Source organism: Halictus rubicundus, chromosome 2 (genome assembly GCF_050948215.1).
Source record: "Halictus rubicundus isolate RS-2024b chromosome 2, iyHalRubi1_principal, whole genome shotgun sequence".
Classification (NCBI taxonomy): Eukaryota; Metazoa; Arthropoda; class Insecta; order Hymenoptera; family Halictidae; genus Halictus; species Halictus rubicundus.
The window spans coordinates 1,850,526-2,103,659 of record NC_135150.1 but is presented as its reverse complement, the minus strand read 5'-3'; the positions used below and the strand labels follow the sequence as shown (position 1 = coordinate 2,103,659).

The following is a 253,134-nucleotide window of genomic DNA, read 5'->3' as shown; positions in this document are numbered from 1 at the left end:
CCATCTTAGCGGCTCCCTGATTTCGCATTGGGTTCGTTCACAAAGTTTCACCCTCCTAGCAGCTCCCCGGTCTCGCACAGGGTTCGTCTGCGTTTGACTCCATTCCTAGAGGCTCCCTGACTTCTCGTCAGGTTCGTCCTCGACGTCTATAATCCTGATTTCGCATCGGGTTCGTCCGCGTACCTGACTAACAAATTGAAATCATATTCCTGGGGTAATAACCCTTCGCCGGCCTCTCGTTCTACTCCCAGCCCCCTTGCTCAACAACATGCAAACATTAATAAAATAAAGAATGGTTAGTATATAAATAAATAAGTCATTGACTACAAAGTTACATTAAAAACTATAATCTGATAATATAATTAGACAGAGAATTTTATACATTTATAAGAAAAATGCAAAGCAATGAAGACATAATTTAAAGAATTTAAAAGTGCTGTCGGATTATTATACTCGGCTCATTAAAATTATTCAGAAAAGATATAAATAGACTGCGAATCTTCATGTAAAGTAAAATTTTGTGCGTATCAATTGCAAGGTACAGCAGTTGCATATAAATTTATTTCCCTGATTAATGATTATTATATGTTAAAAATAGTATGTCGACGTTCTTTCAATCTTTTTACTGCTTTAAATTGCATCCACTAATTTTTAAATAAATAAATGCATGAAATCTCCTGTACCTTGTAATTGATTCATTTTCATTTTGCATGAAAATTCGCGGTCTAATAATTATATAATATACTATATTACGACACGTTTCGTCTAGGTTGCAGCGAGTTCTCTTCGTTGGCAAAGCAAAATAGGCAGCGGCGGACCGTTAATTTTGGGGCCCTGAGCTAATACTGTTTGGGGGCCTACCCAAACGAACCCAAGCATAACAAATTTTTGCATAACTTATTTTTTGTTAAGTTTTTAATTTGAATTTGTTTTTATTTTTTTTTTTTATTTTTTTGACCGCGATGGGGCATTGGGCTGCAGCTCATACGACCCATCCCTAGATCCGCCGCTGAAAAAAGGTACGAGAATCGGACGATGTAAGATGTGGGAGGTGATCGTCGATAAAAGAAGACGGGAACTAACGACGCGTCCGTGTGCAACAGGTCACTGTCACTGGACACACGATGTGCAACGGGATCCACACCACGAGGGCTGAACAATGAATCATTATCTAAGCGATTAGTGCACGCGCCAGACACGGCGCACGTTCGTCTACGCAGAACGGAACACCGACTCAGGACTGATTTCTCAAGAAGAAAGCTGATATCCACGTGGATCCAATTTTGTCTGTAGATCGTGTTCCCGCTTTGCGGACTGCGCATGTTTCGCTGTTAATATAATAATAGGGACGCACGTGCATGCGCGATACCCGTTGTTCGCGGGCCTTATGATTTTCATTATTGCTTGGAATCATGCATAAATACTCCCGACAGAACCTTCATGTGCTACATGACATACTGATCGTTTGTATTTATGTTGGATGTCGAGTAGTAGCATCTCAAAACCAAAGAAATCGAGTCCATAGTCGAAGCAACTTGTCTGTGTAACTGTAACTTAACTAATCATTTCTGATGCTCTTTTTGCGAAGACACGTATTGATAGTTACACTGGATTTACGGAACACTTACAGTGACCATTTTGCACTGTTCTAGAAAAATCGCAAGAACGTATTTATTCCGATTTTTGTCGATTTTTATCAGAAATAAAAAAAATTAAGTATTTGAACACAACATTTCTTTTTGCATGATACAGCGACTGGAAAATGAGGGCACCTCCTTGGTCCAAAATATTATAAAACTGAAACGTCGGTAGCAATATTGAATTTTGATTTTTGCGTTGAGTGAAATCACCATCAATTTAAAGATTGAAGTTTCCCCTATACAGCGAATGTTTAAAATTTGATCTACGATTTTCTCAAGACGATTTGTTGATCTTTGAATGAAACGTGTACCGCCATCTTTTCAAAAACATAAGGCACACCATGATAGCCTTACCACGGCCAAGCTTTTTCCTCATTTTTATTCTATTATATAAAACCGCCAAGAAATTATAGATTATGTATTATGTAGTCGTTGTAAAGGGGAATTTTCAAATCTATAATAGATTCATTCAGAAAAAAATATTTTGATGCTTTTAAAATTATTATAGTTCAAATATTGACAATTTCTCTGTTTTCGACTTGTTAAAATTATTAAAAGGGGAAATCCATCTTCATGTAACTCCTGTTTCTTACGATTGACTTGGTTAATTTTGATTTTGCATAAAGTTCCGCAGTCTAATGATCAGTCTGTAATGAATACATCAGATAACATGAATCAAAAGTCGAGCGAAAACGTTGGATCTTTCCAAAAAATGTTAACCCCTTCGACACAAACAGTAGGTATAATACGTAATTGGATCTAGTGCTAAGTAGGGTGTTCATAACCCTCCCTACCCAATTTTCGCCGTTCGATCAACTCACTCTGCCAGCTAGAAGCGGTAAGAACCAGTTAAGTAGATTGCCCATAATCCCCCAGTTGACTTTTGCATGCTTGAACTGCATACGATCTAGCCATAAACGGTGAAGATTAATGGGAGCGGTGTGTACCAAACCCTTCGGTTGATTCGTACCGTTTCGGTCATGTGATGTCCAGTCATAAGCGGTAAGAATCAGTTAAGTGAAGTGTACATAATCCTCCGGTTGACTCTTGCAGCCTGGATCGTACATTGTCTAGCCACGAGAGCGGTAAGACCGATTGGAATCATATGTGCACAACCCTTCAGTTGATTCTTGTCTATTGGGTCACGTGCTATCTAACCGTAAGCAATAAGAATCGGTTCCGGTAGAAATGTAAACGATCCGCGACTATTCTTATCACTTAGGGTAAAGGGACCCAATTACTGTGGTGGTACCATTTACTGTGACTATATTGATTATATTTATTTTTCAAGCATAATAAATATTTAAAAAGATATATATATATACAGGGTGGCCCACATAACTCTGAACAGCTCAATATCTCGAAAACTATGCCATCGATTTTAAAGTTCTTAGTCTTAAATTGCATGGAACTGAAGGGCCTTTCTGACTACATAAACGTGAAGTGGCCTCCCTTCCCCTTTAACGGGGGAGGGGAGGTACCTTTGTAATTTTAAATGGAACCCCCTATAAAATGTTACATATTTAGATTCTACCGGAAAAAACAAGTCAATTTTGTCTGTAACATTTTTTTTCCATGATGAGATATAACAGTTTGAAGTTTTGAGTTGTAGGTACTTGAAGCGCTCGGAAATAGCGTTATGGAATTATACGCGCTTGAGTCCTTTGCTTATTCGTGAAGAAACACAAACAATAATATTTACAATTCTTGAGTTTGACTCACTTATCTATGAAAACGTTTTCAGTTTAGAACTGTTCTTCAAGCAGTAACATTGTGATTATGGCTACTTTTGACACAGAAGTGAATATGTTATTAACGTTAGGTGAATGCCAAAAAAATTATCGGCGTGCAGCAGTGATGTCTTTTGAACGTTATGGGATCAAAAAATGTCACGCAACATTTCATAATTTAGAAAAGCGGCTTCGCGAGCACGGTGAATTGTGTAAAAAAACTCGCAATAAACCTAAAGCTGTCACTAATGAAAATACCAGTGCCAGTATTCTTGCTGCAATTACATTAAATCCTCATATTAGTCAACGTACACTTGCACAAACATCACATATTAGTCGCGTTCATCAATTCAACGAATTTTGAAACGGCAAAAGTATCATCCATATCACATGGTTTTATCGCAAGAGCTTTCGATAGCAGATTACGATCACCGCGTAAGATTTTGTGAGTGGCTGCAGGGTGTTGTGGAAAATGACTTTTTGTGCAAAATACTTTTTTCCGATGAGGCCACTTTTATGAATTCAGGGCATGTAAATAGACATAATCTGCATTATTGGGCCGTGGAAAACCCAAATTGGATGCGATGTGTTCCCTTTCAACATCGATGGTCTTTAAATGTTTGGTGTGGCCTAATAGGAGATTTTGTGATTGGACCTTATTTTTTTCAAGAAACTGTAACATCTGCAAGTTATTGTGATTTCTTAAAAAATCATTTGCCTGCGCTTTTGGAAGATGTGCCACTGCACGTTAGAAGGGAAATGTGGTTGCAACAAGACGGCGCTCCTCCACATTTTGCAATCATCACCAGGCAATTTTTCAACGAAAAATTTGGGAACAAATGGATAGGTCGTGGGGGACCTCGTCAATGCCCTCCTCGATCCCCCGATCTAACACCATTAGATTTTTTCTTATGGGAATATGTAAAGGACAAAGTTATGTTTGAACCACCGACGACAAAAGAGGATATGAAACAAAGAATACGTGACGCTTGCGCTTCAGTGACTCCCGAAATGTTAAAAAACGTTAGAACAACTTTGATGTTTCGAGTAAATAAATGTTTACAAGCCCGTGGTGGACATTTTGAACATTTAATTTAAAGTACATTTTATTTCTTCACGAATAAGCAAAGGACTCAAGCGCGTATAATTCCATAACGCTATTTCCGAGCGCTTCAAGTACCTACAACTCGAAACTTCAAACTGTTATATCTCATCATGGAAGTATCTGACAAAAAAATGTTTCAGACAAAATTGACTTGTTTTTTCCTGTAGAATCTAAATATGTAACATTTTATAGGGGGTTCCATTTAAAATTATAAAGGTACCTCCCCTCCCCCGTTAAAAGGGAAGGGAGGCCACTTCACATTTATGTAGTCAGAAAGGCCCTTCAGTTCCATGCAATTTAAGACTAAGAACTTTAAAATCGATGGCATAGTTTTCGAAATATTGAGCTGTTCAGAGTTATGTGGGCCACCCTGTATATATATATATATTAACCGATTTTAATGAAAAAAATTTTAAATCTCTTTTTTTATATTCATTATGCTTTGAAAACAATTATAATTAATATAGTCACAGTAATTGGCACCCCACAGTACTTGGATCCCTTGCCCTAGACCATGCAAAACAATAAAAACATTTGAAGAATTTAACGTTACTGTTGTATTATTTTCAACCTATTAAAGGAAATAAATATAGATTCTGTTTCTCACAATTAATGTAGACAATTTTTATTGTATGTAAAAATCCGCGGTCTAATTATAACAAAATATATGACTAGTCATTCTGACCACTTGCTTGATATAGTACCAAATACAGTCTTTACTCGATACATGTCCCAAATGTCTAGCCGATAAAAGTCCCAGAGCTATCCCCACTGCCGCGGAGTATACTCCGTGAGAAAGAATAGTATTTCCTAGCCGATATATGTCCCTGGGTAGACCCGTATTGTGTAATCATTGTAATCGTAGCTGTTTATACCAAGATAGACTTATGTCCAGAGTCATCAATGCATGTTAACGCTAGGTTTACGGAGCACTAAAAGCGACTATTTTGCATTACTTCATAAAAACAACAAGAACGTGCTACCCAAAGAAATAAATTTGCTAAATAATTTCTTATGTGTGCATCCTTAGAATCTTAATAATATTAAATTAAAAATATTAGAACCCGTCATTTTGACGGATCCCGTAAATCTAGTGTTAAATCGTAGCGGTTCGATGTGTAGACATACAATGATTCTACAATGATGTGCGTACCGATTCATTTCGATTAATCATTACACAGCGATTAGATAGCGTACCGGCTGTGATTGAGTAGAAATAATCATAAAATAGAATAATCATAAAAATTAAAATTATCGTATATGTAATTAATATTATCTCGTCAAATTATAAGATAAGCGTCAATCAATTATTACTGTACGCGGGGGGTGATGCTGCAGGTGTACACCTTTAGAGATAAAAAAACACCCTTTAATAATTATGTTTCGCTAAACTCATATGAATCATTAGTATATAGTTTTACGTTTCTATGTATTTGTTTACTGTATTCCTGTTGAATACTAAAAATAATACAAACAACGTGATATTTCTGAATCGAGCAATCAACGAATGAATAATTTATAATGACATCAACTGCGTCATTAGTGTCTCCTTGTCACAACATTTCGTTCCACTCAATTTGATATTGATGCTTTTATGCATTAATGATTAGCTTAGGATGATAGAATATTAACATATACGTGACTTAACTAAAGTGCATGAATAAATGAATAAATGAAGTAAATCCAACCTTAGTTACACGCGAAGAAAATTTGAATAATGTTCAAATATTAATTATAAAAGGGATTGAAAACATTTTACTCTGGTTTAGCGAGGAAAGTTCATTTTAACGAGAAATAAAGTAAAATAATTGAAATATCATTATTATATTGATATAGCCAAAAACAAACCATGAAGTATTCAATATTAAACGTATATAACTTTCTTCTTCTACATTAATTTTTTATTTATTCAATAAAATTGATAGTTCATTTGAATAATGCTCATTGATATTAAGAACGTAACGATACGTAAGCAATACGACTACAAATGGTTTTTGCGATGTCTCATTGTAGCAATAATTACAGTCAGATTGCAAATTATAGGATACAAAACTATCCGATACTGATACAGCGAGAAGGATCCGACAAACTATTTTTATTTTATTTTGTAACCTACTGGAACTTTCAATTCAAACAATTTTTTGAATCTAGAAAACATCTACCATTATAGCACACAAATCTTTCATCTACCGCTCAAACATCTCAATCATTTTCCTATCGTAGTGAGGTTACAATTTGACACAATCAAAAGTAATTGTATTGGAGGGTAACATTTCTGTTTAAAATTTTATTTTTAGTTCTAATTCGATGAAAGTGAAAGAAATTAAATGAAGGTGTTGACTCGTGCGATAAATGTCACAAAATCCAACGTCGTCTTCTAGATTAGATAAAATGTATACAGAGACAAGTGTGTAGGCGGTTTGGAGTCGTTAAATCAAGATGCTATGCCAATAAAAGAGTGATTAGGAATTAGGAAGATTCTGACGTCAGTGCTGGGACAAGAGGCGTGTGTGGCCCAACGTAATAAGATCGTTTCATACGTGATAAAATGTCAGCTGGCAGTTAGCAATACGATCAGCTTTCGGGATGCACGATGTCCTCGTATAGTGTTCGAGAAATGATCCGACTCAGCACACACGGCCTCGTGTAATTTTTTCGTAATTTCGTCGAGTACATCGAACAAATAAAAAGCCACGATAGACGAACGTTATTGAAACCGTGATCGAGTCAATCTATATTCTGATCTATTATTCATAGTGGACTCTCATTTTCTCGATCAAAGTGCAACTACACGGAGATGAAAGTAATGACGCGTGTAACAGGAAATTAATCGACAACTTTTTAGCGTTTCATAACAATGCTTATTAATAATAAAACTTGAAATATTACTTTTTTATAACAATTCATTCGAGAGACGAGAAGAGTAATGTTATAAAAAAGAAAGATAGAAAATTAATATGATAGTAAAATAGATAAAATTAGAAAAAAACAAATTGTAAATTATGTTCAATATTCATATTTTAATTAATTAATTAATTGCAACTAATTCATTGCAATTAATTTAATATTTTAATTAATTGTTATCTCTAATTTTTCATCTCTGAGAATAATAAATCTGTAAACTGCTTTGTAGTTGTAAAGAAAGAACTTTAATCTGATGCGCTTTTCGCACTGCGATTTCGTTAGAATGTTTAAACAACGAATCTAAATACTAAATACGTTCTTCAGAACGTGCCTCAACGTGCATGTGAACTAGTTAAAAATAAAACTTACCGAGCAACAAGTCTGAGCTTACAATTTCAGGTTCTTTATCGCTCGGAGTCCGCGTAAAATTTTCTCCTGCTTGCTTCACGAAAACCATCAGAAAAGAAGTATAAACTAATAAAAATATATGCGAGCACATGACACACAGACCCATTGTGGCACAGACGCAACGTTGCGTCACCCTGTCTAGAATTGTAAATCTTCAAACCTGATCTAAAATTAGAGCGGGCAACAATTCGTAGAAAATAACTGGATGAGTGTCCTCCAATTCCATTAAAAAATTATTGCTTCTCTGAATCACAAAATATTAGCAACCATTTCATTTTAATTACGGGCTTTTAATCTTTAAGTATAAATGATACTTCCCAAATGGGGTAAAAAATTCAATTTCAGCTACCGGCAATAATTTAATATTTTTCCAAAATGTACAATTCACAGCTATGAACTTATTTTAGTAAATAGAGTAATGTTTTAGTTCAATAGAGTAATGCATCTAATAATTTTGTTTATAATTATTATTTAAAAGAGCTTAACACTGCTTTCTAATGTAATACAGTAATTCAGAAACTTGATAATAGATTTTCAGATATAAGTACCCAGTAAATAAGTTGCTATGAATTTTCCACCAAAATTTGTCTACAAATTCCGATCCATCTGTTTCCGCATTAGGCTCGGTATTTGAATGCAAAGTTTGCGGGCAAAATTCCATGCCAAATCAGGACCAAATCGAAGCCAAACCTTGACTTCGTTGTAGAGGGCAGGTCGGTCGCACTGAGAGCAAGCTTAACCTTGTTCTAAGAGTAAACCTTGCTTGGAAAACGGTCGGAAAACGGAATTAAATTATTAAAAATATATGAAACTTAAAATTATATAATTTAGAAGTTTAAATAAAATTACACTAACGAGCAAAACTGAGTCTACACTATTTGAAGCAACATAACTTTTTAAAAATTGGATCAAATGACTTGAATTTTATTGAGAAGTTAGAAGGATTAGTTTATTAGACGAGGTGTAACAAATTTTTGAAAAAAATTTGAATTGGTCGGAATCGCAAAAGAAATAGTAAAAGTTGGTTTTTTTAGCTTTTTTATCTGAGCCTGTATTGAAAATTTAGAAAATGTGTTTGATTCGCTTGAATAAATTATATCCATGCTGAAAATTTCACCGATATTGGTTAATTCGTTTACGAGTTATAAACGCTTAAATTGGCACTGGTGGTTGATGATACCGCACCACACATTTACACTCCATGGACGCTGATTCTGAACTTGCCTCAGCCAATGTGGGTTTTCCGCAGACCAATAATGCATATTGTGCTTATAAAAAATACGATGACCTTGAAATCTCGAAAAAAATGACCTTGACAAAATATTTTCTCCCCCTGCCATTTTTTCTATCATACAAAATAAGCGATATATTAGCTATACATACTTATATATATATACAGTTACAATTTATTAAGACTGTTGAGGAACAAAATCAATTCCCATTTGGTTCCTGTGTCTTGCAACTGATGCATTTTGCATGAAAATCTGCAGTCTAGTAATTACCGTCGCTCAACAAAATAAAATTTTAAATAGAAAAAAGCATTTCAGATATTCTACTTTTATTATCGTTCTGCGCCAGCAATTAAGATGGCGGCGAAAGAGGTGGAAAGAGGGCATCAACAAAATTCATATCTCGACACTGGGTGTAGCGAAAATTCTGCGACTCGTTCAAAACAAAGCGTACGGAGTAAATGTACTCACTATCGGGAAATTGCACGTAGCGCAAAACACTATGAGCAATGGCGGAAGGATTCGTGGGAGCGAAGTCCGGGTCATCGATGTCGAAGGACAAACTTTCCTCGAATTCCGTCAACGTACTCTCCATGGTCCTCGAAGTATGTAGCAAGTCGATCTTCAGCACCGGATCACCCTATCAAAACATCGAGAGAGAAAAAAGAAATCAAATTTTTACATGCATGCTTCGCTTACCAAAAGCATAGATCAATAGCCCTAAACGAGGAATATCGCGGAACTTGTTGCATAATAATCACCAGCGTTTCTCGTGTCATTGCTCACGTTTCGACAACATAAAGAAACCACCTGGAGTTTACAAATTATGCTAAATTATTCTTCGAACAAGTATATAGCGCACATATATACATTATTTTACGATAATCAAATGCGTAACAGTGTCAAGCTACCGGCTGAATTTCACTTTCAGAGGTTACCGTATGTTTAAACTCGTTTATTTATAAAAATAAAAAAATCATTTTATATTACATTAAAATATAATAATAAAATAATCGTTTTATATTTTATTTTTATTTTATGATGCATATATTACAGTAAAGGAATCCGCACTGGTCGCTAAATAAATAAATTTGTCGGTGCTACTTTTATCATTCGTATCAGTTCGACCAGTTAGTATCAAACACTTCACTCTTCGAAGACGCAAGGTTGCGGGTTCCGGTTCCTTTGCACTCGGATGTCCTCTCTATGGGGACATTATGGGTCTAGAATCGATGGCTACGAGTGCAAAGGGTTAAATAGCATTCATAATATGTAGTACAAAGACGTTCACCACGGTTGCCATGATAAAACATTTCTACATATTGCAAGGGTACGCGTTATCATAATGCCCTAAGCTCTGATTGTATATACATACATTATGAATAATAATACGAGGTCATTTCACGGAGCAAGTACGCAGACTCTATTTTATTAAACACTTTCTCCTATTGTCTAATCGAACATTATTCTATTATACTAACCAATTGATACGACTTTCACACGGGTCCAATCGATATTATGCTCGATCCCGAAGTATACATATGTTTGTCCGAAGGAATTACGTCACATTCCACGAGCATACATTATTCGCATATCTAATACATGACGTTTGATCGGCATTTACACATAACGAGCTTTCGAACAAATCGCATAGTAATAAAGCCCTATCGGACACAAAGAAATCCGTTTCTTCTTTGGCGAGAACTAAGCTCTCAGTTTTTTTTTTGTTCTTTTTCTTTTCTTCACCTGGCAAGACCTCCGAAATGAGAAAATTATGAGAAATTCCATGGCCGAGATTCGTTGTCCGTAGACCGTTTCGAAAGTGTAACAAAGACAAGAAGGACCGTTAAACTGGAGCGAACTGCACCCTCGCGGGCATTCGTAACACGAACCGACCGTTAAATGGGTCGGCAGCGTCGTTTATAAACATCTAATGTCATTGACAGTGTACGCGCGTGTCTAATAGTCGCAGTAACTGTGGTCGGTTGTATCCGCGGGCCGTTTTGTAGTCACATGTATAGTCACGGCAAGAGATGTGCAAGAACCCGAAAATATCGGGTACCCGATGATCGGGACAGATCGGCACAGGTCGGGAAGGTATCGGGATCGAGACGAATTGGGTTCTCGAAAATTTCGGGATTCCCGAAAATATTGGAGAATCACTATACATTCGAGAACCCTAATATATACTCGGGAATCTCGAATATTCTTGGGAATAATTCGGAAACGTTCGAGAATCTGTCCCTATCTCGAATAAAATTCTCGATCCGTCCCAACGTGTTCGGGTTCTCGCACGCCACTAGTACCGGCACGAAAATGGTTTCGTTGGGAGAGTTCGTGGAACCCTTCGAGAAAAAGGCAAGGGCTACTATGTACGGAAAAGGAGTCGAGAGACAGGGAGAAAAAGATGACAGGTTTGCACGTTAACAAACAACCGGACTCGGAGACGCACGCAAAGCTGTTTCGAACTAACCGAATAAAAATCTTATATTCAAAACTACATCAATCTATTCCGTACGTAACTTGACACCCGTGGTCAAGGCTCTTTGTCTTAATACGTGATTAGGCTGCGTATATTTACACACTCAAGATATGTCGAATTTTATCGAATGTAATATGTGTGAATAAAACATTAGACATTTAACAAATGCCTTGAAAATATGCCGTATTATTTTATTACATATTAGCAGAAACAATTATCGGTTGTACCACAATGTTTTATTGTTACGAGTACATATATTACTGATTCTAATTGCGCTAAAACCGTTTTGTACCTGTGTCACGTGGTTGCAGGTTCGACTATCTATGTATGTACACCGCAGCCGTTATTTGTTACTGTATCCTGGTGAGTTATTTGATAGCACATTATACACCACAAATTAGTAAAGAAAATATCGGGTATTATAAAACAAATGGTACACGATTGAAATTCATTGAAGATCCTAAGTACAACTTCATTATCATAAATATGCATTTGCCAGCCATTTATGATGGCAGGTTCTTATAAATTTTTTGTAAGATTTTTATCTAATACATTTTTTTAAATATATGTTGCATTTATCGTAATCGACTCAGTGGTTGGATATCGTGAATCTTGCTTTTCCGAACACGAAATTTCGAGAAATGTACTAAACTATCCGAATCGTTTAAGCCATAAGGGTCAATTAACGCGAATGCTTTCGAGAATCTATGCTAGTGGACGTATTGAATGACACACGCAGGTAATGACAACAGATACTACGCACCACAGAAAATGCTTACGATGAATATAATAGTAGACAAGAATATGGGACAATATTAAAGACATTCTACAATCCAAAATCAATTGAAAGATCGTTATCCATTACGCACATTGTAGCATAATTGGTAAAACGGATCAATTTCGTAACAGACGAATATTTAGAGAGCGCTCCGTGAAGTTTGCGTCGGTAACAAATTAACCGTTAAATTTGAAAATATTATATTTCGAACACACAGTTACTATACACATTCGAAACTGTTAACTATATTTTATATACTACGTCTAGATATTATTAAAAATATTTAAAACTGCAACTAATTTCCAAAACCTTCAAAGAATTGAATTAATATTTTTTTAATTTATAATATACAGCAAAGAAATTTGTCTCATTGCGGCTGTCGTATTCTTAACATTTTGATATAGTAAAATGAAGGGTCTTCATTATTCGAAGAAATTATTGATATTTAATGAACTAAATAATTATTAACATTTGTTTGCTAATAAGAAGGTGATATTCGTACCTGTTTTATGATTTCTGTAACCCGACAACTTCTTGTGAACTTCACGATCCGTCGACACTGACTTTTCGAACGATTTCGCGTTAGAACACAGGATGCATGCCTTTACAACCCATACGTACCGGTGGCCGATGGTCGACTGACACTTAACTCACTATCACGTGGGAAATTTGTCGCAGACACTCGTGCTTCTATTCTCAAAGCAAAAAATCTATCTCTTACGGACGGTCATAATGTCATTGAGAGTGTTCTTCGCAATGAATTTTAACGAACACGACTGGCTCTCGAAAATGTTCAATTAATCGCCTTTGTGTCAGAAGTATAGCAAACACCGGAGACCAAATTACGGGTCTGAAAGAATAGCAATCCTTGCCTATAGACACGTCTCCGCGGCTCTCCCTTCCCTTCGGATCTGAAATTGTGATTTTCACGTATGTACTTCGAACTTCTTAGTATCTACGGTTCACTGGAAATGAACAAAAGCATCTAGACCCGAAGCAATTTCTGTACTTTATTTTACTGGTACAATAGGTCCTGCACGTCGTTCTGAATAAACGCTTAAAAAGGATTTTAATGTATTTAAGATAAAAATTCATAGGTAAAATATACAGAACACTAAAAACATTTGAGCAATTTGAAACCTATATTGTAGTTTATTAATTTACAATTTACTAACATTATTATGGGATTCAATGTATTTAACTCCTGTTTCTTATAATTGATGTAGATAAATTTTATTTTTCAAAAGGATCCTGAGTGTACATGTAAAATATAAAAATAGAGATTAATATTTGATACAAGCATCATGATAAAAACTTAATGTTATACATATTTGAAATTAAAAATGATTGAATACTATTAATTAGTTTCGTTCAATGAATTAAACAATTAAACCAAACTTTTTAAATGTCATCTTACATTTTTAATACATATTTTTAATACATACGAATGCATTTTACATAACATTTATACAAGTATAATACAGAAAGTACAAAAATACGGTCTGCACTTTTTAGTAAACAATTTTAAATTAATTACAGGTTAAAAGATTTGTAGTTGCAAGAATAAAATCAGTATAAATTCGTTTTATATCGAAGATAATCTTTAGAAATTTCTTAGATGAATCAAAAATATGCAATCCAAAACATTTAAAAAAAACAATCCAAATATAGAACATAGACGTTCTATTAGTACATAGGTCCAAATCCTGTATAAAATGCAAAATAATTAGAAATCCGTTTATAGAATCAATAAAAGATCTTGAATCCGTACTTACTAGGATTGGAGGGTGTACGTAATCTATCTGGAAGTATAAATCTCGGCGGAGGAAAGGGTCGTAGCATCATAGGAGCTTGCCCTCGAATTTGCATTGGATTTGCCATCATAATTGGCCTTGGAGGGAAATGCTGAAATATAATAAATTAGTATTCTGTATAATAAATTGGAAAATGTTTATCATCACTAATATACGTACACTATAATAAATGGGAACAGGAATTTGCCCGAAATAATGTGGCGGAGGAACTCTTTGTTCCCTAGATCCAGATCTGTCCCTCCTATGTCCATAGCGATAAGACCTCTCATCCCTAAACAGTATTTATTTATTTATTAAATTTAATTCACTAATGCATCACATAGAAAATATTACTCCATAACACACCTGTGATGAGAATATCTATCCGATTTCCGTTCTTCCCTGTCCCTCGAACGCGAATGGTCACGACTTCTTCTGTTTCGCTCTTCTTCAGCAATGTGTGACTCAGTACGTCGTCTCTCCTTCTCTCCGTATCTATCACTGTACTCTCTACTTCCGTTCCTGCTACGATACCTTTCCCTAAACAAATAATATAATAACACAGTGGAACAAATTAAAAATGTACACAATATGCAAAGACTTACCTGTCGTCTCTATAACTTCTTCTGCTTTCGTGTTTCGTGTCCTCGTGCCTAAAAGAGAAGAAAAAGTTAACACACCAATCGATTTTCCAAATATTGCTTACATTAATCATTAGTGAACTTAATATAATGCTAACCTTAATAACTAAACTTATATCTATAGTACAATACTCATATAAAATCCATATTTCTTTGTTCATATCCATATTAACTTAGTTTAAGTATATTAAACTACCAAACACTATCAAAAAATGTGTATCAACACCTGGCTATATACAGTGACTCAAACAATTGATCAAATGTTTAATTTTGTTTCAATTTTGATTTAATTGAATACATGTTAATAAGATATGTAACAAAATATTTTATTATAATACATAACTTAAATATGTTACACATTTTAAACAAAATGAAATGAAATTAACAAATTATGTAATGATCAAATTTTTGGTGTTCTATTGGGTTCAGTTCGGGAGACTATGGGGGCCAGTCTAAAACAGTAAAACCATGAGCTGTTAACCATTCTTTGGTGGTATTTGGTGTATATATATACACATGTGTTTTTGCAGTTTTACAAACACTATCTTTTGTTAATTTATACATGTACCTTTCTATTGGTCATTAATGACATCAATTTTTATGTATTTTAAAATTTTGTGCATCCTATCGATGTTTTTCAGTAATTTTCATTAAAAACATAAATAGATAGAAAATTAATTACGATAAAGCTAATTTACATTTACATAAATAAAGCAATCCGTAAAATTTATTAGAGTAATAAAAAAAATTAGAAGATTTTATGATCATTACTTAATTATGCAACATCAAATTCCATAAAATATTCTTTCCCCCCCCCCCCATGTCACCGAATTTTCTTATGAAAATATCAGTTATTTATGTAAACAGATTTACCAAGTAAGACCAGCATTTAATATTGTACATTAAACCTGTAAACTCCTTATATTGGAATACACTGTCCCTTACACTTTTTTAAAAGTCATGAGCAATAGCACAGCAATAATTACAAAATGCATTAGAAAAAAGTAAGAAAGTAGCATAAGCTGTGCAGTTTAAAGACAAAGAATATACAAAACCATAGTTAAACAATATGTAAAACAAAATTTTCACATTTGAAGTTACTTACCCACTGCTATTTTCATTAATATTTATGTTCTCAATATGTTACCTGAATATAACAGCCATATCAAGCAATACCAATGCAAAATTTAATGAATACATATTCTAAAATATTGTGTCTCATTGTTTATGAGAATAACAATTTTCTGTTTCAATAACAAGTTTCTGAGTTTAAAAATTTCACGCAAGACAGTTTAACCTAGTTTTAAAACCGATTTTACTTCAAGTACAAGAGGTAAAAGCAACGCCCTCCACACTCAAGATATTTTATGTTTTTGCATCGCCCCTCAAGAAAGTCTACAAGTTGACCATTATTATAAAAGCTAAAATATAAGCCATGGTATTAGCAAAAGCAAGCAAAAGCATACAATCAGGTACATAGCAAAGCGTGTCCGTGTCCCATGTCGTCCGTTCTCCTTACCCTTGGGAAGCATTAGTCAAGCTAGAACAAGACAAACTGTAATAACAAAAAACAACACATGCCTAAGAACAAGCTAGTAGCACATTATGCAACTAATATAGTTCTGAGTCTTAAAAGATCAAACATAAACATTTAGACACATAACATGTACAATGGCAAAGAACATTCATTATACCCACATTTATTTAAAAATTCTTCGAATTATGTGGCAAAATACTTATCAATAACATATCCATATTAACACTATGACGTCCGGTGGCTCCACGTTGGTGCCATGCGAAAAATATCGGGTAAGTGCCGGTGGCTCTACACCGACGCGACACGAATAAATCTAGATTAGACGTGCGGACGGCATAGTGTCAAAATTTTCAAACCTTATCTTATCTTATAACTTATAACTAAGTAAAAGTGTCTCATATCAGTTAGCTGACACTAATCGTAACAACTTTGCTTTCTCACAAAGAAGCATTGCCAATACAGGCACAAACCTGGAATGACGAGATAATGTACGTCGAGGACTGTGACTTCGGTTTCTGATTGGGCTCAAAGACGCCGAGCGTTTTTTAAACGTTTTCGACTTGCCGTCTAAAAATTAAAAATTGTACATTTGTCAAGTGGAAGTCGCAGTCCAGCACAAATGAAATGTAAAATATGTAATTTTAAATTCTTCAATACCTAAAGTGTCATTATTTACAGTTACAACAGTACGACGTTCTTCAACTTCTTCTGTTTTGGTGACTACTCCTTTAATTTCTTCCCTCTCAAATATTGGTTTCGATCCCTCTCCTATAGTGACAAATTTTTTATGAAGAAAACAATTTCAATATATATGAAATAAGCAGTTAAGCAATACTGGCAGCTATGACAGACCTTGGAGACGTTGAAGTTGCTACTCAGAGAAATTGACTACCTTCGCAAAATTGTAAGCCATCCATATAAACAATCAATCGTATTATTGCAAATTGGTAAAATAAATCAATTTTTGCTAATGTTCATCGCAATGAACAAATTATATATTAGTACAATTACGTTATAATTTACATTTAGTTTCAAGTATTTCTTAAATGAACGTTATGAAAACATCTGAATAGATTATGTTAGTGTTTACAAATTAGATTTTTTGTTTAATTGTTTTCGAAACTCTTTCTCAAAATTAATATAATATCTGCAGATAGATGTCAATAGCTTACAACTTTCTTCAGTGCCAGAATCAACATAATCAAATGTATAAAATGTATTATTATCAAATGTATAAAAAATAACTCACATTTGAATATTTATAGTATAAATTAATAAAAGATCATTTTTATAAAATGCATTTTCTCTTCAATTCTAAATTTACATTATTATACTTGAATAAGAATTTCAACTTACACCAACATTTTCTTTATACAAACCATGTTAAGTACTTTTTCTATTGAAATCGATTTTACTTTGCAAACTAATCATAAAGTTCAGTAATTTTTTCAAATTCTTAAATTTTTGAACATTTATCCAATAAAAAGCCAGGTAGAAAATTATTATTAACCCTTTGCACTCGAGCGGCGCCGATACGGCGCCCGCCAGATTTGAAGTGTCAACTCGAGCGGCGCCGATACGGCGCCCGGCTGATTTGAATCGGATTCAAAATCAAAGAACTTTCGATAGAAATGAGGTAGAGTGATGAAATTTTTTTTTAAATTAAAGCTGAAACTTTGTAGAATAAGGAAAAAATAAGGAGATTATGGTACGAACGTTTTTTAACCTTGAGAAAATTTGTTAAACTTGAACAATTTCAAGAAAACGTGGTTTTTCCAATACAACGCGCGGAAAATTTTTTTTAACATGTTATACACCATTTCCCATAGATTTTTTCACGCTGATTTCAAATTTGGTTTCAAAATTTGTCTACGACGTCAGGATTTTGTAAAAAATAGATTTTTGTGACAAAAACTAATGAAATCATTTCTATCGAAAGTTCTTTGATTTTGAATCCGTTTTCGTCCAAATTGCCCACTGTGTGACGCTGCTGCGGCGTTACAGTCTTTTTTTTTGGGTCATGGAAATTTGCCTCATCAATTCTTACCTTCTCTACAAACAAGAGAAGACTAAAAAAGGGAAAAAGCCACTGAGCCATTTGAAATTTTTAAAAACACTTGTTTAGCAATTGAGAGGAACATATCGCCAGCATCGTGAACAAGCGTCTACGTCGCATTCTGATGACATTAGACTCAATGGAAAGCTGCACATAGTACTTAAAGGGCCGAAAAGGGACTGTAAGGTTTGTGCTGACCGTAATACGCCTGGAGGTAGGCGGGAAGTAACATATTATTGTGATACGTGTCCTGATAAACCTAGGTTGCATCTTAGGCATTGTTTTACGCAATATCATACAAAAACTAATTATAGAGTATAATATTTCTCAAATTTTGTTGTTTTTGATATAAAAATAAATAAATTGGTGAAATTTTATTATTTGTATACGTTTGTTTGTTGATAAATGATTTTAAAGTACTTGTAAAATGTTTCCCTAATTTGGCCGAAATCGTCTCGAGTTGCTGGTTTGCGCAAGCGAAAAAGGCCTCGAGTGCAAAGGGTTAATATTTTTTTCCAAATAAAAAACAAATTTTAAAAAATGGAATTAACTGTTTCTGATACATCCTTCGGTTAAACCTTCCAAGATAACATATCTTCAAGGATGATTAACAAATCTTCCGTATTGATGATTTATAAATTTCAATTTTCATTGTAAATAGTAAAACCAACATCCTTTCTCCGAATCAATTGAATGCTCTAGAAACCACCAATTTGTATACATGTTTTTGTTTCAATCACAGAAAATCGAAACTTTTTGACAGTAAATGAAAAAATTAAGAAGGCTAAGACTAAAATATTATACAAAAGTGTAATAGACAACTTTTTAGTTTAATATTGTCTCTTTAGTTCAAACATCATAAAAAATCTTCATAGTAGATCTTCAAGTTGTTGCCATTGTAGCAAATGAAATATCTTTTGAAAAGACAAGAGCACTATACATTATACATCATGCACACATTCCCACACCAGAACATCCAGAAGATACACAAAACTTGTATGTATAGATTTATGGAATCTATACTATTCTTTGAAAAATTAACTTTTACCAACAAAACTTGCGTTGTTAATATAGCTGAAGCATAATTATTTGTGCAAAACCATAATTAAAAGTGTACACACAAAGACAAGCAAAGGATATGCGAAGCAAAGCATTAAACACTCTAAATAAAAAATATTGTGCTTACATATGGCACATTACGTGATCGCGACAGTGATCCAACGTTGTATTCCAAATTTGCTACATCCTGGATAAATTAAAACCAGTTATTAACATTGCCAATTAAAAGCACCCTTGTATAAGTTCTTGAATATCATGGACGACACGTTATAATATTGAAATCCATAATCTTCAGAATTGTAAAAGTTGTCGGACAGAATTCTCCCATCTTCAAATGATGCTAATCATGATGTAACCATGTTGAAATATTTATCTGTAGCTCAATAAAATATTGCAAGAAATAATCTCAGCAGATTAAAAATAAGAAACTAATACACGAATAACAATGAACTTAATTTGTACGAGAGAAAGAAAATATCCTTCACACATTTCAATTTGCCAATTGTGACTTGTAGGAAGTCCTAGAAATATTCATCTTCAGCTGATGCTATTTTCCATTTCAAGTACTCCTTCATTGAATAACTAAAAAAGTTCTTAAAAAGTTATAGTGTGAAAACAATAATTTACCCGCTCTTCTTTTGACTACTACATCTTCAGGATTGATAATATCTCGCTGAAGATCTGAGTCAGTTGATTTTCCAGGAATATTTCGATGAATATCTACTTTAATTCTGCGTAGCTCAGCTGCACTAATCTTTGTGCCTTCGGGTCCTTTAAATAATGGTACAGTTCCATCTACTGATTCTAATCTGAAATACAACCAATTTTTAATGACAACATACTAATCTCCTATAGGAAAATAAAGCATTCTATAATTTACAGTATATCTCTTTTATATATCAATTTTAATAACTAAAATTTCCTAGACCACGTTATATAACCTTACATGCATAGAATAGATTTCAGACTCTAAAATAGTTATGCATTCTTAATCTATAATAGATTTTCATTCAGTTTTATTTACCTTTCAGAAAGAATTGGAGTGTTTGTTGTGCTAGAAGTACAAGGTCTTCTAGGTCGACTTCGTGGAGATTTACTTCGGCTCTTACTTCGATTTGGAGGTTTCGGAGGCAGCAAACCTTTTTCACGGGCGCGTTGCATTTCATATTCGTAAATCTTCTTTTGTTTTAACCTCTCATGCTGCCGTTGTCGTTCTTGTTCCAGCTTCCATTCTCGCCTCCGTAGCATCTTCTTCTCGGTTGCGTCGTTTCGGGACGATGAATTTGGTTTCATTTCTGCAGGAGACAGTAAAAGAAGAATTATAAACGAAAATGATGAAAATTCTTTGTAAATTGATTGATTCTCAACCACTTTATAAGGTTATGTACGAATAATATTTGAATGCAACGACATTTTAAATGCAGAAAAAATTACCTGATGGCATCGAAAAATTATGTTACATAAGTACAACGAGATAAATGGAAAAATTTGCATGTAAATGTGCATATATTTAAAAATGAAAATAATTTAATCTCGCGACAAAATGAACGGCACATAGCAAATAACAGAATGGATGATTTTTTCAAACTGCAAGGCACTCAAGACTGCTCAAGGCTTTTAGGGTGGCTTGTATTCTTATAGGGGTACCTTGACAATCTTGTTGGAAATGAAAGGAGTGGGGATAATCCCGCGTAAACTCAAGCCTCACCAAAAGAAGAATAAGTAACTGCAAGGTCCTTAAGAAGGGTCGAAATGTTGGATGGGTCTTTGAAACTCACAGCCCTGTTCCAGGTAGGTTCCCTTAGGCATCAAATACAATAACTTTTATGGTTTTAATGTCTACCAGGTGAGCAATGTTCCTTCCAGAAATATTCAAATTGGCTTCTACATTTGTACAGTCATAGTGACTCTCTTTTTAATTCACTCCTAAAAATACATTATGATTCAGAAACGAAAAAAATTTAATTATATCGTCTTTACAATGATAAGAGTCTCGATTATAATATTAAGAAACAAACATATAATAATCTTATACAATCTTTTTTTATAATAACACAAGAAATGCACACATATTACAGTAAATTCTTGATTATAAATTACAACTTACATTGAAACCTAAGGATATCATCAATGATTCGTTACACCTGAAAGCATTAAGACTTTATGAAACATTTTTCTGTATTTTCAATGTAAATAATTCGAAAAAATATTGAAATTATTTATAATCATTTAGAAATTCAATATCTTGTACTAAATCCTTAATTTTAAGATACTTATTACTATTAGAACGGATCATTTCCAAATATTATTTCACACAAGATTTTATTATCCATATTTTATTTCGCAATACTGAAACCTATCCATATGATATTTTGCAATACTCAAATCATATCTGTATTTTATTTTCCAATACTGAAATCTATCCATATTCTTTTTGCAATACTCAAATCATATTCATATTCTTTCTGCGACACTCAAATCATATCCATATTCTTTTTGCAACAATCAAATCAAATCCATATTTTATTTTGCAATACTTAAATCATATCCATATTTTATTTTGCAATACTCAAATCATATTCATATTCTTTTTGCAACACTCATATCATATCCATATCCTTTTTGCAACATTCAAATCAAATCCATATTTTATTTTGCAATACTTAAATCATATTCATATTTTATTTTGCAATACTCAAATCATGTCCATATTTTATTTTCCAATACTGAAACCTATCCATATTTTATTTTGCAATACTCAAATCATATTCATATTCTTTTTGCAACACTCATGTCATATCCATATCCTTTTTGCAACAATCAAATCAAATCCATATTTTATTTTGCAATACTTAAATCATATCCATATTTTATTTTGCAATACTCAAATCATATTCATATTCTTTTTGCAACACTCATATCATATCCATATCCTTTTTGCAACATTCAAATCAAATCCATATTTTATTTTGCAATACTTAAATCATATTCATATTTTATTTTGCAATACTCAAATCATGTCCATATTTTATTTTCCAATACTGAAACCTATCCATATTTTATTTTGCAATACTCAAATCATATTCATATTCTTTTTGCAACACTCATGTCATATCCATATCCTTTTTGCAACACTCAAATCAAATCCATATTTTATTTTGCAATACAGGTAACCCTCCTGTAACACGGTAGATAGGTTCCTAGAAAATGCAGTGTTGTATGAGACCCAGAGCCAGTACAAAAAGGAAGGTTACGAACCGAAAACTTATTAAAAACAAATATTTTTTTTTATTTTTAATTCTACATAAACAACTTAATTTTTATTAAAATTATAAATGTATGTACAATACAAAACAAACAATATTATTTTAATTTAACGCAACTTTAATTTAATTGTAGCTGTGTTGTAGGAGGGTTCCCGCAATTTATGAATCGTGTTATAGCGAAACCGTGTTATAAGATGCCATGTTGTAGGAGGGCTACCTACACTTAAATTATATCCATATTTTATTTTGCAATACTCAAATCATATCTATATGATATTTTGCAATACTCAAATCATATCCATATTTTATCTTGCAATACTAAAACATATCCATATATTTTTTTGCAATATTCAAAAAATCATATCCATATTTTATTTTGCAATACTCAAATCATGTCTATATGATATTTTGCAATACTCAAATCATATCCATATTTTTTGTTTTGCAATACTAAAACATCCATAAAGTTTTTTGCAACACTCAAATTATTAATACATTCTGCGAGGTTTTACAGAAATTGTTATATTGTTTAATATATTTTATTTAAGTCTACATAATCATATGTCAGGAACGAAATGTATATATAACTCGTCACTATGGCAGTATGTATGTAAGTATTTATTTGCTCCACTAACATCCGAAATTTCAAAATTTTCTGTAAAACCGAGATCTTACTATTTCTTTTTAAAACCTGTGTGTTTATACTAATCTCACTTTTGTTACATTTACAACGTAATACATATATTTTTCGAAATTTATCACTATGCTCGTTAATATTTGAACTGATGAATTATAAATGTATACTAAATATAATACATAATAAGAAAGTACGTAACTATTTTACTTTATTTTACGTATTATTTTATTTTAGATGAAGCATAAAACGTATAAATAAATGTGTTTACCTTTAAAAGAATGTAATTCCTGTTAATGGGTGAATTATCTCCGATAATGGGTGAATGTAATCTTCCAAAATACTGTTTCTCCATTATAACAATTTCATCACGAGGTCAAACTTCCAACTGTATTCGATACTGGTTGATACTGGTCTACGAATAAGAGCGTCCATGCATTTGCATCGGTGCATTCGGACGCAACGGCATCCTACCGCAGTGCCATCTATACTACTCAAAACTCGATTTTCAACAATTTGATTCACGATAAAAACTTGAAAATACTATATAGATAGTTGCAATTACTATTTCCTTAGATGGCGGTATAAATTACATGTTAGATTAATTATTTTTTGTAGCCGTTAAACAATGGATCGATTAACTTTATTCATTAAAAATCAAGGTTACATAAAAAATTGTTTTAATAAATTCAGTTCTCTTATTGTGGTATCTTTAGTTTGCAATTAGTAATATATTGACAGAAGCAATATAATTAATGATAATAAACGTAGTTTCATACGTAGTTTCTACGTATTAATATACGTAGTTTCTCATGTGTGGTCTTCCTTGACATCTGTAAACTAAAGAAAGAACACAAAATATCGGTTTAATTTGTAATAAAAAATGTATTAATGTAGCCAATTGTTTTTTGAAATACTTCATAGTAATATTGAGCAACAAAATTCATCAGGAAATGAGTAATAATAAAATATTGTATAAAACAGCAAATTAAGCGCAAAATGTACATAACAGCGCCTTCTATAATGTTTATCACATCTTTATGCATCGATCTTGCACTATAGAATCATATAATTATTATGTTCTAATGAGAGTTTGAGAAAAATATATCCCACGATCAGAGAAACACTATAACCACCTAGCGGTAAAAGGATGAAGTTAAACTGTTACAGAGAATCATAAAAATTACTGAAAAATAGATGAAATTAACGTAAAATATGATTACATATTAACGGAAATGATGTTAACGTAATTATTATAATTTCTTAAAATTATCATATGAAATAAAAGTTATTATATACCATGGAATGAGTTAAATATGTATTGAGTTTTTGAAAAGATCACTTGAAGAACATGGTGGTGCCATCTCATGTTGATTGTAACAATTGTTGCCATACATGGCAACTCTATCCATTTTTTCGCGCCAAATTTACTGTCTTATTACATGTCTCCTCGCAAATTCCGTTACAAATACGGTATTATTTATGCATAGTTAAAAGTTAAGTTTAAGAAATTGAAAACCATCATATGATAACGTTCAATTGCTTATTAAGGAAACGCATTGCTGTATTTACAATTCTTGCTGCATAACAGCGATGTAGAGAATCTCATCGTACAATTTAGCTCCTTCGGAAAGATAAGTTTTATTAAGGATTATTATAGCGATTATTACCATGTTTATTTAGCACTGATATGCTACATGTAACATGTATAGTCACAACTAATTTGGTCATTACTATAGTGTCTTAATCATAGTGACTCAGAATACATATTTTTTACGAAGATCCGTTGAATAATCGAATATCATTATAATACATTTAATACATTTATAATAATATATAATATAATACAAATCAAAGTTTTTATCCTGAAACTAATGTATACAGTCAGTCTCATCATTGATCATCATACTTCAAATCAGAATAAATTTTTTATAAATGGATGAAAATTGCGTTTAGTCTGAATTACGAAAATAATCGTAAATTTGCTTTTCACAACCTTTTTATTTGGACTTGTAATATTAAAATTTAAAAAACGTGTTTTGTGGCTTCATAAATATAAGTTTTATATATATACATGCTGAAAATTTCATTGAAATTGGTCCATTGGTTTACGAGTTATAAATTATTAAAATGTTGAAAATCTTCATTACATATCATCCGGTAAACTAATATATCAAGCTTGGCAGAAAAATTGATGTGTTTCGATCCATGTATAGAAACGCGTGTTATTCTGATTTCGAGCGTGTGCCATCAATTATGAGACTGACTGTACATAGTTTTATTGCTGTAAGATTATTTCGCCATGCACATTATTCTCTTCCGATGCATCGTAGGCTCGTAGGTCAACACGTCTGGGTTTACACGCGAGAGGTAGAGAGTAGAACCGAAGTATAAAATATCGTTATGCGTTCACCAACGTGTTACGAGCTTCCATCAATTCTGCTTTGCGAAAGAATACCATTTTCTTATCAGAAATTCGATTTGCAAACATCGACGCTGATGGAAAGGCGAAATTCTACATAAGCGAAAATAGATTTTCATCAAAATCGCTGAAATGTAAACAAGTCGCCATGCTGTTTCTTCAGTTTCAGGATCAAACTCGAGTGTCATGGCCACGGCTGGGGAAAGTTTTACGATGGCCCGTGCGTTCGACTCGCGTTAAAAATCGTTTATAAACACGCTTCGCGGTAAGAATGTTAATGGGGGGGTGGCGTACGGTCCTCGTTCATTTTCTTATCGCTTGGAAAACGTTGGGCTAGCTCGCACCAGGAGCACAGTTTCGAAGTGTGTACTGTCAAGCGAACATCCGGCCTGTAGGGATTCGTGCAGAATCGGCGAAGAAAAACCACCGTACAGTTTTACGGTGTGAAGGGAACGGAAACAGAGGTTAGCTTATTGAACACACTACCCTAGTCAGTTAAGATGGTGGTGATGATGGTGGCCAGTGGTAGTAGTGGTACAAGTGATGTCATTGATATCAATTTAGTCGGAACATTTAACGAAGAAGCAGGAGAAGAAAAGCGATTCACATGAGTGGCAGTGTTTGCGTGTAATACTTTTATCTTATCGGTTCCGTGGCCAATACCATTTAGTTGTACGTCAATATGAAACCGCTTGTATGATAACAATTGATAACTAATTTAATATTGTATATACACGGTAGTTCATATAGGGTGTTATACATAAGTGATTTTCTTTGAAGCTATCGAAGAGAAATTTCTATTCTTACATTTCGAAGTTCACAGAGATCTTCTCTGTTACACGCATCGCAATTGGACCGTATTCAGGTGACAGTGATTACACATTTCAGGTTTTTCATTACAATAGAATGACGTCTAAATTCCGTAAATTGTAAGTAGCTTTGTCAGAAAGATGTATCGCATCCTGAACTTGTCACACGTACAGTTTTTGCTGTCAAAACTGCTAAACAATTTTTTTAACCAATATTCAAAGATTGACGTTCACTCATAATGTACATTTACTTGTAACAATTTAATTTGGCGTATGCCGTAATCCTGATTACGATTATGAATATTGTAAGAAATTCGAAGTGTTGAAAAATAGAAAGAAAAAAAAATCGTTGCTGTTGCCGATGGTTCCAAAGAAAATATATGTACACTATATATGGAACACCCTGTATTTGTGTTCCTCTAGTTCTGTATGTATTACCGTTCTCTCCCATACTCCCTCCGCCTTCTTTCTCTCCTCACTCGGCGGTCGGCAGTTCTTTTCCTCCTCTCTCTGTTTATTCATAAGCATTCGAGTACTTTATACCTTCACTTTGTTACGAATGAGTCTTTCAAAGAATAAGATTGCGTGGCGTGGAAAATACGGGTCCGTTGCGACTCGGCCGAAAACTGACGTGTCGCTCGATCGTATTTCATTATTACATGAATTAAACGGTACGATAAACGGAGGAGCAAATATGCGGAGCTCGTAAATTCGTGTCGTGTGTTGTTTATGGAAGGTAAGCAAATATGTATCGCAAGAACACGCGGAAATTACGGACGACTAAGAAATTTCGACATTTGACATACTTTTCTCTCCACCATAGTACATATTGCGAACGTTTTCGAAACTCGATCGCCCTCGAGCTTCGTTCGATTAAATTCGCATTCATTAAAGTTATTCTCGTGTGCGTGGTTCACAAAACGCAAAGTGTTTTTGCACGAACGGTTCTCGGCCTACCATAAATTTGTTTATCGATCGAAAAATAGGTCATCGAGATAAAGTAGGGGTAGACCTGTGCTGTGTTTCAGTGAACTCTGATGATTCGAAGTGCGTGAAGTTATATTGTCAATTTATTTTATAAGGTCGATGCTATGCGAGTTATATTTTTCCTTCGAAAAATCTGTGTTTCGCGAGCTGTCCACTTGTAAATCGGACTTACTCTTTCAGATTTAATAACACGATTTATGTATTAACTTCGAACGATAAGCGTTTTATCTAAGAGCAGATAAAATGCTTTTAGCTGTTTTCTTATTTTGTGCCTTATGATTAAACCGACTATTGAACGATCTGTGTTTCCATGAATGGTGGGAATAATAGTGTGCATATGTTTTCAACAGAGTTGCAGCGATGTCTAAGAAGACAAATTGCAACAAAATGTTGGTTCATCAATTGTCGTCTGTGCTACCTGACGATAGGCCAATTACTGCCATAAGCGTTGTTGAAGATATAGATAAGTGTCCACCAAATTTTACAGTGGTGAGTAACGCAAAATGTTTTATTGTGTATTTTGGCTTCATTTTATTTTATATGAAAATTATAATGACTTTTATTTCTCTTTATGAAACAGGTGTCTAGAACATATGATCAAGATACAGATGCCGATCTATGGAGGGAAAGTGGGCTATTTATTAAGAAAAAAGGGAGATACATATGTTTTTCAAAGTCTGAAGGATTACCTCATTGTGTGGTGGAGGATCTAGCAGTCATTAATGAACGAGATACTCCTCCCGAGGGATTCAGCATGATTTCATATACTGTAGATTCAAGTGAGCATACGTAAGACTGATCAGGATATTGTTTATTGGAATAGCATTTTTGTCTAGTACATTTTAACAATCAATTTTAGTGCAGAAGGCATGGAGGAAGAAACAGCTGTGCTATAAAGTTAGGAATAAGGAATTATGCTCTAAAGCAGTTACAGATATTATTATATGTAGTAGGGTTATGCATAAGGTATATCCATCTAAAATGGCTCCAAATGGTTTTGTAGCTGCTGGGTACGTACCAAGATTTTTTACCTTGTGTGAATCCACATTAACATTTATTTACCTACCAGTTGTATATAACATATTAACATTGCAGTGTCATAAATGGAGTTTGCGTTTGCTACAAAACTGTGGATATTGCAAATGGGAATTCCAGCTCACAATCATATGTTAATATAGAGTAAGCATTCATTTTATTAAGAAAATTGTTAAATGAATTTATAGTTGTGATCACTGTTCAATGCCTATTTTGTTATTTAGTTTACTTCAAAACGCATCTCCTAATCCATCGAATGGGACTCCGCATAGAGTAGCTCCTGAAAGGCCACCAAAACCAAAGTTCTCACCAAAACCAACAAACGGAATTTACCCACAAATTGGAGGAAGTGCGGTAAAGGACGTAGACGAATCTTCCGACAGGGATTATGAAGTTTTAAGTCCTAATGCAAGGATCAGGCCCACAAGACCAGCCCCACAACCACCTACAATGTCGTCATCCGTAGGCGCCACATCGATTTATGGTACATTGCCAGGGTCTTCAGATTTGGATGGAGTTCCATTTGTCCTTAATCCACGTCTTAGTGTTCATTCTGAGTCCTCTATTGTAAGTAATCTTTATAGTCGTGCTATAAATGAATTTTCGTTTATTTTTAACCATCGCATTATTTACAGAATAAAATTCCTGTGATCAAAGTCTGGTCTCAGAAAGACTTGGACAAGGAGGTAACATGAAAATTTAATTAGTATTCTTAGCACAACAGTGTCATGACTCTTTTACGGCATTATATGTACATTTTTGCTTTCAGTTTTTTTACGATTTCCGCGCGGAAAGAGAAACTTGAAGAAGCCGCTGTGCCGAACTAATTGTGTGATTCTTCATGCAATTTTACAGCTATATCTATACATTTGTATTGATAATATAGCACTAGCCAAGTGTAATAGAGTGCCTGAACGAGTGATTACTAACCCGCGAAAATGGAATCCTTTTTAATATGTATCGGTGAGATGACGTTCAGATTTAATAATGTCCATTTTCCGATATACTTTTTTCTTCCATGTCCTATTTAGATTTTGATACCAGTGACAGTTAGTATTGTATTTTTATAGAGTTGCGTTGTATTTTTATAGATAGTAGAGGTTATATATAATTGTATCATATGTTCTAGTTGTTTATAAATCATTACAGAATATTTAACATTGTACTGATGTACTCCTATTTCTTAATCAAATGCAAGATTCTTTCAATAAAGTCATCTCTAATTTTATTTCCAACAAAAAAGAAAACAAGTACATTCTTATTTTTATCCTCATGTTGACTTGTATCGATACATAGAATTAGTAGGGTACAGCACTTTCATGCTTTTATAGCGCATATATAGTTTGTCTTTACACTGTTTACACTGAGAAATAAAAATTCACCCGTAATTAGATGCTTCAGAGACGGAGTAGTAGTACTAAGAAAAATTTTATATTTGTATGTACACATCGAATGTAAACTATTGTTTGCAGTCTGATAATTAATTTCCAGCAGAACATAATACGCTTTATGTAACGATCTAATTACAGGCTCATAGACTCATTTGAATGCAAACATTTAATATATCTCACAGATTTCATTCATTCTTCATATTTTACTTCACAATTACATACGGTCGCGTAATCATATAATTTTCACGTATCTCAATTGGTCTGGATTTTCTATGACAGAAAACAACAGAACAAAACATGTTCCCGCAATAAAAGTATTCGCACTTACGATAAACGACTTTATTCGCGATGTCACAGCAAAAAAATCCAAGTTAAAATACGTAATTATAAATTGTCCTCGTTTACTGTGTCCATTAATTAGTACAGTTATAAATATGTAAGAAATATCTTATTAAAGTATACAACACATCGGAATACTTTTCAAATGGAAGCTGCTATAAATAAATTAATTCCTATGTCTCTCTCGCGTAACAAGAAAAATGTGAAAAAAAGGCTTTTGCATCGTAAGAGGAATATTTATAATAATTTACAGTATTACATTTTATATTCCATTTTCGAATAAACTGTATTCGCACAGCACAGTCTGTGATCCTTATTTGTTTCCACCTTCAGAAAATAGTATGAGAGTAATTATTCGCAATAAATCAATTATCTCCCATCATCACAAGGTTCTTGTCGGAATAGGTTCGTTGGGAAAACTTGGGCCAGTCGTCAGACGAACGGTCCAGTCCAATGTCTGACGTGAGTAGTGTTGTTGGTAGACGAAACACCATGTTTCTCTAATACAGCGGTTGCTTTAATTTTATTCTTATATTTCACGTCTTTCGGTTTCAACATACTTTTGTGGTTACTCAGCAACCTTGAGGGCGTCAATATCGATTTATTGCTCAGACCCGTTGCTTCTAGGAAGTGATCATAACCGCTGCTTAAATTGGTCGTCGTAGTAACAGGAACATTATTATTGTCTTTGGTTGTGGCAGTTTTCTCGTTCTGACTAACCGTGGCCCCAAGATTGTTAAGTCTCTCTGAGCCATCGCCTTCTGGTCTGTCTGGATCATCGGATAGATTGCACTCGTCAAGATTAAACTCTTCAAAATTTTGCCTGATGTCGAACTCTTGATCGAACTCGGAATGGACGTGTTTCTCCTTCGTTTTATTCCTTTCTTTCGTTTGCTCTTCAGATTCGCCGCCGATCTTGAACTCTTCAAAATGGCGAACCATGTTCGTTACCCTTGGCACCTTCCTAGCCTGCTGCTCTCCATTCGTTTCAAGACTATTCTGTCGCGTCTGGAACGAGGAACGAACATTATTGAATCTATTCTTCCAGAAATTTCCTTCCTCGTTCGTCCCTGCAACTTTATTAATGGCGTCGTCGAAATTTAAACTTCTCGCGGAAGTTACGTTTATTCCTGCCGACTTTAATGGCGAGGATATGAAACCGAAAATCTTCTTGCTGTGCTCGGAGGAACCGGACTCGAGCAACGGCTGCTTCTTCCGTGTCTCATCGATCAGAAACGAAGGACTAGGGATCTTTTTCAGGATCAACGTATTGTTTTTGAATTGCGGTTTAGGCGGTAACGCCGGTGGCGTTTTAGGGGCAGGCGATATTATTTCCGGCAGAGACTCGATATCCTCGTAATCGAGGTTCTTCGCTATAGTCAATCCTTTGGAAGAAATTTGCAGGCAGGTCTTCTCCTCGATCATCTCCAGCTTCATAGGAGGACTTGTTGTACCGACCGCTTTCGTTTTCTGCGCCTGCGAACAGGGGAACGTATTCCTCGCTTCCTCAACTTCTACCTTTGGCTCTATTATGACAATGGGAATGGCTTTTGATTCTTCCGACTCTTCCTCCAAACTTGACTCGTGACTGGAGATATTTGTAGTAATGTTCGTAGGAACAGTTTGCGTAAGACTCATTCCAAACTCGTCTTCAGTAGCGGAAGGCTCGAAACTGTTCGCAGGAACATCATGGAACTCGGTGGCCGGTACCTGTTCCATGTTAGGTTCTTCGGAATTTTTCCTTTCCATTTCAGAACCCACCGATTCGATGTCCGACAGTCTCGCTGGCTGAAACCGGACGATCCTCCCTCGATGCTTGAATCTTCTAGGCACGGAAAGTATGCTCTCCTCCTCCTCCATATCTCTCAAAAGAATCTGGTTCACGCATTCCAAGACGGAGTTGTGGTTGCTATTTGGTCGATACGTGCTGTGCCTGAAAACGTCGTCGTTGATTCTGTCCTCATCCGGATCGCTGTACCAGTTCCCGCTGGTTTCTTCCGTGTTCTGCTCTTCAATTTCCATTTTTTGGGCTCTGAAAAATATATTCAAATATTAGCTCGAGCCAACATTATTTTATTATTACTAGACTTAAAAATTGCTTATCTTATTATACGTTTCTCATCATTATTATTAGCTCGTACCTGTCCAATAATTTTTCAAGTTACTTACGACTAGATTCAATTAGGTTCAATCAGGTTCATCAGTACCAAAAGGTCCGTTAATTACAAATATCGAAACTTTAATAAATAAGTGCAAATAATTTTGATACAAGTTCACTAAACATTCTTTCGAATCCTATTGTCTGTTAATAAAGTATTTAATAAAAATCGAAGGTCTTGGTGCAAAAACCAGGTTTTAATTCGAGTCCAGTTTTTAGTCAAATTATATTGGTTGAAGTTCTACGTATTTTTGTATACTGCTGATTGTTTTGCGCAAGAATGAAACACAGTTTTCAAAGCCTGGCCTTATCCAGTTTTTGAACTAAGATCCTCAATTGTTCATACATTGATACTCACATGCTATTTTCAGTGGCGTTGTTGTTACCACCGTCGTCGTTGTCACTATTATTACTACTGTAGTCCTCATTCGTTTTGGGCACTTCCGCCACAACAGTCTCGGTTTGCTCCTGGTTCCTAGTGTTGGTCTCATTGCAAGCATTAACGTAAATGGGCTCTTGTTCGTTCTCCTCGTCCTCCGAGGCAAAATTACAGTCCATCCCATCGTCCTTGCTCTCAGTCCTCGCGATGTTCGTAGCCTCTATCACCTCAATCTCTTTGCTAGCTTTCTGGGGTTTTAATCTACTTATACCTATCTTCTTCTTGGGCAACTTGGCGGTTTTCTCGACGATCATGGTGTCCTCGTCGTCGTTGTCGTCGTCGAATATCATCGTGATCTCATTCTCACTGTCGGTGACCATGGTCGGTGTACATCTGCTGGACTTGTTCAGCGTCGAGCCAGGCGAGACGTCCGTGCTCTCGCCTTCGCAGAAACCCTCTGTGCTCAGCAACGAAGGACTGCCCTCCGTGGTGGTCGTGATAATGGACACGTCCGTGTTCTCGCTACTAGTTAGACTCGTTTTCGAGATATCGCTGCCGGCGAAGCTGTGGGTCTTCTTCACTCCTCTGTCCAAGCCCTCGAGCGTAACAGGTACTTCCGAAGGATTCAACTTCGTGATTATCTCGCATTTCAACGTCTGAATGTCCTTGCTAATACTGTTGTCTTGCCTGAGGTCCGCCTAAAATTGAGACATTCGGGTTTGCATTCCATTTTTACATTCTGCTTTTGTTTTTCCGTGCAAAAAGATTTAACGACTTCTTTTCAATGTATTGCATACCAGTCGGTGTTTAATGGGCTTTAAAAATCTATGATTCACAGACAAGGATTTCTTAAGAATTTCTTGTTTCGCTCGTATTTCAGTAACACGATCTAGTTGGTTCTTTTGGGATTATTATTTAAAAGAGTATTTTCAAGATCCTTTTTCATCGAGAATTCTATTAACAGACTTCCGGCGGATAAAATGTTAACACATTATTTACTGGCGTCTAGTTCATAGATTTTAAACTTTTCGATTAACAAGTTGAGAACGTGGTAAAGAATTGTTCACATCAATGGTAATTTTTGTCATGATTTAACAAGCTAGCCTCAGAAACGCAATCCAATTTTTTAAGTGCCAAAGTGCGTTCTGAGCTACGACTATATCTGTACATTTACACAATTTACAGAAGACACGTTAATTTTTACATTTAAAATTCTACCTTTAAAAAACGTTATGCAAGGTATACACGGTATATATGAGTCTTGAGTTTCTTCAATGTACATAAAAGTCCTTTATGTATATTTCAGCTTATGACCTTTTAAAATATTGATTTTCCGTAATATAAAGTTACAAACATATTATGCGCCGAGCAACGAAAATATTCACAACTTTTGTGATATCGTACACAAACATGACAGTGGTGTGATCAACTTTTGTTTTTCTAGACATTTTGTTAATGTTAATATCTGACTAATAATAACATTCGAATTAGTTTATAAAAGAATAAGTGCAAATTTAAAAAAATGAAAAGGTTATTCTATTTTTAAACGACCTAGTGACTTCTGGGCCATACTGTACTAATATATATATTTTTTATAATAACAATATAATATGTATGGCTCCAATTTTGTATTGTTAATGCCCGGTTAATACAAACAATAAAATTATTTATACCAATATTATATTTTAGACAAATGGGCAATGTTCGACCTAAAAAGGTTTAGTTTCCTAGAAGGGATAGTTTTGCGAGTAAATTTTAACTATGTTTTAACTACTATGTTCTTTGTACAGTAGTATCTCCGTAACTGTGGTATCGTCGAGTCTTCCGAGCGACAGTTCTAGTAGAGGTGCTACTTTCTTTGGAGTTTGCCGATTGTAGAGAAGCATAAATAACGATTGAAAACGAAAGAAGGTGCTGTGATTCGATGCTTGGCCTCTCTGACTCTTTTTCTTTTCCGTTTGCCGTGCTCTTTCACGCCTGAAACTTTAATCGCTTATTACACGAGTAACTATATCGTGTTGTTTCGTGTGATATTAATTAGAAAAACGAGACGAATACGATGGTAAAAGAGTTTAAGGGGAAAAAAAAGGGAGAAAAGTTGCAATCTTTGGCTTTGCTTGCATTAGTGTGAGTCTGACGATACTCGATTGCTCGCTGGCTCGGTCGTCGAGCGTGTTTATCGCTTGACTTGGTTCCAAGGGGGATCCCCCCCCCCCCCGTGGCGGGGATAAAATGTTGACAGTTACGGTAGAAACCTTTGCGACAGTTACGGAGATAATACTGTAGTCGGGTTCCGCGGTGCACTGTAGGGAGGGAATAATGTATTGTCATATTTACTTCGACGTTGGAGGATTGCAAGTGACACTCGTCGATCGCGTTCGTCGTTTCCATCTTTATCGATGCTTTGCCAAGTGTTTGCTCGCGTTTGCACTTGATATAGTTCTTGGTGTAACGCCTGAGCCTCGCGATCTCCAGCTGTTGGTTCCTAATGACGTTGTCCTTCTCGCACAGCAGTTGCCTAATCGATTTCTGCTCCTGCTTGAGCCTCGCCTCCAGAACAAGCAGAGCGCGGAGTATTCGCGAGAGTTGCTGGTCCCGGAGACTCTTCTCGGATTCATGACCCGCGGTGCGATTGTCCAGCTCTTTCACCAGGTCACGGCACCTTTTCGTGGCCGCCTTCAAGGCTTCCTGGGTACGAACCAGCTCCTGTTTAAGCGTTCGCACCTCGGTTTCCATCTGGAACATCATACCGAACAATTACACGCGCGCACAAGCCGATTATTTATTTACTACGTGCCCTATAACGTTAGGCCCCTGTATAACGCGTGCAAACAATTGTTTAACCATCATACTACCAACTTTCTAAAATTCTGTACAAATTTTCCAAGATACCTTTCAAGATCACGACATAATCTAAATCTTTTAAAGAAATTAAATAAACTTGATGTTCGCAATTATCGTACAATAGCGAAAATCAGTGTACAAACATGTGCACAAGAGGTCACAAGATACTCCAGTATACCAGTTAAGGATTAGAATGATTGTATATATGTATCTTTTGCGGCAGTAAGTGTACAGTCGTCTAAACAAAATTCTTTATACGTTTATCGTATATTTATTGTCACATAAAACGCATATGATACAATCCTTTTAAATAGTTTTTTGATTACGCTATACGGGAGTCGCTATGTGGAATTATCCATTCCACGAGTTCTTTCTTTAGACAAATATAATTATATGTTTTCAAAAAGAAATCCTAGCAGTAGTTAAAAAAAATATATTAACAATTTTTCACTATTTGTAGTTTAACATTAGAACTACCGGGGGCCATCGAAATGACGGATATCAGATTCTTTGTTTCACAATTGTTGAGACAGTTGTTTACGCTTATTTATTCAGACGTATTACAGTGAAATTCCTGTATCGGGTTATCAATTGAACGTTCATTCATTGAAGATTTTTAAAATACTAAAACATAATTACAACCATATTTAATCACCGCGATAGACACATCGAATAAATATCATAAATAATAGCGTAAATCTTTACGCAAATTCTCATTTTCATGAATTGTTTTGTAAAAATCTGAAGCTGTGAGGGAACAGTGCTTTGTATTGACTAGGAAGTTCCTTGTGCTAAACACGAAATACAACAACTAATATTTATTAACATGCTGTTCTTCTTGCATTGTACAAATTTAGGCGTGCCGTAAATGCACGAATAATCCCAGCAGTTTCTATTGATAAATAAAGACAAATAAATCAATGAAAAGAAGTATGCTCGTAAATGTTTTTGAGTACGGTGCGTAGAGAAAGCGTCGAACTTTCTGCAGTACAGTGAAGCTCGAATTGACTATCGCATCGTCGGTATTGATCACTTGGCAGCGTTTCGATGCACGCGAACAGTGCAGGTCGCGAAACCGAATAGCCAACGGGGACTCTTTTACTGCGAGACCCAAGAGATGGAACAATGGGGGGAACCACGAAAGACGAGAAAAGACCTTCGCCCAGCTCCGCAAGGAGGAAAGTCTTGAAGGCTGACTTCTTCGTCGGGACCCTGCGGATCCGTCCAGGTGTAGACAACACGAAAACCGGAAGGACCTGACCTGCGAGAGCTGGTAAGCCAACCGAGCAATAAAAAGGATCCGGGGAGTCAGCCGAAATGAAACGGGGATTCATTGTTCGGCCCTTGGCTCAAAGTCTGCTCTATTCTATGCTTCTACCATCGTGAGATCACTACGAACCTTGCCAAGCTGGATTGTTGTTTTCGAGATTAGGTGTGTCGGCAGAAATGATTTTAATATGACGGTCAAGTGTCAGTTTGAAAATATTACTCAGTTTGTACGGGTATCATATTATGCAATAGTAGACTCCGGATTTTATTGCAGTTATGACAAAATAGGTGAAACTCAAAACAGTAAAACCATTGATTGAATTGAAAAATTATATTATATTATTTAAAGCTGACTAAAACTATAAAACAACTAATTTCCATATACTTGGTTCCTGATTCTTGCGATTAACATAATTTTATAACTTGTATCAAACTTTTGTATTATTCTAAGACATTATTTTTATTATTTTCGGTACAATTGAATGAATTTATATTTAACATTTCACATAGCGGTGTTATTAATGGATGTACTACTAGGGCTCCGTCCATCTTGTACTCATAAATTTCTATTATAACGTTGTACACTTTAATACTTGAAATTGATTATATTTTATAAAAAAATAATTATGTTTTTAGTCCAATCAAAGTTCATCTAATATATACATACATTAATAGGAAAACGACAGTATATTTGAATTGAAAGTGTTAAAGCAGAAATTGTCTGCATTAATTGCATGATAATGAAGCTACGCAGACGTTTATTTCTTTTTTGAATAGCTTTAGTAAGTTGAAAGTAATGCGTGTATAAGTATTTCATGAACAACCAAAGATTTCTTTCGGTTATGTTTTGCTTAAAATTAGTGAATAGTTTATACTCGTAGAGTATACTTAAAAGGTACAAGACTATGTAAAATTACATATTATATTATATAAAATTGTATGAGAGTGAAGAGGGGAGTCATAACACCCGAGTATTTGTAGGTTTTTCACTTTTTCATGGAATTTTTTTCTCTATGTTTGTTCACTATTAAAAGGGAGTATAAAAATTTGTATGGGACAGCATTATTGCAGCAAAGGTCAGTTTTCGAAAACTAAACTGAAAAGTTGAATCCGTTTATGAGCAGCACGATCCCCCATTCGCTGAAAGTTTGTAGGACAGATTCGAATAAAACAATAGCGGTAATGTACAGTGAAACAAAGTTCGACAATTGTCAGGAAGCGGGCTCGAATCCGCGTCGTAAATTTCCTCAGCTTGGTTCCGTTACCTTGAAATGTTCCTTAATTGAAAAGACGCGTTCTCCTTCTCGCTGCGATTAGCATCTCGCGATTTAATTGCACGCCCGGAGACTCGTCGAATCTCGTCAAATTATTTTTGCTCTTTGCTTGCAATTCGATATTCCGGTGCAATAAAAATGCGAACCGATAGCACAAATTCGTGGTCACTTTTCGAAGTGAGCGAAGAAGTAGAAATTCACTTTCGTTTAGTCTCATTTTGTTAGTAATAATTGGAAAATTAGTGGATCAAATTCAAAACGGTGAAAATATTTAAGGAATTTGACTGTTTCATTATTGTTGACTTGTTAAAATAAGTAAAAAAAGAAGTAAATGTGCAAGAGTATGTAGTTCCTATATCTTCTAATTAATGTAGACAAATTTCATTTTGCATACAAATCCGCAATTCGGTAATAACGCACTGAAATTTCGTTCACTGCGTTAAACACACAACGTGAACTAATTATATGCTCATTAATTCGCGCGATAAAGGTGTCTCATTAGCATTATTATTTATTACATTATGGATAAGATACAGCGAATTAAGAATTGCAATTAGACGGAATGAAATGTAATTTTATTTAATTGTAGTTCTCCTAATCTTACAGAAAATATGATCGAATTCAATTGCTACGCAATAAAAATGGCGAAACTAACAAAGAGTTTAGTAGGTTAGTGTAAGAAAAAATTAGAACGAATAGAACAGTATTTTTTTCTCACATGTGAAAATTTAGTAAATAACGGAAAACTGTAACCGTTATTACAAATAGAACCGTTAGGATCCCATATGTTTAACATATTCGTCGTGGATGACGCCATTTGGCGGTTTCGCTTACTTAAATATGTACGCATCGCCAATTAACATGTGTGACCGAGTTTCTGCAAAAGTAACTGTAAATAACTGAGTAATATTCACACGGTAGGTTCAATATTATAGTAATTTGGTTGCAAAATGATATAATACGATATTATCTCCTAGCGGATCTAAGGTGAACACGATAACCCCTTGCAGTACACTGATGCATTTCCATTAAGCCATTACATCTTTTGGTAACAAAACATTGTGATATTGACATGATTTAATGAAAAATTTAGATTGTGCAAACAATCGAAGTAATATTTGTTTAAAGAAGGACGTAAATATATTCTTTAATTTGATAAGTAGCCCAAAAGTTAAGAATATTCTCTCCTCGCTATTTCTACTTTAATATAATCAGTGCAATCATAACTTATTATGCAATCAATATTGACGAACGTCAATAAAAACGTCTGGCTCTCTAACTTTGCCTCGATTCTGAATTAGTACGTACTACGCATAGTTTTTTAAAATTATGAACAACATGAATATTCTTATTTTAAACTCATCCCATCTTACATTAATATTTTATTTTCCTCACAAGAAATTTACAAAGTTAATTATTAATCTTCCCTTCTTATTGGTGCTTCAATATTATACTCAGTTGTAAAAATAAAAGACGGAGTTATACGAATGCTATGTATTTTGATTCATCGATAACTGATCAGAGAAATGATTACTAAACTAATTCTTCAATATTCTAAACCTTCAGAATTATTTCTAACTTTCAAGAAAATACAAACTCATATTACTTTATTTAAAACTCATTATAACCTGAAGCTTTAGATTTAACAGACACAATCTCTTCGTCAACGTTTCTAAATAACAAGCTGTTTAAATTGCAAGTAACCCGTGCAGGTAATTAAAGGTTGAAAGTCCAACTGGACCGAATGCAACAGCTGGTTCCCCTGCGTGCTGCAGGGTTACCAATGCAACTTCACCTGCGGCGGCGGTATAGAGTATAAAGCATCGATCTCGCATGATTTATTCGAAGAATAATAGTCAAAGCAGTCCCATATGCTTTATTCGATATTCGGCAGCCTTTGCATGGCGGGACATTGAGTCGTATGCATAAAAGCAAGTAAAAAACCATTTACTATGATAAGGGACCCAATTACTGTGGGGGTACCAATTACTGTATCTATATTAATTATACTTATTTTTAAAGCATAATGAATATTAAAAAAGAGATATATAACATATATATATATTAACTGATTTTAATGAAAAAATTGTAATATCTCTTTTTTTAATATTCATTATGCTTTAAGGACAAGTATAATTAACATAGACACAGTAATTGGTATCCCCACAGTAATTGGGTCCCTTAATCTATTGATTTTAAAATACTTGCTGCAGTATACATGAAGGCTGAAGTATTTATTAGAACTAGTATCTACGGAATTTTCTGGTAAATCCTGGTTAAATACGTATGCATAATAGGCACGCAGTATTTAGTAAGAAGTTCGAGTAAATACCACTGTTATTTTAAGTTTGCTAGTATCTTAATTTCTCCTCAGTCATAATCATGAGACGTTCATGCAAATTCGTTCTTTCAAAGGTTTACAAAATTCGAAGGATCCATGGATCCTCGAGAGTGTCGTGCCCAGTTCAGGTTCGAACAATATTGTGTATCTTGGCGGATACATTTTTAGACAACATGAACAACTGTTATTCAGGATGTTGGTATTCATTAAAGTACAGTTAGCCGAACGATAACTGAAGTTACTTGCAAAATCTGTGCTGAACAGATCCAACAATAAAATTCGATTTTCCGTGTTGTATACGGTATACATAGAAGCAGTCGTCTGTACACACGTCGAAATACTCGGAGGACCATCAGAGCAAAATCTGAAGATTCCACTAAAATAAGCAAATTCTACTAATTAAGCAAATACTTGAACTACCAAGTAAGTATACTAGTACTACTTACTTGAGATTTTCCAATATTCACTACCTAGTAAAAGATTGTGTATAGGAAGTCTAATATTTATTAGTAGGTACCATTTACTTGAGATTTTACAATATTTCTTACCTAGTACTAGTAAAAGATTGTGCATACGAAGTCTAGTATTTACTAGTAGCATTTACTTGAGATTTTACAATATTTGCTGCCTAGTACCAGTAAAAGATTCTGCATAAGAAGTCTAGTATTTACTAGTACTACTTAATTGAGTTTTTCCAATATGTACTACCTAGTACTAGTAGAAGATTGTGTATCGGAAGTCTAGTATTTACTAGTACTGCATACTTGATATTTTCCAAAATTCACTATCTAGTACTAGTAAAAGATTGTGTATAGGAAGTCTCGTATTTACTAGTAGGTACTATTTACTTGAGATTTTACAATATTTCTTACCTAGTACTAGTAAAAGATTGTGCATACGAAGTCTAGTATTTACTAGTAGCATTTACTTGAGATTTTACAATATTTGCTGCCTAGTACCAGTAAAAGATTCTGCATAAGAAGTCTAGTATTTACTAGTACTACTTACTTGAGTTTTTCCAATATGTACTACCTAGTACTAGTAGAAGATTGTGTATCGGAAGTCTAGTATTTACTAGTACTGCATACTTGATATTTTCCAAAATTCACTATCTAGTACTAGTAAAAGATTGTGTATAGGAAGTCTAGTATTTACTAGTAGGTACTATTTATTTGAGATTTTCCAATATTCGCTGCCTAGTACTAGTCAAAATGGCAGGAATTCGGCTGTAAGCCGTCCGATTGGGTCATTCCACTTGAACTTTCGGTTCTAGCCGAATTATTGGCTGAAGTGTGTGACGTCAAAGCCTAACCATTGGCTGCGAGCGAGGACCTCTCTTGCCTATGTATCGTAGGTACTATTTACTTGAGATTTTCCAGTATTCGCTGCCTAGTGCTAATAACAGATTCTGCATAAAAAGTATAGTATTTACTTTAACTGAATATATAGAAGCATTTGCTTATTTTCATGCATGCGGCCCAATGAATTTGCAATAAATTTGCGGAGCGGCGTCGTTTTCGTTCAGCAGGAAGAACGGTGGCAAAGAGATTCGTTGTCAGTGGCGCAATAAACCGGAGCCCGGGAGTGAATTTATGGAAGCAACGGATCGCAGGAAGCCGCAAATTTTCGCGGCTGTACACGCGGTGTAATTACAGTGGCTGCTGCAAGAAACGTATCCGAGAGCGGCCGCAGGCCTCTTCCTCGGCGGTTTTCTTTCGCCGCCAGGGAAAGTAAATCGAGATCTTCGATTTTCGAGTTCGCCACGTCTCCGTCCACACACATCTCTTCTCGCAATACCACCTGCGTCCGATTGTGCGCTAAGTTACAGCCGCAATTAATATACCCTTTAATCTATCGGCTGCGCCACGGTAAATCATGCCGTCTTCTAATGATAAGCTTGTTTTTCTTGAACACCCGGGACACGCTGTAATTTCACGGCGACGTATCCTATCGTGTGTCCGTCCGCCGTGTTTTTTCCGCGTTTCGAGAAGATCAATTTTCGTGTCTTTGAACAGTTTCATGCACGCGCACGATCTAACGCTTTGCACGATTGTTCTAGGTTGTGTAGCCTGAGTATGCACGGAGATCAGTGTAGGAACAAGAGTTATTTGATACGACGTATAAATAAATAATAAATTAATTAATTCGAATAAATAATTCAAATTTATCTGTTACTTTTTATTTAGGTTAATGTTCGCACAATGTGTAACTTTATGTCTGACTTTAACGTCTTTCTGCAAAATAAAAATGGTTTACGTTGGTTATAAGATGCCGGGAATAGAAATTTCTTTCTTCCTTTGACAATCGGAATAAGTTGACGAGAATATATCTATGGTCTTAAATTATTTTTATCTCTCTGTTGTCTTATATTTCACCCACTTATTTTTCCTATAAATGCATCAAATCCGCAGTTTAGTTATTACTTCCATATTTAATCACGCATCATAATCACTATTCGTCAAGTAATTACGAGAATAATATTGTCTTCAATATGAAACATAGTTTGACATCCCACGACCAAGATGACTATAAAAATGTAATTGAATAGCTGATTTGTAAACATCTGGAGTGACCATAACATCGAATACAATAATTTCATCCAGGAACTCCGGTTCCAGTTCCGGTGACACAATGTTCGGGCATTTTTTAATTGACCTTTTTCCCAACTCGACGAATTCATATTGCATGACGTCACAAGGAATCCCCCAAGACTGCAGGAATACGTGTCTAATGTCTAGAAAGTGCAGATGACTCGTCCCTGTCCTGAATGCCAAGAATTCTAAACCAACAAGCACGTCAGCGCCGTGCAATCAATCATAACATGTTATTTCCAACTAATTAGAAATCTAGCTGGACATAATTCAAACAATTACGTTATTTCAATTCGATTGCATAATTATACCGACCAGAATTAGGACAAAAGGATGGTGAACTACTATTAATACTGCATTATTTTTTACTGGCTAGAATATAACTAAGAAATTCTGTTCAATTGTATATTTTATAATTGTCCACATAATGCTCCAATTTATAAAAATATTTGAACAAATTAATTTCTGTTTGTGCTTTGTTGTATTTAATTCCAATAATTTTAAGATCATCTCAATATCATAATAATTCATATTTTCCATTCATTTCATGTTGAATTTATTAAAAACTTCTGTTACATCATGAATTAATATTTAAAAATACAATCTCAATAATTGTTACGAATTAAAGTAGTATATAAATTCATCTTGTTTAATATCTTTAATATCTTGTATCGGATTATGCCACTAATGAAAGTTACAAGTGAAAATTCTTGTCGTGTACGTGAGAATTAAATTCGCAACGTAGCCATTAATAGAATCTTACACGCGTGATTCCTATAAGGCTAACAGATTGTGTTGATTGCAAGGTTACCAAGTTATTAGGACGGAAGTTTCTCAGGCTGTCAGTGTAGTGAGGGAGAAATTATACATCCCCAAAGGAGCGTAGAAACAAATCATGCAATTCTAAAGGAAAACGTATCTCATAGAAGAGGAATTTCAACATCTCCGTGTGGTAGAACATATTTCTCCATTTAACTATTTTATCTCATAGTGGGAAAAGAAAGTTTGTCTTTGTTGCGCATCTACCTTTAATTTGAATACTTAAACATTGACGATAATTTATAATGAGAAGAAAGAAGTTCTATACAAATATTTAAAATGTGGAATATACTACGAGTTACATCAGTCATCTAAATAACTTTTTGCTGTTCTACTACTCTAAAGGCATATTTTCAGCGTTTCAAACAATCCGGAACACATTTAATTCGACAGAAGAGAAATCATTAAAATTGAAATAATTTTCAATTATCCGAAATATCGAAATTCAATCGGTAAAAACTGATCGTACACGCGTACCAGATGTTAATAGATCAAATTATACAACAATTGTCAATTTCTCAACTAATTTTTTCTTCATTTCTACACCAGTTTCCGTACTTATCGACCACTGTGGAAGCGGAGGACGCGTCCTCAAGATCCGACACCCACGTATTTATCCAGTTCAGTTTACGAAGTGGCTCACGGAGGTGACGAAAAAAATGTGCTGCGACTTTCTCCGTTGTTGACCAACGGTTTTTCGTTCGGTCCATCGGCATGGTGCGCGGGTTTGGAGGTCAAACGGCTTCGTCTTAAATCGTCACCACTCGGCAAGACGCCCCGGGCCTCTCTTTCTCTATCTCTTTCTGGTACAGTTACCTGTTTCACGCTTCGACCGTTCGTCAAATTCTTCCCCAGAAGCAAGCGTAGAGGTCAGAAGAAGCCAACTTCAAATGCCTCGTCCCCCTCCCCGGCCGGCAAACGCGGTTCAGTTTTCAACTTTAAAGGCGAACCCGTTCGACGTTCTCATAAAAATCAACGTTCCATGCGAAAAATAATCGCACTCGTTCTCGGGTGACGAAAACGTCGCATTCTCTCCTCCAATAACTGGGAAACACACTTTCTCCAACGTCCCGGCGTAACAGGCGAACAAGGATCCATAATTATCGCACGAAACGCGCAATAACTGTACGTAACCACATTTCTCCTGACCCCGAGTGCACCCGCGTATTGAAATCGGCAAGTAGAACGGCACAATTTCACTGAAAATCCCGCGACAGCGGCGACACGGATCGAAGCAAGGAATACACACACACGATCAGCGACATGAAAAAGTCATTTGACGCGCTTCTTGAACGTTCAAATCGCTATGCCGAGGGAGAATGTTTCGAATAAATAACATGATTTTTCTCAAAGTTTCTTAACCATTTCTGTTTTCTTTTTTTGAAGGCCATTTCGGATATTTTTGGGACAGAGGTTACTACCTGCCGCCGATCGATCAAGGGATCGTTGGATCCTTTTCTCGTGGCATTGAAAGAATTAGGTTTCATTGAATTGTCGAGTCAACGCGCGTACTTACAGCGAGTACGGAATCGTGTCATTCGTTCTTCTGCCAGCCTTCGCCGATTGCGACAAGCTGCATTATTGCAAACAATGTTACTCGCTGTGTTAAATTATAAGGAATAGCGCGCGCGGCAAATTTTATTGCTATCACGCCGCGTGCATGCGTGGGTAACAGTTTTAGTGAGCCGTCAGAAAGACATCGAATTGATACCGGATAATTGATCGATGTCATACCTATACAACTTGTACAATGCTTGTAACTAGAACTTGTTGAAAGCGTATTCGAAGGAGAAACGTGGCAGATTGTAACGAAAAGAATGTAGATTCCGTCCACGTCACGTTTTACATATAAATCTTCTTTTATACACGCTTTTTTCATTAATGTATTTATCATGTCTTCGGCATAATCTATATCGAAGCAACCTGTTGAACATGCTACTTGTTCTGCTTGTAAGAGCGCGCGGTTCAATTTTCTTTTTTTTTTCTTATTCATACCCGAAGCGTTATCTTATTTTAATAAACGTCTCGTTCGAAGTTGAAATATTAAGGAGAAATTTTCGAACGTTCGAAGGTTTTATTTTTCACGAGGATTTTTGTATAAAAAATTTTCTGATACTATTTTTATTATCGTTATTTTTGCATCGTTACCTTTTCTCTCTCTCTCTCTCTCTCTCTCTCGAAGAAGGGATGCACGTTTACCCGATCCTCGTAAAAGATTCCGAACACGTGGTCGACATAGTACACATCCGGATTTCACCACCGCACAATCGCACACGAGTCAACTGAATTTTACCTGATTTCGACATAACATTCTGTCACTGGTCCTCGAGGCATCTGTCGTGCGTCGCCTCCTCGAGGATGCCGGTTACGAACGCAGTCGGGAACAACCGAGACCGGCCGAAGGTCACCGAGCCTTTCCGAACAGTCACGCGAATGACCGAACGTTTTCGCGTACCTGACATATTGCACTTCGAATTCGGAAAGCCACTCCGATTATTTTCTCAAACTACCAGCTAAATCTCCGGTTCATTGTATCGATGAAAATTTCGTTATTATTTATTCGTTAGCACTGCAACAGACGGGTTATTATCGCGCGACGAGGATCGAATGGAGGCGAGTCGAACTTTGCTTACGAACTGGTCAGTCAGAGAGTGGACAGTTAGGCCCAAGAGGGAGTAAAGAATGGTAGGGAGAGGGTTGTTGCAGGCTCGGATTTGGGAAATCATTATTATTCGCGCAGTACGAAGAGAAACGACGATTTTTTCTTTCTTTCTTCTGTGAAAGTAACAATTGTATAACTCAAATGCACAGTTATATAATAGAACTTATGTTTATTCTGTGCTTCTAGTGTAACATCGGACGAATCAGAAATTAATCTGATTACGTTTTTTCACGTGATAAATTGCATTTAATACATCACGGTATGAATTATTATATGTAATAAATAAAAAATTACAATGAAACCGATGATTTATACACCAATAGGCTATAGATGAACCAAAAATTCATTTTAGTAATATTCTGGCGTCTAAATCTTTCTTTGAATGTGCATGCGCATGCGCAACGTTTGAAGCATTTTATGTCAAATTCAAATGCAGAAAAGCGTATCATATATTTTTCTTTCTCCAGGTTTGTTTTACATTTTAATATCTTTCAAAGATTTGTAGATTGTTCAAGATCTAGAAATATAACCTCAAACTACATTCAATTTCCTAAATAAATTAAACGAAGGTTGTACCTAATATTCTTTGCAACAGATTGATAAACTTCTAACTGCAGCCATTGAACAATTTATTGAATGAACACGAGTCAAGAATAATTGTTACGTAGAATAGCAATTCGGCGAATGTTATAGATTGCGGATTCTATGCAGTTCTGGCAAAAATGGATGAATGAAAAACAAAATTGTAATTAGTAATAGAAGAATTCAAAAATGTTGTTACCGCAAAAGGTTAAATAAGAAGAAATTATTTGTGATTTAACATTTAAGAGTTCAGCGCTAGAAGCCAAGATTAAATCATCTACGAGATAACAGTTGTGGGCAAAGTGCTGTAGTCTGTTGAGAAATCGCAGTTCCGTGAAGCTAAAGCATTAGAGGGGAAAGGGGAGTAATCGCCGTATCTCATTCTTTATAAATAAATATTTATGGAAATTGCAACTGTAAAATATATTTTATTTTAATACTTATTCATTTGTACTTTACTCTTATTAGTTTAAATAGTGCTCTAGTAAATAGTGTTCTATGCATATACTATACCTATGCCGGGTCTATACATTTATATGGCCTCGCTAAGCGAAGGAGTCAGGAGCTAGAGGATTCTAAGTGCAGCCCTGATCCACGGTGTCAGGCGGGGATAAGGAAGAAAGTAAGAGAAGCAGGTAGAGTAAGAAGGAAAGACAAATAGCCCTGGTTCCGCGTGCTCGCGTGCGCACACGCGAATGTTGCGTACGGTTTCTGCGTGTGTGCGTGTCTCTTTGGCGATGAGAGAAAAACAGGTAGGACCACCGATAAGCCATACGTAACGCAAACGTGAACGAAACATGTCGTTTTTTTTTCAGGTAAATCGTGAAACTAACCTGAGCGTTTCCACCCACCATGTCATTACAAGTCGAAGTAACGAACAGCTGACACAAGCAGTCTTCCGGATCATAGCGTGCTGCGATTGAGCGATCGAATCATCGCTGGTACTTAAAATTCTTCGTCCGCTACTCGGCCGATTTTGCAAGATTTCTAACGAGTTGACGCGACTGGTTTAGAAAGAGGAATACGCACTTCACATTCACTGCCACTGGATTTTTATCATTCATACATGTCAGGCTTGCACAATATTTATAATCCATATTAGAAAATATATACATAGATATAAATATATCATCGATGCATGAATATTAATAACTTCAATTTTAACATTCTATAATGTATTGAGATTATTAATATTTATACATTGAATTATATATGTATTTACGAACTTTTCATAGAAATTATCAATACTGTGTACATAATGTTATATACAATGTATTGAAATTATTGGTATTCATATATTGAATTATATTGAATTATATATTTATATATATAAATACTTTCAATACTATATTTATCTCAAAAGTGAAACTGTTATACATAAAATATTGAAAAAATTGAATTTCACATGATGAACATACCTATGTGTACATGTTTCAAAAAGAGAATCACTGTATTAATTTCTTACCTTTGTGCAAATTTTACAAGAGAAGGATAAAATATTTCATAGGAAGCGAATGTATACGATAAAGTGTTACACTGCATATTGTAACAATAGTTAATTTCAATATGTTATAATACTCCATTTTAAACGGAGCAAACGTTTTTTCAGCCTGCCTCTCACAGTATCTTTCTGTCGTGGAAGTACTTTTCGCTTATTATCTAAGATATTACATTAATTACTTCCGCTTAGGGAAAGTTATGCGCATAATTACAAGAATTTCAGCATTAATTGGTGCTAGCTATTACGAGTCTTTCACCTTTTTTTTTTTAAAAAGCGAATCATCAAAGCAATTACTCAATACGATAATGACATCTAATATTTCGTCCGATCACTGTAGGTGTGTATTGGATATATACCATAAGTAGACTGTGGATTTTCTACATTCATGGGGAAAACGTTCCCACTCCTTACAATTAACGCAGACAATTTTTATTTTAAGACTCGCGATCTAATTACAAGGCAAGGGGTTCAGAGGTCTATCAACGAACGCCGACTCGGTGTTAATAACAGTTTTCCACAAAAGGAATATAGAAAGATGTCGAGAAACATAATTATTATTAAATAGGTACGAATGGTACTGTCATAAACGAACAATTCAAAATCGGACATCACGCGTACAGGCGGTACTACCGTTGCCCTCGTAGGTACTCAATTTCCAGAACGACACCAGATATCAACGTCGTTGGAATGTTATCGACGCGAACAGCCGTTCTTGATCTTGTTTGAACGAGATCGTTCTCGGCTACGCGATTGTCCTAGAAAACGAGATTCTACCGGTCGGCGCCTGGTCGTCAACTATAGCGGCTGCTATAGTTGTGCAATTGCTTGGTAACGACTTCGTCGAGACCTTCTTGCGCCGCCGGCTAAGTGTATCCGGTTTTTACGGAAGTCGCCTTCGAAATAGATTTTTAACACCAGGATCCACCGAATCGCATAAAAGCCACGCGTGTTCCAGACTTATTTCTTGTAACTGCTGGAATTCTCATCATTCTTTCGTCGATACGGTAACTAAATAAATTCACTCATTTGCATACAGCAATAAACTTTGTGCGAAATCTTCAGAAACATACTCTTATAATTGTTATAAATAGACACAAACGATAGCCGTTTTGATTGTACAGTTACCAAGTGCACAGCGGATATTAGGTTGGGGAATAAGTGTTCTTGTTTTTCCATTATGTTCTTTGCTATGAAGAAGAATGTGTGTGATTGTATTCATCGTTTTTTACGTTCTTTTATTTATACAATAAGGCAGGGCCCGCTCTAGGAGGGGGACAACCCGGGCATTTGCCCGGGGCGCCAAAATTTAGGGGCGCCATTTTGGCATTGGCTGTAAGTGTGAGAAAAATATTGATGTTTTAAATATTCAATTAATAGAAAATTTCAGACTAGTAGAGCGGGCCCTGAATAAGGCTGTTATTTATCTGGGAGTAAATGATTTTTGTTCGCTTTTGTTAATCGATGAAATTGTATACACTATATTATTATATATATATATTATATTGTTATGACAAAAAATTAATAGGTGAAATACGAAACTGTAAAGAAGTATCTTTTGCTGAAAGATCCGTAGTATAAAAGCGATGTTTCAATAATTTTACAATTACTGCAATAATTTTACAATTACTTAGTATAACTTATTTGTACTTTTGAAGATCATATTTGAACGTTCTATTGATATTTCAATTTCTCCTGCTTCTCAGATAAAATCCACACGGTTTGTACGTTGCTCGAAAAATGATTATTAATTTTAACAAGTTCGAATGTACCTTTAACTACAATTCGTGAAACGCAGGAGGCTAGCAAGTCTAATTGATAATCTGCGGATTTTATGCATTTGTGCAAAAAATAGATAGTTGAAATATAGAACAAGAGAAACACCATTTGAATTTTATTATTAAAAATAAAAATTTTACAATTATTGTTAGTTTTTAAGAGGAGGAATTATCTATCTAGCTCCTGTTTCTCGTAATTGATACCGTAAAATTGTCATTTTGCATAAAAATCGGCGGTTCCGTAATTGATACCGTAAACCTCAACATCTATATTTTTGCTCTACAGAAAAAGTTGTTTTACTTTCATGGAATTGTTGTGATTAACGAGTCAGCATCCAACGTGTTAATGAGAAACGAGTGGCAAGTTCTCGAAACTTGAATTCGAAAGAAATTATAATAATTCACGGTTGTGTAGGTCTTACTTGTCGATCGCGAAGAACGACAACGATTTCGCAGCCGAACGTTTACCGGCAGTGCAAAGTTTTTCCATGGCATGATTTATCACGTTATAATTATTGGAAACGACTGATAACACCGAATGGATCGTTTACGGTCACCGATTCTGGGATTTATAGCATGCCGGCACACAGGAAGCGTCAACGGAACGCCGGTCTATTATTACTGGTTTTTCCTTTTTTTCAACAATGTAACGCACCTTCTCTGTTTAACGTTGTCCTATATTTTGCTAGTTAAACATAGTATGCTCGGTAACTGTAGCGTACAATATTATCCAGTACTATAATTTAATCAAGCTTTGACGATGGCCACATAGCGGCATCTAATTATGATATCTTTTTATAATTTGTATGAACGCATCGATTATAATCTTATAGCCTGCTTATCAAGATAAAGGATTTGGCTTGTGCTCGAGTTACACTTACAATCTTTCCGAGAAAATTTTATAACTATTATTATATAATTTATATTATTATTATATATATATATATTTATATTATATAATTATTATAATGAACACGTTCTGCATTAGCAATTGCAGGACACAGGAGCCAAGTAAATATAAATAAAAAAAAATTAAATTACAAATTTTCTTTCTTTATTTAACCCTGTATTGCTCACATGGGATATCTGATTTCCAGTAAATTATTTAAAATTATAGCGCATAGCATGATATTCAGAGAGAGTTTACAGTTTTTCTCTGACATCACCTTGTTCCAGATTGTATAAGAGGACACATTGCATTTAACGCGATATTGCAACTACGTTGGCTGTTGTTGAAATAAAAATGCTTGCAACGTGCGAAATAAAATTTGATCGCGTCGGTGTCAGACCCTCGAAACAAAAGACCGTGCGCAACTGCAGGGTCACGGTAGAGTTAGTGCTTCCTGTTCCCGATATTAGGACGAGTTTATCGATCAACCTGGCCGGCAGACACCGGTCACCGAAAATGTTTGACCGTCAAGCCGGGGAGTCTCTAGACTCGGCGAGTCGCGGTAAAAAATTAAACCCGTTTTCGAGTCCTAGTCGAACGCAAGAGGAACCCGAGAGCCATTATTTTTCCCGGACGTAATACGAGAGTTTTACTCCACTTTGCCGGAACAAAGGGATCGAGGGGCATAAAGCGTCCGGACGATTGTTTTCGCCTCGATCGTGACTCAATCGCGGGCTCGAAGAAAAAGCAAAGAGAGGGGAAAGAAAGGGCGAGGAGGGCGAAGAAGATGGAAGAAGGAAAGGGGGAAAGAAAATGGCGAATACCCTCCTCGGGGAGCAGCACTGAATTCAATCCTGCACGATAACGTCTCATCGATTTATTAACTCGGTTACCCTTAGAAACCCGGTTCGCTGGCCCCTCTCGCATAGTCCCGGCAATACGGATAACCGTTATCACGATGCGCGAATACAATCGATCCTTACCGTCTGGGTGTAGTCCAGCCATAGTTTCGAGTCTATCTTCTTCCTGCATGACATCGTTCTCGACGATTATTCGTTCCGAACCCGTTCGACCTTTTCCAGCCCCTTATTCCGCTCGAGATAAGCGGAACCCACCGCTCGAACGCAATTCGAGAGAGACTGGCTCATTGGTTTTTTGTTTTCCAGTGAATATTTGGTCCTCCGTTGATGAACGTCCGATATAGCGAAAGTTTCATCCACGTGAAGATGCTGCTCGATGATTTATCGGCCCCATAGTTCGCATTCTTCTCCGTTGATACAACGATCCCGGCGATTCTCTTATTGTCGCCGCCTCTTGGCGTACACTTTGCTTCCCAACGATCGTCTGCCGAGCGGCGCACCGAATTACGTGAACAAATTTTTAGTCCTGGCAACTGGAGGTCGATCTTGTCCTTGGTTGTGCGCTTCAATTGTGCAATAATCAACATATACCGGCCGAGTCTGATAACGCGACGATCTCAAATATCTCGTAAGTTGTTTGTTGTGCGAAAAAAAGGTTTCGAACAAAAGTTGCATGCAGTTACCTGGGGTACATACAGTTTTCTAATTGGTTTTCTATCACGTGGTTTTTTTATTGAGATACGAAGGTCACCTTCAGTTTTTTAAATGGAATGCCTAATATTTTTCCACGAATTCCGGTAAAACAGCAAATTCTGCTAAGAAAAGTATTGAACCAATTAGGGCCGAAAATGAATAAATCACTGAGATATTCTCAAATCAAGAATCTTCTACTAGTAAAACACGATAGCGTGGTTTTCACGATGGCATGGAATAACCTTTCGGAGGTAGCCTATGTACCCAACGCAGATGGCGATGTTATCGATATAGATTGTGTTCAAATCGTTCGTTTGCAACAAGAATCAACGAATTGCAAGATTTCACGAAAATGGAAATTCTCCTGGGAAGTTTGCGAAGAGAGTTTCGAAATTTTTAATTGTTATTATATCGCGTCATCGATGTGCGTCGGAATGGGCAAACACATTGCGACAGAGAAGTGTTACCATTGTTGAAACAATTTCCGGGATAATGGTGCAGCGACTCTTCGCAGTTGCGACTCGACCAGCTCGTAATTGGTGTTGTACGAAGTTAATTGGGCGGAATTAATTGGCCTCGACAACGTTGAACCTGTTTCGTTCGATGGGAGACCACTTGTTGTGGTGTTGCGCGAACTGGTGGTCTCCGAAAATAATGGAACTGTTACTTTCTTATCAAAATCTTCAACACTTTACGAGAGAAGGAAGTCGGAGGCAAAAGTAAAAGCATTTTCCCAGCCATTAATAAATCCTTCCTGTGCGTTCGTTCTGCGTATTTCTACCTGTACCATTGTCATATATCACACTGTACACATCCGAGTATAAATTTACGATTGTCGGGATTATTGTTGTAATAAAAATTACAATTGCCTCGACGTTTTTCTGCTATAAACTTCTGCTAATAAGACTCGCTAATTAAGCTGTTTAATGCCCATTAATTCTAGCTTTCCATTTCTTAAAAACGGCTAAGTAATTTTATTTCACAAATTAATTAACGCGTATCACTTTTACAACGTTTTCATAGTAGTGGCTCTTCTCACTGTTTTATGGATATTCCTCGTTTATCGCGTCTTTCTATTATAGACGCATTAGTTATTTAACTTTCAGTTCACACAATTTTCCCCCTTTCGTAAAATCAAGCGACTTTCTATTTTTGTTGATTACACATTGCGAGTATACTTCTTGATCAGTCAAAAAAAAAAAGGGTCACTACATTTTTTCATTCCCGTTAGAATCGTGATGAACTAATTGCATCGTCATTGCAATACATAACGGATCATTAAGGATAAGTGGAACGCGTTCCGTGGTTTTTCAGTTAGGAAATTACGGAATTTGTTACACGATTAATCAATTTGTCAATCCACGGGAACACTATCGCTGGCGAATGGTGTTTCGCGCACAAACACGAACAAAGTCCATGTTCCGCAGTAACAAGCGCGGCACTAACTGTGTCTTGTCGAGCCGTTTCGTTATCAGCTACCCGCGGGACAAATGATAACAGCGACGATAATGACGCCGATCTTCCGATACGCCCGACGGTATCACGACCGGGAAACTCCGTGAACAGATGTAAGTAGCGGCGAAGGATTTGGAGGCACGGCCAATGCCCGCGATCGCGATATAAACAGCGCAGCGTTCAAATAATTCTTGCCGCGCGGACCGTAAACTCCCCTAGTATGGAAAGAACGTTCCAACTAATACGTATGCACTGTTCCAATAATTCTTGCTGCTTGTCGACCATAAGTTGTTCAATTATCTGCGCTGAGAATCTGTTGGGCGTTGTGTATAGGGTGTCATGGAACTACGGGAACGAATTCCGTTCCGTTAACGTAACAGCCCCGGGCTCTATGTGTTTACTCTATACAGAGTGTTTGTATATGTCCCAAATGCCTAGCCGATAAAAGTCCCAGAACTACCCCCACTGCGGTAGGGTATACCCCGTGAGGGGCTAAGAAGCTCGAGAGACCTCGATCGCCTCTAGAGCTTTGCTGTTCTTTTCTACGTTCGGCGTGGATCAAAGAATAGTATTTCCTGACCCATATATGCCCCTGCTAGACTCATACTTTGGACATATACCGAGTAGACACTCTATATATAAAAATTTTTGGAAATGGAGTTAATCTGGGTTAATTGGGTAGACCCTCCAAACAGCTTTAGCCCAGAGACCCAAAATTAACGGTCCGCCGCTGTAACGTAGTCGTTCTTGGAAAAATTAAATCATAATCGTATCGATGTCTATTCGCGAATCAATGCAATACTATAGTACCTATATTGCCGTAGTTGCAGTGTAACAGCATTGAAAACAATAGCGAGTAAACAATGATGAAACTTGTTTACTTTTAGTTGTGTTCTTATGGAACTTTTACCTGTTTATTCCGGACATTTTTCTGATTGAAATGACACCAAACACGACATTGCTATTGACTCGTTTAATTCGCGATACAATAGAACCTCGATTATCCGAACTATTGACTACAGTGTTAGATGAAATTTCTGTTGATTCATACAAGTTATCCAGGCTAGGTTTGACTTGTTTGTACGGGGTGTTCCAAAAATGTTGTTTCAGTTCGTGTGAAATAACTTTTTCCTTTACGAGAATGTTCTCCGCAGTTTTGTTAAGGATTTATTAACGAAAAACGCGGACCAATCTGCGGTTTTCGTTTTGAACAAAGCTACGGAGAACATTTTCGTAAAGGAGAAAGTTATTTCGAAGGACCTTAGGAATCCCCCTTTTCAACGAAATACATTTTTGAGGTTCTACTAAATCGTAAATTGAACGAGCGAGAATATGCTACGAATTGTGTCGTGTTTGGTCTCAATTTACTCAGTGAAACGTCACAAATATTTCGGCAATGGTTTCGTAAAGAAATAATGAAAAACGAAAATGTGTTTTCAGGCATCAACATAACTAATTCGAACTTTTACTTGAAACTTTCGAGATACAATCTTTGCGAGCGTAACTAGCGATTAAACGGAAAAATGTCGATTTTTCAAAGTTTCAGCACGAACGAAGGAAATCTTTATGTGCCTATAAAAGTCTTCGAACGTCCGTAAAACGAGCATTTTAAAATAGTCGAATACTATTCGATTTTATTTCCAATGCACCGAAGCCGTTAACGAAGAAAATAGAGTTGAATTTAATATCGGCGTCTGCAAAAGCGTGGACTCGCACGAACTTTCGCAGTCTACGTATTATATATTTACGCGTTTACAGAGTCACCTGGCGCGGAGGGAGCACCGATTTTCTTTTTTACAAATTGGTATGCGAACTTGCGAATTTACATAAACATCCGCGGCGTAACTATAATCGTTCCAGAGGTAGCACAACACCCTTTACGAGAGCTTGGTTCCGTTTGAACGCCGTTCTTAACCATTGAATTGCACCTTCTACCAGAGCATTGCGATTTTTAATCTGCGGAGAACGATCTGAGGAATTCTTTCTTAATCCCCGTGAAGAAGCGAAATGTGCACGAGCTTCTTGGTAAAGAGATGTTGCGCTGGTGTTTTTCTTCTTTCAACAACCAGAAGAATTCGGAGGTGTCGTTTAACGGACAAAACACCGTTTAGCTCTCGCTAAACCGTGCAAACCAGGGTTAATCACGGTTTTCCGGCTTTAGGTGAAAGTCATTACTCCGTCACACATTACGTCATCGTGCATCGAATTATAGCCTCGCGCAGACTGGCTGTTATCGTTTATGTTCACACTCTTATCACGATAACGTACACGCATGTGTGTCATCAGCATTCCTGGGACTTATACGACTGGTAGTTGAAAAGATTACAATGAACTTTTCGTGCGCTTGTCGTGTGAATCGAAGATACAAGTAATTTATGCGTGTCTTTTTCAAATGCATTTCACCTTGAACCAAAAACTACGCTTTGTGTCGTTACTTCTCCCGTGTAGAAATTATATTAACTTAGATTTCAAAGGTTATACGTTTGTGACCAATACGGACAAGAGAAGACATAATAATAAACTAATGTATGCATGTCTTTTTTAAATGCTTTTCACCATGAACCAAAAACTACGCTTTCTGTGTCGTTATTGCTCCCGTGTAACAATTATATTAACTTAGATTTCAAAAATCAAGATTTTGACGATGATTCAAATTTTTGTTTTACTTTTGATTCAATTTTTTCAGTACATTAAATATATTTTCCTTTTCACAGTGCAACGTGTTGGTTAAGTAACGTTCTTTTTTTAGACTTTGACCACGGATCCTGTGGTTTATTCTTCCCCCATTGCGAATCCCTATGATTAATAATTCCAAGTGACTTATAATGACCGGAAGATGAGTGGTTTAACATCCTGGAATAAATTAAAGTATTAAAAGAAATTTACAACCGAGAGATATTTATTTAATTGAAAATAAAACATGTTCTGTTAATCAGTGAGGAAATATAATGGAATACCAATTATACATATAATTAAATAATAAAACAACTCCATTCAAATTTTTAACAGGAGCGTATGTCTCTTTTGGATTGTTTTTTCATTTCAAACACTTGAAATTAAACGCTGTATCTAATAGATGAACTTTATAATAAAAACAGCTTACACTTTGCCATTTGTGTATCGTACACATACGCAAACTAGATATAAAAATTAATAAATCTTTATTTTACCCACTAGCTAAAGTTTACTTTTTTCAGGTCTATTGTATACTAGAGCTATTCTTGTGCGTATAAAATATTAGGCAGAGTGACAGATTACATGATCGACTTCAGGGGCAGAATTGATTTCGGTTATTGTTAACAAATGTTCCAGCAATGCTGTTAATCAGGGGATTATAACCACAGGGTACAGAAATAACAGGATAATAAGGTGTATTCGATTAACAGGGGCTCGGACAATGAAGGCGCACCACTGTGACCAATCGGGAATAGTTCCACGGCGAGGTGTATACTGAATTACCGTCATTATAAATGATTCGCGCAACCACGTGGAAACAATTCGTGCGTACGGTATCACGTGCGCACGCACACTTGGGATTGCTCAAGTTAAGCGATGCGGGCGCTCGTGTTTGCATGGGCGCACGCATATACAGGTAAACAAGAGGCAGGTGTACGACAAAGGGATACTTTCCGTGCGGGTCTTTACGTGTTCCACGACCGTTCAAGAGATATATACCTTTTGACGAGGAGGAGAGTATGCACGTCAATTTTTCGCAATCGGACGCGGCCAAAGAGTTCGTGACACCATTTCGTATCCGGTTTCGTACCTCTTTCCTTCGCGTACGTGAAAATTCGTACCGTCAGGTGATACTATTAAACGATCGCGTGAAACCTTCGTTTACGAGGATCAGTCAAATAATAACCGGACTTTGTATTGTACGATAGTTGTTCTTACACTCGGGACCGGGGAAATTTTGAAATAGTGTTTACTCGATTAATGTCCAAAAAGACGGGTCTGGCCTGGGACATATATCGGCCAGGTGAGACTATTCTTTGATCCACGCCGAACGTAGAATAGGACAGCGAAGCTTTACGAAGCTTACGGAGTATACTCCGTTTTCGTAGGTAATTATACACAGAAAATAAAATTTACCAATATAATTAGTAAATTTAACACGAAATTAACAATTTTTATAAAAAAGATTATCTTTAAAAACTAACAAATTTGAAACGAAATTAAATTAATAAATGAACCATATGTAAAATTAATAATAACAAACTTAGACAAATTATAATAGTAGTAAACAAAATTAACAAAAACTTAACAAACCACTATTCGCTACCAGACTCATTCTCTGTATTTTGAATGTGATCCCCATGCACGTTCGTCCAACCAATCTCGATCTATCCTTACATTCTTTTCTTACTTTTCCAATAGATATAAAACATATATTAAAAACAAATTAAGAATGATGATCTGGAATAAATGAAAATGATTATTATATGATTACTAATAACAATTTTCATCCTAATACGCATTTTTTGTAAAAGAAATATATTTCATATCGCGATATACACGAATATTGAATTTTTCTAGTAAATTTCGCATTGTGACTGTGGCGGACAAATGGCCAAATTTTTGACAAAAATCCAAATTTGTTTACGAATGTATATGTATTGTTAATTATTCATAGAAAATGAAATTTAACAATACAACTAATAAATTTAAAGAGAAATTAACAAATTTTTCACAATAGATCCTAAAGGAAACGTATGGGCACTTCTTAAAAAGTTTATAAAATTAAGTGTAGCAGTTAGTTGCAAACAAAACAATAAAATTCTTAAACTATAACAAGTAATATATCCGAATATATAAGAATCTCAGGATATATTTTGCTGTTTTTGTTATATGTTAATTTGAAGTTTTATATGCGAGTAATAAATAAAACCATCGTCGAAAATTTATATAAAAAATAAATCTACTTTATTGAATGTAAAAAGAATGTGTATACATTGGCGAGCATTTTCCATTGTACAGAATTATTATTATTATTACTCATCTACAATTAATGTAATATCATTCGATTTTTGACACTCTAGAGAATGTGGCAGATGGCAAAAATTTGTTACAAAAATCTAAATTTCGTTGTTAATGTACACGTAATGGTAATTATTCACGAAAAATGAAATTTAACAATAACATTAATAAATTAAGACAAAAATTAACAGTGTTTATGCATAAAAATAATTGTTATATATTTCCTCCTAATATGCAATTTTACCAATGGAATTTATCGTATATCGTGATATACACGTGTAGCGAGATATTCCAGGTATGCCCGCACTGTGCGCAGTGGGGATAGTTCTGGGACTTTTATCGGCTAGACATTTGGGACGTATATAGAGTAAACACTGTACTCCTATCTTATATTTCAACGAAATACTCATTTCGCAATAGTTTTTTACACGAGTTAGGATCGAAATATATGTACATAGTTGAAATAACTATTCCTTTATGTAGTTACTGTTTCAAAAATAAAATTTATTTGCTAAATCGTGTATCATTCGAAATAATAAATATATTTATTTACTATTTCAACAATTTATTTTTCCCCAGCCCTGCTTACACGCGATCTGTATCATGCGCGCTATTCTACTTAGCCGTTCGCTCGATAACTGTCATACAACGATGAATGAATGAACAGTACCGACTTCCATTGCATAACATATTATTAACATATGTTTACCTGCTGAAGGTGCAAAATGCATTGCAATCTTGCGTAGATCGCGACAGCAATTTAAGGAAGAAAAAAAGAGTTTTTTTTTTGTTATTGAAAAAGAGATATTAATGTTCGTTCCAGTCAAATCAGTTAATATCTCTTTTTTAATATTCATTATACTTTAAAAATAAGTGTAACTGATACAGGCACAGTAATTGGTACCCCCACAGTAATTGTAAGCAATGATGCTGGAATTAAAATATTACAAAAATTGTGTAGATTGCAGAGAAGTGTGTTGGTATTTTTACCAAATTCCACTGTAATAGAAAATTAGCGAAAAAGTCCGGTTTACATATTTGACTGGCCCCTGTTACTGCACCTAGATCAATTTATGCTTGTGCCATTTTATTCTGGAATTTCGAATGTCTTTAGATTTGTTTGTGCAAGAATACATCCGATGGAGTTACTTTTAGAAAAATTGAAAGTATCTGGGTTGTGTAAAAGCATAGTTATTATTATTTTTTTTTAAATAAATGTGGTATATCTAACATTAATTTAGGAAAAGTTTCAGTCTTTTTCAATTGTTCATGTGTAACGACTTATAATTAGACTGCGAATTTTGATGATAAAATGAGCGAATCGAATACAAAACACTAAAAATATTTAAAGAATTTAAAGCTATCGTTACCCATTAAAATTATTAACAAAAGAAATAAATGTGTGTATAGAACCCGAATCTGATAATTTTTATTTTCCATCAAAATCCGCAGTCTAATTATTAATTAAGCGTGTATTCTTAAATTATGAACATGTGTTTTGTGTTCTTACAGCTACGAACTACCAATACAGTTCCCCTTTATTAAGATATTAGATTTGTGATATTAAAATAGACGCTGAGCGTATCGTGAAACTAAAGTAGGAAAATGCGTCGAGGAGAATACGGGTCACCTCGCAATCTTCTTTTGCATAATAAGCTATAATTTTTGTAATAGTGTACGACAGTGTGTCTCGAGAGTTCGACAGCCTACATTTCAAGGCCGTTCCCCATCGACAAAAGTATCGCGCAGATAAAATTGAATTTTCTTTTAATCGAAGCTTTAATTTCATCAAAGCCGCGAAGACTGCAGGCCATTATTAAAGCTAATGGCGTGCCCGCAAGGTAATTAACGTCATACTTTCGCTAAATCGATTGCTATAACTCAATGAAACTACGGAAAGCGCGTGCACGTACTGTGACATCGATTTTTCTACGTGTTTATGTTTGCTTGTTAATCAGTTTAACGTTACTTTGTCATGCATCTATAAACCGAATCGATACGCGACGCGATTACCAATTTTATCGAGTTCGTTCGCAATATTTGTAGGTTGCACAGTCGCCAAGTATGTTAACTGCGAGAAGTATGTTAACTACTCTCCGAACTGTGTTATTGTCGAAGTTTCCATTCACCGTTCTATGCAATAATTCTCCAAGATTTTACTAGTTTATGGTATTGGTTTGCATCAATAAAACTATACTGTGGGTTTTTATGCAAGGTAAAAATGATCTGCATCAAATTGCAAGACACAGAAGATTTATAAACACTTTCTTTTCTTAATAACCGCAATGAATATATATATATATATATATATAAAATACAACAGTATTTTCAGACTCAAGTATTGTTTTTGAAATAACTATTTTTAAATTCTTGAAACAGTTTCAACATTGATCTACTCAGTTTTATTATAAAATAATAAATATTACCGTCAACCAATACATTCTTCTACGATGTTCACGCTAAATTAAAATTGTCCGCATTACTTACAGACGTTTATTTATTTTTTCAATAATTTTATCGAGCTGAAAGTAACAGCAAGATTTCTAGATTTTTAAAAATGTTCTCACAGTTTTGTATTTCATCTAGACATTTTTGTCTTAAATTCATGAAATCCGCGTAACTTTTTGAAAACATATTGAAAAGTTAAATTGGTATAAAATTGTAATTAATTCTTTTTATGAATCAATCATTTTAAGGGTTTCATGTAAGATGTACTCCAAAAGACAAGACTTTGTTTTCAAATTTTGAACAATTTCTTGTACTAATTATATCGAAAATTACTATTAAAATAAAAATTAATATCACAATATGTAAAGCGTATTTATACCGGTGATTTGAAAATATAGGAGCGCAAGAGCGTTAATTTTCGAAAAAAAAACGAGGGCTTAAACGAAAAAATTTCATTACATATTTTCGATTCCATTGTACATGTAGAATCACCCTACATTTTGTTGCATAATCTATAGATTTGCATATTATCCGATAGCCCGCATATTATAAATGCATATGTTCTCTACGGTCCAGTGGCCGGGTACATATTTCTGCGATACCCTGTCGTCACAGAAACATTTCCCTTCTTTTCGACGGGCTTCCCGTTAGATTAGGGGCTGACGTATTTCCAGTTAGGGACAAACATGCCCGTGGACACTGTCAGAATTTATTCGACTCGACGTGTATCGTGTTCGAACTACTGGTCGGTAGTTTCGAGGGACCCTTCGGAGTCGCTTCTTAAAACAATGCCGCGCGACACACTGTGTGACATACGGCTAACGACAGGAAATGAATAAAATAGAGAATCGATATAGTGGCCAGATAACAATTTGCGTCATAGCCGAGTGTCGCATTGTCCGATCGGTTTGCCCGATACATATTCGGAATTTACGGAGGCCCGCTGCATACTGCAAACTCCGCGTACTACAGAGCTCGCGGATCCGTAATGGAGCTAGCAGCGTACCCCTTATCGAGCGCAGACTACAATAGGACCTAAACGTTATTTCTTATTGCGCTCGATGCTCTTTTCGATACTCCATTATGGTGATCGAGTGGGTAGCTAAGTATACAGCGAGCGTGTAACTCTTTCCGCGGCATACTTTTTGCAAATTAATGTCGTATCGTTTCTTTGAAGAATGCGCCTTGAGGGTTCATTAATTTGAGTGAACAGCGCTGGACTCGACTGTGGATGCGTCTCTAATAATAATAATAATAAAAAAAAATGAGTAGATCAAGTGCAAAAATATAAAAGTACAGTGTTTACTCGATAAATGTCCAAAACACGGTTCTCGCCAGCGACATATGTCGGCCAGGAACAAGGGCAGCGAAGCTCTCTCGGTTCATGGCCTCTCACAGGGTATACCTCACGGTAGTGGGGATAGTCCCGAGACTTTCATCGGCTAGGCATTTGGGACATATACAGGGTGGCCCACATAACTCTGAACAGCTCAATATCTCGAAAACTATGCCATCGATTTTAAAGTTCTTAGTCTTAAATTGCATGGAACTGAAGGGCCTTTCTGACTACATAAACGTCAAGTGGCCTCCCTTCCCTTTTAACGGGGGAGGGGAGGTACCTTTATAATTTTAAATGGAACCCCCTATAAAATGTTACATATTTAGATTCTACCGGAAAAAACAAGTCAATTTTGTCTGAAACATTTTTTTGTCAGATACTTCCATGATGAGATATAACAGTTTGAAGTTTCGAGTTGTAGGTACTTGAAGCGCTCGGAAATAGCGTTATGGAATTATACGCGCTTGAGTCCTTTGCTTATTCGTGAAGAAATCAAATGTACTTTAAATGAAATGTTCAAAATGTCCACCACGGGCTTGTAAACATTTATTTACTCGAAACATCAAAGTTGTTCTAACATTTTTTAACATTTCGGGAGTCACTGAAGCGCAAGCGTCACGTATTCTTTGTTTCATATCCTCTTTTGTCGTCGGTGGTTCAAACATAACTTTGTCCTTTACATATCCCCATAAGAAAAAATCTAATGGTGTTAGATCGGGGGATCGAGGAGGCCATTGACGAGGTCCCCCACGACCTATCCATTTGTTCCCAAATTTTTCGTTCAAAAATTGCCTGGTGATGATTGCAAAACGTGGAGGAGCGCCGTCTTGTTGGAACCACATTTCTCTTCTAACGTGCAGTGGCACATCTTCCAAAAGCGCAGGCAAATGATTTCTTAAGAAATCACAATAACTTGCAGATGTTACAGTTTCTTGAAAAAAATAAGGTCCAATCACAAAATCTCCTATTAGGCTACACCAAACATTTAAAGACCATCGATGTTGAAAGGGAACCCATCGCATCCAATTTGGGTTTTCCACGGCCCAATAATGCAGATTATGTCTATTTACATGCCCTGAATTCATAAAAGTGGCCTCATCGGAAAAAAAAGTATTTTGAACAAAAAGTCGTTTTCCACAACACCCTGCAGCCACTCACAAAATCTTATATATCGAAAGCTCTTGTGATAAAACCATGTGATATGGATGATACTTTTGCCGTTTCAAAATTCGTTGAATTGATGAACGCGACTAATATGTGATGTTTGTGCAAGTGTACGTTGACTAATATGAGGATTTAATGTAATTGCAGCAAGAATACTGGCACTGTTATTTTCATTAGTGACAGCTTTAGGTTTATTGCGAGTTTTTTTACACAATTCACCGTGCTCGCGAAGCCGCTTTTCTAAATTATGAAATGTTGCATGACATTTTTTGATGCCATAACGTTCAAAAAACATCACTGCTGCACGCCGATAATTTTTTTGGCATTCACCTAACGTTAATAACATATTCACTCCTGTGTCAAAAGTAGCCATAATCACAATGTTACTGCTTAAATAACAGCTCTAAACTGAAAACGTTTTCATAGATAAGTGAGTCAAACTCAAGAATTGTAAATATTATTGCTTGTGTTTCTTCACGAATAAGCAAAGGACTCCCCTCCCCCGTTAAAAGGGAAGGGAGGCCACTTCACGTTTATGTAGTCAGAAAGGCCCTTCAGTTCCATGCAATTTAAGACTAAGAACTTTAAAATCGATGGCATAGTTTTCGAGATATTGAGCTGTTCAGAGTTATGTGGGCCACCCTGTATAGAGTAAACACTGTATTGAGATTTATTTTTTGTTTTGAAAGAGCAGTGGCTGAATCTGAAAATATTGTTGTATTATTTTGAAGAACAGAAAATAGTGTTTTGCAATTTTAATGCCGAGAATTTTTATTTTACATAGTAATCCGCAGTCTAGTGACGACACGTCAGTCTGAATGCCAGATAAATTGGAGTGTCGTCTGTTGTTAATAATTCTATCTTTCAGCAAATGTCGATCTCAAAAATATGGACGATACTTTGATCCCGCCAATATTTGCTATTGGCTATCTTATCGTTCTTTTCCTGTCGGTTTTTGTCGATGGCTTTACTTAGAACTGATATTCGATTTTATCTACTCCGCAGGGTATTACACTGCGTTTTATTGTTGCTACATTATAAATTCCGAATTACGATAGAATTCCAAATGGCAATTTTAATCGACCCTCGGACGGCGAACCATTCTCATAATTTTATAATTGACGATGTTTGAGGCTACTTTGTTTATCAATTATTTGAACAGTAGGTTTACGGAGGAGTATTTTAGATTACTTTATCAAAATAACAAGAGTACATCTATCCAAATACTAAGCCATTCTTTTTGTAATGAAATAAATTTATTGAGTAATTAGAATCTTAAGAATTGTATATTAAACTCGTCTTCTGTTCTCGTCTTTCTGTTGTTTTCTTAACTATCGGCTATTCATTTGATTCAATCGCTAGAAACTAAATAGTTAAACGATGATTTGGATACTCTGGGTCAAAATAGACCCAGGCCCCGCTGTCGGAGGGTCAATACTATAGTCTGAGAACCGTAACATCTACACACTCTCGATAAGTTTTACATTGTTAAGGCTTCATATCAATTCCTAGCCATCGTGTATCATAATTAGAAACATTAATAACCCTTTGAAATATGGAATAAATGAAAGTATTATGTAGAAGCAAATCTAAATATTTATAACATCTTAATAATATCATTTTAATTGCCGTGATTTTTGGTGCTATCAGATATAACGGATAAAAAAGTTCTGCCATTGTTCCAAGATTTGACAAAACGACTTTGAACAAATTTTATATCGTAACAATGTCAACAGTAACAATACAGAACTTTGAAGAGTCTGTTTATCACATAAAAAAAGTTAGATAAAAGATAATATTTTTGCAGTGAGATATTAAACGAAACAAATCCAAATATAGCAATTCCAGAAGGCACAATCTAGAATACATATAATAGATAAAAATACAACATTTTTGTGTTATCGCTGAAACAAACATTCGTATAATAGCTTCGGCTTTAGATAACTAAACGATGATCGGGACCAATAATGTGTTCCGACTAATGAAACTTCGCATTGTTCCAGAACATTTTACGATAGAAACACAGCCGGGTATTTACGAACGACTGGAAATGATCGAAGCAGCTTCCTATACGCGAGGAAAGGTATCACCGGGACGATCTCTTTATCGCGTGGCCGCGTCGTTACAGGTTCCAACGTTCGCGAAACAAGCTTCTTTCGTTATCACCCGTGGGTATGGCTAACCGTTAAATGCCGGACTGTTAGCTGGCTCCATTAGCCTCTTCCGCCAATAACACTGTGAAAAATTCACGGATCCCGCGGGCCGGACATTTCCCGAGAAAATCGCTTATCTTAAGATCTCTGCACGAAACGAGCGCAACGCGTGAAATATTTCCCGGCGCGGCCTGTCGTCGCGCGTTTCAGAGCGTTTCAAAGGAAAACGGGGATCCGACGAAGAAAACGACCGCGACCGGGGGGGGGGGGGGCCCGTTCGAGAAGTCAGTTTCACGGGATTGTCAACTTTTTCTCTCATTCCCCGACGAGTTTTGCAAGCAGGCTCTCCGGGCCGAACAACTTTTCCTGCTCTCCGATCTCGGCCCGTGGTAATTAATAATGATCTCCGTTTGTTACGCTTTCTTGGCTTCGGTACCCCTCGGTACCCCTCGGCACAGTCGCTTGTGTGCGTATTCAAGAATTCCGACAAAGATAAGACACGGTACGCACGGAATCGGGACATAAGTTTCACATTCCCCCCCTATGTACTATGCTTCGATGATCCTTGCCGGTTGCAGCGGAACCGTTCGCGGAACTCGCGGCAAGATTCACCTGGTTGCTACCGGCAAGCCGGCAGCACAATTAATTCTTGCTGACCGCTGTTTGCCGACATATGGTCAACGATACAATTCTCTTGGCACCGTTTACGCTGGCTATTTAATTAGTTTCTCGTCGTTCGCGGCAGGAAATTTTCGAGAGTTTCGCGCGAAATGCTAGTTTCAATATCGCTTTATCATCGCGATTAGCGGCGAAATTACCGACTGCCGTTGATTGTGCAGTTGATTCGTACGGCTTTTAGTGGGGTGACTTCTAATGTAAATGCCAAGAACATCTTGGTACCGTTTACGTAGACTACTGCAATCATTTTTAACTACTAAAGTATAGCCAAGAATGTATTTCATTACAGTTTCCTTTCGATATAAGGCGATAGTCCGGGACCGGCTTTTGTCGTATTTCGGATGAAGAAGAAGGAGAGGGGTAGCAATATCCTTAAATCGAAATAAAAATTGTCGTCTTATATCAGGGTAAGATTATACATATCGACGATCGCTCGAGCTTGTCCCCATCGCTACGGGTCAGGAATGACTCGGGCATAGGCATCCGGATGGATAAGTGGCTGATATAAAGCGGAAATATTATTTGATATTTTTCTGACTGCAAACGGAAAAATTAGACCAGTCTTAAATTTCAAAAAGCAAATAATGAAGCACGCAATAATATTCTCTTGTGTACTTTTCAAAAAATATTCTTTAGTCTTTTGTGGACCTAAGATCACGAATGAAAAATAATATCCTTCGGTAGTATGAATACACTATTGCACCCGTGAAGGCTACGAGGATGAAGTGGTTCTTCCTATCGGGACACCGAACGACCGAAACAGTAAAAATGATTCGAACACTCTGTAGACATATCCTCACCAGGTGATCTATTACCGAGGGACAAGCAATTAGAAATGCTGGAAACATGTTTCCAGATGGCTCCTCCTTATTTTAAGAGACGCGTCACCGGGCAGAGTGACAGCATCTATCATTAGAAATGTGATCTTATCGAGACGCGTCGTGTCGTCCAGCACACAATGTCGTGCCCGGTCCGATCTGGGTTAAACATACATTCCCAATGCCGTGTGTACCGCTACTTGACACTATCGTTTGATCACGAAATCGGAGGATTAACTGTGAATTTTCCGGGCAACGGATTGACAAATGTTCTCGGCGTCGTTTACGAGAAGAAAGCAGTTTGCGCGACACGTACAGCTTGTTTTGACCGACTGTGTCAGCCGTAGCTTGCCACACAGGTCGCCGATTCTTGCTTTTATCGAACCATTCTGGAAAAGTACCGAGGCGAGCTCAATAAATCTTTGGTTTCCTGGAAATATCTGGTACGCCATTGCTATTTCTCCTGAAATCATTTCCTTATATATTATATTGTACGTATATTTCCTTATATGTTCTTTACATTCTTTCTGTTTCTGTTATACAATGTATTTCTTTTCAATCTGTATTACGAATAAAATACGATCTGTTGATTTGAACGGTAAAGCATAATTTGACGAACACTGTTACCATAAGATCCTTCGTGCAATTATATCTGACGGGTGTGTGAGGGTTAAACAAAATTTTTTTTATACTAAACATAATTTTAAAACCTTTATTTCATCCTAAATATAATTTTAAAACCTTTATTTGATCTTAAATATAATTTTTAAATCTTTACTAGATCCTAAATATAATTTTGAAGCCTTTATTAAAATCCTAAATATAATTTTATTAGATCCCGAAATAGATATATTTTATTATAATTTAGTAGGTCTATACTTATATTATACTTATATTATTAGTTCCAAGTGTAACTTATTGATTTTATGGATTATAGAAATTGATTGGAGGTATACATAGAATACTAATAGTTGTGATTATGTTTTAGTCGGTATTCTTCCTTCTAAACACATCTAAAAAATCGCAATACTTATGGAATGGCCTGATATAATCACAACAAAACAATATTTGCAATGATTTATACATAGTGAACCAAAAATATTCTACTTCCATGAAAGGGATGATTCCTGAGGTCATTTGAAATAACTTTTTCCTTTGCGAAAACATTCTCCGCGGCTTTGTTGAGGAGTTATTAACGAAAATCACGGACCAATCAGAGAACGGCTACTACGGGCGGATTCCAGCTCAGCCAATGCCAACGTCCGCTCAGCGGGGCCCTGATTGGTCTGTGTTTTTCGTTAATAACTCCTTAACAAAGCCGCGGAGAACATTTTTGCATAGGAAAAAGTTACTTCAAATGATCCGAGGAATCATCCTTTTCAAGGAAGTACAATATTTTTGGGACACCCAGTATACTCGACTTCTGATTGCTGAGATAGTAGGTGTTCGATGTAACCTAATTTCTTTCTTTAAATAGCAACGTTCTGACGCTTTCTTTCAACTAGAAAATTTAAGCTGAGGTTGCAGCAACAACGAATGAAAGTCTAAGAAAATCTCTATGAAAATCGTCTCTTTCTTATCTATGAAACAATCTTTCTCAGAAAAGTTTACAATAAAGATATGTGGACAACATGTTAAAACATTTACTGCTACACAAGAGAAGTAGTAGTTACTATGTTGTTACCTGTAATAGTGCCATTTGTTCTTGCAAAACGAAGAAATTTCAAGAATTTTCGAGTTTGTACAAGCATCCCCAATTAAAGGACACATGTCCTCCCACGCAAGGTTGTCTACATTTCTTTACTTAAGATTAGTTGAACGATAACAGTAAAATCCGCTCGAGTGATCGATGTTAACAGAAACTAAACCAAAATGTTGCGACTTTTTGCCATTCCAAGGCGCGACTCAGTGGCACGGAAAGGAATGAAAATCGGAGCAAACGTGGAATGGATTGCGCGCGAGGACTATTAATTTGTCGTCGACCCAAATTGCGTGGCGGGCGCGCAACAACCGAGCATATAAATTATACTAATATCTTCATAGTACTCGATGTCCACATGTGAAAAATTTATCCGTATTACTGCGAGATATATTTAATGAGAAAACATTCTGTTTACTTATTTTTTAATGAAACCTTTACCACCGTATTCGTGTCATTTTTCTGATTAAAACGAGACCGAACACGATACACTTTGAATTATATTTACTTTTTTAATCCACGATGCAATGAAACCTCAACTATCCGAACCGATGATGTATAGTAATAGTAAACAGTTAAATCTAATGAATCTAGCGAGCCATATACAACGCGATTCACGGTACACATCGGAAAAGATTTAATCTAGCACAGTAGCTGTGGTAAAACTGTTCTGTTATTCGAACCTGCATGGTCCATTGAACTAGTTCGGATAACGGAGGTTCTACTGTATCGTGGATTAAACCAAGTAGATATGATCGAAATTGTGTTGTGTTTGGTATCATTTTAATCAGGAAAATGTGACGAATGTGTTGTCCAATGTTTTATAAAGAAACCATTCGAAATCAAAATTTTTTAAAATTTAGAAATTTAAAAAAAATTTTTTTTACATTTCTTATTTAAAATGTTTTCTTCACCGATTTTGCATTTTGATGGTAGAAACGATGTTTGTACACGATATAAGTGACATATCGAGACGTACTAATTTGTCGTCGATCCAAATTTCATAGCAACCAACCAATCAGATTCTTCCGGGTGCGTAGAAATTAATGGGAAAGTCTTCGCCACGCCTTCTCATCGACATTAAAGAACACGGTAGATCGGTTTCGACGACTATGGAAATGCGACGACATGGAAATCGGCGACAAACAGAGCGGAATGCGAGTAATGAAGCATGCGAAGCGCTATAAAAATATGTATAGGAGGGGCACGGTTTTCGCGATCCGAACGAATATGGAGCGAAAGTTTTTGCATTTGCTACGAAAACGATTTACTGCGCAGATTGAACGTGATCGTGAACTCTTCGTCAGGTTTATAGCGCGGTTGCGAGCTGTTTCGTTCGGCGGAGCGAGCCCGATTGGAGACGAATCTGTCGCAGAATGTTTTTACTATATAGCTAAATTATAGACTCGTTCGAAGAAAATTGACGCGGTAATTTATTTAAAATATACGGTGCGCAAGATAAATTGATGATTCCACATGACAAAATAAAATGTAAAACGACATTTATTAAGGGGAGACTTTCGCAGCAAGAGAATCACGAAACTCTCGTTCTTAGTGTATGCCGTTCGGGACTGGTAACGTAATTATAGAGAGCATCACTTTTTGACGATTTAGGACATTTGTAGATGATTTGCTTTTGTCCCATAAATTTATTATAGCCGTATATGCTGTGTCATTAGTAGATCGAGGATTTCGTTGATTTATCGTAATCAAATATAAAAAGGAATTAAGGGGAGACTTTCATTGCATGAAAATTAAGAAACTTGCTTTTAGGTGCACGGCTCTAATAATGCGATTATAGAGAGTAATGGGGACTTTCGAACGATTTGGGACATTCACAGACGATTTGCTTCTGTCTCACTTAAGTTAATTGTACGTTCAATAGCGCTAGAAGAAAGTAGGCAATTATGGAATACCATTTTGTTCTTTAAATGTCGTTTTTGCATATCAATCGCAACATAAAAGATCGTTACGAGCATTCTGTTAAAGATACTTGCGCTCAATTTAAAAGTAGTCTTATTCAATATTACAAATAATTTTGAAAATTATAGTGTTTGTAACGTTATTTTCATACGAAATAAACAAAAATAATTTTATAGCTTTTTATCGATTAAGGAAATATAAAAGAAAAATTTAAAACAATAAATAAACATAGTTGTTTACAATAATTATATATGAATGGGAAAACACTGCAAACAGTTTATAATATTCATTAGGTTCTTAGAAATTCCACTATTTTATGTTCGACCACTTTCCCTTGCTATATGGAAAATTACGTTGATTTATCGTAATGAAATCTGAAAGAAGATTTACAGATGGAAGATTTTATTTGTAATAATAAAACTTGAGACAGTGTCCTATCGTAGATACGATATGTTGCTTGGAACTGACAACTCGATTACGGAGAGCAGCAACTACTTTTGAACGATTGAGCACGTTCGCAGACGATTTGTTTCTGTCGTGTTTACATATTAATCAAAGTGTATTCTGTATACCACTACTATGTTAAGAATTTCATTTATTTGTCGTAATAGATAGAATGTAAGATTAAATTTACCGACGAGAGATTTTCTTTGCAAGAAACCAGAGAAAGTGTTGTCACATACACGCTAGTCAAAGTTGATAACGCGATTATAGAGAGTAATGGCCAGCTTTGAACATCCAGGAGATTGTCCATTCAAATTGCTTCTGTGAATTCAAATTAGTTGTAAAATATTTAGAGTGAAAATGTTAAACATTTAGAATTTGTGGTTGTATCTGTGCAAAAAGCGTTTAAGAGAAACCCAGTAAAAGGAAATAAATACAGCGAATTCTCGATATATGTCAGCAACACGGGAAAGAGTCACAGATCCGCGCCGAACGTAGAAAAGGACTGCTTTTTCAGAAACGAAAGACATGCGCGTGATGCAAGGATACGAAGATTACAACTTTGCATTGACGCAAACGGTCAGCAATTCGACCATCTCCTGTAAGGTAATAAAGTTTATTTTACTACCATATTTGACCTTGCATGACCTTCAATGATAACTCGCTGAATTCGTCTCAACACTGACTATCATATCGTGATAAAACAAAACATAGCATTCCATTAAAGAAAATAGAGTTGACCTTGAAATCTCCTCTATGCCTCCACCCACGCAGAAAATGTTTGTGTCACAATATGTCCCCCTCTATACCGTGTAAGTTTTCTATATAACATTTTTTCATATTATTACAAATAACGGCAATATTCAAACTGGACATAGTTATTGCCCCACCCTGTATAGAGAATTCACTGTATTGGATTTTTTAAAATGAAATTTTGAATTGAAAAAATGAATTCAATACATCGAATGGGATTTGTAAAATGAGAATTATAATGTAAACATTTGCAAAGCAACATACGATCTTAATAAGGATTTTTCCTTATTATTTTCCTTATTAAGAAGTTGTTAGAAAATTTATTTAAAAAATTGTGTTTTGGGAAAACTCTTCCTCTTTATAGCATAGTCTTAATTACCTGAAGATTAATATTTTCAAATGACGTACAATTGAAAATGAAATGGTGGTTGCAAGTGATAACCAACTTTGAATATCTCACTAACTGCATAAGTTTGAAATGATGATGGAACGACTACCTCGACAGTACAGATATTATTGGTTCGATAATGACGCTGTGTCTTCTTTATAAAGAATGTTGCAGAGTCAGTGTTTGCCGAGCGTAAAATTATTTGAATTGTTCCGTCCCATTCAACTCCAAATATTCAATACCGAACAATTTCAAATATTTAAAAATTCAATCTGCATTAAAAAATTCTAAATACTAATTTTTGTTAAATACAAAATAGCTGCGAAAATCTTCTTGCTCCATAGAAATCTTTAACCTTACGTTTCACTTTGTCGAACACGATACACTGTTTAGGAGTCTACCCAATTAACCCAAATTAGCTCAAGTACCAAAAATGTTGCTATAATTTATCTTTTCTTACATTTTTAATTTAAATTACTTTTATTTTTTTTTTTTACCGCGAAGGGGGACGTTTGACCGATCGGAGCCCTGAGCTGCATTTAAATGCCTAGATCCGCCGATGATACCGCCTAATTAAAAAAGAACGGAAAGATCTTTTAATCAACTAAGTAGAATGTATGAAACACATAATTTCTAAGTATAATAAAAGCAATGAGTAACGAAATCTTTAGAAACTCGTTTATAAGTTTCGCGTTAAACCGCATAATCGGTGAAGAAAGAAGTTAATGTCCATGATTAAAGACTAATTGCAAGCTGCACTATTTCATAAACAACTTAATAAAACATGAGGAATCAACTGGAATATAAACCATGTATGTCCAGTTTTATTGTATTGTATTATTTCACCGTTAAATCATCCACCTTTCGCAATAATTATTAAATTGCACATTTTTCTATTTATTTTTCAGTAATTAAATTTAATTTGTAATATATATTTGTCATTGTGCGTTTCATGTAGACTTCATTAACGAGCAAGATTTATTAACCCACGTGCGTTCTGAAAACTCACTCTAAATACCGTGAAATCTTTTATTTCTGTCAAAATGTTTAAAATGTAGAATTATAAATAAAACTTGTCGACTTACCATGTTTATATAGCTTCACATTTGATTTAATAAAAATTGTAACAAATGTGTATCAAAGGAAGAAGAAAATGACTAATGAACCACTAATAAATCACTAATATGTCACTAATTCACGAACACAAAAATTAAGTAAAATAGTAGGAGTTCCATATAACAAGATTTAAGCCGTTATCACTTTTTGGCAATAAAAGTTTGCGTGAGACTGCAGTATCGCTGGTTATCACTAGAAAATATCTTAGTCGTCACCTTCTCTCACCAGTGAAATCCATTCTGTAATCTCTTGAATGAAATTAGCATTAGCCTCCTGTGGTGTTGATGTTTCAGTGGTTTTACGAACAAATTCATTTATTCAATCATTGCGCGTTCGTGTTACAGCTAGGTCATTACACAACTCTCTGTAAGAGTCATTAACGACATTCAACTACATAACATACTCCTAAACCTAGGATAAAAGGTTTTTTTTCAAAACCGTTGATTTTGTAGCCCTGAGGGAACACTGTTTGGAGGCCTAGCCAATTAACCCAAATTAACTCGACTACCAACAATTTTTCTATAATCTATATTTTCTGAAGTTTTTCAATTTAAATTGTCTTTATTTTTTTACCTCAAAGGGGGCCCTGGGCTACCGCTGTTCCACGTACAGTTCGGAGGATTTCGTTGGTCCCAAAAGTTTCGATCCAATTAATCCATATATGTACAGCTTTATCTGTGGCTAGTGGATAATTGGGACATTTCAGAACGCACACACTCATTCCGCACGCGACATCAAGACAACGACTTATCTCGATCACGAGGAGCGGCCATCTCGCTTGAACATCGGCCTGGTATCGTTGCTGTGAAGACCGAGGAGCAGTTCATACAGTCACGTATACCCTATCAAATAGATCGATTCCGTGTCGGTATGATCCACTTAAAATACCTTCAACGGAAATCAGATTTAATGCTCATACGATTTACTTTTTCTTGCTGGAACCCCGCAGCAGATGGAACGAACGCGTCGAAGACGGCGTAAGCATTCTGAATATTCATCCATTAACGTGCTTCTCGTAATTTGATTACGTTACACTCGATCGATTGCGTCCGATCAATTTATCTTACATCACACGCGTATCCCCCCCCCCCCTTTCGAGTCTAAGCGCGGTCGAGATTTTACAATGGCTGCAATACGTTCCACCTGTTCTACAAGACGTTTCCTTGCAACCAGAACGACCGAATTAGTCGGAATGATTGATTTTGGTTCCATCAATCCTTCAATCGTTGAAATCATATAAGATACCTTTACAGAAATTGGATTTCACTCGTTCCTGAACGTCCGAATGGAAAACGCGTGAAATCGAAATGAACGCTACCTCGTTAATTTAACATTAGATTTACGGGACCCGCCGACATGACGGATTCTAGATTCTTTCGTTTACAATTATTCGGATTGTGAAGATGCTTTTATAGGCAGATTCAATACATTTGTTCCTTGGAACAAATATTATCGTAAAAACCGCTGAAAATCTGACTAAATATACTCTTTTGTTATTTTTATAAAATAAAAAAGCCACTTTTAGTGCTCCGTAAACCCAGTGTTAAAATAGACGTGTTATGAATCAACCGTGGATTGCACGTGTTTATGAAAATGCCAGCATACACGAAAAATTATATCCTCAACTATAAAATAAAATAAACATAATTGTATACTAAAAAAAAAAAACATTTTTAATAATAAACCACATGTTAGCACCAAATTCCTCGAAAGGGATCGGGATTGCCGAGAGGTCGATTTAAACGACTCTTCGTGTTACTGGTACAGTGTTTACTCTATACAGTAATTTTTCGATATATGTCGCCAAGGCCTGGACGATAAACAGCGCGGAATTATCCCCACTACCGCGGGGTATACCCCGTGAGGAGCCATGGACCCACGCGTGGGACCAAAGAACCCGACGTAAACAACGCGTAATCTTTGCTGAAACACGTAAGTTTTAAACTACCACGTTTCATCCGCTTCAACATGATTATTCTTGCTCAAGGTCATTTCAAGGTCAAAAAGGTGGTATCCACTAAATTCCGGTTTTTATTGTCTATCATGCTATCGTAAAAAATATACTATTCCATTTAAAAAAACATTGGCGACCTTGAAATTTCATTAAAAAACACAACATAAAAAATTTTTTTCTTCACCATTATATTGCCCCCTGCAATAGTGTCACTTTGTCCTCTGAAGTTTTCTGATAGCACTGTAAATACGAAAGATATTTAGGTGTTCCCATTTATGTGGGACACCCTGTATATACGGTGGCGGCCATATACTTACGTACACTTCGTATTTTAACTTTAAAATCTGACTTATTTCTACGGAACTCGGATAGTAGTATCAACAATTTATTTCTAAGAGTGTTAGATCCTGATGTACATATCTGCAATAGAACTTTGACTTATTTCGAGAAAATAAGTATTTTGTAAATATTTTGTTGCGATCTGTCGGTTTTGTAGCGGACAACTACTTACGTACGCTACTGTATCGCACAGCTAAGCCAAATGTAAACAATATTCACTAGTATCTGCTGAGCAGCGTTTACAGTTAGACGTATTACAATAGTGCTGTGGTGAGTAAAGGATGAAATATCACGCCAGAACAGCGGCGATTAGTGCAACAGCTCATTTTGATTGATGTCGACAAACATATAAATAAACATAAACCGAAAAATATGGCATGGAATTTGATACCTGCTAGCAGATGTGCTAGACTTATCGAATCCATGCCGCGAAGATGTGTCGCAGTTATCAAAAATAAGGGTTTACATACGAAATATTGATGTATTATAATTATGAGTTAAGGAAACATGTGAAAATATAGGTGTTTCGATGTGTACTTAACTATGTGTCCGCAGAAAATTTGACAGTTCAGTATAAAAATATAAAAAACTTTTTAATTATAGTAAATTAAGGAAAGCTATTTTAATATCTTATTACATATATTGTAAACTTATAAAAAATATAATCGATTTTCGTATACTTGTTTAACGTATAAGTGTACAGGAAATAATATTTAATTGTATTAACTGTACGTAAGTATATGGCCGCCACTGTATGTCCCTGGTTAGACTTGTGTTTTGGATATATATATCGAGTAAACACTGTAATGTGTGCGTTTTAAAGCCTGCAATATCATTTGGCAAAATCCAATTTTACTAAAAACCTGTGAAGCAGCTGAAACTTTGTCATTTGCTCATTCGGTGTCCGAATTGTTGGCGGAGCAATAAAGTTCTATGTCCAGACCGGTCTCAGCAAAAAGGTTAAATAACTGGAAGCGCGAAAGCAATCGTTTACGTTCGGAGTTGTTCCTGAGAGTCGGACTATCTCGCGAACCTAATTCAGAGACCCGGGAACAAATCTCTCTCGGACAGCTTATTCGCCAATAGTTAGCAATAGTACGTGTTCGCGAGTGAGTGACCGTCGAGGTAAATTTCACGCTTGTGTCCAGTTTACAGGCGAAAATATCTTACTTGGCTCACGAAACTGGAAACACCAGCGGCTTGCGTTACTCCAACAGTCTTGAATAATATGTAAAACGGTTCGACGTTGTCTTGTAAATGCAACGTGCAGTGAAATCAGAAATACTGGAGGCTTACTCTGCTCTAATAGTGTCGAGTAAAAATTTTAAATGGTTCCACGTTGTTTTGTAAATGCGATCTACAGATCTACAAAAGGCATATTTTCAATTTTCATTACCGGAACACATATAAAAAAAGTTAAAAACTGTTATCTTCGCTTGTTTCTTCCAAATTCTGAGCAGTAGCAATTTCAAAAATAATTTTTCTGCACATTACCTACTAAACTAATCCCTCTAACATCTCAAAAAGACTCAAGTCAAAAATACTCAAGTTAAAAATCGGTCTCCGACAGTAAATGCAATATTTGCTACCAATTTGGTCACTTCAATGAAATGTGGTTTCGGTGTTCCCCTCCTGTGACCACTGGCCATCTGAAGGACGTATATGCTAAAACTGTAACGGTTCCTAGATCACCATTGCTCGCAAAATGACCACGATTGTCACTTTTATAAATTTGACTATTTCGACGAACATGAAACTAATCTTCCTTATTGTACGAATAAATGAATAATTTATGACGCGTCTCTTTAAATAAATACTTCACTGTATATTTTCATTTCATTACAGGTATTGCTTAAACGACCGCCATCGCTTCGTTCTCTCCTACACCATCGGGCGTGGATAGGTGGCATTAACCTTGTAATCGTGTCGACGACGCCATCTTTGTCGTTGAAAATCTTACCGAGTGGTAAGGCGCTCGCCCGTGAATTCCCCGAAATTCTGGCCCGGTTTTATCGTCCAGGATGACGGGAGCTGTCGACCCGGATCGGAATAATCAACGACTGGAAGGAACACGTAGGTACGTTGAACGCCGCCGAGAGATCGGGAGCACTAAACAACGACCTAGGAACGACCGGTGCGCGCTTACGTAAGCCTCACCTTTATGTCAGAAGGAACCAGGAAGCGTGTCGTGGCCGACGGTAATGTAATCGTAATAACATATGTACACGGTGGAAAGCGGTTCGGCGTCGGAGAGCCGCGGAACGAATAAGATACAACGTGTGTCCGACTCCTTCGAACGATCGTTTAACGAAGTATTCGAACGCTTACGTTTACAAATTTTAATGAATAAAATAAGATGTACCAAACTCTAATCTGTATAGAACAATTTGGTATCTGAAGTGAGGGGGAAGTCTCAAGATTATGTTAGTAAAATTTGAAATTGGATTCAACAGCGTAGGCAGAAGTTATGATATATTTATTAGAAACACGCGTAATAAGTGACTCACGAAAGTATTCGAACGCTGTAACGCTTTTCATCTTTCTTAGAAAGGAATGTACAGATTACTACTAAATGAAAACATTGGTACGTTCAGTTGATGTTAAGGCATCGTTTCCGTAACAGCAACGTAGAACTGTACACAGTAGTAGTTAAAATGAAGACTTAAAAAGTCAGAAACACAAAAGCGTGAAAGAGAAATGATACTTCGATTGCATAAGGATGGAAAATCTTATAACGAGATTGCAGAAATTATACACGGAAGTAAGTCTACAATACATTGTATTATTAAAAAATCAAAAAATGAAGGAACAATTGCGAACAACGCTCGATCAGGTCGACGAAAGAAATTAACTGAAAGAGAACAGAAAATTATCATTCGCGAAATAAAAAAAAATCCTACTATATCCGCTCCTAAACTCACAAATATGGTAGCTGGTATGTTTCATGAAGAAGTTCATCCCGAATTATATCGACGAATCTTACGAAATAATGATTTTCATGGCAGTGTACCACGAAAGAAGCCGTATATTAATGCGGTAAATCGAAAAAAGACTGGCTTTTGCAAAAGCATATTTCAATAAAGATCTTTTTTTCTGGGATAAAGTCATCTTTTCGGATGAGTGTAAATTTAACACCTTTGCCTCAGATGGTCAAAATTATGTTTGGAGAAAACCAAATACGGAATTGGAAATTAAAAATTTACACCAAACAGTGAAACACGGAGGTGGATCGGTTATGGTGTGGGGGTGCATGGCAGCAAGTGGCACAGGAAATTTGGTATTCATTGATGGAATACTCGATAAATATAAGTATTTGAATATTTTAAGGGAAAACCTTAAAGAAAGTGCCCGCAAATTAGGATTATTGGAAGACTTCCACTTCCAACAAGATAACAATCCCAAGCATACTGCAGGAATTGTGAAAGAATGGATCATATATATATAACACACCACATATGTTAACTACTCCACCGCAAAGTCCAGACATAAATCCAATTGAAAATTTATGGGCAGAAATCGGAGAAAGATTAAATATATTGAGTGTACTTTTACAAAATCATTGGTTTATAGTATGGAACGTCGATTGAGACACATCGTTACTGCTAAAGGTGGTCCAACAAAATATTAACATTAAATAATGTAATAATATATGTAGCGTTCGAATACTTTTGTGAGTCACTTATTATGCGTGTTTCTAATAAATATATCATAACTTCTGCCTACGTTGTTGAATCCTTTTCAAATTTTACTGACATAATCTTGAGACTTCCCCCTTACTATAGATATCAAATTGTTCTATACAGATTAGTTTAGTACATCTTATTTTATTCATTAAAATTTGTAAACGTAAGCGTTCGAATACTTTCGTGAGCCACTGTATATCTGCAGACCAATCGGCGCCCGATTTATCTCGCGTTTTACTGATTTTACGCCGCTGACTTGTTGACAGGGAGTCATGCGAAACGTATCGATCAAGCACAATGATATTTTTTGGCTGTCCCTTTTTACGGGAGATCACGCGAGGACGTTAATCGCGACGATGCAGTACAGGAATTATGATCAAAAGCCAAAGGGAATTGGAACGTCGACTGAAATGTAATTCGCTTATTCGGTGCATTAGTGTTTAGAACCGCACAGATCGGATTATAGATCACTCGTTCGACTAACTAGGTAACCTAAATGGAACACAGATTACGTATCCGCGCAATGGCGTTATGAACGTTGTTTGTTACTTTAATTGACGATCATAAACCGGAAGTACACATTCAATAGATATACAAGGTGGGGCCGGGGAGGGGGGGGGGGGGGGAGTACAACCGGGCAGAGGATGATTCTATGTGTAAAAGTAAGTTGCAAAAAGGGAATAACATTTTTCCGTTCGACGTCTCGGTTTTCGAGAAAATCGTGTTTAAAAATCCATTGGGTTTGCGTGCTTCTGTGTACAATACATGTATGCAGGAAGTAGAATTGGTTGGTCATGATCAGACGCGCCAGACAATTCCTATCGTCAAGAGCGCGTATTCGCTGCATTCTCAAATTCGATTTTCTTGAAAACGAGGGATCGAACAAAAAAATGATATATCATGCACAAATATCCGGAAAAAAATGAAAAAATTAAAATATATTATTGAACTATCCTTTCAAACGAAATTATTATACAGTGACCGAAATTCGATTAAACGCGCGTAAGAAAATAAGTATTTTGGGGCTAAAGGTTCAAAATTTTAACAATAAGCATATAATAATAACTGAGGATTACCTTATTCACCTAAACGTTTATTAAAAAATGTTTACAAACAAAACCAAATTTTTTGTGCGGAATTCGTTTAAACGCAATGCTCTTCTTTCTCAGATATTGGGAGAAATTATAAGGGTAAGTGTTTGATTTAAAGAGTGATCATAAAGGTATTGTTGTCCTGTATTTCTAATTAAGTCATACTTTCGATTTGATGTAAAAGGAAAATATTTAAATGAAGCTGAAAAGTCAGTAATTATAACTTAAAAAAAAAGGGTGAGTCGAATCGAAAAATTGGACTGGACATTAAACGTTCCGAGTCCGTAGTGCGAAATTATTTGAAACTTGCAGAAAATTACGGGAAAATATATGCTACAGAAGGCAATACGAAAATAACAAATCGAGAACAAAACACAATCATAAGTGAAGCGACAAAAAACAAATTAGTTTCACGTCAAATTGTTAGTAAATTGCAATTGTCAATAACTGCGAGACGTGTATAACAAATTTTGCACAACGCACCGAGCGTTGTTCTTAAAAAACCTCAAAGAAAACAGATGTCAAAGGAGCATTATTTAACTAAGGTCACATCTTTTCGGATGAAAAGAAGTTTAATTTAGTTGGTCCAGGTGAATATTACTCATATTGGCATGATCTCTGTCAAAAGAATGACCCAAGATTGAGCAGAAATTTTCATGGTAGAAGTTTAGTGATTGGGAGAGCTTTTTCTACACTTGGAAAATTAAAACTTTAGACATGCTCGATGGGGTGTTAATTCCAATTTTAGAAAATATAGTTGGTGAAAATGAATTTATATTTCAGCAAGACTACGCAGCGATTCGCGATTCAAAATATTCCGGTGAATGCTTTCAAGCACGGAACATTCCTGTGACAGAATGGCCATCATGTAGCCCTGATATGAATCCCATAGAAAATTTACGGGGCACACTGGTCAGGAAAGTATATGCTAAGTAATGGCCGTCAATTCGCCAACATAGACAGTTTAAAAGAAGAAATTAAACACTGCCGGGAAAGAGATTTTTAATACTGTCATAAATCGTTTTACAAATTCATTGACAAATCGAATTTTCGCTTTAATTCGAAGTAATGGCGGCCATAAAAAATATTAAATTTGAAATATTCATATAATTTCAATTTTAAATTGTTTTCTTTACACGTGCGTTTAAAGGAATTTCGCACGAAAAATATGGTTTTGTTGGTAAAAATTTTTGCATAAATGTTTCGGTAATTATACAGGGTGTCCCAGCTGACTTGATCACCTTGAATATCTCGCTTAGTGTTAATAATAGAAAAAAACGTTATAGGACAATATTAACCTAACCGAAGGGACAATATAATGATTCGGGAAAAACTTTTTTCAAGGTCATTTTTTTCTAATGCTTTCTGGATTTTTCACACCCAAGGTCACACGAAGGCCATTGTATAATATCTCATTGAAGAGGTTTTCACCCCTACTATTACATCGCGATGAAAAAAAATATATAGTTCCATTTAAAAAAAAATTGATAACGTTGATATCTAGAAAAAATAACCTCGAAAAAAGTTTTTTCCCGAATCATTATATTGCCCCTTCGGTTAGGTTAATATTGTCCTATAACGTTTTTTTCTATTACTAACACTAAGCGAGATATTCAAGGTGGTCAAGTTAGCTAGAACACCCTGTACATGTACAAATCTTATACTGTATATATATATTTGTAATATGCTTCTTGTTCAAATTTTGAACCTTTAGCCCCAAAATCCTTATTTTCTTGTGTATAAACGAATTTCGGTCACTGTAGTTCAAATATTGACAATTTCTCGAGGATCGTAAATTTGGTGTTCAAGCAACGAGTACAGTGTCTACTCCGTATACATGTCCAAAAACACGGGTCTGGCCAGGGACAATTATCGGTTAGAAGACACTATTCTTTGGAGCGTAAACATAATACGGGTCGGGCGTATTGGTATGAGACCACTACTAATCCAATAACAAAACTTCTTTATTTTCATTATTTTTTGTGGGATTTTCACCAACATATCCGTGGCCTTTTTCTGACGAAAATGATACCAAATATGATATAAATTCCGTTGATATTTACTTGTTTAGATGACGTGGGGTTAAACGAATGTTTGTGTAGTGTTCGAATATTTAACGAATAACAAAAATAAAGTTTATTAACAAAAACAATTAATCACCAACAAATAACAACACCTATAAAACAAAACGAGAAAACTAAAGTCAACGAGAAACGCGATAAAGATACAACTAAACCACGTGTACAAAACCGTCGCGATACTCTGACTAACTCTCTGGAGCTATCGTTCTCCGCGAGAGTCCAAAGCTTTCTGGGGGTTCTCGTTTCTGAGGCGCGTTAAGTAATGTCCCCAAAAACCGTTAAAATAAGGGGAGGTTCTCCACCCCCCCCCCCCAAAAAGGGCATGGAGAAAGTTTCCTCCCCCAAAACATTGCATCCGGGGACTTCACTCTTAAAGATACTGTAACGGTCGAGCCGAGGTTCTGGCAATCGTCACTTAAATGACCAGGCCCTCAACCCGACCTCCCATGGTACGCACCTGAGAAGGATGGAATTTCCGCGTCCAAAAATTCCCACAATCCCACGCACCATGGTCGCCACACTTGTGTAACGAAGGATGGAAGTTACTTCCCATTACAATTATATTAACGGAAAATTAGTGTAAATATCAGCGGAATTAGATCATATTAGGTATCGTTTTCATTAGAAAAGTGCCACGAATATGTTGGTGAAATTCTCATAAGAAAATAATGAAAAATAAAAAAGTTTTGTTATTGCATCGCTATACCCGACCTGTATTATGTTTACACTCCTTGGCGACCGAGGTCACTCCATCTTTGGGGCCCGTCACCGGTGTATACCCCGCGGCAGTGGGGATAGTTCTGGGACTTTCATCGCTTAGATATTTGTGACATATATCGAGCAAAGACTGTACTAGCATGTGTTTCACATACGGTTGTGTCAAGATCGATAGAGTGCTTCCCGAGTTAGGCTACCTGTTTCACCAGCGGCCGTACAGTCGGTCCCGCGACAACAATCTTTTCATTCTACCCAATCGGTGCTAATAAACTCATTAAACGGTCGCGGCCGGCGTGCGGAAAAATTAATTCGGAAGATCAAAGACTCGGCGCGTCGCGAAAGTCTGACAGTTCGTTTGAACGTCGTAAAGAAGACCGTTCGCCAGTTTTATTGGATTATGTGCGGACGGCAAGAAAAGAACACGTTTTCGTGTTGCCGGCAAGAAAACAGGAAACTCGTATGGTAATAGAATTCTAATAACGCGGCCGCGCGTGTGCGTTCGCCGAGATGAAAACTCGATGTACAACGTTGGCTGCTGCCTGGCGCAAGAACCGCGATAGAGGACCAAACGAGAAACAAAAAGGTACACAGGGTAGCTAACAGTCAGTCGGGAATCGTTGCCTCGATGCTACGGCCTGATAGTTGCCAAGCAAGTCACGGACAAAGGTTTTTGGCCACTTTGATATTGCCTTGGGAACGCTGAAAACTGAGAATCCTGAATTAAAAATTTGAACGCTTGAAATATTCGTGCTGCAAGAAAGTTTTATCGAATTTCAAGTTTCTTCTATTTTAATACCCGTGGAACACTAACTGTTGCTGTATTACCGATTCTACTTCTTGCACACACCAATAATAAAGCACGCGAACCCGACGGATCTCTGCACTCGTTCTTCTGGAAAACGAGGCGTGGCGTCAAACAAAAAATATTATTCTTCCTTTCCGGATCATTTCTATGCGTAGAATTATTTCCCAAACGGTTGTCCATGGTACGCGAGACACCTTGTATTATAGACACTATATGAATAATAAGTGTACAGGGTGTACCAGATAAAGTGTTACAAGCTGTTTTCTCAGAATCTAACGAAGATATCGACTACATTTTTTTTTAACTAAATGGTTAAAGATGTATGTATTAAATTTTTTGGGCAGAAGGGGCCCCCAATATTTTTTTAAATCGAAAGTATTATCGATTTTTTGTTATTACACGACACCTGTCATTAGACTGAATAGTATTTACTTGAACCTTTTTTTTTAAAAGGTTTTTTGAAACGTTGAAGAGACGAAAAAAAAAAATGAAAAATATCATAATATTATCACATACTATCTCCCAACAGCTAAAGAAGACATGAAAATGAGAATACGAACTGCTGGTACATCGGTTGCATACATACTAAAATGTTAGTCTTCCTTAATCGTTTAATTAAAAAAAAAAAAATAAATAAGTCGATATCTTCATTAGATTCTGAGAAAACACCTTGTAACATTTTATCTGGTACACCCTGTACATACATATACATATTATAGACACATATCCGACCTGCATGATTTCCGTGTTTATCTTTCTGTTCTCTGTTACAGTTTCTAATAAGTTATGATTCGACAAATGACAAATCACCTGCAGAACATAAATGGCTAACACGACTAATATTAGTTAGTATCGTTCGGTGGCCGTTGAGTGGCGGTGAAAAAACCAATCTTAGTCGTGCGATTGAATATATGTCGATTCAACCAATTACATTTCGCCATAAACTGAAACTACAAAAATATAAAGATCCACGGTATTTAAAACAGAAAACGCTCGAATCGCTTTAGAATCGTACATGTCTATAATGCCCGGTTCTATAACTCGCGAGATTCTGAAGAGATTGTTCCAGATCTGCGAAAGCTTTCGCCAACGAAAAAGTGCCTAGGCGCTACTACGTCATCGGATCCGAAATATACATAGAAAACGTCCGAAGAAAATGGAACCAGGCCAAATACAGGAAACTCACCGTCGCGTCGTCAGCGTGGTGACTATCGATTGAATCGGCCATAAAACAAAACGGGATGGAGGGATAAAAAAAGAAAAAGAAAAAGAAAAGAAGCAAAGCGCGACACGCGGTGGCAATAGTGGATTCGCGAGAGGTCAGGATCGTATGGATGCGTGTGGCGATTCGCGATTCACGATTCGCGACTCGCGGACAAGATGGCGAGACGAGTCCGAAGAACAGAAATTTCTGTGATGCGGGTTGGCCACCGTTCCCAACGGGGACGCGTATAAATCAAACGCCGCGGCGCCGTGGCCATTAAATTCAAGAGTTACGATAACACACGAGAGAGCCTTTTCCGGCGCGCGCAGCGTATCGCCATTGTTACGGACAGCGGAGACAATGGACAGATATCACGCGCCACGGAAGGGAAGATCGGAATTGACGGAACACAAGAAGAGGAGAACCCCGGGTACTTTGGCTTCTCGAGAGCATCTCCTTGGATGGCCTGCGGCTGTCCATTAGATCGAACGTGCGTGATAGCTTGGGTTACGATTGTTGTGCTAACCTCCCGGAAAAATCGCCGGCAAACCAGTCAGCCAAGAGCTCTCGGAAACTTTGCGCTATTTGAGGTTTCCGGGTGTACCGCGTCTACCCTACTTTAGCCTCGATCGCTGTGATCTCCGATCGTCTCGTCTGCTTTTTCAACTTACCCTCTTCAAATTCAGGGACGCGAGATAAGCGCCGCATTGACGGTTCTTTTTCTCGAAAAATGTCGGTATGTTGTTCCTAATCTAAAATGGCAAGCGAACCTCTACAAGACAATAGAGTGATGAAACTTTCTCGTTTTTCGTAACTTTTTAATCATACTTTTCATACCGACATCTTCGCAATACTTTTCTGATTAAAACGAGTCTAAACACGTCACAATTTGGATCATAATCACTTGTTCAATGTCCATGATATAGCAGAGCCTCTACCAGTCGAATTAATTCAGTGGAACGCGAGCGTTCAAATAAGAGGACAATTAATAATTATTAATCCTCGAATGGCAGACCTTTTTCAAAATTTGTTACGTGTGGAGAACAGATTCCGTTCAACTTTCTCACACTGGAATCTGTTCAAGATCGTCTCTGGCAGGAAGTGCCCTAGATAACCTTTCGCTTAACCCTTTTAACAAAGATCGAACTATGGCCTGGTTTAGTTGGAAATGACAAAGACTAGAATGTGACCCTATGTGACCTCAGATTATTAACAGATCACCCTATTCATTTGGGGGTATATAAACACTTGCATTTGCACTTCCTGCGATCAATAATCCTGTAGTAATGTGTAGAGTCACATCGAGTCGCATTCGTAAGTGTCAGTTCCAGTGAGATCGGGCGAAAGTTTCCTTTAGTGTCAATAGACCCAATAGTCCGGTAACAGTTCTATTTCGGTATTCAGTAACTGCTGTTAGACACCCTGCATTGCCAGTGCGTCAACACCGAGCATCTGAAACAACACCTGTAAAACACATTTTAATCAGAATATATTTGTGTTGTTTGGTAAATCGTACAATCTTTAAAACCTTTAATTCTCATCCAATATCCTAATCTAGTAACTGAACGTTCCCACACGATACAATCTCACCGCTCAGAATGTATCAATTAAATTATATTAGTTACGAGGCCTACTAACTATCCTAGCAACTCCCTGATTTCGCATCAGCTTCGTCCGCCATATACCATAATCCAAACAGAGATTCCTCCAACTTAATGGCTCCCCAATTTATAATTTCTCGAGAATTCTCGAGAAATTTTAATAAAATAAAAAAAAATTGGGAAACTTTTACCAAACTTTAATAAAGTGAAACATTACGCTTTTCTTTTGAAATTACTTCTTAAGAAGTACAATGCGTCTAATGTAGAATCAGACAATCTACTTCTTTTTTTTTGTAACAAAATCTGTAGCCGTAGAAAAATTTCGTTCATTTTGTGTGGATGTTGGCTTTATCGTATACAGAACATCCAAAAGTTGCTGAAGATTGGGTGACCTTTTTCCAGTGGACTAACAAATTTGGAATTCCTTTGTTAGAGTCCGGAATTTATTTTCTTCTGCCGCTAAACTCTTGACACTAAATTCTTGAAGGCTATCTACAATTTCTAATTCTAACTGTTTTTTCCAGTGATACTTCCTCGTTCTGAGAATCTGAAAGTTTTTCACTATTTTCATAAGAATCATTGTTATATTTTCCAAAAAGTCTGCTTACAATTTGTTTTGCCATTATATACGTATCTGCCTTGGATGTTAAATAAAAAAATGTATCTTCTGAATATTTTTGCAGAGACTCTGGATTATGCAGATATTTTATAAGGGATACAACAATCTTGTTTCTTCTTTTAGATATTTCTTCTTTAATAACAACAAGAAACTCATTACTCTATTCAGTATTCAGTTTTTCTAAAGTTTTAAATAAGAATTTAAGAGAATTTAAGAATTTATATGTTATAAAATAAATGGGATTCATAAGAATTTTCCTAGATTTAAATTTCTCGAAAATACTGGAATTTCTCGAACAATGAGAATAATCAATTATAAAATTTTTCGAGAAATTCTCGAGAAAGAACACTAGTTCGACCTGATTCCTAGAGGTTCGTCCTCGACGTCTATAATTCTAGCGGTTCCCTGATTCTGCATCAGATTCGTCCGGGTACCTATCTAACAAATTGAAACCATATTCTTGGGGTAATAACCCTTTGCTGATCTCTCGCGCTACTTGCAGCCCAGGCTCGTAACAGATTATACACATTTTTGGTACTCAAGGTTACCTTAAGGTCATGGCTTGAACATATCCAAATGTATTTTTTCAGCCGCTACAAGGTGGAATAAAAAAATATAAGTTTTCCGGATAAAAAATAACGATGACCTCGAAAAAGCTATGAAAAAATAACCGAACAAAAAAAATTTTCTTCAATACCATAAATATCTTCTGTGCCATTAGAAATAGAAGACATATTTAGGTGGTCTCCTTTAGCTGAGACACCCTGTATAATTGACCATTATTAAGCTGATAAATATTTATTTAAAGACTTTTAAAATACTGTTGTATTTTCGACTTATTAACATTATGACCACAGCGCAAAAAAATTTAATATCTCTTTTTTAATATTCATTATGCTTTGAAAATAAGAATAGTTAATATAGGCACGGTAATTGGTACCCCCACAGTAATTGGGTCCTTACCCTAGTCCTCGCCAAAGCCAAGTGGCAAGGCGATATAATAAATAGTGACAATAAAATAAAATTCTGATAATTTTAAAGGCGGAACGAGGCATGATCGAGGTCAAGATTTCGTGCTCTCGTTCCTTTTCGTAACGAACACTCCGCTCTCCGATTAGGTTCACGTTGCGAGCCGTGGATTTTTGCGGGCAGGAGGCGGGGAGGGGGGAGGGGGGTTGATTGCAATTCCTTCTGTCCAGAATTCTATCTTTTTACGACACGGGGCAATTCGCTATGGACATTAAACGCTATTAAGGCTGATTATCGCGAGGATTCTCGTCGGAAAGGCGGCGCCATCGCTCGCTGGAATTTATTGCGATGCAACAGAGTGATACAAAGACTGGGGATGCAAGCGTAGAAAACGGTATAATGGACGATACAGACCGCGGTAATCCTGTGTTACGGGTGCTCCCTCGCGTATCGTCTTCCCTTCCAGCAACAGAAGCATTAATTAAGCAATTTGTCCCATTCATTTGACTTCGGGTAAACGTTATCGCTGGCTGCCAGTGGTAAAATACCTTCCAAGGTCGACAAGCACATCTTCGACCGCGAGGAAAAAAGACGCCAATCGCATTCAGGCAAAAAACGTCGGATCAGGTCTTAATCGCGATCCGGGAGACGGATACCCCGAGCTATGGCAGTAAGAAAATAATGCCGGTGAGATTTTCTTTGAAATATTAACGTACGAGTTAACGTTGGCGTCGCGCACCGTATCGTTAAAAACGCTGTATATTGCTGGCGTCGATCATAATTTGGAGAGAGAAGAAAAATCAAAACTGTGTTTGTAGCATTTTGCTGTAGCTGGACGAATTTTTATGCATATTATAATTTTTGTAAATTATTTTTTCTTATATTCTTTATCTATGAAGGTTACATTAACTACTGGGTCAATAGTGACCACGAAGATTATAAATATCTACTACGATATCCAGTAGTTTACATGACGTACACGTCTTTAAATAATTATCGGTAGTTTCATGTATATCGTGCAATGGTATACAGTGTTAACTCGATATATGTCCAAGACACGGGTCTAACGGCAGGGACATATATCTGCCAGGAGATATTCTTTGGTCCACTTCGAACGTAGAAAAGGACAGCGAAGTTCTAGAGGCCTCGGTTCATGGCCCCTCACGAGGTATACCCCACGGCAGTGGGGATAGTTCTAGGACTTTTATCGGCCAGGCATGTAGAACACGTGTATATAGATTAAACACTGTAATTGCTGTAGTTTATTATATAGTAACAGCTTTCAGGAAGAAGATGTAAATTATTTTGTAACAGACAAACTAAGAAAATGTTTTTCGCCTATTCTCGGACTGTTTGCATTTTAAAAATTCGCATAAATGTATTATAAACCTTAAAATAGACAATAGCTTCTGTGTACACATTACAATTGATTTACAGATCAATTTATTTTTTGAACTAGAAATCCGTTTTCATCTAACTTGTACATTAATGTAATAATTATTTACATGCAAGGGTTAATTACCCGAGATGCACGTGTTCCATAAGAAAATCTTCGACCGGAATAATTTCCTCGCAAAGCGATTAATAGGCGTTTTCAGTGTTTCATTTTCCATACACATCGATGGCAGACGGAAAAATGCAAAAAGATTCGAACGTTTCTAATTATCGATCGACGGGCTGACATTAATATTGCCGTAAAAAATGATATTATACTACCGGCAATTATTAAGAATCGCCGGGAGCTTGCGAGGGGACAAGCAGCAGCACGAGGAGAAACAACATTATTTTGCCGATCAACGCGGTGGCTTGCTTTCACAAAGAACTTAAAATTGCATCACCCCGGTCGGGGATCGACTTTTAGATATAATTAACCCGATGGAATCGTTCCATTACATTTACCCGTTCTCTGCCAAGGGATAAATTGAAATTTTTTTTCCCGCCGGGAAGTCATTACTAGAGAAAACGATCCTGTTTCAAAACGCGAAAGAAACCGTACCAGGAACACACTCTCGTTACCGGAGAATTTTTCTCGAAAGTCCGATGGACGTAATACATTTTACAATGTGGTCGTTCACTTTTTTCGCCGGCGCATATCCCCTAACGTGAAACGTAATTAACAAGGAACTACTTGCACGACAAATTGTCCAATTTTCGTTTTCATTTTAATTAGGCGTCCAGTTTCTAGTCGACTGAGACAACCTGTATTTGCTTCACCGGAAGCCTGAGCTCATTGGTTTGAATTCGCGTACAACAAGGAAGGAGTAACCCATCACGGGGTTTCCATCATGTGTGGTAATTGATACGTTTAAAGTTAATTTTCACCACGATGCTGTACCTTTATGCAAAATCAAAATTATTCACATTAATTAAAAGAAAGGTTAAACGATACGTTTAATAAATTGCAAATAATCCTTACTTTCTTTTCACTTTCTTTTAGAATTATGTTAAAATTCCAGAAAATTGAATTCTGGCTTTATTTGCAGTAGATTTATAGAACATAACAACAATCTGTGTATGAAAAGCTCCGAATATTTGCGAGACATGTGAACGACAAAATGGATACTTTTGACCCGCGTATAGAATGGTTAAATTTTCTCTAAACTCTAAAACTCTAAACACTGTGAGACGATGAGATGGCGGTTGCTGTCAGGAGACGACACGGGAGACAGGGACCACACCAGGTGGACTCGAACGGGAGTGGCTCGCCTAATCGCGTTCACGCGTGCTTCTTCCGCTCGGACTCCTGGCCCATGGCGCATGCCGCGAAAGTCGTAATACTTTGCGCACATGCCGCGTGCATTCTGTTCTCCGGATACACGCGTGGCATTACGTCTGCGCCAGACATCAACGTGCAGCTGACGTCCTTTGGATGCACCCTTGCTTCGCTCGCTGCTGGTCTCTTAAATTGAACCCGCACGCGTCGCCGCCGCCGCGCTGCGCCGCTGAACGCGATGCGCCAACGCGGTACAGTGATGCCAGACCGATACCGACCAGGAAACACGCGAGAACAATGAGAGAGTTAACGATAACGCCAGTAACCGCGGCTAATTATCTTTCAAGGTGGAATATTTAAGTGGGAACACACGATCGAGCATCTCCGCCGTTCTGTGCTACCGATCGAAAATGTTGTGGCGCTCGCTTAACCTTTGACTGGACATGCGAGGCTTAATGCGAATGATGCCCTATACTCGTCAAAAGATATATTAACTCTCGGACTCCTGCGAGTTCTAGGCCTATGCCGGAGTCATTTCTGACCCACGCCGATGTTTCACTACAGTTTTCTTTCGATATAAGGCGACGCGACGGCTCGGGACCGGCTTTCATCCTATTTCGGATGAAGAAGAAGAACCGGGGATAGCGATTTTCTTATTTAGAGATAAAAAGCGTCGTTTTATATTGGATGAAAATTGTACATAGTGAAGCTAGCTTGAGCTTACCCCTACCGAGGCGGGTTATACGAATGACTCCGGCACAGCATACGGAGGGTTAATGTTTCTATTTGATTTTTAACCCTTTGCACTCGAAGTTATTTTAACTCCAAAACGAAACATTTCTTCCGACCTAAAATATTTCCCTTCTATATATACAGGGTGGCCCACATAACTCTGAACAGCTCAATATCTCGAAAACTATGCCATCGATTTTAAAGTTCTTAGTCTTAAATTGCATGGAACTGAAGGGCCTTTCTGACTACATAAACGTGAAGTGGCCTCCCTTCCCCTTTAACGGGGGAGGGGAGGTACCTTTGTAATTTTAAATGGAACCCCCTATAAAATGTTACATATTTAGATTCTACCGGAAAAAACAAGTCAATTTTGTCTGTAACATTTTTTTGTCAGATACTTCCATGATGAGATATAACAGTTTGAAGTTTCGAGTTGTACTTTAAATTAAATGTTCAAAATGTCCACCACGGGCTTGTAAACATTTATTTACTCGAAACATCAAAGTTGTTCTAACATTTTTTAATATTTCAGGAGTCACTGAAGCGCAAGCGTCACGTATTCTTTGTTTCATATCCTCTTTTGCCGTCGGTGGTTCAAACATAACTTTGTCCTTTACATATCCCCATAAGAAAAAATCTAATGGTGTTAGATCGAGGGATCGAGGAGGCCATTGACGAGGTCCCCCACGACCTATCCATTTGTTCCCAAATTTTTCGTTCAAAAATTGCCTGGTGATGATTGCAAAATGTGGAGGAGCGCCGTCTTGTTGGAAGCACATTTCTCTTCTAAAGCTGCGTACAGACCTGAACATTTCGACGAACATCGCGCCGAACAGCGTCCGAAACGCAAAATCGCGCCGAAATGAATGTCGACTTTGCGTTTCGTTCGCTGTTCGGCGCAATGTTCGTCGAAATGTTCAGGTCTGTACGCAGCTCAACGTGCAGTGGCACATCTTCCAAAAGCGCAGGCAAATGATTTCTTAAGAAATCACAATAACTTGCAGATGTTACAGTTTCTTGAAAAAAATAAGGTCCAATCACAAAATCTCCTATTAGGCCACACCAAACATTTAAAGACCATCGATGTTGAAAGGGAACCCATCGCATCCAATTTGGGTTTTCCACGGCCCAATAATGCAGATTATGTCTATTTACATGCCCTGAATTCATAAAAGTGGCCTCATCGGAAAAAAGTATTTTGCACAAAAAAAGGTCATTTTCCACAACACCCTGCAGCCACTCACAAAATCTTACGCGGTGATCGTAATCTGCTATCGAAAGCTCTTGCGATAAAACCATGTGATATGGATGATACTTTTGCCGTTTCAAAATTCGTTGAATCGATGAACGACTAATATGTGATGTTTGTGCAAGTGTACGTTGACTAATATGAGGATTTAATGTAATTGCAGCAAGAATACTGGCACTATTATTTTCATTAGTGACAGCTTTAGGTTTATTGCGAGTTTTTTTACACAATTCACCGTGCTCGCGAAGCCGCTTTTCTAAATTATGAAATGTTGCATGACATTTTTTGATCCCATAACGTTCAAAAGACATCACTGCTGCACGCCGATAATTTTTTTGGCATTCACCTAACGTTAATAACATATTCACTTCTGTGTCAAAAGTAGCCATAATCACAATGTTACTGCTTGAAGAACAGCCCTAAACTGAAAACGTTTTCATAGATAAGTGAGTCAAACTCAAGAATTGTAAATATTATTGTTTGTGTTTCTTCATGAATAAGCAAAGGACTCAAGCGCGTATAATTCCATAACGCTATTTCCGAGCGCTTCAAGTACCTACAACTAGAAACTTCAAACTGTTATATCTCATCATGGAAGTATCTGACAAAAAAATGTTACAGACAAAATTGACTTGTTTTTTCCGGTAGAATCTAAATATGTAACATTTTATAGGGAGTTCCATTTAAAATTACAAAGGTACCTCCCCTCCCCCGTTAAAGGGGAAGGGAGGCCACTTCACGTTTATGTAGTCAGAAAGGCCCTTCAGTTCCATGCAATTTAAGACTAAGAACTTTAAAATCGATGGCATAGTTTTCGAGATATTGAGCTGTTCAGAGTTATTAGGGCCACCCTGTATATTTTTTTTTTTCATATTGTATACACGAAAATGGTGGAATTTACTCGTACCATACTGAAATATTTAGTAATTTATTAAATACTAACAAATTTAATAATGCAAAAAATATTTTGAATAATGACATCGCAATTTTTAGTGACGCCTTATAGTCGCCAATCGAGTGCTAAGTGTTAAAACAAAAAAATTGATAATTATAAGCACAGTCTCAAACTTTGGAAAATATGTTTCTAAGGATCATCTAACCGAAGAGGAAATGTGTGAATGCAGTCTTTACTCGATATACAGTGACACCCACCAATATTCGGACGCTCTTAAAAATCGTATAACTTTGTCAATATTGGACTATACTACTTGAATTTCTTTGAGAAGTTAGAAAAATTGGATCGCTACATAACGTGAAAAAAATGTTTCATTCAAATTGCATTTGGTCGAAATTAAAAAGAATGTACTAAAAGTTATATTTTGCAACTTTTTTGTGCGGACTTATATTAAAAATTTTAAAAGTACGTTTTGTATATCTGTATCGATTATACATATTCTGAATATTTCATCTAAATCGGCCAACGTTGCAATGACCTACAAACATTTAACGGTGAAAGTCGCAGAATTTTGGCCTTGTCAGGGAATTTCGCCCTTATGCGATCATTTTGGAACATCTGTAGCTCATTGCAACGTTGACCGATTTTGATGAAATTCTCAGAATATGTATCATTCATACAGATCTACAAATCGTACTTTCTCCAATGTAAGTCCACATAAAAAAGTTGCAAAGTACAACTTTTAGTATTTTCTCTGCAATTTCGACCCGTTGCAAATTTTGTAAAAATTTTTGTACATTTTATGTGCCAATCAATTGCGCTAACCTCTTAAAAAAAAATCCAAGTCGTGTGGCCCAATATTAACAAAAATATACGATTTTTAAAAGCGTCCGAATATTAGTGGGAGTCACTGTATGTCCCAAATATCTAGTCGATAAAAGTCCGAGAACAATACGGGTTGGGTATAGCCAGAGTTGTCCAGAATTACGATTGAATTACTCCAGGAATTATAATTGAGTAATTGAATTACATTGTAATTCAGTCATATTGTAATATATAATTCAGATCTGCGTTCAATTAAATTACAATGTAATTCGTAATTCCAATTGGTGTACAATTATAAAATACTTTGTAATTAAATTACATAAAATAGCGTTACGTATTATAAACGATGACGAGCTGTGCGAGACCAGGAGACCACTACTAATCCAATAACAGAACTTCTTTATTTCTCATTATTTTTTATGAGGATTTTACCAACATATTCGTGGTATTTTTCTAATGAATATGATATAATTCCGATATTTACTTGTGTAATGAACGATGTAATTTTCGGATGCAAAGAAGGACAGCGTATGCGGAAGATGAAAGACTGGCGTCGTGAGTTCAGGCCTTGAAATTAAAGCTTTTATATAATTAATTATTTTTTATGAGACTTTCACCAACATATTTGTGGCATTTTTCTAATGAAAATGATACCAAACACGATATCGTTCGGGTCGTATTTACACTAATGTTCCGTTAATATAATTGCAAATATCAGCGGAATTATATCATATTTGGTATCATTTTCACCAGAAAAATGCCAGGAATATGTTGGTGAAAGTCCCATAAAAAATAATGAAAATAAAGAAATTTTGTTATGGGATTAGTAGTGGTGTCACACGGATACACTCGACTCGTATTATGTTTACACTCCTCGGCGACCGAGGTCACTCGAGCATCGCTGTCCTTTTCTGCGTTCGGCAGTGTATCAAACAATAGTATCTTGCAGTCGATAATTATCCCTGGCCAGACCCGTATTTTGGACATATATCGAGTAGACACTGTAGATGTTAGTTAGTCATAAACGTTCATAACATTGTTACTTTAATCCTGCGTATTCCGCACTTTTGCGTCCAGTTGAATGGCTGACAAGTTGAATTTCTCAATTTCTATTTACTATGATCTGGGATGGAAAAAATAGCGGAATATTGGTTATTTCATGGGAAGCTTGAAGTGCAAATGTTTGGCCTACCGAAACTTTCAGTGATCCAGAAAGTCTCTTGTTCAATGAACTAATATTAACCATGACCGTGGAACTCGACCGTGGGACAAACGTATGTTTCACTGAAAAAACCCTGAACTTTAAATGAAACAAGGTTGCGTCACGTGGACAAAAGCCTTTGAATGGTTAAAATTATATTAGATTCCTGTCATTTTTAGTTTGGCGAGAAAGGTCATCACAGTGGTAATGGACACAGTGGAACCTCGATTAATTATCCGAACTGAACAGGGAAATAAGAGTTCATATTATAGGACAGTTGCTTAGTTAGAATGATAGATTCAGTCTTTGTTGATTTGTATAATAAATACCTCATTGATCGTCATAGATTAAACTACTTTTGAAAGCATGTTGGGATACTAGAGACTTTAGATATCAGAGATTCGGATAATCGCGGTCGTCGCAATTCAATTATCTAAAAATTATTACAGCGAGACGAATCTGGCAGAATAAACTCCGTTTAACGATACACTCGGGCAATATTTGTATTTTTATATTATACCGAACACTGTACTTTTTCACTATTGAACAATGAATTTGTAATAACATTTATCTACTAGTAAGCATCAAAAGTCATGTCTGTACTGAATAAAATATAAATGTAAAATGATCTAATATGACAAGTATAATAAAATATAAATGTAAAATGCTCTAATATAACGAATACAATAAAATATAAATATAAAATGATCTAATATGACAAGTATAATAAAATATAAATGCAAAATGCTCTAATATGAGAAATATAATAAAATATAAAATATGATTAAAATCAATATCGTCTTTGCTTCAGTGTCAAGTATTTCTAGTGTATTATATTATTATAATCATGCTAGTGTATTATAAATTCGTAACAGATACATCGATATTTAAACGTTTCCATTCGAGTTGCGCCGGTGAAGCACTAACGACAGTTGGTCCCAAGTCAAAACGATCGTCCCGTTATGGCTCCACAACGAGAACGGTTTGAACTTCCGTTGTGACGTTCGAACCATTTTTTTTTCTATCGTGTTTCTTCGCCACTATACATATTGTACAGGATGTTCCATTATGGCTGTTCTAACTGTCACAGCTTAAAATTGTAATGCAATAAAAAAAGTGGTTTGACACAGGATGCCTTCCAATTACACTTTTAATGTTCAATTTTTGAATTTTTAATTACACTTTTCATGTTTAATGCGGATTGTATGTACTTAAGACACAAACAAAAAGGTCGAATACAAAACTGTAGAAACATTAGAAGACTTTCGTTGTTGTAGACTTTATTGCCAGAGACTACGGATGTTTATGCAAATACCAACTCTCATGGATTATTTTATGAAAACTGAAGAACAAGCTCAATTTGCCAACTAGAAAATTGCTTCTAGTAAAAATAGAGTAGACGTGTCATTAATGTTTGTTACCATGCACGAGCAAGAGCTCCTTGACACAGACAATATTGATTTCGCATAAAAATCTGCAGTCCATTGCAGAACTTATTTGTTTGACTTCTTATTAGATTGATCGGAAAATTTCATTGCATTTTTTGAGGACATTTAAATAGAAAAATCAGGCAATTAAATGTTGTATTGCCAACTTTGTGCGGCAGCGTTCTAGTATCTTGTATTGCAATTTATTTATTTCCAACAATTATTCAGGTATCGTTATACAAAAGATGTATGAAAAAGAAAAGTTGCGAAAACCTTGACCCAACTCAACAATTATTGGAAACGAAGTGTTTCGTGCTATGTATCTCCAAAATAAACGTTTGCATTATCCAACTTACAGCGTACGTTCCCATACACCCTGTACATGAACGCGGATTCTGAAATAATTATCGTACCTGTCATAACGAAGTCAACAATTTCGCGGTGGAATTCGTGTTGCGTGTCGCTGATAGTTCATGCTTTCTCGGTGCCGTTTTCATTTCGATTTTACAAAGTATAATAACTCGAAAAGATTTTACTGTTTGAAAGAGTCTATTACAGAGACCTAAGAATAGAGTGAGGAACCCAATTACCGTGGGGGAGGCAATTACCGTGCCTATATTAATTATACTTATTCTTAAAGCATAACGAATATTAGAAAAGAGATATTAAATTTTTTCATTAAAATCAGTTAATATATATGTTACATACTAATCTTTTTCTTAATATTCATTATGTTTTAAAAATAAGTATAATTAATATAGGCACAGTAATTGGCACGCCTATGGTGATTGGGTCCCTTACCCTACATATACAAATCTTGATAAGTGTAAATAATCTTTATCATCAAAACAGGACACTCGTCCTTGGAGCTTCTTCTGTGGAAAAATAAAAGAAAGACACAGGTTGAAACAATGGCACCTTCTTGATGGTCTAATCTCAACATGCTTTCTGCGTGTCGATGATGAAACTTCATTCATAGCCCATGTATAGATCGAGCTTACGCAATAATTAGTCTAAGGGAAATCCAAGGTGATTAAAGTTGACGGTGAGTCATTTTTAATGAGCTTTAAAACGAATCAACAATATAATATCGGTCAAACGATCCGATACTATTCATTAGTTTGAACAGTTAAAATCGCATAAAACGACATAACAATGGTCCTGTCAGTCTAATTTGATAAACACAAATTAGTAAATAATATAACAAAAAATTACTGTTCAAATGGAATTTTTAGCAAATTTTTACTTCCCATTACGACTTATTTAAAATTCCATTTATATATTTTTTCGTTTATCTATTTACTTCCATTATCTTCTAAACTGCTCTATTTAGTGTATGTACCATTAAGTGTATGAAAGATTTTTAGTCTTTTTCAATGATTATTTACTTTTTAAGTTTTTAGTCTGTTTTCATAATCACTCGTATTTTTGTGCAATTAAATGGTCTGAACAACCAATTTCATTATTGACTCATACGATATATCGTATATTGTATATAAACAAAAAAAGAAATGATAAAAACGACAACATTTTTTGCATACACGTAATATATAAAAAAATAGCAAATAGAATTATTTCATGAATGAAAAGCACAATATTTTCCGAGTGTAATACTGGTGTTCATAGAAAAAATGACAACACGACTATCATGAAACAATGTTAATCTCGTCTTTTATTTTATTTCTTTGAATTATGGTCACGGCAAGTAATCATTTTTTAATAACATAACACACACACAAGTACACTGTTTTTTGTGATATTCAATTAATAACATTACATATTCAATTTATAATGTCATTTTGTTCAAAAAAAGTTCTGGATCTCATCATCGTTTCATAAAGAACATATTAAATTTCACGTATTATTTCCGATTAAATATAATGTAACAAGACGTTGCACCTAATTTCTTGACGGTGCGGTGCCATCATCGACATTCGCGTTATTAAACTTGACCATAATTACAAAACGTGTGTGACGCCAACAATGTTTTTCGTGGATGTAATATCTGTAAACCGTGTCGTTTAAAAGAAACCTGGACGCTTATCTGTTACAAGCATTCTCGACATAATTGCGCCCCGCAACAGCACTCTGATACCCTCGCTTTCTAACGTGAAACGTTTCACTTTTCTTGTCAGCGAAACGTGAACGCGTTCTCCCTCGTTCTCTTAATTCGTAGACGTAATTACCATTTGAATAATAACGATTGTGGGTGCATTCTCTCTCTTGGAAAAAGAATCGCGTTTCCGACATTGTATATTTAGTATGCTGGAGTCATAGAAGAGGAGTCATAAAAGATAATATATTCATGTTTTCTTGAAGATACTTTATGATGTGTAAAACGTAACCTTTTTTATTTAAATATCAAAAAGACGATCCACAAACAATCATTATAAAATGAAATATGGAAAGAATATTTCAAATGCTGTAGTTTAAGAAATTTACATTTAAATTTATGTTTATTACTCGAAATCGTTGGATGTTTTTATTATTAAAATAAAAAAATAAATGCATTATAACGTTCTTATTATACTGCAGATTTTTATGCATTTGTAGTAACGTCCGAAATATGAAAAATACGATAAAATATCCGACTTGATCAAATTTAATACTGTTCTAAATAAATTTCTGTTTAACATCAATTTTCATCAATATTGTTTAGCAAACGTTAGCTTGCATAAATATCCGCGGTCTAGTTAGTGAATTTTAATTTGTATAATTGAAGAGCTCATAGTGGATAAACATGTTAAGTGACATTTTTGAAAAAATGGAGATTTCTGGAGATTATGTATCCTAATAAAATTTAAAGTCGATTTTCTCAAATTCCCTAAATTGTTTAACATGTTCGGATCAACTAAGCTCTTCAATTTTAAAGTAACACTGTTTTATCGATTTCGTATTTTGAATAAGCACAATTTTTTAGTGACAGTTCCAATTCCTAACTTCAATTTTAATGTTTGCGATTTCGGCTATTTAGCTGAGAACGTATTTAATAAAAATAGCGTGCGAGCGATGTGAGGAAAGAATTGAAGAATGCGATTCCTTGTTCGGGAACGCGGTTGACGTAGGTCTGTCAAGTAACCCTAGCGTAGAAATTAATGAAACTAATGCTTCTATTATTCCGCGGTTGATGTATAGTTAGGGTACTCCTTCGTGATTACGTTGACTGTAGAAAATTACAACGTTGCGGTATCCGAAGTAACCGAAGTCACCGATTCGACTTCGCGGTAAGTATAATGCGCCCAAGGTAACTCGAGTGTCTGGATATTGTGTAGCACGTTCGCAAACGCCCACATACAAAGGTGAGTCACCAATATATCGAAGTAACTATTGAGTTCAAGGCCGTTGTTCCCACTTCATAAACGAACATTCCCACTTTTGCAACTCTTTGAAAACTGTTATTGATCTCTGACGAACGGGAATATCCTCGTTGTTATCGTTCGGTCTGTTTCGTTCGAAATGGCCGACTTTGCTGGACGAAACGATCTTGACATAGACGACGAATGGATAAAATCAAGGTCGAATAAATTTCATGCTACGGATTCTTGCGTAAAACCGACGAATTCAATGCGCTCGCCGGTTTTCACCGTGAACAGTTACGTGTTACAGTTCTTCTCTGACTTGCTCGGTCGAAAATTGGAATTTCATAAAACCAGCAGTAAAGAGATACTGCTAAGATACCGTGGGAACTTGGTGTAACATTGTACATTGAGTTTCAGTAACTTGTCCTGTTTGCAACCGTACAGAAGGATAATGTAGTACTGTCGATAATACTGGATGCAAATGGCAAAGTTTGCTTTTCGTTCAAGGTGAGAACTTCTTCGTGCAAAAATTGTAAAGTAACAAAAATTGCAAAATGGCAAAATAACAAACTTGCAAAAAGTACAAAAACTGCAAAATTGTAATATGGCGAACTAGAAAAATAGAAAAAATTGCAAAAATATCAAATTGGTAAAATAGCAAAAATGTTACGGTTGCATTAAAGAAATTCTTTAGTCACTCGATACGTATTACTCCAAATTCTAGCAGCAAAATTAAACAAGACACGAAAGTGGAAACAACAAATACGTGTGAATTCAAAGTTAGACAGCGTTACATATACAGGTGGAGAGTGATTTTTATTGAAAACTAAAAAAATTTTAACAACTAATTCGAGTACGCTCTATCGAATGGTGATAGTTGCAACTTCCGGGACTAACCGGAAGTCGTTTTTTTTAATGGGACCTGGTATTTTTTATTGCATATTCAAATTGTACGCAAAAAAATGTAAAAGTTTTGTCCGAGACGTTTTTTTCGAAAATGCCTCCATTGGAAGGAAAATGAATTCCAATGTATGAATTCACATTTTTCAAATTAAGGATGTAAATATAATAATGAATTTGCACACGTTACAGGACAAATAGTGAAGGACAATATCTTCTCTTAACGAAATTAATAAAGAACTTAATAGAAGTAAACTATGGAAATAAACAAAAGAGTAACAAGGATTAATAAACAGGAAATAATTAGGTATCTAATATTGGTTCACGTAACTTGAAAAAACAAGTTTAAATGGAAAAGTGTTTAACGTTGGTGTTTTATGGGCCACCATTCTGCGTGATACAGAGGTCTATCCTGTTTTGGAAGGAATCGACAGCACGAAGAATTTCATTAGCATTTAACAATTGAATTGCTTCTTTTATTCTTTCTATCGTATTCTCTCTTGTCGTTGGGCGTTCCCGATACACCAGGTCTTTCATTCTTGCCCACAAATACTAATCAAGTACGGCCAGGTGACCGAGGAGGCTATGTAACTGGACCATATTTGCCTATCCACTTATTGGGAAACATAGCATTCAATATTGTACGAGCAGCTCTGAATGTATGTGCGGGACATGCGTCTTGCTAGAGTCACATGTTCACTCGCAATTGCAGTGGAATATTTTCTAGTAAATCTGGAAGATCTGCTTCTAATAAAGCACAGTATTTAGCACTGTTAAGATTCCCCTCAAGAAAAAGAGGACCTACGATCTGATTTGCAATAATGCCGCACCAAACATTGACCTTCTAAACATATTGACGATCTATGTCCGTCACCCAATGAGTTCCAAGAATTACCATCTTCATCACTTTGAAACGTACATTCATCAGTGATTAAAATTTTGCGATGAAAATCACGTGGTTGTTCTCTTATCCAGTTGGAAAATGAAAGTCTCTGATTCAATGTTTGATAGTGCGTCATTCTGTAAGGGTGCCCTTGTTATTTTTTTGTTTATGTCCATACTTTATGTCTATTAAGTTCTTTATTAATTTAGTCAAGAGAAGATATTGTCCTTTACTATTTGTTCTGTAACATGTGCAGATTCATTATTGAAAATTATATCCTTAATTTGAAAAATGTGAATTCATACATTGGATTTCATTTTCGGTTCAATGGAGGCATTTTCGAGAAAAACGTCTCCGACAAAACTTTTACATTTTTTTGCATACAATTTGAATATTTGCAATAAAAAATACCAGGTCCCATTAAAAAAAAAACGACTTCCGGTTTGAAAATCCTATTTCCGGTTTCTACTTCAGTTAGAAAATTCATCAAATACACGAGCCATTGAATAGTAATCTGATGGAGCGTCTGATCATAATCTACCGATTCTCCGACATCCAAGGATGTTACGTTTGTCTTATTCAAGCCTTGCTAAAGTTGTATCTATTACAATCATTTAACTTAATGCCGATTAAATCCTTGACATGTAGTATTAAACCGATCAGACAAATGCCGACTTGCACCACTTTTGTATTAACCAGCTCAAATAGCACATTGTTGCATACGAAATGAACAAAATTTTGCCGTTCGCAGCATAGGTGATGGTACTAAACCTACCACGGCCGGTCAAATTGACCTTTTCGAACTTCTGCGTACAATTTCGTACATACAACATTATCACATCGTTATTTATCTTCACGACTTTTCTTAAAGTATGTATACGATGTATTTTTCAGTACTTATTCCTCGTTTTATTTTATTTTTTTTTCCAAGAAATATATGTAACTAAACAATCTAAACATAAATCATAAATCTAAATATAAATGTAAACAATCAGTATAAAAGAAAGGCTATTACGCACGTGCCAGGTTGATAATACTGTTTCATGGCAAATACATCCAAACCGCAAAGGTGGGCGACACTACAAATTTGTAAATCGAGGAGAGAGCATCGCAGTATTTTCTATATAATTGAAAGTATATAAAAATAAATTTGTATCGTCATTTCAGGGAAGTTGTTCGTCACACGTTTAATTATATTAACAATCACCTTTTTTAAGGACCGGTCATTTTGACCGCGCACGGTAGGAATAGATATACAAGAAGTGTCAGTAGGTTTAATGTTGTTAACAATCCGCGGTAGAAAATGGTCTAAAATATGCAGCAGTTTGTCGCGGGCAAACAGAGTCGACTGACTCTCGATTAGAGTGTATCGCATCGGCGCGCGGTCGTCGTTCGCTGGTCAAAGAAAAGACAGGCGCGACAGAAGAAGAGGACAGAGTGCGTTGCGTCTCTTGTCGCGCGTCGTCGCGTCGGTTGCACGCGCGGCTCGGCTCGGCTCGGCTCGGCGCGGTTCGCGATTTGCGCAAACGTCTTGATCGCTTGTGTACCAGGCGAGCAGAAGACGAGAGAACGTGTGTACCGCGGTGTGTTGCGCCTGTTGGACCACGTGACTCGTCCGCGGCACAACACACGCGTGCGTGACACGAGAGGGACACGTGAGCGGCAAGGCAAGGGTGCGCTTGTCACGGAGCACGTTTCTCGTTTCGTCTCGTTTCGTTCTTCCCCGTTTCGTTTCGAGAGAGTCCCGGAGAGTCCACACCGCCAAAGCGGGCCACGTGTGCACGGCTTACCTGCGTGTTCGAGCAGACGGCCTGTCAACTGATTCGGGAAACAGAACGCGCGACCATTGTGCGGGCGGCGATCGCCGAAAATGGAAACGAACCGGTGGACCAGTTCCGGGATAGCTCCGAGCATAGTGGGATTATGGGACTGCTTTAGGCCTTGCTGCGGTCTTCCGGTCTGCTCGACGTCTACGTTTTTCTCTTATTTATACTGTCACGACTCAGCGATATTCTACCGAGGGCGGCTACTACCCCTGACAGAAAATGTTCGATCCCTCGTCTTTTGGTTACTACTCCTCGCAGAAAATCGATTTTGTTAATTACATTTTTTTAAATGTACAGGATCTTGGAAATGATATCGCGAAATATTATGCTTAGAGTCATTGAATTGCAAAACTATGTCGATTCCAGGAGAACAACGGATTTTAAACGCGTGTTTTTCTCGAAAGGTACCTTTTTGCCTGGCGTAGATGAAATCTTAAAAACTATATAGCCGATTGCTTTGAAATTTTAAGAAGCTATTCCACATACTTACTACTCGTTATCTACTGAAATTACATTTTTATCATTTTTACATTACATGGCTCATATTGTTACGACGACGTCGCGGAATTATGGCAACTTTGAAGTTGCGCCTTCTACCTCCCTGTCTGCGATATTCGGGAGATATTGAAAAGATTTGAATTGAAATCTGTAATCGAGAGAAGTCGACTTTTATATTAACATTTCAAGATAATCCGTGTCGTTGTAGGGAGAGGACGTCGAGCGATACCAGGGATATAGAATTTATAATTATGTTGTAAATAAATAATGACAGAATGCTTAGTAAGAATTTAGTGTATATAGTTATAAATAAAAAATGTGTTCTCCGGTGAGAAAAAACTGAAGCCCTCGTGTCTTACATTGTAGAGGAAACTCTAAAATCCAGCCAAGGTTATCGACGCTTTCAAGCCTTTTACCCGGAAGAAAATTTCACACTACAGAAAGTAGGGGATAATCCGGGAGGAAAGCGTCCGTGAAGCATGATGATGGCTCCAACAAAACTTTCCGACTACGTAACTTCTATCGACCGGCTGGTAAGCTATACGCAGTTTAGCATCGTCGCAATAATAAAGCACTTTGCTCCAACCAAACTGTCTTGAGATATTTCGCCGTTTTCGTGAATTCTATTTCTACGATTCAACGAAATTCGATTATTTCGTTAAAGTTCTACAATAAAATTGCTATCAACGAAGTCGCGCCTCGAACTTGCCAATTATCAAGAGCACATCCGAATAATCGTATGAACCTTTCATTTACCCCATATTGATCCAAAACTATACTTTTATTTTTCATTACAACTGCTTGTTTCTCGCGGACTTGGAGTTACAGCAAGACCTCGGGTTATTAGCGATTACTTCGCGATTGAATCGTTTGCAACGTAGAGTTTATCTTTTACATGTGTTTTCTAAGGTGAATCTCATTAATAAACGAGATTTTAATGCAATTGCTTGGATTTGATCACCAAGAGTATTGTAAAAGCATACTACGAATTAATTGTCAACATTGATCCAATAAAGTTCACGATACAATGAAGTTTCTTTCAAGCATAAAAGCGATACTTCACGCCCACTAATCGAATATAAAGCGAGGGAAGGCTGCATAGTGATTCATCCCTGCATTGAGCAACCGTCAGGCTGACGGATCAAGAGCAACACACGGTTGCTAAAAGTTTTACAGCGAACAAATTGAACAGGAGAATCGCTGTAGAATCGGTTGTTTGCCAAACAACACTCGTTGCTTAATTTGCGGCCCAGACTGCCGCACTGCGGCACGACTATCCCAGAAAAGATTTCGTTCGTGTATAAAATATACAAACATTTCATTAATATCGGCAGAAATATTCGTTTCAAGCGTGGAAAAATACATTAATCGAAATACGCATTTGTAAAATCAAATATTATTTCCACGAATATAAACACAAATAATTACTTCGAGCTAATCAATGTAAGTTCAAGAAATCTCTGAAAATATTTTTCCTTTTCGTTTCGAACACTATCTTACCCGGCACTGGTTACAATATAAGAGGGAGGGCACCGTGTGTCCCTGAACTCGATACTTTCGCCGCCATTGTGTGCTCATTGCACAAAACATTTTTGCATCGACGGGGCGCGAGCCAGCGCGCGCGCTTGCCACGCTTTAAAACGAGCCAATAAATTAATGTTACCAGGCGAACAGGAACCGTGGAGCTCCGGTCTCGCGTGCGCTTTTGCAAAAAACCTATTGTTAACATGCTGCCCTGTTAAGTATGTAATAATGTTTCAACAATCCGCCGTGAAATTCAACAACCGTTTTTGCAATGTTCATTTGCGTGCAGGCAAACGTTAATCGTGATAACGGCCTGCAAGTGTAACATTAATTCGCGAGAGCGAGAGAGAGAGAGAGAGAGAGAGAGAGAGAGAGAGAGAGAGCAGCAGAGACCGCTGCGCAACAACCGCTCTTGAACTTTGGTCATTTTTCTTTTTTTTTTTTTATTTTGCTCTGCTCTTTTTTTGCGACGATGTAGTAAAGAAGTTTCTGCCACTTCATAGTCCCTTGATCTTGAGTGTTCCGTATTGTTCGCTTCTGTTTTCTTTTTGTATGGATGTTTGTTGGACCTCTGGCGATTTTGTCGGCCGGAGGTGGAATCGATTGTTCCGTTCGCGTAAATGTTATTGTTTAATTCAGATCGGAGTGTTGCGGATCGATGCTGTTGGATGTTCGAGATTTTAGTATCGCGCTGAATAAATTATAGGCATATGTAAGCTTCCTGGTACAATTATACGCCACGATCGTTTCTTTATACATAAAGTATTTCCTACTGTAGTCATTATTAATTGTAATTATTATTGTAATGATAAACATTTCATTCTTTCGAATAATCAACATAATTAGCCACCTTTTCTTAGGTTAGCTTGCGACGATTAAGACCCGCATACCTCGCAGATTATTTATAACAGTTCATTACCATAATTATTCCTTTTAACTGTTTTAAATAGCGACAATTATGTAATTACACGATTACCTTACATCAGACCATATATGCTTATGTAAGATAATTAACTAACGTTTCAACTGAAATATCGACGTAAATTAAAACGCTTGGGATTTCACAACTCTTGATGATAAAAATTTATGAATTTTTTAAAAATAAAAGGATTATGCCAGTTCAAAATGGTCTAGTGACTTTTGGCTAACCCTGCACGAAGGTTTGAATTTCTTGATAAGAAATCCTCCACAGCAAAGTTAAAATTATATTTGAGCTACGACAATGACGAAACAAAGCGTTACCATGATTTGTCGATGATTCGGATTTCTTGATATTTTTCATAGCTATCTTTAACTTCTAGAAAGTAGCCAATAATGCTCGAATATGTATCGTCCTCGTAATCTGATCTTGTGCAATCAATTTCGAAATATTCTTCGGAAAGAATACATACTATAATCAGTAGAATGCACAGACGTCGTGTAACCCTGAAGGGTTGATTTCCGAGTTATAAAATGCGAATGAATCTGTTACAGCGTCCAATAATTTACTAAGCAGCGGTCACCGCCACGTCAACCAATTAATTTCATCGGCGAACACGCGTGCTCCCATTAATATGTCACCATCACCCCATCCAAGGGGTTAAATACATTCAGCTGTGACGCGCGTATTTAAGCCGCACACCCGCCGCCCAGTCACCTAATACCTTTTCAATCCTACCCTATAGTTTAATCACATTGGCCGATGTCACAATAAAACCCCCGAAAAAATGTTTTCAGGTTGAGTAACGCCCCTGGCGTACGGTGAATGGTCCAGAGGTGCGCAGAAACTGCACAGCTGCACTCAAATCCCCCTCAGAGCGACGCGTGCATGCATGCGATCGGAATTTCCACGTGGAGCATATTCCTTGGCTTTTGTTCTTCCCATAAAAATTCCATTGGAACAGATACCTCCGGAACCATGTATCTAGTTTCGTAGCTCCTGGACAACATCAATTTCAAGTCCATTTTTAAAATGCGTCTACTCTAATCTCACCTGGGGACTTCTAGTTCTTCAACAAAATTCTAATGAGATTTTATTTTACACAAGGTGGTCGAAAAAGTCTTGGCACTAAAGTATCTTCGTTTTTTTTTTGTTTTTTTTTTTTTTGGAGATAACAAAAAAGTTCATTAGCAAAAGTCATTAAGTATAAAAAGGACTACAACTTGGCGATAAAGCATTTTTGTGGGTGGAGTGGTTTCGGAGACTTTAAAGTCACCTCGAGTGTTTTAAACGGAATCATATATTATTGTATACACTAGCTGATGCGTCTCGGCATTTTCTGTTAAAAAGTACTAATCTATGTACTTATGTCGGAAGATTATTACTTTAGGAGATATTTTAACTTCAATATTGTAGAACTTACTGCGTCCCATATTTTTGTGTTCTGCGTGTATAGTGGTCGTGCGATCGACAATCAGCGAGGGAGAATAATAATTTCTTAAGAATTTTACTAATAATTCGTTAACAAATTTTAATCAAATCGAAGGCCGGCAAAATGCAATGTCGGACACGTTCCTTTCCACGTTGCATTTTGAATCACTGTCGTAAAACCATTAGACACTGAAATCTGAGGAATACACAGCGCTTGTTTATTCCAAAATACCAAATTTGTAAAAAAAAAAAGGAAAAGAAACACAAAAGATAGCAGCCACGGAATGTGAACACAAAATAAGTCAGAGTGCTTTGTACGAGTAATCTGCAGAATTCTCTGAACGAGTTGATATTACGAATTTTAATAGAACAATCTCATTCACTTGAGTAAAATTAAGCTACAAGCTTCGCGGTTGAAAAACTTGATATTTTTGAACAGAAAAGGAACGAGATTCTCCCGTTTGAAGCGCTCGTGAATGGATCAGAGTCGCACAGCTGCGCGCTCGAGTCCTCGCGACGCGTGCATGCCGGGCGATCGGAATTCCGCTTTCCACGTGGGGCATATTTCTTGGCTTTTGTCCGCACTCGGAAGCGAGTGCACACGGGCATCGTAGTTGCTCATAAATAAGGCATAACCATGAACGTGGCGTAGGCGACCGCAGAGAAAGAAAGAGAGAGATCCCGAGCTTCTCTGCTCGTGCGTGTCCTCGTGCAGGACGCGTCCTCCTTGTCCTCTTGCCCGCACAATGAGGGTAGAAGAGCGTGCAGGCGACTTCCAGCCTTCCAGGCTTCCAGGGTAGGAAAAAAGCGTCAAGTGGCCACTTATAGAGCACGCTTTTGTCGCTCGGTGTATCTACTACGAGCGCGTATTATTCCCAAAGCGGACGCGTATTTATACGCGCAATCTTCAGGAGGAAGGCGTGGGCAGACCCCTGAATCTTATCCCCTTTCATTGGCCGGCCACCGTTCTTTTCTTAATCGCTTAGCGCGATGCTAGGCTATTTCTGGACGACTCTCTGCATCAGGTGTCTGCGCGTGACGTTGACGCTTCGTTAATATTGATTGCGGTCGACGTGCAACTCTCTTTTAGCGACTTTCTTCGATCCTGTCTTGGAAGTAGGCTCTGCGGATCTTTGAGCAGTGCAAAAAAATAAGGTGGGAAAACATTTACTTGATCAAATAAAATGATCGTTTTAGAAACGATACCCCTGGTAAAAAGGACCCAATTAAACGAATCAAGCTGTTACTATGGATAGTTTATTTTTCAGCTGCATGGTCATAAAAGAGGAACTCGGTTTATAACGATTTTATCCTACTACCCTATTTACCATATTATCTCATTCGTGCATCAATCCAAGCTGCACCTTATATCGTACCTATACTACTTTGAATACTAATTTTATTTATTTCTTTTTTTTTTATTATTATTTGTTTGCTTTTTTAAAGGGAGAATGAGAAAATTTTGAGACTGATTCGAGAAATGGTTTTATCATGTCTAAGCATTGAGGACATCTTCTTACCAATCTTCATCGCCATCTTCTAATACTTTTAGCAATACTTCTTTATAATTCTTAGATAATCACGGACAAAGCATTATTCAAGACAGTGCGTTATTAAATATTTTATATTTGTGTTCTATTAATATTTCCCTCAAAATTATAATAATTCTTCTACCATTTATTTCCAATATCTGTAAAATATTATTATTTATTTAGAATTTACGCCTAAATAATTCAACAATCACATTTACGATTTCATTGAAAGACAAAATATATTAATTTTGTTTAATACACAAGCACTCTAGTATTTTACAAAAGTACGCATGCCATAAATTCGTGGAAATCTGCAGTCCATTGTGAAGCGAAAGAACCAAAATTTTCTACACAAAGAAAATAATAAAGAAGAATTATTTTCTATATTTTTATCATTTCCTCAAGTGTTCCTTAATCGAGTCAGGATGAAATAAAAATAGGAAATTAATAAGTATTGATCGCAGTTCGTGTCTTCGAAGTTGCTACTAGAGAGTTATTTTCAATTCGCCAAAGATATTTTTCAAATAGGCTCGACGATAAACGGTTATTTGTTTAATCCTTTCGAGTCTAAGCCGATAATTTTGATCCTCGATTCCTCTTGTTATTACACGCCGAGCTCGTTCCTATCGTACAATTCCTGAAATCGTCTATTTTCCGTAACAACCGTATCGTTCCGTCGTGCGCCATAAAGAAGACATCATCATTGTTATTATTATTCCAGCTATTTGCACCGGGGTTTCGCTTAATCTTGTAACCGATATCGCGACCAACACGCAACCCGATCTTCGGCGAAGTAAATTCATGTTAAGCTTCCAGGAACAAGTGAACAACTTGCCGCGAGTATGTGTTACACCATTTTGTTGCCCCAGCTGAGCACAAAGTAGCTTCTCGCGAAACTTCGTGAAAGAGTCCGCTTCAGTTCTGCTACACACCTGATGTCATGAGCGCGCGAGACAGACAATACAAGTTGTGCGATCCGACGTGGCAACAACGGTGGGATTAACACGGGAATCCCGGTTGAACAACTTAAAAAAATTAATCGATATTTACTTTAATTAATAACTCTCCGGTTTTCATAAAAAAAAATCCTAAACACCTAACGTTAAAAGGAAAGAGAAATCCGTACCTTAGAAAAAAATTTGAGTAACATGCTGAAAGTACGATAAAAACGTATACCTGCCAGATTAAATTCAAGTTCACCTCAGGAAACCGGAAATTTTTCACTTTTTTTTACGCAATCCTGTAGGTTTTAGCGAGAAAATGCTGAAAATCCAAGTTTCCATCCTAGGATGCCACTAGTTCAAAAGTTATAAGTGCGTAAAGATGTGTGATTTTTAGCGTTTTTTCACAGGCAATGGCACTGCTGCCATGTTGGTATGTAGTGACCGGAGCCGCTAGATACATGGCGGTGCTCTTGCTTGTCGAAAACGCTGGAAATCGCACATCTTTACACACTCATAACACACTTTTGAACTAGTCATCTCCTAGGATGGAAACTTGGATTTTCGGCATTTTTCTCGCTAAAATCTACAGGACTGCATAAAAAAAGGTTAAAAATTTCTGGTTTCCCGAGGTAAAGTTTGAACCCACTTAAATTGTCTGTTTTCCAGAAAATGTTAGAAATGATGATGTCTTATGTTTAAAAAGACAAAGATTCCTGCGTTAATAGGAACCATCGCTTTCGATAGCACCAGGCATCCGGGTTATGATATGTGTTTACTGGACACGGGGCCAACGCCGTCGCGGGATAAGGCGAACGATGAAAATTATTTATTAAACAGTAAAATAGCCTCGCGAGCCTGGTCAGGAAATTACCGCGACGGGGAAATGGTTAATTTCGCGACGGGCGAAGGCGCGCGCACGAGGCTCGACCTAAACCGCGTCGCCGATAATATCGTAATACGGTGGAAGTGTTTCGCCTTAAAAGCGTGACTCGACCCGGCCGTATAATCATAATTCCACGAGGAAATTTTTAATTCGATCGACGATTAAAACACGCCGTCGATATATCGAAGGATTCTGGACCGGGGATGTAGCCGGTCGCCGCGTCGAGTGAGTTCACTTTTAAAGATGAGAGGAGGATGATTTTCTTTTTCTTGTTGTTTTTTCTGTTTTCTTTTTTTTTTCTTCTCTCGTTTTTCAGAATGTGACCCCGTAATCTCTGCCATCGCCAATTCTTTACCTGGTTATTAGCAAGTGCCTGGGATCGAGCAGGGTCCCCGCCATTAGACGCGAACGTAGCTAAATTGTGAAACAAGAGCAAAGGGATTTTATGAAATCACGCGAATCACCAAACGAACTGAATTTTATCGATTCCTCGTACACCACGTGTCTACCGTGTGCTTATCGTGTTATGTATCGTGAACGGGTTGCAATTTCTTTTTTCACCATTGCGTACCTTTACAGATTGTCTTCGAACTAACAATTATTGATGAATAATTTTTACTGTATTTTCACTTCGATATTCATCTTTCTTACTTGTATCTGATTTTTCTAGCGGATCATTAATGGGAGAGTTTTTGAATCGAATTTATGCAAAAGATTATTATTTTCCATAAAAATTCTCGGTCTAATGTCGAGGGTTAGAAAACACACAAATTAACAAATCAATTAAATACTATCATGTGAATGATTTTAATGAACCGAATGAAATTTGAATAATATTTCACGAGATGATCTTTTCATATCCAAGATAGGACGATTCTCAACGAAACAGGCGAAGCTGTATGCAAAGAAAAATTCGTTTATACGTTACGTTTCTCTTCGTTTATTCACAAACACCTGCAGCGTAATAAAGTAAAGAAAAAGGAAGGTTAGCATGCAAACGAAGCAAGTAAGGATTCTGAGCAACAGCACAATGAAGCGCGCGCGGAAATTGTTAACAAGCGTGCGCGCAACCAAGCGCAAGATGTCTGTTCATTCTTTTCCCGCGTTCAGGTCAATAAGAGGGATCCGAATTATTGTGTTCTGCAGTTCCAGCTACAATGATCCAGAAATTTGCATAACACGTCCTCGTTACGGGCACCGCTTGAAGCCTCGCGGAAAAGAAACAGCAAAGAAGTGTCACGGGAAGAATGGAAAGGAGGACTCCCGCCGTGTGTTTCTCGTGAGAAAATCAGGAATTTTTTGAAAATCCGGTAAATCCTACGCCTAACGTGGCATTGTATCGTGTTTCTTTCGAGCTAGAAAAAAGGAACGGAGTAAAAAGGAGGATCGCAACAAAGGGCGGACATTTATTCGCAGACTTCGATGTCACTCGCGAGGGAAGAGACGCGGACACTAATGAGAGCACTAATTGTCGCAATCAAATCTTCAGAAACTTAGTGCGAAGGAAGTGGGTTCAATTAAACTTTATATTAGCGATGTAACTCTAGTCCCATCGGCGCACTCTTACCGAATGAAATTTACTTGTAATGATCCCGAAGCGCAACGAAAGCAAACTAATAAATGGAGCATATCAAGGTGTCCAGTGAACGAACATAATTCCTTGATAGTGGCCTCGTCATGTTGAAAATTGGTGTATTGCAAATTTACAGATGTCTCGCTAAAGAGACCTAATTTCTTTATAACCTATAGCTGCTAAATATAATTTATTTAGCAGTTCATTGATTTTACATCAGCAATTTGTATTTTTAGGTGGGTTAATGGTCCCATGATATGTTTGTTCGTGTAAGTATCATTCACTGGTGTACCTCTGCTCATTCATTAGATATTGATGTTCACTCTTGGGTCATTAATTTTTTGTTTAGTCCTGTGGCAGATTTCTAATACAATTTATAACTATCGAATATTGTTTGAACTATATTCTGGAATATATAGGGTGATTCCTAAGAGGTTTTTAAATAAGTTTTTTCCTTTACGAAAATATTCTTCGCGCCTTTGTTAACTACTGTTGTTAAGGAGCTATTAACGAAAACCACGGCCCAATCAGAGCGCGGCTCGGCGGCAGGTGCTGCCGAGCGTGGCGTTGACATTGGCTGAGCCGGAATCTATCCGCTGTAGCCGCGCTCCGATTGGTCCGTGTTTTTCGCTAATAACTCCTTAGCGAAGTAGAAAAAGTTACTTCAAATGACCTCAAGAATCACTCCTTTCAACTTTTGCCCCTTGCAACATTTTTGGGACACCCTGTACGTTCTTAGCAAGACAGGTTAATAGCTCCTGGGAATCTCTCATTTGATCGTATCACTAATTTTGGAGCGAAGGTAGCGTTCGAAGAGAAAACGAACGTTTGATTTTCGTAAGCGGATGTCTCGGATCTGTTATTGTTAAGAGGGTTCGCGGAGGCCCCGGCAATTAAGCAACACTCGGTTCGTCGGTTACTTTTAATTGTTCTTAACGAGGCTAAACGCGCCCGTGGTCCACGTCACGGCGCATAACAATGAATAACGGTCGCGGTGAACGAGCCCGTTTACTTTGTTCCCTATTGTCGCTGTCGTTGACAATGGCCCGTACACGCGAGGGTCCAAAATGTATATATCATTGACGTGCGAATCACCACACGTTTCAAATGGTTCTACACACAGATCCGGGGCTAAATCGTGCGGCAAATAATTATTCGACAAAAATTTCTATCTCTTCAGCCCGCGCTTCCGTGTAATTTCTTACGCTGCCGACGAGCATGTGAAACTACAACACAATGCCAGACGCCATAATAATTTTAAAGTGCACTGTATCTTTAATAACGCTTTTGCGCTCCTGTAAAATGAACAGGCTGCAATTGAGGTAATTGAGGCTTGAACGGAACCCGCTGGAAAATGCAGAATTAAAGTCTTCACGATCCATTCGACACGTCATCCTTTTTCAGAAAATAGGAATTTTCAGAAAAATAGTTGATTCGTAATAATGTAAAATCCTATTTTGTTGGGTAATTAATAATTACCTATTTTCAAACTGTAGTTTCTATGCATTTATCCTTAAAAATATGCAACACATTTAGAGAATCTAAACATATTATCCTATTATTTACAACTCATTAAAATGATTAAAATAGGAAATACATAAATATGTAGCCACTGTATCTTGCAAATAATATAGACCAATTTTATTTTGCCTAAAAATCCGCAATTCACTACCTAAATGTTGCATATGCAGGACCTTTTGCCATAAATGTTATGTAGAAAGTACGATTTTGCTTGAAACGGCATTATTCTCTGAATCATTTCAGTAAGTAGTCGATAACACAACTGAATTTCGAATTTCTTCTGATGGTTTTACTGTTTTGTATGTCACCCATGCATCTCTGTCATAAATGCATAGCGTCAACAATCTAATAATATTAATTATGTATGAAGAATTATATTTTACATTTTGTTAACACGTTCGCGGACGTGAATGCTATAGCATTCGTTTTCATAGTGATGCAAAATTACATGAATGCTACAGCAGTCAAATTTTAAAGCCAATTTTTATTCATTTAATTTTATACAACCTTAAGTTTTTGTAATTAATATACATTTCAAGTTTACGTCTAATCAGATTTCGGATAGTACAACTAGTTTCAAGAAAAATTGCCTGTCTATTTTTGCAGCTCACTGAAATTTTTACTGTCCGTGAACGTATTAATAATATTTTATGAACAATATTTTACATTAAGTACATAAAATATCGTTAACCCTTAAGTGCATAGGTAAACTAAATATTAGGAACATGAATGCATACATGGGGTCCATTGAGGACCCCACTTATCTAATTTCTTGCTAACTTTGATTACAGCAACAATTTATTTCTGTAAACTTTCTGTAAAACTTTAAAATTTCTGTAAACTAAAAACGGCGCGGCTAAAAATTTTAACACAAAATCCAATACTGGGGTCCCTTGCGGACCCCACTCATGCATTTAAGGGTTAAATACGTACTGTATAACAGTACTGTGCAGTTCCGTTTCGAAATCAGATATCAATCATATCCCGTGCAGTGAAAGCTTCGTCTCTCGCTACGACAATTTGTGCAATACTTAATTTCAAGTATCGCGCGAACAAGTTTTAACATTTCAAGGATTACATGTTAAAACCAAACAAGTTTTCGACGTTGCAAAAACCGCTTACAAGAACTCTCGTTTCATTAAAATTCCAGTCTACTTGAGTTTCCAAACTGTCTCATAAATCACATCAATATTGAAACAATTGTAATGAACAGATTGTCAATTTCACGTATTTATAAATACATCAAATTCATTAAATTAAAATAGGAATGTTTGAATGATTAGATTGTGAATTTGATGTATTTATTACAAGAACGAGTTGACAAATTACAAAATAGTTAAGGAATTTGAGGAGTAGAAGAAAGACACTGTTACATTATTTCCAACTTACCAGAATATCTAATTTTTGTAGAACATGATAAATGTTCGCAAGCGTCTAGCAGTCATACAAAATTGACGGTTAATATATTATGATACACCGTGGATTATCTAGTAATTTAAACGGAACAACGTATCACCACCTCCGCGAACGTGAAAAACGCAAAAAGGGAATGAAATCTGCCGGAATCGCTTCTCGCGTCTCGCACGCGTCTCGACAGCTTGTTAACCGGTTTCAATCGCGTTCCATTTACTCCTCGAACTAAAAGTTACTGGAATAAACGCACCCGTAACGGAAACCGACACTTAACCTCGATTATTCAATCTCGAAACTCGAAGGAGTCCGCCCCAGTATCGTACCAAATTTATCTGTGCTTTCAAAAAAAACCAAACTTTTCATCTCCGCAAAAACCACAAAGTAAAAATCAAAGTGTACCTCTTTTGATAATTATGAAAAATTGATAATAGTTTTAACCCTTTGCCCTCGAAGCCATTTTAACCCTACAATGAAACATTTCTCCCGACCAAAAATATTTCCCTTCTATATATATTTTTTCATGCTATACATACGAAAATGGCGCAATTTACTCGTACAGTACTGAAATGTTTAGTAATTTATTAAATACTAACAAATTTAATAATGTAAAAAATATTTAGAATAATGATACATGAATATTTAGTGGCGCCTTACAGTCGCCATTCGAGTGCTAAAGGTTAATGCCTTCACAGTTTTCTATTTCGCATATTTCTCTTTATCATGAACGCATGAAATCCACAATATATTTGTTATATATTTTTTCTATTTTTTAATTTATCGTTTTATGTCACATCGACTCTTTGTATGAAATACACTCGTAGTAATGAGCGAGCGTATCTTGCAAAATGTACAGAAGAACGTCAAACGAATATTATATTAAATATTTCTGTTTAATACGATTTGGATAATTTTCTACAGAATATGTTAACAAATTTAATATCTCTTTTTTAATACTCATTACGCTTTAAAGACGAGTATAATTAATATAGGTACAGTAATTGGTACCCTCACAGTAACTGGGTCCCTTATCCTAGACGCGTTAACCCTTAGCACGCGAATGGCGACTGTAAGGCGCCACTAAAAGTTGCTGTATCATTATTCAAAATATTTTTTACATTATTAAATTTGTTTGTATTCAATAAATTACTAAACTTTTCATTGCTGTATGAGTAAATTGCACCATTTTCGTATGTATAGCATGAAAAAATATACAGGCTGGCCCACATAACTCTGAACAGCTCAACATCTGGAAAACTATGCCATCGATTTTAAAGTTCTTAGTCTTAAATTGCATGGAACTGAAGGGCCTTTCTGACTACATAAACGTAAAGTGGCCTCCCTTCCCTTTTAACGGGGGAGGGGAGATACCTTTATAATTTTTAATGGAACCCCCTATAAAATGTTACATATTTAGATTCTACAGGAAAAAACAAGTCAATTTTGTCTGAAACATTTTTTTGTCAGATACTTCCATGATGAGATATAACAGTTTGAAGTTTCGAGTTGTAGGTACTTGAAGCGCTCGGAAACAGCGTTATGGAATTATACTTATTCGTGAAGAAATAAAATGTACTTTAAATTAAATGTTCAAAATGTCCACCACGGGCTTGTAAACATTTATTTACTCGAAACATCAAAGTTGTTCTAACGTTTTTTAACATTTCGGGAGTCACTGAAGCGCAAGCGTCACGTATTCTTTGTTTCATATCCTCTTTTGTCGTCGGTGGTTCAAACATAACTTTGTCCTTTACATATCCCCATAAGAAAAAATCTAATGGTGTTAGATCGGGGGATCGAGGAGGCCATTGACGAGGTCCTCCACGACTTATCCATTTGTTCCCAAATTTTTCGTTCAAAAATTGCCTGGTGATGATTGCAAAACGTGGAGGAGCGCCGTCTTGTTGGAACCACATTTCTCTTCTAACGTGCAGTGGCACATCTTCCCAAACCGCAGGCAAATGATTTCTTAAGAAATCACAATAACTTGCAGATGTTACAGTTTCTTGAAAAAAATAAGGTCCAATCACAAAATCTCCTATTAGGCCACACCAAACATTTAAAGACCATCGATGTTGAAAGGGAACCCATCGCATCCAATTTGGGTTTTCCACGGCCCAATAATGCAGATTATGTCTATTTACATGCCCTGAATTCATAAAAGTGGCCTCATCGGAAAAAAGTATTTTGCACAAAAAAAGGTCATTTTCCACAACACCCTGCAGCCACTCACAAAATCTTACGCGGTGATCGTAATCTGCTATCGAAAGCTCTTGCGATAAAACCATGTGATATGGATGATACTTTTGCCGTTTCAAAATTCGTTGAATCGATGAACGACTAATATGTGATGTTTGTGCAAGTGTACGTTGACTAATATGAGGATTTAATGTAATTGCAGCAAGAATACTGGCACTATTATTTTCATTAGTGACAGCTTTACTAAGTCGCTTTTCTAAATTATGAAATGTTTCTAAATTATGAAGCGCGTATAATTTCATAACGCTATTTCCGAGCGCTTCAAGTACTTACAACTCGAAACTTCAAACTGTTATATCTCATCATGGAAGTATCTGACAAAAAAATGTTTCAGACAAAATTGACTTGTTTTTTCCGGTAGAATCTAAATATGTAACATTTTATAGGGGGTTCCATTTAAAATTACAAAGGTACCTCCCCTCCCCCGTTAAAGGGGAAGGGAGGCCACTTCACGTTTATGTAGTCAGAAAGGCCCTTCAGTTCCATGCAATTTAAGACTAAGAACTTTAAAATCGATGGCATAGTTTTCGAGATATTGAGCTGTTCAGAGTTATGTGGGCCACCCTGTATATAGAAGGGAAATATTCTAGGTCGGAAGAAATGTTTCGTTTTAGAGTTAAAATGGCTTCGAGTGCAAAGGATGAAAACGTGGTGCTTATAATTCGAATTCTTATTAACATTCTCAGTTGTTGATCTAGATAATCTTCAGCGCATTGATGCTACTTATTATGTCGCTTCAGGTTACATTTCGTAGACCATGTGGACGCACAGTGGTTGAAACACGTCACAATTATGTAGTTCGAAAAGGTTCGATCGACAATCCCGTAAACGGGAAGCGAGGAAGCGTCTCAAACGAGACAGGCCAGCTGTCAACACCGGACAGCGTGATGTTGGTTGCGCGCGCACCGTCATCGAGCACGGGCGAAGAGTTTGAAAAAGTTTAGCGCTCACCGTAAGCTCGGCGTTCCTTCCGGCGTCATTGGAGTGTCGCCGATGGAAACCCGTCACGCTCGAAAGTATCGTCGACACGATCATGCGGGTACGATGTTTCACTGGTCACGTTTGCATCGAATGTCAAAACGTCGGGAAATCGTACACATCGCGCGAACGAGAGAGGAGAGAAGATCTTTCACGGTGTACTTCAGTCGAACGGTGACACACGTTCCTGTTTCTCGATCTCGATCGCGAATATAGTTTGTCGCACGAGAAGATACAAGTGACACTCGAATTACTGTTACAGTGACGATTCCTTTTAGCGGTACACACTTCCGCCTCTACGAAACACACCTGACCGCTGGTCGGGCGATACTGAGCCGGCGGTATACACTCGCGAATCTCCCACTAGAATTCCCCCACCCTCCCCCTGTCGCTACCCTCGCCAGCCAATCGCTGCGTCGACTGAACAACCCCCTGCGATTCGCCGCGAAACACTACACTATTTTGAATTTGAACAATTCGAAATTTGCTTTTCATTTATCGACGGATGACGAATGTTCGTGGAAAGCCATAATTCTAGCCAGCAATTCTGTACACCAATTTACATGAACAATTTACTGCATTCTAAGGTTGAATAAAAACTGTAATAAATTATTCGTTCTTGTCGGAATAAAACATGTTGGGACCTCGATAGTTTTAAAAACTATTTCATTTCTGCCATTTTCTTTTATTTTTCCGAGTGAAAGTGTTAGTTAAAGTAGCTTTAAGTGTGTGGAAAAGTTTTGTGCTTTTATAATCAGACTTTCGATTTTTCCTTTTACGTACACGGTGAAGAACACTTACGCTTAAAGAGAATCTCAACAACTTTTTGAAAGTTCTAAACCAGAATACCACCTCAACGTAGTAACTTGATTAGCGAGTTTCTCAAATTATGCACTACTTAATACGTGTTTAGTATAAAATCAACATAGGCCAGACAAATTTATTTAAAAAATGCCTGACAAATTCAGCATACAGTGCAAACTTTGAGAGGCGCTTCCCCTAAAAGAATTAATTGAAAATCTATTAAATAATTTTCCTATTTAGTCAACAACGTTTACTGTTTTCTATGGCCACTCCACTTTTCCGCAAGCTCTGCAAAATTGTTATAAACATATTTACCCAATTACTGTGGGGATAATGAAAATTTAAAAAAGAGATATATAACATATATATTAATTGATTTTAATGAAAAAAATTTAATATATCTTTTTTTAATATTCATTATATTTAAAAATAAGTATAATTAATATAGGCACCGTAATCAATACTCCCACAATAATTGGGGCCCTTACTAGTTTCTTTGAACTTGATTCAGAGTGATCTAAGTTTCAGTAGTCTTGATTGCGTACCAGGTGGAGAACACAACGTATGTATACCGATTGTGCGGAATATTTCACGTGAATCAACGAGTGAACTACTTTCTGCGGTGTCTATGATCTTGTGCTTTAATGATACAGTTGGTATACGCTATCGTGCGAACACTAGAGTCGGGGGTGTACAGATTATGGCACCGGCACGACAATAAAACCGGCGCGATAGGCAGTTATGAGTCACGCTCATGGTGCAGAAGGAAGCCCCTGACACACAATATAAACGTTAATGTTGCTCATTTGTTAGAACTCGCAGATTATTGCTCACCGTGGCCGCCGGACTAACAGAAAGCAGCTATCTATGCCGTTGATGGTGCTCCTACAGAATTCCATGGTGTTTTCTTTATTTCATTGAACGAAACACCAGAAGCGCGTTGAAAATGTGTCCGGACAACCCCCACATGGTACTCATTGCATAATCGTGTATGTTCCAGAAGGTCAAGCAACATCTTCTCCATTAATCGACGGACGATTACACCCTTTGAAGGGCGATCGCGCGTGTGCCTGTCTCTATAACTGAGAATAATGTCGGAGGAGCGGCGGGGGGGGAGGAGAAACAAAAGGAATACCTGGCGAGCGCGCACACCTGTTTCCCTCAAACCTATCAAGAAATATTTCTACACGCGCGTCTTCCCTCTTACGGTGGCGAACTGAAAATGATTGTTTTGCCCGAGTTCGAGCGAACCGATCGATACGAAAATATCGTGCATTCTGCCTCGCTTTGGCGAGAAAAACAACACGGTCGGCTATTTTCGTTTTAATTTAGATTTACTTAAGGTGACCTTCGACACCCAAAGTTACGGTTAAACTTGAGATTTATTTCCCTCGGGATCATGGGCTTCGGCCGTGAACAGATGAACAACCTGAAACGCGATCTCAATGGAAATATACCTCGGGCTTAATATTGCCTTTCATGTCAAAGGTCGTTTCATCATAATATTTCTGCACGGATTTTAATGTCAGCTGCGATCTTCGAGGGAAAGAGTGTGCGCGCGCATGCGAGGTAGCGTCGGGGACATTGAGGACGTTGAGAAATACTATTTTGGCATGTAAATATTTAGCAGAAAAGCAAAATAATGTTTATTATCCTTTTATTGAACAATGTCCTTAACGTCGCCAAGTTCGTCATTTTTTTCGGACTTTTTTGTTATTGTTGGACTGTGGGTTGTACGCACTTATGACAAAAATTAGTAGATCGAACGCAAAATACAGATACATTCAAAGAATTAAAAAAAGAAACCGTTTATTATTTCCAGCTCACTAAAATTATTAAGAAAAGAAATAAATGTTTAGAATTAGAAAATAAAAGATATAGAAAAGGAATGGATATAGACAGCAGGGGAGGATATAGCAGTCTCTACTTATTATAGTCATGATTTTTGTTCTGTTTATTAACGGTGAGGCGTGTGTTCAGTTCTCCTCTTTAATAAGCTAGGACAGCCAGTAAATTATTTCTCTACTCTAATGGGAATGTTTTTTGAAAATGTCATTTAATTGTAGAAATCGTAGTTTTCTGAGCACGTACAAGCTTTATTAACGTGTCATTGTTATAAACAATCTAGTAGATGAAGCTCCCTCAAGGAGATTAGGTAGAGCCCTTGCACCCTTGCTCCCAGGTCCCTATGCTGCTTAATTTGGAGATGCTCGGTAACGTACGATCTCTGTGCAGTGAAAGATTATTAATTAAAATTTATGCTTTAGTACCACTCAGATTACATGCAAAATATTTTGTTTTTTACCACCGCGGCATTCATAAATGTTGTACATACAGTTTGAAGTCTGTTACGGTAAACCGTAACGAGGATTCTACCAAATGTTCTGCTCTATAGTACTTCCTGACCGGTTACAGCTATTGTCAGTTCCACGCGCTGGCACGGTGAAAAAGGAGCGCGAAATTTTCCAGCGGAATGTACCCGTCGGGTTGCTGTAAATCATAGTTTCAACTTCAGCGTGTAACTTTTCCCCGTTGAATCGGCCAAGACACGATAGCGCGTCGTCGTGAACCAACGTTCTGGGTTTCCGAGACGCAGACGGCTTATATGGCCTGGTGCAACATGATGTAGTATGACTTCCTGACCCAGTAGCCCCGCGTCTCCAGGAGGTCTATGGAAGATCGCCACAAGGATAGAATAAATCAAGCCCAGCGTATCAAGTTGGTGGACTCGAACTGTTTCTTCGCCAGCTACTTTATTGGACGTAAATGTAAATGCCTGTCTGAATAATAACGACTCGCGCTTTCGGATTCCATGCGCCGCACTGCTGGACAACGAATCGCCCAGGCGTCGAAACTTATTATTTACTGGAACACGGTAGGTACACTCGACGCGTGCATAATGAGAACTTTAATTGTTCCGTCTGATAGATGAGCACACCGGTTTTTCAGGAATAAATCATCCGACGCTGCAACCCAACTTCGAACCGTTCGTTAACTTTTAACTAGGGTCTGTTCCTAGCACCTATATGCTCCGACAGTGAAATTTAACTCGTTTGTTTACTAAATATTGAGATACTTGTATCGTGTACTGTCATTTTCTAATTGGCTTTTTGAGAATTTCTCAACAAATTGTTCGAAAATCACAACGATTTCATTCATATTTCAACAATTTTTTTATATTAAGAGCCCGGGGTAGTCACGTGACTTTTTAATTAATAATTTCCATTCTCAGCCTTCAGACACAGATTTAAGATCCGTCTTGGTCTTGATCCGACAGGTCTTAAGTCTGTGACTGAACTTGTCACATTTTTTGCTCTGTATTATCGATATTATGAATTCTGACGCCAGAAACGTGCTTCAAGTTTTTGCCTTTATTTCCCAACAGAATCAAGACAAATTATAGCTCAATTTGTAGCTGGAAATATTTTCTAGTGCACGCTGGTCTCGACATCATCCAGAAAGCTCATCCAATGGCGTAAAAATGCTTGGATTCCACGGCATGCACATCGTCAATTTTTGGCTTACTTCGAACGCTTATATTACCAAATATCTGCATAATCTCGGCAACACCTGACCAGCGCGCACTAGATTGAACCTTCCTCTTTCGAATGAACCCTTTACCAGCGACAAAATATTCTTATTTACGGACGAAAACTTGAAGCACGTAAAACCATTTTTTGACGGTAATTTAGTCACTCTACCTTGTCGCGAATCTACGGAGACCGGCCTCTTAATAAATTATAATAGTAGTAACCAATTATTTAAAAGAGAATTGTGAAATTTATTTTACACACAGTTAATTATTGAAATGCCTTTTAAGAAGCTAATCTGGTAGGTAAAGTGTTAAACGAATTAAAAAGGCATTAATAGGCGCATGCTTAGAATTACATTTTATCGTAACAAATTGTGATTTGTTTTAAATCTCGTCGTTTTTCAAATTGCCTATATTTGGTTGCCTTCGTGTTCGGTTACACCGCAAACAAATATGAAATATTCTTACTAAATAACGAATCAAATTTTTTGAATATATCTCCAAGTTTTATAGCAATCATAGTTTAATTCAACTATAGATCTTAACTTCTGATTAACTTTTTATTCTTTAACTTTTTATTAGGACATTTCTAGCTTTTTTGTGTACCACCTACCTACTCGTGTAACACGATACAGTGTGTGAAGCAATAAAAATTTAAATAGTAATAGTACGTCATCGTGTATAAATTGTTTTTAGACAGTTTGAAAACAAGAGATACGATGCCAATCAAAATTGAAGTAAGAAAGGTGCGTCTTTGTATACTACTAGATTGTTTTTTGTATGAAAGGAGGCACCATCATGATTTCCATAAATAAGTCTTGGTGTCGGACACAGGTTTCTGCGCGTATTTTTAGGTCAATTACGAAGGTTCCTGAGGGACTACACACCACATCCTGAGGAATACGGTCACGAGAAACTGCGGTCATCGAAAGAACTCGATAAAACCACAAACCACACGATTGTCCTTGAAAATGCATTTCAGTGAAGTACTTTCCATTAGTTGTTGCAGTTGAAAGGGAGAACTGCGCTATTTCCGTGGGAAGCCTATTCGGCGGAGCGATGAGTTACAATTTCCGTGACATCTGAACGCAATAAGAAATATTCTATTTCGTATACGTCCTGTCGGAATCGGAATATGGACGGTGCAATATCGACCCGGCTGGAACTAGAAAATTTACTCAAAATACAATCACATTAAAAAACCTATAAAGCCAACTAAACATATTTCTACAGTTCGTAAATGTATTATAGATTTTTCTTGACGTTTGAGACAATTGCAAGATATAGTAACTTAATCAAATATTTTCTTTAACACTATACATACAAAACGTTGAAATGGTACGTGTTATGTTATAGAAGTGACAAGATTATAAGTTTAGATCTTGCATAATTTTTATTATGGTATGAGCTTGTATAAGGAAATTTGTGTCATCATTTTCTATTGATGCGCCTTTATCGTTTCAACAATAGTGAAATAATAAATTTGAAACCGGTCATTTAATCAACAGTGGTAGGTTTAGAATTAAATCACATATTTAAATTTCAATCAATTCTCTAACTAATGTTCAACAGTATCTGAATTGTTATTTTGAAGTAATCAATGAAACTCTTTTTGTACTAGTTACTCCAAAGAAATCTTATAAATATGATGTTTATACATTTGTGTAATGACAATACCCAAATGTGACATATAATAATTAATTTTTGTTATAAAAAATATAATTAATTGTGTCACGGTTGAAAAATTAAGGTAACGAACGAATCGACCCAAACAACTTCTTCAGAATATCTCTTCACAGTCTACAATAAATAAAAATAAAAAATAAAAAATCACCGACGAAAATTTTCTTACAATTGAACATTAAGTATTTCGAAAAAAATTCTTTCGACGAACAATACTAAACTCGCGTATTCCAGGCGCCGTTCCGCGCGCATTGTATCTAGATAACAATTTCCCGTACATGCCCGATCGGGACCTCGGTTCACACACACACACACACACACACACACATACACCTCTGTGCAATCGAGCTTAGGCAGGTCCCCTAAGAAAAGGAGGAAACATTGCGTCTTTCTTTTTTTCTCCAATAATGAGTAGGTGTCATCGATAGCATTTCAATCGGCGCGTCGTCGGAATACCGAACGGACAACAGGTAGGCACACACGATCCTGCGGAGGGAAGAGTTCGCTTGCACCCCTTTGTTCGTCGGAGCGCGTGCACGCGCATCGTGCGCATGAAACCCGGATGAGTCAGTGTCTGGTTGCGCTCGTCCGACCTCTGCGCGTGGAAAGAAAAAAAAGGAAAAAGGGAAAAAAAGCGGGGGGAAAAAAAGGGCCACGTATAGTTGACGTGTCCCTTTCTTCGCGGTCATCGTTGATTTTCTCCAACGCGTGGCTCCATGGTCATCGCCGATATTCCTGGCCCGTGCGACCGGAACAATGAAGCGCGGCGAATACGATGCGAGTCACGCCGATCATGCGGATACATCCGCGGCACGGACTGTAGTCGGACGCGAGGCCTCGGCGGCACACGGATGCCATTTCCAAGCTGCAGAGGACACAAAGACGGAAAGGGAAGGCGGAAACACCGGAGACGATGATAATGAAAAAGAAAACGAACAGCACAAGGAAATAGAAAGAGACGACTAGAAGAGGGGGAACGAACGGGCTAGGCCGGCCCGGACCTGGAGGGCAGACGCATGATTTACGTATGTACACCGGCGTTCCGGTGCATAATTTATCGATCGATCGATTGCGCATGAGCCGTTGCCCCCTGCACACACGATTATGCATGCGCGACTCCTGAAGAGCACACAGCCAGCCGAGCAATCGATCACTGTCCACCTTGCTCGATGACGTTAATGAGGACGATCGGTACTTAGCGATACTTTAGCCTGCTAGCCATTGCAGCCGATTATGTGCGCCGTTTGTTTGTGCACCGGCAGATCACCGTCTGCCTCTTGGTCCCTGAAAAATCGCTCCTTTCGCCGAGCCTCGTTCGTCTGTCTACGGTTTGTAGTTACAGGAGGGTCAGTCAAATGTTATGCGAGCTTTTCTTCCAATTTTCTATTTCTGTGAAATTTTTTTAAATACGAGATATTTTTCTTTTTTTTTTTTTTTGCTACAATCTACTTACACACTTTTGCCACCGGATTGGTAATTTTTTAATTCTAGTATCATAAAAAGTAAAGGGTTGGCTCAAAGCTAATCGTGCGAAAGGGATGTTCTAGAATAGTCCAATGTAGGGGGATGATCCTGAGGATCTAAACTTTTATCTGTGAGCACGTTTGTTCGAGTTTCTTTGAAACTGATGGCAGAGAAAAGATTCCTTACGATGAAAATAAAATCAATATGTTATTAATTTTTCATTAATACCAACAATTTTTGTACATTTTAGAAATGTACACATGCCAGAAATGCGTAAAAATCTCAAACAAATATTAGCTAAGACTATTTGATAAAAGAAGGGTATGTAGAACAAATCTATTTTTATATAAACGAAGTAGAATTAATTACAAATAATGAGTTACACAGAAGATTGACAAGATGTTGACAGGAAACCGTGACGTGCGCTTGTTAAACAGGTATAATGGCGACTAACTAAACTGTTGGGTAATAAGTCGATCGTAATTTTCGTTATTTGTTTATCGTTCGAAAGTGAGATGTACGCGGATGAACGATGCGTCGAAAACCATGGGAGGGATCCACGATCGATCACTGTCACCCCGCGTGATCACGTGAATGAACATGATTGGCAGCGTACATCGGCCTAACACGGTAGCCGTTTGAACTGTTCACGGGGGAGAAATTGTCTGTTTACAGAAAAGAATTACACCGAGGTGCGAAGTTTCACGGGGAAAAGTTTGTTAGACGATGGATATTTATTTAACAGTTAACCAACCTTTACAGGTTTTTATAAATAGTCGTCGCATCAATATTCTCGACTTTTTCAAGTGCATACCTCCTTATCTTTATCACAACGTTAATTAATTGTTATTTCAACTGAACATGTAGATAATAATCACGTTTCATTCGAATAAATTGTCTGTGCAGACAATGCTAAAAGCGTACTCAAAAGGAAGATAGTTGCGTAATATTTAAGTTAAGTACTAAGAAGTCTCTTAAGACAAATCCTGAATAACCTCTTGGTTTATAACGTTGACCAGAACCGTAATTAAAATTTCGGACAGAATAAATTAAATATGGAGGCTACACAGTACCTTTAAATCGAAATGAAATTGCACTTTCTTGTTATTAATATACAGTGACTCAAACAATTGATCAAATGTTCGAACAAAACGAAAACAAGTCACAGTACACCTTTCTCAGAATCTTGCTTAAGATTGTTGATATATATACGAAAAATGTAAACATTGCGTCGGTACTTCACGACAATTTAAGCCCTGTAATCGTACAAAGCGGACGTGTATTACGAATTTGTATATTCTGTGCATTATTTGATCAATTATTTGTGTTGAGTTGAATTGTGAAAAATTCTTATATTTTTGGCATTCCTTAGCACAAATATAATTACTGGTGACTCATAACGTTATATTTAAACATTCGAGAATACGTTTGTGATAAAATAATTAATACAAAAAATATTTTTAGTCATATTTCATAATAAGACCAATAAAAGCAAGTAAAATATCAGAAATTAAAAAACTATTAATATCTGGGCTTTCTCATCGCGAGATTTCTAAGAAGGTACTGTGCTCTGTTGGTACTGTGTCTTCAGTACGTAAAACTTCAAAAGAAAACATACTAAAAAATAAAGCAGGACGAAAATCAAAGTTATCCACTACCACAAAGCGATTAATCATACGATCAATCCGTAATGGTAGCGTTGATAATGCTGTACAGATGCAAAAAAATTTAGTCTGACACCATAATATTAACGTAAGCGCTGAAACAGTGAGAAGAAACCTCTTCTTACAAAGCGGCACAAGAAGCTTCGACTGCAGTTTGCCGAGAAATATAAAAATTATACAGATTTCGATTGGGCACGAGTAATATGGTCACACGAGACGAAAATTAATCGTTTTGGGTGCGATGGACGCGAATGGACATGGCGAGGAAATAAAGAATAAGTACGGTCGCATCACGTTCATCCAACACTGAAATTTGGAGGAGGCCATATCATGGTTTGGGGTTGTATGACCAGTGAGGGCATCGGATGCGTTGAAAAAATTGAAGGTCGAATGACTGCAACATCATATACATCCATCCTGCAGAAAAGTTTAATTGGAAGTTTGGCAAAATGGAATAAGAACGCAGAAGAAGTCATTTTTCAGCACGATAACGACCCTAAACACAAGGCAAATATTACCAAAGAATGGTTAACAGCTCATGGTTTTACTGTTTTAGATTGGCCCCCGCAGTCTCCCGATCTGAACCCAATAGAACACCTATGGGGTTTACTAAAAAGAACAGTTGCCAACTTCGATCACAATTCAAGAAGTATTATTGAATTATGGTCAGAAGTTAAAACCGCTTGGGAAAATATTAAGACTGAACAGTGTAAAAGTTTAGTAGATAGATAGTATGCCTAGACGCATAGAAGCCGTACTGAAAGCGAAAGGAGGGTATACGAAGTACTAATATTTCATTTTTTCAAACTCAAAAATTTGATCATTACATAATTTGTTAATTTCATTTAATTTTGTTTAAAAAGTGTAACATATTTAAGTTGATTCTGTATTATACGAACTACGAAAACTATGTATGTATTGTAATAAAATATTTTGTTACATATCTTATTAACATGTGTTCAATTAAATATGAAATTGAAACAAAATTAAACATTTGATCAATTGTTTGAGTCACTGTATAGCCATTAGAGCAGAGCTGCTCAACATGCCTATTAGTGGGCAAGATCGCCCGCCGATGCCCGTGGGCTCAGCTACGGGCAAATGACTTAGCGAAGTAAGGATAGACCATAGTTACATAGCACAGCCGTAGAACAGCCGCAGCAGGCCACGTAGCTATGGCAATGCATGGGACTCGTGCCCACCGTTCTGTGTATGCCCAGTGCAAGGAAATCGCTGCCCGTACGGGCAGACATAGAAAGACATATAATTTATCTTTCGAGAAGAAAATTGTTTAAGAAATCGTACAGCAAGAAAACAGTGTAAATCAATTAATTCGCGCCCTGTAACTTCGTCGTCGGAAATAATTTCCCGAAAGAAAAAGAAAATTCATGTTTACCGCATGTTAATAATCAAAGGGTCGTTAAATACGAAATAATAAGTAATTGACGAACAAACAAAACGATTTATAGTTTTCACCCATGGACCCATGGATGACCAAACACAAATTATCAACAGTATTTATGTTTGATCATAGACGGTGAAAATGGTATGCTATCCAAAGGCAAATGACTGAAAATCGTTTTGTTTGGGCGCCAATTATTATTTCGTGCCCAACGACGCTTTAATTGCAAGGTTATGCGCTAGAGAAAGAGAAAATGAAATACGCTTGCATAGCCAATGCAATCAGACTGTGAAACTTCGTACGCTTACTATGATTTACGGCTGTTGACGAAGCTTGGCGATAAGAACAACGCCCTGGACTGTAAACAATTTTAATCCTGCTCGATGGTAACGTATATGTAGTAGGTACGATGTACTATAGCAACCTTCCGCAGAGAATGATTCATTTTATAATTTCCACATAATTATTCATTAGCCTGACTAACAAAACACTTTCATTTTTTCCGTTTCGCAAGCTTACTTCGATCATTTATTACTACATCCTTAGTAAACGTATAGTACAATCGTTATGCAATTCGAACATTTGTATTAATATTATTTAGTTTATCATTTGTCAATTTATTACATATGTTTACACGTGGTTTATTTACTTTCAGTCCCATTATTTTACATAGGAATTTAGTATTTTTGGTCTCGAGACCATTCTGAGAAATATTGTGCAACTACATTATTAAATTAACATTATTAAATGATCAACGCTACTACAGGGTCCGACAAAATGACGAGCTCCAAATTCTCTAATCCGCGTTTATCGAGTTTTTAAAAATAAATAAAATTATTCGATAAATTTCTTTTTTTGGACGTACACTATATCAAAAATCGTTAAAATTCTGTTATTTTTATAAATTAATGTAAAATCGTTACTTTTAATGATCTGTTATCTTCTTTATTGTGATAGAAATCGAAAAAATTCTGAGTAAACGCATGTGTATTATTTTCATAAAGTAACGTGAAAAGTCACTTTTAGTCCTTTGGACATTATGATAGAAATCGCTAAAAATCGGAATACAATGTTTACTCGATATATGTTCAAAATACGAGTGTCGCCAGGGACATAAATCAGCCAGGTGATACTATTCTTTGATCCACGCCGAACGTAGAAAAGGACAGGGAAGCTCTAGAGGCCCCGGATCATGGCCCCTGACGGGAGTGGGGTACCCTGCGGCAGTGGGACATATACAGTGGGCATTTGGAACACATATATAGAGTAAACACTGTAAATACACACTTGTTATTTGCATAAGGTAATGTAAAATCGTTACGTTTGGTGCTCCGTAAGTCCAGTGAGAACAAAGCCGATGTATGTATTACTGTTTCGTTTGAACACATTGAGCGCCGGCCCCGCGAAAACTCGGGATTCTGACTTTTTTTTTTGCTGGTTTTGGCTTTAAGTGGCCGATACGTTGCCGGTGCTCAGGCTTTAAATGTCTCTTATGCCGGCGGCGTTCAATGTGTTAATAGACTCATCCTGCGTCGAAAGTAATTCGGACCCTCTATCCAGGTCACCCTTTACACGATTATTATTACCAGGAGCGGTGACTTTTATCCGCAATTGGTCGAATAAATCTCGGACGCAGAGTTTGTACCACGCATATCTTTGCCTATGGTTAAGTTGTACGTCCACCCACAGCTTACAACGAGCAGCGCGATAATAAAGCTTCCGGTCTGGTCGCGCCAGCCGCGGGGACGCAAAACAAAACATCGGTGGAAGAGAGAAGAAAATGATTATTCCTTTGCCGCCACGGAGCGTGTACACAGCAACGTACGCAAACCGGATGCAATGCGTTTGATTTACCTCGCATACACCTGGCCACCATCCCCTAAGTGCCACCCTTAAGATAAGATACCTCTCCTGCGAGGCAACGGCACAGGGTTTCATCAACGGTGCACTGACCTCTAAGTGTCTACCACACTTTCGTGTCGATCCACGACTTTTTTTTAGATTCAAGCTGTGCACATAGAAACGGGCCTTTACAATGGAGTCGATTCGAATAAAAATAAACATATGCAAGTGACAGCCATTTAGGCGAGGCAAAACCGATACGTCGATTTGATGCTTCGTTCAAGTGAAATGGCCATAACTTTCGTAGCTGCGAGTGAAGAGTACACTGTTGTTTAGATTAACATCTTTGTGAAAAAGTATTCGTAAACAGAATTTCTTTAAAACAAAGACGATATAGAAAAGCGAAGAAAAAATTCACTCGAGGCAGACTATAGGCTGTGCAATCAATAAAATATTTATACTTTTTTTCTATGTTTTGCACAACATATATACACACTTTGACAATCAAGCTATACTAAGAGATTAAAGGCGATCTTTCCAACATCGAATATAATGATTTAGTAAAAAATATTATATTCTTTCATTAAATTATTTATTTTATTCAGGACTAACTGAAATAGATTGTGATCAAACACGATTTAATTTTCATATTAATATTATGCACTTTATATATTAATTTGATAAACAACGAGAGGTTATAATGTTATGTTCCTAGGATCAATTTATGCATAATTCAACTTGCGCGCACATTGTCGAACGTATGTCTGCATATCAATTTTATCTCACGGTGGGAAACAGCGTAAAATATTATAGGAACTGCAAACAGCTAATTTTACGGTTTCTGATCCGTAGCCCCGATTCAATGTCGAAGAACACGAACAGCTCATTAACGAGTGTTGCCACGCATAAGTTTTCACTTTTGCCATTGCGTTGTCTAAACCTTAAGCCTCTAATAATATGTTTTCTATCGTCTCAATCGGAGCGTTGCGTTTAGAGTCAGTGGACGATTTCATATTAATCAATATTAAAATAATTGACTAGATTGTCTGAAAGGAACACTGATTAAATATTCAGTCTCCCCGCGAAACTTTCCATTGAATAAAAATATTCAGTGTCACGACAATCTACTATTTTCGAGAAATGAATATTCCTCAATTAACTGTGCCGATTCGATAATCATCGTTTAATGTTTATTATCTATATAAATAAACACTACAAACTACCAAAATTAACATTTATTTCTAAGGTTCTACTTTACGTTTTTTATTCTCAATATTATACGTTGTTTCTTCAAGAACAATTTGTTAAACAAACCAATTTGTAAAAAAAAAACAATTTATGAATACTCATTGGTGTACCTTAATATTAGTAATAAGCCTTACTATATCGATATTTGTTCATCCGCAAAAAAATACATAAAGATCTGCACCCAACGATGACACTAACAATGAACGCCATTATTCTCACACTTCACGGCGACAAACAGAGGAGAGAACAAAGAAAAATCTATAATTGGTTCTTCCACTGACCTTATCATTCTCCGCGAGATCCGTAGACTTAATGTCAGCATCTACGTAGAATATAGAACTCGTTTCCCGATTGAACCACATATTTGTCTCACTGAACACCCGAAATCGATGCGTCACAAGGAAAATTGAATTCCAGTTGTCTCGCACAGCTTCGCCGATATCGCACTGCCGAGTATTATCATATATATCGAGATGAAAAAATGTCGCGGTATCATTATCGCAGATTCCTTCGATTTCAAAGGCAATAGATTGCGTCACGTGTGTAATCAGTCTTGATCCGTTACGAACAATACGTAGCTCATTTACCGGTGCACATGCTCCGGAATACACATGTTCGCGCGCGCGCGCGCGCACGCACGCACGAAGAGAAAGGATTTTCAACGACGCGTTATCTTTTTCTTTTCTCTCGGAATTATCGCTTGTCCGTTCGTGAACGACTACTCGAAAGTGACATTTCTGAGTTCTTTTCGCCACGGTAGTCCCGTGAAAACTGGAAAGCGAATCGTTGATCGTACACCTCTTTCGTTTGTCTACGCAACGTGTCCTCCCTCCTCGGAGCCAGCAACGTCAATTCATTCCTCGCCTCTTGCGAGTACGATGGCCCTCCCGGCGGTCAATTAGCAGCTCCCTTAATTCGTTATCCGTTGAAAGTCACAGTGAAATAAAGCCGCGTCGAGCCTGCCCCGTAATTAATCCTTCCTGCAAGTGCAACAACAGTTAAAAGTAAAAGCATAAAAGCGTCGATTCTTAGTCATCGCGAACCCCTTATTGTAAGAACCCCCTAACAGCAAGAATGCGAGTATGCAAAGAGCTAGGGTAAGAGACCCAGTTACTGCGGAGGTGTACCAATCACACTGAAACTATATTAATTATACTTATTTTTAAAGCATAATGAATATTTAACCAGTTAGCTGTTGCGACCTCTTTGAAAAATCTGTACCTAAGTTGCGTCGCAAAAATTAACCGCTGTTTGAATTATAGCTGTTTTGACGAGTATACTCGTCATGACACAAAATATTGCCATTTCTTCATGACGAGTATACTTGTCAAACACAGTTAACTGGTTAAAAAAAGATATTAAATTTTTTTCATTAAAATCAGTTAATATATACAGTCCCATACATGTCCCAAATACCTAGCAGATAAAAGTCCCACAACTATCCCCACTACCGCGGGGTATACCCCATGAGGGGCCATGAACAAAGGCTTCTGCTGCTTCGCTGTCTTTTTCTACGTTCGGCGTGGATCAAAGAATAGTATCTCCTGACCGATATATGTCCATGGCTAGAGCCGTATTTTGGACATATATCGAGTAAAAACTGTATATGCTATATATCTCTTCTTTAATACTCATTACGCTTTAGAAATAAGTATAATTAATATAAGCACAGTGATTGGTACCCCCACAGTAATTGGGTCCTACCCCTTTGCTTTATTTTCCCGCATTCTTACTCAAGCGTTTGCTTCTTTGCACGGTGACTTACACGAACAGTAGAACACCCTTTCGAACAGCTTTCCTCAAAATTGGACCAAACGACTTCTGCTTCACGAAATGAAGGAAGAATCAGTTTACTAGATGATGTGCGAAAGTAACGTTGCAGAAATCTTAGACGGAAATACTTATCTGCATTATCTTATACGCAAATTCTAATTTTAAATGGTGGTTTAGTGACTTTTCACCACCACGTATGTAGATGATTATTGGGTCGTGGTTACATTTCTGTATTTTGCCGTACGAAAATATGAAGGGAAGATGTTAAATTTATGGGATGACCCGATATTTTTGCATTTTTAAAGCATTCTAAGAAAAAAAAGTCGTGTACATATTTATTTCCATAAATAAAGGATTCATTACATTAAAGAATATAGAAATCCATAAATCTTCGTTGTATTATATTGTTATACAATTTTGAGATTCCATATTGTTTATTAAAACTTGATTACAATACATCGATTTTCTGAAGTTCAAAACTAACGTTTGAATTTTGAAATTAAACTACTTCGAGAGATAATGAATTCATTGAACAATATACATTATGTCTCAGCAGAAGGAGGCCACTTAAATATGGCCTATTAAATATTTTTAATGGCACAAAAAAGATTTATGGCATAATTTAAATGGTATGGAGGGAGGAATATCATAGAAGAAAAATTTTGTTTTGTCCGACTATTTTTTCCGTTTTTTCAAGGTCATCCTTATTTTTTATCACAAAACTTTTTTGTTCCATCTTGTAGCGACTAAAACATACATTTGAATATGTTTAAGTCATGACCTTCGGATGACCTGGAGTACCAAAAATGTGATAAGATTATATATATATTGTATAATCGATGGAAGTTCAGCAGAACACTAATTAGAATTCTGCAGTAAACTTCAAGTGTTAAATCGCAGATACGTGGCGGACGTTTTTGGCGTTATGACGATAAATTAATGTAGAAACATTTCGTTTTATGTAAATAAATTTCAGTTAGGTTCGGAAAAATTTCAATAATGACCGCTGGTGCAGAATTGTTGGCTACTCCAGAGCCACACCTCGTTCCCGGGTAAATATGCTATTTTTATTTATACATAAATTACAGATCTGTCAGATCCGTCTTCTTGTTTAGATGTAATTTTTTTTTTTTTGTAATATATAAAAAGAAAAGAAAAGAAAAGTTGAATATATTTATCACTTTCATATATACAGTCTACACTCGATATATGTCCAAAACACGGGTTTAGCCAGGGACATATATCGACCAGGAGATACTATTCTTTGATCCACGCCGAGCGAGAAAAGGAAGGTTCATGGCCTCACGGGGTACATATACCCCGCGGCAGTGGACATAGTTCTGGAACTTTTATCAGTTAGGCATTTAGGACATATATAGAGTGAACTCTGTATTAGCCTATGAACATTTGAAACAATTCCAGTATCTAATAAAACAAATTTATTATTTCCTCCAATACACTTTTTATCAATATAATTGTTTATTTTAGATACGCTGGATATTGCCCTCAATACCGTTATAGATGTGGCGAAACTTACGGAAGCATAACACACAAATTGCTTCTTGATCCAACAGTGAATCATGCGGACACACTGATCTTATCGAATAGAGTCACCGACGATTACGAGGTAATTATCAAATATCTTTCGATTATCTCTACAACGGAAGTATATTTGAGATACGTGTTAAAAATCAGTGATTTCTATAAATCGCTAGGTTCAAAGACCGCCGAAAAATGACATAGACATTGTAAATTCCCGATACAAAAGGACCGACCCCATATTTTATCATCCCCTCATGCCAGGCTATGAAGGTATCATCGAAACGTTCGTTAGAAAATTTGTCAAACTCCAACGAATTTGTTATTTTAGGTTTTACACCAAGATTAAATGCCAGGAATGGACAAAGATATACTGTACTTGCTACTGAAGGACTTGCTGAATTTGAACGACAGCAATTAAAAAATAAAGCAGCTCTTAATGAATTGAAGAAAACTGTAGCTCTGCAGAGCGGCCATGGTGAACCGCGAAACTTAGAAGATCGTCTGGTAAAAACTTTAAGCACATAATGCTTTATTAAAATCAAAATTAATTATTATGTTTAATATTATTCTCTACCGTGTGTGACAGCTTATTAAAAGTGAATTCAAATTACCCATGCTTGCTGTTCGTCCTGATTGTGTTGGAGTAATGAGAAACCTATTTTTGGATGAACAATACGAACAACCTAAAGACCACTCCCCATCCCCCTACTTTATGGACAACGCAAATCCCAAGAAATATTTTATTAGTCGTGAGTTTCTATTGTCATCATCATTAGACTCCGGATCTTCATGAAAAATGAACATTTTTTGCATCAATTGCAAGAAACAGGAGTGAAACATTTATTTCGTCTATCAATAATTTTAACAAATTAGAAAAAAATATGATATATTTTTCTATAATATTTTTACTATTTTACATTTCACATAACCCATTTTTGTCATGAATGCCTGAAATCCGTAGTCCAATCATTATACACCTTGAATTTAACATCAAACGATTACGTAGCTAATTTCTGTAATCTCCATCTCTAAAATTCAACTGTTTCACTAAACATTTAACCCCTACTGTTGCATTAAATTCTTAAATATATTTGGATTTTATTAATACTAAATAATTCATGGAAGTGTACCACTAACGAATATTAGCGCAGATGGATCTTACAGATAGTGAACAACGAATGCGATACACTTTTATTCGTGAGAATGCTAGACGTGAGTGTCAATATAACTTTCACTTGTACCTTTCATAGCTTATATGGTTGATCGAAAAGTCCAAAGTACAAATATATGAATTGCAATTAGTCCTCTTTATGGTCTGTATAAAACAATTTACATAGAATAATAATAATTACAATATTTGTAATCTATTTAGGATATGCCGGTCACATACCATACGGATACGCACATTTCGGCGTTTCAAATGTTCCCGCCACAAACAGTGCACTAACTGAATTTACATCGAATTACCGAAAACGACAAAGCACCGAATGGGCACCGGCAACGATTACACGACCCGATCCACCGCTCATAATTCAACCAACCACAATCTACCACAAACACGTTGGCATGCTTCCAAACTATCTGGGTCACGTACCCGGTGAAACATACAGGTGAATTGATTTCATTCTATATCTTCAAAAATTGTAAATTCTTTATTTATTTTATGCAGATTCGGTAAAACTTTCGGCGCTGATACAAAGGACGCAAAAAGATGGTTGCGTGGAGACTTTTCCGTATAAAATGTATAATAGTGTAATATCCGTATAATTTGTGATATTTCTGTACTGGCAATAAATGGTACTGGTGCTGGGAGTACATACAATAATTAAGCACACACATGGCACAGCATTAAACAAAAATAACAAGTGCCAGTTAAATTATAGGGATTTCTATTATCCATTCTTCTATTGGGATTTCCATTTCATTAAAATCTCAGCTGCTTTCTTCAAATTTTCATCTTTCTGCAGGAAATATAAACCAATTATTTGAGCAGAATGTATTTATATATTTATATAATAAATTGATTTCTTACTTTTATAAAACAGTATCGAACGTTATCTTCCGCTAGATGTTTATGTTCATCACTATAAAACGCGGATGGTGGAATTCCTTGAACTCCAACTTTTTTCGTCATCCACTTCGTGAACCGATAATCTTTGTTTGCATCGGTTTCTTCATTTAAGTTGACTTTGTTTTCTAAAGCAGTCCAGTTAGCTACCATGAAATAACCACCTTCAGGAATTGTCGGTACCATTCCCACGTCGCTAAGAAATTTAGCCATGTAATCTCGTTTTGGCATCAGTTCCTTTGCTAAACTCACAAAGTAACAATCTGGTTGGCCAAATCTTGCTAGTTCTTGTTCAAATCCGATGGCAATAGCTTCCTAAAATATTTACATCAATATTATTTGGTGCTACATATATATATATATATATATATATATATATATATATATATATATATATGTTTTTATTTTGTATTTAACACATTCAATATTTACTTGGACCGGAGTGCTGCAGGTATATACAGCGTTTTGATGAACAACTTGTAAATTACGCATTAAATTAGCTGGACCATAGGCCCATCCTATTTTCCATCCAGTAACACTGAATGTTTTGCCAGCAGAGCCAATGGTAATTGTACGTTCATACATGTCAGGTAGTGTTGCTAAAATGTAGTCAGCGTTTAAATAAAATATTCTGTACAGTAATACTATTATGTCAAGAAATAATATACCAATTCTGATGTGTTTGTATGGTTCATATACAATCCATTCATAAACTTCATCGGATACAACGACTGTATTCCACTTCTTAGCTAAGTTAGCAATAAATTCTAATTCATCTAAAGTGAAAACTTTTCCCACAGGATTATGCGGAGTATTAACAATTATCCCTTTGGTCTTCTCATTGAACAGATTTTCTAATTCTTGCCTGTCGAATACCCAATCAACTGAACTCAAGGGACCATTTTTATTTTTCTTAAACGGTAACCAATATGTAACTCAAGGACTTTTATTAGCATATAAAATATATATTTGCATAAAGTAAAACTTACAGGTTTCAAGGCAATGAACCTAGGTACTCCACCAGCAGATCTTACCATAGGTACGTAACAATCAAAGAAGGGTTCAATAATTATCCATTCATCACCAGGGTTTGTGTGGCCTTGTAATGTACAGTATAAAGCTTCGTATGCACCAGTTGTAACAAGAATTTCATTGTTCGGATCTAACTCACGATTCAGAAGCTTTGAATACAATTTCGAAAGTGCATTTACTAAACGTGGATGACCCTGAAATAACATGAAATTTAATAGAACACAATGACTGGTGAAAATAAAAATAAAGATCTTGCAGTTACACCAGATACTTACAAACCCTCTAGTATACTGATTTAAAAGAGGATTATCGCTAGTAGTTGCTTCGCTTAAAGCCTTCGTCACATTTTCAGGAGCATGGAAATCTGGAAATCCTTGTCCCAAGTTCAATGGTTTGTATTTCAATGCAAGCTGAATATATTCGACCCTGATAGAGTTTAATTCACACCATTCAGTAAATTTGAGTGTTAATACAATCTATTATACTTTACTTACCATACGGACTTATCATTGCCTTTCAAACGATCAGGAAGATCAAACTTAGACATCACAGCAGAATAGTTTCTAATATTCCTTGATGTGGATAATGAAATTGGCACTTTAGAACTACTTCCATACACACAAATCCTAGCAAACATCTAAACATACATTTGTGAGTAATTAATTACAAGAGGGTGACAAATAGATTGTAAACACTTGTGCAAATATACAATTCCACGAGCCCATTTTTATAAACTGGAGCCAGGTATAAATTTCCATTATTTTTAACTTTTTACTCTATTCGAGTTTAGGTGTTTGTGTAAATTACAAGTAAATAAAATTCACAACTTATTGATAATATTTAAATATGCTGTACCTTGTAATAATGGTCTATGTTCTATGGTTTCAAATGTTACATGTGAAATAAAATCTACATTTGTTACTTATATACTTACATATATGTAAAAGAATGACTTGCTAAACAGGTACATGATTAAAAATTGTAATACACTTTATATTTAATCAAAATACATTGTTACTAGAAATAATTTATGCGACGCGCATGGGTATGTATAATTGGACAAAACATACTTATGGTACACAACACTATGTAGAATTCAGCATTTTTAAAAGTGTATTCTTCTTTTGGTTGGAATGTTATTTAATTTATAAGGAAACAAATGAAAACACAAGTAGCTCAACGTAATTTTCATAAATTCTTACCAGACGAAATGCACTAAGTCGTAATAGCTTATTTTACAGAGTGTAATAAATGTAATTGCACAATATTCAATGACATGACCGATACCTTATCTAATCAGCTGACTTGTGCAACAAGTTGTTAGAAAAGTGTAGTCAAAGAGGAAATCTCTAGTATAGTGCAATTTAGTAATCCGCTATAGTAATTTTAGTATGCACTATTGGTAGATTGTATGTTGTTACCGATGTTCTAGCGTGGCCAGTTGACCACGCGAACATAGCTAGATATATATAGTATCGATTAATGGCGCGGAGAGGCAAATTTAAATATAAGATGTAATCGCGTATTTAATACATACGTATTTTATTTGGGCGCGATAGTTTAGAGTAGGTAAAGAGAGACCGGGAGAGTTCCATAGAGATCCTTGACGAAATTCGAGTCGGCGAGACTAATTGCGGAATTTAGAGAAAGTCACGCAGCCTCTTAGAGTAGCTTCTCCAATTCTACATAAATTAGGGATAGTCGAAGTCCGGAATCAGTTAAGGACAAGAGGTCATAAATTCTCAGTCAAGGACCTCTTGGAACTCCCTCGGACCTCTCTCTCTTGTTCGGTCCCACGTGGCCCCACGTCCCTCGTTTTGGCGGGGCTTCACCCTCGTGCGTAACCCACCTCCGTGCGTGCGCTATTAAGATCCATGCACTACCAATCACCATCAAGCAGCAACCGGAAGACGAGTCATCCGACGAATCAACGCCTAGCCAGAAGATTCTAATTTTCCTATTGGCTAAGGAAGGGAGACGAGAAGGAAGAAGCTGGGAAAGGATTTGAAACTCCAGGATGAAACAGAACTCATTGTAGAACTAAGGGAGTCACATTGTAACGATCCTGCCCTCGACGCGAGCCTTCCCCTGGCCGCGCGCCGGCGGAGACCGCCGTGGCCGATCACACCGTAGACGCGCCGCGCCAGTACGGACCGCGACCGCGAGAGGGCCAACGCCGCGACGGGCCGCTCTCGCGAGTAAAGATGATCGGCCACCGGGATAAGTACCGCCACCGGGAACGGGGAAAAGCAGTCCGGGTGACGAGCCACACGAGTCTATTAGTGGTGTAGGTATGGGGCCTACCATCCAGGTAAAGAACTAGGCACGTGTATGTTGGCAAGAGGAACTTTATTTGCATCTGCACGTGGCGGCAGACTCAGTGCGACTGGTGCCTAGGGAGGACGCCGAGCGTGTCTCGGGGAAAATCCCTAGGTACATAGAGTCGTGCTCCTATTTATTGGCGCCCGCTGCGTCGCCTAGCGGATGCACTAGGGAGTCAACGATACTCCCTACACCACCCCCCTCGCCAGTAATGGCGGGTGAGACGCAGACAGACATGCTAATTCTGCTCGTTGGTTATCGCGCTATATATATAAAAACAAAATATAACATATATACATGAATTTACGGTGCTATAACTATGAAATATATACAAACGACTATTTAAACTTTGCAGGAACAAGAACTTAGATGTAAACATGATATTTATCGGTAGACAGGAAAATTGCTGTGTCTTTGGGAGGCCCTAGCTGGTATTGCACATGATGGTTCGGTGCCACTAGTTCTCGCTGACCAGAAACGCTGGCTTAAGCCTGTCCTTGCTAACGTTTACGTCGCGTTGTCCTATTCTAAGTACAAAGTTCTTATCACTACGGCTTAAAACTAAATATGGTCCCTCGTACGGTGGTTGTAGCGGTTTTTTAACCGCGTCGCGACACACCAACACGTGCGATGCCGTGTCGAGGTCTTTGAACACGAACACCCGTCGATGACCGTGATGCGCCTTCGGAGCCGGCTTAAGCGACTTCATGTGGTCTCGCAGCTGCTCCACGAAGACGGATAGCTCCACCTGGTCGTTGCCCGCAATCAGGTCGCCGGGTAGACGCAGAGTCTCCCCGTAGACCACTTCTGCTGGTGTCGTCCCGCTGTCCTCTTTGACTGCTGCCCGGATGCCGAGCAGGACTGCCGGAAGCGCCTCCGACCAGGTTTCCTCCTGGCGGCACATGATGGCCGCTTTCAGCTGCCGACGAAGACGTTCTACGGCCCCGTTGGCCTGTGGGTGGTACGCTGTCGTTCGATGGTGTTCCGCTCCCAGCGCTCGTGCCCATGTCTTGAATAGCACGGACTCGAACTGCCGACCCTGGTCCGTCGTTATCCTCAGTGGAACGCCGTAGCGCGAAATCCAGCCCGCGAACAGCGTTCGCGCGACGGTCTCCGCGCTGATGTCAGCCACTGGAAACGCCTCCGGCCATCTGGAGAAGCGGTCGATGGCGGTCACGCAGTGCGTGTAGCCCCTGGAGTGCGGCAGTGGTCCAACGATGTCCACGTGAATGTGGTCGAAACGCGCGGTGGGAGCTGTGAACTCCCCGACCGGCGTCGACACGTGTCGTGAAACCTTCGCCCGTTGGCACCGCATGCACGTCTGCGCCCAGGTGCGGCAATCCTTCTTGACGGACGGCCAGACGAAGCGCTGCGTGACCAGCCTCACGGTTGCCTTGGGTCCGGCGTGTGCCAGACCGTGTAGGCTGTTAAAGATGGCTCTGCGAAAAGCTGCTGGCACGAGTGGGCGTGCCTGGTCGGTGGAAATGTCGCAGTACACGTCCACGCTGGGCTGCTGGAGGCGGATCTTCTTGATGACCAGGCCTCGGGGGTCTGCCATCAACCGCTGCAGCTCGGCGTCCGAACCTTGCGCGTCGGCGAGCTCGTGAAAATCCACCGGTGCAACCACTTCCTCGATGCGCGATAGGGCATCGGCGGTGGTGTTCTCTGCGCCCTTGACGTGCTGCACATCTGTGGTGAATTGTGCGATGTAGTTCAGGTAGCGGAACTGAATGGGTGTGCATTTCTCCGGCTTCTGGCTGAGGGCGAAGGTCAGCGGCTTGTGGTCGGTGAAAATGGTGAAATTCCTGCCTTCCACCGCGTGGCGGAAATATTTCACCGCCGCGTACATTGCCAGCAGCTCTCGGTCGTACGCGCTGTAGTTCCGCTGCGCCGGGTTCAGCTTCCTAGAAAAGAAAGCAAGCGGTTCCCAGGTACCTTGCCGGAACTGCTGCAGCACTGCTCCCAACGCGATGTCCGAGGCATCCACCATCATGGCCAGTTTGGCCTTGGCTGACGGATGCACTAGTGTGGTTGCAGCTGCCAAAGCCGCCTTCGTCCTCGTGAACGCCGCGTCTGCCTCCGGTGTCCACTCCACGGGCTCGCTCTTCTTGCCTGATGTCAGGCAAGCCACGAGTGGAGCTTGGATGTTCGCCGCCCCAGGGATGCACCGCCGGTAAAAGTTTACCATGCCCAGGAACCTGCTGAGTTCGGCTTGGTTTACCGGCTTGGGGTAACGAGTGATGGCCTCCACCTTATCGGCCAACGGGCAAATCCCTGCTTTGCCGACCGTGAACCCGAGGAAAGGCACCTCCGGGACGCTAAATTCGCACTTTGCCGAATTTATCACTACCCCGAACTTGGCGAACCTCTGGAACAATTGTTCCAAGTGTCCGAGGTGTTGCTCTTTTGAGTCCGACGCCACCAGCACGTCGTCAATGTAAACATAAACAAAGTCTAACCCGCGCACTACCTCGTCCATAAAACGTTGGAACGTTTGCGCGGCGTTACGCAGTCCAAAAGTCATTACCGGGAATTCGAATAACCCGAACGGCGTAGTGATCGCGGTCTTATGAATGTCTGCTTCCGCGACCGGGATCTGATGGTACGCGCGCACTAGGTCTATTTTCGAAAAAACCGTTTTCCCGTGCAAACTCTGCGCGAAGTCTTGAATGTGCGGCACTGGGTACGCGTCGGGTACCGTCCTAGCGTTCAACGCGCGATAGTCCCCGCACGGACGCCACTCACTATTCTTTTTGGGCACCAGGTGTAACGGCGATGCCCAGGCACTTTTTGACGGACGAGTGATGCCCTGTTGCAGCATATACTCAAATTCCCGTTTCGCCGCCTTCAGCCGGTCCGTCGTGAGACGCCGCGGTCGCTGCGATACGGGAGGTCCCGGTGTCGTCACGATGTGATGCTTAACATCGTGTTTCACCGCACTGCCACACACTGAGGGACGCGTAATACCCTGAAATTGTTTTAACAGCGCGTATACCGCACTGTCCCGCACTGGTGCCACGCATTGAGCCGATTCGACCGTGCCGGTCGGTATTGTTCCGGTTACCGATAGGCCGGTGATTTTGTCGATCAACCGACGGTCCTGGACGTCCGGCAGGAGACCGAATCGGGCTAAAAAGTCCGCACCAATAATGGGTCGCGAAATGTCTGCAATAACAAACGTCCACGGGAATGCCCGGCGTAATCCTAAATCTACACTAATCACTACGTGCCCGTAAGTGTTAATTAGTGAACCGTTCGCCGCGGTCAGCAGGTAGCTCGATTTCGTTCGCGCACCGGTCACTTTTTTTCGCGGGAACACGCTGACCTCAGCCCCGGTATCGACCAGGTACTGGGTCTTCGTCGTTGCGTCGGTTACGAAGAGGCGACGTGCTGTCCTCTCAGGGCCGCTTGTCGCCATCAGCGACTCTGTAGGTCGTTTCCCGACTGGAAAGTGCACGGCTTCGTGCACTTTGTCGCCTTGGTTCCGAATCGCCCGTGATACCAGCAGATGCCGCTGGGGCGAGATTCGGCCTTGGACTTCGGCCGGGAACGTCTACGGTACCGGCTGCTGGGCGTGCTGCTCCTTGGTTGGCGCCCTCTGCCCTCCAGCTTGGTGGTCACCAGTGCGGCAATTTGCTCGACGAGGGCGTTGATGTCGCCGAGCGCTGCGACATTGTTTGCCGCCGCTGCTGGGTGGATCTGCGCCGGCGTGACCTCGCTGATCCGGTCCGCCAGGGCCGCCACTTTCTCGAGCTCGACGCCATCTTGTGTGGCCAGCACCGATTGCATGGCGACGGGTAACCTCCTCATCCACAGAGTCCGGATGAAATCCTCCGGCACCTCGTTGCCCGCCAGGCTCCTTATGTGCCGCAGGAACTGCGACGGCGTCCGGTCTCCTCGTTCCTCGTGTTCGAGGAGCTGCTTAATCTTCCTCTGCTTGGAAGTGGAGAGCCGCGCGATTAATTCCTCCTTTAGCCGCGTATACTTATTCTGCACCGGCGGGTTCAGCAGGATATCCTCTACTTCTTGCGCGGTTCTTACATCAAGTTGCGCCACCACGTGGTGGTACTTGGAGTCCTCTTGCGTTATCCCGCGCAAACCGAACTGGGCGTCCAGGTGCGCAAACCATAATGCTGGTTTTTCCGCCCAGAATTTCGCCATGTGCACGGCTACGGCCATGTTTTGCGCAGGCGGCTCCATATCAATCACGTCGGGGTCACCAGTTGTAGGTATGGGGCCTACCATCCAGGTAAAGAACTAGGCACGTGTATGTTGGCAAGAGGAACTTTATTTGCATCTGCACGTGGCGGCAGACTCAGTGCGACTGGTGCCTAGGGAGGACGCCGAGCGTGTCTCGGGGAAAATCCCTAGGTACATAGAGTCGTGCTCCTATTTATTGGCGCCCGCTGCGTCGCCTAGCGGATGCACTAGGGAGTCAACGATACTCCCTACAGTGGAATACATGAACGACCAGCACGCTCCAACCTCGAGACTGCGCCTTCTCCCTCTCTCTCCTCCAATGGGTCACGGTGACCGCGGCGAGTGCCGCTCCCGTTGCGCAAAGCCCGCTCCCCGCCAACCATCCGTTTACGGAGTGCGAGAACGGCGACCCTCCCGCTCTGTCCGGTGCGCGGAGTGTTAACAGGAGCACCGGACACAAGGAGTATCTAGGCACGAACCCTAGCGCAGGCCATTGAGGCCCCGGGGTGTCGCGACGCCGCCCCGTCCCCCACTCCCGTCCTCGGGCAAGTGCCCTCCCGATGCCCGGCGCACACGACCGATCGGCGCGTCCGCCGTACCGCCGCCGTAGTCGATAAGCCGTAGCCCGTAAGCATAGTGTCACGTCGGACGACCGACGTGTTGTTGATGACGTCACCCGCGACGCATCATAGGTTAAGGTAGAAAATAAGTTAATTATAAGTTATATTACTTCCCCATCATTTGCATCCGCGAGCGCGCCAAGACGCTCGACAGTACGTCATCAGGTACTAGCGAACCCCACCTTGATACCCGGTTGCGTCACACTCGCCCCACACGGACCCCGAGCGAAGAAGGTCCGTGTAGCCCCTAGAAAAAGGCAAGCTCGCGCTTGATCGCCGGTCAGTCGCGCTCGAAAAACACTCGCATCCCAGTCTGTCGCGATCCGTGGTTAGTGTACGGACGCATATACAATTAGCTCTCCTGTGCTCGGGAATCCATCTCTGCGCCATCTTGGCTCGGAATACTCGCGCGTGTCGCGGAAATAATTTCCGATTATACGGACTGCAGTTCTTCAATACCGATTAAAATCAATTCTTCTCAATTTAGTTCGCGCTATTTAGAATACCTGTGATTTACTCAGCATTAATTCTGGAAAATAACCAACAACTTCATCGTTCAACAACGGACCACGTGTTGGCTGAGGTTACCTTAACTTCCTTTGCGAGTTTACTCCAGGATTTGAATAATCAAAAGTACCCCTGTTCAACATAACTGGTGATGTAAAATACTTTACTTTGTTTTCTGAGCATTGAATATCATGTGAAACAATTATTTCGTTTAAATAATTAAAATATTAGTTCCCACGGACCACGTGGGAACATAACCTCATAGAGTGGGCCACACGCCCTCATTTGCAAAAATTTTTCTTTCTTATTTCTTTTTATAAATATAATTACTGTATTATTATTATTTTCTTTACTTTACAACGTATTATCATCGTAATATATTATTATTTAAATTACTTTCCTTTTACATGTCTCTACTGGCATATCACGCAATACCGCGTGATATTCCCTGATTTTCTGATTTACTTGCTTTTTAGTATAATCAGTAAAATTATTCTTTTCACTTATTAGTTATAACTATAAAATATTTTAGTGTGTAATATTCTAAATAAATCTCTTAAGTTTATCCTTAATACTTTAATATTCATGGATCACGTGGGAACATAACCACACGCGACGATTACTCAAATCATGTGAAATTTTCTTTTTCTTTTCTTTTTCTTATCATAAAGTAAATATCAAATTTTGTTTATTTTATTACTTTGTTCTCCGAGCATTGTATTTCATACAATAATAATTTTGATTTGAAAATCGAATTTCTATTTCCCACGGCCACGTGGGAACATAACTTCATAATGTGGGCCACATGCCCACTCCTATGAATTTATTCTTTTCTTAATTTTATTATAATCATAATTATTGTAATATTATTATCCCCTTATTTTATAACGTATTATCATCATATTATATTATTACTTTAATATTCTCTTTCTTTTCATACGCCTCTGTAGGCATATCACGATATTACCGCGTGGTACACCTTGACCTCTGGCTTATTTGTTTTCATTTATAACTAAGTATAATTACTTCCTCTGACTTAATAGTATAATTATCCAAATACTCTAGTGTGAAATATCATATAAAATAACTACTTATGATCATACTTAATTCTTTAGTACTCATGAAACTCGTGGGAATGTAATTACACGTGTTGATCATCCGCATAATCGGTGAAATTTCTTTTCTCTAATTACAGAGCAAATACTAATCTTTTGTTTATTATTTTTATGTTATACTTAATAAAATCACATTACACTTGCTTATTTTTGTGTGTATGTTATACTAAGGAATTTTTCCTTGCGCAATAACATTACTCATCAACATAATACAGGATCTAGTTCCTATATACTTCTACTCATAATAAATTTTATCCTACTATTTTTATTTTATTATTCTATCGCGTACTGCATCAGTGAGCGGACGAGCCAAACACATTTCTCAATATTGTGCGCATGTACACATGCCCTGTAACTTGATACGGTATTTCCCTATATGCATACATAGTGCATAAACCTACTATTCGTACTTGACAAATCTTACAGTCTGGTTTATAACATCCATTCCTGTACATACGATACGTAGTACACTCGCAGGAGGGGGGTCACCCCCCCCCCCCCCGCTGACAAACTGGCTCCCCCAACAAACCGAAGACTTGCCCTTGCCAAAAGCAAGAAAGGCAATACAAAAAATATATACAAAAGGCTTTTGTTTCCATCCACAAGTTCAACTCCGGTCGCTGAGCAAGCCAGCTCATCACATTTCTCCACCTCCTTACCGGCGCTCAACGCCACTTCTCCTGTACAGCAGACCTTGTCACAAAGCGTACCTGACGTAAATCCGTCTATTATACAACAACTAACTGTAGAAAATCTACAGTTTTTCGACAATGCACTTGACTTTACCAGACATCCTAATCCAAATCCAATACCCTCCTCGAGGGACTCCACCTCACAGGAGCCTATGATATTACCAGAAAACGAGGACAACTTCCAGACTGTCCTTTCACCTAAGACCAAAAAACAACATAAAGAGAAATCTCCTCTTGGATTGGAGCTGGGCTCTAACAACAACTCAATTAAAATGCACACGACTGACATACCCTTGGCAAATAAATTTCAGGTGTTATCCTCATTTGAGGGAATATTGAATCCTGACCGGCCCTCTCATGGCATGTCTGGGCATGCCCAGAGATCTCCGGGAAGGACATCTCCAATTCCCGCCGAACAGAATCAAAACTCTGGCCCGACCATTAAAAATCAAAATCAAAATCCAACTCGGATGGGTACAAATAAACCCAGACCACCGCCTATCTACCTTTCTAACTTTGATCTAAACATTCCTGCTTTCCACCGAAGAATGAACGCAGATGTAGGCAAGGATGCCTACTCTGCGAAATTCCTAGGCAGAAGAATAAGAATTCAATTATTCAACCAGGATAAACATAAGGAATTCAGAAACATTCTGGCCGAAGCCAAGATTCCGTTCTTTACTTTCAGCCAAAACACTGAAAAAAATTTTATTTATGCTTACTTGCATAAGAGGGCTCCAAAGCCTCCCAGGATTCCAGTCTACGCAAAGTCACCACAAATTACTGAAAACATGCCTTTAAGAGCCAATCGAGCAAATATACAAAATATACAAAACCCAAAACCACAGGTTACTCACTCAAATCCTTCCGGAGCACAGGTTAGGAGCGACACGTCCTATGCCCAAGTCACAAAATCCAACTTGTTAGACAAACAACAACAAAATCCTGAAGTAGACAGACAAACACTTCTGCTCAATCCCATACACTCAAATTCTGGAAAACAGTTCCTTCAACTTGCCGACTCCATAAGAGAGATATCACAGTTATGCGACATAAAACTCATGCTAGCTACGGCTCAAACTCTTGCTAATAAATTAAGAACGTGCACCTCCAATACCCAAAAATTCCAGACATTCCTAGAAGTCCTCTCGACTCTGGAATAATGTTCCTCATCCTTATTCTATACTGTTAAAAATGGCTAATTTCCCGCATATTGTAACTTGGAACGCTCAATCTATACTGCATAAGCGTCACGAAATCATTGCTCAACTCGACCACCTGGAGTGCGATCTCCTCCTGGTGACCGAGACCTGGCTAAAACCTAACTCTACCTTCTCAATACCTGGCTACACGGTCATCCGAAAGGACCGTGATGACGGGTGGGGAGGCGTAGCTATGATAATTAATAATAATATTAAATTTTCAGTAGTTCGTACTCGCACCGACCTGGAATTCCTGGCTGTTAAACTTGACCATCCAGTTCTTTTTGTTGGAGTCATCTATGCAAAACCTCATCAGCCCCTCTCCGAGACGGATCTGAGGCATATAACAAATTACGGGTCACCGTATATAATTGGCGGTGACTGGAACGCCAAGCACAGGTACTGGAAGAATGCCAGAGTAAACACAGCCGGTATTTCTCTATACAATTACATGCTTAAATCCAACTTCGCAATAGTCGCACCTGACTCGCCCACTCATTACGCCCCGCGGGTCTCACCTACCATCATTGACTTTTTTATTACCAATTCCACAGCATCATTTGAATGCGTCACACTTGACATATTTGGGACGGTACATAGGCCAGTTTCTATTAAAAGAATTGCACCCACTGACCCCTCACAGGGTTCATTATTCTATCAATCTGTCGACTGGGAAAAGTACAAAGAGGTTACTTTGAACTGGGGCATCGTCGCTCACTTACAATCCCCTGCTGATATTGACTCGTGTGTGCATAGATTCTCTTACATCATTTTTGATCGGATCTAAATGGGATTCCACGTACAGGGATCCGAACATGGTAAACTCTCCTGCTGCAATCAGAAGAAAGCAAATAGCAAATGATGATCGTCTAACTGCCTTGATGAGGACTAGGCGAAAAATACGACGTCTATATCAAATCTCGTACAACCCTTACTTCCTTCAACAATTGAAGGAAATTAACAAAGTAATACGAACCCGAATTTACAAAATCCGGGAATTAGCTTGGGCTAAAATGTTACAGAGTTTTATAAAACCTGACCATTCGTTCTGGGCCACGTACCAAACATTAGCTAAAAAACGTCAGTTAACATTACCAGTACTCAACATTCAAGGCAGAACTCTACATTCTGACCATGATAAATCTGATGCTTTAACAAATAACTTTGCCAAGGTCCATACGGACGCGGCTCTGATTGCTTCAAGACACGAACAGACTGTAAATCATTTCTACGAGCAATTTGACTGGGAGGAGTTGAGCGACGGTGTCCCCGTCAAGGTGCCCTCACCCAAGGACATATACGATCTTGTCAGAAAAATGAAGGCCAAAAAGGCCCCTGGCCCTGACAAAATCACCGTTCCAATGTTGGCAAACGCCTCGCATAAAATTTTCTGTCAATTTCACTATATATTCAAGGCTTCACTCAAATATAACTATTTCCCCAGGGCATGGAGAAGTGCAAAAGTGATCCCGGTCCACAAACCGGGTAAACCTTCATCGGATCCTTCGGGATATCGACCGATTAGCTTGCTACCCATCCCGGGTAAACTCCTAGAGAGAACAATATTCAATCTTATACTGGATCACGTCAAAACGAACAATATAATCATTACCCAACAATTCGGATTTAGAGAGAAGCATTCTACTTTACACCAAGTAGGCCGTATATCGCAATACGTGGCTCATGCGCTCAACGTAAAAAGGGAAGTTGCCATGGTTTTACTAGATCTCTCCAAGGCATTCGACACTGTATGGCACAGGGCCATTCTATATAAACTCTATAAAATGGCTCTGCCTCATTCAATATTAAGATTGCTAAACTCATATCTACTTGAGCGCACGTGCTACGTGTGCTTAAATTCTCATAAATCCGTCATCTACAAATGTCAAACTGGAGTACCTCAAGGCTCCATACTGGGACCATTATTGTTCATTCTGTACATAAACGACATCCCCTCCATGTCCCTGTGTGAAAAAGCGTTATATGCTGATGACACAGCAATATACTCCACTTCTACGAGAAAGGGTCGATTGACCCATTTTCGTAGAATGCAAAAATACCTTGATAATGTTATACAATACTTCAGTGACTGGAAACTCGTGCCAAATCCCTCTAAATCTGAAGCCATTCTTTTCTCTAAGGCTCTGAGATCTCGTACGGACGCCTTCAAGGAACAAAACAAATTCATGATAAATGGCGAACCTGTGAGATGGGCGAGCCAGGTTAGATACCTGGGTGTTATCCTGCATGATAAACTGCTATGGTCACCTGCTCTTAAGGATCGCATAGATAAAACTCTGCGCGCTCACGCAGCATTAAAATCTTTTATTGCGCCTTCTTCGCATCTACCACTCAAGCTTCGCTTAACCACCTATCTGATGTGCCTCAGACCCGTACTCACTTATGGGGCTCTCATTTGGTATTACGCCACCCCCATCTCCATCCGGATCTGTCTACAGCGGACTCAGTCTAAAATCTTAAAAAATATCCTAAACAAGGATAGACGGTTCCCCACAAAACTATTACATCAAATCACATCCATACCGTTGATTAATAATTTTATAAACAAAATGATTGCTAACTATAATGTCTCCGAGCATGAAAACCCGTTAGTAAAACTAACGGGGAGTTACACTGTAGACAATATACCGTATAAAATCAAAGTCCAATTTCCTCTTGCATTCTAACTTCATTTATTCTACTCTAGCTTAATATCTTCACGATTATCTTGCTCCCTTCCCTCCTTATGGGTGCTCCTCTATAAGGTTATTATATCATCTCATAGTCAGGTAGATGCATTCCCAACTTCCCTGGGCTTGTTTTGCAAGCCCTCCGGAACCATGGGAGAAAATCCTTAACAACAGCCCTCTGGGCTATACTCCATGGCATTTCGCCATGGATGTTTAACACATCCTTCCTTGTAAACTTACTCAGGTTTTTGAAAATTTCCTGAGTCTTAATCAATTAGCCTCGGCTCACCAACACCCATCGGTAATACCAATCCTATTCTATCAGCCGATAAGGAGGCAAAGGCCTCCAGGTGCGGCTTAAACAGGCCCAGAAGTGTGTCTCTCCCGGCGAGCCTCCGGCTCGCCGGAGAGAGACCCCCTCCTTCTCTGTCCTAACACTCATTAAACCAACAAATGATCGCCGGTCAGTCGCGCTCACATCTTGCAATTTCGTTCCAAAGCGTTACTATATCAAGCGTCTTATAGTTTCTATTACTTCCATATTGTATTTTACCGCTTATATCATTAACCAGTATCACGCGTATTAATTATATCTTTAGTTTACTTATATCTTTGTATTATCCTTTTCACGTATTAAACAAGTATTATTATTAAACTCAGTGTTTATTATTCCCATTCCGGTTCTACGCAAAGTGAAGAGCATCGTGACATAATAATTAAAATATCATCAATAAGTTCCCTGATTGCGTGTCTGAGCCCACCAGGCTGTCTCGGCGCAAGAACGGAATTTCTCGCGAAATAAGAGTGAATCTTTCCCTTAGCGTGTGTCTGAGCCCACCAGGCAGTCTCGGCACGATAACGGAAGATTCCCGAATGAATAGACAGTGCATCGTAAATTCGTAGTTGTTCTAAAAGCTCTTCATGCCGCGCCGCGCCGGACGAAAATATCAATTAAAGCGGTTAGCTCGCGAGTACGAATCCGACGTGTCCAACTATCACTTCAGTCCGTACGTCCGCATCTATTCCGCTCCGCGTATAATCCGCGAAACCGTGTGTTCCGCGAGAATACGAGTCGTCGCCGGTCCAGCTCCAGCTCCTACCCAGCAGCAGCAGCCACAGTCACAAAAGGAAGTCAGGGTCCCTGTGCGTACACGCACACAGGTCATCCCTACTGGCCCACGTTACGATCTGGTGCCAATCACCCTTCCACCAGTCATCCACAACGTCACCCGAATACCTTCCCGCGACCCGAGGAAGAAGCTGTACGCGAAGGTGAACGCCAGCGGTGTGACCAAGGCCATAAACTAACTCCCCGTCAACGGCAGCAGCGAGACGATAGGGCAGCGCTGATAAGTGCCGGACTTGCCATTATATCGCGAATCCCGAGTCATACGACGGACGTACGTGCCGCGTGGACCGAAGTCGGGTAATTAGCGTCTTGATCCGCGGTAAATCTCGCGATCCCAAAAGGGGGGAGGGAAGAAAACCAAACGCGAGCCGCGGGACGTAACAATAGCATAACCGCGGATGTACCGTAGTCTATAAGCCGTAGCCCGTAAGCATAACATAGTGTAAATGTACCGTCACCGTAGACGATACGGAAATATACAGTTTACCCAGCCGAAACACGCCTCACTCATTCGCGGCTCAGGAACCCGGACGACCGACTGAGCCGGCACGATTCTCCCGCACCGCCGAGCATTACAACATCCCAACGAACCACAAATAAAATCTACAACAGTTTTTCGCCTTTAACTCTGTGTACAAAGTTTATTTCTTAACTTCCACGAGCAGAGCGCTTCAGCGCTCCACGGGCACTCGAACCCACTACCAAAATCCCTATTTCATCACACTGCGACGCAACACCGAAAATTTTTAAATTCAAAGTTCATTAGAATTTCCCTTGTTCAAATGTATTTTACGGAATCAAATAATGAAAACAGATCAGTTTTACAGAAAACTTTGCAGATTAATTGTTTATAAAATAGTAAAATCGGTACAAAAAATTAGATGGTAGAGTCACCATTCTAATAACTTAATAAACTAAAAAATAAGGAACAAAATTAGATCTCCGATATTACTTTACAATAATCAAATACGTAACAGTATCAAGCTACTGACTGATTTTCACCTCTAGCGTATGTTTCAACTAGTTTATTTATAATACTAAAATAATCATTTTATATTATTATGATGCATATATTACAGTAAAGGATTCCGGGCTGTTAACTAAATAAATAAATTTATCGGTGCTTCGAAATTGTTAGAATCTATGGTGTACTGGAAATTAAGCAGGTAGATGCAAAACTGTTCCTGAACTTAATTTGATTGGTACACAAGGTCATGCACAACGTTCTGAATAAACGCTTAAAAAGGATTTTAATGTGTTTATGATACAAATAGATAGGTAAAATATACAGAACAACTAAAAACATTTGAGCAATTTGAAAACTATATTGCAGTTTATTAATTTTCTACTTACTAACATTATTATGGGATTCAATGTATTTAAGGGGGGGGGGACCGAACCTGACCAGGGCATGCCCCGAGTGCCTCGACACAATAATGATCGTCACGCTATGAAAGACGCTATGGAAGAAGCTAAATAGTAACATTTCTGTCCAGTAGGGGAGCTAGGAACGTTTTCCACAGTTCAGTATCGTCACCACAGACGAGGTATAGGAGTAGACCAATCACCATATGGGGTTTCGTGTCTCACATGTAAACAACTGGTTTTCTTACGCCCTCTACGCTGACGAACGATAAATGTTGGAACTAGATCCACAAAAATGATCAAATCTGGTCAAATACAAATGATTGACGAGTTATGTACATATCTGATGTTATGACTATAGGTTCAAATTATATTTTTTTATTTGATGTCATTATGTTATATATCTACAATTATCTTTATCAATACAATATTAATAAATATAGATACTACGTTTCCAAATTATAGAAATACAATTTTCATAAACCTTGAACGTAAATAACAATTCTCCATACGTATAATTATTATTCGCATTTCTACAATTTTTTAACACTATTAATACGCAACCATTTTGAATATATTTTGTAACTGAACTTGAAAAAGAAATTAAATTGAAATTTACTATATATTTTCATGTATATTTCATTTAAAAAACATAAACTTTAGCTTTAAAGAATCATCCAAAATATCAATTAATATTAGTTGTAAAATTCGAAAGAGTTAAGAATTAATAAATCAATAATTATGTAGTTGATCTTTTTTGCAAGATGTCAATCTATTTCACTACTGACTGAGAACGTAGTTGCATTATTTTCTTTCACGTTTGTAGTGAGAAAATAAACGACGAAGGCAACAGTACGTCTCCTTAAGCTGCGTACAGACCTGAACATTTCGACGAACATTGCGCCGAACAGCGCGCCAAACAGCGAACGAAACGCAAAGTCGACATTCATTTCGGCGCGATTTTGCGTTTCGGACGCTGTTCGGCGCGATTTTGCGTTTCGGACGCTGTTCGGCGCGATGTTCGTTGAAATGTTCAGGTTTGTGCGAGGCTCACCCGTTTGCGTTCGTGCGCGCGGTCGATCCATCGCTTGTCGGTTTTTCGACATACATCAAAGGCCTCGTACAAACCTGAACGTTTCGACGAACATTGCGCCGAACATCGCGCCGAACATCGCGCCAAACGGCGCGCCGAACAGCGTCCGAAACGCAAAATCGCGCCGAAATGAATGTCGACTTTGCGTTTCGTTCGCTGTTCGGCGCGCTGTTCGGCGCAATGTTCGTCGAAATGTTCAGGTCTGTACGCAGCTTTACGTTGCTCCTACTACGCACGCGCTACACACAAGCGTACCTCTATTCTGTCCGTGTGAGATGCCAGCTCGACTGTTCGACGCGTTCCGCCGAATTCACGTTACCGAAGTTTCGAGCGCCTGAGCCGCAATCGATTCCCGGTTCGGCGAGGCGCACATTTTGCTACAACTTTTAAACTAAAAAAGATATCAATGCGAAATTTGGACTAGAAATCTTTTTTAAAGATCGGGTTTATTGGCGTATACTAAAATATGTTCTATATTTTTTACATAATTTTTTTTTTTTTGTTGATTTTTAAAACTAATCCGGATAAGATGGTCAAAAGCAGAGTTGGGCATTATTTAGATAAAAAATTATTTAAATAACGATTCGAATAAAAGATACTCTATCTTTATTCGTTATTCGAAGGTTCGAATAAGAAAAGTATCTTTATTCGACGAGTATCGGATAAATAATTTTATTCGACGAGAATTTATCCGACGAATAAAGATAATTTTTTTTATTCGAAGCGGATTTATTCGAACTTCGAATAATTTTTTCATCTTTTATCTGTATCTTTTATTCGAAGGCTTCGAATAAATCTTCGAATAACTTTTGCCGAGCGCCGAGCTTCAAAGACCCAGCGACGACAGACGACATACATTGTAAGCGGATGGAGAATCGCGCACGTATAAAAGTTTAAACTTTTAGATTTTTCAATATATCCTCATGAAATTGTGACGAGCGAATGGAGGGGATTTTCCTGATGAAAATGAGGTCAAATTCGAGTGCAATCGAACAAGTTTCACTGATACGTAATGTTACGATAAAAATTACAATCTCATTAAAGACAGTCCAAATGATGTCGTGTTTGGACTCATTTTGATCGGGACAAGCTCTACAACTCATTCGTCTTAACAATATTGTTCTGATTAAAAACATAAAAGCATAAATTGCCAATAATGCACGATTCTCCATCCGCTTACATTGTATGCCGTTTGGCAGTCGCCGGGTCTTCGACGTTCGGCGCTCGTCGGTCCTCGTCGGCCGTCGTCGCCGTTTATTCGTCGAGCTGGCAAAAGTTATCCGAAGATTTATTCGAAGCCTTCGAATAAATCTACGGATAAAAATGCTAAATACAGTCCAATTTGTACCGTGTTTAGTGTCATTTTAATCAGAAGAATGCCACGAATTAGTTGGCGCAAGTCCCATAAAAAAATCATGAAAAACAATGAAGTTTTGCAATTGGATTGGTAGTTGTTTCACACCGATATCTCGCGACTCTACGAGCTCGGAACTTCAAAGACCAGCGACCGACCAACGGCCTACAATGTAAGCAGATGGAGAATCGTGCATTATTGGCAATTTATGCTTTTATGTTTTTAATCAGAATAATATTGTTAATACGAATGAGCTGTGGAGCTTGTCCCGATCAAAATGAGTCCAAACACGACATCATTTGGACTATTCTTCTTTGGATCATTCTTCAATAAGAATGTAATTTTTATCGTAACATTACGTATCAATAAAATTGTTCGATTACACTCGAATTTGGACTCATTTTCATCAGGAAAAGCCCCTCAATTCACTCGTCGCAATTTTATGGTGGTATATTGAAAAATCTAAAAGTTAAACTTGCATTCGTACGCGATTCGTCATCTGCTTACATTGTATGCCGTTTGTCAGTCGCTGGGTCTTTGAAGTTCGGCTCTCGTCGGACCTCGTTGCTGTTTATTCGAAGCCTTCGAATAAACGATAGAGATAAAAGATGAAAAAATTGTTCCAAGTTCGAATAAATCCGCTTCGAATAAAAAAAAATTATCTTTATTCATCGGATAAATTCTCGTCGAATAAAATTATTTATTCGACAAAGATACTTTTTTTATTCGAACCTTCGAATAACGAATAAAGTTAAAGTATCTTTTATTCGAATCGTTATTTAAATAATTTGTTATCTAAATAGTGCCCAACTATGTCTGGAAGTAGCGCATTCGATTCCCGGTTCGGCGAGGCGCATATTTTGCTATAACTTTTGAACTAAAAAAGATATCAAAGTGAAATTTAAACTGAAAAAATTAAAAAGAATCGGATTTAATGGTATGCACTGAAATATATTTTGTATTTTTAAATCATTCTTTTTGTTTTTTAAATTTAATTACCCTTAAAAAATGTTCAAAACTAGTTATTATAAATATTGTTGTTCAATCTTTTATCAATCCTGTTGGATTAGGATCGATAAAGGATTTGTTTCTTCGGTTAATAAAGCACTTCATATAGAACTGGAAATATTTTAATATACGTCTGTACTTGTTAACTGACTCGGATCAAGTGGCTCGTTCAATTTGGTTAAGGTTAAACCACGCTCGCGCTAGGTGTCGCCACTTACGCATACTACATAAGTCAAATGTATTACATTTTCAACACGCCTTCTTACATTTGACTTTTCACAAGACATTTCTTTTATTCTTTACAGTTATTCTGCACGCATACGGATTCAGTTATATTATATTTAACAATTTTCTGAAATACATAAATTTCGCTTTACCTAGACTTTTTGTTAGTACGTCTGCTACATTATTTTGAGATTCAACTTTAACTATATCTATAATACCTTTGTCGTAGTTTTCATTTATGTAATGATATTGAACTTCAATATGTTTGGAATTTTTTGTGTAATTTCCAAACTTGGCTATCGCAATTGCCCCTGCGTTGTCTTCGAATATCCTCACTGGTTTTGTTATTTCGATTTTAAAAGTGTCTTTTAACATATTTCGTACAAAGTTTACATCGGTTACTGCCTCTGATAGGGCTATATATTCTGCTAATGTGGACGATTTCGCTACCGTGTTTTGTTTACGTGACTTCCAGTAGATTACATTATTAAACAATCTTAAAAAGTATCCTGTTGTAGATTTTCTGTCATTACAATCACCTGCCCAGTCTGCATCTACCATACAATCTAATATTTCCGTATTACAATTTTTCTTGTAAGTTAACTTTAGTTCTTTGGTCGAGTACAAATATTTTAAAATTCTTAACGCGTATTTATAATGAGTATTAGTGTACGAGTTTTGAAATCTGCTTAAATAGTTAACGCTGTACGCAATGTCAGGTCTTGTTCCGGTACTTATATATAATAGCTCGCCAATTAAATTTCTATATTTGATACATGTATCAATATTGCTTGCAGGTTTGAGTTTTAAATTTTCTTCCATGGGTGTGCTATACAATTTTGTACTTTCTAATTGATATTTTTCTGCTAAAGATTCAATATAGTTTTCTTGACTTAAGGTCATCATGTTTCGTTCCATATTGTGATCAATGTTTATTCCAATGTAATTTTTTACTTTACCCATATCTTTCATTTTAAATCGATTTGACAGTTTTGACTTTACTTCATTAATAATCTTTTGATTCTTACAACATATTAATAAATCATCAACAAATAATAATATATATGTTTCATATTTTTCACTTCTTCTTACATACAAACAATAGTCATACTTGCTTCGATTAAAGTTTAAATTCTTCATAAACTCGTTAAAGCACTCGTACCATGACCTGGGACTTTCCCTTAGACCGTATAATGCCTTTTCTAATTTATACACTTGTCCAGTGCCATTATTATACCCTTCTGGTTGCTCTACATGCACTTCAGAGATAATTTTGCCATTAAGAAACGCGGTTTTAACATCCATTTGTTCAATGAGTAAGCTATATTGACAACAGTAAGATAGTAATAGTTTTAAAGTTTGCATTTTTACTACAGGTGAATATACATTTTCTAACCTATCCTTTTGTTGAAAACCTCTTACCACTAGTCTGGCTTTATATGTTTTATCATCTTTCTTCCTATAAACCCATCTTAAATCGATTACTTTTTTATTTATTGGCCTCTCAACTAGTTTCCACGTTTTATTTTGTTCAATGCTTTCTATTTCTGATTTCATAGCTTGTTTCCATTTTTCAGATTCGTGAGACTCAAACGCCTCCTTAACTGATACTGGTACCATAGCATCGCAATAATTTACACATATGAAATTTGTGACATATTCATCATTGAAATATTTTTTATTTGGAGTTTTACTCCTTGACGGACGCTCAGACCTTGCATCGTTTGTACTATTTGAACCTTGAATTGTGTTTGTATTACCTGAACCCTGAATTCTATTGGTATTTCTTGAACCTTGAATTGTATTTATTTCATCGCTTTCTACTGACTCGAAGCTTGGTTCTGTATCGGTTCCACTTGATTCATTATCGGTTTGATTTACACTATCAAAATTTCTATCAGATTCATCGTTGTCATCAAGACCTATACACTTTATCCCTTGTTCAATTACATCTACATGTCTAGCGTTAATTACTTTATTGTTAACCAATATTCTGTAGCCTGTCTCTGTGTAACCTAGTAAAATCCCTAATTTTGCTTTATTGTCCCATTTTGATTTGCGTAATTGTTCTGGGACTCTAACGAATACCTTGCTTCCATAGATTTTTAAATGTGTTACGTCTGGTTTTTTCTTAAAGAATATTTCATATGGTGACTTGTTTTGAATTGTATTGGCTATAGTTCTGTTTTTTAAATACGCTGCTGCTTTAATAAGTTCCGGCCAATATATTCTATTTACTTTTGCTTCGTTTAGTAAACACCTAGCTGTATCCATGATGGATCTGTTGTATCTTTCCGCCACTCCATTCAACTCATGTACGTATGGAGGACACTGAATCATACGTATACCTTTCTGTCTAATAAATTCACGAGTTCTATTATTTATATATTCTTTTCCATTGTCACAGATTAGATTTTGAATTTTTTTCTTTGTTAAATTCTCTACTAAGTTTACATACTCTACGAAGCAGTTATAAGTATCAGTTTTTGAGTTTATACAATATACTTTGGCTAATTTACTGTAGTCATCTATAAATGATACGAAATATTTTTCACCATTATTACCCTCTGTCGGGTGAGGCCCATTTAAATCCGTGTATATAGTTTCTAAAATTTCATTGGCGTGACTTCTGTTATTGGCAAACGGTAAATTTGACATTTTACTTTGACTGCATATGGCGCATTTTATGTATTCAGTCTCTAAATTTTTTGGCAGTCCATTTAACAATTCATCATTGCATAATTTATTTAGATATTGGAAATTTACATGACCTAGCGCCCGATGCCATTTTTCCTTTTTTGTCATATTATTTTTTATCATTAAATTTGTACTTAAATTTGTACTTATTTGTTTATTTTTATTGTTTGTAACGAAACTCGTTATATGGTACAGATCGTCTCTTTTGACTGCTACTGCAATTAATACATTTGATGGATTATAAATTTTTAGTTGATGGCCATATGAAACTATTTTGTTTTGGTAAGTTATTTTTGAGTAACTAATAAGGTTTTTTTTCATATTACTTACATAGTATACATTATTTAGTGTTACTCTGATGTCGTTTCCATTTACTTGAAAAATTGCATTTATCTTTCCTACTTTTGTTGCTTGTAAGGTATGGCCATCACCTAATTTTACATTTACTGGTTTTTTTAATTCTAGATATTCCTCGAAAACGTTATCTACATTTACTACATGGTCTGTGCACCCGCTGTCTATAATCCAAGAGATTAAATTTTCTGAACCTGAACTAACCTGTGTTTCTATTCGTGACTCGTTTATCTCTGTTATAAATGCGTTTCCTAGTCCGCTATTATCGTTGTTTCTTTCCTGTTGTAGCGGCCACGAGGGGTTTGCTGAGCCTCGATGTCTTCCTCTGCCTCGTGCGTAGTTTCCGCCATGTTGAAAATTTCTTCTGCTTTCGAAATTTCCGCCATATTGATGGTTTCTTCCTCGTTCGGGATTTCCGCCATATTTGAAATTTCCTCTGCTTGGCCCCCTGCTGCGAAAATTTCCTCGTCCACGACCATGTTGCATTTCTCCACGTGGACATAATGCTTGGATATGCCCTTGTTCGCCGCACGTGTAACATTTTCCACGCATGCTTGCTGCGAAGGCACTTGATGTTTGCTGTCCTTTTATACTCTTTTCTTCTTTTTCTTTTAACTTTATCTTCGACATTAAATATTCAACCGTTCTTTCTGCCCTTGGTAATACGTCTATCAAATCGCCGATGTGGCTGTATGACGACGGTAAAGCTCTGATCATATATCTTAGTTTTTCATCTTCGGTTACTATTCCTCCGGCTGATTTTATTTCGTTGCACGCCTTCTCGAACTCATCGAAGAACGACGTCGCATTTTCATAGTCCGTTAGTTTTATTCTCTCCATATTATTTCTGCAGACAATCTGCAACGAGGTGGATTGTTTCAGGTATAGCTCATCAAATTTTTTTAAAGCTTCAAATGCGTTTTTTTTTGTCTTCTATGTAGTGTAGTTGTTTATTGGATATCGAACTGTATATGTAGTTCATTGCTTTCGCATCCTTAATTTTCCATTCTGCCCCGTTATCAGCAGCTACTCTCTCTCTTAGAGCTGCTTCTTCGCACTGCTTGCTTTCCATGAATTTTAGTATTCTCTTTTTCCAGCTTAGATATTCTGACCCGTCGAATATTGGGATTATCATGTCGTCTACCTTCACGTACGCCATGTTCTTTCTTTGTGCTTTCGGCCACGTGTTGACTATTTCTTCTTCACTTTATTTTTTCATAAACCACAAACTCCAATAACCACGCTCTTCTACCATGTTGGATTAGGATCGATAAAGGATTTGTTTCTTCGGTTAATAAAGCACTTCATATAGAACTGGAAATATTTTAATATACGTCTGTACTTGTTAACTGACTCGGATCAAGTGGCTCGTTCAATTTGGTTAAGGTTAAACCACGCTCGCGCTAGGTGTCGCCACTTACGCATACTACATAAGTCAAATGTATTACATTTTCAACAAATCCCAAATAATTAAATTTATTAGAATATATATGCTGCAAATGAAAAGCAATATCAGAAGTAGATTGAATAGGTTGCTATTAAATAGTCAAATGAAATTAGTGATATCAACGTCGTATTTTTTAAAATTAAATTTAAACTACGTTCTTACTTTTGGCTAATATTGAACTAATTTAATTTCTTATAATTATGTTATTACACTGTTGTAGTTGTAATTGCACAGGGAAGAAGACTGACGTAGTAGAAAGAACAAGAAAAAAGTGTTTAACGAAAAAAAAATCATTCCATGCGGGATTCGATCCGGGACCAAAATATTGTCAGCCGGAAACGTTACGTTATTATTATTATTATTACATTACGTCTCCTTCGATGCACTCGCGTGTCAGCCGTAATGGAATTAAGAGGAAACAACATTCTTTTGTTTCATTCATCATATGAATCCTCGACATGAGATTTAAAATTATATCAGCAACAGCGCCATTGTAGAATATCGGTTCGACAATATTAGTTCTGGATGATACGATAGGATGTGACACGGAATGGTACGGGGGCTCTAGAGCCCCCCGAGCGTGAGACAGAAAAATACATTGGGTGATTGGTCTACTCCTATACCTCGTCTGTGTCGTCACCGACGAGATATAGACAGAGAGGAATGAGAGTGCTCACGCCCGGGGTTTCGGCGTTCCCACTTTCGTAACATCGCCGCTTTAGCATGGCACAGAACCGATCAGTCTTTTCTGGAACAGAACCGGTCAGTCTTTTAGCATGGCACAGAACCGGTCAGTCTTTTAGCATAAAACTGAACGCACATTATTTTTTTAACCAGGATTAGAACGTACAGCTTAATTGTTTTATATGAAATATGTAACTAACATGTAAATCTTGTGTACAAAATCTCTAATTAATATAAATTAAGAATAATATTAATTGTAATGATACGTATTTTATTTTTTTCCAATTTTGTAGTTGCAAACTCTAGTTGTAAAAAATGGAAAACCCGGAAAAATTCGAACAAATACAGATCTCATATCGAAGTTTAAAAGCGACCAACCTGAATATTAATCTAATAATGAGCTATTGTCATCAACACTATCTTAAATTTTTTCATATATTTAGCTACTGTTATTATTAATTGAAAAAAATTTTCTTTCATGAATAAATATTTTTTCCACCTCAGCACCATAAGATTTTTACTAGATGACTTTAAAAACACATTAGAACTATTTTTAAATAATTTTACTCGAAAACATTCTAGTTTACTCTTTATTTCACCGTTCTACTAATTTTTTATGGGCTGCATTGCAGCTCTGTTTAACACCCCTTTACAACCCAATACCATGGTACCATCCATATTCAAGGAAGAACAATTTTTTGCGACGATCATTGAAAAAACAAAAGGGTTTCCTTCATTTCAGTCCTTTAGTGCGTTGGTGACGTAGCGCCCAGCACACCTACTTGTGTTCTGTGTCACATCTGGAGTTTTATGGTACGCTAACTCGCAAGCCAGACCATACAAGCGAATGCATCCACAACTTCCAGAGACCTGCCTCCAAAACTAATTAAAGGAAGGCTAGACACGCAGTGTGTACTAAACTCCTCAAAAGAGGCGGATTCCAGTCGCTCGTGTTATAAACCTCATTCGATACTTCATCGAAAGGGTGATCTTACATATTTCTGTAACAGTTCCAAGTGCATGCAATTTGTTCATGATACACTCTTAGTAATTATTAAATTCAATTAAATATTAAGTAAATCTTTCACGGTGCTAACGGCCCTCGCAGAGATGGGCATTATTTGGGATAAAAAATTATTTAAATAAAAATTCGAATAAAAGATACTTTATCTTTATTTGTTATTTGAAGGTTCGAATAAAAAAAAGCATCTTTATTGGACGAGTGTCGAATAAATAATTTTATTAGATGAGAATTTATCCGACGAATAAAAATACTTTTTTATATTCGATGCTTCAAATTAAATTTTCATTTTTTATCTGTACTGTTATTCGGAGGCTACCACTAATTCTTCCGAATTTCGAATAATTTTCGTCAGCTTGAATAATCGGCTTCGAGCCCCGTCGGCCCAGGCCCAGAAGCTCGTGCCACCTCGGTCGCCCAGCGGTGCAATAAACGGCAGCCGCGCGATCCGAGGTGAGAGCAGGTATATCGGTGTGAAACTACTACTAATCAAATTACAAAACTTCTTTATTTTTCATTATTTTTTTATAGCCCTTCCATCAACCTATTTGTGGAGTTTTTCTGATTAAAATGACACTAAACACGATATAATTTGATCTGTATTGCTATTCAAACGATTCCAATAATTTTCTTCGAATAATCTTTGCCAGCTATAAGCTGTTAAAATTTTTGTACAATTTGATTGTGTGGAGTTATTCGTGTAGACAAAAGTATTTACTTTGATTGTAATTTCACTTACTTTAAAAATTAGCTTATCTTATTTAAATTGAAATGTAGGGAATTTAATATTATATTTTTCTAGAATTGTCTAGACATCATGATTGCCCATGCTCAGACATCATGTCTGGATCTGTTTTACGATCGAGTGAGACACTGTCATTTTTTAGTTATTTATTGGCATGCTTGGCCCTAAGAATTCGTTACGGGCTTGGGTACGGGTCTAGAAGCGGGAAGACAGACCAGCCGTACTCCACTCAATGACAATTCACACATTGCAGGCAGACACTCAGGAGAAAGGCGATACAAGTTTCGGGGAAAGATCCTTGAACAAGGGATCTTTGTGCAGTATCCTGCGAGGCTTACGTGAGAAAATGAATTCACGGAGTCAGTAGGCGTTGCACAATTTACGTAAGGTTAATGATAGTTCCGTAAGTTAAATAACACGATATTAAGCAAGCCATATAGAAGTTAATAATAACATCACTCTCCAAAAAATTATTATAATTTACCATATTTATATAAGTAAGTTCATTCGAAACAAATTCGTCAAAATGCCGGAAATATTGTCTTTTAAGTTTTTCACGTGAAACGTGCATTATTTCAAATATTAATACAAATGAAGGTTACGCACATACTTGCCGAATATACCTAATGTAGTTATTAAAAAAATCAAATATATTAAAAATCACGTTATAAGTTACAAATGAAATACTATTATCACCATTATCTATTTCAAAAAGAACGCAGAGTTTTTTTTTTTAATTTATTTATTTATACAGGTCGCATCAACAACTAGGTCATTAGCGACCACAGATATTATATCATAATGTTACATTATTATATCTTTATACTTAACATATAAGTCACTTATAAGTATACTGAGGAGAACAAATTTTGTACTTGTTATATGTATACAATATTACAATGTGTGAAAAATTTTTGTGGATTTTAGAAATTTTAAGACTTGGTCTATATTCGACTTAACATTGAAACAATCACTTAAATTGTTGGGGATAGCCAAGCGTCTTCTTTGGAAGGAGAAAAGAGGGCATTGTAGGATGAGATGTTCAATTGAAAGTGGTGTATTACATCGGGAGCATACGGGGGGAGGGTCTTTTAAAATTTTATGTAAGTGGGTCAGGTTAGTGTGGCCAATGCGAAGTCGGGTGATGACTACCTGGTCTCTTCTGTTAGTAATCGGGGGACAGTCGTTATTACGGAGGTCTTGTCTTACCAAGGATAGCTTAGAGGGAGGAGAATTAGACCATTTATTGTTCCATCTATCCCAGATTTCTCTTTTGATTTGTTTATTCAAATCTCTGTAAGAATCCAAGTTGTTTGAAGGTATTTCTCTGGAGGCCTTTTTAGCCGCATCGTCCGCTGATTCATTGCCCAATATGCCTACGTGGGAGGGAATCCATGAAAAAATGATTTCTTTGTTATTATTTTTAGCTTTGATTAAGGCATTGATGATATGTGTAATGATGGGGTCTTGGTTTTCCGAGTTAGATAAGCTCTCTAGGACACTAGCGGAATCAGTGAAAATTATCACGTGAGGGTCTTCAGCAGATGAAATGGATTGAACAGCCTGTAATATGGCATAGGCCTCACAAAAGAAGACAGAGCAGGAGTCATGAAGTTTGAAAAGTTTTCGATTATTGGGAAATATAACAGAACATCCACATCCATCGTTGGATTTGGATCCATCTGTGAAAACTTGGATATGATTAGAATATTTTTGGGATACCTCTACGAAGATATTTTTAAAAATAATGGGGTTCGTGAGATCTTTTTTAAATTCACATAAGGAAGATTCAATTTTTGGAGGTAGGAGAGACCATGGTGGTTCAGTTAGGGGGACAATAGGAAATAAAGGAGGGAAAGATTGAATAGTATCTGAAACGTAAGATTTGATACGTTGAGAAAGAGGTTTCGGGAAATTAAATGGCGAGGTGGAGTAGATATGGTCGAGATGGTTCGAGAAAACTTTAGAATATGTGGGATTAGACGGCGTGGATATCAATTTTGCAACGTAAGTTAGACTAAGCTGTTTTCTTCTAAACTCCAAGGGGATAACATTACTTTCGTCCAGGATACTAGAAATAGGACTAGTTTTGAACGCTCCCAGAGCAAGCCTGAGACCCGTGTTTTGGACAGAGTTTAGAGAGCAAAGTAGTGACTCCTTAGCGGAGTCGAAAACAACAGACCCATAGTCCAATTTGGAACGAATAAATGCTTTGTATGTGAGAATGATGATCTCTTTATTGGCTCCCCATTTTTGGGCTGATATCATTTTTATGAGATTTAATCTTTGTAGGGATTTATTCTTTATGTGTTTTATATGAGCAGACCATGTGAGTTTTCGATCGAAGATAAGACCTAGAATTTTTATTTCGTGAGCCTCTTTGATTACATGATTAGCCAGGACTAGTTTGATGCTAGAGGATATCATATTTTGTCTTGAAAAGAGTATGTATTTTGATTTACTACTTGAGAATCTAAAACCTGTAAAAGATGACCATTTTTGAATTTTATTTAGAGTGTCTTGAAGGGTCAGTTGAGTGGTGTGAATATTTTTTCCACAGGTAATTATAGTGAGGTCGTCAGCATATATACAGAATTTGACCGGCTGGGGAATGCAGGTGGATATTTCATTTATAGCTATGAGGAAAAGCGTGACGCTCAGAACTGATCCCTGGGGGACACCATTCTGAAGGGGCACCTTCTGGGATATGTTATTAAGGACTTTAACAGATATAAGTCTATTTTTAAGGAAATTAGCAATAAAATTCAGAATTTTACCGTCAATACCAAGATTACGAAGGATATGGATAATTCTCTCACGCCAAACCATGTCGTAGGCCTTTTCTATGTCAAGTGCCACAGCTATGGCATGTTGTTTAGTCGCGAAGGCGTCGCAAATTATAGATTCAAGATTCAGGAGGTAGTCGGTAGTACTTCTGAATTTTCTGAAACCGTACTGATGAGGCGAGAGAAAGTTGATCTGATTAAGGAACCACAGAAGTCTTTTGTTGATTATTTTTTCAAAGAGTTTACATATATTCGAAGTGAGAGAAATAGGTCTGTAACTTTCGGCTCTGCTAGGGTCTTTGTCGGGTTTTAGAATAGGTATAATAATAGCTTCTTGCCAAATACTGGGAAAGAAATTGGAAGACCAAATTTCATTAAAGATATCAGTTAGAAATACAAGAGCACAGTCAGGGAGGTTTTTTTAGAAAAGTGTTAAAAATACCATCGGGGCCTGGACTGGAGTTCTTTAGGGTTTGTATATTAATTTCAATTTCATGGAGTAGGATGGGATCATTGAGAGGATGGTTCTCATTCATGTTTAAAGAAATGTTGGTTACAGGGCTTATTTGGGAAGAGGAGGATTTGAATGCTCGGAAATCGTTAGTATAGTTACTATCACTAGAATTTTTTGCAAAATTTAAGGCTAAGTAATTCGCTATATCTTCAGGGGAGGATAGAATTTTATTTTCAGCGGTAATAATGGAGGCGATAGAATGATTACTTTTGGAGCCACTTAATTTTCTCATTTTGTTCCAATAGAGCGATGCGGGGGTTGAAGGATGAAGGGAATTTATAAAATCTTTCCATGATTGCCTTTACATTCTTTAAAAGTGCGACGGGCTGTGGATCTAAGCTGCTTATATAGCGTAAAGTTTTCGGTTGTAGGTTGACGTTTGAAGTGGGAGAAGGCTCGTTTGTATTCTTTCAGAGCTTTTTGGCATGAATCATTCCACCAGGGAACTTGTTTTTTATGATATTTATTCGATGTTTTTGGTATAGCATCGTTAGCAGAGTCAATTATAGTTTCCATAAAGAAGGATAATTTGTCATCGAGGTTTGTATGATGTGGAGCGAAAGAGCAAGAGTTTAGTTTATCAAATTTTTGAGCTATATGGTTTCTATATTTGGGCCAGTCAGCTTTTTTGAAAATCCAATGACTGGTCGGAGCACCATCCGGAATAGTAGAATTTAAATTACGTAAGGATATTGGGAAGTGGTCACTACCACAAGGGTTCCGATTAGTGGTCCAAGTGAAATAATGTGCTATGGAGGAGCTACAGATAGATAAGTCTATGCAGCTAAACGTTTTGGAGCTATTGTTGAAGTGGGTGGGTTGATATGTGTTTAACAAGGTCAGGTTGGGATCATCCAGAAGTTTCTCTATTATACGACCTCTGGAATCAATTTTTTTGGAGCCCCACATATAGCGGTGGCTATTAAAATCCCCCACTAGTAAGAAGGGTTTTGGCAGTTGGTTTAAGAAATGTTGGATTTCGGATAGTGCGAAGGCGTGGCTGGGTGGAATGTAAATGTTACATATAGTAACTTACCCGAAAGAGAACAATACTGAGTTTGCTATAACCTCGAAATTCGTATTGAGAGGGATTGTCTGATTAGCAATATTATTTTTTATAAATGTAGCTACACCCCCACTGGCGTGTATAGCATTTGAGCGATTTTTGTAGAAAGTTAGGTACCCTTTGATTGTAGCACAGTTTTTACCCTTAAAGTTGGTTTCTTGAATACAGATGACTCTAGGCTTTAGGTTATTTTTTAGTAAAACTAACTGTTCCCTTTGAGGGTGGAAACCGTTAATGTTCCATTGTAGAATTGATTCAGACATTTTTATTAGGCCCTATAATAGGGGAAATGTTTGAGTGATCTTCTATGTTTTCGTCGGAGGTTCCTTCTTCTAGGTTGTCATCAGACACACCGGCTTCAATGAGGGAGAGTTTTTTTAAGAGACGGCTGAATCTACTTTTCATGACTCTCTCCTTCAGGAGAGGATAGGTGGACCGGAGCGTGTGTGCTATTTTTCCCATATCTTGATCAAATTCTTGGCAGATTGCTTCGATGTTGGCACATCCTGTTGTTTTGTCGATGAAACTTTTGAGTTGTATGTAGTTAAGGCATTTCCGGTCTTTGTTTTTATCTAGGTGATTTCTTATTTCAGATAGATGGTAATCGATGTCTATTGGCTCCTGCTTTATTTTCTTTTTTTTTTATGTGTAATATCCTTGTCACCTTTATTCTGTTTCATACTGGAATCAGATATATTGTCGGAAGAATAATACAGGTCGCTGGATTTGTTGGAGGTTTTTTGTGCGGTATACGTATTGCTTGAATCAGATGTGGAGAGAGGCCTTTTTGGATTATTGGAAGGAGGTATGAATATCGTGTTAGAAACGTTGTTATCATCCATAGCAGGTGGGACAGTGTTTTTGTCCGAAGGAATCTCACCTTTGAGTGCAGGGGGACGGATGTCTGTTATGCCAGTATTGCCAGTATATTCAATGTTTGTTGTGTCTACTGAACAGTTTTTGGCCAGATGGCCCGACTGTTTACAGATGAAGCACTTGACGGCGTCTGAGGACAGATATATCCAGAAGGTTGTGTTGTCGAAATCAATCGTTAGCGACTCTGGTAATTTGCTAACATCTTCACGGTGGACGAAAATTTGACGCCGGAAACTCGTAATATGAGCAAGACCGGGTTCAGTAAAACCCGCGCGCAGGGTGGTAATTTTTGAACCCATTCTTATGTTCATCTTTGCGAAGATATCTTCCAGGACGTTGTCAGGAATAATAGGGCAAACATTTGATAATATTATCCTCTTGAATTTCGATATTAGTGGGCGGATTTGAAGCTCTTTGTTGCCGATGACAATTACATGTTTTGCTTCTGTGAGTTTATTGGTTATTTCAGTGCTAGCCAAAAACATGCAGATTCTGTTCATGGATATTTTAGACACAGATTTGATGTCAGATGGGTTAATCAGTTTTAAGATCTCGTTAACATACACCTTGATGGGCACTCCTTCCAAGGCATCGATGATGATGGCTTGTTCTCTTGTAGGGTAGACTGAGTTTTGCACAGCAGCTGCATAATTGGTAACTTGAGACGAGGATTTCTGTAGAATTCTATTTCTTGAGTTTAAAGGTTCCAACTGACTCCTGTAGTCAGAAGTCATTGGAGATGGTGAAGGGTGCATAGTGCACCCTCTGGCAATATGGAAAAAAAAAACACCGAAGAAAAACCACTATTTTAACGAAAGAACATAGAATTCACTACACTGAAGTTACTCGTGTACACGTAACCGAACACTCTAGAGTCGCACCGTAAACATAGGCACGTCTTGACACGGGGACGGTCGAACCGTGAATCTAGAACGCAGAGTTGAATCTTGGGTATTGCGATAACTCGCTCGCCCGAACTTGCCCGATTCTTTTCGAACGCGCTCGATGAAGTCGGGTCATGGGCCGTCCGAAAGGCTCGGACCGCTCGACGTGTCCCGATTCGAGTGCCCGATTCACGAGCCGGCCCGCACATCCCTACTGTGTCACATCTGGAGTTTTATGGCATGCTAACAATCGACATTGAGTTGCAAATCAGACCGTACAAGCAAACGCATTCGCAACTTCCAGAGGCCTGATTTCAAGGCTAAAAGGAGAGGCCACGACCTTCGGGTCACCGATTCTGTTGAAATTTTGCACACTTGTAGATCTCGTTCTCCTGTTCACGAATATATACCATTATAGGGGCAGATACTCAATAGTTTTCGAGATAATGACAATTAAAGTTTCATTATTTCTTATATAATGCCGTATTTTTCCTAGATTGCAAGAATCGGTGTGGCAAGACGGTAGCGTACCAAGTTTTCAGCCGAACGACCAGGGTTCAAATCTTGCCGACTAATGCATTTTTTTTATTATGTTTTATCATTGCTACTTATATTATTAATTTCAATCGATTAAATTTCACGCATAAAATTGCATTTTGAATTATAAATAACATGTATTTATTTACTAACAACAGAATTATTTACTATTATTATATATTATTATTTATATATCAAATATATATATTAAATTTTAAGAAGTCTTTATAAATATCCTGTGTTCATTTTTCGGTTTCCGAACAAGTTACTGTTACGTTTGTGTGATGTGACATAAGTTCATCTACCTTTACTTGAACCAGTGCGGTCTTTTCTCCCTTTTATGTTATCGTAATTTCGAACGTTGATTGATACTGACGTCCTGTCTGATCCATGTTGATTATATAATTTAAATGGAATTGCTAGGTGATATATTTTACTACTTTCCGATAATTTTCGGCGGCCTGCTATGTTTTATCAAAATGAAATCGGTACTTATCATTATATTGAAATTTAATCGATTTAAATTGATAATATAAATATACAATGATAAAACATAATAAAATTTTTAAAAAATGCGTTAGTCGTCAGGATTTGAACACTGGAACATATTTACTGTATCTGTATTTCTATCGATATCTGCATTCCTATGTAATAAATGATTTTTTGCTTTTCCATCAATGATATTATTTCTTAACTTATTCAGTGATATTACTTATTAGAAGATCAATGATATTACTTCTTAACTTACACCGGATTATATCCCGCTTTGTATTAAACAATTTTTGGATATTATTCCGAAAGGCACCGATGGCCGATCGAGATGAAACTTGGTGGGTATGTAAAACTCAACATTCTGAACAACTTTTTCCTATACATGTAACCGCGGCTCGGCCATAGTTTCGGAGATATTCCTATACGTGCACATCCGAGGCGTGCGTATCGCATTTCTAGCGGAAAAAACAGAAACAGATCATTGTGTCGATTCCGTCCCCTCAACGGCCTAACCCCAACAAACTTGAATTATACCTCCGGCTGTACTTCCGAAAAGCACCGGGGAAACACAATACGCACGTCTCGGACGTACATGTTAGAAAAATCGAAGTAAACAAACGGTCGAGGCAGACCATGTATCTTTTGTCAGAGCGTTGCCCCTCGCAACTGAAACAGAGGCATACTGTCGAGCGCGTCCTCACGGCTGCGAATTTTTGGGACGGCGGACATTCTTATTCTGACTGTCGTCGTGTATGTTTGTTGCGAATAAAAATTCATAGCATATTGTAATACGCCCACATTTATTTAAGTTAACGATATCGCGTTATCTATCTCTTTGAATTTTTCTTACATATCAGAAGTGGGATTAACCGTGTGTGAAGTGCGCATTTTTGGAGTACACTTACGTGCATTTTGTGTACAAACTGTTAAGTGCTCCAGACTATAAAGTGTGCGATTAGTGTAAGGGTTAGTGAGTAACCAGTATTAAGTATAGACGTTTTAAACTTTGAACTCTGAACTTTTGTGAACTTTGTTGTACGTGACAAGACAATTCGAATATGGAGCGTGCATCGTGTAGCCGTGACGGTGACGAAAGGGTACCCGACGCCTTGGAGTCGCGTCTTAATAAATTGGAAAATCTGATGGAGGAGTTTTTAAAACGCTCTCGTTCGCGTACACGGTCGCGTGTGTCCCGACGGCGGGATCCGAGCTCGCGTTCGCGTAGCCCCGAAGTACGGTCGCGAAGCCCGCAAAGACGACGCTCCGAGTCGCGTAATGTTCGGCTTGATCGTGCGGAAGAAGACAGCCTGAACACGCGTAGCTCCGCGTCGCGCGCGAAGTCACCGCAGCAGGTGCGTCCCGGGGATGAACAATTGATCCCGATATACGATCCATCGAAAGAGGATCTTTCGATTGAGAATTGGGTTCGCCACGTGAATGAGTTGGCGTCGCGTTTCGGTTGGGACGATCTCAGCGTGATGCGGTTAATCGCGACACGTTTACGGGGGCACGCACGCCAGTGGTACGATACGCGTGTGCGAGTCGCGACTACCTGGTCGGAAACGAAAGTGCTACTTGTTGCGCAATTTCGGCGGACAATGCCATTTTCGAAATTGCTCCGGGAAGCAGATTTATACGAAGCAAGGCCAGGACAATCGTTGGGAGATTATTGCTTCCAAAAATTGAACTTTATAAGGCGCCTGGACATCAATTTGCCGGACGACAAGATTGTGGACACGGTGATTTTCGGCGTACCGGATGAAACGATCGCCAGGACATTGAGATCGGCGAAACACACCGACCCCAACGACTTATATGCGTCGATGTGTGCGATGGGGAATATGCCTGGTAAGGACGAGAAGAAGACGAAGCAGGAACGCCAGGTAGCGGTTCGCCCAGCAGCACCAAAGTACGGCGTAAACGAAAAGCCACGGACTGTGGCATGTTACAATTGCGGCAAAACTGGTCACATGGCAAGGGATTGCAGAAAGCCAAGAGCGGAATGCGGCCTGTGTAAGAAGTTAGGTCACAGACGGGAGGATTGCCGGCAACAAGAGGTAAATATGGTACAGATCATTAAAAACAGTACTAATATTTATCAAATATTCGTTCGCGTTAACGGTCACAAGGTAGAAAGCTTAGTAGATACCGGAAGCGCATGTACGATTATGCATTCGTCAATAGCGGAAAAGTTCTGTATTGATACTAAGATCGTGACCGATACAGTATTCAGGGGATTTGCTAATCGATCAGTAATAATAAATAGAGTCGCGCCGATTACAATAAGAGTCCAGAATGTAACGGCGGACGTAGACTCATTCATTATACCGGATGAGTATACGGCCCATGATGTAATTCTGGGAAGGGATTTCTTACAGCAAGAACACGTGATAATGTTGAAACGGGGGAACCAACTCACGTTTAACGATATCAGAAATTCAAGAAAGCCTCAAATTATTTCTGCAATGGATATTTACGTCGTCGAAATAGATCCCAAATTAAATTTAGGGAACATTGGGAAAACGGAGCGGAAACTTTGCGTCACATTGATCGAAGAATTTCGCGATTGCATATCGTCGTCAATGCGAGATTTAGGGAAAACGAATACGGCTGCAATGGAAATTAAATGTCTTACGGACGAACTGGTAGTATATCACCCGTATCGTCTCGCGGAACCGGAGAAGAAGATCGTTCGCGAAATAATTAAGGATTTATTAGACAATGGCATTATTAGAGAATCTGATTCGCCGTATGCGAGCCCGATCACGCTGGTGAAGAAGAAGACAGGGGATACAAGGATGTGCGTGGATTATCGCAAATTGAATGCGATAACCATAAAGGACAAATATCCCTTACCCCTCATTGACGACCAGATCGACAAGCTAGGAGGCAATAAGTATTTCACAGGTCTTGATTTAGCATCAGGGTATTACCAGGTACCAGTTGCAGAAGATTCCATTGCGAAGACGGCGTTTGTCACACCAGAAGGACACTACGAGTTTTTACGAATGCCTTTTGGCTTAACAAACGCGCCAGCCGTTTTTCAAAGGCTAATGAATAAGGTTCTGGGAAATTTGAAGGACACAGCGGCATTCCCTTACCTGGACGATGTCATCATACCCTCGAAAACGGTAGAAGAAGGCATCGAAAAATTACGGAAAGTTTTGGAGGCTTTTCGAACACATGGCCTGACCCTTAAGTTGGAGAAATGTTCTTTCTTCAAAGAGACGATTGAGTACCTGGGTCGTGAAATAAGCGAACAGGGGGTAAGGCCGGGTCAACGAAAAATAGACGCCGTAAAAAATATGCCACCGCCTGAAACGGTAAAACAGGTACGTCAATTCCTGGGATTAGCAAGTTATTTCAGGAAATTTATCAAGAACTTTGCAACGCTTGTGGAACCTTTAACGCGTCTCACACGCAAGAGTGTACCATGGCAATGGAAGGAGCCGCAGGAAAACGCCTTCCGACGGGTGCAAAAGAAATTAACAGCACGACCGGTGTTATGTATCTTCGATCCAGCTCGACCTACCGAACTTCATACTGATGCGAGTTCTCTGGGTGTCGGAGCAATATTGTTGCAAAAACAAGAAGACGGAAAGTTGGCAGCGGTTGCTTATTTCAGTAAGCAAACAACAGCGGACCAAAGGTGCTATCATTCCTATGAATTGGAAACAATGGCAGTAGTTTTTGCTCTGCGGTATTTCCGGGTATATTTACTGGGAATAGAATTTAAAGTCGTAACGGACTGCAACGCGTTAAGGACAACCTTTTCAAAGAAGGACTTATTGCCACGCATAGGACGATGGTGGTTGGAAGCGCAAGAATACACTTTTGAAATCCTGTACAGACCGGGGACGAAGATGGCACATGTGGATGCACTCAGCCGAAATCCTCAACCAATCGCTCTTGAGGTCGCCTACGTGGACATTACGGAGGCGGAATGGATAACGTCGGCACAGATGCAGGACGAGCAATTGTCACGGATCCGAACAATTCTCGCCAACAACGAAAAGTCACCCGAAACAAAACATTATTTTCAAGAGTATGCGTTAAGAAAGGATAAGCTATACCGACGGTTAACAGGTAATAAAACCGTGTGGGTTGTTCCGAAAAACGCTAGGCTCCAAATATGCAGATTATGCCATGACGACGCTGGACATTTAAGCACAGAGAAGACATTGGAACGGATACAGCGGAACTATTGGTTTGCGAATATGCGACGTTTCGTAATGAAGTACGTAAACGCATGTCTAAGCTGCGCATACTACAAGCATACGTCAGGGAAGAAACAGTGTAAATTAAACACTATAGAAAAGATCCCAATTCCGTTTCACACGTTGCATGTAGATCATGTAGGACCATTCGAGACGAGTAAGAAGGGTAATAAGTATTTACTCGTAATGGTGGATGCGTTCACGAAATTCATGATCGCGGAGCCGGTAAAAAGCCAAAAGACTCGTCACACTGAAAAGGTGTTGTTAAATTTTATGTATTTATTCGGTGTTCCGACGAGGATGATAAGTGATCGTGGAACGAGTTTCACGTCACAAAGGTTTGCTACTCTGTGCAAAACGTATGGCATTAAACACGTACTTAATGCGGTAGCCACACCAAGGGCAAACGGACAGTGTGAACGGTATAATAAAACTATCGTTGACGCTTTAGCGACAAGCTCAGCAGGTCAAGATCCACGAGACTGGGACATCCAGGTAAAGAAGGTGCAGAGTGCAATGAACACCACGCACAACAAAAGTATTAATACGACGCCGATGAAAGCATTGATCGGGTGCGATACGAGAACAGTAGCTGAAGGAACACTACTGAGTCTCGTACAAGAAGGAATAGATCGATTGGATTTGGCCGCGTTACGAGGAAATATGAGCAAACATATTTCCGAAGATCAACGTAAGCAGAAGGAGCGGTATGACCGTACGCGAAAGGAAGCGCGCAGGTATACTGTCGATGAACTGGTATTGGTACGAATAACCAGTGAACCAGCAACGGGGAGCAGCCGAAAGTTGCTACCGAAATATAAAGGACCATTCAAGGTTCGAGCGGTGCTGCCAAATGACCGCTACGACGTAGAAGATTTACGAGAAGGGGTGAAACGATTACGAACAGTCGTTGCAGCTGATAAGATGAAGCCGTGGATTACGATCCAAGGGGATGACCACGATGCTGAATAAAAGCGATTTTTATATATCCTTTTATCAATGTATACAGGGACTAAAAATAGTCGCCAAGTAAGTAGTTTAAACATTATCTCACATTTTGACTATGTTCACAGAAAGGAAAAGACAAGCCGAAGGTGTAAGCTAGACACGGACGGTAGAGAAGGAGGAGAAGGGACCTTTGCCCGACGACCAGGCAAGATCCAAGGAGCGAGGGCAACGGCCTAAGCACCTGATCGAGGAGGACGACCAAAGGGTGTCATCCACCACGGTTCCGACGGGACCCACACAAGGAAAAGAAGGATGCAACGGCATTCAGGCACAAGGTGTGTCCCAATGCCAAGGATAGATACAACGGTATCTTAGACAAACGAGGAAAAATCACTCAGGGCTGCAACGGTACCCCAGTAAGACTCGACACCGAACCAGACGGACACAAGGTGTGTCTCAGGCAGGGTGGTGATGAGCAAAGGATGCAACGTGCATCATAAAGCAAGACTCTACACCGAACCGGACGGACACAAAGAGTGTCTCAGGCAGGGTGGTGATGAGCAAAGGATGCAACGTGCATCATAAACCGAGAAGGGATACGACGGTATCCATAGTTGATCGTAAGCGATACGACGGTATCGTGTTACGACAACAACCTTTATTTTCAGCCAAGTCTACACAACGAAAAGTTTTGTAAACAAAAAAAAACAACAGAGAATTGTATTGTAAGTCTGAGGACAGACCTATCGTCAGTATGGCCGAATGTTAGAAAAATCGAAGTAAACAAACGGTCGAGGCAGACCATGTATCTTTTGTCAGAGCGTTGCCCCTCGCAACTGAAACAGAGGCATACTGTCGAGCGCGTCCTCACGGCTGCGAATTTTTGGGACGGCGGACATTCTTATTCTGACTGTCGTCGTGTATGTTTGTTGCGAATAAAAATTCATAGCATATTGTAATACGCCCACATTTATTTAAGTTAACGATATCGCGTTATCTATCTCTTTGAATTTTTCTTACATACACGTATAGGCAAAATTCAATGTAGTAGTAGCTGCAGTTTTCCGCGAATATCTCCGAAACTATGGCTGAGCCGCGGTTACATGTATAGGAAAAAGCTATTCAGAATGTTGAGTTTTACATACTCACCAAGTTTCATCTCGATCGGCCACAGGTGCCTTTTGGAAGGACAGCCCACCTGTTATCTAAACATTCTTTTAAAGTCCTTTTTCACAGTCGCAGAGGAAGAAACGCTCTGTATTTTGGAATTCAAGTAATTGTAGACACTTGTATGATTCTGTTATATATACTACTTTGACAAAATTAGAAAATAAAAATTATGTGGCGTGTGTAATACCGTACAAAGCAGTTTCAGATGAATGATAATGTGTTCAGGAACTGTTACGGCAATATGTAAGATCACCCTGTCGATGAAGTATCGAATGCGGTTTATGACACGAGCGACTGGAATCCACCTCTTTTGAGGAGTTTCGTGCACACTGCATGTTTAGCCTTCCTTTAATTAGGTTTGGAGGCAGGTCTCTGGAAGTTGTGGATGCATTCGCTTGTACGGTCTGGCTTGCGACTCAATAGCGATTGTTAGCGTACCATAAAACTCCAGATGGGACACAGAACACAGGTAGGTGTTCTGGGCGCTAAGTCACAAACGCACTAAAGTACTGCAATTGTGGAAACTATTTTGTTTTTTCAATGATCGTCGCAAAAAATTGTTCTTCCTTGAATATGGATGGTACTATGGTATCGAGTTCTAAATGAGTGTTAAACAGAGCTGCAATGCAGCCCATAAAAAATTAGTAGAACGGTGAAATAAAGAGTAAACTAGAATGTTTTCGACTAAAATTATTTAAAAATAGTTCTAATATGTTTTTAAAATAATCTAGTAAAAATCTTATGGTGCTGAGGTGGAAAAAATATTTATTCATGAAGGAAAATTTTTTTCAATTAATAATAACAGTAGCTAAATATATGAAAAAATTTAAGATAGTGTTGATGACAATAGCTCATTATTAAATTAATTTTCAGGGTGGTCGCTTTTAAACTTCGATATGAGATCTGTATTTGTTCGAATTTTTCCGGGTTTTCCATTTTTTACAACTAGAGTTTGCAACTACAAAATTGGAAAGAAATAAAATACGTATCATTACAATTAATATTATTCTTAATTTATATTAATTAGAGATTTTGTACCTAAGATTTACATGTTAGTTACATATTTCATATACAACAAATAAGCTGTACGTTCTAATCCTGGTTAAAAAAATAATGTGCGTTCGGTTTTATGCTAAAAGACGACACGGTTATGTTCCAGGAAAGACGACACGGTTCTGTTCCAGGAAAGACGACATGGTTCTGTGTCATGCTAAAAGACGACACGGTTCTGTTCCAGGAAAGACGACACGGTTCTGTGCCATGCTAAAGCGGCGATGTCACGAAAGTGGGAACGCCGAAACCCCGGGCGTGAGCACTCTCCTATCCTCTCTGATAAAGACTGCCAGCCTTACGGGAGAATGCGAGCTACCCGCGCCGATGCGAGCTATCCGCACCGATGCGAGCTGCTCGCAACGAAGCGAACGGCTCGAAATAAAATCAGGCGTAAAATGACATGATGCGAGTTACAGCGGGAAGATCAGCACATCGATATTATCAAGCATTTTAGTATATTGACAATGCTAAATGTTTGCGATGTTTTATTATATATTTTGATAGTGAAATGTTGATTCAGAATTTGTATAACCCTTATTGAAAATAATTATGCAATAACAACTATTTCCTAGATTTATGTAAATAACTAGATGTGATCTGTAAAGAACGGCATTTTATATATTCCTTTATATTATACTCCGGTTCACTGTACAGTCGTAAAAATGTGTTGTCGCAAAATTGTTTATAATGTTGAAAATTAACGTTAAACCAAGTTGGAAGTTGGAAGTTCCAACAGCCTGTCATTCGGTACTGTGCAAGTATAGGTGATAAGATTTAAAAGGGCATAGCCGATTAAAATGGTCAAAACAATTGGAACCGCAAAAAGATTCCATTTCAAACAGTATTGATTTCTTGATTTTCTGGAAATGACAGAAGTAGATTTCAAAATTCTTTTCACGGAATCTTACCAATTTTCACAAGCAATTTCATATCTGGCGGAAATCGTAGACGAACACAATAATATAAATATTCATTGCCTAATCAATGTTACTTCAATATTTTTAAAACATTAAAAAAATATTGTTAAGATCACATGAATAAATAATATAAGAAATTGAAAAAATAAAGATGATGTATGGGAAAAAACATTTACCACCGACGGGATAAGAACCCCAGCGTATCCGCTCCTCAGTTCGACGTCCGGCGATGTTACAAAACTTTACGAACATTCTGGTATATATCACACAAAATACAATTTATTCTTTCTCTTAAATCACATTTCTTAGGTCAAAGAATTACTTGTTTCAATTTAATAATGCTAAAAATTACTTAATATATAGCTGCGATAAAACCAACAAGTGTAACTTTCCTCCTAATAGCAAAAACGTCGAAAAAATTCGGTTTTTATTGTTTTTTGACGATGATGTCCCACAACAAAAAATCTAAAAAAAATTGACGACACTGCCTGTTATAGTACTTTAACAAGGAACTAAACAGTAGAATAGCATGTTTTCAAATTTTTGAGAAATCTGCATTTTTCCGATTTTTTGGAGGTTTTTCATTTTTTTACGACCACAGTTTGTAACAAAAAAATCTGAAAAAATTATCAAAAATCAGCCTTAGAATCCAAAATATGTCACATTTTTTCAGAATTTTAGAAAGCATCAGAGTGCGGGAAATACGCGGAGAAGCGCGAAATCTAATTTACCCAGTAACTAACCTCATGGGCAAGATAGGGGGTTGAAATTTTACTCAGAGGGGTTTTTCCTCTAAGGGCAGTGTAGGGACTAGAGAAAGTTGGAAAACTGCTGAACACGATTTATGGTATACGTGACTAGACAATACTATTTTTGAGAGAACTGTTTAGTTTCAGACCCTAGCATGATTTTAGTTCGAGTTAGTCACAGTCTCAATAGCTGCACACGGGTACCATAAATCGTGGAGTGCCGAAGGACCTTCGACAAGAGGGCAGCGGTCGTCCGCGACCGGAAGAGTCCCACGTGCGAAAGGTCTGGAGGACACCAGCACTATTTGGAAGAGATTTCTCCCTGCCACAAAGGGCAGAGAAAAGTATAAGTAGACAGGGCGATGGAAACCCAGGCAGTGAGTCCTCAGCTACCAGTCTAGACGTCACTCTGTCAGTTGTCCGTTCTGAAATAAATCCTCCACAACAAATATCCGTGTACATTGAACCAGACATCAGACCCTCCAAAGGCAGTTTTGACCATAAATCGGCTAGGCCCTTTTAAAAGGATCTAATGTCTACGTTCAACACTCGTCATACTTTCTGTTTAGTTAATATTTTAATCTAAATCTTTTTTCAATTTGCAATTGTTGGCTCTTCTCCACGGATAACAGTCGATCTTTTATACGATGGTCCAAAATCATGCTAACTACCAAATAATTCGGAGTGGCAGCAAAGTTAAATCTACTTCCTAGCTCGACAATTAACGCGTGTGAAAATAATTTACTGCCTTTTTGGTTCGTTATCTCGGCCATTTCTTCTAAAAAGTGTACTTCCGTACAATGGGACAGTAGGGCTCTCATCAGCGAGTTAAGGTTTATGACCGGCTCGCCAGCACTCGCCCACTTAGGTCACCCGCTCTGAGTATTTAATCTACCTGCACGCGTATGCGTTTTGCTCTTCCCTCCCCATCGAGCCACTAGCTAGTTATTCATTATCGAAAAATATAAAAGTCTAAGACAATCTATTCTCAGGTTAGTTAGCTCAGATTCTGTCAAACAGTTTTTCTCAGCTTACCAGAATTCAGTCTTTTGACCTTTGGTGCGAGTACCAGTGTGGCGGCCTGTGCAAAGAGCACGCCGACGAACCGCCAGCATACATTGTAGACGCGGCGGCGACCTCGTATAAATACACATCAATATTATACAATATTTATATATCCATTCCTTTCAAAAACTATTTAACGAAGCTTAACGTTAATTTTTAACATTATAAACAATTTTGCAACAACACATTTTTACGACTGTACACTGAACCCCGGAGTATAATATAAAGGAATATATAAAATACCGTTCTTTAAAGATCACAGCTAGTTATTTACATAAATCTAGGAAATAGTTGTTATTGCATAATTATTTTCAATAAGGGTTATACAAATTCTGAATCAACATTTGTTCGAAGCGACGATGTTTCAGATTTCACAGCATGACTGTGTTTCGCACCGAGGCTGCATGCCAGCTCTTTCGTCTTCGGCAGGACACTGTCGGAGAAGGGCTAATTTATGACGCCCCCAAGTGTCTACCTTTCGAAGGAGCCAGAAGCTAGACCGCCGAAGGGTATAACATTATGCGGGGTCAGGTATATCGGTGAAACAATACTAATGCAATGTCCCAATTCTTTCGTTTTTCATAATATATTCATGAAACTTCTCCCAACACATTCGTGTAATTTTCCTGATAAAATTGACACCAAACATGATATAATTTGGATCATATTTACTAGGCAATCGTACATTCGTGCGAAGCAGCGATGTTTCAGACTTTAGAGAATGACTGTGTTTTGCACTGAGGTTACAGGAAAGTTCTTTCGTCTTCGGCGAGACAGTGTCGTGGGAGGGCTAATTTATGACACCCTCCAGTGTCAATGTTATGGAGCGGGCCATCGACGCAAGATACTAATTCGCAACAGGTTGCTTTCAAACCATTAGAGATATTGAAATCAAATTTTTACAAAAAATGTTTAGAATATATTCATTTTTATCTGGAGATAAAAACTAGAAAAAATCAATTGATAAATATAGTTTGTCCATCTATTTGTTACATTTCGCGAACAATAAAGTTTAGGGATTATTGAGGGATTCAGCATGTTAGGTTGATCTTTTTATCTAGTGCCATTACTGAAATTTCACATCCTTGTATTATCCAACCTTCCAAGATGCTAATTGGCTAAAGCGCTTTTCACTATTGTAAGAGCGCGCGAGCGCACGATTTGCCACAAGGGGTAGCAGGGCAGCGACGACATCGATGGAATTCGACGATCGCGACGCAATCTGACAATCAGCGGCCACGGTCCGCGGCGCAGTTCGCCTAGACAATAAATAACGTGAACATGTACGGGCGAGAATAAATAAAGAAGTTTCGCGATTACAATTTTCAGACCGATCGCCGCACGATGGCGCTGTGAGTTTCTGAGTTGTTACGACGAGTTGTGTTGGGTGGCTCTGTGTATGGCCACAACACAAAAATTAGACGATGAGACGACGCTGTGACGGACATTCGAGGGCGAATGTCGTTGCAGGATGGCCGAGTTGTAGGATCAGAGGACCCCCAGATCAAAAGTATGTAGGAGATCGGGAAGAACGGGAGGGTTCCGTGGGTGAGCGCGTTAGTCGATCGGCTACCACCAGTGAGGCCGTGGGTTCGATTCCCGCGGCGGCGGTGCCCTCATTTTTCCCGAGATCCTACACTATGAAAAAGTCCCGTCTCTGCAATATTGGGAAATGGTTAGTGGCATATCCTAGACCCTTGCGATCGCCGTCGACACACGTACACGCCGACCAGGCGGTGTGTGAGTGTGCCGCCACGTCAGTTCCCTTAGCCTCCCTGACAAACGACATGCTGCCGAATATTGCTAACCATTTCCTCCCAATGATGCAAAAGTAGGACTTCTGAGGACCTTTGCCGCCTAGATTGAACCTTTATCTAACGCTTTTGACTACAAAACAGTATTATCTTTGGATTATTAAGAAATAAGAGCGGGACTCCCGTACCCTTGCAAACTCGTGTACGGTGTGCGGAACTAGGGAGGGGATGCGCGCCGGGCCCACCGCCTTAACTCCTGTTTCTTATAATTGATGTAGATCAATTTTATTTTTCAAAAGGATCCTGACTCTACATGTAAAATATAAAAATAGAGATTAACATTTGATACAAGCATCATGATAAAAACTTAATGTTATACATATTTGAAATTAAAAATGATTGAATACTATTAATTAGTTTCGTTCAATGAATTAAACAATTAAACCAAACTTTTTAAATGTCATCTTACATTTTTAATACATATTTTTAATACATACGAATGCATTTTACATAACATTTATACAAGTATAATACAGAAAGTACAAAAATACGGTTTGCACTTAATAGTAAACAATTTTAAATTAATTACAGGTTAAAAGATTTGTAGTTGCAAGAATAAAATCAGTATAAATTCGTTTTATATCGAAGATAATCTTTAGAAATTTCTTAGATGAATCAAAAATATGCAATCCAAAACATTTAAAAAAAACAATCCAAATATAGAACATAGACGTTCTATTAGTACGTAGGTCCAAATCCTGTATAAAATGCAAAATAATTAGAAATCCGTTTATAGAATCAATAAAAGATCTTGAATCCGTACTTACTAGGATTGGAGGGTGTAAGAATCGGTGTGGCAAGACGGTAGCGTACCAAGTTTTCAGCCGAAGGATTGGAGGGTGTACGTAATCTATGTGGAAGTATAAATCTCGGCGGAGGAAAGGGTCGTAGCATCATAGGAGCTTGCCCTCGAATTTGCATTGGATTTGCCATCATAATTGGCCTTGGAGGGAAATGCTGAAATATAATAAATTAGTATTCTGTATAATAAATTGGAAAATGTTTATCATCACTAATATACGTACACTATAATAAATGGGAACAGGAATTTGCCCGAAATAATGTGGCGGAGGAACTCTTTCTTCCCTAGATCCAGATCTGTCCCTCCTATGTCCATAGCGATAAGACCTCTCATCCCTAAACAGTATTTATTTATTTATTAAATTTAATTCACTAATGCATCACATAGAAAATATTACTCCATAACACACCTGTGATGAGAATATCTATCCGATTTCCGTTCTTCCCTGTCCCTCGAACGCGAATGGTCACGACTTCTTCTGTTTCGCTCTTCTTCAGCAATGTGTGACTCAGTACGTCGTCTCTCCTTCTCTCCGTATCTATCACTGTACTCTCTACTTCCGTTCCTGCTACGATACCTTTCCCTAAACAAATAATATAATAACACAGTGGAACAAATTAAAAATGTACACAATATGCAAAGACTTACCTGTCCTCTCTATAACTTCTTCTGCTTTCGTGTTTCGTGTCCTCGTGCCTAAAAGAGAATAAAAAGTTAACACACCAATCGATTTTCCAAATATTGCTTACATTAATCATTAGTGAACTTAATATAATGCTAACCTTAATAACTAAACTTATATCTATAGTACAATACTCATATAAAATCCATATTTCTTTGTTCATATCCACATTAACTTAGTTTAAGTATATTAAACTACCAAACACTATCAAAAAATGTGTATCAACACCTGGCTATATACAGTGACTCAAACAATTGATCAAATGTTTAATTTTGTTTCAATTTTGATTTAATTGAATACATGTTAATAAGATATGTAACAAAATATTTTATTATAATACATAACTTAAATATGTTACACATTTTAAACAAAATGAAATGAAATTAACAAATTATGTAATGATCAAATTTTTGGTGTTCTATTGGGTTCAGTTCGGGAGACTATGGGGGCCAGTCTAAAACAGTAAAACCATGAGCTGTTAACCATTCTTTGGTGGTATTTGGTGTATATATATACACATGTGTTTTTGCAGTTTTACAAACACTATCTTTTGTTAATTTATACATGTACCTTTCTATTGGTCATTAATGACATCAATTTTTATGTATTTTAAAATTTTGTGCATCCTATCGATGTTTTTCAGTAATTTTCATTAAAAACATAAATAGATAGAAAATTAATTACGATAAAGCTAATTTACATTTACATAAATAAAGCAATCCGTAAAATTTATTAGAGTAATAAAAAAAATTAGAAGATTTTATGATCATTACTTAATTATGCAACATCAAATTCCATAAAATATTCTTTTACCCCCCCCCCCATGTCACCGAATTTTCTTATGAAAATATCAGTTATTTATGTAAACAGATTTACCAAGTAAGACCAGCTTTTAATATTGTACATTAAACCTGTGAACTCCTTATATTGGAATACACTGTCCCTTACACTTTTTTAAAAGTCATGAGCAATAGCACAGCAATAATTACAAAATGCATTAGAAACAAGTAAGAAAGTAGCATAAGCTGTGCAGTTCAAAGACAAAGAATATACAAAACCATAGTTAAACAATATGTAAAACAAAATTTTCACATTTGAAGTTACTTACCCACTGCTATTTTCATTAATATTTATGTTCTCAATATGTTACCTGAATATAACAGCCATATCAAGCAATACCAATGCAAAATTTAATGAATACATATTCTAAAACATTGTGTCTCATTGTTTATGAGAATAACAATTTTCTGTTTCAATAACAAGTTTCTGAGTTTAAAAATTTCACGCAAGACAGTTTAACCTAGTTTTAAAACCGATTTTACTTCAAGTACAAGAGGTAAAAGCAATGCCCTCCACACTCAAGATATTTTATGTTTTTGCATCGCCCCTCAAGAAAGTCTACAAGTTGACCATTATTATAAAAGCTAAAATATAAGCCATGGTATTAGCAAAAGCAAGCATATGCATACAATCAGGTACATAGCAAAGCGTGTCCGTGTCCCATGTCGTCCGTTCTCCTTACCCTTGGGAAGCATTAGTCAAGCTAGAACAAGACAAACTGTAATAACAAAAAACAACACATGCCTAAGAACAAGCTAGTAGCACATTATGCAACTAATATAGTTCTGAGTCTTAAAAGATCAAACATAAACATTTAGACACATAACATGTACAATGGCAAAGAACATTCATTATACCCACATTTATTTAAAAATTCTTCGAATTATGTGGCAAAATACTTATCAATAACATATCCATATTAACACTATGACGTCCGGTGGCTCCACGTTGGTGCCATGCGAAAAATATCGGGTAAGTGCCGGTGGCTCTACACCGACGCGACACGAATAAATCTAGATTAGACGTGCGGACGGCATAGTGTCAAAATTTTCAAACCTTATCTTATCTTATAACTTATAACTAAGTAAAAGTGTCTCATATCAGTTAGCTGACACTAATCGTAACAACTTTGCTTTCTCACAAAGAAGCATTGCCAATACAGGCACAAACCTGGAATGACGAGATAATGTCCGTCGAGGACTGTGACTTCGGTTTCTGATTGGGCTCAAAGACGCCGAGCGTTTTTTAAACGTTTTCGACTTGCCGTCTAAAAATTAAAAATTGTACCTTTGTCAAGTGGAAGTCGCAGTCCAGCACAAATGAAATGTAAAATATGTAATTTTAAATTCTTCAATACCTAAAGTGTCATTATTTACAGTTACAACAGTACGACGTTCTTCAACTTCTTCTGTTTTGGTGACTACTCCTTTAATTTCTTCCCTCTCAAATATTGGTTTCGATCCCTCTCCTATAGTGACAAATTTTTTATGAAGAAAACAATTTCAATATATATGAAATAAGCAGTTAAGCAATACTGGCAGCTATGACAGACCTTGGAGACGTTGAAGTTGCTACTCAGAGAAATTGACTACCTTCGCAAAATTGTAAGCCATCCATATAAACAATCAATCGTATTATTGCAAATTGGTAAAATAAATCAATTTTTGCTAATGTTCATCGCAATGAACAAATTATATATTAGTACAATTACGTTATAATTTACATTTAGTTTCAAGTATTTCTTAAATGAACGTTATGAAAACATCTGAATAGATTATGTTAGTGTTTACAAATTAGATTTTTTGTTTAATTGTTTTCGAAACTCTTTCTCAAAATTAATATAATATCTGCAGATAGATGTCAATAGCTTACAACTTTCTTCAGTGCCAGAATCAACATAATCAAATGTATAAAATGTATTATTATCAAATGTATAAAAAATAACTCACATTTGAATATTTATAGTATAAATTAATAAAAGATCATTTTTATAAAATGCATTTTCTCTTCAATTCTAAATTTACATTATTATACTTGAATAAGAATTTCAACTTACACCAACATTTTCTTTATACAAACCATGTTAAGTACTTTTTCTATTGAAATCGATTTTACTTTGCAAACTAATCATAAAGTTCAGTAATTTTTTCAAATTCTTAAATTTTTGAACATTTATCCAATAAAAATCCAGGTAGAAAATTATTATTAATATTTTTTTCCAAATAAAAAACAAATTTTAAAAAATGGAATTAACTGTTTCTGATACATCCTTCGGTTAAACCTTCCAAGATAACATATCTTCAAGGATGATTAACAAATCTTCCGTATTGATGATTTATAAATTTCAATTTTCATTCTAAATAGTAAAGCCAACATCCTTTCTCTGAATCAATTGAATGCTCTAGAAACCACCAATTTGTATACATGTTTTTGTTTCAATCACAGAAAATCGAAACTTTTTGACAGTAAATGAAAAAATTAAGAAGGCTAAGACTAAAATATTATACAAAAGTGTAATAGACAACTTTTTAGTTTAATATTGTCTCTTTAGTTCAAACATCTTCATAAAAAAAAATAGTTATTCACTTCTGCCTTTTCAGTTGAAGAAACTTGCAATGTAAAAAATCTTCCTAGTAGATCTTCAAATTGTTGCCATTGTAGCAAATGAAATATCTTTTGAAAAGACAAGAGCACTATACATTATACATCATGCACACATTCCCACACCAGAACATCCAGAAGATACACAAAACTTGTATGTATAGATTTATAGAATCTATACTATTCTTTGAAAAATTAACTTTTACCAACAAAACTTGTGTTGTTAATATAGCTGAAGCATAATTATTTGTGCAAAACCATAATTAAAAGTGTACACACAAAGACAAGCAAAGGATATGCGAAGCAAAGCATTAAACACTCTAAATAAAAAATATTGTGCTTACATATTGCACATTACGTGATCGCGACAGTGATCCAACGTTGTATTCCAAATTTGCTACATCCTGGATAAATTAAAACCAGTTATTAACGTTGCAAATTAAAAGCACCCTTGTATAAGTTCTTGAATATCATGGACGACACGTTATAATATTGAAATCCATAATCTTCAGAGTTGTAAAAGTTGTCGGACAGAATTCTCCCATCTTCAAATGATGCTAATCATGATGTAACCATGTTGAAATATTTATCTGTAGCTCAATAAAATATTGAAGAATAACAATGAACTTAATTTGTACGAGAGAAAGAAAATATCCTTCACACATTTCAATTTGCCAATTGTGACTTGTAGGAAGTCCTAGAAATATTCATCTTCAGCTGATGCTATTTTCCATTTCAAGTACTCCTTCATTGAATAACTAAAAAAGTTCTTAAAAAGTTATAGTGTGGAAACAATAATTACCTCCTCTTCTTTTGACTACTATATCTTCAGGATTGATAACATCTCGCTGAAGATCTGAGTCAGTTGATTTTCCAGGAATATTTCGATGAATATCTACTTTAATTCTGCGTAGCTCAGCTGCACTAATCTTTGTGCCTTCGGGTCCTTTAAATAATGGTACAGTGCCATCTACTGATTCTAATCTGAAATACAACCAATTTTTAATGACAACATACTAATCTTCTACAGGAAAATAAAGCATTCTATAATTTACAGTATATCTCTTTTATATATCAATTTTAATAACTAAAATTTCCTAGACCACGTTATATAACCTTACATGCATAGAATAGATTTCAAACTCTAAAATAGTTTCGCATTCTTAATCTATAATAGATTTTCATTCAGTTTTATCTACCTTTCAGAAAGAATTGGAGTGTTTGTTGTGCTAGAAGTACAAGGTCTTCTAGGTCGACTTCGTGGAGATTTACTTCGGCTCTTACTTCGATTTGGAGGTTTCGGAGGCAGCAAACCTTTTTCACGGGCGCGTTGCATTTCATATTCGTAAATCTTCTTTTGTTTTAACCTCTCATGCCGCCGTTGTCGTTCTTGTTCCAGCTTCCATTCTCGCCTCCGTAGCATCTTCTTCTCAGTTGCGTCGTTTCGGGACGATGAATTTGGTTTCATTTCTGCAGGAGACCGTAAAAGAAGAACTATAAACGAAAATGATGAAAAGTTATGTACGAATAATATTTGAATGCAACGACATTTTAAATGCAGAAAAAAATTACCTGATGGCATCGAAAAATTATGTTAAATAAGTACGATGAGATAAATGGAAAAATTTGCATGTAAATGTGCAGATATTTAAAAATGAAAATAATTTAATCTCGCGACAAAATGAACGGCACATAGCAAATAACAGAATGGATGACTTTTTCAAACTGCAAGACACTCAAGACTGCTCAAGGCTTTTAGGATGGCTTGTATTCTTATAGGGGTACCTTGACAATCTTGTTGGAAATGAAAGGAGTGGGGATAATCCCGCGTAAACTTAAGCCTCACCAATAGAAGAATAAGTAACTGCAAGGTCGTTAAGAAGGGTCGAAATGTTGGATGGGTCTTTGAAACTCACAGCCCTGTTCCAGGTAGGTTCCCTTAGGCATCAAACACAATAACTTTTATGGTTTTAATGTCTACCAGGTGAGCAATGTTCCTTCCAGAAATATTCAAATTGGCTTCTACATTTGTACAGTCATAGTGACTCTCTTTTTAATTCACTCCTAAAAATACATTATGATTCAGAAACGAAAAAAATTTAATTATATCGTCTTTACAATGATAAGAGTCTCGATTATAATATTAAGAAACAAACATATAATAATCTTATACAATCTTTTTCTTTATATGAACACAAGAAATGCACACATATTCCAGTAAATTCTTGATTATAAATTACAACTTACATTGAAACCTAAGGATATCATCAATGATTCGTTACACCAGAAAGCATTAAGACTTTATGAAACATTTTTCTGTATTTTCAATGTAAATAATTCGAAAAAATATTGAAATTATTTATAATCATTTAGAAATTCAATATCTTGTACTAAATCCTTAATTTTAAGGATCATCTCAAACTCATGACTCACTGATATAACTATATAACTCATCTCACTGATGACCCGGAACTCATTATTATTAGAACGGATCATCTTCAAATATTATTTCACACAAGATTTTGCAATGAACTACTTTACAATAAACATATGCATATATTTTTTTGCAATACTCAAATCATATTCACATTCTTTCTGCAACACTCAAATGATATCCATATTCTTTTTGCAACACTCAAATTAAATCCATATTTTATTTTGCAATACTCAAATCATATCCATATTCTTTTTGCAACATTCAAATCAAATCCATATTTTATTTTGCAATACTTAAATCATATCCATATTTTATTTTGCAATACTCAAATCATGTCCATATTTTATTTTCCAATACTGAAACCTATCCATATGACATTTTGCAATAATCAAATCATATTCATATTCTTTTTGCAACACTCAATTCATATCCATATTCTTTTTGCAACACTCAAATCATATCCATATTCTTTTTGCAACAATCAAATCAAATCCATATTTTATTTTGCAATACAAGTAACCTTCCTGTAACACGGTAGATAGGTTCCTAGAAAGTACAGTGTTGTATGAGACCCAGTTCCAGTACAAAAAGGGGGGTGACGAACCAAAAACTTATTGAAATATTTTTTTAAATTCTACATAAACAACTTAATTTTTATTAAAAATATAAATGTATGTACAATACAAAACAAACAATATTACTTTAATTTAAGGCAACTTTAATTTAATTGTAGCTGTGTTGTAGGAGGGTTCCTGCAATTTATGAATCGTGTTATAGCGAAACCATGTTATAAGATGCCGTGTTGTAGGAGGGCTACCTACACTTAAATTATATCCATATTTTATTTTGCAATACTCAAATCATATCCATATTTTATTTTGCAATACTAAAACATCCATAAAGTTTTTTGCAACACTCAAATTATTAATACATTCTGCGAGGTTTTACAGAAATTGTTATATTGTTTAATATATTTTATTTAAGTCTACATAATCATATGTCAGGAACGAAATGTATATATAACTCGTCACTATGGCAGTATGTATGTACATAAGTATTTATTTGCTCCACTAACATCCGAAATTTCAAAATTTTCTGTAAAACCGAGATCTTACTATTTCTTTCTAAAACCTGTGTGTTTATACTAATCTCACTTTTGTTACATTTACAAGATAATACATATATTTTTCGAAATTTATCACTATGCTGGTTAATATTTGGACTGATGAGTTATAAATGTATACTAAATATAATTCATAATAAGAAAGTACGTAACTATTTTACTTTATTTTACGTACTATTTTATTTTAGATGAAGCAGGAAACGTATAAATAAATGTGTTTACCTTTAAAAGAATGTAATTCCTGTTAATGGGTGAATTATCTCCGATAATGGGTGAATGCAATCTTACAAAATACTGTTTCTTCATTATAACAATTTCATCACAAGGTCAAACTTCCAACTGTATTCGATACTGGTTGATACTGGTCTACGAATAAGAGCGTCCATGCATTTGCATCGGTGCATTCGGACGCAACGGCATCCTACCGCAGTGCCATCTATACTACTCAAAACTCGATTTTCAACAATTTGATTCACGATAAAAACTTGAAAATACTATATAGATAGTTGCAATTACTATTTCCTTAGATGGCGGTATAAATTACATGTTAGATTAATTATTTTTTGTAGCCGTTAAACAATGGAACGATTAACTCTGTTCATTAAAAATCAAGGTTACATAAAAAATTGTTTTAATAAATTCTCCATCCGCTTACATTGTATACCGTTTGGCAGTCGCTGGGTCTTCGACGTTCAGCGCTCGTCGGTCTTCGTCAGCCGTCGTCGCCGTTTATTCGTCGAGCTGGCAAAAATTATCCGAAGATTTATTCGAAGCCTTCGAATAAATCTACGGATAAAAATGCTAAATACAGTCCAATTTGTACCGTGTTTAGTGTCATTTTAATCAGAAGAATGCCACGAATTAGTTGGTGCAAGTCCCATAAAAAAATAATGAGAAATAAAGAAGTTTTGCAATTGGATTGGCAGTTGTTTCACACCGATATCTCGCGATTCTACGAGCTCGGAACTTCAAAGACCAGCGACCGACCAACAGCCTACAATGTAAGCAGATTGGGGAATCCAGCATTATTGGAAATTTATGCTTGTATGTTTTTAATCAGAACAATATTTTAAGACGAATGAGTCGTAGAGCTTGTTCCGATCGAAATGAGTGCAAACACGACATCATTTGGACTGTCTTTAATGAGATTGTAATTTTTATCGTACCATTACGTATCAGTGAAACTTGTTCGATTACACTCGAATTTGATCTCATTTTCATCAGGAAAATCCCCTCCATTCGCTCGTCACAATTTTTTGAGGATATGTTGAAAAATCTAAAAGTTTAAACTTTCATTCGTGCGCGATTCTCCATCCGCTTACATTGTATGTCGTCTGTCTTCGCTGAGTCTTCGATGCTCGTCGCTCGGCAAAAGTTATTCGAAGATTTATTCGAAGCCTTCGAATAAAAGATATAGATAAAAGATGAAAAAATTATTCGAAGTTCGAATAAATCCGCTTCGAATAAAAAAAATTATCTTTATTCGTCGGATAAATTCTCGTCGAATAAAATTATTTATCTGATACTCGTCGAATAAAGATACTTTTTTTATTCGAACCTTTGAATAACGAATAAAGATAAAGTATCTTTTATTCGAATCGTTATTTAAATAATTTTTTATCTAAATAATGCCCAACTCTGGCCATAGGTGCCTTTTGGAAGGACAGCCCACCTGTTATCTTGTTACGAGCCAGGGCTGCGAGCAACGCGAGAGGCCGGCGAGGGGTTGTTACCCCAGGAATATGGTTTCAATTTGTTAGTTAAGTACGCGGACGCACCCAATGCGAGATCGGGTAGCCGCTAGGATAGTTGACGTCGAGGACGCACCTGATGCGAAATCAGGGAACCTCTGGGAGGTTGGAGTCAAACGCAGACGCACCCGATGCGAAACCGAGGAGCTACTAGGAGGATGAAACTTCGTGAACGCACCCAATGCGGAATCGGGGAGTCACTAGGAGAGACACGCGGCGAACCCGATTTAAAGGAAGGTGGATAACTCACAGACGCACCTGATGCGAGACCAGGGGGAGCTGCTAGGATACGGAAGAACCCAATGCGAAATCAGGGTTCCGCTAGGATGGTATAATTTTCGTGGACGCACCCAATGCGAAACCGGGGAGCCACTAGGTTGGAGAAATCTTCGTTGAATTGAATCTAAGATTAGTAAGCCTCGTAACTTATATATAATTTAATGGATACAATCCGAGCGGTAAGATTGTATCATGTGGGAACGTTCAATTATTAGATTAGGATATCAGGCAATAATTAAAGGTTGTAGATTACGCGAGTTAACAAACAAGACAAATATATTCTGATTTGGAATAGTTACAAGTGTGATTGTTTGTGTCGCGAGTGGATGTAGTAAGTGTACAATTAGAGAAATTGTTACCTAATGATGCACGGTGTTGACGCACTGGCAATGCGGGGTTAGATAGCGATTGTTGAATGCCAAATAGAATATATACCGAACTAACGGAATCTATAAGGTTACGTTTGATTCGAAAGGGACTTTAACCCGATCTCACTAGACTTGACGCGACGTGACTGCACGAGTACTGAACCGCGTCTGAATCTTGACTGAACCGCTTCTCGACTAACCAAAGAGGATGAAAATGCATGGGTTTATATACCCTAAAAATGAGAGGGGAATGTATCTGTTTTATTTTACGGTCGCATACTCGTATTTGTCGTTTCTAGTGAGTTTAAGGGTTGCAGCTGGATCTTTTGTTTATAGGGGTAAAACGAAGGGTTAGCCAGGATGTTTCCTATCAAAGACTATCTTGACAAAACATTCCAGAAGGGGATGTTTTGAAGATTTCCATATTAGGAAATCGTACGGTGCTGTTACTGAATCATGCTTCGTGCCAGCTGCGTCCAGCCGGAGTACAATTATTAAACAAGGGGCCTGTTGGGACGCTTTTCGTTCTCAGAAAAAGAGATTAGAACTTCTAATCGAAATGAACGTGGAGAAACGTCTCCATACGTAACAATCTAAACATTCTTTTAAAGTCCTTTTTTTACAGTCGCAGAGGAAGAAACGCTCTGTATTTTGGATTTCAAGTAATTGTAGACACTTGTATGATTCTGTTATATATACTACTTTGACAAAATGTTCTTGGTGCAAAGAACATTTATGTTTTTCTCATTTTATCCTTGAGTATCATTATTGCCAGAATTATGTAGAATAATCTTTGCGGATAGCTCTTCTTTCAAAATCAGCTCTTTTCAGAGCTACCATAAACGACGAGGGAAACTCCAGCTTCGAGGATTCACAGTTTAAAAAGGCTGCAGGTATATTTTGACCGTAGGCCCAACGATTGCGGAATTTCACAGGCGAATTGGCTATAAAAGTCGGTACCCTTCTTACCCCGCCGCACAGTGGTCTGAGAGCGGCTAAAACTCCATATTTTCAAGTGTCTTATAAAATGAAATTTGTTATATTTTTTACTAGTAGGGGATTAAATTAAAACGTTTCAAGGATGAATCAAATTCGGCAATTCCATAAAAATGAATTAAATTCGGCCATGCTAAGCATACCTAGGTTTCAGAATGAACTCAAGCGCATGTTTGAAGAAACCGTATGCGCCTGTAAAAATAGAAATACGAAAAATATTTTTTTTTCCTGGCTTACTTCGAGTACTAAGACTCGGAAACAATCGTGGAAACTACTTATTTTTAATTTCTTCGAGTAGTTTTACATGTAATGCCATTAAACGTGGAAAAGAGTGTTAATGAAGTTTAAAAAGTGATATCTCTCTTGCGCCAACGGGTGCCAACGTGCGCATGCTAAAAACACGTTTGTAGATGGCTAAGTAAATAATAAATCCAAAATTATACTGCGGCAACCTGCAGCTTCGCGTTTTATCTCATGAAACGTCGGTGAAAAACGTGGTGTCCCGGGTGAGGTCAGGTTTTTAGTGGGTCTAGGTACGCCAAAAATCTGTTACCTGAGCCCCACACTACCCCATTCTGGGATGTGCGTAAGTCATTTTCCTCCTCTTACTTAAAGAAAAAAAAGTATACCTTTTTCGTGTAAATAATAAGCTTAATTAAAATGTAAATAACCGTTACCTCTATATCATAAATTTTCATTGAATCTTGTACATAAGCGTATTCTTCTCATTTCATTTTATTTTAAATTACATAAAATTATTATTATTTAAATTAAGTAGTATTTTTTTATGGAGAGGAATTATTTTTTATTATTTTTAATTTAAATTGAATTATATTTCATTTAAAATTTATTTTATATTCAATCTATGTGTAAAATTTATTATTTATTATTTATTATTAATGTATTATTTATTTTTTAATTTATTTATTTATTTCTATCGTGCCCAAGAACAATTAAAAACACTTTCTATCGAAAATTTTTTCGAAATAGAGCTTTCCTAGGGTTTTACCCGTTTTCGGCCTTTTCAGACCACTGTGCGCCGCGGTAATTAGCACCGCGTCACGCTGGTACCTGCACCACCTTCTTTAGCTACTAATAAAGCAATAAACGACACATAACCCAGTGGTAGTGTTTAGTGAGAACGAACAGGTCGATATACACATATAATATGTATCAATATACCATTTCTTTTCTTGAGACTGTCTCTACTTTCTGAATCCTATATGTATTGTATATTACTTTTTAATAAATATATTAAATACATAAAATGGTACTATTTATTACATCCTGTGTTTCATATTAGGTACTGATCTTTTAATTGCAAACAATTAATAAAAATGTGATTATTAATAATCACTGTATTATTTTGTGGAATTAGCTATTACTTCAAACAGAATATTTTATCTCTGTTTAAATACAATGCTTTCTGTTTCTATACTCATTTTAAGCAGAATAAATGCTTTTTCCATTTATATAAATAAACTTTTATTTATTGATAGTAAACAAAATAATAATTGTTGTTGAAAATTTAAATACCTATTTAGCGCTATTTATATCTTGAAATTGATTCATATAAACTGTTGTTGGCTTCTTTGAACCTTTTGTTATCAAATACAATTTTAAAAAATGACGGAAAAATATTCAAAAGATTGTCAAAAAATATTTTAATGACAGTTGTTATGCGAGGTTCTATATTCGTTACAAGTTGCGGCATGTCTGTTATTATCGATAATTATTATCGATATTGTTATAATTGATAAACAATTACTTCAAAACTGATAACAATAATGGTAAGAGATCAACTAAATCTGAACTCCTGTATGCTTTTACGATTAAACGACAAGTCAGATCAGCAATAAACAGAATTTTATACAGATTTATTGTTGATAATTAATAAGTTCTTGCACAACTTATGAAAATATTTGGAAAAAAGAACTAATAATTGTATATGTAATGTTAACATATAATAACAGACACGCTGCAACTTGTAACGAATATGGAACCTCGCATAACAGCTGTCATTAAAATTTTTGTTGACAATCTTTTGAATATTTTTCCGTTCTTTTGAAAATTGTATTGGATAAAAAGAACGTTCAAAGGAGCCAACAACAGTTCATATATATCAATTTCAAGATAAAAATAGCGCTAAATAGGTATTTCAATTTTTAACAACAATTATTATTATGTTTACTGTTCAGGATTCAAGCTGTGGAATTCGGTGCCTATTGTCGAACTGGCGACCGCTATTTCATACGGTTTTTGTCGCGTATGTCAACACGCGGCAAGAGCGCGTGTCGCCGTTGCTCGACACCGCGTAGCAACCGTTTCAATTCTCATTGGCCGAATTTCACAGCTTGAATCCTTCAAATTGAGACAAACAAGGATCGTCCGATGTGCGAGCTCCAATCACGGTGCTCCACATTCGACGGTCTTTGTTATTTAAGGCACCTGCGTATGCCTTCTCGCTCTCTTAACGTTCTGAACGCTCATCAATCGCAAGGTATCGCTCTAGCACGTTTGCTCGCCTGGCCGCTCTCGTCTCGATAAGGAGAGATTCTCATCTCTCGCGCTCTGAGACTCTCGCGATTTCGCATCATTCGGGAGCAGTATTCTCACGATCTCCCGCGCCGCGTTACGTGCACTCTGTTTCGCGACAAGATTTCCGGCGTCCGCGTAGAAGATCTCCGTCTCGCGGCGGCACGCTTCTCGTGCCGCTCAAGATTTCCTCTTCGCGATCCGACGGCAGAAGTTTGCACGCGCAAGATCTCCGTACGTTCGCCGGCTCGCGATTCTCGTGCGCGCGTTCTCTCTCGCGCCCTCGAGTGCCTCGCACCTCGTGCGCCGCGCAACCGAGTAAAATAAAGTGCATTTTCCCGAAGGACAAGGGTTTAATTCTCCCGTCTCTCCTTGCCTCCTCGCGCGCTCATTTCTGAGTGGTCCCGGCCCCCCGGCGACTCCGACCTTCGGTCGACGCCAAACATTTACTATCAATAAATAAACGTTTATTTATATAAATTGAAAAAGCATTTATTTAGCTTTAAAATGGGTATAGAAACAGAAAGCATTGTACTTAAACAGAGATGAAATATTCAGGTTGAATTAATCATGTAATATCTCGTTTCGTTTACTTTTCCAGAATTGCGACTGTAACTTGGAAAATAGCCGAAATACGCGCTGTGCATTACACGGCAGTAACAGTAAATTGGCAACTATGCGACGAATATTCTCCGATGTGGTTTGGCAACTACGCCTTCTATACCTGTGATTCAATATAATTCCTAAACTCACCACTCTAAATCGTAGAGGGCATACCAAAACCTCTGATTTTTTGAACGGTCGATATTTCAGAACATCGGACACGAAGTCCCATAAGATGATAGGTCTATCCTTATACCTCGTCTGTGGTAAAATAGAGGAAGAGAGAATGTACGCACGTACGACCAGAGAGGAATGAGAGTGCTCACGCCCGGGGTTTCGGCGTTCCCACTTTCGTAACATCGCCGCTTTAGCATGGCACAGAACCGGTCAGTCTTTCCTGGAACAGAACCGGTCAGTCTTTTAGCATAAAACTGAACGCACATTATTTTTTTAACCAGGATTAGAACGTACAGCTTAATTGTTGTATATGAAATATGTAACTAATATGTAAATCTTGTGTACAAAATCTCTAATTAATATAAATTAAGAATAATATTAATTGTAATGATACGTATTTTATTTTTTTCCAAGTTTGTAGTTGCAAACTTTAGTTGTAAAAAATGGAAAATCCGGAAAAATTCGAACAAATACAGATCTCATATCGAAGTTTAAAAGCGACCAAACTGAATATTAATTTAATAATGAGCTATTGTCATCAACACTATCTTAAATTTTTTCATATACATAGCTACTCTTATTACTAATTAAAAAAAATTTTCTTTCATGAATAAATATTTTTTCCACCTCAGCACCATAAGATTTTTACTAGATGACTTTAAAAACACATTAGAACTATTTTTAAATAATTTTACTCGAAAACATTCTAGTTTACTCTTTATTTCACCGTTCTACTAATTTTTATGGGCTGCATTGCAGCTCTGTTTAACACCCCTTTACAACCCAATACCATGGTACCATCCATATTCAAGGAAGAACAATTTTTTGCGACGATCATTGAAAAAATAAAAGTGTTTCCTTCATTTCAGTCCTTTAGTGCGTTGGTGACGTAGCGCCCAGCACACCTACCTGTGTTCTGTGTCACATCTGGAGTTTTATGGTACGCTAACAATCCCTATTGAGTCGCAAGCCAGACCATACAAACGAATGCATCCACAACTTCCAGAGACCTGCCTCCAAAACTAATTAAAGGAAGGCTAGACACGCAGTGTGTACTAAACTCCTCAAAAGAGGTGGATTCCAGTCGCTCGTGTCATAAACCGCATTCGATACTTCATCGACAGGGTGATCTTACATATTTCTGTAACAGTTCCTGAACACATTATCATTCATCTGAAACTGCTTTGTACGACATTACACACGCCACATAATTTTTATTTTCTAATTTTGTCAAAGTAGTATATATAACAGAATCATACAAGTGTCTACAATTACTTGAAATCCAAAATACAGAGCGTTTCTTCCTCTGCGACTGTAAAAAAAGGACTTTAAAAGAATGTTTAGATAACAGGTGGGCTGTCCTTCCAAAAGGCACCTATGGCCAGAGTTGGGCATTATTTAGATAAAAAATTATTTAAATAACGATTCGAATAAAAGATACTTTATCTTTATTCGTTATTCAAAGGTTCGAATAAAAAAAGTATCTTTATTCGACGAGTATCAGATAAATAATTTTATTCGACGAGAATTTATCCGACGAATAAAGATAATTTTTTTTATTCGAAGCGGATTTATTCGAACTTCGAATAATTTTTTCATCTTTTATCTGTATCTTTTATCCGAAGGCTTCGAATAAATCTTCGAATAACTTTTGCCGAGCGCCGAGCATCGAAGACCCAGCGACTGCCAAACGGCATACAATGTAAGCGGATGGCGAATCGCGCACGAATGAAAGTTTAAACTTTTAGATTTTTCAACATATCCTCATAAAATTGTGACGAGCGAATGGAGGGGATTTTCCTGGTGAAAATGAGATCAAATTCGAGTGTAATCGAACAAGTTTCACTGATACGTAATGGTACGATAAAAATTACAATCTCATTAAAGACAGTCCAAATGATGTCGTGTGTGGACTCATTTCGATCGGAACAAGCTCTACAACTCATTCGTCTTAAAATATTGTTCTGATTAAAAACATACAAGCATAAATTGCCAATAATGCTGGATTCCCCATCTGCTTACATTGTATGCTGTTGGTCGGTCGCTGGTCTTTGAAGTTCCGAGCTGGCAGAGTCGCGAGATATCGGTGTGAAACAACTACCAATCCAATTGCAAAACTTCATTGTTTTTCATGATTTTTTTATGGGACTTGCACCAACTAATTCGTGGCATTCTTCTGATTAAAATGACACTAAACACGGTACAAATTGGACTGTATTTAGCATTTTTATCCGTTGATTTATTTGAAGGCTTCGAATAAATCTTCGGATAACTTTTGCCAGCTCGACGAATAAACGGCGACGACGGCCGACGAGGACCGACGAGCGCCGAACGTGGAAGACCCAGCGACTGCCAAACGGTATACAATGTAAGCGGATGGAGAATCGCGCGCGAATAGAGGTTTAAACTTTCATAGGTGCGCGATTCTCCATTCGCTTACATTGTATGTCGTCCGTCGTTGCTGGGTCTTTGAAGCTCGGCGCTCGGCAAAAGTTATTCGAAGATTTATTCGAAGCCTTCGAATAAAAGATACTGTTACGTCCCAGATGGGGCTGTTTATAATTTTCCGGGGATAAGGCGCAGTTTTGAACCTACCTGCGTTCACCGGCTTTGGTTCGGGAGATTGAGGGCTGGTTAAATAAATTGTACTTTAGTTTTTATATAAAAACGGGAAATGCCTGGTTTATTTAGAGGCTAGTTCTGAATCAGCTCATACATGGGTGAATCCTTATAGCACATACGCTAGAGCACTTATAACAAATCGCTTAATAAAACGTTTAATTTACCGAGTCGCTGGTAGACGCTCGCAGGTCGTGGTTGTGGGGTTTTTGGGCGCTCGCTGGTTGTGGGCGTTGAAGGGGCGCTCGCTGATTGTGGCCGCTGGACGCTGGGGCACACGCGGACACTTTACGCAAGGGTTTTCGAATTTCGGTGACACTGTTTTACTGCCGGCGCGACGCGTGTATGATATAAGGGCCTGTCGACGGAACTGCACAGTAGCACTGGTTTTGAACAGAGTGAATTCTAATTGAAGAGTTGGTTTCCTTTTTATAATGTGCGCGGTCCTTTGTTTTCTTGAAGTGCTGATTTAGCGTTTCTGCTTCCCGATCTTCTTGATGTTTCTTGCTTCGTCAGCTGTGTGTTGCCAAGATGAAGTCGTCGTCTTTTCTTATGGTTCGACGTAATTTGATATTTTCCTCTTTTGCGTCTAATTTGTAATCTGGTCTTCATCTGCGTGTCTTGCAGGAAGATCAGTCGGCGTATCTCTAACCGCGTCGGGTTGTCACGTATATTTCGATCTTATTAATTATCCGTGTGATAGTGCTACTGGTCCTTGTTTAGGCGTTTATCGGCGAACCGTGCGAACCGCCGGAAGTGACAATACAGATAAAAGATGAAAAAATTATTCGAAGTTCAAATAAATCCGCTTCGAATAGAAAAAATTATCTTTATTCGTCGGATAAATTCTCGACGAATAAAATTATTTATCCGATACTCGTCCAATCAAGAGGCTTATTTTTATTCGAACCTTCAAATAACAAATAAAGATAAAGTATCTTTTATTCAAATTTTCATTTAAATAATTTTTTATCCCAAATAATGCCCATCTCTGCGAGGGCCGTTAGCACCGTGAAAGATTTACTTAATATTTAATTGAATTTAATAATTACAAAGAGTGTATCATGAACAAAGTGCATGCACTTGGAACTGTTACAGAAATATGTAAGATCACCCTTTCGATGAAGTATCGAATGAGGTTTATAACACGAGCGACTGGAATCCGCCTCTTTTGAGGAGTTTAGTACACACTGCATGTCTAGCCTTCCTTTAATTAGTTTTGGAGGCAGGTCTCTGGAAGTTGTGGATGCATTCGTTTGTATGGTCTGGCTTGCGACTCAATAGGGATTGTTAGCGTACCATAAAACTCCAGATGTGACACAGAACACAGGTAGGTGTGCTGGGCGCTACGTCACCAACGCACTAAAGGACTGAAATGAAGGAAACACTTTTATTTTTTCAATGATCGTCGCAAAAAATTGTTCTTCCTTGAATATGGATGGTACCATGGTATTGGGTTGTAAAGGGGTGTTAAACAGAGCTGCAATGCAGCCCATAAAAAATTAGTAGAACGGTGAAATAAAGAGTAAACTAGAATGTTTTCGAGTAAAATTATTTAAAAATAGTTCTAATGTGTTTTTAAAGTCATCTAGTAAAAATCTTATGGTGCTGAGGTGGAAAAAATATTTATTCATGAAAGAAAATTTTTTTTAATTAGTAATAAGAGTAGCTATGTATATGAAAAAATTTAAGATAGTGTTGATGACAATAGCTCATTATTAAATTAATATTCAGTTTGGTCGCTTTTAAACTTCGATATGAGATCTGTATTTGTTCGAATTTTTCCGGGTTTTCCATTTTTTACAACTAGAGTTTGCAACTACAAAATTGGAAAAAAATAAAATACGTATCATTACAATTAATATTATTCTTAATTTATATTAATTAGAGATTTTGTACACAAGATTTACATGTTAGTTACATATTTCATATAAAACAATTAAGCTGTACGTTCTAATCCTGATTAAAAAAATAATGTGCGTTCAGTTTTATGCTACAAGACTGACCGGTTCTGTGCCATGCTAAAAGACTGACCGGTTCTGTTCCAGGAAAGACTGACCGGTTCTGTGCCATGCTAAAGCGGCGACGGTGGGAACGCCGAAACCCCGGGCGTGAGCACTCTCATTCCTCTCTGGTATAAGGATAGTAGGCCTGCAGCCAAGCTCGCATATGCGAGCCGAGCTCGGGTCGAGTCGAGCCGGGACTCGCTTTTCGAGTCGAGTCGAGTACTCGCACGATGCGAGCTGCTCGCACCGATGCGAACTACCCGCACCGATGCGAGCTGCTCGCAACGAAGCGAACGGCTCGAAATAAAATCAGGCGTAAAATGACATGATGCGAGTTACAGCAGGAAGATCAGCACATTGATATTATCAAGCATTTTAGTATATTGACAATGCTAAATGTTTGCGATGTTTTATTATATATTTTGATAGTGAAATGTTGATTCAGAATTTGTATAATCCTTATTGAAAATAATTATGCAATAACAACTATTTCCTAGATTTATGTAAATAACTAGATGTGAAGAACGGTATTTTATATATTCCTTTATATTATACTCCGGTTCAGTGTACAGTCGTAAAAATGTGTTGTCGCAAAATTGTTTATAATGTTGAAAATTAACGTTAAACTTCGTTAAATAGTGTTAGCTACACGACACAGCTAGTAGTATAATATAATGAGGTACAAGGTGCGTATGTGCGAAGTCTCGTGTTCACCTCTTAGCGGCTACAACCGATCTGTTACCTTTCCCGTATCGCGCTTGCCGCGCCGTGTCTCTCTATCTCTTCTCTCTCTCTCTCTCGCTCACTCACTCTCTCATCGACCTATCAGGATGCCACAATTCGGCCATACTGCGAATTTCGACGTCCTCGTCGATGCGCCACACAGAATCTCCATCCGCGCTGTCATACTGCACTCCTTTACCACTCTCACTACTTAGCGCTCGTCCTCGCGTTGTTGCGCGCGCTTTATAATCAGTTGCGGTGCACACAAATTTCAAACGATCCGCGGCTACAATTCCCTTATATCGACGCTGACTTTGTTGCTCGCCTTCGATGTCCGCGACTACAAATCTGTCGTTCCCTAATACTCGTTCGATTTCATAGGGTCCTCTGTACTTCGGCATTAATTTTCGGCTTTCGCCTGTCGCCGGGTGCTCTGCACGTACTAAAACTATATCGCGCTCTCTATATTGTCGTCCACTTTTGCGCTTTTTATCGAACTGCTCACACATTCTCTTCTCATTCTTCCGCAACATTTCCGCTACATCTACGCTCTCATTCTCCGCTCCCAATTGAGTATTTAGTTCGCGTATGTCCGCAGTGAGTTGGCTTTCGTGCCACCCTTCTACCTTAAAATTAAATATTATCTCAAAAGGCGTACGACGCGTGACTTTATGGCGGCTACTGTTTAATGCCCATTGCACTTCGAACAAATGATTCTCCCAATCTTCTCCATCTACTGTATCACTCGACGCTGCTAAGCAATTAATAATTACGGCGTTCACCCGCTCTACCTGGCCATTCGCGCGTGGCGATCCTGCCGCAATTTTTACGTGTTCTACCTGATAATCTTTAACAAATTTTTCAAATGCGTTCGACGTGAATGCCGTGCCGCGATCTGTCGTTATGCGCTTCGGCTTGCCGTAATGGGCCATGAAACTTTTCACAAATAAAATAGTCGAGTCCGTTCCCGTATCCGGTGTCGCCTCTAGAACCGAATACTTACTATAACCACAAACCGCTACTACAACGTATTTGTTGCCATTTTTACTTTTCAAAAAGGGACCTAGATGGTCAACGTGTACGCATTGAAACGGCGCGTTCCCTTTATCCAAAGGATGTAGAAAACCGGGTTGCTTACCCGTAGGTGTTTTCCGATACAGGCAACTAATACATCGGTTTACGAATTGTGTAACAAAATCTTTCATCCCGGGGAAGTAATATTCCTGCTTGATCTTTTCTAGTGTCTTTTCCGAACCTAAGTGAGCTAACGAACGGTGCGCTTCTGACGTCACTTCGTAACGAAGGTCCTGTGGTACGTAAAGCCTCCATCTGCCTTTCGTTATTTTATATACGCGTCCGTTGTACATTGTAAATTTCGAATGCGTTGCCGAATCACCTGTCTCTAATAGATCACGTACGTGTAAAATCTCGGGATCACCACGCTGCATCGCGGCTACCCAATCGGTATTTATTTTAACGCCTAACACTGGCAATCTTACCAAACTGGTTTCTTCGTCCTTCTCAGTTGGATTTCTACTTAACGCATCTGCAATTTTATTTTCTTCTCCTCTTTGATATTCTATCGTATAATCGAACTCCGATAATCGCACGAACCATCGTCCTATCCTCGGACTTAAATCACGTTTATTACCCAATAATTTGAGGCTATTGCAATCGGTTTTTATTACGAAATGCGTCTCAATCAAATAAACGCGAAATTTCTCGAGCGCACATACAATAGCGAGAGCTTCTAGCTCGTAAGAATGATACTTCGCTTCTTCCGGAGAGGTTTTTCGACTAAAATAACTAACTGGATGCCACGTATTATCTGATTGTTTTTGTAACAAAACGGCGCCTAGTCCTACCGAACTTGCGTCCGTATGCACCTCTGTTTCTGCCTTCGAATCATACATGACCAGTATGGGTTTGGACAGTAAACGTCGTTTTATTTCGCGGAAAGCATCCGTTTGCTCCTTTCCCCACTGAAACTTTGCGTTTTTCGCTAGCAGGTCTGTCATGGGCTTGACAATAGTAGCGAACCCCTTAACGAACCGTCTGAAATAACTCGCTAGACCCAAGAAACTACGTACCTCTTTGATATCTACTGGTTCCGGGAAATCGGCTATACTCTTTAGTTTTCTTTTCCCCGGCTCTATGCCCCGTTTCGACACTTCAAAACCCAAATATTCGATACTTTTCTTGAAAAAGTGGCATTTCTTTAAATTCAGTGTTAGCCCCGCGTCCTCGAAGACGTTTAATACTTTTTCTAATCGCCCTAGCCCTTCTTCGACCGACGTGCTCGGTATAATTACATCATCAAGGTAGGCCATCGCTACGTCATAGCGTAAATTCCCTAAAACTGTGTTTATTAGCCGCTGAAACACAGCGGGTGCATTGCACAACCCGAATGGCATACGTTTGAATTGAAATTGGCCGTCGGGCATGACAAAAGCGGTTTTATTTCGTGAATCTGAATCTACTGGTACTTGATAGTAACCACTGAATAAGTCTAAACTAGTGAAATACTCCTGGCCTTGCAGCCTATCCAACTGACTATCAATAAGTGGTAATGGATATTTATCCTTTACGGTTATTTTATTAATGCCACGGTAATCTATACACATCCTAACGTCGCCTGTCTTTTTCCTCGACTATATCTGCGCTTTTTAAATCATCGACCATATCGCGCAATTGTTGCCGTTCATGATGTGACAGTCGATAAGGACGGTAGTAAACAGGTTTGTCGCTAGTTAAGTTAATGGTCATCGCAGCTCGGTCGGTCTTACCGATCTGCCGCATGGTCTTCGCCACCAGTTCTCTATGCTTATCGAGCACCTCGACAAGTCGCTCGGCCTCCTCGCCGTCCAAATCTGTATCAATGTCGTCCAGTGTCACCGGCTCCTCGTTGATCTCCCTTTGGTACTCCTGTCCTTCGCAAGCTTCTCCGCGTGCAACAGTTTCTCCCGGTTTGATGACCAGATCCTGACCCGTGACGTTCAAAACAGGAATAATAGCACGACCTCCTGCATCAGTCAAAAAGACATCGTGGTACCGTCGGCCCCTTCCCCCGAAGGCCGCCTTCGACGCACAGCTCTGCGTCTGGTAGTGTTCCCGCTACAATAATACGACCAAGGTAATTATTCGGTATTATCTGCGCTTCACTTGCCTGTAGAACAGTTTTCTGGATCGGTGCTGCTGGGCTCTGCATCAGCTGATCGAGCGTCGACGCTATCCTGAGTTCCTCGGCCGTGCTTAGGATAAGAACATCGGAGTGTTCCGTATAGGGGTGCCCAACCAAAAGTGGCACCTCTTAAGCATTATCCGGTACTACGTGTATTTCCGTTCGTACTTCAACGTCATCTATGGAAATAGTGCTCGTGAATACGCCTAATGGTTGAACTTGACCGTTACCATAACCGCTGAGAGCTTCGTCTCGTAATACGTGATGCCGTATTGTTCAACCGCGTCCCGACGCATAGCATTTACACTGCTTCCCAAGTCCACGTAACACCTTACTGCTCGACCGTTAATTAGAGGGTCTTTGAAATACTTCGCGTGCGTGTTACCGCTCACAAGCATAATTTGTTTCCTCTCCGTTCGGCTCGTTTCGGATGAAATCGTATCGTTCGCACAATGTGGCGCGTAATGTCCTCGTTGGCCGCATTTGAAACACACTACCGGCTTGCTCGCGTTCGAGTTTGACTTAGACGCGTGCTCAGTTTGTTTACCGTTCTGACCTTTCGATCCTGACGTGGTCGCCCCGAAGGAATTCGAACCGTATTTATCCGATCGACTATTAACCGTCTCTTTGATGTAAAGACTCCCGCTTTTCAAGTCTGGTAACAACTCGCTCGGTTTACGATATTTATTTAACGGTCCTAGGTAATCGCGAAAACGAATGCTATTTAAGCCGTCCGCTATCCAGTTTATAGCCTCGCGGTCTTCCATTTTGGCTCTATTACATCTCGAAAGTTTTTCATAGAAATATTCAACGACATTCTGACCTGTTTTGCGATGATAGTTTTGCGCTTGTAGTCGTAATGGAATGGGATTTTCGTCCACCGGAAAATTTTCTTCCAATAGCGCCTTCCACTGAGCCCACGTGCGTTCCTGCCGTGGCAGACTGTCCCTCCAAGTTCGTGCTACGCCGCCTAGCTTGGATAGAGCGTAATGTTTTATGGCCACATCGTCCCACATATGAAGATCGCCATATTCCTCGAGTTTATCAATCCATTGAAGCACGTTGAGATCGTCCTTGACCGGGTCGAACTCCGGCAAGACTTTCGCGACATCGCGAAAATGGCGCTCTTCCGTTAACCGTCCGTTCGCGTCCGCCGTCGCCATCGACATCGAGAATAGAGTCAGCTACAACTGCTCCAAAATCCTCGAATTGCACTTGCAGTATCCTCGCGGCCCACGCTACTGCTTCTGTGCCACGGACCCCGCCAGTTAACAGACAACGTTGAATTTTCCGCGATTCTGAGCGTCTTGCTTGAACTAGATTCCCACAAGCGTACTGGATCCCACTTCTGAATAATTGTTAGCTACACGACACAGCTAGTAGTATAATATAATGAGGTACAAGGTGCGTATGTGCGAAGTCTCGTGTTCACCTCTTAGCGGCTACAACCGATCTGTTACCTTTCCCGTATCGCGCTTGCCGCGCCGTGTCTCTCTATCTCTTCTCTCTCTCTCTCTCTCTCTCGCTCACTCACTCTCTCATCGACCTATCAGGATGCCACAATAGTTTTTGAAAGGAATGGATATATAAATATTGTATAATATTGATATGTATTGTCACGTCCGGTGGTTCGATCGCTCATGAATAAGACAAATAAAACTTCAAATAAAAATTATGCCACGCGAGGAGAGAAGAATAAATAAGATTAAGATAAGCCTTAAGATTCTAGGAAGTAAGACGGTGTCATGTCCGGTGATTCGACCGCTTAAGAATCAAACGAATAAAACTTGAGACAAAGAATTATTATGAACTACTGTTGAAACCCAATAATGTCACGCAAGGAGAAGGAAATAAATAGGATTAGGATAGGCGTTAAAATTTCTAGAAAATTAGATAGCGAACAAAACAATTCCAATTATCCTCCTGCGAGAGACGCAGCAAAGATCGATGTCACCCCGAAAAATAAACAGAAAGTGTGTCTAGTTGCACCAAGTTCCAAGAAGGCACACTAATCCCATGGTAAGAATGACGCGCATTAGATAAAAGATCAAATCAATATCCTATTGAAACAATGGACTGTCCATCCTATAAAAGGGAACCAATACTTCAATTCATTCATTCCGTCATAAAGTTTTGACCGGATCAGTCCGTCATAGAAGTGTCAATTCAGTTTTAATAAAGTTTCAGTAAAGTCTAAGTTCAGTGAAAGTTTATAAAGTTTAAAAGAAGCGATAATTGGAATTGGTGAAATCTGCGACCTGCGGCTGCGATATTGGAATTGGTGGAACCTGCAACCTGCTACCCGCAGCAACTGCGATTAGCGGTACCAGCGACTTGTGGACTTGCGGTGTCCACTTAGCGAAGCGAACCCAACAACTCGGTAAATTAACATTACTATTATTGAACGAAATATTTGTAAGCTATCTAGTTTATGCGTTAACTACACATAATCTCTATTTGTCAAATCATGTTTAAAACTTCTGATTCAGCACCTAATTTTGAATAAATCAATAATTTTGTTTGTTTTGGAAAATAAGAATACAAGTTATTTAAACAATCCTCAATTTCCCGAACCGTAGCCGGTGAATGCAGGTAGGTTCAAAACTGCGTCCTATCTCATAAAAATCATAATCCGTCCTACCTGGGACGTAACAGTATTTATACGCATTCGTGCCAATATGTGCCAGTCTACAACCTTCCACAAGTTGGAAGTTCCAACAGCCTGTCATTCGGTACTGTGCACGTATAGGTGATAAGATTTAAAAGGGCATAGCCGATTAAGATGGTCAAAACAATTGGAACCGCAAAAAGATTCCATTTCAAACAGTATTGATTTCTTGATTTTCTGGAAATGACAGAAGTAGATTTCAAAATTCTTTTCACGGAATCTTACCAATTTTCACAAGCAATTTCATATCTGGCGGAAATCGTAGACGAACACAATAATATAAATATTCATTGCCTAATCAATGTTACTTCAATATTTTTAAAACATTAAAAAAATATTGTTAAGATCACATGAATAAATAATATAAGAAATTGAAAAAATAAAGATGATGTATGGGAAAAAACATTTACCACCGACGGGATAAGAACCCCAGCGTATCCGCTCCTTAGTTCGACGTCCGGCGATGTTACAAAACTTTACGAACATTCTGGTATATATCACACAAAATACAATTTATTCTTTCTCTTAAATCACATTTCTTAGGTCAAAGAATTACTTGTTTCAATTTAATAATGCTAAAAATTACTTAATATATAGCTGCGATAAAACCAACAAGTGTAACTTTCCTCCTAATAGCAAAAACGTCGAAAAAATTCGGTTTTTATTGTTTTTTGACGATGATGTCCCACAACAAAAAATCTAAAAAAAATTGACGACACTGCCTGTTATAGTACATTAACAAGGAACTAAACAGTAGAATAGCATGTTTTCAAATTTTTGAGAAATCTGCATTTTTCCGATTTTTTGGAGGTTTTTCATTTTTTTACGACCACAGTTTGTAACAAAAAAATCTGAAAAAATTATCAAAAATCAGCCTTAGAATCCAAAATATGTCACATTTTTTCAGAATTTTAGAAAGCATCAGAGTGCGGGAAATACGCGGAGAAGCGCGAAATCTAATTTACCCTGTAACTAACCTCATGGGCAAGATAGGGGGTTGAAATTTTACTCAGAGGGGTTTTTCCTCTAAGGGCAGTGTAGGGACTAGAGAAAGTTGGAAAACTGCTGAACACGATTTATGGTATACGTGACTAGACAATGCTATTTTTGAGAGAACTGTTTAGTTTCAGACCCTAGCATGATTTTAGTTCGAGTTAGTCACAGTCTCAATAGCTGCACACGGGTACCATAAATCGTGGAGTGCCGAAGGACCTTCGACAAGAGGGCAGCGGTCGTCCGCGACCGGAAGAGTCCCACGTGCGAAAGGTCTGGAGGACACCAGCACTATTTGGAAGAGATTTCTCCCTGCCACAAAGGGCAGAGAAAAGTATAAGTAGACAGGGCGATGGAAACCCAGGCAGTGAGTCCTCAGCTACCAGTCTAGACGTCACTCTGTCAGTTGTCCGTTCTGAAATAAATCCTCCACAACAAATATCCGTGTACATTGAACCAGACATCAGACCCTCCAAAGGCAGTTTTGACCATAAATCGGCTAGGCCCTTTTAAAAGGATCTAATGTCTACGTTCAACACTCGTCATACTTTCTGTTTAGTTAATATTTTAATCTAAATCTTTTTTCAATTTGCAATTGTTGGCTCTTCTCCACGGATAACAGTCGATCTTTTATACGATGGTCCAAAATCATGCTAACTACCAAATAATTCGGAGTGGCAGCAAAGTTAAATCTACTTCCTAGCTCGACAATTAACGCAATTATATAACGCAATTTTTCCTGCGTTTTCATTACATGTCATCTAGTAGCTGTCTAGAAGCTGAAGTCGTTTGGTCGATTTATAAAAAAAGTTATTCTGATTTAAAATGTCTGCCATCAATTATGAGACTGACTGCATAATTTATAACGAGAAGCGGCCGCACGTTTCTCGCTAAGCAACCTGCGCTATCTCCATGTTTATAATTGTGCAGTGTGAAAATAATTTACTGCCTTTTTGGTTCGTTATCTCGGCCATTTCTTCTAAAAAGTGTACTTCCGTACAATGGGACAGTAGGGCTCTCATCAGCGAGCTAAGGTTTATGACCGGCTCGCCTGCACTCGCCCACTTAGGTCACCCGCTCTGAGTATTTAATCTACCTGCACGCGTATGCGTTTTGCTCTTCCCTCCCCATCGAGCCACTAGCTAGTTATTCATTATCGAAAAATATAAAAGTCTAAGACAATCTATTCTCAGGTTAGTTAGCTCAGATTCTGTCAAACAGTTTTTCTCAGCTTACCAGAATTCAGTCTTTTGACCTTCGGTGCGAGTACCAGTGTGGCGGCCTGTGCAAAGAGCACGCCGACGAACCGCCAGCATACATTGTAGACGCGGCGGCGACCTCGTATAAATACACATCAATATTATACAATATTTATATATCCATTCCTTTCAAAAACTATTTAACGAAGCTTAACGTTAATTTTTAACATTATAAACAATTTCGCAACAACACATTTTTACGACTGTACACTGAACCCCGGAGTATAATATAAAGGAATATATAAAATACCGTTCTTTAAAGATCACAGCTAGTTATTTACATAAATCTAGGAAATAGTTGTTATTGCATAATTATTTTCAATAAGGGTTATACAAATTCTGAATCAACATTTGTTCGAAGCGACGATGTTTCAGATTTCACAGCATGACTGTGTTTCGCACCGAGGCTTCATGCCAGCACTTTCGTCTCCGGCAGGACACTGTCGGAGAAGGGCTAATTTATGACGCCCCCAAGTGTCTACCTTTCGAAGGAGCCAGAAGCTAGACCGCCGAAGGGTATAACATTATGCGGGGTCAGGTATATCGGTGAAACAATACTAATGCAATGTCCCAATTCTTTCGTTTTTCATAATATATTCATGAAACTTCTCCCAACACATTCGTGTAATTTTCCTGATAAAATTGACACCAAACATGATATAATTTGGATCATATTTACTAGGCAATCGTACATTCGTGCGAAGCAGCGATGTTTCAGACTTTAGAGAATGACTGTGTTTTGCACTGAGTGTTAGTTCTTCAACACAGGATAGGAAAATCGCACGTTGTTCCGAAGACGGGTGACACGATACAGAGAGAAATTCCTCTCGGTTCGCCGCTATGTTCACTTTCGGCGCGTACCGCTCCCCGCCGGCTCGCAGGCCTACCGGCCCCGGTCGACCCTTCGGGTCTGACCGTGCACGTTGCCCCAATTCGCAGAAGGGTGATCACATCCTTCTCCTTGGGTCATAAACGGGCCTAGATCGCTGGTGTCAGCGATCTTTTACCACGCGGCCTTTTGTTCTTTCCGACCTTTCGAGGTGTCGAACACATGACGCGATGCCGGCGAGAATCCCCTTTTCAGGAGACCGGTGAACACAACGGTTTCGCTCTGTCTCTCTCTCTCTTCACACACACACTTTTACAATCATCATTCATATAAGCCATACAACGCATTTCTTATAACTAACGCCAATACAAATGAATATACCAGAATACACCAAAACAGCCGAACACGCCAGAATACAACAGAATACGCATAATGTTTCACACCACTTTCGAACACATGTAGTAACAAACGGCGGATCCGTAACACTCTATAAACATAAATGGCATTTCGTCCGCAACAATAAACATAAACGGCATTTCGTCCGCAACATTCCCCCCTTCGTATAAATCGCAGAGTTTATACTTCCTCATTTTTTAATAGTCGGACAAGTTTTCGCGCCGGACGCGTGAAGTCACCCAACGAAGTACGCACTTTCGCTATCCTCACTTCCCCATCTGACCCAGGGTATACCTCGATGATCGTCCCTCTTTTCCAATTATTTCGTGGCGCTTGCAAATCGACAATGAGCACGAGGTCACCCCGCTTTAGCGGATCCGCCCTTTCTGACCATTTTGGCCGTGCTATTATCGACGGGAGGTACTCCCGTAGCCAACGCTTCCAAAAGGCGTCGGCAAAGCTTTGCGCCGTCCTCCATTGCTTTCGCAAACACTTGGATTGAGCATCGTATCTCCCCAATTTTATGTTTCCTGACGAGGAGCCTATTAAAAAGTGGTTCGGCGTCAGTGCTTCGTCATCCCGAGCATCTACAGGTACCTGGGTTAACGGGCGCGAATTCACAGAGTGCTCTACCTCTGTCAACATCGTATATAGCACTTCTTCTGTAGGAGCTTGTTCGCGCAAGACCACTTGTAACGCGACTTTCACGGATCTCACTAAGCGTTCCCACGCCCCACCCATGTGTGGGGCGTCCGGTGGATTAAAGACCCATTTCATGCCCTTCGTCAACGCGTATCCTTGCTGTTTCTCTTGGTTGATCCCGGCAATCGCTTCTTTAAGTTCTCGACTTGCGCCCTTAAAATTCGTCCCATTATCGCTGTACATGATAAGGGGGTTGCCTCGACGTGCAGCTAACCGTTGCAAAGCCATTATGGTGGAGCTCGCGCTCAAGCTGTGGGCTAGCTCCAAATGAATAGCTCGTATAGTGAGGCAAGTGAAGAGCACTCCCCAACGTTTTTCTCTTCTCCGGCCAATTTTCACCAACATGGGGCCGAAATAGTCAATCCCACAATGGCTGAACGGTCTTTGTCGGTACGCTACACGCCCCACGGGTAGTGCAGACATCATGGGAGCGTGCGGTTTGGCGCGCTGCAACCGACACACTATGCATCTCTTCGACAACGAACGCAGGGCCTTCCTTAACCCCACTATGTAAAAGGTTTGTCGCAGCTCGTTCATGACCGCATTGCTGCTTCCGTGATAAAAGCGCCTGTGAAACTCTTTTATGAGTATCCGCGTGGCCGGGTGCTCGCCGTCCAGGATTATTGGACGATTATTAAATTCGGATTCGCGAATGTTAACCGCTCGTCCGCTTGCTCTCAATATCCCGCATTCGTCTAAGTATGGCCTTAACCCCGCGATTTTACTGTCTCTATTTAAGTCTTTCCCATTTTTGATGGTGTTGATTTCCTTCTCGAAGTGCTCGGCCTGGATCACACGATACCAATATCGCTCGGCCGCCGCTACGCTCTCGAGGCTTATTCCCGTTCGCGGTTTACTTCGCCAGCGGTCTATCGCAGCTTGTACTCGTCTAGCTACGGCCAATAAACCCCTCCATCCCAAAACTCTTATCGCTAGTGGAAGATTCGCCAACGGCAATGAACGCGAAGCGCACACGAGGGTCTTGCGGATTTCCATGTTATCTATCGTCTTCTTCTCGGTATCGTTGAGTGGCTTTTCCACCGGCCAATGGGTTTCCAGTTTCTGCAGGAATTCGGGCCCACGATACCATTGAGTAGCCGTGCGGGTTGCTTCGTTGGACCAACGCGTCGCGCTATCCGCGGGATTCTGTTTCGACGGGACCCATCGCCATTCCGAGCCCTCCGTGATGTCGTCGATCTCTCCTAGTCGGTGCGCAACGAAAACCTGCCGGATTCGCGGTTCTCCTTTTATCCATCTGATAACTGTGGCCGAGTCGGACCATAGGAAACGCTGATTAAAGTTGAAATCAAGTTCTTCCGAGAGGGTTTTTGCTAATCTTGCCGCCAGTAACGCAGCCTGCAGTTCCATCCGAGGAACGGAGAGCGGCTTGAGGGGTGCTACTCTTGATTTCGCCATAATTCAGACGACATTAGTCGGACCGTTCTGCACTTCTGTTCTCAAATACGCGGCCGCAGCATACGCTTCTAAACTCGCGTCGCAGAAAACATGTAGCTGCACTTTTGTCTGATTGCAGTTGGTTGGCATTAGGCAGCGCGGAACGCGATCGCCTCGTACCTGGTATAGTGTTCGTAACCAGGCTAGCCAATTGACGTTTTCTTCGTCTCGTAATGAGTCGTCCCAGCCGATTCCGCTACGCCAAATTTTCTGCATTAATATCTTGGATCTCACCGTAAAGGGGGCGAGGAAGCCGAGAGGATCGAAGATCGACATGATGACGCGCAAATATTCGCGTTTCGTTGGTTTCCTGAGTCCACGCGTCACCTCTACGGGGATCCTTTCCATATCCGCTTTGAATGCCAATTCGTCCGTCTTCGTGTCCCAGAAGAGGCCCAACACCTTCTCTCCTCGTCGGTCACAGAGTCGCGTTTCATCGCCATCCCTCATGGACTCCTCCCTAGTCATCGCGTTGACTATCGCCGACGCGTTGCTTGCCCAACTGTGCATCTTGAAGTTTGCGCGAGCATTAATTTTCGTTATGTTTCGAACGAGATCTAGCGTTTCTTTCACACAACTTCGGCTTACTAGGAAGTCGTCCATGTAGCTATTTTTTTTTATGCTTCTGGCGGGTGCGGGTTCCGAATGCTTGTATTCCTCCGCGTTACGATTTTTTATATATATCGCGTTGCACGGTGATGATTTCGCCCCGAATATCAGGCTTGTCATCGTGTAAACCTCCGGCTCTATTTCGCGACTACGACCGCGCCATAGGAAACGCTGCGCGTCGCGATCTTCCTCCCTCATCTTTACACGTAAGAACATGTCCTTGATGTCTGCCTTGCACGCCACCGCGTATTGGCGAAAGCGTAGCAATACACCTGCCAATGGCTGCAACAGGTCCGGCCCCGTCTCGAGCATGTCGTTCAGGGAAACACCCTTTGTTTTAGCGGCAGCATCGAACACCAGCCTCAGTCTTCCCGGCTTGCTAGCCTTTTGTACCCCAAAATGTGGCAGATACCAAACGCGCGCGTTTCGCGTATCATCTACCCTCTTTTTAGCGTATCCGTCATTGATGAGCCGCTCCATTTCCTTGTAATACAACGCGGCGTATTCCGGATCGCGGTCCAGCCTTTTCTCCAACGCAAGGAGTCTCTTCCGCGCCGTCGTGAAACTGTCAATACTTGAAACATTATCGGATCTCCAAAGCAGGCCGGTCTCCCAAGCATCGCCTGTGTAGCGACTCGTTTCTTTCAACGTCTTCCAGGCATGATCGTGAACGCTTCTAGGTTTAGCATCAACCCGGACGCCAAAATCGTCCATTTGAAAATAAAACTTGACTAATTCGTCGAGCTCTTGGCGGCTCTCGCGTTTCCTTACGTCTAATGTGTTGACGCGGTCGGCTAAGTATTCTAGCGAATTTCGGTCGACACCTCTCTGCGACTGTATCGTCCCGTGTAAGACCCAGCCTAGAAGAGACTTCGAAAGCGCGAGGCCATGCTCCTTTATGTTTCGTAACTCACGTGTAACTATTAGAGGCCAATTATCTTGGCCCAAAAGTAATTTGGGCTGTGCGTCTTTATACGCGTTCAAGGTCACGTGATCCGTATCACTTACGTGTTTTACAAGATGATCTGGAAGAGATTGACTGGGAAGATCTAAATCCTGTACCGCTAACGCGTGCTCAATGCGATGGCTCTCTAGTGTTCCGCGTAGAACCACACTAACTTTCTCGCTGCTCGAGACCACAGCATCTCGATCATTTATTCCTTTCAACGCGAGATTTACCTTCGGACCTCTCACCCCCACTTGCCGTGTTAATTTCCTGTCAATCAGCGTGACCGTAGAGCCCTCATCGAGTAGTGCATAGGTATCCCTAGAACCCCCCGGGCCAAATACGCGGACTGGCAATATTTTTAAGAGTACGTGCGGCGATGCGGGTCACCCTTGATTGACGTCATTGGTCGGCGATGAGGCGCCAGCTGCTTGTTCAGGTGCACCTTTGCCGGCTTTCGTCGCCCTTCGACCTTCTTTGCTTGTCGCTGTAACCGACCTCTTCTCGTGCAAAAGTGCGTGGTGTCGCGCCCGACACACGGCACAACCTCCTTTCCTACAGTCGTCTCGCATGTGGTCACGTCCCAAGCAGTTAAAGCATAATCGCCGTTTCCTAACTAGGCGCCAACGAATGTTCACTGGTTCCCGAAGGAAGCGTGTACAGGCTTCGGGCAAGTGATTCGATCTTCGACAAAACGCGCAACCCATCGCGTCGCTATCATCCTTTCCCGCGCGCGGTTCGTGTCTCATCATGTAGAACGTGCCCGCCTCGGAAGGCCGCGGTTTTTTCGTCGGCATCCTAGGGTCCGACCGCGAGGTTGATGCTAAGCTCAACGTCCCCGCCGCTGCCGCCACTTCTACCTCTCGGTGCATAAAGTCGGCCATCTTTTCCAAGCTTGTCTTTTCCGGGGACGTTTCGGCCGCGTATCTATTAAAGGCGTATATCAAGGCCGATGGTAATTTGCCCGTAACGCTCTTCAGTAGATCAAAACTGTGTAGATAACCGACAAGTCCTAATGATTTGAAGGCCGCGACCGTGTTTTTCAGCTTCGTAGAGAACTGCACCATGTTAACCTTTCCCGAGTTTAGGTGAGGCAATTCCTTTATTGCGCTGGAGAGTTTCTCGGCGATCAAATTCTTGTTGCCATAATGTAACTCAAGCGTTTGCATCACTTCCTTAGCGTCGCGGGTCGTCGCTAGTAACACTCGCACGGCTTCGCGCGCTTCGCCTGTCAAGGCTCCGAACAACCGCGCGATATTTTCGCGTTCGCTGAAGCCGCCGAGCTCCGACGTCAGCTCGTACGCTTCCTTGAAATGAAGCCACTCAAACGGATCGCCCGAAAAGGTTGGCAAGGCTTTCGCGGAGGTTAGTCGGTTGACGAGCCGCGAATTCGCCTCGCTCGCGGAAGACTCCCTCACCGCGAGCAGGGTGTTTTCTATTGCTTCCGCCAAACGCGTCGCCGGATCGACGGCTGGACGCCTGCTTGCCGAAATACCCGAATTACCTGGCAATGGGGTGCTGTGGCGTCACCTCTCGTTCCCTGCGGCGATTGATCGGATTGACGAAAAATCCCACTTGATCCTGGAACAGGCGGTTCTGCAACTTCCGGTGGCAGTGGGCGCCGTGGTGGCTCCACGACCGGTGTCACTCTGCCCTCTTGCACCGCCCGAGTCCTCTTCGTTGGCGGCTGGACCACGCTGTTCCCCTTTTGATAGTTCTTCTTCCTTCTCGCCGGCATCGCGTCATGTGTTCGACACCTCGAAAGGTCGGAAAGAACAAAAGGCCGCGTGGTAAGATCGCTGACACCAGCGATCTAGGCCCGTTTATGACCCAAGGAGAAGGATGTGATCACCCTTCTGCGAATTGGGGCAACGTGCACAGGTCAGACCCGAAGGGTCGACCGGGGCCGGTAGGCCTGCGAGCCGGCGGGGAGCGGTACGCGCCGAAAGTGAACATAGCGGCGAACCGAGAGGAATTTCTCTCTGTATCGTGTCACCCGTCTTCGGAACAACGTGCGATTTTCCTATCCTGTGTTGAAGAACTAACATTCCCCTATCTAAATGTCCCCGGTTCAATCCCGGGTTTCGGCACCAAATGTTAGTTCTTCAACACAGGATAGGAAAATCGCACGTTGTTCCGAAGACGGGAGACACGATACAGAGAGAAATTCCTCTCGGTTCGCCGCTATATTCACTTTCGGCGCGTACCGCTCCCCGCCGGCTCGCAGGCCTACCGGCCCCGGTCGACCCTTCGGGTCTGACCGTGCACGTTGCCCCAATTCGCAGAAGGGTGATCACATCCTTCTCCTTGGGTCATAAACGGGCCTAGATCGCTGGTGTCAGCGATCTTACCACGCGGCCTTTTGTTCTTTCCGACCTTTCGAGGTGTCGAACACATGACGCGATGCCGGCGAGAATCCCCTTTTCAGGAGACCGGTGAACACAACGGTTTCGCTCTGTCTCTCTCTCTTCACACACACACTTTTACAATCATCATTCATATAAGCCATACAACGCATTTCTTATAACTAACGCCAATACAAATGAATATACCAGAATACACCAAAACAGCCGAACACGCCAGAATACAACAGAATACGCATAATGTTTCACACCACTTTCGAACACATGTAGTAACAAACGGCGGATCCGTAACACTCTATAAACATAAATGGCATTTCGTCCGCAACAATAAACATAAACGGCATTTCGTCCGCAACACTGAGGTTACAGGAAAGTTCTTTCGTCTTCGGCGAGACAGTGTCGTGGGAGGGCTAATTTATGACACCCTCCAGTGTCAATGTTATGGAGCGGGCCATCGACGCAAGATACTAATTCGCAACAGGTTGCTTTCAAACCATTAGAGATATTGAGATATTAAAGATAGAGATAGATTAAAGATAGAGATAGAGATATTAAAAATATTTAGAATATATTCATTTTTATCTGGAGATAAAAACTAGAAAAAATCAATTGATAAATATAGTTTGTCCATCTATTTGTTACATTTCGCGAACAATAAAATTTAGGGATTTTTGAGGGATTCAGCATGTTAGGTTGATCTTTTTATCTAGTGCCATTACTGAAATTTCACATCCTTGTATTATCCAACCTTCCAAGATGCTAATTGGCTAAAGCGCTTTTCACTATTGTAAGAGCGCGCGAGCGCACGATTTGCCACAAGGAGTAGCAAGGCAGCGACGACATCGATGGAATTCGACGATCGCGACGCAATCTGACAATCAGCGGCCACGGTCCGCGGCGCAGTTCGCCTAGACAATAAATAACGTGAACATGTACGGGCGAGAATAAATAAAGAAGTTTCGCGATTACAATTTTCAGACCGATCGCCGCACGATGGCGCTGTGAGTTTCTGAGTTGTTACGACGAGTTGTGTTGGGTGGCTCTGTGTATGGCCACAACACAAAAATTAGACGATGAGACGACGCTGTGACGGACATTCGAGGGCGAATGTCGTTGCAGGATGGCCGAGTTGTAGGATCAGAGGACCCCCAGATCAAAAGTATGTAGGAGATCGGGAAGAACGGGAGGGTTCCGTGGGTGAGCGCGTTAGTCGATCGGCTACCACCAGTGAGGCCGTGGGTTCGATTCCCGCGGCGGCGGTGCCCTCATTTTTCCCGAGATCCTACACTATGAAAAAGTCCCGTCTCTGCAATATTGGGAAATGGTTAGTGGCATCCTAGACCCTTGCGATCGCCGTCGACACACGTACACGCCGACCAGGCGGTGTGTGAGTGTGCCGCCACGTCAGTTCCCTTAGCCTCCCTGACAAACGACATGCTGCCGAATATTGCTAACCATTTCCTCCCAATGATGCAAAAGTAGGACTTCTGAGGACCTTTGCCGCCTAGATTGAACCTTTATCTAACGCTTTTGACTACAAAACAGTATTATCTTTGCATTATTAAGAAATAAGAGCGGGACTCCCGTACCCTTGCAAACTCGTGTACGGTGTGCGGAACTAGGGAGGGGATGCGCGCCGGGCCCACCGCCTTAACTCCTGTTTCTTATAATTGATGTAGATCAATTTTATTTTTCAAAAGGATCCTGACTCTACATGTAAAATATAAAAATAGAGATTAACATTTGATACAAGCATCATGATAAAAACTTAATGTTATACATATTTGAAATTAAAAATGATTGAATACTATTAATTAGTTTCGTTCAATGAATTAAACAATTAAACCAAACTTTTTAAATGTCATCTTACATTTTTAATACATATTTTTAATACATACGAATGCATTTTACATAACATTTATACAAGTATAATACAGAAAGTACAAAAATACGGTTTGCACTTTTTAGTAAACAATTTTAAATTAATTACAGGTTAAAAGATTTGTAGTTGCAAGAATAAAATCAGTATAAATTCGTTTTATATCGAAGATAATCTTTAGAAATTTCTTAGATGAATCAAAAATATGCAATCCAAAACATTAAAAAAAAACAATCCAAATATAGAACATAGACGTTCTATTAGTACATAGGTCCAAATCCTGTATAAAATGCAAAATAATTAGAAATCCGTTTATAGAATCAATAAAAGATCTTGAATCCGTACTTACTAGGATTGGAGGGTGTACGTAATCTATCTGGAAGTATAAATCTCGGCGGAGGAAAGGGTCGTAGCATCATAGGAGCTTGCCCTCGAATTTGCATTGGATTTGCCATCATAATTGGCCTTGGAGGGAAATGCTGAAATATAATAAATTAGTATTCTGTATAATAAATTGGAAAATGTTTATCATCACTAATATACGTACACTATAATAAATGGGAACAGGAATTTGCCCGAAATAATGTGGCGGAGGAAATCTTTCTTCCCTAGATCCAGATCTGTCCCTCTTATGTCCATAGCGATAAGACCTCTCATCCCTAAACAGTATTTATTTATTTATTAAATTTAATTCACTAATGCATCACATAGAAAATATTACTCCATAACACACCTGTGATGAGAATATCTATCCGATTTCCGTTCTTCCCTGTCCCTCGAACGCGAATGGTCACGACTTCTTCTGTTTCGCTCTTCTTCAGCAATGTGTGACTCAGTACGTCGTCTCTCCTTCTCTCCGTATCTATCACTGTACTCTCTACTTCCGTTCCTGCTACGATACCTTTCCCTAAACAAATAATATAATAACACAGTGGAACAAATTAAAAATGTACACAATATGCAAAGACTTACCTGTCGTCTCTATAACTTCTTCTGCTTTCGTGTTTCGTGTCCTCGTGCCTAAAAGAGAAGAAAAAGTTAACACACCAATCGATTTTCCAAATATTGTTTACATTAATCATTAGTGAACTTAATATAATGCTAACCTTAATAACTAAACTTATATCTATAGTACAATACTCATATAAAATCCATATTTCTTTGTTCATATCCACATTAACTTAGTTTAAGTATATTAAACTACCAAACACTATCAAAAAATGTGTATCAACACCTGGCTATATACAGTGACTCAAACAATTGATCAAATGTTTAATTTTGTTTCAATTTTGATTTAATTGAATACATGTTAATAAGATATGTAACAAAATATTTTATTATAATACATAACTTAAATATGTTACACATTTTAAACAAAATGAAATGAAATTAACAAATTATGTAATGATCAAATTTTTGGTGTTCTATTGGGTTCAGTTCGGGAGACTATGGGGGCCAGTCTAAAACAGTAAAACCATGAGCTGTTAACCATTCTTTGGTGGTATTTGGTGTATATATATACACATGTGTTTTTGCAGTTTTACAAACACTATCTTTTGTTAATTTATACATGTACCTTTCTATTGGTCATTAATGACATCAATTTTTATGTATTTTAAAATTTTGTGCATCCTATCGATGTTTTTCAGTAATTTTCATTAAAAACATAAATAGATAGAAAATTAATTACGATAAAGCTAATTTACATTTACATAAATAAAGCAATCCGTAAAATTTATTAGAGTAATAAAAAAAATTAGAAGATTTTATGATCATTACTTAATTATGCAACATCAAATTCCATAAAATATTCTTTTACCCCCCCCCCCCCCAGTCACCGAATTTTCTTATGAAAATATCAGTTATTTATGTAAACAGATTTACCAAGTAAGACCAGCATTTAATATTGTACATTAAACCTGTAAACTCCTTATATTGGAATACACTGTCCCTTACACTTTTTTAAAAGTCATAAGCAATAGCACAGCAATAATTACAAAATGCATTATAAACAAGTAAGAAAGTAGCATAAGCTGTGCAGTTCAAAGACAAAGAATATACAAAACCATAGTTAAACAATATGTAAAACAAAATTTTCACATTTGAAGTTACTTACCCACTGCTATTTTCATTAATATTTATGTTCTCAATATGTTACCTGAATATAACAGCCATATCAAGCAATACCAATGCAAAATTTAATGAATACATATTCTAAAATATTGTGTCTCATTGTTTATGAGAATAACAATTTTCTGTTTCAATAACAAGTTTCTGAGTTTAAAAATTTCACGTAAGACAGTTTAACCTAGTTTTAAAACCGATTTTACTTCAAGTACAAGAGGTAAAAGCAACGCCCTCCACACTCAAGATATTTTATGTTTTTGCATCGCCCCTCAAGAAAGTCTACAAGTTGACCATTATTATAAAAGCTAAAATATAAGCCGTGGTATTAGCAAAAGCAAGCATATGCATATGTACAATCAGGTACATAGCAAAGCGTGTCCGTGTCCCATGTCGTCCGTTCTCCTTACCCTTGGGAAGCATTAGTCAAGCTAGAACAAGACAAACTGTAATAACAAAAAACAACACATGCCTAAGAACAAGCTAGTAGCACATTATGCAACTAATATAGTTCTGAGTCTTAAAAGATCAAACATAAACATTTAGACACATAACATGTACAATGGCAAAGAACATTCATTATACACACATTTATTTAAAAATTCTTCGAATTATGTGGCGAAATACTTATCAATAACATATCCATATTAACACTATGACGTCCGGTGGCTCCACGTTGGTGCCATGCGAAAAATATCGGGTAAGTGCCGGTGGCTCTACACCGACGCGACACGAATAAATCTAGATTAGACGAGCGGACGGCATAGTGTCAAAATTTTCAAACCTTATCTTATCTTATAACTTATAACTAAGTAAAAGTGTCTCATATCAGTTAGCTGACACTAATCGTAACAACTTTGCTTTCTCACAAAGAAGCATTGCCAATACAGGCACAAACCTGGAATGACGAGATAATGTACGTCGAGGACTGTGACTTTGGTTTCTGATTGGGCTCAAAGACGCCGAGCGTTTTTTAAACGTTTTCGACTTGCCGTCTAAAAATTAAAAATTGTACCTTTGTCAAGTGGAAGTCGCAGTCCAGCACAAATGAAATGTAAAATATGTAATTTTAAATTCTTTAATACCTAAAGTGTCATTATTTACAGTTACAACAGTACGACGTTCTTCAACTTCTTCTGTTTTGGTGACTACTCCTTTAATTTCTTCCCTCTCAAATATTGGTTTCGATCCCTCTCCTATAGTGACAAATTTTTTATGAAGAAAACAATTTCAATATATATGAAATAAGCAGTTAAGCAATACTGGCAGCTATGACAGACCTTGGAGACGTTGAAGTTGCTACTCAGAGAAATTGACTACCTTCGCAAAATTGTAAGCCATCCATATAAACAATCAATCGTATTATTGCAAATTGGTAAAATAAATCAATTTTTGCTAATGTTCATCGCAATGAACAAATTATATATTAGTACAATTACGTTATAATTTACATTTAGTTTCAAGTATTTCTTAAATGAACGTTATGAAAACATCTGAATAGATTATGTTAGTGTTTACAAATTAGATTTTTTGTTTAATTGTTTTCGAAACTCTTTCTCAAAATTAATGTAATATCTGCAGATAGATGTCAATAGCTTACAACTTTCTTCAGTGCCAGAATCAACATAATCAAATGTATAAAATGTATTATTATCAAATGTATAAAAAATAACTCACATTTGAATATTTATAGTATAAATTAATAAAAGATCATTTTTATAAAATGCATTTTCTCTTCAATTCTAAATTTACATTATTATACTTGAATAAGAATTTCAACTTACACCAACATTTTCTTTATACAAACCATGTTAAGTACTTTTTCTATTGAAATCGATTTTACTTTGCAAACTAATCATAAAGTTCAGTAATTTTTTCAAATTCTTAAATTTTTGAACATTTATCCAATAAAAAGCCAGGTAGAAAATTATTATTAATATTTTTTTCCAAATAAAAAACAAATTTTAAAAAATGGAATTAACTGTTTCTGATACATCCTTCGGTTAAACCTTCCAAGATAACATATCTTCAAGGATGATTAACAAATCTTCCGTATTGATGATTTATAAATTTCAATTTTCATTATAAATAGTAAAACCAACATCCTTTCTCTGAATCAATTGAATGCTCTAGAAACCACCAATTTGTATACATGTTTTTGTTTCAATCACAGAAAATCGAAACTTTTTGACAGTAAATGAAAAAATTAAGAAGGCCAAGACTAAAATATTATACAAAAGTGTAATAGACAACTTTTTAGTTTAATATTGTCTCTTTAGTTCAAACATCTTCATAAAAAAAATAGTTATTCACTTCTGCCTTTTCAGTTGAAGAAACTTGCAATGTAAAAAATCTTCCTAGTAGATCTTCAAATTGTTGCCATTGTAGCAAATGAAATATCTTTTGAAAAGACAAGAGCACTATACATTATACATCATGCACACATTCCCACACCAGAACATCCAGAAGATACACAAAACTTGTATGTATAGATTTATAGAATCTATACTATTCTTTGAAAAATTAACTTTTACCAACAAAACTTGTGTTGTTAATATAGCTGAAGCATAATTATTTGTGCAAAACCATAATTAAAAGTGTACACACAAAGACAAGCAAAGGATTTGCGAAGCAAAGCATTAAACACTCTAAATAAAAAATATTGTGCTTACATATTGCACATTACGTGATCGCGACAGTGATCCAACGTTGTATTCCAAATTTGCTACATCCTGGATAAATTAAAACCAGTTATTAACGTTGCAAATTAAAAGCACCCTTGTATAAGTTCTTGAATATCATGGACGACACGTTATAATATTGAAATCCATAATCTTCAGAGTTGTAAAAGTTGTCGGACAGAATTCTCCCATCTTCAAATGATGCTAATCATGATGTAACCATGTTGAAATATTTATCTGTAGCTCAATAAAATATTGCAAGAAATAATCTCAGCAGATTAAAAATAAGAAACTAATACACGAATAACAATGAACTTAATTTGTACGAGAGAAAGAAAATATCCTTCACACATTTCAATTTGCCAATTGTGACTTGTAGGAAGTCCTAGAAATATTCATCTTCAGCTGATGCTATTTTCCATTTCAAGTACTCCTTCATTGAATAACTAAAAAAGTTCTTAAAAAGTTATAGTGTGGAAACAATAATTACCTGCTCTTCTTTGGACTACTACATCTTCAGGATTGATAATATCTCGCTGAAGATCTGAGTCAGTTGATTTTCCAGGAATATTTCGATGAATATCTACTTTAATTCTGCGTAGCTCAGCTGCACTAATCTTTGTGCCTTCGGGTCCTTTAAATAATGGTACAGTGCCATCTACTGATTCTAATCTGAAATACAACCAATTTTTAATTACAACATACTAATCTTCTATAGGAAAATAAAGCATTCTATAATTTACAGTATATCTCTTTTATATATCAATTTTAATAACTAAAATTTCCTAGACCACGTTATATAACCTTACATGCATAGAATAGATTTCAAACTCTAAAATAGTTTCGCATTCTTAATCTATAATAGATTTTCATTCAGTTTTATCTACCTTTCAGAAAGAATTGGAGTGTTTGTTGTGCTAGAAGTACAAGGTCTTCTAGGTCGACTTCGTGGAGATTTACTTCGGCTCTTACTTCGATTTGGAGGTTTCGGAGGCAGCAAAACTTTTTCACGGGCGCGTTGCATTTCATATTCGTATATCTTCTTTTGTTTTAACCTCTCATGCTGCCGTTGTCGTTCTTGTTCCAGCTTCCATTCTCGCCTCCGTAGCATCTTCTTCTCAGTTGCGTCGTTTCGGGACGATGAATTTGGTTTCATTTCTGCAGGAGACCGTAAAAGAAGAATTATAAACGAAAATGATGAAAAGTTATGTACTAATAATATTTGAATGCAACGACATTTTAAATGCAGAAAAAAATTACCTGATGGCATCGAAAAATTATGTTAAATAAGTACGATGAGATAAATGGAAAAATTTGCATGTAAATGTGCAGATATTTAAAAATGAAAATAATTTAATCTCGCGACAAAATGAACGGCACATAGCCAATAACAGAATGGATGACTTTTTCAAACTGCAAGGCACTCAAGACTGCTCAAGGCTTTTAGGATGGCTTGTATTCTTATAGGGGTACCTTGACAATCTTGTTGGAAATGAAAGGCGTGGGGATAATCCCGCGTAAACTCAAGCCTCACCAATAGAAGAATAAGTAACTGCAAGGTCGTTAAGGGCCAGTTTACCTACGTGGCCTTGAGTCGCCACGCTCCAAACAGGAACTAGGAGAAGCTTCCTAGCGATCTTCACGCTACGAACGGCCGCTAGGAGAAGCTCAAATGACAGTGTGTGTGCCGTGTGCGTGCCCTGCGCGTGTGCCATGGTATGCCCCACACAACGCTAGATCCGCAAGAACGAAAAAGATTGCAAGGGTTCGGGAGGCGGCAAATCATTGTTCGATAATGCAAAGATGGGGCTTATCAGTAGTAAAAAGCGCTAGATAAAAGATAAATCTAGAGCGCTCGCCATCAAACAGGTCCGACTCTTGCATTTTCGAGCAACATTTTGCATTATTCGGTCGCATGGTGCCTGCCGTAGCTTCGTTCGAACAGCCGTGCCTCGGCACACTCACACACCGCTAGGTCGGCGTGTACGTGTACCTACGAGAATAGCAAGGGTCCGGGATGCCGCGAATCATTCCTCGATAATGCAAAGATGGGGCTTATCAGTAGTCAAAAGCGCTAGATAAAAGATAAATCTAGAGCGCTCGCCATCAAACAGGTCCGACTCTTGCATTTTCGAGCAACATTTTGCATTATTCGGTCGCATGATGCCTGCCGTAGCTTCGTTCGAACAGCCGTGCCTCGGCACACTCACACACCGCCAGGTCGGCGTGCACGTGTACCGATGAGAATAGCAAGGGTCCGGGATGCCGCGAATCATTCCTCGATAATGCCGAGGAGAAAAAATGGGGAAAAAATGGATGCATATTTTGAGGATGATATGAAAAAGGAAAAGTTAGGAAAATAAAAAAACATAATAGAATATATTTTTTTTACATATTTATTGTAATACATTTTTTGCCACGCCCCCCGCGGCCTCCGCGCCCCCTGTAGCCGCCTCGCCAGCCGTGGCCACCGCGCCGGCCCCCTCTTCGATAAGAATTTCTTCTGATGTTTTTCATGAGCTTTGACTGAAACATGTACACAACATTTATATACAAGATTTATATTTAACATATATATAACATATTTTTATGTTTTTCTAACTCACAAGCATTTCTTCCGTCATTTGGATGACGGGGCTTGGTGGAGGGGGGGGGGGGGGCGTTGATGCCGAGGCAGCGGATGGGTTGGCAACGCCGCCGCGGCCGTTTTCAATTTTCTGTTGGAAAAAATGTAACGTTTTAGAAATAAATAATAAATCTTTACGAATGATAAAATATACCGTCTACTCACTACATTTGCGATTGGCCTCCCAATCGTAAGGCGGGCGACGGCCGCCGTCACTGCCGCCGGTAGTGACAGCGTTGCTGGAGCCGTCGGTGGTGCTGGTACCACCCCCGCCGGTGCTGGCACCACTGCCGCTGTGTCGGTGGGAATCTGTTCCATCTACATTACAAACAAAAACACAATACAATATAAAATATCATTATCACATGATATTGGGTAGGGATGAAAGTTCGTAGTGTTTTCAAATTGAAATTGAAAAATAGCAAAGGTATTTAGAAATACAGTAAGAAGTCATATAACAGAAGGGAAAATATGTTATTGAATAATTCTATGAATACATATCTATCGGTAATTGTGCATAAGAAGCCACACGACATCGACTTCGAAGCTCTTTGAATATGTTGTCGGGATGAAGATTTTGAACAATTTTTCTCCATGCAGGCCGCCGCACAGTGGGCAATTTGAACGAAATCGGATTCAAAATCAAAGAACTTTCGATAGAAATGAGGTAGAGCGATGAAACTTTTTTTAAATTAAAGCTGAAACTTTGTAGAATATGGGAAAAATAGGGAGATTATGGTACGAACGTTTTTTAACCTAGAGAAAATTCGTTAAACTTGCACAATTTCAAGAAAATTATGGTTTTTCCAATACCACGCGCGGAAAAATTTTTTTTTAAACATGCTATACATCATTTCCCATAGATTTTTTCACGCTGATTTCAACTCTGGTCTCAAAATTTGTCTTCAATCTCAGGATTTTGTAAAAAATAGATTTTTGTGACAAAAACTAATGAAGTCATTTTTCGTTGAAATGATTGGATGGTAATAATCTCCCTATTTTTCCCATATTCTACAAAGTTTCAGCTTTTATTTAAAAAAAATTTCATCGCTCTACCTCATTTCTATCGAAAGTTCTTTGATTTTGAATCCGATTTTGTCCAAATTGCCCACTGTGCGCCGCCGCATTGTGGATTCGGGGCTTCGAAAACCTTGCAGAAATTCGAAGTATGAACATTCGAGAATTCATGATGACCCGTGTGTAAATTGTAGAATATGATCTTGTAGAATTAGTAAAAAGTAATGATTGTTGAAAACGTAAATTCGGTATCATTGCAGTTCAAAATTGGTCATTGCTATCGAGTTTAGTTATACCGTGAAAAATACATGTTCTAATATGTTAATATTTTTATAAGTACGCGACATTATTTACCAACCAAATGAAAATATGGCTTGATCGTCTAGTGGTAAGTAAAGGATTACATGTCGTGGTATTTGGAAAATATTCTAATAATTAATTACAGAAAACTGTTTTTGTTACTTTGAAAAAATAGTCAAATTTGCATACATTTCTAAGCTGTTTGTTATGTGCACAGTGCGTTTATCTAACTGTAATACTAAAAAACAAAAAGTTGCAGCGGACTGTACTGCTCAGCCACCGTAAGCGAAAACATTGAAACATCATGGCCAAGTTTGTATACAATGTCGCGATGTACGTTGGCTGAACAGAGCAGTCCGACCAGAAGACGAATATCGTCGAAATATAGATCGATCGTACCGCACGTAAAAAAATATGTAATTTCTCTGGCAGTGCAAAAAAGGTGCAACTTGTTCTTTTTTAGCATTACAGTTAGATAAACTCTCGACATTTTGCAAAAAAATTTGTCTGGAACCCACTGGGAACATAACAAACAGCTTAGAAATGTATGCAAATTTGACTATTTTTTCAAAGTAACAAAAACAGTTCTCTGTAATTAAATATTAGAATATCTTCCAAATACCACGACATGTAATCCTTTACTTACCACTAGACGATCAAGCCATATTTTCATTTGGTTGGTAAATAATGTCGCGTACTTATAAAAATATTAACATATTAGAACATGTATTTTTCACGGTATAACTAAACTCGATAGCAATGACCAATTTTGAACTGCAATGACACCGAATTTACGCTTTCAACATCATTACTTTTTACTAATTCTACAAGATCATATTGTACCATTTACATACGAGTCATCATGAATTCTCGAATGTTCACACTTCGAATTTGTGCCAGGTTTTCGAGGCCCCGAATCCACAATTCGGCGGCGGCATGCATGGGGAAAAATTGTTCAAAATCTCCATCTCGACAACATATTGAAAGAGCTTCGAAGTCGATGTCGTGTGGCTTCTTATGCACAATTACCGATAGATATGTATTCATAGAATTATTCAATAACATATTTTCCCTTCTGTTCTATTACTTCTTGTCGGATTTCTAAATATCTTTCCTATTTTTCAATTTCAATTTGGAAACCCTACGAACTTTCGTTCCTACCCAACAATGTACACTTTACAATATTAGTATAAAATACTGATTATAAACATTTATACGTACCGTATAATGCGTTGTTTATGATGCACGTGGTTGTGTACCGTCGTTGTTTCCAGTCGTGGACGGAATGCCCAAACCGCCAAACATCGCCACCCATTTCCCTCCTTCCGCACTACGCACACACGCACCTTTTCTCTGTTCGTGTTCGCTACCTATGCGACGTTCGACGGGTTCTTCCGCAATTATTCACGTTACCAAAGTTTCGAACGTGCGAGTCGCGATCACATTTCGCTATAACTTTTGTTCTAAAAAACTTATTACAGCGAAGTTTGGACTACAAATTTTCCTAAAAAATGTGACGGAAATATATTTTGCATGTTTTAAATAATTTTTTTTTTATTTTTTCGCTATAGCCGTCTAAGATGTTCAAAAGTGACCCCCGAATCAAATTGATTTTTAGTCACACCGTGACCAACAAAAATTACGAAAAAATTCAAGGATATTCTACTTACTAGCATACAGGAGTGAGATTTTTTTCAGAATTTTAGGTGGAAAAATTGATTTTGACACAAATCCGAAAGCATAAAATTCCCGATTTTATATCGAACTTCTCGGTTGACCCCGCTTATATTATTATGTTCGCTGTGTCTTCGTTGTGATTATTAATGTGTATTTTTTACATTTTTTTCTGATTATGCAAACATGTTTGTTTAAAAAAATTGGAAATCTCCAAACATTCGAAGAAAGTGCGTATTTCGTATTGAAGTTTCAGAGATACCGGTTTTATAAAAATTGAGTAGTTAGATATTATTTTCAAAATGAGGAAACTGTTGGAAGTCATGTTGATATATTGAAATATAGGGCAAATAAAATATTTTATATTGCATTTTTAATATAAAAATGTTTATTATCTCATATGTTAGAAACTAGGAGTTTCTGGTCCCAAGGTTCTGGGGTAAGTGCCGTGGGGTTCATCACTGTCCTCTTACTAAAAGGCATAGCCTTCCCCACTCCGTGGCCAGATCCTTCAGGACAATGAGTCCCTTATCTTTGGCAATACGACGTCGGGTCGCTTGCCTTTTCTAAACATTCTCACCGTCAATAAACAGTCAATGCTTAGACAATCGATAGCTGTGAGACCCAAATCGGTCATTAGCTATCGCGTCGCCTGCTGCCAGGCAGAGTTGGGCATTATTTAGATAAAAAATTATTTAAATAACGATTCATATAAAAGATACTTTATCTTTATTCGTTATTCGAAGGTTCGAATAAAAAAATTATCTTTATTCGACGAGTATCGAATAAATAATTTTATTCGACGAGAATTTATCCGACGAATAAAGATAATTTTTTTATTCGAAGCGGATTTATTCGAACTTCGAATAATTTTTTCATCTTTTATCTGTATCTTTTATTCGAAGGCTTCGAATAAATCTTCGAATAACTTTTGCCAGCTCGACGAATAAACGGCGACGGCGCCCGACGAGGACCGACGAGCGCCGAACGTCGAAGACCCAGCGACTGCCAAACGGCATACAATGTAAGCGGATGGCGAATCGCGCACGAATGAAAGTTTAAACTTTTAGATTTTTCAACATATCCTCATAAAATTGTGACGAGCGAATGGAGGGGATTTTCCTGATGAAAATAAGGTCAAATTCGAGTGTAATGGAACAAGTTTCACTGATACGTAATGTTACGATAAAAATTACAATCTCATTAAAGACAGTCCAAATGATGTCGTGTTTGCACTCATTTTGATCGGAACACAAGCTCTACAACTCATTCGTCTTAACAATATTGTTCTGATTAAAAACACACAACCATAAATTGCCAATAATGCGCGATTCTCCATCCGTTTACATTGTATACCGTTTGGCAGTCGCTGGGTCTTCGACGTTCGGCGCTCGTCGGTCCTCGTCAGCCGTCGTCGCCGTTTATTCGTCGAGCTGGCAAAAGTTATCCTAAGATTTATTCGAAGCCTTCGAATAAATCTACGGATAAAAATGCTAAATACAGTCCAATTTGTACCGTGTTTAGTGTCATTTTAATCAGAAGAATGCCACGAATTAGTTGGTGCAAGTCCCATAAAAAAATAATGAGAAATAAAGAAGTTTTGCAATTGGATTGGCAGTTGTTTCACACCGATATCTCGCGATTCTACGAGCTCGGAACTTCAAAGACCAGCGACCGACCAACAGCCTACAATGTAAGCAGATTGGGGAATCCAGCATTATTGGAAATTTATGCTTGTATGTTTTTAATCAGAACAATATTGTTAAGACGAATGAGTTGTAGAGCTTGTTCCGATCAAAATGAGTGCAAACACGACATCATTTGGACTGTCTTTAATGAGATTGTAATTTTTATCGTAACATTACGTATCAGTGAAACTTGTTCGATTACACTCGAATTTGACCTCATTTTCATCAGGAAAATCCCCTCCATTCGCTCGTCACAATTTCATGAGGATATATTGAAAAATCTAAAAGTTTAAACTTTCATACGTGCGCGATTCTCCATTCGCTTACATTGTATGTCGTCCGTCGTTGCTGGGTCTTTGAAGCTCGGCGCTCGGCAAAAGTTATTCGAAGATTTATTCGAAGCCTTCGAATAAAAGATACAGATAAAAGATGAAAAAATTATTCGAAGTTCGAATAAATCCGCTTCGAATAGAAAAAATTATCTTTATTCGTCGGATAAATTCTCGACGAATAAAATTATTTATCCGATACTCGTCCAATAAAGATGCTTTTTTTTATTCGAACCTTCAAATAACAAATAAAGATAAAGTATCTTTTATTCAAATTTTCATTTAAATAATTTTTTATCCCAAATAATGCCCATCTCTGCGAGGGCCGTTAGCACCGTGAAAGATTTACTTAATATTTAATTGAATTTAATAATTACAAAGAGTGTATCATGAACAAAGTGCATGCACTTGGAACTGTTACAGAAATATGTAAGATCACCCTTTCGATGAAGTATCGAATGAGGTTTATAACACGAGCGACTGGAATCCGCCTCTTTTGACGAGTTTAGTACACACTGCATGTCTAGCCTTCCTTTAATTAGTTTTGGAGGCAGGTCTCTGGAAGTTGTGGATGCATTCGTTTGTATGGTCTGGCTTGCGACTCAATAGCGATTGTTAGCGTACCATAAAACTCCAGATGGGACACAGAACACAGGTAGGTGTTCTGGGCGCTAAGTCACAAACGCACTAAAGTACTGCATTGTGGAAACTATTTTGTTTTTTCAATGATCGTCGCAAAAAATTGTTCTTCCTTGAATATGGATGGTACTATGGTATCGAGTTGTAAATTAGTGTTAAACAGAGCTGCAATGCAGCCCATAAAAAATTAGTAGAACGGTGAAATAAAGAGTAAACTAGAATGTTTTCGACTAAAATTATTTAAAAATAGTTCTAATATGTTTTTAAAGTCATCTAGTAAAAATCTTATGGTGCTGAGGTGGAAAAAATATTTATTCATGAAAGAAAATTTTTTTCAATTAATAATAACAGTAGCTAAATATATGAAAAAATTTAAGATAGTGTTGATGACAATAGCTCATTATTAGATTAATATTCAGGTTGGTCGCTTTTAAACTTCGATATGAGATCTGTATTTGTTCGAATTTTTCCGGGTTTTCCATTTTTTACAACTAGAGTTTGCAACTACAAACTTGGAAAAAAAATAAAATACGTATCATTACAATTAATATTATTCTTAATTTATATTAATTAGAGATTTTGTACACAAGATTTACATGTTAGTTACATATTTCATATACAACAATTAAGCTGTACGTTCTAATCCTGGTTAAAAAAATAATGTGCGTTCAGTTTTATGCTAAAAGACTGACCGGTTCTGTCCCAGGAAAGACTGACCGGTTCTGTGCCATGCTAAAAGACTGACCGGTTCTGTTCTAGGAAAGACTGACCGGTTCTGTGCCATGCTAAGGCTGAGCAGATGTCAGCACTATATCGGGAACGCCGAAAACCCGGGCGTGAGCACTCTCATTCCTCTCTGCTTATACCTCGTCTGTGATATGATCGCGTTTTTGTAGATCTAGTTCCAATATTTATCGTTTGTCAACGCAGAGGGCGTAAGGAAACGAGTTGTTTTTGTGTGAAACTAGTTCCACATATTAGTTCTGACCGATACGGTAGGACGTGACATGGAAATGGTAAAGAAAAATACATGTGGTGATTGGTCTACTCCTACACCTCGTCTGTGGTACAGTACAGTACATATTTGTTGTTAGATTGACAATATTTAACCCATTACCCTTTCGTTTATAAAGAGTAATAATATAAATAATCTATACTAAGAGTTTATAAAATTCACTGCACAGTTATAAATGTAGGCTAAGTTGATATATTTTCAATTCCTGATTTTAAAAATGACACAGTCTCAACAAGTGGTTGAAGAATTACACGATTGTTATACACAAACAGCTGCCAATATAATTTCTTATTTCGGTAAATATTTTTAAGGTTAAACTAACTACTATGTATTCTATTAACATTTCTGAAAATTTTATTGAGATTTTAGAGACTTTCTTGTGACCAATATTTCAAAATCATTAGTTACATGATTGCAAAGATCTATGAAGTATAATATAAATGTACATTATTCAAAAGTATTAACATACCTATATATTATTAGTAGTTAAATAATTTTGTAAACTACATAACTTGTTTTGTTATTATAGGAGAACAAGAAGTAAAGGACAAATTAAAAGAACTTAGAGATATTGTGCAAAATCATTGCATTTTAGATAAAAAATTGAAGTCGGTAGAAGAAATCAAAGATCGCTTGTTAAATTTATATGACGATGATGAATGTAATATAGAAACCATTATACAAGTAAACATCTCATTATCATATTAGTCTGAAAATTTTATAAAAATGTTATACATTTCTATTTCTCATGTTATAGGAATATAAGAATGCTATATCCGAGATTAATACCAATACATCTACTAATAATAATAGATTGGTAGTTTTCGATAGGCACGTAGAAGCCCTATTAGGTAAATGGAAGTTTACATTAAAAATATGATTATATTTTAAAAATAAATAGTTTCTTTTGTTTCACATACTTACCAGAGACACGTACAATTTCAGGTGACACAGAAGACAATGAAGATGACAAGGATACAGAAATGCAATTAACTGGAGGTTACATAAATGTAATTGATCCAATTTCTAAAAAGAGGATCGTAGATCCTGTGAAAAATACTGTATGTGGACATACCTATGATAATGAAACCATCACAGAAATATTGAAATTAAACAAAAAGACTAGGTAAGAGTTTCATCAAAATCATATAGCTTTTTTTCAAACTATAATTTTGCTCATGGTTTTATGTTTACAGGTGTCCCGTTATAGGTTGTAAGAGTACAGAGTTTGTGAAACGTGAAAATCTTCGTGTAGATATTGTAACAAAAACATATCTTGAAAGAAATCCTGCTTAACATTCATTTAAATAGGCTATCCAATAAAAGATAACTTATATTTTATAGAATATGTTACATATATCTGTATACAGAGCATAAAATCTAGTGTTTATACTTATCTAGCACAAAAATAAAGACTGTACAAACGTGACAACGCTGTATTTTTATATAGCATGATTTATTGTCATATGACCCCCTGAGTTGACAAGTGGCATAAGTCCAAAATGACGAAAAATGGGGTTTTTACAGAAATAGTAAGTATTAAGAATACTTGTTTTATTTAACGCATTAATTTGTGTATACTTTGTTTTATGCTAATAAAAAATAAGATTCAATTTTACATCCTAAATAAAGTGACTGTAACAATATCTTGAATAATGGCATAAGTCCAATCTCTTGAACTTACTCCGTTATTCCACGGAACATATGAACTTACTCTACTGTTACATTCGATTAAAGGAAACTGGTATATGTATACGCGACAATCGTTTCGTATTTACTAAAACCGACGAGGGTCATTCATGTTTACATTAACTTCTAGAACTGTTTAGTATCTTATTAGCTTCCGTATCAGTAACATTGTGATATATTATATTTGCTCGAAATGGTTAACGTTAACGCAAATCGTACAAAAAGTCAGAAAAGAGTAAGAAATAGTGATGGCTGGGCTAGGAATGTTGCAAAACGACTTCGTAATTCGGGTGCAGAATACGTAAACCGGAACAATAATATAGTTCCTGCGAAAAAGTTTGGAAACAAAGACTGTGGATGCCAGAAAAAATGAACAGACAAAGTTGATGAAGAAACACGGAAGAATCACTTCTATAATTTTTGGAAAATAGGATCCTTTGACACACAAAATGCATATCTTTGTGGACTTATACATAGTGTACCTATAAAAAGAAGACGACCACGAGATGAAAGTAGATGTATGAAAAGTAGCAGTAACGTATACTGTTTACCCAATATTGGTGACTCTACCAGTGTTGTATGTAAGAAGTATTTTTTGCAAACTTTTGGTGTCAGTGAGGGACGCGTGAACACAGCTATAATAAAACATGCAGAAGGTGAAACTGTTGGAAATGACAATAGAGGTAAAGCAGCAAATCCGCGTAAACTTAGCGAAGATACTATTAAAAATGTTTGTGATCATATTCAAAGTTTTCCTGCTAATGTATCTCATTAGACACGTGAACACAATCCAAACCAACAGTATCCAAATGAAAATCTCAATATTCATAAAATGTATAGATTGTATAAAGAAAAATGCTCTGAATTAAACATACTATCAGTAAAAGAGCACATGTATCGAGATATATTTAATACGCGTTTTAATCTACATTTTAAAGCACCGCGGAATGACACATGCAAGAAATGTGATGAATATAAAATTAAACTAGATGCAGTAAGTAGTGACCAAGAAGTTATTAAAAAACTTGAAGATGAACATGAGTTACATTTACGAAAAGCAGAAGCAGCACGTAATTCTATGAAAGATTATATAAAAAATGCAGTGTTCAAATAATATTTATGTATGTAGTATCGATTTACAGAAAGCATTACCATTTCCAATATTAACAGTTTCTGATGCGTACTATAAGAGAAATATGTATTGTTATAATCTCGGTATTCACGACTTACGTGAAAATAAAGGATACTTTTATGTTTGGGATGAAACATTAGCATCCAGAGGATCACAAGAAATAGCATCATGTTTAGTTAAACATATTAAATCTGTTGCTGGTTATAAAGATAAGATAATTATTTATAGTGATTCTTGTACTGGACAAAATCGTAATATAAAAATAGCTTTGTCTCTGTTGAAATTAGTGCAAAGTGATGATATTGCAGCGAAGATTATAGAACAGAAATTCTTAATATCAGGACATTCGTTTTTACCGAATGATTCAGATTTTGGATGTGTTGAATCTGCAGCACGCCATACATCTATTTACATCCATGAAGATTGGTATCGATGTATGAAAACTGCTCGACATTCCAACAAGTTTGTGGTTTATGAAATGAAAAGAAACGAATTTTTTCAACTAAACAGCTAGAACGGTCAATAACAAAGCGTAAGAAAAATAGATTACGACAAACTGTAAATTGGTTCACCATTCAATGGTTACACTATGAACGCGGAAAACAATTTGATATTTTTTATAAAACTACGATTTCTGTGGATGTTAAGTATGAAATATTAAATATTCAGCGTGCTCGGTGTGGCAGGCCATTGCAGTTGAAAAATATAACGCAGGAAAATTTATATCCATCTGTGCGTCCTGTTTCTGAGGCCAAAAAGAAGGACATGATAGATTTGCTGAAATTTATCCCTCCAGTTCATCATGCATTTTTTCAAGCATTAAAGACCAGTACAATTGAAGAGACTGGTGAAGAATCCAGCAACGAATAAATTTCTTTAATACATAGTATACAGTAAACTTGTAGTGCATTAAAAATGACATTTGTGTAACTTATGATTATGAATACATTAATAGATATATGGCGTAAGTCACTTTCTCACACAAAAGTGGTATCACAATTCAGTGCAATAATGGCACTTCATTATTCGTTACCTTACTGTTTGTTTACTATTGAAAACAATATGGATTTTATTTTCAGTTACAATGACATGATTACTATTCTTTCGCTTTATGTATGGTTACAATAAAGTTACATTGTGTATTGAATTTTTTGTAGGATATTACACAGAAATCTAATTTCTACAATATTAAGAAAAGGGACTTGATTCACTTGTCAACTAAGGGGCTCATATGTAGATACGTTTTACATTACTAGAATATATTTCTGATGACAAATATGTATAGTCATTTTGGTTCTGATCCAAATAGCTGTTTTCAGGATTATTATAAGTACAGAGGTGCCATTTATAACTGTGCCCCTTTAACTAGTATTATTTAAATAACGCAATTAGATCATCACATGTGACCACGTCTAGAAGTGTGTCTTCTATTAAATAAAGGCAGGTATTATATTTGTTTGCATTATTTAAATATCATTTATATTTTTATTAAGTCTACGAAAAGATTTAGCATTTATTTTAAACATATTCAGCTACAAATAAATTGCATATGCTTGTTCAAACTTGTATTTTTAGGACGAACTTATAAGAATAAAGATTAAGAAGCTTTATTGTATTAAAATGATAAAATTCTGAAAAATTACAGTATTGCACGAAATGAAAAATTAATGTAAAAAGATGAGAATAAATAACAAAACTACTAAAATTATAATATTTTAATCATTATTTAAGTGTATTGTGCTATAATTTAGTCCTTTTTGCGACGAGAATCCACAATTTAATTAAAGGGATGCGCAATAGAGAAACAACATAGATAATAAATGGATTAAATTTAATGGGATGAAAAAGCACTGAAGCCAGAGCAACTTCAAGTTACAATATAGTTTCGATTATCTCCGTAATTTATACCGTTATCAATCTATGATGTCAACAGTTAGGCTATGTTTATACCTACGTTTATATTAATAGTACTAATTTTCTCGTGTGGAAAGGCTCGGTGCATCATTGATGGACTCTGCGCGGACAGCAACAATTGGGAACCGTTTCTGTACATGTCCAAAGACCTGGACGGCTCACCAAATTATGACGTAACGCATTGGGTGCGCCAATTACATCTGCAACAGTGTGCTTTCGTAGAAATCGGAGAAGGATTTTGTGCTGTAAGCGAAATGCTTCTAAACACACTTTTGAATAGTATAAAAGTAACATATCCGCAACTGATAAAATAATGCTATTCGATCATTTACAACTGGTTGCTGGCTATATGTTAATATATTTCCTTATACCTTCATGAATAATACTATTCGATAATTTACAACTGATTGCTGGCTACACGTTAATATATTTCCTTATACTTTCATGACTAATTGTTTCAAATGATTTTCACCAACAAACGGTATCTTCAAAGAATTATTTCAAATTTACAATTCAAAAATTAAATATATTGTAATGTAATTCCGTATGAAAGTGTTCATATATCTTTTGGAGTAAATGACTTTTACAAGTGTCTTCTTCAGTAAATATTTTACAAAGCCAGAAAGCAATATTGTTTTAAAATTATTCGTATGCACTATTTGACATGTATTCGTATGTTCTATTTGACGAGATATTTTGTAAGGAATATCGTAACTGTTATTTCCATTTTAATGACAAAGTCATGTAAAGACCGATGTTTATGACAACAACCAGTTTTAACTAAACTGAAAGAAGTATTGACGCCTCTTACAGTGACTATTGCATGTCAGAAATCGAAACTCTTTTTTTAAATACGACGCTGCTTAATGTTTATAGTTGTTCGTGGAATTGCGTAGTATTCCTTCTGAATCCGAGGTCCTTGATAATTCCGGCGTGGGCGAATTTTTCCTCGGGATTTGTCCTTGCCTGATACTTCACTCCTGGACTTTGTGCTCGTCTGAGCTGTCAAGACGAAGGAAGGTTGATTGCACTTTCGTCGAGGCTACACCATACTCGAACACGAGTGCAAGGGTGCATAGGCGATTATGCGATGTAACATTGCTCGGCGACAATGCTCCCGGTTGCAACTGCTCCAATTCGCTGGCTGGCCACCGGTTACATAAAACAACAGGTCGTCCAATGGCTAACATTTATATTTATATTATATCTGTTTATTAAAAATATATCAATTGATTTAGTACAGCTAGTTCAAATACGAGGCGTCTGTTTATTAAAAATATATCAATTAATTTAGTACAGGTAGTTCAAATACGAGGCACATTTTTTAGGCAATGTTTGACGTAAAAACGAAATGAATAAAGATAGTGTTAAAAAAGTGTTACGTTAAAAATTGTTAATAAGCATTATTTTTCCATATGGTTGCCATATACCTGAACACATGTTTATCTTGTTTTATTAGCTGTCTGTTTTTGCTTATGATTGACTTCGTTTATGGTAAAAATGGATTTTCATTCGAGGTTTGCATAGTAATCGCGCGTTGTCTTTTTCAGGATTCCCCACGTGTTTTTTAAATCCTTTACCCGAGTCCTTGTGTTCGCCACGTGGTGTTTGCGGCGTCGCGCGATGTTCCGCAACGACCATACAGGGAATACACACGCCACAATGTGCTTCGAACTGTCATCAGAGACAGCCAGTAATGTTATTATGTTATTATAAAGTACGCACGTTGCCCCGGGGCTCGATATTTTAATCGATACTTACATTAACGAGCGCAGTAATGAACTTTACATTTTCAATTATCAACTACAAAATGAATCGCAAATTTAATAATCTGTTTGTAAGCTTCTTTAAATGGTTTTTCAATCATTATAATAATCTACACGAACAAATTACGAATTACGTTTTGCAAATAGCAAATTATTTTTGCGTGCGCTTATTTCGAATGAAAAGCGAATACAGTGTTTACTCGATATATGTCCAAATATGGGTCTAGCGAAGGACATATATCAGCCAGGAGATACTATTTTGATCCACGCCGAACGTAGAAAAGGACAGCGAAGCTTTAAAGACCTCGGTTCACGGCCCTTCACGGGGTATACCCCGCGGCAGTGGGGATAGTTCTGGGACTTTTATCGGCTAGGCATTTGGGAAATATACAGAGTAAACACTGTAGATTAAACGTGGTTGGATCGAAACTTTCAGTTCTGCGAAGAAATTGGTCCATGGTCTTCGATTCCGGCGAAAATGAATTCTTTATGGTCACGATGGTCATCCCCGAAGTGCAATAACACTTGTGGCAGAGGATATATGGTTGCTGTTACGTCGTGCCAAGACCAAGTAACGTAAATGAAATTTTTGCCACGTTGTAAGATGCAAATATACAGGTCCTTCGATTGAATTAAATTTTAATGGCTGCGAATAAGCATACAATAATATTATCGCCATTGCGTAGTATTTCGAATAAATATTGATGTACTGGAGAAACATAAACTTTGTAGTCACTTGGTAGTGAACACCTCAAACTGTCGCAATACTAACCAAAGTTGTCGATTTAAACATTATGATTTTATATAAAAAATTGAATCCACCAGATAAATTTTATTTTTAGTTTTTGATCAGACGATTATAGCAACAGATCTTTATCGTCGATTCGATAAGTAAAGAAGATAGCATAATTTTAAAAGTTTTACCTCTACGATATTTTCCCATAGTAGTTACTATAACACTGTCCAACACACTACTACAACACCAAAAAATATTGCAATACCTGTTGGGTGATTCTTATACACTTTGTCATCCTAAAACCGAATCTGAAAGTAGAATTGCTCCATCACGCAACGTTTTCGAAAAATTTTGGTTTTTGTAAAAATGCCCGATTTTGATACAAAATGACGTGTTACGCAAAAACTAAACACGCGAGAAAGTTCAAATGATTGCCACCCAAAAAGACAAAAAAAAATGTATGTAACTAAGCATAGTAAGCAAAGACATACTTCAGTGGTACCAACGTCGACTACGCATAGCGACGGCCTTGGCGAGTCGAGAAAAGGCTACAATGGAACCTTCTCGTATATTAAGGGAACCAAATACTTTTCGTGAATGGTTTCTTTACCAGAAATGTCTGTAGAATGCATTCCTGTATAGTAAATTCCTGCTAGATAAAGGATTTTTCACATAAATACAAAAATAGAGCGTACAAAGTACCCGCGTCGGCACATTTTCAAACTTTAACAACCATTTACAACTATTAGGAAGTCGATAAAAATATAATTGACTATATGAATATGTAGAGGAGAGTCCCCTCTATCTCTTGACTCAAATTTGAACTTTCTCGCGTGTTTAGTTTTTGCGTAACACGTCGTTTCGTATCAAAATCGGGCATTTTTACAAAAACCAAAATTTTTCGAAAACGTTGCGTGATGGAGCAATTCTACTTTCAGATTCGGTTTTAGGACGACAAAGTGTATAAGAATCACCCAACAGGTATTGCAAAACTCGAAAAAAGTTTAATTTTGTTGGACAGTGTAATCAATGCAACTTAAATTCGTAATCTGCTCGTAAATAGCACTTTACGTTACAAAATAAAAATGCTCTCGTAATTACATTCATAGCTTCCTTTTGCATACATAATGCAAATTCGTAGTTTCCTTTGTAGAATTTAAATCAACATTATTATAATACCCGCCAGACGATGGGCGTTTATGTAAATGCATACATATTTCACGTGGATGCCAAAGATGAGCTCGGTTTCGTTTATTGAGAATCCTATTAAAGTCAACTCGACCGAAGTACTTTGTGAAATATTTATTACACGATTTATATTATTATCGCGAGCCTGGTTTGCGTATAGGATACGCGTGAGAGACCCACCATCTAATCATCGGTTATCATTGTATGTCGCAGAGGCGAGCCTGCCATAGACTGCATTGGGCCGGGATCATTTTGGTGAGCCAGAACATCTCCCTGGAGGTTACCTTGAATTCCTTGTCCATGATGAAAGGTGTGAACTTTTCCAGCTGTCCGGATAGCTTCGGTAAATGTTACTGCGAGGTAAACACGGTCGACGGAATTATGAGAGCGGCCAGGTTCACAGAACCTTGCGTTTCTACCGAAGGGTGTACCAAAAGCGACGCTGGAACGTTCACTTTCGAAGGAGAGTACGATCCAAGCGGCAGTGCCGACTTCGACCAAGCTTACGAGAACGATGATAGCGAGAGATTCGAAGGTACATATTTATGCCCATTGAAACTCTAGACGTCTTCTCTTAAATGATTCCGAACGTCTAAACAATTCTGGAGACGTTCCGATAGATAAATGCGCAGCACGTATGATTTCATTAAACTTTGATATTTTCCATTAAATAGTGTTTATTATCATTAGACAGCGGATCTTCGTGTAAAATAAAAATTTTTTACCCGAATCGTAATAAACTGGATCGAAATAGGAATTTATTTTCTTTCCTAATATGTTTAACAGGTTGACAATTATATAACAGCATTTTTAAATTTTTCTAATGTTTTAAAGTACACCAACTCATTCTTGTCATAAGTGCATAAAGTCCGCCGTTCAATTATTTATCATAGTAGAACTGTCCTCAAGGCCTGTCGGATTCGATAAAATATTGATAGCCTTGAAAATGATATATGAAGCAATATACTTTCTTTTTATTGAAATGTATCTTCCAGGCACTTCACTGCACTGCAAATACAAATAAAATAGGAGTAAATTACACAATTTAATAATAATGTAAGAGACTAGATACTTTCTTGCAATACCAATAACTCTTATTATACACGAGAAGGTATAAATAAAATGATAATAAATAAGTTTATGAGGAGATTGTGTATCGAGAAAAGTTCAGCATGAGAAAACTACAAATCTTAGAATGAAGACAAATGTATCTTTCATGTTTAATTAGCATAGTTATAGGCACGTTGTAGGTAATTACGTAGCCATGTTAGTGAGGTTGTCAGGAGTCTACGGAAAGGACTTCGCACCCCGAAAGGGAAATATAGGAATTACAGTGTTTACTCGATATATGGCGAAAACACGGGACTATGCACGCGGACATATATCGGCCAAGAGATACTATTCTTTGATCCGCGCGACCTTACACTTCTTGAACCCTCAGTGGGTATATCCCGCGGCAGTGGGGATAGTTCTGGTACTTTTATCGGCTAGGCATTTGGAACATATATAGAGAAACAATGTATAGTACCGCAACCTTATTTTTAACTTAACTTTCCGAGCTTAACGAGGTCCATGGGACGTAAATTAAAGATTAACGAGGTCCTCGACGAGGAAGACAAATTTCTTTGCTCGCCGACCGCTTTCATGCGAACCCGCGACTCCGCATAGTCATCTGCGACGCATACATCAGCATTTAGAGTAACCCATCGTATTTTCCAATTGGGAATGACATAGTTCGCGCGCCATTCGGGTTTGCAGACACGCTTTTCTACTCGGAGTCGGTTAGACCATCACCGCGTCGCCTCCTGCGAGTTCATATCGCCAACGAAGAGTACGAGCTACGCGAAAATAGATCGCCGAATAAGAACTTGAAAAACACCGGGAGATATCGTCCAAACGCAAGGGGTCGGTTGGACGAGTATACCGATTACACTGAAGAGGAGGACGACGACGATGACGGGACCGGTGACGACAGCAACATCGGTGACGAGGGGGACACCGACGACGTTGAAGACGACGAGGAAGACGAAGAGGAGGTGAAGACGGACTCACCGCAATATTATGATTACGGTTAGTATTTCAACGTGAATATGTTTCCTGAATTTTCTAGATCGGTCTCAGAGGCCCTTCGAAGGGTCGTCATAGACCCAGGAAACGAGCTCGGGAACCGAGGTCCGATTACAAGGCAATTGCTTTCGAGAGTAAACGAGAAGTCGATGAACCCGACAGGGAAGGGGCAATGCAGATCGCATCCGCCGAGGACGACTGTGACGACGAATCCACGGAACCGCTGCAATATTACGATTATGGTGAGGAAACGTCGGCGGCTGGCTGAGTCGCGTCTAAATCGTTCGGATCCGCTAGATACAATTTGCCCTGAAAGATCCAAACACCTTTCGGGCACCCTTTCTTCCTCAGAATGGTTCGAGTCTTCCTTTGGGATAGACCACGCTAACGCGTCACTCGTGTTACATTTATTTGTATTGGGTTGTCGCAAAAGACTTTTTCGGAAGCTGTGTGTCCGGTGTTAAACAACGCATCTACGAACAGAGCGATCATCTTTCTGTTTATGTTCTATTATTTTGTAAGCTTTCACTCAATTAACTGCGTTATTCGTTACCAACTCTAGAAGCACCGAGTAATACATCTATTCGGACTTCATACAATTTTTATCGTAACGTGTGCTTCAATAAAGAAGTTCATGCGAAGATTTCTGATGGAAATATTTATGTAATTATTGTAATTGTGAAAGAGAAAGTTAGGAATCAGCCATTTTGATCGTTTCGATAGTTCTAGTGTTAAAAATCTTGTGATCTTGCATTAGGTGTATTAATGAAAAACAAACTTTTGGGACAACCTAATAGATATAGTATTGCAATACGCAGATTACAAGTGTTTGAACATTTACTATAGAACGTAAGTATTGTAAAGTATTGATTGCATTGTCCAGCAAATTTTAACTTCTTCTATTTCGATTTGACACTTCAATCCGAAACGTGCTACACGAATGTTCCTTGCGTATATCGATGGTATACATATTTTTGTACAACGTTATAAACATTTGAACATGTTTAACAGGTTGACTGCCACGTTGGTTTGTATGTTCTTCAACCAAGTATGGAAATTAATTTTTATTGTGACACATTTAAATATAATAAAATACATTTTATGGTTGTTAGGACGGTTAGGATGAGAAACGCTTAAAATAGCAATCGGTATGATAAATTTTAACTTTATAGTTTTGATTTTGTTAATTACATTATTTTGATTTTGCGAGATTTTTTAAAGTTCATATTTTGCAGTTAACGGGTTAAACAGTGTTTAAATAAGGAGAATATTTTTAAAGTTCTATATTGTCTTGATATTCTTCAATGTGTTTTGAAAATTTAGGGTCTGAGTTGTATGCAATTCAATGTAATTTATGTTTAATATTATTTATTAAGAATAATCTTGTATGTGAAAGTAACTTGTGATTTTGAATATTGTTTGATCCGAATTTCAATGTTGTTTTCTTCCTGTTTTTCAACGAAATTCGTATTTTGTGATTCTAGATTCCAGTGGAAATAGATTGTATGGGTTGCAAACTAAATTCGCCATGAAGCTGGCAACGCTGAATATTTTGCTCTGGTTCATCTGGTCTTAATAAAGAAAATTGAAGATGTATTAGATGGAGCATACTAATTTTTTATGACGTTCACTACAACGAAGTTCAAATTAACTCAATAGTAATTAATCCAACAATACCGGAAACGCGCTACTTTGAAGTATTAACCATCTTTGTAACAATTACATGATTCAATTAAATGATCTTTAAAAAAAATCGAAGTAGTAAATAATTTATTCAAATCCCAGATAGCACAAAGACGTTTTTAAGACGTCCGGTGATGGACATTCAGACGTCTTGAAAGTCCTACGAACATCTTCCGAACGTTTTCCGAGCGTCTCTGGAACATCTTGTGTTACAAACTTATTATTAAACGTCTAATAGATGTTTTAAAGACGTTTTTAAGACGTACCGTTTTGTAACACAAACGTTTTTTACCGTTCGAAAGACGTTCGCAGAACTTTCAAGACGTCTTTAAGACGTCTCTATCTCGAAACAGACGTCTGTAAGACGATCAAACGACGTCCAGTTGGAGACATCTTTAAAACGTCTTAAAATGGACGTAAAATGGACGTCTTTAAGACGTCGTGTGCTATCTGGGATGTAATCTAATAAACATGCTGCTTTTTTGTAATCTGAATGCATTATTAATCGCTTAGTCGGGGCGTACGAGTTATTCAATTATTCATTAGAAGATTACAAGTTTTTATGCAAATTAAGAATTGTTTGCATTAATTGCAAGATACAGGTGTTACATACATAGATATTTATTTTGTTACTTTTAGGATATTGGGAGTAGGCAATGATAGGTACGACGCGTGGTGGTATAAAACGATTTATTAGACTATGGCGTGGGTGAGAAAGTGCTACAAAGTCACGCGGAATCGACGGGTCGGAAGACGTAACGCGACGCGTCTATGCCGAAGGTTCGTAGCTTTCTGCCTTCTGCTTCCTGAGAGCGCGTTAATAAGGTCCCCGAAAACCGTTAGAATAAAGGGGAGGTTCTCCATCCCCACAAGGGCATGGAGAAAGTTTCCTCCCCCGAAACAACTGCAAGGATACTGTAACGGTCGGGCCGAGGTTCTGGCAATCGTCACTTAAATGACCGGGCCCTCAACCCGACCTCCCATGGTACGCACTTGAGAGGGATGGAATTTCCGCGTCCGAAAATTCCACGTTCCCACGCACCCCATGGTCGCTACATACTTAATAACTTTATGCAGTTGAGAACAATACAACAGTATTTTTGAGTTATTTAAATGTTTCTACTGTTTTGCATTTGACCTACACATACTTATGCGTATAATGCATACTTTATGCGTACATGCATAAAATCTATCCATATGAATGACGTACCATTAGTTGTCGTAAATACATAGAATCTGCAGACTATTCATAGGTATGACTTATAATTGCTAATTTTCTGCATTTACGATAAAAATGGAATACCACACTGACATTAGAAAAATTTAAGGCTATTGTTAGGTTTTCTTGAAATTATTAAAATTATCAAAGAAAGAAATACATATTTTGTAAAATTGATTTTACGTAGTGGGGTTACTGTAGCGACGTCGTCGCTACCACGTCCCGGGGAATTTGGCATCCCTTGGCTATAACAGTAATTGTTGGAATTTTTACCTGGGCCCGATACGTGCCTCCTCATAATGTGAGTCCCCCGACTCATCTGGCAGCCAGACTTTTCCGGGCCGATATCGCCCCGCCAGCAAATGTCCTTGGTCCGTGACGAGCCCGACTACCTCAGGTACTTGTACATGCCTGATGGCTGTCCTCGCACGACCAAGGGACTTTCTCGTTGCACATTTTCGTGGCTGGCGGGTTTTTCCCGCTAGCCTTTGTCTATCCCTTTTCCGCGGGACACTCTGTCCTTTTCAAGGACCAGATAAATAGACCTCCGAAGGCGTCGGAGGCGGTCATTACTTCGCTTAGCGCTGACGAGAGCAGTTGTTCGGTCTCCGTCAAGTTTTGTCTACGATCTCCGATCGCCGTTGTACCTCTTTCTATATTTCCGCATACATAGCCGTGTAAATATTCCGTTGTACATAATATCTCTACGAAATAAACTTCGCGCGAAACAACAGAGTGTGGTTGGGTTTCCGAGTTTATTTTATCGTCGTACCTGCCACCTCATTACCAATTACCGTGTCTATATTAATTATACTTATCTTTAAAGATATATGACGTATACCGCGTGAACCACGAATCCTGACCAGTAGAGATTACTCCGTTATTAGCAGTTTGATCGAAAATGTTTTCATCAGATATAGCATGGTTTCAAGAAAGCTTTCACGTGATTATAGCAAATCTTTTGTCAACTACTTTTTTCCATGATTTTTCAAGGTCACCTTCAATTTTTTGCAAATACACCTATAATTTTTTTATGCATATCTGTTAGAAGATTTCAAGACGAATTCGGTAAGTACCAAACATAACTTTTACCTTAATTTAAGCGATGTTCAAAATGGTGTCCGTCAGCTGCAATGCACTCGCGTAGACGGTGAATAAAAGAGTGTTTAGCACTTTGTATGACCTCTGTACTGATAGCTGAGCATGCATCTACAATTCTCTGTCGCATATCTTCCGACGTTGGAGGACTGCTAATAACAGAGTAATCTCTACTGGTCACGATTCGTGGCTCACTCTGTATATAAACTAATTTAATGAATTATGCTTTTAAAATAAGTATAATTAACATAGGCGCGGTAAGTGGGTCCCTTACTTACCCTATGCAGTCTACGTATTATGCCGATGGTTTCTTTTCCGAAGAATGCTCGTTTACAATAAAGCTTCGAGTGCTCGCAACTATCAAACACTAGCATTATGTTTGTATTAATTTTT

The 253,134-nt window shown here is 37.8% G+C and overlaps 11 protein-coding genes and 1 long non-coding RNA gene across 36 annotated transcripts in view; 5 read left to right on the top strand and 7 right to left on the bottom strand.

Moving 5' to 3' along the window:
- The window catches only part of Pino (protein pinocchio), a 136,100-nt gene extending 123,173 nt beyond the window's left edge, over positions 1-12,927 (bottom strand). The window contains exons 1-2 of the mRNA XM_076803950.1: positions 12,780-12,927; positions 9,488-9,656 (exon numbers count right to left, since the gene is read on the bottom strand). Of these exons, the coding sequence (XP_076660065.1) occupies positions 9,488-9,611 (124 nt within the window). The 5' untranslated portion in view covers positions 9,612-9,656; positions 12,780-12,927. The remainder of the gene's footprint in view (positions 1-9,487; positions 9,657-12,779) is intronic.
- Positions 12,928-13,707: 780 nt separating this feature from the next.
- Fem (feminizer) lies at positions 13,708-27,057 on the bottom strand. Of its 5 annotated transcripts, XM_076803924.1 has the most exons (12): positions 23,534-23,659; positions 21,470-21,506; positions 21,071-21,288; positions 20,387-20,657; positions 19,990-20,171; positions 16,905-17,015; positions 16,718-16,814; positions 14,675-14,722; positions 14,436-14,609; positions 14,250-14,361; positions 14,052-14,181; positions 13,723-13,982 (listed from the first exon to the last, which is right to left on the bottom strand). In XM_076803924.1, the coding sequence occupies exons 4-12, from the start codon at positions 20,653-20,655 to the stop codon at positions 13,963-13,965; spliced, it is 1,143 nt and encodes a 380-aa protein (XP_076660039.1). In that variant the 5' UTR covers positions 20,656-20,657; positions 21,071-21,288; positions 21,470-21,506; positions 23,534-23,659; the 3' UTR covers positions 13,723-13,962. The 5 variants fall into 5 exon arrangements, with proteins under 5 accessions (XP_076660047.1, XP_076660050.1, XP_076660038.1 ...); XM_076803925.1 differs by lacking the exon at positions 21,071-21,288 and having other exon boundaries at positions 13,724-13,982; positions 23,534-23,657; XM_076803935.1 differs by lacking the exons at positions 21,470-21,506; positions 23,534-23,659 and having other exon boundaries at positions 13,714-13,982; positions 21,071-21,163.
- Positions 25,630-29,680, top strand: Mvb12 (multivesicular body subunit 12-like Mvb12). 7 transcript variants are annotated; one of them, XM_076803893.1, is made up of 9 exons: positions 26,172-26,378; positions 26,465-26,613; positions 27,831-27,969; positions 28,061-28,259; positions 28,340-28,490; positions 28,576-28,659; positions 28,740-29,082; positions 29,151-29,201; positions 29,285-29,680. In XM_076803893.1, exons 1-9 carry the CDS (start codon positions 26,367-26,369, stop codon positions 29,318-29,320), a joined length of 1,164 nt encoding a protein of 387 aa, XP_076660008.1. In that variant the 5' UTR covers positions 26,172-26,366; the 3' UTR covers positions 29,321-29,680. The 7 variants fall into 7 exon arrangements, with proteins under 7 accessions (XP_076660023.1, XP_076660014.1, XP_076660026.1 ...); XM_076803908.1 differs by lacking the exons at positions 26,172-26,378; positions 26,465-26,613 and adding an exon at positions 25,630-26,148; XM_076803899.1 differs by lacking the exon at positions 26,465-26,613 and having other exon boundaries at positions 26,156-26,311.
- Positions 29,681-30,232: 552 nt separating this feature from the next.
- Positions 30,233-139,073, bottom strand: LOC143363178 (uncharacterized). 5 transcript variants are annotated; one of them, XM_076803780.1, is made up of 5 exons: positions 138,918-139,073; positions 134,643-135,341; positions 35,120-35,518; positions 32,762-33,480; positions 30,233-32,277 (listed from the first exon to the last, which is right to left on the bottom strand). In XM_076803780.1, the coding sequence occupies exons 2-5, from the start codon at positions 134,721-134,723 to the stop codon at positions 30,678-30,680; spliced, it is 2,799 nt and encodes a 932-aa protein (XP_076659895.1). In that variant the 5' UTR covers positions 134,724-135,341; positions 138,918-139,073; the 3' UTR covers positions 30,233-30,677. The 5 variants fall into 5 exon arrangements, with proteins under 5 accessions (XP_076659895.1, XP_076659892.1, XP_076659902.1 ...); XM_076803777.1 differs by lacking the exons at positions 134,643-135,341; positions 138,918-139,073 and adding an exon at positions 120,696-121,036; XM_076803787.1 differs by lacking the exons at positions 134,643-135,341; positions 138,918-139,073 and adding an exon at positions 78,491-78,608.
- On the top strand, positions 137,093-139,415 carry LOC143363363 (CIMIP2 protein CG18335). The gene is made up of 7 exons (XM_076803962.1): positions 137,093-137,186; positions 137,623-137,761; positions 137,850-137,946; positions 138,005-138,180; positions 138,263-138,425; positions 139,049-139,286; positions 139,346-139,415. Exons 1-7 carry the CDS (start codon positions 137,134-137,136, stop codon positions 139,413-139,415), a joined length of 936 nt encoding a protein of 311 aa, XP_076660077.1. The 5' UTR covers positions 137,093-137,133.
- On the bottom strand, positions 139,310-142,121 carry Kyat (Kynurenine aminotransferase). Of its 6 annotated transcripts, none has more exons than XM_076803837.1 (8): positions 141,979-142,121; positions 141,271-141,413; positions 141,052-141,202; positions 140,734-140,970; positions 140,413-140,656; positions 140,177-140,343; positions 139,709-140,059; positions 139,310-139,637 (listed from the first exon to the last, which is right to left on the bottom strand). In XM_076803837.1, the coding sequence occupies exons 2-8, from the start codon at positions 141,411-141,413 to the stop codon at positions 139,581-139,583; spliced, it is 1,350 nt and encodes a 449-aa protein (XP_076659952.1). In that variant the 5' UTR covers positions 141,979-142,121; the 3' UTR covers positions 139,310-139,580. The 6 variants fall into 6 exon arrangements, with proteins under 6 accessions (XP_076659952.1, XP_076659966.1, XP_076659956.1 ...); XM_076803851.1 differs by having other exon boundaries at positions 141,271-141,348; positions 141,979-142,083; XM_076803841.1 differs by lacking the exon at positions 141,979-142,121 and adding an exon at positions 141,847-141,960.
- A 4,394-nt stretch (positions 142,122-146,515) lies between these two features.
- LOC143362154 (uncharacterized) lies at positions 146,516-147,298 on the bottom strand. The gene has a single exon (XM_076802066.1). The coding sequence runs from the start codon at positions 147,296-147,298 to the stop codon at positions 146,516-146,518; it is 783 nt and encodes a 260-aa protein (XP_076658181.1).
- Positions 147,299-186,830: 39,532 nt separating this feature from the next.
- On the bottom strand, positions 186,831-230,361 carry LOC143363246 (uncharacterized). 5 transcript variants are annotated; one of them, XM_076803884.1, is made up of 12 exons: positions 230,222-230,361; positions 229,849-230,119; positions 229,452-229,633; positions 227,366-227,476; positions 227,179-227,275; positions 225,129-225,176; positions 224,890-225,063; positions 187,785-187,832; positions 187,546-187,719; positions 187,360-187,471; positions 187,102-187,291; positions 186,834-187,032 (listed from the first exon to the last, which is right to left on the bottom strand). In XM_076803884.1, exons 1-12 carry the CDS (start codon positions 230,229-230,231, stop codon positions 187,013-187,015), a joined length of 1,437 nt encoding a protein of 478 aa, XP_076659999.1. In that variant the 5' UTR covers positions 230,232-230,361; the 3' UTR covers positions 186,834-187,012. The 5 variants fall into 5 exon arrangements, with proteins under 5 accessions (XP_076659993.1, XP_076659989.1, XP_076659999.1 ...); XM_076803868.1 differs by lacking the exons at positions 224,890-225,063; positions 225,129-225,176; positions 227,179-227,275; ... (2 more) ...; positions 229,849-230,119; positions 230,222-230,361 and adding exons at positions 189,829-189,925; positions 190,016-190,126; positions 192,062-192,243; ... (1 more) ...; positions 193,106-193,323; positions 195,042-195,255; XM_076803859.1 differs by lacking the exons at positions 224,890-225,063; positions 225,129-225,176; positions 227,179-227,275; ... (2 more) ...; positions 229,849-230,119; positions 230,222-230,361 and adding exons at positions 189,829-189,925; positions 190,016-190,126; positions 192,062-192,243; ... (1 more) ...; positions 193,106-193,323; positions 193,507-193,546.
- A 1,108-nt stretch (positions 230,362-231,469) lies between these two features.
- On the bottom strand, positions 231,470-231,828 carry LOC143363110 (uncharacterized). The gene is made up of 3 exons (XR_013083734.1): positions 231,753-231,828; positions 231,568-231,678; positions 231,470-231,487 (listed from the first exon to the last, which is right to left on the bottom strand). It is a non-coding gene; the product is annotated as an uncharacterized LOC143363110 (long non-coding RNA).
- A 6,418-nt stretch (positions 231,829-238,246) lies between these two features.
- On the top strand, positions 238,247-239,675 carry LOC143363112 (E3 SUMO-protein ligase NSE2). Its single transcript, XM_076803728.1, has 5 exons — positions 238,247-238,545; positions 238,779-238,933; positions 239,007-239,100; positions 239,195-239,375; positions 239,446-239,675. Exons 1-5 carry the CDS (start codon positions 238,467-238,469, stop codon positions 239,543-239,545), a joined length of 609 nt encoding a protein of 202 aa, XP_076659843.1. The 5' UTR covers positions 238,247-238,466; the 3' UTR covers positions 239,546-239,675.
- A 632-nt stretch (positions 239,676-240,307) lies between these two features.
- Positions 240,308-241,596, top strand: LOC143363124 (uncharacterized). The gene is made up of 2 exons (XM_076803732.1): positions 240,308-240,621; positions 240,877-241,596. The coding sequence occupies exons 1-2, from the start codon at positions 240,459-240,461 to the stop codon at positions 241,050-241,052; spliced, it is 339 nt and encodes a 112-aa protein (XP_076659847.1). The 5' UTR covers positions 240,308-240,458; the 3' UTR covers positions 241,053-241,596.
- Positions 241,597-242,303: 707 nt separating this feature from the next.
- Positions 242,304-251,039, top strand: LOC143363208 (uncharacterized). Of its 2 annotated transcripts, XM_076803810.1 has the most exons (9): positions 242,304-243,229; positions 243,861-244,155; positions 244,535-244,701; positions 245,187-245,326; positions 246,888-246,929; positions 247,001-247,209; positions 248,433-248,710; positions 248,785-248,983; positions 250,226-251,039. In XM_076803810.1, the coding sequence occupies exons 1-9, from the start codon at positions 243,011-243,013 to the stop codon at positions 250,315-250,317; spliced, it is 1,641 nt and encodes a 546-aa protein (XP_076659925.1). In that variant the 5' UTR covers positions 242,304-243,010; the 3' UTR covers positions 250,318-251,039. The 2 variants fall into 2 exon arrangements, with proteins under 2 accessions (XP_076659925.1, XP_076659929.1); XM_076803814.1 differs by lacking the exon at positions 248,785-248,983 and having other exon boundaries at positions 245,187-245,321; positions 246,888-247,209; positions 248,433-248,744.
- The last annotated feature ends 2,095 nt before the right edge of the window (positions 251,040-253,134 follow it).

What these genes read in the sequence shown, in the direction of transcription:
- Mvb12 (XM_076803893.1), top strand. An exon ending in ACGTCTAAATTCCGTAAATT is followed by an intron (nt 26,614 to 27,830) that starts GTAAGTAGCTTT and finishes TGTTTTCAACAG; the next exon opens with AGTTGCAGCGATGTCTAAGA. An exon ending in TTCATTCTGAGTCCTCTATT is followed by an intron (nt 29,083 to 29,150) that starts GTAAGTAATCTT and finishes CATTATTTACAG; the next exon opens with AATAAAATTCCTGTGATCAA.
- Fem (XM_076803923.1), bottom strand. An exon ending in ACTCCAATTCTTTCTGAAAG is followed by an intron (nt 20,172 to 20,386) that starts GTAAATAAAACT and finishes GTTGTATTTCAG; the next exon opens with ATTAGAATCAGTAGATGGAA. An exon ending in AGTAGTCAAAAGAAGAGCGG is followed by an intron (nt 17,016 to 19,989) that starts GTAAATTATTGT and finishes TTGTCACTATAG; the next exon opens with GAGAGGGATCGAAACCAATA.
- LOC143363178 (XM_076803777.1), bottom strand. Translation starts at nt 120,779, where the DNA reads ATGATCGTGTCGACGATACTTTCGAGCGTGACGGGTTTCCATCGGCGA. An exon ending in TGCAATCCTCCAACGTCGAA is followed by an intron (nt 33,481 to 35,119) that starts GTAAATATGACA and finishes TCTCAATTTTAG; the next exon opens with GCGGACCTCAGGCAAGACAA. An exon ending in AACGCCACTGAAAATAGCAT is followed by an intron (nt 32,278 to 32,761) that starts GTGAGTATCAAT and finishes TATATTTTTCAG; the next exon opens with AGCCCAAAAAATGGAAATTG.
- LOC143363363 (XM_076803962.1), top strand. Translation starts at nt 137,134, where the DNA reads ATGACCGCTGGTGCAGAATTGTTGGCTACTCCAGAGCCACACCTCGTT. An exon ending in GAGTCACCGACGATTACGAG is followed by an intron (nt 137,762 to 137,849) that starts GTAATTATCAAA and finishes ATAAATCGCTAG; the next exon opens with GTTCAAAGACCGCCGAAAAA. An exon ending in GTACCCGGTGAAACATACAG is followed by an intron (nt 139,287 to 139,345) that starts GTGAATTGATTT and finishes TATTTTATGCAG; the next exon opens with ATTCGGTAAAACTTTCGGCG.
- Kyat (XM_076803828.1), bottom strand. Translation starts at nt 141,746, where the DNA reads ATGTACCTGTTTAGCAAGTCATTCTTTTACATATAT. An exon ending in AGTCATTCTTTTACATATAT is followed by an intron (nt 141,414 to 141,710) that starts GTAAGTATATAA and finishes ATGTATGTTTAG; the next exon opens with ATGTTTGCTAGGATTTGTGT. An exon ending in ATCAGTATACTAGAGGGTTT is followed by an intron (nt 140,971 to 141,051) that starts GTAAGTATCTGG and finishes ATGTTATTTCAG; the next exon opens with GGTCATCCACGTTTAGTAAA.
- LOC143362154 (XM_076802066.1), bottom strand. Translation starts at nt 147,298, where the DNA reads ATGGAGCCGCCTGCGCAAAACATGGCCGTAGCCGTGCACATGGCGAAA.
- LOC143363246 (XM_076803884.1), bottom strand. An exon ending in CTGTTCCCATTTATTATAGT is followed by an intron (nt 187,292 to 187,359) that starts GTACGTATATTA and finishes ATTATATTTCAG; the next exon opens with CATTTCCCTCCAAGGCCAAT. An exon ending in TCTTACACCCTCCAATCCTA is followed by an intron (nt 187,033 to 187,101) that starts GTAAGTACGGAT and finishes CATTTTATACAG; the next exon opens with GATTTGGACCTACGTACTAA.
- LOC143363112 (XM_076803728.1), top strand. Translation starts at nt 238,467, where the DNA reads ATGACACAGTCTCAACAAGTGGTTGAAGAATTACACGATTGTTATACA. An exon ending in GCACGTAGAAGCCCTATTAG is followed by an intron (nt 239,101 to 239,194) that starts GTAAATGGAAGT and finishes GTACAATTTCAG; the next exon opens with GTGACACAGAAGACAATGAA. An exon ending in AAATTAAACAAAAAGACTAG is followed by an intron (nt 239,376 to 239,445) that starts GTAAGAGTTTCA and finishes TTATGTTTACAG; the next exon opens with GTGTCCCGTTATAGGTTGTA.
- LOC143363124 (XM_076803732.1), top strand. Translation starts at nt 240,459, where the DNA reads ATGAAAAGTAGCAGTAACGTATACTGTTTACCCAATATTGGTGACTCT. An exon ending in TGTTGGAAATGACAATAGAG is followed by an intron (nt 240,622 to 240,876) that starts GTAAAGCAGCAA and finishes TACATTTTAAAG; the next exon opens with CACCGCGGAATGACACATGC.
- LOC143363208 (XM_076803810.1), top strand. Translation starts at nt 243,011, where the DNA reads ATGTTTATACCTACGTTTATATTAATAGTACTAATTTTCTCGTGTGGA. An exon ending in CCGGTTACATAAAACAACAG is followed by an intron (nt 244,156 to 244,534) that starts GTCGTCCAATGG and finishes TGTCTTTTTCAG; the next exon opens with GATTCCCCACGTGTTTTTTA. An exon ending in ATTGGGCCGGGATCATTTTG is followed by an intron (nt 246,930 to 247,000) that starts GTGAGCCAGAAC and finishes GAACTTTTCCAG; the next exon opens with CTGTCCGGATAGCTTCGGTA.